The sequence below is a fragment of the Dendropsophus ebraccatus genome, chromosome 10, assembly GCF_027789765.1.
Source record: "Dendropsophus ebraccatus isolate aDenEbr1 chromosome 10, aDenEbr1.pat, whole genome shotgun sequence".
Taxonomy (NCBI): domain Eukaryota; kingdom Metazoa; phylum Chordata; class Amphibia; order Anura; family Hylidae; genus Dendropsophus; species Dendropsophus ebraccatus.
The window spans coordinates 41,290,007-41,578,364 of NC_091463.1; the positions used below are offsets into that span (position 1 = coordinate 41,290,007).

At 45.9% G+C, this 288,358-nt stretch overlaps 1 protein-coding gene and 1 long non-coding RNA gene across 2 annotated transcripts; one reads left to right on the plus strand and one right to left on the minus strand.

The window, feature by feature from the left end:
- Positions 1-54,496: 54,496 nt before the first annotated feature.
- CNGA2 (cyclic nucleotide gated channel subunit alpha 2) lies at positions 54,497-161,250 on the plus strand. The gene is made up of 8 exons (XM_069985773.1): positions 54,497-54,573; positions 89,620-89,785; positions 93,595-93,705; positions 93,958-94,143; positions 99,585-99,695; positions 119,288-119,394; positions 120,425-121,188; positions 160,523-161,250. Exons 2-8 carry the CDS (start codon positions 89,667-89,669, stop codon positions 161,150-161,152), a joined length of 2,028 nt encoding a protein of 675 aa, XP_069841874.1. The 5' UTR covers positions 54,497-54,573; positions 89,620-89,666; the 3' UTR covers positions 161,153-161,250.
- Positions 160,468-171,088, minus strand: LOC138802448 (uncharacterized). The gene is made up of 3 exons (XR_011364766.1): positions 171,024-171,088; positions 163,093-163,183; positions 160,468-160,876 (listed from the first exon to the last, which is right to left on the minus strand). It is a non-coding gene; the product is annotated as an uncharacterized lncRNA (long non-coding RNA).
- Between the last annotated feature and the right edge of the window lie 117,270 nt (positions 171,089-288,358).

The window sequence follows — 288,358 nt, forward strand, 5'->3', positions numbered from 1 at the left end:
GACCTCCTGTCCCGACTACCCAAGGGCGAAGAGGCCCCAGAGGACAGCGATTGGGAAGATGTAGAAATGCCTCTTTTCTACCAAAGGTTCGCTACCCAGAGTGCTATTGATGCAGCTAGGCCTGAAACGCCTTCGCCTCCACCTAGGGCCCCGCAAGTCTTGGCCAGGTGGCAGACCATCCAGGAAGAGTCCCGCGTCCTGGGGGAGATCTATGACTACCTCTCTACTGGTCGGGTCCCCATGCGGATAAAGAGGCCCTATCCTGATGTCGAGCTAAGGCGACTCTGGAGGCAAAGAAAGAGGCTCTTCCTACAGAAGGGACTGATCCTGCGGAACTCTCTTGACCCGGTCTCCGGGGAGAGGTGCCACCAGATCCTCATTCCCCGACGAGACGCTAAGATGGTGCTAGATGCCTACCATGACCGGTCCGGTCATTTCGGGGTACACAAGACGGAGGCCACTATCCGTCAGCGGTTCTACTGGATCGGGATGAGGGCTGACATCGAGAACTGGTGTGCCGAGTGCCCTGCCTGTAATATCTCCAAAGCTGGGGGAAGAGAAGTCAGGGCCCCTTTGCATCCAATCACCTCCCACCGGCCGAATCAGCTAGTCGCCCTGGACCATGTGAAGCTGGCCCCTACAAGATGCGGGTATACCTACGCCCTCACCATGGTCGACCATTACTCCAAGTGGGTAGTCGTGGTACCTGTCAGGGACTTGACCGCCAAGACCACCGCCCTTACTTTTTACAAGGAGTATGTAAAGCACTATGGGTGCCCAGAGTCTCTGCTGACGGACCGGGGTCCGGCCTTCGAGTCGCAACTTTTCCAGGAGCTGTGTGCCTACCATGAATGTAAGAAGCTCCGTACCACGGCCTATCACCCTCAAGGGAATGGTCTGTGTGAAAAAGTTAAACAGGTCTTTATCAACATGCTCCGAACGGCTTCAGTGACGAAGAGAGTAGAGTGGCCCCACTTGTTGGATGAACTAGTGGAGATCTATAACAATACCACTCATTGTTCCACTGGCTACTCCCCGTTCTACCTGATGTTCGGCCGCCAAGGCCAACTTCCTCAGGACCGTGCTCTTGGAGTCCAAGCTCCTGACACCTTCAACCCCCTACCTGAAACTGACTGGGTTCGGGAGCATCAGAGGAGAATCCAGGATGCCCGGGAAATTGTTGACCGGAGGATGGGGGAAGCTCAGCAGCGTCAAGAGGATGCCTACAACCAAAGGGCGAATGCCACACCACCACAAGTGGGAGATAAAGTTTGGCTAAAGCAATATCATCGCTCTCACAAACTTGAAAGCCTTTGGGAGCCTGAGCCCTATGTCATCTGTTCTATCCCTTACCCAGAGACTGATGTGTATGAAGTAAAAAAGCCAGGGCTAGCCCCACAGACGGTGCACCGGAATAGGATAAAACGTTGCACTAAGGAGGACCTACAGGGCCTTACAGCACCGTGTCCGGTACCTGCATCCACACCTCCGGCTCCCCCAGCAGCTCCAGCTAAACCTCTCTCTCTGGAAGAAATGTTCCAAGTTGAACCGTTCCTCATGGCCATAGGCTATCCAGCGGTCCCTGTACACATTCCAGTGGCCCCTCCACTTCCAATTGTGCCTCCAACAACTCCATCTCTACAACCAGACACTGGGGGTGATCTTCCACCTGTACCTGCACCAATCACTGTTGAAGAGGATCCTCCGCTGAGACGGTCTGAGCGCTCTACCAGAGGAATTCCTCCACTCCGCTACAGAGATGAGTCCTTAACTGTTTCTGTTGTCTAACTGTTTAATTGTTTCAGGTTCCTGCTATGCAACGTTCAAGGTTCGTGCCTGGTCCTCCTGACCAAGTTCCCTGTACTAACCAGCCATGAGCTGATGGACACTCACCATAACAAAAGGTTCTCTAGTGCCTGTCCCAGAGCCTTTTACATGGACGATGTCTAATTGCCTAAAGGAGACTCTACCTAACAGAGACACTTAATCCATTCCTTCCTAATGCACTTTCCTGTGATTGTGTGTTCCACACAGGGTATTATTGCACTTATTTCATTATTGCACTTATTGTACTATTGCATTCCAGTGTTATCGAAGTCTTTGTATTTCCTCCTCTGAGTAAGCACAAGGTTACATAGATTGCCTCAGAGTAGAGTGCCTCTTTTGTAAAACAGTATATTTTCCAGTGTCTAAGTCAGATAGCTCCTCCTCTGAGTAAGAGAAGTCAGTATATATATATACCTCAGAGAAAGTCTAGTTTATGTAGGAGTGTATTTTCTCATCCAGTCTCATTATTGTGTATTATTATCATATCTATAGCTGGAAAGATTTAGTTGAGCCAGTTCGTATGCAGATTTTTCTCAGATTTTCCTTCAGATTTCTCTCAGATTTTCATTCAGATTCATGTGAGCCAGTTCTCATCAAGACCTCGCAGTATTTGTTGTCCCTTGTGTTTCCTTTCCTTTTGTTTCCAGTATTTGTTCACCTCTGTCTTGTCCCAACACAGTAGTAATCACACATAGTCTTACTTAACATTCACACTGGTCCATACATATTGCACCTTGGATACCCTTTCGTGTGTTTGGCCTATTGAGTAATTGTGTTGTATGATTGACCCGTATGCATGGGCGCCCAGATGTATGCTTGCTTTTATTATTTTGTTCTATTCTCTTTCAGGTATCCAAGACATTTCACAAACACGCCAAGATAGTACACAGGTCTTCACGTTCTCCTCCAGTAGGGTAACACATTTAACAGAAAACCTACTGTCTAACTGGCTGGAATATGGAGGGTCACCCGCCAGCAGTTAAGTTGTCCTGGCTTACACGTCAGATGGTTCACGCACTAGCTACCTGGTCGCCAGAGTACGTTAGGCACCCGTAGGTGAAGTCCTGCCACTAGGGTTTCTCATTCTCTCTCTCTTTTCACCTGTGCTTTGGGCGTGGGAAACACACACCTCATCACACTCACTCTCATCATTCATTCCTGTTGTTTAATTGTCCAGTCTATTCATGTTTGCTGCCTTCTAGATTCGCCGAGGTCGGCTCAAATTTGCTAGGGAGGTATGCAGTGTCCCAGAACATGCAGACTACTACTCCTATTATGGCCATTTCTCTTGCTGTGTCAATGCCTGTTCTGGTAAGTGTTTGCACTGCAACTGTTGCTGTTTTTCCCCTAGTATTCTCTAGTAATGTGCATTCTCGTGTGTGTTCTCATGTGTTCCTGTGTATTATTGCATTGTACAGTGGTATGCAAGGCTGTTGATCACGTGACCTGTAACCATGGTTCCTCCAATGGCCGACTAGCTCTGGCCAGGAGCAACCATGTGACCTCCCACTTCCTCCTAACAAGTGAGTCTTCCCCCTGCTTCCAAGCAAGGAGGATGTGTGTCGTCCCTCTCCTGCCTCAGAGGAGTTGGGCTTCTTCTAGCAGCTCCCACTTCACCACTAGAAGTGTGGATTAGGTGCTCTGCTATATTCAAGTCTTCGGCTATATCTGCCTGCTCAAGTGTCCGGAGTTTTCTCTCTCATCTGGGTGTCATTCCGTTATCTCTCCTCATCGCTGCAAGGATTCACAGCAAGTATTATTCTCAAGCTAATCCACCCAGCAACGCTATTTCTCTCATACTCCTACTCCCATCATCCGGCACGTATTCTCACAGCCTATGCAGCACCACTCCTGCTTTATTTGTCAAAGCCTGCTATATACCCGGTTGCATCCGGACAGAACTGTTGCTACTAGTTACCTCATCTATAATAAAACCGCTGTTACTGAACCCTGGCATTGGTGTCCACTAACTGGTGCCCTGACTAGGTGCAGCGAAGAATCGCATGCCCATCATCACCCGCAGATTCCACAGACCGGCCCCACAGCTGTGCCGCCCTCAGGCCTATACCGTGACAAGTATAACCCCTGCGGCTGCCCCGGTCATTGCCCGCTCATAACACCAGCACTGCGGAAGTGGCCCCCAGGGGCCAGGGCATCGCATGCACACCCATACAGGCAGCTCGTACATGCACTCTAGTGTGTCCCTAGCCTTTCTTAATAAACCTAAGCTGCTGCAGAACCTCCTAATACACCTCAACCTGCTGCCAGGCCTGTATTTAGAGTTCATGCTGCCCTAGGCACCTTGCTTGCTGAGGCGCCCCCCCCCCCCCCGGCACTGGCTGGTTACATGCATGGTATATACCCTGGCACTTGCGTGCCGCTCTGCTTGATGCCCGCTATTCTCATCAAACAGACGTGATGGAGGAAGGAAGGGGCCGGGGACGTCTTAGTTTGGGGACCGCTTCTGTCCAGTGTAGGACTGGGCACCTGGGGCCCACCAATATAGAACCAGTGAGACTTGACATGCTGACCCCGTCCTTTCCTGAATTCATCTGTATCTGTGACAAATCCCTACATTTATACAGCTCTCAGGCTATGCTGGGAGTTGTAGTCTGTGAGAGGACAACCCTGTAATAAATCACTGTGTGCAGAGACTCCTGGTGGCTGCAATCTGAGGGTGACAACCATCAGCCCTGAAGGTCCAGCAATACATCTGTCTACACTGTACTACAACTCCCAGCATATCCTGAGGGCAGCAGACTGTCAGTACATGCTGGGAGTTGTAGTTCCTGCAGCTGTTATAGTTGGGTCCTAGGTGCATTATACACTGGATGCTTTGTGACATATAAGTATACATAGATCTGTGGGGGCTCAGTGCAGGGAAGTGACCCCAGAACATCACTAATAGGGGATAGAACAAAAACATCTCCCCCTATCCCCTATTAGTGATGTTCTGGGGTCACTTCCCTGCGCTGAGCCCCCACTGATCTACATATTCTTATATGCCACCTAGGGCCCAACTACAACAGCTGCAGGCACTACAACTCCCAGCATGTACTGACAGTCTGCAGCCCTCAGCATATGCTGGGAGTTGTAGTGCCTGCAGCTGTTGTAGTTTGATTCTAGTTTAAAAGTTTGTGCTAGTGTACTGTAGTGTCCGCGGGGCTGTGTCAGTACACTACCACAAACCATACACTGACCCATTTAGACCCCGATGGTACACAGGCTCTGCACACTATAGAAGTGTTTACAGTGCAGTTACTAATGACTCACAGGTGACGTCTTCTCCTATTGCCGTTGCTCACTTTTTGCTTTCTTCTCCATCTGGAGCAGCCATCATGAAGACTTCTCCGACCACAACCCATCTGCAGGCGGGTAGCTGGGAGTGACTGGGGAAGGGAGGCAGCTGGGGGTAACTAGGGAAGGGAGGCAGATGGGGGGGACTGGGGAAGGGAGGCAGCTGGGGGGGACTGAGGAAGGAAGGCAGCTGGGGGGGACTGGGTAAGGGAGGCAGCTGGGGGGGACTGGGTAAGGGAGGCAGCTAGGGGGGACTGGGGAAGGGCGGCAGCTGGGGGGCTGAGGAAGGGAGGCAGCTGGGGGGGGACTGAGGAAGGGAGGCAGCTGGGGGTGACTGGGGAAGGGAGGCAGCTGGGGGCGACTGAGGAAGGGAGGCAGCTGGGGGCGACTGAGGAAGGGAGGCAGCTGGGGGTGACTGGGGAAGGGAGGCAGCTGGGGGTGACTGGGGAAGGGAGGCAGCTGGGGAGGACTGGGGAAGGGAGGCAGCTGGGGGTGACTGGGGAAGGGAGGCAGCTGGGGGTGACTGAGGAAGGGAGGCAGCTGGGGGGGGCTGAGGAAGGGAGGCAGCTGGGGACGACTGGGGAAGGGAGGCAGCTGGGGACGACTGGGGAAGGGAGGCAGCTGGGGACGACTGGGGAAGGGAGGCAGCTGGGGGTGACTGGGGAAGGGAGGCAGCTGGGGACGACTGGGGAAGGGAGGCAGCTGGGGGTGACTGGGGAAGGGAGGCAGCTGGGGACGACTGGGGAATGGAGGCAGCTGGGGGTGACTGGGGAATGGAGGCAGCTGGGGACGACTGGGGAATGGAGGCAGCTGGGGACGACTGGGGAATGGAGGCAGCTGGGGACGACTGGGGAATGGAGGCAGCTGGGGACGACTGGGGAATGGAGGCAGCTGGGGACGACTGGGGAAGGGAGGCAGCTAGGGGTGACTGGGGAAGGGAGGCAGCTGGGGGGACTGGGGAAGGGAGGCAGCTGGGGACGACTGGGGAATGGAGGCAGCTGGGGACGACTGGGGAATGGAGGCAGCTGGGGACGACTGGGGAAGGGAGGCAGCTAGGGGTGACTGGGGAAGGGAGGCAGCTGGGGGGACTGGGGAATGGAGGCAGCTGGGGACGACTGGGGAAGGGAGGCAGCTGGGGGTGGCTGGGGAAGGGAGGCAGCTGGGGGGGACTGGGGAAGGGAGGCAGCTAGGGGTGACTGGGGAAGGGAGGCAGCTGGGGGGGACTGGGGAAGGGAGGCAGCTGGGGGAGACAGGGGGGGGAGCAGCTGGGGTGACAGGGGGGGGAGCAGCTGGGGTGACGGAAAGGGGGAGCAGCTGGGGGTGGCAGGGGGAGCCGCTGGGGTGGCAGGGAGAGGATGGGGGCAGCTGGGGTGGCAGGGGAGAAGCTGGGGTGGAAGGGGGAGAAGATGGGGGGCAGAGGGAAAAGCTGGGGGGGCAAGGGGAGAAGAGGGAGCAGCTGGGGGCAGAGGAGCAGCTGGGGGCACAGGCAGGGGGAGCAGATGGGGGACACAGGCAGGGGGAGCAGATGGGAGAAGGGGGAGCAGATGGGGGCAGGGGGAGCAGATGGGCGGCACAGGCAGGGGGAGCAGATGGGCGGCACAGGCAGGGGGAGCAGATGGGCGGCACAGGCAGGGCGAGCAGATTGGCGGCACAGGCAGGGGGAGCAGATGGGAGAAGGGGGAGCAGATGGGGGGCACAGGCAGGGGGAGCAGATGGGGGGCACAGGCAGGGGGAGCAGATGGGAGAAGGGGGAGCAGATGGGGGCAGGGGGAGCAGATAGGGGCACAGGCAGGGGGAGCACAGGCAGGGGGAGCAGATGGGCGGCACAGGCAGGGGGAGCAGATGGGCGGCACAGGCAGGGGGAGCAGATGGGGGGCACAGGCAGGGGGAGCACAGGCAGGGGGAGCAGATGGGGGACACAGGCAGGGGGAGCAGATGGGAGAAGGGGGAGCAGATGGGGGCAGGGGGAGCAGATGGGCGGCACAGGCAGGGGGGCAGATGGGCGGCACAGGCAGGGGGAGCAGATGGGCGGCACAGGCAGGGCGAGCAGATTGGCGGCACAGGCAGGGGGAGCAGATGGGAGAAGGGGGAGCAGATGGGGGGCACAGGCAGGGGGAGCAGATGGGGGGCACAGGCAGGGGGAGCAGATGGGAGAAGGGGGAGCAGATGGGGGCAGGGGGAGCAGATAGGGGCACAGGCAGGGGGAGCACAGGCAGGGGGAGCAGATGGGCGGCACAGGCAGGGGGAGCAGATGGGCGGCACAGGCAGGGGGAGCAGATGGGGGGCACAGGCAGGGGGAGCACAGGCAGGGGGAGCAGATGGGGGGCACAGGCAGGGGGAGCAGATGGGGGCAGGGGGAGCAGATGGGGGGCACAGGCAGGGTAAGCAGATGGGGGCAGGGGGAGCAGATGGGGGGCACAGGCAGGGGGAGCACAGGCAGGGGGAGCAGATGGGGGGCACAGGCAGGGGGAGCAGATGGGGGGCACAGGCAGGGGGAGCACAGGCAGGGGGAGCAGATGGGGGCACAAGCAGGGGGAGCAGATGGGGGGCACAGGCAGGGGGAGCACAGGCAGGGGGAGCAGATTGGGGGCACAGGCAGGGGGAGCAGATGGGGGCAGGGGGAGCAGATGGGGAGCACAGGCAGGGGGAGCAGATGGGGGGCACAGGCAGGGGGAGCAGATGGGGGGCACAGGCAGGGGGAGCACAGGCAGGGGGAGCAGATGGGGGGCACAGGCAGGGGGAGCAGATGGGGGGCACAGGCAGGGGGAGCAGATGGGGGCAGGGGGAGCAGATGGGGGGCACAGGCAGGGGGAGCAGATGGGGAGCACAGGCAGGGGGAGCAGATGGAGCAGATGGGGGCAGGGGGAGCAGATGGGGGGCACAGGCAGGGGGAGCAGATGGGGGGCACAGGGGGAGCACAGGCAGGGGGAGCAAATGGAGCAGATGGGGGGCACAGGCAGGGGGAGCAGATGGGGAGCACAGGCAGGGGGAGCAGATGGGGGGCACAGGCAGGGGGAGCACAGGCAGGGGGAGCAGATGGGGAGCACAGGCAGGGGGAGCACATGGGGGCAGGGGGAGCAGATGGGGGGCACAGGCAGGGGGAGCACAGGCAGGGGGAGCAGATGGAGCAGATGGGAGGCACAGGCAGGGGGAGCAGATGGGGCAGCGGGAGCAGATGGGAGGCACAGGCAGGGGGAGCACAGGCAGGGGGAGCAGATGGGGGGCACAGGCAGGGGGAGCAGATGGGGAGCACAGGCAGGGGGAGCACAGGCAGGGGGAGCAGATGGGGGGCACAGGCAGGGGGAGCAGATGGGGGCAGGGGGAGCAGATGGGGGGCACAGGCAGGGGGAGCAGATGGAGCAGATGGGGGGCACAGGCAGGGGGAGCAAATGGGGGCAGGGGGAGCACAGGCAGGGGGAGCAGATGGGGGCACAGTCAGGGGGAGCAGATGGGGGGCACAGGCAGGGGGAGCAGATGGGGGCAGGGGGAGCAGATGGGGGCAGGGGGGCACAGGTAGGGGGAGCAGATGGGGGCACAGGCAGGGGGAGAAGCTGTGTGGGGAAGAGGGAATAGCCGGGGGCAGAGGCAGACTAGGCAGGTCCCCCCAAAGCAGCTTTGGGGGCGTCCGGGGTGAGCTCCTTCCGGCACACGCTGCTTCTATCTCAGGCCGGCAGCTCACCCCTGCAGCCCCGCGGTTCCCGAACTTCTTCCTGCTGCAGCGCTCATGACGTCATCGCGCCGAGCAGGAAGAAATTCGGGCACCGCGGGGCTGCAGGGGTGAGCTGCCGGCCTGAGATAGAAGCAGCGTGTGCCGGAAGGAGCTCACCCCGAGTGCCCCGGGGCTGCACAACGGTGGCGGTGGCGGCAGCGGCGGCGGCGCCCACCCCCCACCCCCGGCCGCGGACTAGGCACCCGCGGTCCGGTACCTAGGGCGGCGGGGTTAAAAATATTTTCTTTTATTAAAAAAAATATATTTTGATCCCTACAGGTGCCGCCCCCCGCAGGGCGCCGCCCTAGGCACCGGACCACGGGTGCCTAGTGGCAAATACGGCCCTGCCTGCTGCAGAACCACATACAGCTCGCTTCCCAACACTCACCTCCCGCATGCACATAGTATTGTTATTACACTCACAGCTCATTCCTGTACACTTGGGATCAGCAAATGTGCAGCAGTAGCAAAACCCTTTGCTATGCTCGGCCATCAGCATTTGAGCTTTGCTCCAGGTGTCTAGAAAATCTGGGTACAGCTCCGGGGAGCTTCTCCCAGGACTGTATCCAGCTTTTCCTAACACCCGAAGTGGAGCTCAAATGCAGCCGGCTGACGGTCAAGCATAGCGAAGGGTTTCTCTACTGCTGCACATTTGCTAATCCTTAATGTACACCCATACAGGCAGCTCGTACATGCACTCTCACACAAGCAGCTCGTACATGTGTTTTCACACAGGCAGCTCGTACATGCACTCTCACACAGGCAGCTCGTACATGCGCTTTCACACAGGCAGCTCGTACATGCGCTCTCACACAGGCAGCTCGTACATGCGCTCTCACACAGGCAGCTCGTACATGCGCTTTCACACAGATAGCTCAAACATGCGCTCTCACACAGGCAGCTCTTACATGCACACCCATACAGGCAGCTCGTACATGCACTCTCACACAGGCAGCTCGTACATGCACTCACACAGGTAGCTTGTACATGTACACCCATACAGGCAGCTCGCACATGCACTCTCACACAGGCAGCTCATACATGCGCTCTCACACAGGCAGCTCGTACATGCACACCCATACAGGCAGCTCATACAGGCAGCTTGTACATGCGCTCTCACACAGGCAGCTCGTACATGCACACCCATACAGGCAGCTCATACAGGCAGCTTGTACATGCGCTCTCACACAGGCAGCTCGTACATGCGCTCTCACACAGGCAGCTCGTACATGCACACCCATACAGGCAGCTCATACAGGCAGCTCGTACATGCGCTCTCACACAGGCAGCTCGTACATGCACTTTCACACAGGCAGCTCGTACATGCACTCTCACACAGGCAGCTCGTGCATGCGCTCTCACACAGGCAGCTCGTACATGCGCTCTCACACAGGCAGCTCGTACATGCGCTCTCACACAGGCAGCTCTTACATGCACACCCATACAGGCAGCTCGTACATGCACTCTCACAAAGGCAGCTCGTACATGCACTCACACAGGTAGCTTGTACATGCACACCCATACAGGCAGCTCGTACATGCACTCTCACACAGGCAGCTCGTATATGCATACTCACACAGGCAGCTCGTACATGCGCTCTCACACAGGCAGCTCGTACATGCACACCCATACAGGCAGCTCATACAGGCAGCTCGTACATGCGCTCTCACACAGGCAGCTCGTACATGCACTCTCACACAGGCAGCTCGTACATGCACTCTCACACAGGCAGCTCGTGCATGCACACCCATACAGGCAGCTCGTACATGCGCTCTCACACAGGCAGCTCATACATGCATTCTCACACAGGCAGCTCGTACATGCACACCCATACAGGCAGCTCGTACATGCACTCTCACACAGGCAGCTCGTACATGCACTTTCACACAGGCAGCTCGTACATGAACCACCTATTAGAATAGATGGCGCCCTGTCTGGAATTTGCTTTGGCAAACACCCCCCCCCCCCCCCCCCCTCAATCCCAGACACGGCGCTATAATAATTTAATGTAGAGGAGGCAATATAATACAGGAGAGTACAGGCTATCGTTTTTTGGTGTCAGTAGTGTGACATGTCACACAGGTACATTGTGTGTATGTATATATATATATATATATATATATATATATATTGTAGGGATCTTCCCGGGGGATGGTGTGTTTGGACACAGTTCACAGCAGACTTGGACTTGTAAAACAACAGCTTGGCGTTTATTTGCAGCATAAACCGTCCATCAAACAAAATACAGCAGCACCGTGCTTTAAGAATAAAACAAACAAAAGAGGTCTTGCCCGTCTGGGCGCTTACTAACACACTGGTCACCTCTCTGGCACTTCACTCGGCAGTATTTCGGGGTGTGAACAGGCCCCAGCAGCGGCTGTACTCCCAGCTCTCAACAAACACACCAGGCAGGCTGTTTACTCCTGGCTGAGAGCTTCCCCTGCACACTGAGCACACCTTTTGCCTTCTCAGGCTGATTGGGATCAGAGCTCACCTGATCCCAAAACCCATACTGGATCGAGGGGGAGGGAATGGCAGATCCCACTACCAACCTATCCGCCATTCCAGTAAATCCGGCCCGGAAAATTAAATAATAACTCAGCAGCATATCACTGCTGAGCAATCGACCTCCTCCGGATTTACCATCTCACACTATGCATCAGCCTAGGTGAGATGTACATCCCCTCGAGCACTTTACCAGTGACATGTCTACAATATATATATATATATATATATATATATATATATACACACACACACACCCTGTACCTGTGTAACGTGACACCAGAGAACAATAGCCTGTACATACATACATACATACATATATATCCTGTACCTGGGTGACATGTGACACTACTGACACCAGAAGCTGTACATACAGTGTATGTACAGTATATATATATATATATATATATATATATATATATATATATATACACACACTGTATGTACAGCTTCTGTGGGGCACGGGGCAAGCAGCCGGAGGTCAGGGGAAGAAGGCGGCCCCCCCCCCCCCCCCAGTGCAGTTACAAGGCCGCGGTGACCTGGGTCCCTTTAAAAGCTAAATGGGTCCTTTTAAGAGTGAAATTGGTCCCTTTAAGAGCAACCTGGGTCCCTTTAAGAGCGACCTGGGTCCCCTTAAAAGCGACCTGGGTCCCTTTAAGTGCGACCTGGGTCCCTTTAAAAGCGACCTGGGTCCTTTTAAGAGCGACCTGGGTCCCTTTAAGAGCGACCTGGGTCCCTTTAAGAGTGACCTAGGTCCCTTTAAGTGCGAAATATGTCCCTTTAAGAGCAAGATGGGTCCCTTTAAGAGCGAACTGGGTCCCTTTAAGAGCGAAATGGGACGCTTTAAGAGCGACCTGGGTCCCTTTAAGAGCGACATGGGTCCCTTTAAGAGCGAAATGGGTCCCTTTAAGCGTTAAATTGGTCCCTTTAGGAGTAGAATTGGGCCCATTAGGAGCGACCTGGGTCCCGTTAAGAGCAAACTGGGTCCATTTAAAGTGACACTGTCACCCCCTTAGTGCAATCTGACATCTCTACACAGGTGTAAAGGGTAAATTTAGTGTTTTTCATATCTTATTTCATATCATACGTCATGGTGCTTGTTCAAGTAAAAAGTGTCCTTTTATCAACTGCAGATTGTATTAAGTGGGCGTGGCCTCGCGGCACTAGCGCCACGTAACCCCGCCCACAACGGCACGGTTGGCCCCGCCCCCTTGACGCCCATTGGTTGTCCAACGTAAAGGGGGTGGAGTCTAGACCTTTCGGCCAGCCTGTTCCAATGGCCGGCGAGGGGGCGGGGCCAATTGTGCCGTTGTGGGCGGGGTTATGTGGCGCTAGTGCCGCGAGGCCACGCCCACTTAATACAATCTGCAGATGATAAAAGGACACTTTTTACTTGAACAAGCACCATGACATATGATATGAAATAAGATATGAAAAAGACTAAATTTACCCTTTACACCTGTGTAGAGATGTCAAAATGAACAAAGGGGGTGACAGTGTCACTTTAAGAGCTAAATGGGTCGCTTTAAGTGCGATCTGGGTCCCTTAAAGAGCGACCTTGTTCCCTTTAAGAGCGACCTGGGTCCCTTTAAGAGCAACCTGGGTCCCTTTAAGAGCGACCTGGGTCCCTTTAAGAGCGACCTAGGTCCCTTTAAGAGCAAAATATGTCCCTTTAAGAGCAAAATGGGTAACTTTAAAAGCGACCTGGGTCCCTTTAAGAGCAACCTGGGTCTCTTTAAGAGTGAAATGGGTCCCTTTAAGAGTGAAATGGGTCCCTTTAAGAGTGAAATTGGTCCCTTTAAGAGTGAAGTTGGTCCCTTTAAGAGTGAAATGGGTCAGTTTAAGAGCGACCTGTGTCCCTTTAAGAGCGACCTGGGTCCCTTTTAAGAGCCACCTTGGTCTCTTTAAGAGCAAAATATGTCCCTTCAAGAGCGAAATTGGTTCCTTTAAGAGCGACCTGGGTCCCTTTAAGAGCGAAATGGGTCCCTTTAAGAGTGAAATTGGTCCCTTAACCCCTTAACGACCAAGGGCGTATATTTACGCCCTGTGGTCGGTAAGGACGTTCAGAGCAGGGCCGCGCGGCGGCCGCGCTCTGAACCGCGGCGGTCCCGGGTACCGCTTGTAGCCCGGGACCACAGGTATTAGCGGGCATGGTCCGATCGCCGTGCCCGCAAATACAGTAATCGGATGCAGCTGTCAAAGTTGACCGCTGCATCCGATTACCGTTTGCAGCGTCATCCCTGGTGTCTAGTGGGGATATCGCTCCTCCGGGACGTTGTCCCGGAGGAGCGATCTCCGTTTCTGAAGCCGGCCGGGGACCGCTCCAAGATGGCGCCGTGCCCGGCTCGGCACTCGTTTACTTCCGGCTGCAGCAGCCGGAAGTAAATGAGTGCCTATCTCATGGATCTCTGCAGCATATCTATGCTGCAGAGATCTCAATGATAGATCAAAGCACTTATACTAGAAGTCCCCTAGGGGGGCTTCAAGTATAAGTGTAAAAGTAAAAAAAAAAGTGTTATTATTAATAAAAGGCCCCCTCCCCTAATAAAAGTCTGAATCACTCCCCTTTTCCCAGGTTATTAATAAAAGTAAATAAATAAATAAATAAACAAACATGTGTGCTATCGCCGCGTGCGTAATCGCCCGATCTATTAATTAATCACATTCCTGAGCTCGTACGGTAAACTGCGTAAGCGCTAAAAAATCCCAAAGTGCAAAATTGCGCATTTTTGGTCGCATCAAATCCAGAAAAATGTTAATAAAAAGCGATCAAAAAGTCGTATATGCGCAATCAAGGTACCGATAGAAAGAACATGTCATGGCGCAAAAAACGAAACCTGACACAGCCCCATAGACCAAAGGATAAAAGCGTTATAAGCCTGGGAATGGAGCGATTTTAACCCTTTAAGGACAGAGCAAATTTCGATTTTTGCGTTTTCGGTTTTTCCTCCTTGTGCATAAAAGGCCATAGCACTTGCATTTTTCCACCTAGAGACCCACATGAGCCCTTATTTTTTGCGTCACTAATTGTACTTTGCAATGACAGGCTGAATTTTTGCATAAAGTACACTGCGAAACCAGAAAAAAATTCAAAGTGTGGTGAAATTGAAAAAAAAAAACGCATTTTGTTTATTTGGGGGAAATGTGTTTTTACGCCATTCGCCCTGGGGTAAAACTGACTTGTTATATATGTTCCTCAAGTCGTTACGATTAAAACGATATGTAACATGTATAACTTATATTGTATATGATGGCCTGTAAAAAATTTAAACCATTGTCAACAAATATACGACACTTAAAAGCGCTCCATTCCCAGGCTTATAGCACTTTTATCCTTTGGTCTATGGGGCTGTGTCAGGTGTCATTTTTTGCGCCATGATATGTTCTTTCTATCGGTACCTTGATTGCGCATATACGACTTTTTGATCGCTTTTTATTACAATTTTTCTGGTTTTGATGCGACCAAAAATGCGCAATTTTGCACTTTGGGATTTTTTTGCGCTGACGCCATTTACCGTGCGAGATCAGGAATGTGATTAATTAATAGTTCGGGCGATTACGCACGCGGCGATAGCAAACATGTTTGTTTATTTATTTATTTATTTATTTACTTTTATTTATAACCTGGGAAAAGGGGGGTGATTCAGACTTTTATTAGGGGAGGGGGCTTTTTACTAATAATGACATTTTTTTTTTAACTTTTACACTTATACTAGAAGCCCCCCTAGGGGACTTCTAGTATAAGTGCTTTGATCTCTCATAGAGATCTCTGCAGCACAGATATGCTGCAGAGATCCATGAGATAGGCACTCGTTTACTTCCGGCTGCTGCCGAGTGCCGAGCCGGGGACGGCACCATCTTGGAGCGGTCCCCGGCCGGCTTCATTTACGGAGATCGCTCCTCCGGGATAACATCCCGGAGGAGCGATCTCCCCACTAGACACCAGGGATGACGCTGCGTCCGGTAATCGGATGCAGCTGTCATGTTTGACAGCTGCATCTGATTACTGTATTAGCGGGCACGGCGATCGGACCGTGCCCACTAATACCTACGGTTTCGGGCTACACGCGGCACCCGGGACCGGCGCGGTTCAGAGCGGGGCCGCCGCGCGGCCCCGCTCTGAACTCCCTTACCGGCATCAGGGCGTAAATTTTTGCCCGATGTCGTTAAGGGGTTAAGGAACGTATATTTGTAAACAATGGTTTTAATTTTTTACAGGCCATCAGATACAAGAAAAGTTATACATGTTACATATTGTTTTAATCGTAACGACTTGTGGAACATATATAACAAGTCAGTTTTACCCCAGGGCGAACGGTGTAAAAACACATGTCCACTAAAAACACAAAATGTGGGTTTTTTTTCAATTTCACCACAAATTGAATTTTTTCCTGCTTTTGCAGTGTACTTTATGCAAAAATTCAGCCTGTCATTGCAAAGTACAATTAGTGGCGCAAAAAATAAGGGCTTATGTGGGTTTCTAGGTGAAAAAATGCAACTGCTATGGCCTTTTATGCACAAGGAGGAAAAAACAAAATCGCAAAAATCAAAATTGCCCCGGTCCTTAAAGGGTCCCTTTAAGAGCGACCTGGGTCCCTTGAAGAGCGATCTGGGTCCCTTTAAGAGCGATCTGGGTCCCTTTAAGAGCGACCTGGGTCTCTTTAAGAGCGAAATATGTCCCTTTAAGAGCGACCTGGGTCCCTTTAAGAGCGAACTGGGTCCCTTTTAAGAGCAAAATGGTTCCTTTTAAGTGCGAACTGGGTCCCTTTAACAGCGAAATGGATCCCTTTAAGACCAAAATATGTCCCTTTAAGAGCAAAATGGGTCCCTTTAAGAGTGAACTGGGTCCCTTTAAGAGCGACCTGGGTCCCTTTAAGAGCGAAATGGGTCCCTTTAAAAGCGATCTGGGTCCCTTTAAGAGTGACCTAGAGCGATCTGGGTCCCTTTAAGAGTAAAATGGGTCCCTTTAAGAGTGATATTAGTCCCTTTAAGAGCAAAATGGGTCCCTTTAAGAGCGTAATGGGTCCCTTACAGAGCGAAATGGGGCCCTTTAAGAGCGAAATATGTCCCTTTAAGAGCAAAATGGGTCCTTTTAAGAGTGACCTGGGTCCATTTAGGAGCGACCTTGGTCCCTTTAAGTGCGACCTGGGTCCCTTTAAGTGCGAAATTGGTCCCTTTAAGAGCGAAATAGGTCCCTTTAAGAGTGACCTGGGTCCCTTTAAGAGCAAAATATATCCCTTTAAGAGCTAAATATGTCCCTCTAAGAGCGACTTGGGTCCCTTTAAGAGGGAAATGGGTCTCTTTAAGAGCGACCTGGGTCCCTTTAAGAGCGACCCGGGTTCCTTTAAGAGCGACCTTGGTCCCTTTAAGAGTGAAGGGACCTAGGTCGCTCTTAAAGCAACCAAGGTCGCTCCTAAAGAAACCCATTTCGCTCTTAAAGGGACGGGAGCCAAGTTGCTCTTAAAGGCATGGGACCCAAGTCGCTCTTAAAGGGACGGCACCCAGGATTAAAGCTTCTCTTAAAAGGAAGTCACTGGTAAAGGTGAGCTCTTTTCAAGCACTATGTATTTCCCTGGAAATGCAAATCTAGCTTTCTATTGGAAATTACAGGTCTTTAAACATAAATTTCTTTAAAATTTCAAATCCGATCAAAATGAAAAATAGATAGCACACTTCTCACTGCCGAGGGCTTTGAAACGCAGTTTGAACGGAGTCTGTGCGCAAAGCGGTTCGGGCTGTATTAATCACAGAAAAATGGCTGGAAAAAGAAATGGAAGAAGAAGAATACGGATTACAATATAGTGCTTTTACAAGCACTATAATTAGGGTTCATACTTATGTATTGTTATGTTTTTTTGTTTTAGCACTCGCACTTTATTATATGATTGCACTTTATATAAGTTCAATGTAGTTTGCTGTACCAATATTTATATATTGTGTATATATTGTCATTTAAGAAACATTAGCATTTGCATTATTGTAGTATGTACACTTTATTACTAAAACTAGATTTGCATTTCCAGAGAAATACATAGTGCTTGAAAAGAGCGCCCCTTTACCAGTGACTTCCTTTTAAGAAAAACTTCAATCCTGGGTGCCGTCCCTTTAAGAGCGACTTGGGTCCTATCCCTTTAAGAGCAACTTGGCTCCCATCCCTTTAAGAGCGACATGGGTCCCTTTAGGAGCGACATGGGTACTTATAATGGTAAAGATCATTGCTTGGTTACCATGACAATCTTACTCATGTCAGTGAGACAAAATTGTTAAGGACCTTCCATATATTACATCTTCTATTGGCCAATAGTGGACATGTGACTGTCGATGTTGTGATACATTGCCTGACAAGACCATAGAGTTCCTATTGGCTGCTATATTTCAGCTATTTGCATATGTGCTGTGATTGGCTGTTAGCGGTTAGAGTGTGGCCATTATTTCCAATGGGCCATTATTTTCTATGGGAAATTAGCGGTCTTTAAAAAGGACTTGGGTCCCTTTACGAGCAACTTGGGTCACTTTAAGAGCAACTTGGGTCCCTTTAAGAGCGACCTGGGTCCCTTTAAGAGCAAACTGGGTCCCTTTAAGAGCAAACTGGGTCCCTTCAAGAGCAAAATGTGTCCCTTTATGAGTGCCTGGGTCCCTTTAGGAGCGACTTGGATACCTTTAGGAGCAACCTGGGTCCCTTTAAGAGCGTTTAACACCTAAAGGGACCCAAGTCATTCTTAAAGGGACCCATGTCACTCTTAAAAGGAACCCATGTTGCTCTTAAAGGGACTCATGTCGCTCTTAAAGGGACTTGTGTCGCTCTTAAAGGGACCCAAGTCGCTCTTAAAGGCACGGGACCCAAGTCGCTCTTAAAGGGACAGGACCCATGATGCTCTTAAAGGGACTGGACCAAAGCCGCTCTTAACCTCTTAAGGACCCATGACGTACCGGCACGTCATGGATCACTGTCACTTAAGGACCCATGACGTACCGGTACGTCGGCCCTTTAAACGGGCGCCGCGGCCGGCCGGGTCCCGATCGGGGGAGATAGCCTGCTATAATACATAGCAGGCCATCTCTTCCTGTCGGCATGGAGGGTTGTTAACCCCCCCCATGCCGACGATCGCCGCTATTGGCTGATAAGCCCATAGCGGCGATCGGAACCTTTCCGGGCCATCGGTGGCCCGATGACCCGGAAAAAAATGGCGGTCGGTGCTGTCCGAGGACGGCACCGACCGCAATTACTGTAAAAAGTAATGGTGGTCACGGTACCACCGTCCCGATCACGGCAATCAAAGTCCCCACAAGTAAATACCTGCTCCGGACCCCTCAGCTACCTAGCTGAGGGGTCCGGAGCAGGTATTTGTACATTACTCACCTGTCCCGGGGTCCTGATCGGCGTCTTCCGGGTTCCCGGCGTCCTCTTCATCTTGTCGGGACTTCGGCTTCTTCCGTGAGTCCCGATCGGCTTTTTCCGGCTCCAGCGTCGTCTTTTTTCGTATTTTTCCGGCTCCAGCGTCGTCTATTTTCGGATCTTGCGCTCTGCTGCCCCCTAGCGGCTGATAAGTGTAATACACGTATCAGCCACTACAGGGATGTTCAGAATGTAGTAAAAAAAAAAAATTTTTGCCCAATTTTTTTTTTTCTATTTTCCGCACCCTATCGCCGCTGAGTGTTGATCAGCATCGCACGAAAGTGCGCTACTAATCAGCAACTCCTCCTTTTTGGCGTAGGGTGTTTTTTTTTTATATCCTACTGCCACGGTCTGCTGATAAGTGCCGAACATAAGTGCGGCATTTATCAGCAACACCATTTTTGGCGTAGGTTTTTTTTGTATACTTACTGTAAAAAACACGTAAAAAAACACTACATTACACCACACTACATTGAATAAAGTTTTACACTACACCACTACATACCCCATATACCAATCCCCATATAAAGATGGCCCCCAGGGTGTTTTCGGTATCGGACGCATACGTTATTATTGCCTCCGACACCGAAACAGCCAGTGAGGATGAATGGGGGGTCCTTTGTTCCTCCATTCATCCTCATCCTCCTCATCATCCAGTGACGTGTCTGGGAGTAGCGTAGCGTACGCTGCCCCCCAGACACGTCTTTTCTGCCAGTACCGTCCCAATAAGAGATGACGGTATGGCGTGAAATTCTACAAACTCTGTGAGAGTACCTCAGGGTACACTTACAGATTTAGGGTACGTGCACACTGCGGAATGGCGAAGGATAACCCTTCGTGCATTCCGCAGCTGGCACCCGCCGGCGGACTGATGCAGGGGCGCGTCTCCGGCCCGTGTCATAGACTCTATCCTATGCATGGGCGGATTCCATCATCCGTCATTCCATCAACACGTTGGACGCAGAGCGGAATCCGCCCGTGCATAGAATGGAGTCAACGACACGGACGGAGACGTGCGCCTGCATCAGTCCGCTGGCGGGTGCCAACTGCGGAATGCACGAAGGGTTATCTGTCGCGATTCCGCAGTGTGCACGTACCCTTAGAGTGTATGAAGGAAGGGACACCCGAATGCAGCCCCCAGATGCCCCCTCCCCCCCCCATCCTCGGAGTTAGTGGGGACATCGTCCGGGAACTGATCTTCCCACTGCTGGATAAAGGTTACCACCTGTACGGGGATAACCTTTATACCAGCACCCCCTCTTCCGGTCCCTCGCTGCCCGAGCTACTGTAGCTTGCGGCACGATCCGAACATATCAGAAGTAGTAATAGAGCCCTAATATTTAGCAGCGATGAAGTGGACCCAGCACTTCTGGATATGAAGGACCCCGTATCGCACCAGGACAACATTTTCCAGGTGACGTCCCCCACACTGGAGAAAGGGAGACCCCAAAAGAAGTGCAGAGTGTGGGGTAACAGGGGGATCAGGAAGGACAACATTTTCCAGTGTGACACCTGTCCTGATCCCCCCGGCCTCTGCATACTGGATCGCTCCAAGGCGCACCACACGTCACTGGGGTTCTACATTATCTAAATTCTGTCCCTTATTCCTATTTCAGGGGTCACGTTGATCCAGGGATTATTCTGATCGCCATTATGGAGTCGGGAAGGAATTTTTCCCCTGTGATGAGGCTACTGTCGTCTGCCTCACGAGGGGTTTTTGCCTTCCTCTGGATCAACACAGGTTGAATTTGATGGACACCTGTCATTTTCAACCTTATAAACTAATAATTGGCCTAATACCCCCAAATAAATTAGAATTGTCCCTTTTCCCCAGCTAAATAGGTATGGCCGCCATTCCCATTAGAGGATGCCATGATGCAATTACAAAGCCTCTGTGCGGCCAGGACAGTAGAAACCCCCCACAAGTGACCCCATTCTGGAAACTACACCCCATAAGGAATCTAACAAGTGGGGCAGCGGGTATATGGCCCCCTGGTGACGGCCACATTTGGGACGTGAAAATGAAAAAAATTGTATTTTTTATTTTCACGGCACATGTTCTACACATGTGCCCATCACTAGTGGGGTCCATATGCTCACTGCACCCCTTGTTAGATTCCTTATGGGGTGTAGTTTCCAGAATTGGGTCACTTGTGGGGGGTTTCTACTGTTCTGGCAGCACAGGAGCTTTGTAATTGCGACATGGCCTCCATCCCCCATTCCAGCCTCTAAATGGCGCTCTGTCCTTTTGGTGACTTGCCCTGTGCCCATATGGCAAATTATGTCCACATGTGGGGTATTTTCGTACTCAGGGGAAACTACCCTACACGTTTTGTGTTCATTTTCTTTTTTAACCCCTTGTGGAAATGGAAAAAAATCAAGGCTAGACCAACATTTAGTGTAATTTTTTTTAATTTTTACTCTAAATCATTGATCTTGTCTTGATTTTTTCATTTTCACAAGGGGTTAAAAGATAAAAAAAAAAACACAATGTGTAGAGCAATTTCCCCTGAGTACGGAAATACCCCACATGTGGACATAAAGCGCCATGCGGGTGCAGGGTAAGCCTCCAAAGGGAAGGTGCACCATTTGGTTTTTGAAGGCTGGATTTGGATGGAATGGATTTCGAGGGGCCATGTTGCATTCAAAAGGCCCCTGTGTTGCCAAGACAGTTAAACCCCCCACAAGTGACCCTATTATGGAAACTACACCCCTCAAGGAATGTAACAAGGGGTGTAGTCAGCATATGGACCCCACTGGTGACAAGCACAAATGTGGAAGAATGTGGCGTGAAAATGAAATATTAAATTTTTTACACTATAATGTTGGTCTAGCCTTAAATTTATCATTTTCACAAGGGGTTAAAAGAGAAAAAAAAACACAAAATGTGTAGAGAAATTTCCCCCCGAGTCTGTAAATACCCCACATGTGGACATAAAGCGCCATGTGGGTGCAGGGCAAGCCTCTTAAGGGAAGGAGCGCCATTTGGATTTTGGAGGTTGGATTTGGCTAGAATGGATGATGAACGCCATGTCGCATTTACAGAGCCCTTGTGCTGCCAAAACACTGTAAACCCCCCACAAGTGACCCCATTCTGGAAACTACACCCCTCAAGGAATCTAACAAGGGGTGCAGTGAGGATATGGACCCCTTGATGACGGGCACATTTGTGCCATGAAAGTGAAAAAATGAAAATTTTCACTTTCACGTCACATTTTTCCACATTTGTGCCCGTCACCAGTGGGGTCCATATGCTCATTGCACCCCTTGTTAGATTCCTTGAGGGGTGTAGTTTCCAGAATGGGGTCACTTGTGGGGGGTTTCCAGTGTCTTGGCAGCACGAGGGCTCTGTAAATGCGACATGGCCCTTGAAATCCATTCCAGTGAAATCCAGCTTCCAAAAGCCAATTGGCGCTCCTTCCCTTTGGAGGCTCGTCCTGCGCCCGCTTGGCACTTTATGTCCACATGTGGGGTATTTCCGTACTCGGGAGAAACTGCGCTACATGTTTTGTGTTTTTTTTTCCCTTTTATCCCTTTGTGAAAATGAAAAATTGAAGGCTAGAACAACATTTTAGTGTAAAAAATACTTTAGTCTTTTTTCAAGCCATATTGTTTGGAAAATCTGTGAAGCACCTGTGGGGTCCAGATGCTCACCGCACCCCTTGTTACATTCCTTGAGGGGTGTAGTTTTCTAAATGGTGTCCCTTTACGGGTGTTTTTTAGGTTTTGGCACCCCAGAGCCTCTGCCAACCTGAAGTGGTACAGTCAAAAATGACCAAAAATAACGGAGCCATTGAAATTCACTAGGCGCTCCCTTATATCTGAGGCTTGTGGTTGCGTCAAATAGCGCAATAGGGCCACATATGGGGTATTTCTATAAACTGCAGAAACGGGGCAATCAATATTGGGGTGCATTTCTCTGGTAATAGGTTTATAATAATGAAAAATATTGGATTACAATAAAATCTCTGCACAGAAAATTAAAATTTTCAAATTTCTTACACACTTAGCTTTTATTTCTGTGACTCCCCTAAAGGGTTAAAAAACTTTCTGGATGTGCTTTTGCAGAGTTTAGGGGGTGCAGTTTCTGAAATGGGGTGCTTCGTGGGGCTTTCTAACACACAGTCCCCTCAAATACACTTTAAACCTGAACAGTTCCCTAAAAATATCTGATTTTGAAATTTTACTGAAAATTTGGAAATTTGCTGCTAATGTTTTAAGCTTCCTATTGTCTAAAAAAAATGAAATATAGTTTAATAAATGCCTCCAACATAAAGTAGACATGTTGCTAATGCTATTTAATATATAATTTATGTGGTATAACCATTTTCTGTATAAGCAGAAAAGTTTTAAAGTTTGAAAAATGCATTTTTTCACAATTTTTCACGCTATTTTGGGTTTTTTCATAAAGATTCGTTATAAGTATCGACTCCAATTTACAAGAAATGTGAAGTACAATATGTCACGAGAAAACAATCTCAGAATCAGCCGGATAGGTAAAAGCATCCCGAAGTTATTAATGAATAAAGTGACACTGGTCAAATTCATAAAATTTGCTCCGGTCCTTAAGGCCATTTCAGGCCCGGTCCTTAAGGGGTTAAAGGGACGGCACCCATGACGCTCTTAAAGGCACCCAAGTTGCTCTTAAAGGTATGGGACCCAAGTTGCTCTTAAAGGGACCCATGTTGCTCTCAAAGGGATGGATGGTACCCAGGGTTAAAGTTTCTCTTAAAGGGAAGTCACTGTATAAAGGGGCACTCTTTTCAAGCACTAGGTATTTCCCTTGAAATGCAAATCTAGTTAAATTTTAATATTGCTTTTATTACGAAATTCATCTCACAACACTCTATAATTAAAAATGTATTAAACAGAAATTGCGGTATTCTACATAATGACCCCATTTTGAAAGAAATTATACCACCAAAACCCAGGTGTGTGTTCAGGAGAAGTAAAACTCTAAAGAACCTACTAACCCCCTCTGTACCGAAACCCCAGAAGAAAACACCTGAGAGGGTAAATACTATCACTAGTCTACCACCTGGAATCTATAAATGTCGGGGATCTCGATGCAAGTGTTCATGTGTTGCACATAGAACTACTATGGTTATCATTAGAGGAGAGGAAGAGCCATTTTATATTAAACAGCACATTACATGTGGCTCTGGTTACATAATATACCTACTAGAATGTCCACGCAAACTAAGATATATAGGTTGGACCATAAATTCCATGAGGCAACGCTTGAACCAACATAGGTTTAATAACTATAATAAACATAGTGTATCGAAACATTTTACTATTTATCACAACAGCAAACCCAGTTTATTAAAAGTGACACCCTATGTACCAAAGAGATGTATTGGATCTTTAGGATGGATACTATAGGTCTTAACGAAGCATTAGAACACGTATATTAACTAGATATTTCGTTTTTAACATTTTTTACTATTTATGTTTCTACATCTAAATTGTAAGTATTTTGTTCATACTCCCTATATGTACTATATAAACACCCATTCACACCATGTGATGGGGATGTGCGGTCACATATGTGTCCTATGCTGTATTTAGTTACATAGACATAAAGCCACGTATTTTAGGCCTTTATTCTTCTATCTATCTGGGGCTCTAGTCATTTAATTATGTGCTTTTGGCTAGAGAGATGGTATTAGTTATAGTTATACTTATATTATGAATTTTTCTAATTAATTTTATATACACTCACTATTATAGACCTCTATTTATATACCTAAAGTCCATAGTTCTACATTTTGATACTATATTTTTAAAGACTTAATTTCATATTTATCAAATTTATATAATTCCTATAGTTAATTAATATATTATTCATATACATACACATCTTTGTATTATTTATATATTTATCAAACATTTTTATTACTATATATTTTATGTCACTGTAGTTTATTATATACATTAGCTTATAGCCAGTATAAAATATTGTATAATCTTAGTATGCTATATATTCCACCTAAATTTGACCCCTATCTATTCCCATACTTACGTTTTTGCGTTCTAGGAATGCTTAGTGTTCTTATAGTAGCACGCTGTGTACGGGTTGCGTTCCAAAGGTGGAACGCAATCACCCAATTTCCGTTTTTCACCGGAAGTGTCATCTGCGTTCCAAAGGAGAACCCCAAACACCTAGTTTCTGGCTTCAGCTGGATACTTCATTTCCGTTCTGAGCCGTACGGAACATGGAAGGAGTGTGAAACTAATGTGAGTAATTACTAATCTTTATATATATATATATATATATATATATATATATATATATATATACCAGACTGTATACCTGGTCCTGTTAAGGCTTAAGAAAGGTGTTTTATGTACACTGAAACACATCACCTGTACTGTCTGTATTTTCCTTGGTGTGGAATAAAGCGTGAACTACCATTCACTGATGGGCATCAGTTTTATGTTCTGCGAACCTGGAGGGGGTTAAGTGATCTTCTATAAGACCTTATTCCCCAGATCGGAGTAAGACATACACTTTGCTTATTTGACTTTATGCATTGATTACATGTGAGACCTCTTGAACGCCGGACTCCTTTTTCTTGATTTGCATGCATATTGGATCGGCCATAAGCTGTGAGTCCGAGTATAGTCTGGCGACCTCTTCCTAACAGAAAATATCCACCTGGATGAGGGATCAGCAGATCGCCTACACCTTTTTGAAGTGTGAACGTGGCTTTTAGGTGATGTGGGTGTTACTAACCAAATCCTGTATACTGAGACCAATATTACCAATAATAACAGTATACAAGGGGCAAATATTACCGCCACACTATGACCACCATATTGTTACTGACCAAATCCAGTACACTAAACCCAAAAAAACAAAGTACCAGATTACAAGTAACAAATACCACCACATACTGACTAACACCACTGCTGCTACTGACTTATACCACTATATACTAACTAACACCACCGCTGCTACTGACTTATAACACCGCTGCTACTGACTAACATCACCACATACTGAGTAATACAAACGCTGCTACTGAATAACATCCACTGCACAAAGACCAATATCACCTCATCCAGTCATATAGAGGTAGCCTCAGCTCTACACAGATTCTTTACTCCATATACATTACAGTGCAGTTATATCCGGTGACTCACAAAGGACGTCTTCTCTGATCGGAGTTTCTCCCTTTTCATCGTCTTCTCCATCTGCCCTGGGCCGTTATGAGAACTTCTCCGAGCCACGAATTCACAGAATCTGCTAGAGAGACATATTAGGCTCCTCACTTTGGCATCATCCTCATCTCTCTACACACTGCACATCTGTATTGTCCCCTTTGTGCCCTCATTAGGTGGGTTGCCCTGGCACTATGTGATCACCCTTATAGTTTATGCCTCCTCTGTGTAGTCCACTATAGTACATGCCCTACTGCATACACCCTCCATGGAGTCCCCCTTATAGATGCCCCCCATGTTATCTCCCTTATAAATGCTCCCCCTATGTTATCCCCCTTATAGATGGCCCCCCTATGTTATCCCCCTTATAGATGCCTCCTGGTTATCCCCCTTATATATGCCCGCTGGTTATCCCCCTTATAGATGCCCCCTGGCTATCCCCCTTATCGATGCCCCCTGGTTATCCCCCTTATAGATGCCCCCTGATTATTCCCCTTATAGATGCCCCCGTTATCCACCTTATAGATGCCCCCTCCATTATTCCCCTTATAGATGCCCCCTGTGCCGGAAGTACTTCCCTGACGTGCACAGAGTTCCCTTGTGCGTGTGCTGCCAGGGCTGGGAGGGGAAAGAGCCCGGGGCCAGTTCCAGCCTCCCTCTTGTGACCGCAAGCAAAACACTGCTTGCGGTCACAAGAGGGAGTGGGAGGGGGGCAGCCCCGCGGGCCCCCCCTTGATAGTGGCCCGGTCGCGGTGGCGACCGCGGTCGCTACGCCACTGTACATAAGTATGAACCCTAATTAAAGCCACCATACTAATAAACATAATATTAATCTAAGACCTAGAACATATACTAAAAAAGAAAAGATATTGCCCATGAGCTGGAGCAATGTAAATAGTGATGAGCGAGTACTAAAATGCTCGGGTGCTCGTTACTCGAGACGAGTATTTCCCGATACTCGAGTGGTCGTTTCGAGTAACAAACCCCATTGAAGTCAATGGGAGACTCAAGTATTTTTGAGACTCAAGTTCGGTGGAAGGAAGGTCGTGTGAAAACCTCAGAAATTGATGGAAACACAACGCAAATGGACAGGAAAAACCGCAGGAGCAGCATGTATGCATGACCCTGAGGCTGCCTAATGGCACCATTATGCCTAATTCTGTGCAACAGCCTGGTTAAAACAGAGGGACAGCAATGCATTCTGGAACCTGTAGTACTGAGTACATTTGCTCAACCAGGAAATACAGAAACACAAAACAGAACAAAAAACCACAAAACAAATGGATTTTTGGTAGTTTCAAAACTGGGATGGATAGGTAATAAATAATGCTATATGCTTCTGCAGAAGTTTCATTTTTTTTCTTGCCTCGATCCCGAGTTGCCCTTTAAGATAAAAAAAAATATTAAATTAATAAAAAAGTACAATATATCCATACATGGTGTCTTAGTAAGGGGTGGTGTGGTACATCATAGTGCAAATGTTTTGGGGGGGGGGGGAGCACAAATCCTTCTAAACTATCAAAGTGGTAAAAGTGAACACAAACTGTGCAATCAAACAACAACAACCAATGAAAAGTGAGATAAGGGCAGAACTTTAAACTTTTACAATGTGAACTATGAACTGAAAACAGTCACCCAACAATAGTGACATCCCGAGTTGACTAATGTGACAATTCTAAGCATGAGCACAGTTAGATAGATTTCTCTCTCATAATGTGCAAACTTATAACAATATGTTAACAAACTTAACAATATGTATACATCCCAACAAATTAAACTGAAGGGTAACCATCATTTCCAAATTTCTGACATGTCACCAAACTTGTTAGGGTCCAAGTGCTGACCCTAACCCTACTTGCTTAAAGGAAGGGGCAGGGGGCCCTCAGCAGAGTGCGGCATCTGTTCCTTCCTGATCATCACTTCCCGGATAGACAAACAGAAACAAAAAGGTGACAACCTGACCCCCTCTGCCCTATTTTGGCAACTGTTGGGGGTAAGGAGGCTGGCATGTCAATATGAAAGTTATAGTCACGTCAATAGTTACCCTCCCCTTTAGGGCACAAGCAGTATTAACAAACTATTAACTGTGGCGGTGTGTATCCTAAACGTAATTTTTGTCAACTCCATTTCCTCACTTTGAGTTACATCCATGACAACAACCTCACTGTCTGACAACCGTGTCTCATCGTCATCATCAGACACCTCTTCCAACCCTGCTTGCAAGTCCCACTCTCAACACCCACTGACTGCGTGAGCTGCATAGTTTGGGCATCAGGACAGATCGACTGCTCCAGTTGCTCTGACTGGGAAGGGTCCAGAAAACAGTTCCTGGGAGCATGGTGGTGGATCTGAATCCCTTCTTTCCCTGGAGGGGCCAGGCTGTGGGGAAGGAGGCTGAGCTAATGGCTGGACCTAGATACACGCTCTGATACCCCCTTACAATGAGCAGTGAAGTTTTATAAAGGTGTACTACAAATCCCAGCAATACAGTGTAGAACCCACTAACTTAGGGGGGCTGTACGGTACTATCTGGTACTGGCTGGACCTAGATACTCGCTGTGATACCCCTGTCCAATGAGCAGTGAAGTTCTATGCGGGTGTACTACAAATCCCAGCAATCCAATGTAGTACAGCAGGACCACTAGCCCCAAAATCAAAAAAGAGTACACTGAGCACTTCTTATAGGTCTGTATGCAACACCTAATGTCCCCTTTCTGCCATCAGCCGATCACCACAGTGTGCTGCTGAAATTGTGGTAGCAGCACTCAGGGCCGGCCTTTGGGGTGTGCGACCTGTGCACTTGCACAGGGCGCCTCACTCCCGGCCAGCTAGGGGGCGCTCTGGCAGACAGAGAGCTGCACTGCACATCTATGGACGTTAGATGTGCTGCCTATCTGCTGGAGCGCCCTTCCAGCTGGCCGCCCGCCCTCTTTCATGCCTGGTGGGCTTGCTGAGGGCCCCTGCTGGATTGAGGAGGCTCCAGCAGCTGCCAGACATAGGGAAGAGACCGGCTCCATCCCCCCTCCCCCTCCTGCACTCTCCGTGGATGCCCCCCCTCCCTCTCAGCAGCTCCCAGGCTGGACATACCACAGAAGATCCAGTGAAGAGCTGTGGCCCCCTCTTTTCTGTCCTGGTCCCCCTCCCCCTGCAGTGATGTCTGCCCCCTCCTTTATACAGCTCTGCAGTCGGTGCAGAAGGTAAGGGGGAAGGCCTGCAGAGTCATGAGGAGAGGAAGATGGAGATAAGTGCAGGCCTGGAGCCTGGAGGCCAGCATGAAAAGTAAGTGTCTGTGAATGTCTGTGTGATGGGCCTGTCTGTGTGTGTACATAGCGCTGTGTGTGTGTGTGTGTGTGTGTGTGTGTGTGTGTACATAGCTCTGTCATGTGTCTGTGTGTGTACATAGCTATGTCATGTGTCTGTGTGTGTGTGTATACATAGCTCTGTCATGTGTCTGTGTGTGTACATAGCTATGTCATGTGTCTGTGTGTGTGTGTATACATACATACCTCCCAACTTTTGCAAAGAGCAAAGAGGGACATGTGCGCCGCGGTCCCAATAGCCACGCCCCAATAGCGACCCTCCATAGCCACACCCCCATAGCAACCCTCCATAGCCACGCCCCTATATCAACCCTCCATAGCCACTCCCCTACAGTCATCACATGCTGCTGACTGAATAGTGCCCTATACAGTATCCAATCCCGCCAAAAATGCCCTATATGGTATCCAATCCCCCATTATAGTGCCCCACATAGTATTCAATCCCCCCAATAGTGCCACACATAGTATCCAATGCCCCCATATATGCCCCACATAGTATCCAATGCCCCCATATAGTGCCCCACATAGAATCCAATCCCCCACATAGTGCCCCACATAGAATCCAATCCCCCATATCACTGTGCCGGAAGTGATTCATGAGCAGGTCACTTCCGGTACAGTTAGTGACTCTGTACCCCCCGCTGCCCGCCCCGGAGGATGACGGGAGTGCGCGCTCTGCCGGGAGAGGAGCTGCTGGGACCGGAGGATAGGTGAGTTACTGGTTTATTGTTTTTTTCGCTGGGGCCACTTAAAATGCGGGACACGGGGGGCCGTTCCGGGACCGCGGGACAGAACCCCGAAAACGGGACTGTCCCGCGAAATCCGGGACGGTTGGGAGGTATGTACATAGCTCTGTCATGTGTCTGTGTGTGTGTGCATACATAGCTCTGTCATGTGTCTGTGTGTGTGTACATAGCTCTGTCATGTGTCTGTGTGTGTGTGTGTGTGTACATAGCTCTGTCATGTGTCTGTGTGTGTGTGTACATAGCTCTGTCATGTGTCTGTGTGTGTGTATACATAGCTCTGTCATGTGTCTGTGTGTGTGTGCATACATAGCTCTGTCATGTGTCTGTGTGTGTGTACATAGCTCTGTCATGTGTCTGTGTGTGTGTGTGTACATAGCTCTGTCATGTGTCTGTGTGTGTGTACATAGCTCTGTCATGTGTCTGTGTGTGTGTGTACATAGCTCTGTCATGTGTCTGTGTGTGTGTATACATAGCTCTGTCATGTGTCTGTGTGTGTGTGCATACATAGCTCTGTCATGTGTCTGTGTGTGTGTTGTGTGTACATAGCTCTGTCATGTGTCTGTGTGTGTGTGTACATAGCTCTGTCATGTGTCTGTGTGTGTGTGTACATAGCTCTGTCATGTGTCTGTGTGTGTGTGTGTGTATACATAGCTCTGTCATGTGTGTGTGTGTGTGTACATAGCTCTGGCGTGTATGTGTGTGTATACATAGCTCTGTCGTGTGTGTGTGTGTACATAGCTCTGGCGTGTATGTGTGTGTATACATAGCTCTGTCATGTGTGTGTGTACATAGCTCTGGCGTGTATGTGTGTGTGTACATAGCTCTGTCATATGTGTGTGTGTGTACATAGCTCCGGCGTGTCTGTGTGTGTGTATACATAGCTCTGTCGTGTGTGTGTGTGTACATAGCTCTGTCGTGTGTGTCTCTGTGTGTATATAGCTCTGTCATGTGTGTACATAGCTCTGTCATGTGTGTGTGTACATAGCTCTGTCATGTGTGTGTGTATATAGCTCTGTCATGTGTGTGTGTGTGTGTATACATAGCTCTGTCATGTGTCTGTGTGTGTGTACATAGCTCCGGCGTGTCTGTATACATAGCTCTGTCGTGTGTGTGTGTGTGTACATAGCTCTGTCGTGTGTGTGTGTGTGTGTGTGTATACATAGCTCTGTCGTGTCTGTGTGTGTGTACATAGCTCCGGCATGTCTCTGTGTTTGTATACATAGCTCTGTCATGTGTGTGTGTACATAGCTCTGTCATGTGTGTGTGTGTACATAGCTCTGGCGTGTGTGTGTGTGTGTACATAGCTCTGGCGTGTGTGTGTGTGTATACATAGCTCTGTCATGTGTGTGTGTGTGTACATAGCTCTGGCGTGTATGTGTGTGTATACATAGCTCTGTCGTGTGTGTGTGTACATAGCTCTGGCGTGTATGTGTGTGTATACATAGCTCTGTCATGTGTGTGTGTACATAGCTCTGGCGTGTATGTGTGTGTGTACATAGCTCTGTCATATGTGTGTGTGTGTACATAGCTCTGGCGTGTGTGTGTGTGTACATTTCTCTGTCATGTGTCTGTGTGTGTGTACATAGCTCTGGCGTGTGTGTGTGTGTGTACATTTCTCTGTCATGTGTCTGTGTGTGTGTACATAGCTCTGGCGTGTGTGTGTGTACATTTCTCTGTCATGTGTCTGTGTGTGTGTACATAGCTCTGGCGTGTGTGTGTGTGTGTGTGTGTGTGTGTGTGTACATTTCTCTGTCATGTGTCTGTGTGTACATAGAAGAAGACATTTAAAGAGAACCAATTAGCCCAACTGGGCTGATATGGTTCCCAGGAGCGCTGTATGAAGCTCCTGCAGCAGCCGCAGGACATACCGGCCGCAGTTGCTGCAGAATATTTATACTGGAGAAAAATGAGTTATATTCCCCAGGCGCACAACAGGCAGAAGCGGGAAGGTAGTCATCTGGGCGGAGGCCATAGAGGCCAGTAACATACCTCTCTGCCGGTCAATCATCCCTCCGAGCGTGCTGACAGGCAGAGAGTGGTGACTAGACACAGACGGTGAGCCACCCAGATGACTACCCCCCTGCCTCTGCCTGTCACGCACCAAGAGAATAAAACGTGTTTTTCTCTGGTATAAAGCTTTTGCAGCAGCCGCGGCCAGTAAGTGCCGCGGCTGCTGCAGGAGCTTTATACAGCGCTCCTGGGAACCATATCAGCCCAATTGGGCTGACTGTTTCCCTTTAAGTTTCATTTCCACTTTGCTGATAGACTGCAGATTTTCTGCACTCAAACCTGCTGCAGAAAATCCTTAGTGTGCCTGCCCTTGTATGAATAGACCCTTGGCGTGGAGGCTTATGTGTGTGTCTGCATGTACTGTGTGTGTGTCTGTGTGTATTTGTGGGTTGCTGTGTGGGGGGCTGGGGTGGTAGTTTGGGGAGCTGAGGGTGGTAGTTGTTTGGGGGCTGGGGGTGGTGATTGTGTGTATGGCTGGAGGGGTTGGTTGTTGTGTATATGGCTGGAGGGGGTAGATGTGTGAATGGCGGAGAGGTAGTTGCATTTATGGCTGGGGGGCAGAGTAGTTGTGTGTATGGCTGAGGGGTAAGGTAGTTGTGTGTTCGGCGTGGGTAGTTGTGTGCATGGCAGGGGGGTCGGGTGATGGGTGTTGTCTGGAGGGCAGGAAGCTTTATGTTACTTTAAAGGTGTCGGGGGGGGGGGGGGGGGGGGGGGCGCCGAAAGAAAGGTTTCGCACAGGGCGCCATTTACCCTAAGGCCGGCCCTGGCAGCACTGCAAGTCCCAGCCAGCAGTCTGTAGTAATACTATTAATAAATGCTTTTAAGCCCTGAAAAGGGCTGTTTGTTGGTATTGCTAGTATTCCCTGCCGACTGGAATGCTAAATCCTACAATGACACTCTCCCTGAGAAGCAGCAGCTCTGTCCCTGATCTCTCACAGCATGCGTCTGAAGTGAGTACTGCCGGCTGCACGTTTTAAATGGCAGGGTTATCTGATCTGGCCAACCAATCACTGCTATCGACATGTATGGGTCCCACGTGATCGCAGGATGTACCAAAGAGTCTCCTGCATGTTTATTGGCTGAGAAATAGCGCCCAAACTTACAGGAAACTAATGATGAGATTTTCTCGAGTATAGCGAGATGCTCATCCGAGTAACGAGTACCATCGAGTACCCTAATACTCAATCGAGTACCAAGCTCGGACGAGCATGCTCGCTCATCACTAATTATAAATATAAATAAAGAATATGACAATGGCAAATAGACCATTATAATATCATGGCTGACACACTATATCCAGATCACAGTGATAGGTGGAAATACCCCCTCACATCACAAGACTAAATGATGAAGCACTGCCATCTAGTGGAAACTAGGTGTATAACATGATGATAGTCCAGCACAAAAACCCAGAAGTGGAGTGCTACCCAGAAGTGGGGTGCTGGCCTGATGACGTCACGCTGAGAGCTGTGCGGCCCTAGACACGCGGTTGTTGCAGGGGGGATATAAGGGTATGGTGCTGCCCGAGATGGTGATGTCTGTGTGCGGCGTCCAGGCGAGCTGAGAGGGCGTCTGGCTGGCGGCAGTGGTGACACGAGACTGTGGAGGAGCGGGGATGCACAGGAGGAACGGGGTCTGCACTTGACGACTGGCCAGTGGAGCCCAGCTTCAGCGGCGAGGTGTCCATGTGGTGCTGCTGTGATGGCACCCAGCTAAGCGGAAAGCGGACGGAGGGCTGAAATACGAGCTGGAGAAGATAGAAGGCTGGAAGACGCTGAAAACTAGAGTCTTGGGTGAGATTGTTCCAGCTCTCCACCTGGGGGAGCAGGGACTCGCTTTCTGTGCGTGGCGGACAGATTTTTGGGAGGCACGGAAGGACGCACTGAAAGTGTTTGGTACCTGGTACTGTTGCTGCTGATCTGCCTGTGGTCCGGGCCATAGATAAGTGTGTCAGAGCTACACTACTTGCTGGGCTGCCACTCTGGAGGCACTTGAACTGTTGAACTGCCTGTCCAGATTATGTTTTCTGCCCTCAAACATCTAATTGTCTATGTCTAGCCTGTGTTATGGGCATTTGAATTACTAACTCTACCTGTCCAGACTACTATATGTGTACTGGAGCTACCATCTGTGCCAGTCTAGCCTGCTACAGGCTATTGAGTCTACTATGAGTCTACTATATGTGCACTTTGCATGACTAACTGAGTCTATTTATATAGATTAAGGTGCTTCTGAATTACCAACTGAACTTACTTATAATGACATATGTGCATTTGAATCTCTGAGCCTACTATAACCGATATACGTGCTTCTGAACTACTAACTGAGTCTACCTATACCGACCTACGTGTTTTTGAGTTATTAACTGTGTCTGCCTTCACCGATATATAGGTTTCTGAACTATTATCTGAGTCTACCTATACGGACATACCTGTGTCTGAATCACTAATTGAGCCCACAAACATGGACATATGCTTTCTGAATTGCTAACTGAGTCTCTATGCACGAACATATGGGCCTCTGAATTACTGAATCTATCTATATGGATACAGTGGCGGTCTTTGGCACCAAGCACCCCAAGCGATCGCTTGGGGCCCCCAACATCCAGGGTGGCCCCCACACCCCGCTCTTGTGCTCAAGACTGCTGGACAGGGCCGCTGCCCCGCTCGCTGCTGCCATCTGAACTGTAACTATGAGCACTCATATTGAGCGCTCATAGTTACATGCAGCAGCACTGACAGGGCGAGAGACATTGGCTCCCTTCCTGTCAGTCACTCTTGTGGCCGCAGGAAGGGTTTTCCCTGCGGTCACAAGGGGCAGCTTTGTGCTTGTGGTGCCGGCGCTCCAGTGACATCACTGGAGCATCGGCGCCAGGACAAGGGGAGTGCGGCCTCTTGTGATCGCAGGGAAAACCCTTCCTGCAGCCACAAGAGTGAAGAGAAGAGGAGACGCCCAGACCTAGGTCAGTATAAGTGTTTGTTTGAGTATTTTTTACTATATGGGAGGGGGAGCACACAGGGGTCTGTTCAACTGGGGGAGCGCACATCGGGGATCTATATAAATGGGGGGAGCACACAGGGGGGCTATATAACAGGGGGAACACACAGGGGGGCTATAGACTACTGGGGCTTCACAGAGGGGTCTATATACTACTGGGGGCAGCACACAAGGGGCCTATATACTACTTGGGGCAGCCAAATCGGGTCTATATACAACTTGGAGAGCACACAGGAGGTCTATATCCAAGTGGGAGAGCACACAGGGGGGGTATATACTACTGAGGGAGCACACAGGGGTCTATATACTACTGGTGGGGCACACAGGGGGTTTATATACTACTGGGGGAACATACAGGGGGTCTATATACTACTTGTGAGGCACACAGGTGGTCTATATATAACTGGGGGAGCACACAGGGGTCTGTATTCTACTGGGGCAGCACACAAGGGGTCTATATAATACTGGTGGGGCACACAGGGGGTCTATATACTACTGGGGGAACCACACAGGAGGTTTATATACTACTGGAGGAGCACACAGGGGTCTATATCCAAGTGGGGGAGCACACAGGAGGTCTATCTCCAAGTGGGGGAGCACACAGGGGGGCTAAATACCCCTGAGGGAGCACACAGGGGGCCTATATACTAGTGGGGGAGCACACAGGGGGAATATACAACTGGGGGCAGCACACAGGGGGTCTATATACAACTGGGGCAGCACACTGGAGGTCTATATACTTCTGGGGGAGCACACGGGGGGCTATATATAACTGGGGGAACACACAGGGGTCTATATACTACTGGGGGAAGCAAACAAGGGGTATATACTACTGGGGGAAGGACACAAGAGTGACTGACAGGAAGGGAGCCAATGTCTCCCGCCCTGTCAGTGCTGCTGCAGGAGGTCTATATCCAAGTGGGAGAACACACAGGGGGGGTATATACTACTGAGGGAGCACACAGGGGTCTATATACTACTGGTGGGGCACACAGGGGGTTTATATACTACTGGGGGAACATACAGGGGGTCTATATACTACTTGTGAGGCACACAGGTGGTCTATATATAACTGGGGGAGCACACAGGGGTCTGTATTCTACTGGGGCAGCACACAAGGGGTCTATATAATACTGGTGGGGCACACAGGGGGTCTATATACTACTGGGGGAACCACACAGGAGGTTTATATACTACTGGAGGAGCACACAGGGGTCTATATCCAAGTGGGGGAGCACACAGGAGGTCTATCTCCAAGTGGGGGAGCACACAGGGGGGCTAAATACCCCTGAGGGAGCACACAGGGGGCCTATATACTAGTGGGGGAGCACACGGGGGGAATATACAACTGGGGGCAGCACACAGGGGGTCTATATACAACTGGGGCAGCACACTGGAGGTCTATATACTTCTGGGGGAGCACACGGGGGGCTATATATAACTGGGGGAACACACAGGGGTCTATATACTACTGGGGGAAGCAAACAAGGGGTATATACTACTGGGGGAAGGACACAAGAGTGACTGACAGGAAGGGAGCCAATGTCTCCCGCCCTGTCAGTGCTGTTGCATGTAACTATGAGCGCTTATTATGAGTGCTCAAAGTTACAGTTCAGATGGCAGCAGCGAGCGAGGCAGCGGCCCTGTCCAGCAGTCTTGAGCACAAGAGCGGGGCTTGGGGGCCCCCCTGGATGTTGGGGGCCCCAAGCGATCGCTTGGGGTGCTTGGTGCCAAAGACCGCCACTGGGTTTATGTACAGTTGAAACACCATTTGTGCCAACCCAGTTGATCATCTGTGCATATGTGTAACTGATCTGACATTTTACACAGTTTACGTAACTTGTCAATAGTAGTTTCAGGCAGCTGGAGGTGTGTTCTACTACTGTAGCAGTCTTCACATTGGTCCAGGAGGAGGAGCATTGGTACGCGGAGTTGTGTTTTTTTTTTATAGCTAGATTTGCTGGCAGAGGGTTATAGCTGGCAGAGAGGGGACAGTAGGGGGGGTTCTTTTTCTTCTTCTTCTTCTTCTCCTCCCTTCTCCTGTCTTCCTTTTTCTCTTCTGTTTTCTTCCTGATTGGTTATTATGGTGAGGGTCGTATTTTGGAATGCTAGAGGGATTAATGGCAAGTTGAAAAGGTATGCTATTGTGAGGGAGTTGTTGAGACAGCTTCCAGCCATTGTGTGCATATTAGAGACACATTTAGTGGAAGATAGAATCCAGGTACTGGATCGGTGGTGGGTGTCTCAGCAATATCATGCGGTATATTCAGCCTACTCTAGGGGGGTTAGTGTTTTAATACATAGATCCATCGACTGGAACCCCATACAGGTAGAAGCCGACAGCAATGGAAGATATGTGTTTTTGGCGGGACAGCTGGAGGGGGTTATGAGCATCTTAGCCTTTGTATACATTCCTCCACCCTTTGCGTTGGATGTCTGTCTTAAGTTTTACAGTTTCTCTTTACGGTATAAGGATTGTCCGTCTTTTATAATGGGGGACTTGAACTGTGTCCCTGATGAACTGGTGGACAGGAAAAGACAAAAAGGAAGTAAACCCCCAGGGAATAGTAAGAATCCTCTGGCGAAACTTATGGAGGAATTTAATTGGCAGGATGCTTGGCGACACCTACACCCTGGAGAGTTGGCATATACTTGTTATAGTGCCTCGCATTGTGTTTTTTCTAGACTGGACCTGGTTCTGGTGAACGACATTGCTATGTCTAAAATTAAAAGGATCACGTATCTGCCCCGTAGTCTCTCTGACCATGTGATGGTCTGTGTGGATGTGGAGATGGCTGGTAAAGGGGGCGGCCCAGTGACAAGATTTAGGTGTAATCCACACTGGTTTAATCTGATCAATGTCTAACAGTTGGACACAGTTGTGAGGGAATTCTTTCAGATTAACGGTGGGTCGACTGGTAGTGACATTGTGTGGGATACAGCTAAAGCATTTCTTAGAGGGATACTAATAAGTGAGGTCAGCAAGGTTAGAAAAAAATTTAAGAGACAGGAGGGATCATTAAGGGAAAACATATTGCGATTAACAACTTAGAGACTAAAGGTAAATGGACTAGAGCGATTGCTAAACTTAAGGAGTTCGTGCATGAGAAGGCTTTAAATCAAGAGAGGTTTAGAGGCGCATACCAATATTCACAGGGGGGGAAACCAGGCAAGTACTTGGCCAATCTAGTGAAAAGTAAAGAGCCTAAACGTATTGTCACAGAAATAAGGCGGGAGGATGGAATGATGGTTAGAAATGGTGACGAGATCGCTGGGGTCTTCCATAGGTTCTTTAAACAGCTATATAGTACTAGATGGCAAGGGGGGACAGGAATTGATGTCTATTTTTCTGACCTTAAGCTGCCCAAACTCTTAGACAATCAGAGACAGTGGTTAGACCGCCTCATAGAAATCGAGGAGATTTTATCAACTCTTAAAACTATGTCCCCGGGGAAGACACCAGTTCCCAATGGACTGCCAGTAGAGTTTTTTAGATTGGGAGACCAACAGATGATGAGGGAGTATTGTGAGATGCTAAAAGACTCATATATGAGGGGGCGTTTGCCCGACTCTATGTACGATGCAGAGATTGTTTTAATCCCAAAAGCAGACAAAGACCTTAGTGTTCCAGAATTCTTTAGACCTTTCTCCCTGATCAACTCAGATATGAAGGTTTTATCTAAGATACTGGCTAATAAACTGAGGGGGCTGATTCACGATTTGGTGGCTAGAGAGCAATGTGGGTTCGTACCGGGTAGGACTACTCACGACAATATAAGGCGTGTGCATGCTAATATTCAGATTGGGAGGAGGGGGGGAGGCCACTCCATACTGTCGCTGGACGCGGCAAAGGCGTTTGACAGTGTGGAGTGGCCTTTCCTCTGGAGAACCCTGGAGGAGTTTGGTATTGGGGATGTTTTTTTGAACTGGTTAAAAATGATTTATTATAAGCCTCGAACTTGTATTTCACTTAATGGTCAAAGGTCAGAGAATTTTCCCCTGCAGAGAGGTACTAGGCAGGGTTGTCCTCTCTCCCCCCTGCTTTTTGCCCTGGCTGTAGAGCCCTTGGCGAGGAGTATCAAGAAAAATGAAGATCTGGAGGGTTTTGGAGCCGGGGGGAGGGAGGACAAGTTGGCATTATATGCTGATGACCTGCTGATGTTCCTGGGTAATACCGAAGTTGGTCTTGAAGTGGCGATGGCAGAGGTAGAGAGGTTTGGTGGACTGTCTGGTATAAAAACTAACTGGGACAAGTCAGTGCTATTATTGTAAGATCCTAGGATTAAATTGAAAGCTCAAGGGGAACTTAAGACAATAGGCCCAGAAGGATCTTTTAAGTATTTGGGTATATGGATTTCGGCCCACCTGAGTAGTTATGAAGATCTGAATATAGCTCCTAGGCTTACTAGGATGAGACATCAAGTAGGGGTATGGAATAGATTGCCCCTTTCTAGGGCTGATAAGGTTGGATTAATAAAAATGGTATGGTTACCCCAGCTAAATTATGTCCTGGGGGTTTCCCCTGTATGGTTACGTAGGAAATGGTTCCGGAGGATGGAGGGATTATTTAATGAGCTGTTCTGGAACAGAAAGAAGGTACGATTGAAGTTGAAGGTGCTGACACTCCCAGAAGAAAGAGAAGGATTGGGGTTGCCTGATCTCTTTAAATATTATCTGGCTGGTATCCTTGCTTGGGTGGTGAAGTGGAAGGAGGATGATTTTTTGTCGGGATGGGTTAAGGACCAGAAAGGGACTGTAAGTAACATCTTTGAGCTATTGGAGGTGAAATTGCTGGCTAAATATCCCAGGAATACTATTTTTAGAATGCTAATAAAAGCCTTGACCACTGTAAGGAAAAGCGAGGGAATAGAGGGTGCTCTGAGGTTCACTCCAATGTGGGGTAATAGTCAGTATCCTGAAGTAGAAAAGATCATGGACCCAACATATTGGGTGAGAAGAGGGTTAGTGCATGTGGGTCAGTTTTTCTTAAATGGTGAACTTAAATCTTACAGGGATCTTGGTACAGCCACAAGCTTACCTATATGTCAGCTGAGATATCTCCAACTAAAGAGTGCAGTGGGGGCATCTAAGGGGACAGTAGGGTGGGGGATAATGGAGTCAGGATGTGTGGATAGAATAGTGGAATAGAATATTAGGAAATACACAAGCAAATAGGTTTTGTATCCCTTCACAGAATGGGAAAAAGTTATTGGGATGAAAGATGAAGAATTTTGGGAAAGAGTGTATCAGAACACAGGTATATATAACACAGATAATAAGTATAAAATCACGCAATTTTTTTGTAATCACCGACTTTATTATGTGGCTGATGATATTTGAAAATGGCGTAAGGTGCCACTGTTGGGGTGTAGTAGGTGCGGGGTAGAGGGAGTGGATTTGGACCATTACTGGTGGTCATGCACTAGTATTGGAGAATTTTGGAAAGATGTGTTTAGGGTCATGATATTAGTATTTGATGTCACAATTGAGGATGAATATGAATGTGCACTGTTGGGGGTGTTTGATGAGCGACATATGACTAGAGTTAGGAGGGCAGTGGTATATAAATTGTTCTTTGCTGCCCGTCTCGTCCTTATGCGGCACTGGGTTTCGATATGCCCTCCTAAAGTGCAAGAATGGAAGGAAGTTAGCGGGAAGATATTGTGGAACGAACTCTGGCACGCTAAACATATAAGGAAATCCGGTGAAGGGAAACTGAAAGAGCTGGTAATTAAGTGGGAAGAATATTGGAGGTGGGAGGAAGAGGGGAAGGAATATATATGTAAGTAATTTGCTTATGTTATTTCTTTTTTTTTATTTTTGGTTGTCTCCTTTACATCTCTTTCCCGGGTCCTCTTTCTGTCAGCTAGGGCGGGACAGAGAATATACAGACCGAGAGGATAACACAGAGTTGTGTTGGTTTAACTGTGTAATTGTGAGCTGTGGAGTATCCCCGCAGGCCGCGAGTAGTAAATGGTCATTTACGGAGATAATTTCAGGGTGGGGTGGTGCAGGGGGTTCGCCCGTGCCCGTCCCGGCCGGGGGCCCCTCCTGGGCTGGGCCGGGTTGGCTACAGGATTAGTGGACGTTTGTTTGTGGTTATATGTCTATTTGTTTTAGTGTGTTGGTTGGTTTGCTGAGTTATAATTATTTATTCAATGGGGTGTTTTATTTAGTTACTGACTTTTTTTTTTTTTTTTTCCATCCCTCTTTGACTCCGAGTGGTTCTGGACCGGCCGTATACCCTGCAGGTGTGGTTGATGGTATAGTGATCGACCCGGCTACACGGTCTGACCATAATAAATGGTTGGCTGGTTGGCCGGTGTGAGGTGAGGCATCTCTGCAGTGGGTACTGTAGAGTGCTGACACTGTAATGTGTAAGTGAAGTGTGCGCTGTTGTCTCTTCCCCCTTGGCGGGGGGGGGTGACAGGCGAGGGCAGGGGATAGAGATGATGTGAAAAGTGAGCAGGTAATGCGTGAGCAGGGTGGATGCGGCGGTTGGATCTACAAGGGGGATCTGACAATTTTATTTAATTTATTTATTTAATTTATTTATATATATATATATATATATATATATATATTATATATATATTTTTTTTTCCTTTTCCTTTTTTCGTTGTTTGGGTGTGTTTGTAGGTTGTTATTTGTGGCTTTGAGTGTGGTCTGTCTGGTCTGGCCCGGGGGGTGGGGTTCTCGGCTGGGGGGGGGGGGGCGGGGGACGTTTCTGTACTGGTATGATAGGGCAATATTGTGAAGGGGTGGGTTTTTGGTGGGTAGATAGATACCCCAAGGTTTTGGATTGATCTTGGTTGGGCCGCGGGGTAGCTCCACAGTACTATGTGTTGCTGTAAGAGATCGGTGATTTATTTGGGAGATATTCTCTGGGGTAGGACGGGATTGGGGTTAATATTTATGAAGTATCTTGTCTTCTGTTTTGTAAAATAAATAAAAAAAATTATAAATAAATAAAAAAAAAAAAAAAAGATCTACCAGCAGTTCATTCTCTGGTTCAAATCCCTTGATGGGAATGAAATATAGGTCTTTATTTATTTATGTTTTCCTTTATTATATAATTTTTACACACAGTATTGGAAAACACAGAAAGGCTATGTTCACACACTGTTGAAATTGAGTGGATGGCTGCCATTTAATGGCAAATAATTACTGTTATTTTAAAACAATGTCCAATATTTTCCATTAAATGACGGCCATTTTAATTTCAACAGTGTGAGAACATAGGGCCACATGTATCATCCGGCGAACGGATGATTTTCGGCGGAAAGTGCGATTTGCGTATTTTTTTATACGCAAATGGCCGATTTGCGAATAAAATATTCGCAAATCGGCACTTTCCGCCGAGTACGCCAGGGGGCGGAAAGGGGGCGGAAAAGGGGCGGAAAGTGGGCGGAACGGAGGGCGCGGACTCAGAGTCCGCGCGATTGATCATCCGTTCCGCCAAAATGTACGCCGAAAACCTACTCCAGTCCTCAGCTGGCGTAGGTTTTCGGCGGTGCGCAACGGCGCGCACGGGATTTATGTAGAGGCAGTCCGCCTCTACATAAATCTCCGTAGCGCCGGAGCTGCGGGGGCATTTTTACGTCCGCTGTAAAAAACGCCGGACTTAATAAATGCCTCCCATAGCCTTTCTGTGTTCTCAAAATAATGTGCAATTGCATGTTTGTCAATGAGCTACTAGTTCTAAGCAGGTAATGTGCATAGAAATACCACAGTATAAGGCCTGAAATACAGCCACCTAATGACAAACCAATCTTAAAGCTGTGTAGTAATATAGCAGACTATTATCAATAAAATAAAACAAAAGTATTCATCACACCATGACTGACAATGTGCCCATATAATAAAATAAGGGATATGATGACTCATTCCCTCACGCACACACACCATCAATGGTAAAACACTGCTACTATCTAGTGGGAGATGTGTGTAAAACATCATTATGGTCTAACACAGAGTGCTAATAGTAAAGTGCTGCTGCCATCTAGTGGTAGATAATATAAGTGCACATAAAATAAATATTCATCACTAATAATTAATAATGGCATCCAAAGCAATGAATATGTGTTATGATGTGTATTATGTGTAGAATTGATCAGCTATAAATATTGTACACTTGTATTCATACATCCCTACAGTCACACCACCGCTACTATTGTCTGCTAATTACAAACGTAGCCTATATTTAATGCTGCCGATCTAAAGTATAAAAATGATCCACCTAAAGCAATAAAGGATTCAATCAGTATTAATGTGCAATGATATCATATCCCTGAGGGTACTCCTGATGAAGATAACATGTCAAATATCTTGCCTGATCTCATAGAAACCAACAACAGAATAAAATAAAATGAAGTAAAATTCTATTACATGGGCACATTTTCAGACATGGTGTGATGATGACTTTTATCATACATTTTTATTTTATTAATAAGAGTCCACTATATCACTGCACAACCCGGCTTTAAGATTGGTTTGTCATTAGGTGATTGTATTTCAGCTGTATATTTTGGTATTGTTATACACATTACCTGCCTGGAATTAGTAGCTCATTGACAAACATGCAATTGCACGTAATTTGGGTGCACTTGCAGATTGCTACACGTACATTTTATCCACATGACAGTTCAGTACACCATTTCAGTCAGGCACTATGAGGGGGCTTATTGCCAATAATCTTTTTTGTAATGCATATATGTATGTTCCACTAGATGTCACTAATATTCATATGGTTACTTATGAGTTCTTGATTTATATTATCATAAATGTTCAAGCCTCTTGGGTAGGCTGCTGAGCAATAATGTGCAATGGACTTGAAATACATCTTGTTCCCAACAGATGGCAGTAGCACTCCACTTCTGGGTTTTTGTGCTGGACAATCATGATGGTATACACCTTGTTTCCACTAGATGGCAACCGGAACTTCATTATTGCAATGTAGAGCATGTATCTTTCTGAGAGTGGGTACTTCACCTATCACTGTAATATGGATATAGTGTGTCAGCCATGATATAATAATGATCTAATTGCTATTGTCATATTCTTTATTTATATTTTTGTTGCTTTAGCTCATGGGCAATAGCTTTTCTGTTTTAGTATATGATCTAGGTCTCAGATTGTTTATCAGAGTGGTGGCTTTAATTCGAGTTCATACTTCTGTATTTTTTTTTATTTTTTTTTTAGCATTCGCACTTTATTATATAATTGCATTTCATGTAAGTTCAGTAGTAGTTTGCTGTTACCAATATTTATAGTGCTTGAAAAAGCACTACTGTATATTGTAATCCGTATTCTTCTTCCGCTTCTTCTTCCAGCTATTATTCTGCGATTAATACTTCCAGAACAGCTTTGGGCACGGACTCCGTTCAAACTGTTTTCTGAAGCCCTCCGCAGTGACAGTATTCTTGGTTTCTATCAGATTTGTTGTTTTTAAGAAATTTACGTTTAAAAACCCCTAATTTCCCATAGTAAATAATGGCCCATTGGAAATAATGGCCACACCGTAAAGCATTAACAGTCAATCACAGCACATATGCAAATAGCTGAAATATAGCAGCCAATAGAAATTCTAAGGTCTTGTCAGTCAATGCCTGACAACATGCACGCAGTCACATGTCCACTATTGGCCAATAGAAGATGTAGAAGATGGAAAGTCCTTAACGATGGAAGGTCCTTAAGTAAGGTTTTCATGGTAATCGAGCAATGTTTTTTACCATTATAAGGCAGTGAGTCAATAAAGTAGCAGAGGTCAGTAAGTGATGTAGCAGAGGTCAGTCAGTGATGTAGCAGAGCTGACACCCGCATGATACAGCAGAGCTAAATCAGTGATGTGGCAGAGCTGATACCTTCATGATACAGCAGAGCTGAGTCAGTGATGTAGCAGAGCTGATACCCGCATGGTTCAGCAGAGCTAAGTCAGTGATATAGCAGAGCTGACACCCGCATGATACAGCAGAGCTGACTCAGTGATGTAGCAGAGCTGACACCCGCATGATACAGCAGTGCTGAGTCAGTGATGTAACAGAGATAAGTCAGTGAAGTAGCATACAGTAGGTGAATCAGTGAAGTAGCATAGGTGAATCAGTGAAGTAGCATAGGTTAATCAGTGAAGTAGCAGAGTCAGTGATGTAGCACAGCTGAGTCATTGATGTAGCAGAGGTGAGTCACTCTTAAAGGGTCAGTACTAAACTCGCTCTTAAAGGGATGGTACATAAGTCACTCTTAAAGGGACAGTACTAAAGTCACTTTTAAAGGGACAGTATTAAAGTTGTTCTTAAAAGGCTGGGGCTAAAATCATTCTTAAAAGGACAGCACTAAAGTTGCTCTTCAAAGGGTGGTGCCTAAATTCGCTTTTAAAGGGACAGTATATAAGCTGGTCTTAAAGGGACAGTACATAGGCCACTCTTAAAGGGTTGCCACCAAAATTGCTCCTTAAGGGACTGTACAAAAGTCGCTCCTAAAGCGACAGTACCAAAGTTGCTCTTAAAGAGAGGGCATCAAGGGTTAAAGTTTCTTTTAAAGGGAAGTCACTGTTAAAGGGGTGCTCTTTTCAAGCAGTGTGTATTTCCTTGAAAATGCAAAGCTAGTTGAATATATGCATTATGAATTATGATATTGTAACATTGTTTGTAACATCTATCTAAAAGTTTTGACTTTTGTTTTTACCCTGTATATATTGATTGTGTTTTTTTCCTTGCAGTTCAGTGTCATCTTTGTACAGTCAGTAACTTTATGAACCTGAGGAAGTACAATCTCAAAATGTGCATTTTTGCATTCCCTCCAATTGGATATCACAAATATATCACTGTTGTGCAGCATAACATTATTATGACACTTTCCCAATTACCCTATGATGTTTGAATCACTAGAAGGGTCTGATTTAGAGATGAACAAACTTTTCAAAAGTTTGATTCGGAGGTTCGCTAAATTTTTGACATAAAATTCGGATTCATCTGAACCAAACCTTTAACGAAATGCACTGAAACCTGATCTCCTCAAGAGAGTTATAAGAAACTGTTACAATACTTTATTATTGCTTCAACATACTCACTCCTTATTAACAGCTTTATCTTTACCACTGAGAGCTGTGGACAGTGTGTACTGACACCCAAAGTGACAGGACAGGAGACATTTGAAGGCTATATAGCTTACACCACTACCCTCATACTATCCGCCATCCAGGGGTGTAGCTAATGTCTCCTGAGCCCTGGTGCAAGGGGTCAAGTTGCGCCCCCCCCCCTTCCTCAACCAAGCGATGCTATATATACTGTATATCTCAAGACTGATATTACCAATAATACTAGTATATAGAAAATATTATCACCATATATATTACCGCCATACTTTAACTAACCAAATCCTGTATACTGAGACCAATATTGCTAATAATACCAATATACAGGGGGCAAATATTACCACCACACCACAACCACTACAATCACCCCCATATTGTTACTGACCAAATCCAGTATACTAAATCAAATAAAACACAGTACCAGATTACAAGCAACGAATATTACCACCATATACTGACTAACACCACCACATACTGACTAACACCACCGCTGCTACTGACTAACACCACCACATACTAACTAAGACCGCCACATACTCACCACCCCTCCACATACTGACTAACACCGCCACATACTGTTTAACACCACCGCTGCTACTGACTAACACCACCACATACTGACTAACACCACCACCGCTGCTACTAAATAACATCCACTGTACACAGTCCAGTCATATAGAGGCTGACCCAGCCCTACACAGGTTCTGTACACCATATACATTACACTGCAGTTATATCAGGTGACTCACAGGGGACATCTTCTCTGATCAGAGTTCTTCCCTGAGCCACAAATCCACAGAATCTGCCAGACAGACATATTAGGCTCCTCACACTGGCACCATCTTCATCTCTATACACACTGCACATCTTTATTGGCCCCTTTACATACTCATTTAGTCGGTAGGCTGACTCTATGTGACCCCCTTATAGTACATACCCCCCTCTGTGTAGACCACTATAGTACATGCATCCCTTTGTGCATGCCCTATTGTATACGCCCCCTTTATCCCCCTTTATAGATGGCCCCCTTGTGTTATCCCCCTTATAGACGGACCCCAATGTTTCCCCCTTATAGATTGCCCCCTCTGTGTTGGCCCCCTTATAGATGGCCCCCATGTTATCCCCCTTATAGATGGTCCCCATGTTATTCTCTTTATAGATGGCCCCCCATGTTATCACCCCTATAGATGCCCCCCATGTATTCCCCTTATAGATGGCTCCTCTGTGTATTCCCCCTTATAGATGGCCCCCATGTATACCCCTTATAGATGCCCCTCCTGATATCCCCCTTATAGATGTCCATCATGTATCCCCCTTATAGATGCCCCTCCTGTTATCCCCCTTATAGATGGCCCCCATGTATCCTCCTTATAGATGGCCCCCATGTTATCCCCCTTATAGATGCCTCCCATGTTATTCTCTTTATAGATGGCCCCCCATGTTATCACCCTATAGATGCCCCCATGTATCCACCTTATAGATGGCTTCTCTGTGTTTTCCCCCTTATAGATGGCCCCCATGTATCCCCCTTATAGATGCCCCTCCTGTTATCCCCCTTATGGATGCCCCCCATGTGTCCCCCTTATAGATGCCCCTCCTGTTATCCTTCTTATAGATACCCCCCATGTATCCCCCTTTTGTTGCCCCCCCATGTACCCACCTTATAGATGCCCCTCCTGTTATCCCCGTTATAGATGCCCCCTATGTATCCCCCTTATAGATGGCCCCCATGTTATCCCCCTTATAGATGCCCCCCAATGTAACCCCCTTATAGATAGCCCGCTCCACGTTAGCCCCCTTATAGATGCCCCCAAGTATCCCCCTTGTAGATGGCCCCCATGTATCCCCCTTATAGATGGACCCCCATGTATCCCCCTTATAGATGGCCCCCATGTATCCCCCTTATAGATGGCCCCCATGTTATCCCCCTTATAGATGCCCCTATGTATCCCCCTTATACAGGACCCCCATAGTTATCACCCTTATTGATACCCCCCTGTATCCACCTTTATAGATGGCTCCTTTGTGCATTCCGCCTTATAGATGGCCCCCATGTATCCCCCTTATAGATGCCCCTCCTGTTATCCCCCTTATAGATGCCCCTCTTGTTATCCCCCTTATAGATACCCCCATGTATCCCCTTTTTGTTGCCCCCATGTATCCCCTTTATAGATGCCCCCCATATACCCACCTTATAGATGCCCCTCCTGTTATCCCTCTTATAGATGCCTCCCATGTATGCCCCTTATAGATGCCCCTCCTGTTATCCCCCTTATAGATACCCCCCCATGTGTCCCCCTTATGTTGCTCTCCCATGTATCCCCCTTATAGATGGCCCCCATGTATCCCCCTTATAGATGCCCCCATGTATCCCCCTTATAGATGCCCCCCATGCACCCACCTTATAGATGCCCCTCCTGTTATCCCCCTTATAGATTGCCCCCATGTATCCCCCTTATAGATGGCCCTCCATGTATCCCCCTTATAGATGGCCCCCCATGTATCCCCCTTATAGATGGCCCCCATGTATCCCCATTATAGATGGCCCCCTATGTATCCCCCTTATAGATGGCCCCCATGTATCCCCCTTATAGATGGCCCCCATGTATCCCCCTTATAGATGGCCCCCATGTTATCCCCCTTATAGATGATCCTATGTATCCCCCTTATACATGACCCCCATAGTTATCACCCTTATTGATGCCCCCATGTATCTGCCTTTATAGATGGCTCCTCTGTGCATTCCGCCTTATAGATGGCCCCCATGTATCCCCCTTATAGATGCCCCTCTTGTTATCCCCCTTATAGATACCCCCATGTATCCCCTTTTTGTTGCCCCCATGTATCCCCCTTATAGATGCCCCCCATATACCCACCTTATAGATGCCCCTCCTGTTATCCCTCTTATAGATGCCCCCCATGTATTCCCCTTATAGATGGCCCCCATGTTAACCACCTTATAGATGGCCCCCATGTATCCCCCTTATAGATGCCCCTCCTGTTATCCCCCTTATAGATGCCCCTCTTGTTATCCCCCTTATAGATACCCCCATGTATCCCCTTTTTGTTGCCCCCATGTATCCCCCTTATAGATGCCCCCCATATACCCACCTTATAGATGCCCCCCATGTTATCCCCCTTATAGATGCCCCCCATGTATCCCCCTTATAGATAGCCCGCTCCATGTTATCCCCCTTATAGATGCCCCCCCAAGTATCCCCCTTATAGATGCCCCCCAAGTATCCCCCTTAAAGATGCCCCCCATGTATCCCCCTTATAGATGGCCCCCATGTTATCCCCCTTATAGATGCCCCCCTTATAGATGCCCCCATGTATCCCCCTTTTAGATGGTCCCCCATATATCCCCCTTATAGATGCCACCCTTGTATCCACCTTATAGATGGCCCCCCCATGTATCCCCCTTATAGATGTCCCCTCCATGTACCCCCCTTATAGATGCCCCCCATGTATCTCCCTTATAGATGGCCCCCCATGTATCCCCCTTATAGATGGCCACCCCATGTATTTCCCTTATAGATGCCCCCCTATGTATCCCCCTTATAGATGGCCTTCCCATGTATGTATAGATGGCGCCCCCCTGTGCAAAGCAGATAAGGAAAAGAAAAAACACTCACCTGCAACCCGCTCCCCCGCCGTGTCTCTCTTCTGCAGGCTCGGTCCCCTCCCCGGCTGACACGCAGCTCCCGGCGCCCCGGCTCAGTCCTGTCCCCGGCAGCACACACACCAGTGAGCTCAGTGCGTGCTGGGGATGTTACTTCCCGCTCAGGGGCGCTTGTTATAGATGCTCCCTGCGCCGGAAGTACTTCCCTGGTGCACACAGAGCTTACTGACATGTGTGCTGCCAGGGACGGGACCATGCCGGGGAGCCAGGAGCCGTGCAGCAGCCGGGGGACCAGCCTCTTGTGACTGCAAGCAAAACACTGCTTGCGGTCACAAGAGGGAGGGGGGCCCCCCCTTGGTAGCGCCCCGGTCATGGCGGGAATCGCTGTGACTGCGGTCACTATGCCACTGCCTCCATCTGTCCCTGATACATTCTTCAACCTTCTATAACCCCACCTCTACCTATTTGTCTAGCTAGTGTAAATGTATGTGTTCAGTTTACTGTACAGGGGCTGACTTTATATATATAATATATTTGTGTGAAGGGAAAAGTGTAACATTGCACAGGGGGGTGCCTTGCAGACCATTGCCCCGATGCAATAGATTATGTATAGTATCTTGCACCCACACTTTTGTTGTAATGCTGTAACGACTGGAGTCGTGGATCCACTGGACCGTCACCAGCGATGATGTAAGCCGCACCAGGGAGCGGAGTCTAAGGAGCCGCTGGTCTTCACCAGAGCCCACCGCAAGGTGGGATGGACTTGCTGCGGCATGGGACCCCCAGGTCGCTACCCCTGGCTTGGCTTGCTAGTGACGGCGGATGAGATGTAGCAGGAACAGTAGGCAAGCAGGCAGGCAGGTGGTCACATGGATAGCAGGCGCAAGTGAAACCGCAGGAGACAGAGACTACGGGCAGGATCAAGGGCTGGAACAATAGACAGGAACAATAGAGAGCTGGGCCACACACTAATGGGAAGCATGCAGAGGCTCCAACACCTGTGGTGGGGCAGGGCTGCAATTTATAGGAGAGCCTCTTAAAGGCACCAATTAAAGCCTCTTAAAGGTGCCAATTAAAGGCACAGTGACCCTTTAAAATGTAGCAGAGCCGCCACGCACTCTCTCTAGGTGGCAGGGACGCGCCCAGCGAGCTGACAGGGAGCTGGAGGACGAGGATCCCCAGCACAGAACAGAAGATGGGGCAGCAGAGAGGTATGTGTCGCAGCCGCGGATGTGTCACAATATACATGTGCAGACACCATATTGAAGAAACTTTTCAGACTTTTAAGAAGAAGGACTTATATTAAAAAATTATTCTTGGTGTAATCTATAAACCCCCCAACATTACTGAGGGGATAGATGGTCAGTTGAATAGACAAATAGAGCCGGCTGCCCGGGAGGGGACAGTAGTGGTAATGGGGGACCTCAACTACCCAGATATAGATTGGGGTCACGGTTCAGCTAAAACCACAAAGGGGAGGGAATTTCAGAACCTCCTGCAGGATAATTTTCTGGGCCAGTTTGTGGAGGAGCCAACTAGAAGTGATGCCTTGTTGGATCTGGTTATTTCTAACAATGCTGAGCTGGTTGGGGATGTCACTGTCCATGAACACCTGGGTAATAGTGACCACAATATAGTGACTTTTAGCTTAAAGTGTAGAAAAGAAAAACATGTTTTGAGGGCAAAAACTCTTAATTTTAAAAGGGCTAATTTTCCTGGGTTAAGGGCAGAACTTCAGGGCATAGACTGGGAGCAGCTGCTATCACATACTGATACAGCTAATAAATGGGAAATCTTCAAATCCACATTAAATAACTGTACTGCCAAATATATTCCTATGGGAAACAAATATAAAGGGTTAAAATCAAATCCCACATGGCTTACAACCGAGGTCAGAGGGGCTATAAATGAGAAAAAAGGGGCATTCAAAATATATAAATCAGAGGGGTCAGCTGTAGCATTTAAACATTACAAAGAAGTCAACAAAACCTGTAAAAATGTAATAAAAGCAGCAAAAATTCACAATGAAAGGCAGGTAGCTATAGATAGCAAAAGAAACCCCAAAAAATTCTTCAAATATATTAATGCAAAAAAAACAAGGTCAGAGCATGTAGGACCCCTAAATAATGGCAACGGGGAATTAATAACTGGGGATCAGGAGAAAGCTGAGTTACTTAATGGGTTCTTCAGCTCTGTATATACAAAAGAAGAGGATGGAGCTGTTGTGGGTGGGGCCAGTAATTAGGTGGGTGGGGCCAGTGCTGCTAACACATGTAATGTACTGAACTGGTTTACTATAGATATGGTCCAAGATAAATTAAACAAACTCAATGTAACCAAAGCTCCAGGGCCTGATGGATTACACCCCAGAGTTCTTAGGGAACTCAGTTCTGTAATTTCTCTACCCTTGTATGAAATATTCCGTGATTCTTTGCTTACTGGTATTGTGCCGAGGGACTGGCGAAAGGCAAATGTAGTGCTGATCTTCAAAAAGGGCTCTCGAACTTCTCCAGGTAACTATAAACCTGTAAGCTTAACGTCCATTGTGGGGAAACTATTTGAGGGGCTTGTAAGGGACTACATCCAGGAATATGTAGTGGCTAATAGTATTATAGGTGATAACCAGCATGGTTTTACTAAGGACAGAAGCTGTCAAACCAACCTAATATGTTTCTATGAAGAGGTAAGTAGAAGCCTGGATGGCGGCGCGGCTGTTGATATCGTGTACCTGGATTTTGCAAAAGCGTTTGACACAGTTCCTCATGGACGTCTGATGGGTAAGTTAAAGTCTATCGGTTTGGAAAATTTAATGTGTAACTGGATTGAAAACTGGCTTAATATTCGTACCCAGAGAGTGGTGGTCAATGATTCCTACTCCGAATGGTCCCCGGTAATAAGTGGTGTACCCCAAGGGTCAGTACTAGGCCCTCTTCTGTTTAACTTGTTTATTAATGATATTGAGAATGGAATTAACAGCAATGTTTCTATCTTTGCAGTTGACACCAAGCTTTGTAGTACAGTACAGTCTATGGAGGATGTGCAGATGTTACAGGATGACTTAGACACCTTTAGTGTTTGGGCGTCCACTTGGCAAATGAGGTTCAATGTGGATAAATGTAAAGTTATGCGGATAAATGTAAAGTTATGCACCTGGGTACTAATAACCCGCATGCATCATATGTCCAGGGGGGAGTTACTCTTGGAGAATCGCTGATGGAGAAGGATCTGGGTGTACTTGTAGATAATAGACTACAGAACAGCACACAATGTAAGTCAGCTGCTTCTAAGGCCAGCAGGATATTGTCATGCATTAAAACAGGCATGGACTCACGGGACAGGGATATAATATTACCGCTTTAGGGTACAAACCCACTTGACGTATTTGCTGCGTGAATCAGTCTTAAAAATAAGCAGGCAAAACGCAGGTTGGCTTTATACAATTGTTCTGTGTTAAAATACGCAATTGCGTATTTTTGAAGCGTGAAGCTACATGCGTTTTTCACACAGGTTGTTAACAACTGATGCTTTGCTAACAACAAGCTTCACGCTTCAAAAATACGCAATTGCGTATTTTAGCGCAGAACAATTGTATAAAGCCAACCTGCGTTTTGCCTGCTTATTTTTAAGACTGATTCACGCAGCAAATACGTCAAGTGGGTTTGTACCCTTATAAAGCTTTGGTGTGGCCTCATCTGGAGTATGCTGTCCAGTTTTGGAACCCGATTCATAAAAAGGATGTTCTAGAGCTGGAGAGGGTACAAAGACGGGCAACTAAACTAATAAGGGGAATGGAGCATCTTAGTTATGAGGAGAGATTAAAAGAATTAAATTTGTTTAGTCTGGAGAAGAGACGTTTAAGGGGAGATATGATTCACTTATTTAAATATATAAATGGCCCCTACAAGAAATATGGGGAAAAGATGTTCCAGGTAAAACCCCCTCAAAAGGACAAGAGGGCATTGCCTGGAGAAAAAAAGGTTCAATCTCCAGAGGCGACAAGAGAACTGTGAATCTGTGGAACAGTCTACCGCAGGATCTGGTCACAGCAAAAACAGTGGAGGGCTTCAAAAGCGGCCTAGACAAGTTCTTAGAGCAAAATAATATAAATGCATATGTATAGAACCTATCACCCCTCCCCCTTCCCTGTATCCATCCCCTCCTTGGTTGAACTTGATGGACATGTGTCTTTTTTCAACCGTATTAACTATGTACTATATAACTATATTAGTGATTTAGCATGAATTGTACAGTTTAACTCAATATAACAGTCAATGAAGGAGATTTATCAAACATGGTGTAAAGTAACATTCCTCACAGACTCTTTGAAAAATGCAAGGTGGAATCTGATTTGTTGCTAGGGGCAACTGAGCCAGTCTCACTTTACACCATGTTTGATAAATCTCCCCCATTGACTGTTATATTGAGTTAAATTGTACAATTCATGCTAAATCACTAATATAAGTCCTTCTTCTTTCACTGTATTATGATTTCTAACTGTACAAAGCTACATGTCCCTATGACTGTGATTTTATAGCAATGTGGCCCCTAGAGAATAATTAGTCTCTTCCATTAATATGAAAACAAACAGGAGCGAGGTGGAGGGAGCTGTATTGTGAGGATGTACAGGAACCATGAATAAAGAAGAGACGGTAAGAAAAAAGGGACATGAACAACAGAAGGATAAAAGCGTTCTCTGATGCTACCCAAGCTCATGCAAATACAGAACAAATCATTAAAAAGATCCACTGCTAGAAAGAAGGGGAAAAGTCATCCTCCAATATACTGTACAGAGCCACTGCTGATCCTCACATTTCCTAGGAGAGATATATGCTGCAATACAAAGGAAGAAATTTGTCACTGGAGACAACTGCAGTATTACATTAAGGTAAGAATATTTGAACTTGAACTATAAGAACTTCTAGTTAGTCATTATGTAGATGGGATGAAAATAACTCTTTGATAAGCATCACAATGGATGATTACACAATGGAAGTGTCATTGTTGGCTGAATCATAAGCAGCTTGTGAATAGTTTACACTCGGCCAAAAATGTACTGAGTTTCAATGAAATCATTATTAATTCAAATATTAATAATTCCTATTATGTTACTTTAGTCATAAATATCATGTAATGTTCTAAAGGGGGCTATTGACAGACCCTTCCTCAATATTTGGTTCACTGTTAAAAAAGAAGTCTGAGTACATTGAAAGCTTGTTAATAGAATAATTTGTTGCGTTAGCCATTAAAGGTATTATTACTGAGGGGCACAAGTCCCAAATACCTATAGCCATTAAAGGTACCACTCCTAAAATTCTTTGGTGCCTTTTAACACAAAGGTATTTACCATCACATAACTTTTTCTGGCTAACACTGTAAAACTCTATCTTATAATGGTGAAAATGCACATAAGGAAAAGCAGTTATCTCTAAAGTATATGCAATGGCATGAATTGTAGTCTGAAAGTAGTTGTCATTGTATTTGGGAATGTATGCCACCATCTACAATCTGAAATAATGTAGCCTGTATTATTTACACATTTTTAAAGCATGTTTTTAATGTAGTTTTTGGATATTTTTATGAACAAATAAATAATATGCTACAGGTAACACATTTTTCCATTGCTACCCATATCCCACATACATTCATCTTCTGACAACTACATTTTGTATGTATTTCCATAAAACATGATCAAAACCCACACATCAGTTCTTTAGTATGCAGTAATATGTAGCTATATGATGTTTTATTCCACTATATATACACATTATTATTTAGATCCCATATGCGTTAATACTTCAATGCCAAGAAAAGCAAGAATTAAATTTTAATATGTAACAAATGATAAATGCCCCATTAAGTCGATCATGACAATAATTTAGTGTTTTCATGTTCATAGGAGTTGTATAGGTTCAGGTAATTTTTAGGCTATGTTCACAATACGTAAGTAAGATTTACGTAGTTTGCATACAATGGAAAGTATACCATTTACGGCTGCACAGTTCCCACTATGTATGCGGCGCCGTAAAAAATGAACCAGACCATTGTTTCAGGACGGAAATGCTGTAACTTACGCCCGAAGCGTAACATGCGGTCCCGTACGGAGTGGTGATTTCTTCATTTTTGCACTTTGATTTGCCAATCCAAAAGGTTCTGTGGGGTGTCCGGGGCTAGCCGAAGATATCCAAGTAAAAGACCGCTGTCAGATCGCTACGTACGGCGCTCGGGAAGCGTAAGTACACTACGGGCGTAAGTTCGCAGACCGTACTTAGCCGGCCGCAACTTACGTAAATCCCCGGCTGGAGTTTCACACGTATATGTCCGGCCGTGTAAAATATGCAGCCGGACATATACGTAGTGTGAACATAGCCTAAAACTGGACATAGACAGCATTGTGTAAACCTGACCTTAGAAGGTTACATAATGTGCTGTACACTTCTACTTTGTAAACAAATGTTAGACCTACTGGAAAAAAATATCTGCTGTGCTAGTTAACCAGCAATGGCATGACTGTGCAGCAGTCCAATAGTGATCCCAATGCAGTATTCCCAGCGGTAAACTCATGTTCCATCAGAAACACCGCACGAGAAATATCCCTTCCACAGTAGAACTCCCAGTCGCTGAGTCTTTGGGGGAAACTTACATGACGTCTTTTGCCATTTGGCATAATGTCAGGGCTTCATCACATACTTTAAAGGGAAAGTATCACCCAGAGTTTATTTTACTGATTAGAGCCAGATACTGAAATATGTTGGGTTCTAATCTTAAATCTTTTGGACATCATTATGGGGGCTGCTATCTTACATGAGCTGTTTTCAACAGCATTTAGCAATATGCTTTGCAGCAAGCCTCATGGACATTTATGACAATAGACAGACTCTGTCCCCTTGAGATGAATGTGAAACATTACTTAGCATACTCTGTGATCTTTGAGGAGGTCATTCCACATGGAGCTGTTGTTGTCTTATACTAATTCTACTTTTTTACTGGTCACATGTTGCTGTAATGCTGTACAGATCACTTTACAGCAGCGCCCTCTTTCCACGTACAGGATCTGCAGCAGATCTGTAGATGTACTACCGCTAGCAATAATGTAAGCCGCACCAGCAAGCAGAGTGTTCACTAGAGCCCACTGCAAGGTGTGATGGACTTGCTGCAGTAGGTGACCCCCAGTTCGTTATCCCTGGCTTGGATTTCTAGCGGCGGCGGGTGAGGTGCAGCTAGAGAAATGTAAGCAGGTAGGCTTGCAGGAACACAGCATCACTCAAAGCTGGAACCAGAACAGCAGTAGACGGCAGATACCTTAGGCAGCAGGGACCACAGGCAGCAGACACGGGGCAGGAATCACGGGCAGCTGGGACCTCATTCTATAGGAAGCAGGCAGAGGCTCCAACAGGGAATGAAAGGACAGGTGCTCATTTATAGTGGAGGTGATTGGGTGGAACATCCAATTAGGGATGTAGCGGGGAGAGCAGGTGCAGCAGCAGCCCGGAGCATGGGACGCTGCCACAGCCAATATAGCAGGGCCGGACTGGCCATAGGGCACTTCTGGCAAATGCCAGAAGGGCCGATGCTCCTCCTCCTCCTGACCCGGCGACTCCTTTCCCCTGCCGTAGGGAAAAGAAGTCACTCCTGACCCGGCGACTCCTTTCCCCTGCCGTAGGGAAAAGAAGTCACTGGGCCAGGAGGAAGACGGGATCAGCTGGTCCACAATGCTCCAGTCATCCCCGGCTGATGCGCGTCTGCTGGGGGTGTCCTGTCCTATCCCCGGCAGCGAGCGCATCATAGAGCTCCCTGTGGACGTGACTTCCGGTACAGAGAGCGCATGTTAGAGACGCTCCCTGTGCCGGAAGTCCCAGGCCCGACGCACAGGAAGCTCTATGATGCACGCACTGCCGGGGATAGGAAGGGACACCACCGGCAGCCGTGCATCAGCTGGGGACAGGCGGAGGCTGGAGAAGAAGAGAGGATCGTCGGGGGAGCTTGTTGTTAGGTGAGTTGTTGTTGTTTTTTTTTATCTGCTTTGCACAGAGGGGGGGAGAGGGGGCAATCTATAAGGGGGGAGAAGAGAGAGAGGGCCATCTATAAGGGAGGGGGAGAAGATAGAGGGGGCCATCTATAAGGGAGGGGAGAGCAGAGAGAGGGGGCCATCTATAAGGGGGGTGGAGAAGAGAGAGGGGACCATCTATAAGGTAGGGGGGAGAAGAGAGAGGTGGCCATATATAAGGGAGGGGGGAGAAGAGAGAGGGGGCATCTATAAGGGAGGGGGGAGAAGAGAGAGGGGACCATCTATAAGGAAGGGGGGAGAGGAGAGAGGGGGCCATCTATAAGGGAGGGGGGAGAAGAGAGAGGGAGGGGGAGAAGAAAGAGGGGGCCATCTATAAGGGAGGAGGGAGAAAAGAGAGGTGGCCATCTATAAGGGAGGGGGAGAAGAGAGAGGGGGCCATCTATAAGGGAGAAGGAAAAGAGAGAGGAGGACATCTATAAGGTTGGGGGGAGAGGGGGCCATCTATAAGGGAGGGGGGAGAGAGGGGGCCATCTTTAAGGGAAGGGGGAGAAGAGAGAGGGGGGCATCTATAAGGGAGGAGGGAGAAGGGGCCATCTATAAGGGAGGGGGGGAAGAGAGAGAGGGCCATCTATAAGGAAGGGGGGAGAAAAGAGAGGGGCCATCTATAAGGGAGGGGGGAAGAGAGGGGGGCATCTATAAAGGAGGGGGAAGAAGAGAGAGGGGGCCATCTATAAGGGAGGCGGGAGAAGAGAGAGGGGGCCATTTATAAGGGAGGGGGGAGAAAAGAGAGGGATGGGGAGAAGAGAGAGGGGCAATCTATAAGGGAGGAGGGAGAAGAGAGAGGTGGCTATCTATAAGGGAGGGGGAAGAAGAGAGAGGGGGCCATCTATAAGGGAGGCAGGAGAAGAGAGAGGGGGCCATCTATAAGGGAGGGGGGAGAGAGAGGAGGCCATCTATAAGGGGGGGAGAAGGGGCCATCTATAAGGGAGGGAGGCGGGAGAGAAGGGGCCATTTATAGAGAGGAGGAGAGGATAAGGGGCCATCTATAAGGGAGGGGGGAAGGGGCCATCTATAAGGGAGGGGGGGGAAGGGGCCATCTATAAAGGAAGGGGAGAGGAGAAGGGGCCATCTATTAGGGGGAAAGAAGGGGCCATCTATAAGGGGGGAAGAGAAGGGGCCGCCTATAAGTGGGGGGGGGACAACATAGGGGGAGAGGGGGCCATCTATAAGGGGGGGACAACATAGGGGGAGAGGGGCCAATCTATAAGGTGGGGGGGTCACATAAAGTTAAGCCTACCTACTAAACGAGGGTGTAAAGTGGCCAATACAGATGTGCAGTTTGTAGAGAGATGAGGATGGTGCCAGAGTGAGGAGCCTAATGTGCCTGTCTGGCAGATTCTGTGGATTTGTGGCTCGGAAAAGTTCTAATGGCCCAGGGCAGATGGAGAGGAAGATGAAAAGGGAAGAACTCTGATCAGAGAATAAGTCCCCTGTGAGTCACCTGATGTAACTGTACTGTAATGTATATGGAGTACAGAACCTGTGTGGAGCTGGGTCAGCCTCTATTTGACTGTATGAGGTGATAGTGATCTGTGTACATTGGATGTTATTCAGTAGCAGCGGTGGTGTTAGTCCGTATGTGGTATCATTAGTCAGTATACAGTGGTATTAGTCAGTATGCAGTGAAATTAGTCAGTATGTGGTGGTATTAGTCAGTATGCTGTGGTATTAGTCAGTATGCGGGGGTATTAGTCAGTATGCTGTGGTATTAGTCAGTATGCGGTGATATTAGTCAGTATGCGGTGACATTAGTCAGTATGCAGTGGTATTAGTCAGTAGGCTGTGGTATTAGTCAGTATGCGGTGACATTAGTCAGTATGCGGTGACATTAGTCAGTATGCGGTGGTATTAGTCAGTATGCGGTGATATTAATCAGTATGTGGTGACATTAGTCAGTATGCGGTGGTATTAGTCAGTATGCGGTGATATTAGTCAGTATGTGGTGACATTAGTCAGTATGTGGAGACATCAGACTTCTTGCATCACATCTATGTAGAGTTTGCTGTCGAATTGTCTTTAGATCCTTACTATCCACTCAACGCAACTCATGTGTGATCCCTGATCTGAATAATTATGCCACCATATGACCCATTAAAGATATTGTCTGAATTTAAAAATATAGGCAAAAAGTCTGTTAGAGTCAGAAAATAAAATATGGAATCCTCACCTGTTTTATCTCCATCATGTCCTGTGCTTATGCTCCTCCCTGCTTCCTTTGTTAGCTTTCCTACAGGGATGAGGTGTCGATATACCCTGTAATTAATCACGCGCCTCAGCTGTAGATGGCACAAGCTTTGTGAAGACAGTGACTGGGCAGGTAATATCTGCCTACAGGGAAGTAAACAAATGTAGCATCGAGGACCAGGGGGCAGCACTGTACACGGCAGGGATAAAACAGGTGAGGTTAGTGTTCTGTAGAAACTATTTGTGCCACTGTCCCCCCTCACACATTTAATGATGCTACTGTCACCTGCTGCGTCACTGTGTCCTAATAAATGGTGCCACTATCCCCTAATGTACCTGACAACCATGTTACAATTATCTACCACTGTCCCCTAATGTACCACCATACGCAAATGACCTATGCCCCTTTCCCCTCTAGTGGACTGTGTCACAGGCGGCTCCTTCATGTAATTTGACACTATTTCTCCCTTCAACTACTGTGCCACTGTCCAGGGCCGTTTCTTGGTAATTTTGACTACACTGCGAATCTTGCTAAAAGTGCCCCCCCCCCCCAAAAAAAAAAAAGTCATTCAGTAACTCACAGGTGATGTCTTCTTTCATCTGAGGCGTCGCTTTTTTTTTCCTCTCCATCCGGCCCGGACCTCCATGATGATGATTTCTTTCAGCTACAATTCATCTCTTCAGAACTTCTGAACCTGCCAGACTAACATCTTAGGCTCCGCACTTTTACAACAACTTCCACTTTTTGTGTCATGTGCAGCAAAGTCAGTAGGTCTGTGGGTTCCCCCCTGTATATAGGATCCCCTGCTGTACCATGATATTGTAATAACCCCCCCTGTGCTGTGCCCCCTTAGTAGTAATCCCCCCTGTACAGTCCCCACAGTAATAATCCCCCAGGTTTAGCCCCTATAGTAATAATGCAGTCCCCTCCATGGTAGTAATCCCCCCTGTGCTGCCCCCATAGTATTAATCCCCCACTGCTCTGTTCTATAGTAATAATCCCCCCTCCCATGTTCTTCCCTATAGTAATAATCCCCCCTGTGCTGTCCTCCCAGTATTAATCCCCCCTCCCATGCTTTGCCCCACAGTATTAATCCCCCTTCCCATGTTCTGCCCCATAGTATTAAACCCTTAAGGACAGAGCCTGAAATGGCCTTAAAGGGAATCCGTCAGCTCCTGGGCCCTACCTAAGGTGTTGACAGTGTGCTGTAGCTAGCAGCCCCCAGTAAGCATGGTGCCTTTTTGGTAATTTTCCGTGCAGCGGATTATGTACAATCTTATGTCTCCTACTCTCACAAAGCTCTTGTTCATGCCACACTTGTCATGCATCCTCCTCCCTCTTCATGAATAATCAATGCTGCCCAGCCTCCTGCTCGCTCAGCTGTTAGATTGCAGATCAGTACTCTGTAAGCAGGTCTGAAAGAATCTTTCCTCTGTAATTTGTTGAAGCTGTGGTCTAGGGGTAACTAGCCTGTCTAGAGACCTGCCAGCAGTTCATTCTCTGGTTCGAATCCCCTGATGGAAATTAATAGATGTCTTTTTTTTCCTCATTATTGTATCATTTTAAGGCTATGTTCACACACACAGTATTTTTGCTCAGTATTTTGGTCAGTATTTTGCAACCAAAACCAGAAGTGGATTGAAAACACTGAAAGGCTATGTTCACACACTGTTGAAATTGAGTGGATTGCTGTCATTTAATGGCAAATAATTTTTTAAAACAACGTCCGATATTTGCCATTAAATGACGGCCATCTTCTTAATTTCAACATTGTGAGAACATAGCCTTTCTGTGTTCTCAATCCACTCCTGGTTTTGGTTGCAAAATACTGATTAAAATACTGAGCAAAAATACTGTGTGTGAACATAGCCTTAAAAATGATACAATAACTAGACTTGCATTTCCAGGGAAATACATAGTGCTTGAAAAGAGCGCCCCTTTACCAGTGACTTTCTTTTAAGAGAAACTTTAAGGTGCTGTCCCTTTAAGAGCGACTTGGCTCCCATCCCTTTAAGAGCAACTTGGCTCCCGTCCCTTTAAGAGCAAACCCAGGTCGCTCTTAAAGGGACCCAGGTCGCTCTTAAAGGGACCCAGGTCGTTCTCAAAGGGACCCAAGTCCCTCTTAAAGGGACCCAGGTCGCTCTTAAAGGGACCCATTTCGCTCTTAAAGGGGTAGTGCGGCGGTAAAAAATTATTCACAGAATAACACACATTACAAAGTTATACAACTTTGTAATGTATGTTATGTCTGTGAATGGCCCCCTTCCCCGTGTCCCACCACCCCCACCCGTGTACCCAGAAGTGTAGTGCTTTATACATACCTTATCCGTGCCGACACGCGTCCGCCATCTTGTGCCAAACGTCATCTTGGGCCGGCCGGCCCGAACACCTCCGATCTTCCCGAGTGCCGGCCGCGTCATAAGCTGCTCAGCCGCGATTGGCTGAGCATAACTGTGCTCGGCCAATCGTGGTTCAGCGGCTGATGACGGACGCGTGTCGGCACGGATCAGGTATGTATAATGCACTACACTTCCGGGTACACGGGTGGGGGTGGTGGGACACTGGGAAGGGGGCAGTGTCGGACTGGAGTGCCTTGGGCCCACCAGGGGAAATCATTCTTGGGGCCCACCCTTCTGCCACCATACTTATCTATGGTAACATTAATAAGGGTACATTAACACGGTGTGATATGGGGCAATGTAGGGCTGCACATGATTGCTAATCAGCAGGGCAGGGGATGTGCAGCCGACAGCAATGATCTTAGCCGCACAAAAGATCAAATCAGCCGACTATGGGGCATTTGCTTGCATGTCAGCCAATCTCTGGCACTTTTACATGGGCCGATCATCGGCTGAATAGAATTCCTAGGAGCACTTGTTACCGATTATTGGCCGGTGTAATTAGGCTATAAGACAATTTTTTTGTATGATAACGCTGTATACTTAGATACAAGTCATACAGCTACCAATAACACCAGTATACAAAGAGCAAATATCCCCACACATATTACCGCTATATAGTAACTGACCAAATCCTGTATATCAAGACCGATATTACCAATAAACCAGTATACAGGAGGGAAATAGTATAACCATACATATTACCGCTATACTGTTACTGACCAAATCCTGTATACTATGACCAATATTACCAGTACACAAGGGGGAAATATTACCGCCACACCACAACCATTGCTACTATATTGTTACTGACCAAATCTGGTATACTAAGACCAATGAACACCGCACCAGATTACAAGTAACAAATAATACCACCACATACTGACTAACACCACCGCTGCTACTGAATAAAATCCTCTGAACAAAAGATCAATATCCCCTCATACAGTCATACAGAGGTAGCCCCAGCTCTACACCATATACTTTGCAGTGCACATAGATTTAGTGACTCACAGGGGACGTCTTCTCTGATCGGAGTTCTTCCCTTTTCATCTTCTTCTCCATCTGCCCTGGGCCGTTATGAGAACTTCTCCAAGCCACGAATCCACAGAATCTGCCAGAGAAATATATTAGGCTCCTTGCTCTGTCACCATCCTCATCTCTCTACACACTGCACATCTGTACTGTCCCCTTTACACCTTCTCTTAGTGGTTAGCCCTGACTATTTGTAGCGTATATATATATATATATATATATATATATATATATATATATATATATATATTATAGTGTACACACCTTGTAGATGGCCCCTTGATCAGTTCTCCATAGTAGAGATCCCCCTCTGTGTAATCCCCTTACAGTAGATGACAACCTCTGTGCATTCCCTATATCAGGGGTAGGGAACCTCGGCTCTCCAGCTGTTGCAAAACTACAACTCCCATCATGCCTGCACAGCCACAGCTAAAGCTGTAGTTTTGCAATAGCTGGAGAGCCAAGGTTCCCTATTCCTGCCCTATAGTATATGGCCCCCTCTGTGTAGTCCCCTTATAGATGACCCCTCTGTGTAGTCCACTAAAGTAGATGCCCCCCTCTGTGCATGCCTCCTCAGTGTTGTCCTCCTTATAAATTGCCCCCATCCAGTGTCCCTTATAGATGGCTCCCTGTGTTGTCCCCCTTATAACTGGCCTGTGTTATCCATCCTTCAATATAGATAGCCCCCTTATGTTGTCCATCCCTACCCCCCATATAGCCTCTTATGTTGTCTATTCCCCCATATAGCCCCCTTATCTTTTCCTTCCCCTGTATATAGCCCCTTATGTTTTCCTTCCCCTGTATATAGCCCCTTATGTTGTCCTTCCCCTGTATATAGCCCCCCCTTATGTTGTCCTTCCCCTGTATATAGCCCCCCCTTATGTTGTCCTTCCCCTGTATATAGCCCCCCCTTATGTTGTCCTTTCCTGTATACAGCCCCCTTATATTGTCCTTCCCTGTATACAGCCCCCTTATATTGTCCTTCCCTGTATACAGCCCCCTTATGTTGTCCTTTCCTGTATACAGCCCCCTTATATTGTCCTTCCCTGTATACAGCCCCCTTATATTGTCCTTCCCTGTATATAGCCCCTTATGTTGTCCTTCTCGTTTATAGCCCCTTATATTGTCCTTCCCCTGTATATACCCCCCTTATGTTGTCCTTCCCCTGTTTATAGCCCCTTATGTTGTCCTTCCCTGTATATAGCCCCCCCTTATGTTGTCCTTCCCTGTATACAGCCCCCCTTATGTTGTCCTTCCCCTGTATATACCCCCCTTATGTTGTCCTTCCCCTGTATATAACCCCCTTATGTTGTCATCCCCCTGTATATAGCCCCTTATGTTGTCCTTCCCTGTATACAGCCCCTTATGTTGTCCTCCCCCTGTATACAGCCCCCCTTATGTTGTCCTCCCCTGTATATAGCCCCTTATGTTGTCCTTCCCTGTATACAGCCCCTTATGTTGTCCTTCCCTGTATACAGCCCCCCTTATGTTGTCCTTCCCTGTATACAGACCCCCTTCTGTTGTCCTCCCCCTGTATACAGACCCCCTTCTGTTGTCCTCCCCCTGTATACAGACCCCCTTCTGTTGTCCTCCCCCTGTATACAGACCCCCTTCTGTTGTCCTCCCCCTGTATACAGACCCCCTTCTGTTGTCCTCCCCCTGTATACAGCCCCCCTTCTGTTGTCCTCCCCCTGTATATAGACCTCCTTCTGTTGTCCTCCCCCTGTATACAGCCCCCCTTCTGTTGTCCTCCCCCTGTATACAGCCCCCTTATGTTGTCCTCCCCCTGTATACAGCCCCCCTTCTGTTGTCCTCCCCCTGTATACAGACCTCCTTATGTTGTCCTCCCCTGTATACAGCCCCCCTTCTGTTGTCCTCCCCCTGTATACAGACCCCCTTATGTTGTCCTCCCCTGTATACAGCCCCCCTTCTGTTGTCCTCCCCCTTTATACAGCCCCCCTTCTGTTGTCCTCCCCCTGTATACAGACCTCCTTTCTGTTGTCCTCCCCCTGTATATAGCCCCCCCTTATCTTGCCCCCTCTGATAAAAAAAAAAAAAAACACAAGACAACTCACCTAACCACACGATCCCCCGTCGGACGCCTGCTCCAGATCAGCAGCTCCGATGTGAAGTCCCGGCAGCGCCATCACTGAGCTTAAAGTGCGCCGCGGTGGCTGGGACTTCCGGTATGCGCTCCATGACCCGGAAGTCCTAGCCGCCGCGGCGCACACTGAGGTCAGTGATGGCCGGGACTTCGCAACGGAGCTTGCGACACTCTTGTGATCGCAAGCAAATCTCTGCTTGCGGTCACAAAAGTGATTGACAGGGCAGAACACTTCCTTACATTTAACTGGAAGCGATTGTTGCGATCGCTTCCAGTTAAAAAGGGAGGTGCGGCCCCCGGCCCCCCTAGGAGCAGGGGGCCCACTCCAGCTCGGGGCCCACCGGGGGTTTCCCCGGCCCCCCGGTGGCCCAGTCCGAGCCTGGAAGGGGGCCATTCACAGACATAACATAAATTACGTTGTATAACTTTGTAATGTGTGTTATTCTGTGAATAATTTTTTACTGCCGCACTACCCCTTTAAAGGGACCCAAGTCCCTCTTAAAGGGACCCAGTTCGCTCTTAAAGGGACCCAGATCACTCTTATAGAGACCCAGATCGCTCTTAAAGGGACCAATTTCACTCCTAAAGGGACCCAGGTCGCACTTAAAGGGACCCAGGTCGCACTTAAAGGGACCCAGGTCGCTCTTAAAAGAACCAAGGCCGCTCTTAAAAGGACCCATTTTGCTTTTAAAGGCACATATTCTGCTGTTAAAGGGCCCCAGGTAGGTCTTAGAGGGACCCAGGTCGCTCTTAAAGGGACCCATTTTGATCTTAAAGGGACCCAGGTCGCTCTTAAAGGGACCAAGTTTGCTCTTAAAGGGACCCAGTTCGCTCTTAAAGGGACCCAGTTCGCTCTTAAAAAGGACCCAGGTCGCACTTAAAGGAACATATGTCGCTCTTAAAGGGACCCATTTCACTCTTACAGGGACTCAGATCGCTCTTAAAGGGACCAAGATCGCACTTAAAGGGACCCACTTTGCTCTTAAATGGACCCAGTTCGCTCTTAAAGGGACCCAGATCGCTCTTAAAGGGACCCAGGTAGCTCTTAAAGGGACCAAGGTCGCTCTTAAAGGGACCCAGGACGCTCTTAAAGGGACCCATTTCACTCTTGAAGGGACCCAGGTCGCTCTAAAAGGGACCCATTTCACTCTTAAAGGGACCCAGATTGCTCTTAAAGGGACCCATTTCACTCTTAAAGGGACCAATTTCACTCTTAAAGGGACCCAGGTCGCTCTTAAAGGGACATATTTTGCTCTTAAAGGGACCCAGGTCACTTTTAAGGGGACCCTGGTCGCTCTTAAAGGGACCAATTTCACTCTTAAAGGGACCCAGATCGCTCTTAAAAGGACCCAGGTCGCTCTTAAAGGGACATATTTTGCTATTAAAGGGACCCAGGTCGCTCTTAAAGGGACCCAGGTCACTCTTAAAGGGACCCAGTTCGCTCTAAAAGGGGACCCAGGTCGCACTTAAAGGGACATATTTCGCTCTTAAAGGGACCCATTTCACTCTTACAGGGACTCAGATCGCTCTTAAAGGGACCGAGGTCGCTCTTAAAGGGACCCAGATCGCTCTTAAAGGGACCAGGTCGCTCTTAAAGGAACCAAGATCGCACTTAAAGGGACCCACTTTGCTCTTAAATGGACCCAGTTCGCTCTTAAAGGGACCCAGATCGCTCTTAAAGGGACCCAGGTCGCTCTTAAAGGGACCCAGGTCGCTCTTAAAGGGACCCATTTCGCTCTTGAAGGGACCCAGGTTGCTCTTAACCTCTTAAGGACATAGGACGTACCGGTACGTCCTATGTCCTCACTTGCACTTCAAAGCGGGGCCGCGCGGCGGCCCCGCTTTGAAGTGCCGCGATCCCGGGTGCCGCGTGTAGCCCGGGACCGCCGCTATTAGCGGGCACGGTCTGATCGCCGTGCCCGCTAATTAGCTAATCGGAGGCAGCTGTCAAAGTTGACAGCTGCCTCCGATTACCGGAGGCAACGTTTCCCTGGTGTCTAGTGGGGGAGATCGCTCCTCCGGGACCTTGTCCCGGAGGAGCGATCTCCGTTACTGATGCCGGCCGAGGACGCGTCCAAGATGGCGCCGTCCTCGGCTCGGCACTCGTTTACTTCCGGCTGCAGCAGCCGAAAGCAAACGAGTGCCGATCTCATGGATCTCTGCAGCATATCTATGCTGCAGAGATCTCAATGAGAGATCCAAGTGTATATACTAGAAGTCCCCCAGGGGGGCTTCTAGTATATGTGTAAAAAAAAAAAAAAAAGTGTTGTTAATAGTAAAAAGCCCCCTCCCCTAATAAAAGTCTGAATCACCCCCCTTTTCCCAGGTTTTAAATAAAAGTAAACAAATAAATAAATAAATAAACATGTTTGCTATCGCCGCGTGCGTAATCGCCCGAACTATTAATTAATCACATTCCTGATCTCGTACGGTAAACGGCGTCAGCGCAAAAAAATCCCAAAGTGCAAAATTGCGCATTTTTGGTCGCATCAAATCCAGAAAAAATGTAATAAAAAGCAATCAAAAAGACGTATATGGGCAATCAAGGTACCGATAGAAAGATCACATCATGGCGCAAAAAATGACACCTCGCACAGCCCCATAGACCAAAGGATAAAAGCGCTATAAGCCTGGGAATGGAGGGATTTTAAGGAACGTATATTGGTTAACAACGGTTTGAATTTTTTACAGGCCATCAGATACAATATAAGTTATACATGTTATATATCGTTTTAATCGTAACGACTTGAGGAACATGCATAACAAGTCAGTTTTACCCCAGGGTGAATGGCGTAAAAACACATTTCCCCCAAATAAAAGAAATGCGTTTTTTTTTTTCAATTTCACCACACTTCGAATTTTTTTCTGGTTTCGCAGTGTACTTTATGCAAAAATTCAGCCTGTAATTGCAAAGTACAATTAGTGACGCAAAAATTAAGGGGTCATGTGGGTTTCTAGGTGGAAAAATGCAAGTGCTATGACCTTTTAAACACAAGGAGGAAAAACCGAAAACGTAAAAACGAAAATGGGCCATGTCCTTAAAGGGTTAAAGGGACCCATTTCACTCTTAAAGGGACCCAGATTGCTCTTAAAGGGACCCAGGTTGCTCTTAAAGGGACCCAGATCGCTCTTAAAGTGACCCAGGTTGCTCTTAAAGGGACCAATTTAACTCTTAAAGGGACCCAGGTCGCTCTTAAAGGGACATATTTCGCTCTTAAAGGGACCCAGGTCACTCTTAAAGGGACCAAGGTTGCTCTTAAAGGGACCCATTTCACTCTTAAGGGGGCCCAGGTCGCTCTTAAATGGACCCAGGTCGCTCTTAAAGGGACATATTTTGCTCTTAAAGGGACATATTTTGCTCTTAAAGGGACCCAGGTCGCTCTTAAAGGGACCCATTTAGAGTGATTTGGGTCACTTTAAGAGCGACTTGGGTACCGTCCCTTTAAGAGCGACTTGGGTACCGTCCCTTTAAGTGCGGCTTGGGTACCGTCCCTGTAAGAGCGGCTTTGTTACCGTCCCTTTAAGAGTGCCTTGGGTACTGTCCCTGTAAGAGCGACTTATGTAACTCCTCTTACATAGCGGCTTGGGTACCGTCCCTTTTAAGAGCTGCTAGGGTACCGCCCCTTTAAGAGCGGCTTGGGTACCGCCCCTTTAAGAGCGGCTTGGGTACCGTCCCTTTAAGAGCGGCTTGGATACCGTCCTTTTAAGAGCGGCTTGGGTACCGTCCCTTTAAGAGCGGCTTGGGGTACCGTCTCTTTAAGAGTGGCTTGTGTACCGTCCCTGCTACATGGCTGCCTCAGCTCTGCTATTTACCATGACAATCTTACTCATGTCAGTGAGACAAAATCGTTAAGGATACATTGCCTGACAAGACCTTAGAGTTCCTATTTGCTGCTATATTTCAGCTATTTGCATATGTGCTGTGGTTGGCTGTTAGCGGTTAGAGTGTGACCATTATTTTCAATGGGCCATTATTTTCTATGGGAAATTAGGGGTTTTTAAATGTAAATTTCTTAAAAACGACAAATCCGAAAAATAGATAGCACACCTCACACCGCCGAGGGCTTCGAAACGCAGTTTAAACGGAGTCTGTGCGCAAATCTATTCAGGCTGTGTTACGCGCAGAAAAATGGCTGGAAGAAGAAACGGAAGAAGAAGAAGAATATGGATTACAATATAGTGCTTTTCAAGCACTATAATGAGGAAGAAAAAAAAGACATCTATTTATTTCCATCAGGGGATTCAAACCAGAGAATGAACTGCTGGCAGGTCTCTAGACAGGTGAGTTACCCTTAGACCACAGGTCCAACACATTACAGAGGAAAGATTCTTTCAGACATATCCTGCCTACAGAGGACTGATCTGCAATCTAACAGCTGAGCGAGCAGGAGGCCCGACAGCATTGATTATTCATGAAGAGGGAGGAGAATGCATGCCAAGTGTGGCACGAACAACAGCTCCGTGACAGTAGGAGACATAAGATTGTACATAATCCGCTGCACGGAAAATTACCAAAAAGGCACCATGCTTACTGGGGGCTGCTAGCTACAGCACACTGTCAGCACCTTAGGTAGTGCTTGGGAGCTGACGGATTCCCTTTAAGGACAGAGACAAATTTTATGAATATGACCTGTGTCAGTTTATTTATTAATAACTTGGGAATGCTTTTACCTATCCGGCTGTTTCTGAGATTCTGTTTTCTCTTGACATATGGTACATTACATTTCTGGTAAATTGGAGTCGATACTTATAACGAATCTTTATGAAAGAAACCAAAATAACGTGAAAAAAATGCATTTTTCCAACTTTGGAACTTTTCTGCTTATACAGAAAATGGTTATGCCACATAAACTATATATTAAATAACATTAGCAAGATGTCTACTTTATGTTGGCGGTATTTATTAAACTATCTTTAATTTTTTTTAGACAATAGAAAGCTTAAAACATTAGCAGCAATTTTCCAAATTTTCAGTAAAATTTCAAAATCAGATATTTTTAGGGACCTGTTTAGGTTTTAAGTGTATTTGAGAGGACTGTATGTTAGAAAGCCCTACAAAGCAGAAACTGCACCCCCCAAACTCTTCAAAAGCACATCCAGAAAGTTTTTTAACCCTTTAGGGGAGTCACAGAAATAAAAGCTAAGTGTGTAAGAAATTAGAAAATTTTAATTTTCTGTGCAGAGATTTTATTGTAATCCAATATTTTTCATAATTGTAAACCTATTACCAGAGAAAAGCAAACTAATATTGATTGCCCCGTTTCTGCAGTTTATAGAAATACCCCATATGTGGCCCTATTGCGTTGTTTGACGCAACCACAAGTCTCAGATATAAAGGAGCGCCTAATGCGGGTGCATTACTGCGGAATTATCTTCAATGGCGAAATGCGCAGTCTTGAAACCAAAACCCCAGGTGTTGATAATGCTGTTGGAAGGACACTTCTCCCTTAGTGTTTGTGACAGTGTAAATGTCTTTTGGAGACTTTCTTTGGAGAAACAAAAACTTTATGGCAACTCCACAGATGTGAAGCAATTTTAGCACTCGACAAGGTGGTGTTCCTAGCCTCTTTGTCAATAAGTTGTTTCAAAGATGAAATGTGCAGGTGATTTACTTTGGATAGGCTGGGTTTACACTGCGTTTTTGCAGTCTGTTCAACGTATCCCTTTTTAATTGGTTACTTTTAATAGACAGAAAAAAGTAGTCAACACTACTTTTGTATCAGTTTAAAAAAAATGTGTCCGTTTTAACCAGCACAAGTCAGAAAATCTGCCTTCTGGAGACTGGACCTGGATTTCTAGTAAGTTCAGCTTTGTTTTACAAAAAAAAATGAACATATATTGCAAACTTGCTTTATTTCACATGCACTGTTGATTTAGATTTTGAAAATTATAATGGCAGTGACATTTACCTTTACTGGACAGTCTTTGATTACTGAGGGTGCGTTTACACAGAGAAATTTATCTGACAGATTTTGGAAGCCAAAGCCAGTAATGGATTTGAAAAGAGGATGGATCCCAATCTTTCCTTTATGATCTGATCCCTGTTTATAGTCTGTTCCTGGCTTTGGCCTCCAAGATCTGTCAGATAAATCTGTCTGTGTAAACGCACCATAACACAGGCAAAAAAGGCAGGATTCTATGGCAGAAGTACAAGACAATAGACAATGACACGGTCACATTGCTCTGTAATCAGTTTTACTGGAATATAGTCTCTGAATGCTTTGAGAACACTTTAAAGATACCATTCCAATGAGACGTACCTCCGCACCTGCCCGAGCTCGGCTTAATCAACTAGGGGCTGGTTGGTTGGTTGGGTCCAATCACCTGGGCACGCATGGACGGTGCTCAGCAAACTTGAAAAAAGTCTCTGAATGCAATGCCAAAAGAATAAAAGTAATGCGGCACACGTCCAATCTTTGCTAGTGATAATTTATTGTTCACATGCTCGTGGATACAAACAGGAACTTAGGCTACGATCGCTCGCGCTCTCACCGCGCTTCCTCCTGGCCCATATCTCATTACTACACCCACCCCCTCTATATACGTGCGTGCAGTTTAAAGAGACAGTACAGTTATTTACAACAACTATACAAGAGACACCATAAATAGTGAAAGTAAAAACAATGATAATGCAAACATTAGGATATAGTAAAAAACTGCAATAACTTACAATATTGTATCATAAAGTGCCATCATAGAGTCCATTTATAATATTGCTTGTAAATCTGTGCGGTCATTAAGACCTAACAGACCAAGAGCTCCTGTACGCAGGATGAATTCCATTTCTTTTTTCAGTAATAAAGCATGTTTGTCACCCCCTGCTTTTGAATTGTTAATACGTAACAAACCCATAAACTTCATGTGTGATACATCACCCTGATGTTTTTCTCTAAAATGTTGGATCAATTTTGGACATCCTTTCCCTGTTCTGATTGAGCGCAGATGTTCTGAAAAACGTTTGAACAGAGGTCTTATCGTTTTTCCTATATAAAAGAATTTACAATTACAGGTAATCGTATACACAACATAGGATGTTCGGCAGGTAATAAAATCATTGATAAAAATGTCGTGGCCTCCCAAACAGACCCATTGTGTAGTGTTCATGTAGCTGCAATAACTGCAGCTACCACATTTGTGGTTACCCCTTGGGAGGTCACGATTCAGCCAATTGCCAGACTTACTCTCTGCTGTTACACGACCGTGAACCAATTCATCCCTAAGGTTTGTACATCTTTTAAAAGCTACTATAGGACGTTCACCCGTGACTTCCTTTAAGAGTTCATCTTCACCAAGTACATGCCAGTTTTTATCAATAGCTGTTTTTATAATGTTGTTCATAGGGCTATGTCTAAAACTGAACACCATCCTATTAGATAACTCCTTTTTATTTTTCCGCGAGTAAATTAATTTCCTCCGTGTAAGACCTCTAGCTCGTTCTAAGGCCCTGTTCACATTAATCTGTGGATAACCACGACCGATCAGGCGCATACTCAATTCATTAGCCTGGGTTTCAAACCCCTCATCTGAATTGTTAATGCGGCGTAACCGGACAAACTGGCCGTACGGTATGGCCTCCTTCACATGTTGCGGATGAAAACTCTCATACCGCAACAGTGAATTTGTGGCCGTTGGTTTACGAAAGCCTGATAGACATAAGGTACCATTACATACTTGTAGGTGCACGTCTAGGAAATCTAAACTGTGACCCCCGAAGCAGGATGTAAAATGCATGTTCACATTATTGTTATTCATGTACTCCAAAAAATCATAGAATTGAGATTCATTGCCTGACCATACAATCAGTATGTCATCTATAAATCTCAGGAAGAGTTTAATGTGCAAAGAGAACCGATTTTTGGGAGAAAAAATAATATCCTTTTCAAGGTCAGCCAAAAATAAATTAGCGAAAGTAGGTGCGACTGGCGTCCCCTTCGCCGTCCCAGCCCGCTGACAGTACCACCGGTCAGCGAACTGGAACGAGTTATGGGCGAGCACCAATCGCAACATGTCACACAAAAAATCAATGTAAACTGTGTCATATTGATCAAGGGATAGCAAGTGTCGACGGATAGCCTGTACACCCGCATCCTGAGGGATGCGGGTGTACAGGCTCTCAACGTCGACACTGACCAGAGAGTAATCGTCCTGCCAAAAGAAATTATCCAGAATCTCCAATAATTCACTCGTATCACGAAGATACGATGGAACCTTTGCTAATAGGGGGCGGAGTACCCAATCCAGGTACTTGGATAATGGTTCCAATACCGATTCCCTACCAGCTACTATCGGCCTACCCGGGGGTCGGTCGATAGATTTGTGGATTTTGGGTATCCAGTACCAATATGGTTTTTTGGGGTGCTCTATCATGAGCTTCTCTGCAAACTTTTGCTTAAAAATACCCCGCTCCACACCCTCTCTAAGTAACGTTCTGACCTTATTCTGGTAGGCAATCGTGGGGTCCCCTGTAAGTTGTACATAGGTACTAGTGTCCCCTAGCTGGCGGTAGGCCTCCTCTAAGTAGTACTCTTTAGAAATTAATACTACATTCCCTCCCTTGTCGGCAGGTTTCACCACGATGTCCTTGCTCAACTTCAACCATTTTAATGCATGTAATTCCTCTCTGGATAGATTCATCCTCTCGGTCGGATAAACGAGTGCTTTGACATCTCTAATGACATTTTGAGCAAAGACATCGAGGCTACTACCAGCAGGCAAGGGTGGGTTAAATTTAGATGGAACACCCCCTCTAAAACCACCAGTGACTATCGTCTCATTACTCATATCCATCCCCTGCAACTCCATTAAGACATCAACCATCTCTCTATCGGTGTCAGTAAAACCTGGATTTAACATGAAACCCAGTTTTCCCACTTCCACAGGTGTCTCTCCCACCAATGGGTCAGTACTGCACACGCCCTCCTTCCCCGAGAAAAAATGCTTCAGGTTAAGTTTCCTTATGCCTTTGTACAGGTCAGATAAAAATTCACTATGATCATAATCAGTGTATATACAAAAATTAAGACCTTTTTTCAGCAATGATACACATGCAGGTGTTAATTCATATTGTGTCAAATTAATGATCTCCCCATGTCCCTCCATACCCCGATATTGATCATTACCTGTGGTGCGTATTCGGGCATGTTCTCCTATGGGTGCCAAGAGACATGTTTCCGTTTGGCACCTCTTTTTGTGCCTCTTCCTACCCCTCCGTATTCTCTTTCTAAAGGGATGGCACCCTCCTTAGCCACAGGTATGGCCGGGGCCGGATAAGTCCTAGTATGGGTTGCGGGGTCACTCGAATCTGATCCCGAATCTGTCGTCCAGTAATCAGCTGATCTTTTTTGGTTCCTCTGTCTTCTCGTGCGCCTAATACGTCTTGGATTCCAGGTGAATATTTTGTTGTTATCAAAGTCTTGTTTATCTCGCAAATATTTATTCCTCTTTCTTTCCTTTATCTCAGTCTGTATTGGTGTAAGTTTCTTTTCCACTTTTTTAAGTACCGCTGTGAATTGGTTGTCTGTTTGTCGTGTACGTAATTCAGTCTTGACTTTTAACAACTCTGCTGTTACATCCGCATACTCCTTTTCTGTGCGGGTTAAGATAAGTTTAGTTAAATTCAGGGAATGTTGCAAGTGGAGTTCATCCCATTCTTTTTTAAAGACAATGTCGTCATGAAATTGCGAGATCTCTTTATAAACTCTTAGACCCCGTGGAGTACGTTGGCTTGTTACGTAGGACTGTAAAGAGCTTACTGTCCAAAATAATTTTACTTCTTTTTCAGCCAAAGTATTTAGGCGATACTCCAACATCTTGGCACTAAGTAATTGCAATTCATCCTTAGTGTTGCATATATCAAAAAATCCGTTTGCATCCTCACGGCCTTGAGTAATGGATACAGTGTCCAGGTGTAAATCTCCATTGGGACCGGTCTCACAACCTTCCTCCATAGCGCTCACCCCTTCAGCCATCGGTGTGCTTAGAGGTTGAACAAAGACATAGAAACAATTCCAATGAGACGTACCTCCGCACCTGCCCGAGCTCGGCTTAATCAACTAGGGGCTGGTTGGTTGGTTGGGTCCAATCACCTGGGCACGCATGGACGGTGCTCAGCAAACTTGAAAAAAGTCTCTGAATGCAATGCCAAAAGAATAAAAGTAATGCGGCACACGTCCAATCTTTGCTAGTGATAATTTATTGTTCACATGCTCGTGGATACAAACAGGAACTTAGGCTACGATCGCTCGCGCTCTCACCGCGCTTCCTCCTGGCCCATATCTCATTACTACACCCACCCCCTCTATATACGTGCGTGCAGTTTAAAGAGACAGTACAGTTATTTACAACAACTATACAAGAGACACCATAAATGATTTTTGATAAAAATGTCGTGGCCTCCCAAACAGACCCATTGTGTAGTGTTCATGTAGCTGCAATAACTGCAGCTACCACATTTGTGGTTACCCCTTGGGAGGTCACGATTCAGTCAATTGCCAGACTTACTCTGTTTGTTTGGGTCTGTTTGGGAGGCCACGACATTTTTATCAATGATTTTATTACCTGCCGAACATCCTATGTTGTGTATACGATTACCTGTAATTGTAAATTCTTTTATATAGGAAAAACGATAAGACCTCTGTTCAAACGTTTTTCAGAACATCTGCGCTCAATCAGAACAGGGAAAGGATGTCCAAAATTGATCCAACATTTTAGAGAAAAACATCAGGGTGATGTATCACACATGAAGTTTATGGGTTTGTTACGTATTAACAATTCAAAAGCAGGGGGTGACAAACATGCTTTATTACTGAAAAAAGAAATGGAATTCATCCTGCGTACAGGAGCTCTTGGTCCGTTAGGTCTTAATGACCGCACAGATTTACAAGCAATATTATAAATGGACTCTATGATGGCACTTTATGATACAATATTGTAAGTTATTGCAGTTTTTTACTATATCCTAATGTTTGCATTATCATTGTTTTTACTTTCACTATTTATGGTGTCTCTTGTATAGTTGTTGTAAATAACTGTACTGTCTCTTTAAACTGCACGCACGTATATAGAGGGGGTGGGTGTAGTAATGAGATATGGGCCAGGAGGAAGCGCGGTGAGAGCGCGAGCGATCGTAGCCTAAGTTCCTGTTTGTATCCACGAGCATGTGAACAATAAATTATCACTAGCAAAGATTGGACGTGTGCCGCATTACTTTTATTCTTTTGGCATTACTTTAAAGATACCTACCACTTCATCACCACCGCAGGACACTCTGTGAAAATGCTATGAGAGGTAGGCTATCTCTCCTGAAGCGAGCAAGGTACAGGAACTCCCAGAACTGCCATAGACTGCATTGTAAGTGTGATAGCCTTAGGAGAGATAGCCTATCTGTCTGCATAATACAGAGTATCCTGCCGCACCGACAAAGTGATAGGTACCTTTTAAGTGTTGCTGGAAGTGTTTCAGCAGAAGAAATAATTAGCAGCACTTACCAAAATTTATCTCAGCCAACTTTTATTTCAAAAACAGGGTCAAAGGACACAGGAACAGGCAACGGTCATTTTGCTGCACACAGCTCTTCCTCTTGGGAGCTTTCTGGAATACTATGAAAGACTATTGTCTGTCTGCTATGCTTGCAGAGCACCACTGTATGGGAGCTATTGAGTTTAGAGTGCTGGTAGAGATTCTGCAGTTGGTATGCATCTTAATATGTAGTATCCCAGCACAGGTGTGCCACTAAGTCTTTTGTGCACATGAACAAAGTAACTCATTCAGGTTCCCTCAGTGGGATTAAAGAAAAGTGTATTGTGTGTTTTTTCCCACTCTGTGTCACTACAGTGTTTTCTGTATGTCTTATGGTGTGCACAGCTGAACTAAGAATTGGGTTATTTTCCTTGAATCACAGCACCTGGCCTGGTTTCCCTCACTTTTCTACCTATCCTCTTTCTTTTCTCTTTGCACCACACAGCCCTACCAGTCAAATGGAGGTTTGTTTTGCTCCAATAAAAAGGAGGTTAGTTCCTGGTGGGAGGAGTTCTCTAGTCAGTTGAGTCGCAAGAGAGACACAGACAGAAATAGGCTCAGGACAGGAGCCTTGCCAGGGACCCAAAGGCTTTTCTATTTTTTATGCAAGTAACCAACACTAGCATGCAGTGCTAGATCCCTCAGGAGGAAGGGACATCCTCTGAGGATCACCTTGTCCACGCCAGGGATACTCTGTACAAGACACAGGCAGCATACTTGAGTTAGGTACTGACCCCGGTAGGACAAAGCTGCAACTTGCCTACTGTAATGCTCTTCTGAAAAGTTTCTGGGAAGTCTGCTCAACCCAGCACAGGGACGTGGGACCTCGTACTACCCGAGCAGGACGGGTATCTCAACAATATAGGGCATAAGGTGGTCAGATCTAATTTATCTATATGTGAGTACAAGTATCTTCTTTTTCTCCTCTCAACTACGCTATCCCAGCAGAGTACACAGCTACCTTGGACAGGGCCTTCAAGATGCTCTTTAACCCTTTGAGGACCAGGCCCAAAATGACCCAGTGGACCGCGCAAATTTTGATCTTAGTGTTTCCGTTTTTCCCTCCTCCCCTTCTAAGAGCTCTAGCACTCTCAGTTTTCTATCTACAAGCCATGTAAGTGCTTGTTTTTTACAGGAATAGTTGTACTGTGTAATGGCGTCATTCATTTTACCATAACATGTATGATGGAATTCCAAATATATTATTTATGAAGATATAAATTGGTGAAATCGCAAAAAAGAATGCAATATGGTAACGTTTGGGGGGTTCCTGTGTCTACGTAATGCACTATATGGTAAAAGCGACATGATACCATTACTCTATAGGTCAGTACGAACACAACCATATGCAGGTTTACGCAGATTCTCTAATGTTATATATTTTTTTTAAATGAAATCCTTTTTTTTGGCAATTAATTATAAATAAAATGGGACTATTGTGACGCTTATAACGGTTTTATTTTTTCACCTACGGGGCTGTATGGGGTGTCATTTTTTCCGCCATGATCTCTAGTTTTTATTAATACCATATTTGTGAAGATCGGACGTTTTGATCACTTTTTATTAATTTTTTTATATATATAATGTAACATAAAATCGGTAATCCGCGCACTTTTTTCCCTCTTTTCGTGTACGCCGTTTACCGTTTGCAATAACGCTTGTTATATTTTAATAGATCGGACAATTACGCACGCTACGGTATATTATATGTTTATCTATTTATTTATTTGTATATGTTTTATTTATATAATGGGAAAGGGGGGTGATTTCAACTTTTATTGGGGGAGGGGTTTTGGGGTAGTGTGTTAGTGTTTTTAACTTTTTTTTTTTTACACTTTTGAAGTCCCTTTGGGGGACTTTTACATTCACTACTTGGATTTTTACACTGATGAATGCTATGCCATAGGCATAGCATTGATCAGTGTTATCGGCGCTCTGCTCATTGAGCCTGCCTGTGCAGGCTCAGTGACCAGAGCGCCGATCGGACCGCACGGAGGCAGGTGAGAGAGCTCCGGCGGCCCGTTTTACCGATCGGGACCCCCGCAGTCACACTGCGGGGGTCCCGATCGGTAGGTGACAGGGGACTCCCCCTGTCACTTACACTTAAACGCCGCGGTCGCGCCGCGATCGCGGCGTTTAAGGAGTTAATGACACGCGGCAGCGCGATCGCTGCAGCGTGTCATTACCGGTGAGGTCCCGGCTGCTGATTGCAGCCGGCCCCCACCTGCTATGAAGCGCGCTCCGCTCCGGAGCGCGCTTTATAGCGGGAGAAACACCCAGGGCGTACAGTTACGCCCTAGGTCGTCTGGGGACAGACTTCCATGGCGTAACTATACGCCCTGGGTCGTCTAAGGGTTAATTCTCACTTCTACAGTTACTACTTCTTCTACCTCTTGCCTGCACCTGCAGTTACTGAAGCGTTATTGTTGTATTGCACTGAAGAATTTAAGTAAACAGACGTTATTCTGGTTAAACTATTGGACTCTGCCTATCATTCTGCACCTACACACCAGGTTATACTTGGGTTATCCTGTCTGATGGGGGGGGTACCAATGCCAGTCCAGGGTACCATGACAAGTGCCCAAGGGACCCTACACCCACCTAGCAGCCACAACACTGCAAAAGCTACCCTGGCCAACGATTACCATTTTTTTAATGGTAATATTGTAATGTACTGGACACGTGCAGTAATAGGGACAGATTCTGGTTTGTGAAGACTGTAACAACAACATACAGTCTTTACATCAATAATGAAGGTAGTCCTGTTGTTGACTGCCGGTACCATATTCAAATCAGGGGGCTGAAAAACATTACGCTCCAACTACCACCACCCACAATAAATAAAAGACTGGACAACAATAACATTTTAAGTATGGGGGTAGGCCACAGCTGTATTTATTTAACTAAACATATCTCTGCAAAAGGAGGACCTTGCATGACATCTTAGATGGCACCTAGACGAAAAGGTCACCTCGCATGCCAGGCCACCGCTTCCGGGGTGGGCATGTCTTTGTTGGTTCAACAGGTGTCTTGCAGCGATTCACTCCTACAAGGTCCTCCCCTGCGGCAGCTGTGACAAACAAAGAAGTATTAGCAATTTCCATAACGACAATACTTTACATCATAAATAACTTAACACCGTAAATAAATTAACATCAAATAAGGGAGGGACAAAATTTTCTCTGTAGCTCCCTGAGGTAACTAGCTAAAGAGACTGTACTTCCTGGTTCAGCTAAGTAAAAGCAAAGGATAATCCCACCCCTACCTACTCTAAACCAATCCAGCCCCAGGGACAAACTAAGGTGAGCAGAAGAAGGGGAGCCACTGAACAAGCAAAATCCTGTCTTCATCCACACGCCTTTGCAAAGGAAGTCTCCCTCTCCTTCACATGCAAAAGAGTCCTGATCGTTGTTTATTTGCCTCCTTGCACATCCCCATGTTGGGCTGTGTAAAAGGACCCTTGGGCTCTCATGAGTATTAGAGATGAGCAAATACGATTCGATCGAGATGGTAGATTGAATATTGCGGTAATCGAAAGATTTGAATTCAAATCGAGTAGTGTGGCAAATAAGCGGGAAACATTTGAAAGCCCTCCAATCGCAGTTGGCGCTTTTTTTAATCCAATGACCATGCAGGGAGGCCGTAAGGGACCCTGGGAGTACGCACGCAGCGCGAAAACTGTGTCTACCCTTATTAGATGGCTGAACCACATGACCTTGAATCTTAAATACTTGGTTCCCGCCTTTCGACCGCAGATGCGCTTTCAACCTAGCCAGGGAGAGATCTTGGAGCAGGGGGAGAGAGGTTTTAGTAGCGTTTTGGTTAGGCAGGCTTACTACAGCACCCAAAAGTCCTTTTCAGGGCTAAGTCATCTCTGAATCCAAAGCACTTCTCAGTGCTAAGAAAAAGATGATAACAACAGTAGCAGCATCAGCAGCATCAGCATCAGCAGGTGTATTTATTCCAGTACCCTGTGTGTACAAGTGAATTATAGTGTCCCTGTTTAATACCACTAAGGGCTCGTTATACATACTGTTCTATTAGCCCACTAAGGGCACCTGATATATATTGTTCCAGTAGCCCAGTAAAGGGCACGTGACACATATTGTTCCAGTAGCCCAGTAAAAGGCACGTGATACATATTGTTCCAGTAGCCCACTAAGGGCACCTGATACATACTGTTCCAGTAGCCCAGAAAAGGGCACGTCATACATACTGTTTCAGTAACGTTTGTACAGCATGACGCGTGATACACGCGAATAACATGACGCTCTACGGACACACATTGAAATCATGTATGTAACGCTGCACAAGAAATACGACTGAAATGTGTGAACATAAACATTTGTAAAGCGTTTGCAAATATTTTCCCATCGCAACTGCGAAGAGAGTGGCATTATACTACGATTTTGGGGTGTTGGGTGCACCCAGACATGCTCCCCCTAATGTCCCAGTGTCATTCCGGAGTTGTTGGCATCAAAAGTGTCCATAATGGTATGTTACAGTACCTCTGTAATAACTAATTCACCAAGGAACAGGTGCTTTAGAAAACATTCCTGTCAGCATGGACTGTGGGCAATCTTGGTCAAAAACTCCTGACTACACATAATACTGTGATTACTGTGCACAAAGCCCAGATCTGACCTGTAGCAAAGGTGGCAACATTAACATTTTGTAGTATAATTTTCTAGCAGCAGCATGACTGGTATAAGGTTTAGAAACTAGAGGAGGTCAAATCAAAAGTAGTTTTGCCCCTTTTGATAGGGTTGGATTCACTTGAAGAAAAAAAGTCAGGAACACACTATAAAAAGAGAATAGGTCATAAAGAAAAGACGGAGATTTCTTCCGTTTTGGCTTCAATAATCTGTCAGATAAATCTGTCTGTGTAAACGCACCATAAGGCTTTACATGAGGCCTAACACTAAAACTAAGGGTCCTATTATATGGAAAGATTATTGTGTGAAAAACTGTTATATTGTTCGCATTTAAGCAGTAATCTTTTTGTGTGTATGAAAGTGTGGTGCAGGGGCGGATTAACTTTTCCATGGGCTCTGGGCTGTTCAGCAAGCCTGGGCCCCCCCACCCCACTGTAACTATGGCGGCACTAGCATGGTGTTCATAGTACAGCATAAATAACGTCATAATGACTTCATTTGTACAAAATTGCGGTAAAAAGAAGTGATTTTTTGCAAATCATGGCAAAACTGTAGCCAGGAGACAATACACCACTGAAAGTATGTCTTTTTGGGTAGCCATGGGCCCCCTAGAAGCTCTGGGCCCCGGGCTACCGCCCGAAAAGGACCTATTATAATCCACTACTGGTGTGCGGGATTATGGGGGCAATACGGCCGGTCACTTTCTAGATGGTAAAGTGTGACGCCAGCTCTATGGTGGTTGGCCGAGATGTAGCCGGAACCTAGGGCGTTGTGTCGTGACACCAGTGTCAGTTGGGCACACAGGTATGATGGCACACCTGCTTTTATTTTAAAGGGCCGGATACACCTTATTCTCTTGTGGTCAGTGATGTGCTGGGCTGTTGCAGGGTCCCTTGGTCTGTTGTCACGGTGGTCCTAAGTGGAGTAATGACCCACCTGGACTATCGGTACTGCCACCCACAGAAAGGGGAAATGTCCCAAGGATTGTGTGTATACTGTGTTGGTGCGGGATGAGGAATCACAGAATATCTTTATCATAAATAGAATCTTGTTTACTCTGAAGATACTTGTGTGCAGCAGGTCATACAGCTTTGCCTTGACAGAATACTTGATAAGACACTTAATAGTTCAGGATCCTGATCTGTGGTGAGAGTCTAGAGAGTGGTACAGTCGTGCTGACTGGGTCGCGTGTTGAAAGCTACAAAGAAGAATAAGAGGAGCAGAGAGGAGGATGTCGTGAGAGTCTCAACCCAAGTAGTACAGTGCTCTGAAGGGATGTTGGAGGATGAGGTAAAAATAGAAGACTACTTGAGAGAGAATACTTGTGCCCGTGCATCGACTCTTGTCGGAATGAACCACCTATTGCCCTACCAGTGTTGGAGGACCCGTACTAGTGGGTGACACAAGCCCCATACCTTGTTACCTGGGATGAGTGGAATGTTGAGGGTTCCCTGTTGACAATTGCCCTGCGGTATAGAGTTCATTGGCTTCTAGCAACTTTGCTCTATCAGGATCAGTTCCTTTACTTTTCTTTACTGATACTGTCTTGCACTGTGTCTCTCCTTGTCAATGGCGTGGGCTGAGATAATCTCTGACTTGTCCGCTCTAGTAAAGGGTTTAACACTGCATAGTGTTAAGTGGAGTTACTTAAGAAGAAACGATAGGTTGCATGTGCCTGGGTCTGCTTCTAGACTGCACACTGAGACTGGGGACCTGGCAGAGGGCCAGGGCCCAACTGGACCCCTGTAGAGAGCATTCTGGCTTGTGACCTTCCTCTACAGAGTCTAGTAACAAAAGACACTACACTTCCTCTACCCATGTGACTTCCTATCTACAGCCCCTGTAACGTGTGCTGTGAATGGGTGAAGAGTGCAAATGTGAGAAGTAAAGAGAGAAATCATAGGATAGAAGTAGAAAGTACTCTCATTGGTCTACAGATCCATGAGACATATAAACAAACAAAAACCCCTTCAATACTACAGCTGTGCAATAACTGAATACACATACTTACAATAGAGACATCTTGTGGTGAAACTTTGTTACTACTACATCACCACATACATTCAAAAAGTACAGGCTAGCTAATAGCAACACCTGTAGTGGGACACCACAATAGGCAATATGACATAAATAATGCCCCCTAAAATAATACCATTCTCAGCTTCGACAAAGCTCACCCCACATGTTCACCCCACTGTCAGTCCGAGCACAGGCTTTACAGGTTGTATGTCATCTGATATTCTTTCTTAATATTATAAGCCTCTATTCATATAAAATTGTTTTCATCATGAATGTTTTTGATTCTTGAATAGTGGGTGCATATCCTATATTGTAGGATGTTGCATAAAATGGTGTGCACAAATTTGTATACCTTCTATCTTTTCTCTTAGGATACAGGACTGGTTGACTGCAGCAAGCGGGGAACAAGGCGGAAGTGAGCACTGAGCTGTGCTCCCTCCGTCTCACTTTGAGCACAGACTGATGATGCAGACATGAGAGTGGGGAGGGCATGATGTCACAGTTTGGCTGGATCCTGTCTCCCACCCCCCTAAGTGATTTACTATCTCTGACTAGCCCCTCCAGTCTACATCTGAGCAGATGGAGTGAAAGAAGCAGGGGTTGCAATTTCACTTATTGTGCAACAGTCTCCAGTGAAATTAGGGCTATGCTTACACACATTGGAGTTTCATTGCAATACTGCAGCATCTTAACAAAAATATGCAGTACTGCAATAAATTGATGCAGTAACACAATGCAGTAATGCTAAATGGAACAAAGGATCAGAGCCAGCACTGCCAATCTGCCCCCACACAAAAAATGAGGCATAAACAGTATACCCAGTGTAAGATGATATTAGGATATTGGGTAAAGTCTTTATTGTGGTTCTCAACTCGAAAGGCAAACAATGCTTGGTCATATTATGTGCGTGAAGATGAGAAGAGAAAACGCATCAACGACCAAATAAATGTAAATAATTTTTACTTTTTTCCAATATTGGCGTTACAGTACAGAGTGCTGTGTGAGCAGGACCACAATAAAATGATGCACTACTGCAAATGAAAAAGTACTGAGATAATTCAGTGACACAATAAACTGCAATCAGGGACGATTCTAGCTTTCTAGAGGTATAGTAGCAGAGGAGGTGATATATGGCAGCACATGTAGATGTATATGTACACTGTAGTATAGTAGTGGAGTAGGTGGTACATAGCAGCACTAGAGATGAGCGAACTTTTCAAAAAAATTTTTGAAAGTTCGGTTCAACCGAATTTCGGATTTCTTCAGATTTCATACTTTAAAGCATCTATATGATACAGGGGTAGTGTATTAGGTTGAATTTAGGGCTCTACATGTCAGTAACATCATTATCTTTTCAATATCTCAAAGTCATTTTTTTTTTAGACTTCAATATTCACCATTACAGGGTCTATGCAGGAAATTCACCATTACAGGGTCTTTGCAGGAAAAGGGTCACAAATGCAGAGAAGGCGCAGCAGTAGTCATTGAAGGCCACTGGAGGTCCAGCAATAGTCATTTGAGGCCAGTACAGGAGCAGCAGTAGTCAACATGGAGGCCAGGCAGGAGCAGCAGTAGCCAACATGGAGGCCAGGCAGGAGCAGCAGTAGCCAACATGGAGGCCAGGCAGGAGCAGCAGTAGCCAACATGGAGGCCAGGCAGGAGCAGCAGTAGCCAACATGGAGGCCAGGCAGGAGCAGCAGAAGCCAACATGGAGGCCAGGCAGGAGCAGCAGTAGCCAACATGGAGGCCAGACAGGAGCAACAATAGCCAACATGGAGGCAAGGCAGGAGCAGCAATAGCCAACATGGAGGGCTGGCAGGATCAGCAGTAGCCAACATGGAGGCCAGGCAGGAACAACAGTAGCCAACATGGAGGCCAGGCAGGAGCAGCAGTAGCCAACATGGAGGCCAGGCAGGAGCAGCAGTAGCCAACATGGAGGCCAGGCAGGAGCAGCAATAGCCAACATGGAGCCCAGGCAGGAGCAGCAGTAGCAAACATGGAGGGCAGGCAGGATCAGCAGTAGCCAACAGGGATGCCAGTTAAGGCCAAGCAGTAGTCAACATGGATGCCAGTTACGGCCCAGCAGTAGTCAACATGGATACCAGTTACGGCCCAGCAGTAGTCAACATGGATGCCAGTTAAGGCCCAGCAATAGCCAACATCGAGGCAAGGTCAGGCACACCAGTAGCCAACATGGAGGCAAGGTCAGAGGATTTTGCTGAAAATTCGCAACAAGAAATCCGTTGCGGATCCAGTACGTTTGTTTGTATCCTTAGAGAGGTTCCTGGCATGAACAAGGTGATCCTTCTATGACTGCTCTCCCCTTGGTACTTTCTAGCACTGCATACTTGCCGTGGCTTGCATAGGGAAAATCTGTAGCTTGTTTGCTGGAGTCCCTGTCATGGGACCTGGCTTAAGCCAGGCCCTTGTTTAAGTTTAGCAGAGTGTTTCTTTCAGACATAAACTGCCTACAGAGGACAGATCTGCAATCAGAGACACTGGCTGACAGCTAAGCAAGCAGTAAGGCAGCATTAATTAATTATGAAGAAAAGGGAGGAAGAAGCAGTGGTAAGGTGTGCTAGAGTGCGGCACAAACACTGAGCCACAACTCCTGTCTGACTCTTCATTACAGCAAGAGACCTGAGATTGTGCATAATCCATTCCACAGACAAATTACCTAAAGGTACCTTACTTACCAGGGGACTGCCAGCTACAGCACACTGTCAGCAGCTCAGGTAGGGCCTTCTCCTTCTGTTGATATCCCTGCTGTTTCCCTCCCATTTTCACTGAGCAACTCTAAAAGCAGTGGTCAGACTGATCTAGATAGATAGTGTACATGCACTGTATAGTGCCATAGGGGGACATTTATCAAGCTTTGCGTACGAGTAAAGCTCTGCTCCCTTTTCCTCGTTCGGGTTGACTAAAAGGTGCATGCGTGCCCCCCCCCCCCTCCTCCCCATCTGTACGCCACAGAAAAGGGGCAATTGCCACAAGCGCAAAATTGTAAAAAAAATCCTGCTCCATAGTGTAACATTAGCTATATATACACACCAGCCAGACCACTGCTGTTTGAGCTATGTGGTGGTTGGTAGCCTAGACAACAAGCTGTCAACAATATTATCAGGAGGAGGAGGAGGCAAGTTTTCTAAATGACTGTATTAGCAAAAATATTTAACTTAAAGCTTAAATATATAATCTTAAATCCCCTTCAATAGAACTGAAATGCAACCCCACACCCAAACTAAGACAGGAGAGGTGCTGTTTCTGGGAAAAAGCAGCCATGTTTTTCTAAGCATGTGAACCCGTTTAACCATTTCATAACACAGCTCAAAATGGCCTAGATGACTAGGCCAATTTTCATTTGAGTATTTTCGTTTTTTCCTCGCTTTCTAAGAGCTATAGCACTTTTATTTCTCTATCCACAGGGCCATGTAAGGGCTTGATTTTTTTAGGATCAATTGTACTTTCTAATGACACCTTTCAATCTACCATAAAATGTATGACGAAACCCCAAAAATATTATTTATGAGGTAAAAGTGGGAAAAAATAAAATTTTGTAACTTAGCAATTTTTTCTTAGCTTTTCTAATACTGTATTTTCCGGTGACTGGGCGTATAAGACGACCTCTAGCTTTTAAAGAGATTGTCAGGGGCTCGCCTTATACAGTACGCCGGAAAATGTTAACCCCTGCCTGACCGCAGCCCTGCTGTGGTCAGGCAGGGGTTAACTGCAGCTAAATTAATAAAACAACAAACAGTTAACTCACCTGGGCCCGTTCCCGGCCTCCACACGTCTTCTTCTCCGTTACCGACTTAGCCAGTGTGACTGGCATGGAGTTATTCCGGAGCCTCCCGAAGCCTCTGTCATTCTTCCGAAGCTCTCCCGAGCAGCCAAGCGTCTCTGATTAGACGCTCGGCTGCTTGGGAGAGCTTCAGGCATTCCGGACGCAGTCAGTGTACGCCATACTGGCTGCGCCGGAAACAGGAACGGAGAAGACGACGCACGGAGGCCAGGAACGGGCCCAGGTGAGTTAACTGTTTGTTTCGCCCCATATGGAGGGTATGCGGGCCATTTTTGAGCCACCGTATGGGGCGACCATACCCAGTGTATATGACGACCCCCGACTTCTGACAAGATTTTTCGGGATTAAAAAGTTGTCTTATATGTCGGAAAATACAGTATTTTCCTTTTTTTTAACGTATAGGGCTTTTTGGGGTGTCAACTTTTGCGCCACGAGCTCTAGTTTTTATAAGTATCATAAATGTGTAGATCGGACGTTCCGATTGCTCTTTATTAATTTGGCACTCTTTTGCTTTACCATTAACACAGTTTAATGTGCGGGAACAGTATTGTTATATTTTAATAGATCAGACAATTAGGCACACTACCATACAAATGTTTATTTCTTTATTTTCACATGTTTTAATTGTATAATGGGAAAGGGGGGTGATTTTAACTTTCATTTGGGAAAGGACTTTGGCTTATTTTTTAAAACATTTTTTTACTTTTTAAACTTTAAGTCTCCCTGGGGGACTTTTACATGCAATTATTGGATTGAATATAATAATCAATGATATGCCATTGCATAGCATTGATCAGTATTATCATCGCTCTTCACATGTGGCAGCCTCTATTAGAAGAGCAACGATTGGACCACACAGAGGTAAGGAGAACTCCTCCAGTGTTCAGGGAAAATGACCAGAACCCCTGCAATCACACTGTGATGATCCCAAACATTAACTGACAGGAGCTGCAGCGTTTAAGGGTAATGACAGGCTGCAGCGCCATTGCTGCTGTCTGTCATTTAAAGACAACTTTGGTGCCAGTAAAAAAAAAATGGCAAACACAGTTTTTATACTCACCCTTTCTCCTGGGTCTACCTTTGTTCAAATTTTCTGCTGTTCACAGGTCCCCGGACCTCCGGTGAGTGGCATCTGTTCTTCTTCCACATCTTTGACTGGGAGCTTATTAAGGAGGACAGAAGGCTTTTTAAAACACATTACAAAGTTATATAACTTTTGTAATGTGTTTAAATTGCCATGAAAAAACAAACACCATAAATGTCCTTGGTAGTGAGGGCCGGCTGCTCATAGAAGCCGATCCTCACCCACTTTGAAGCAGTAGGCACATAATGGCATACTGGTACGCCATGGATCATCTGGTGACAGACGCCCATGCCATACCTGTACGCCATAGGTCGTCTAGGGGTTAAGCAAAAAACTTTTAGGAAAGGCAGATGGTCACTACAGACTAGTTTAATACTCAACCTTTTTTTTTTTCTGTGTACCCATGCTGGTTAGGATATCTGCAGGAGTCACTAGCATCTGGCCATCTCTTCAAGCCAATGTGCCGAGCCATTTATCTCTCTGCAATATCCCAGATTATTTTCATTTCTGCAAAGCAGCTCTTGTATTAGGCTGTCTTCCTCTATTCAGAGCAGCTCTTTCAACAGAGTATGTTCCCACTACGGAATATGCACAGAGACTTCAAGCAGATTCCGCCGTGCAGCCGTCCTCCCAAAGAATTGACATGTCAATTCTTTGGACGGATGGCTGAATTCACTGAAAAATATCATTGAGTCTAAGGGACAGGCGTAACTTCAAGCGGAGGCCGGACATCAGAATCCGCTTGAAGTCTCCGCACATATTCCATTGGAACATACCCGTAGGCAGAGAAGTTCTTCTGGGCGTACAGTACTCTGCAAAGCAGCTCCTGCTGCAGGCTGTCCACCTGTCACTGAGGCTAGACTGCTAAACCGCACACCCCATATTTTAGAGTGCAAACAGCAAAAAAAAAATCCTTCTCCTCTCATCCTTTCAGGGCCTGAACAAATTGGTAATGAGACCACAGGTACAGTAAATTTTTCTTCATACATCTTCTAGGTTATTTATAGCTTTATTAAGGCCTTTCATTAAAATCTTATGCCTTACAAATATCTTCATTTTCAAACAGTTGGTTATCTCCAGTACTGAAAGCTTTGTTTCTGAGTGGTCCCATGGATGATGACTGGACAGACAAATGCGAACAAGAACTCTTCCTCCCCAAATTTACACCCAAAGTTGGCAATTAAGACACCAAGTGAAAATGAACTGGAGTCTGCAGACAATTGTGGTAGTAGGTAAGTAAATAAAAGAACAATAAAAGATCAATAGAGATGCATTATAGAGGGGCAGGGGGTTCCTCCCTCTGGGGGTGGGCCGCCAGCGTTCTATCTATATGAAAGATTTAAAGCGAATGTACCTGTTGGTACATTTGCTTTAAGTCTAAACTCACAGATCTTCAGTGTGGAAATATGGAGTGCTCACTCTTTGTAAAGCTATGTTTGGGCTAGCAGCTGTAAGGATCAGGTTGCTAGTGGATTTGTCCTATGTGCCTATTACTTCCTCATAGATGCCTAAGGGTGGCTCTCAGTAGCATTTAAATGCTATGTACAGTACATCTTTGCAGACATATCTGTAGTTATAGTGTGTGTATTTTATTTAAAAAAAAAACACATAATTGGTTATAGTTAAAGAAAATGTAGCCCATTTGTCTTCTGCAACCATTATGTCTTTGTTCACATTTTAATCATGATCAATATTTGCAGCCATCATTATGAAAAGGCTTCTTCATCTTTTGTTAAAATAATGGCTGTCTAAAAAGACAGCTGCAGAACTTTTGTTGCATGAATATAGCCTAATAACTATGTAATACAAGGTTCTAGTGGCTGACCTTTTCTTTACAACCAGAGTTTATTTTATTTGGATGTCACTGTAGGGATTGGGCTGCAGATTGGGCCATGAGAGAGCTGGTCTAATTAAATAAACACTGAGCAGCATGACAAATGTATCTGGTCTGCAGTAGACCAGTATAATAGAGCACTGATCCATCAGATCGGTGCTCTATTATACCGGTCTGCTGCAGACCAGATACATCAGAGGATCAGTGCTCTATTATATCCACAGCATTGATCTCAATGGGATATCAGTGCTGTGTATTTAGAAGTCCCCCAGGGGGCTTCTAATTAATGTTAGTGGGGGAGAAAAGTGTTTTTAATAATAAAAAAATCCCCTTACCTAATAAAAGTTTGAATCACCCCCCTTTTCCCGTTTTATAAATAAACATAAATAAATTAATTAATTAACATATTTGGTATCACCGCATGTGTATTTGCCCAAACTATTAAATTATTACATTCCTGATCTCACACGGTAAACGGCGTAAGCGCAAAAAAGTTCCAAAGTGCAAGATTGCACATTTTTTGTCGCAATAAATTGAGAATAATTGTGATAAAAAGTGATCAAAAAGTCGCATATAAGGTACCGATAGAAAGTACATATCATGGCGCAAAAAATGACACCTCACACAGCCCCATAGAACAAAGGATAAAAGCGTTATAAGGATGGGAATAGAGCAATGTTAAGGAACATTTAGTTTTTTTTTTAAAAGGAATTCATTTTTTAAAAGCTGTCAAATAAAATAATGCAAGTTACATATCATTGCAATCGTACCGACGTAAGGAACATATATAACATGTCAGTTTTACCATTTTATTATAGGGCGAATGGTGTAAACCAGGGCCGTAGCTAGGAGGGGGGGGCAGCTGCCTCGGGCGCCGAGACCAGGGAGGGCGCCATCACAGGGAACAGAGAGAAGGATCACAGTGGATGAGGCAGCCTGGAAGCCTCCTGCCCTCTGTCAGGCAGGGGACGATTTTTACTTCATCAAAAGAGGTATTTCCCATACTGTCCTGTCTCCTGTTTAGCTATAAATTGGGCAAAATTGCTGCGTTTTTACCACGATTTTGCGCAAATTAGGGCTAAACAGAAGCCAGGAAACAGTACAGAAAAGATATGGTGAAGGACCTTGACATTTGACTATGATGTCACCGCAGGTCCTGTATGTACACTACACTATGGAGGAGGAAGAAAGAAGATACAGGTGTGTGGGAAGGGGAGGATAATCAGGGCACAGGGTGACACCAGTCTGGGATGGGGGTAGAGAGTGTCCAGTGCCTATTTAGGGGTCTGGTCTGGCTGTACATTATTCTATACTTAACCCCTTAATAACTGCCCTATCCAAATATATATCACATTTATATAAACCTTACCTATTGTCTGTAGGGGTAGGGAACCCTGGCTCTCCAGCTGTTTCAGAACTACAACTCCCATCATGTCTGGACAGCCAAAGTTTTAGCTTTGTCCATGTATGATGGGAGTTGTAGTTTTACAACAGCTGGAGAGCCAAAGTTCCCTACGCCGATCTATACAGCACCTGTATCTGTCATTTTTCTAAATTATTTCTATTTTGAATTGGTGATGGAAAACCGTACTGGTGGTATTACTGTTGTTGTCGATGTGGAGTTGATCGAACCTCGGGAAATCCTAGGTTCCATAGAACTCGAACATTCATGAACCTGACGCATTAGATTGCTGATGCCTTCCCAGTCCGTGGGGAAGGAGGAGAGTGCCCGGGTACCGCCTGGAATTCCGGGAATTCAGCCTAGGTAATAGGAATTCCAGTCAGTACCCGGGCAGTCTCCTCCTTTCCCACGGACAGGGAAGGCAACAGCAATCTAATGCGGAAGGTTTGTGAATGTTCAAGTTCAATCGAACCTAGGATTTCGCAAAGTTTGATCAACTCTACTGCTGAGTGTACCTGTGCATTAGGAGACGGCACCATACAATCACATTACACTGGGTGTCACACTGGAGATAGATCAGGAGGCTTCGCCTTCTAATTCACAAGTACAGACAGCAGGGAGCGGAGACAATGGAGCCTCCACAGATACAGACAGCAGGTAGCAGAGACAACGGCGTCTCCTCAGGTACAGACAGCAAGGAGCGGAGACAACAGCGCCTCCTCAGGTACAGACAGCAGGGAGGGGAGACAACGCCGACTCCTAACTTATAGGTACTGACAGCAGGGAGCGGAGACAACGGCACCTCCTTAGGTACAGACAGCAGGGAGCAGAGACAACGGCGCCTCCACAGGTACAGACATCAGGGAGCGGAGACAACGGCGCCTCCTCAGGTACAGACATCAGGGAGCGGAGACAATGGCACCTTCTCAGGTACAGACAGGAGGGAGCGGAGACAACGGCACCTCCGTTAAGCTACTTAGGGACCAAATTTCAAATGTGAACATTCCAGGTACACAGTAAATATCACATTATGTATCCCATATTGTGGCCACCACACTAGTGCTGCCAGTAGAGATGACCAAATTGCTCATCTAAACTATCGCTCACCTAAAGTTCATAAAAAAATATATATATATACTGTATATATATATATATACATGGGCTCCCCTGTGCTTACTGCGCATACAAGGGAGGGGGGGGCATCTAAATGAATCTTTGCCCCGGGTGCAGGAGAGCCTACCTACACCTCTGGTGTAAATACAATCCCACCAATAAAAAATATTGCGTTTTATTTTCTATTTCACTGCGCATATAATTTTTCTCTGGTTTTGCAGCATATTTTATGCAAAAATTTAGTCTGTCATTGCAAAGTACAATTAATAGTGCAAAAAATAGGGGCTTGTGCGGGTATGTACGTGAAAAAATGCAAGCACTATGGCCTTTTAAACACGAGAAAGAAAAAATAAAAAAGCAAAAACGAAAATTGGCCTGGGAGAGAAGGGATTAAATTAACAGAAATATTTGTCAATAAATGACGGCCATCCACTTAATTTCAACAGTGGGTTAACATTTCAGCCTTTCTGTGTTTTCAATCCACTCATAGTTTTGGTTGCAAAATACTGCGCAAAAATACTGTGTGGGAACATAGCCTGTAGCTGTACTTGTAGTACTTTTTCGTACTATTAACACAAATACGGTTAAGGTGCATTCTGTGTATGTAACTGCCAAAACAGTTCTACATGCTGCAACAGAGATCAAATATTGGTCTTTAACAACCTTACTATTTTGTATCTCACGTCTAATAGAGCTTTGTCTGTGTGCGATGACACCTCCTCGGAGCTGCAAACAGTCATTTCCCAAGATAATGGTGATGTTGTATCACGGGCATCTTTCAGGGGGAGAGGTGCATTGTCCAGGTAAGGGAAACAAACAATGGGTCACGTTACCTGTTGATAGAACTGTCTGTGGGTCTGCATGATTGCAAATGAACAGTAAATCACATTCACTCGCAATTCACTCACTCACATTCACTTACAATCATTTCACTCACAATCATTTCTCATGTTATTCTTGGGTTATGAGTTATCATAGCGAACCCTAGGTTTTTTTTTCTACCGTAATTTTATTTGTAAATTACCACAACAACTTAATATTCTGTTAATTCTTAGGATAGTGCGCTTGGTTGTGGTCCTGAGAGAATGGGCCCACAGGAGCCTGCGAGACCAAGAACAAAGACCTGACTCCTTTCTGGACCGATTCCGAGGACCAGAAGCTCAAAACACAGAAGGTAACACTGGAAAAGAGAAAAAAGGTGAAAATCCAAGTGAAAAAGCCCAAACCAAGCCAACTCAAAAGTAAGTTAAGAAATATGTACTTTTCAGATATATTAATCAGGCTCTCATACTCTACATGGGTGATGGGCTTTGTTTTTGAAAAAAACTCCTCTATTCAGACCTCTTGATCTCATTGGCACTAGTTGGAACTAATAATTCTGCCACATCTATCCGTATTTTTAACTGGTTTTATAAGAACACTGTTAGGCTACTGTATGTTACCATAATGGGAAAATGTGCTAATAGATCAGAATTATTATTTGTGGCTGACATCCAGAAAGATGTCCATCATTTTTCCATTGTGGGAACATAACCTAACTCATACAATAAATTTCCCCTGATTGCTTCTGCTTTAGTAAAGAGTCACAAGAACAGTGTTGCAGTTTGACATAAAAAAGTCAGTGGTGACTGCTAAACCATAATCATGCTGGTATTAATACAGTCTCCTATGGACAATCAGTTCCATCGAGGCGTTTAGCAGGCAACACCCTGCGACTCACCAGGTGCTGATATAAAATCCAACAAAAGATGTGGTTGCAGCAAAGCTTCTTTAGGCTATGTTCGCACTACGAAAATAACGGCCGTTGACCGCACCGCAAAACTACAGCCGTTGTTTTGAGGTTCCCTATAATGACTGCAATGCAATGTAACTACGGCCGCTGAATTCACACTACGCATCAGATAACGGCCGTTGTTTATACGGCCCCATGAAATATGAACATGTCAATTATTTCCGGTCGGTAATACTGCAACAACAGTCGTGAATTTCAATGCGGCCGCAAACATAAAACTTATATCTGCCGAATTAAACTTAATTTTGATGTAAAAATAATTCTGAGTGGTTTCTCGGGCTGGGCGCACTATTTAACCTCTTAAGGACGGAACCCAAAATGTCACTTTATCCATTAATAACTTTGTGATGCTTTTACCTATCCTGCTGAATCTGAGATTTTTTTCTTATGACATGTTATACTTTATATTTCTGGTAAAATTGAGTCGATACTTACAGTCTATCTTTATGAAAAGCCCCAAAATAACGTGAAAAATTGAGAAACATTGCATTTTTCTGATTTGAAATTTTGTGCTTGTAAGGAAAATGGTTATGCCACATAAATTAGATATTAAATAGCATTAGCAATATTTCTACTTTATGTTGCCAGCATTTATTAAACGTGCGTTCAATTGTTTAAGACAATAGAAAGCTTCAAAGTTTAGCTGCATTTTTCCAAATTTTCACAAGAATTTCAAATTCTGATTTTTCAGGGGACCAGTTAATATTTGAAGTGTATTTGAGGGGGCTCTATATTATGAAGCCCCACTAAGCACCCCATTTCAGAAACTGCACCCCCCTGTTCAAAATCAATTCCAGAAAGTTTTTTTAACCCTTTAGGTGAGTCACAGAAATAAAAGCTAAGTTTGTGAGAAAATTGAAAATTTCAATTTTCTTTGCAGAAATTATATTGTGATCCAATATCTCTCATAATAGAAAACCTATTTCCAGAAAAATGCACCCCAATATTTATTGCCCTGTTTCTGCAGTTTATAGAAATATATGATATGTGGCCCTATTGAGCTATTTGATGCAACCACAAGCTTCAGATGTAAAGGAGCGCCTAGTGAATTTTAAAGCCTCCTTACAAATGGTCAATTTTCAAAGTACCACTTCAGGTTGGCAGAGGCTCAGGGGTGCCAAAACACCCCTAAAGGGACACCATTTAGGAAACTACACCCCTTGAGGAATGTAACAAAGGGTATAGTGAGCACATGGACCCCACTGGTGACAGAAACAATGTGCCGTGAAATTAAAAAATTTAATTTTTTTACACTAATACTTGGTCTAGCCTTAAATTTTTCAGGTTGACAAGGGGTTAAAAAGAAAAAAAAACACATAAAACTTGTAGAGAAATTTCCCCCGAGTACAAATATATCCCACATGGGGACAAAATGTATCATGCGGGTGCAGGACGAGCCTCCCAAAGGAGGAAGCACCAATTGGCTTTTGGAAGCTGAATTTGGCCAGAAAGGAGGACGAAGGCCATGTCGGATTCGCAGAGCCTTCGTGCTGCCAAAACATTGTAAACCCCCCACAAGTGACCTCATTATGGAAACTACACCCCTCAAGGAATGTAACAAGGGGTATAGTGAGCACATGGATCTCACTGGTGACAGGCACAATGTGCTGTGAAAATGAAAAATTATATTTTTTACACTAAAACGTTGGTGTAACTTTTACTTTTTCATGTTCACAAGGGGTTAAAAGAAAAAATAAACCACTAATCACGTAGAGCAATTCCCCCCCCCCCCCCCCCGATTACAGGAGTACCCCATATGTGGACACAAAGTGCAAAGTGGGTGCACTGAAAGCCTCCAAAGGGAGGGAGCGCAATTTGGATTTTGGAAGCGCGATTTGGCCAGAGTGGAGAACAAAGGGCTCACAGAGCCCCCGTGCTACCAAAACATTGTAAAACCCCCACAAGTGACCCCACCAAACTCAGGAATCTGTGGCTCGTACGGGTTGGGGTCACTTAAGGGGGTTTGTGGGGCTTCCTGGGGCCTAGTCCTTAAGGCGGTGCCTGGGGGGCTTATTATCACTAAATGATGATGATGAGGAAGAAGAGGAAGGCAGAATGAACGAGGGATCTTCCTCTTCTCCCTTACTGGTTGTCTCAGTATCGGAGGCAATCCAGGTGTATGCCTCCTCAGCCGAGAACAACCTGTGGGCCATTTTTTTGTTTTTTTTCTTTAGGATGCCTTCACACACACACTGGATCCGCAGCTGGCCGGAGCATACATCACCTCCTCCCCGCCCTGGCTTGCTTCGGGGGTTCCCGGCGTCTGCTCATCACATGCAGCCAATCAGTGTGCTTCCCTGCCGCAGCCACTGATTGGCTGAGCGGGACGTCCTGCCGGGAAACCCCTGACGCAAACCGGAGTGGGGAGCAGGTGATTATGCTCCGGCCAGCGGGGGGTTAACTTACATACATGCATCGGGATGTCATTCCCGCTGCGTGTATGTATTCTCATAGAGATGCACTGACACTGGATCAGCAGCGGATTTCGCTGCAAATCTGCAGCGTGAAATCAGTTGCGGTTCAGGTGTGTGTGAAGGGACCCTTAGAGGGGGGGTGTAAGTGTAAGTGTTATGCTTTTACACGTGTGTTAGCATAGGTTTTATGTACTGTTTTTACATTTTTTTTTTTGTGGTGTTTTTGACTTTTTTTTTTTACACCGGGGCAGAAGAGAAGAATTTTTTACAAAAAAAAAAGATAGAAAATGTTCACTGAAAAAAAAAAAAAACAGCAGAGGGCAGAGGCAGGGGACACTAGACACTAGAGGGGATAGGTTGGCAGGAGATGGGAGAGGGTGGCAAGAGAGGGTGGCAGGACATAGCAGAGGGTGGCAAGAGAGAGGAGATTGTGGCAGGACGGAGGGGAGAGGGTAAGAGGAGAGGGTGGCAGCGGAGAGGGGATAGGTTGGCAGGAGAGGGGAGAGGGTGGCAAGAGAGGGGAGAGGGTGGCAAGAGAGGGGAGAGGGCAGCAGAAGAGGGGCAGCAGGATGGAGGTGAGAGGGTGGCAGCGGAGAGGGTGGCAGGAAAGAGGTGAGCAGGGTGGCAGGACACAGGGAAGCAGGGTGGCAGGACTGAGGGGGATGGTGGTGACAGGGGAGCAGGGTGGCAGGACTGAGGGGGATGGTGGTGAGCAGGGTGGCAGGACTGAGGGGGATGGTGGTGACGGGAGCAGGATGGCAGGACTGAGGGGGATGGTGGGGAGCAGGGGAGCAGGGTGGCAGGACTGAGGGGGATGGTGGTGAAAGGGGAGCAGGGTGGCAGGATTGAGGGGGATGGTGTGACAGGGGAGCAGGGTGGCAGGACTGAGGCGGATGGTGGGGAGCAGGGTGGCAGGACTGAGGGGGATGGTGGTGACAGGGGGCAGGGTGGCAGGACTGAGGGGGATGGTGGTGAAAGGGGAGCAGGGTGGCAGGATTGAGGGGGATGGTGGTGACAGGGGAGCAGGGTGGCAGGACTGAGGGGGATGGTGGGTAGCAGGGTGGCAGGACTGAGGAGGATGGTGGTGACAGGGGAGCAGGGTGGCAGGACTGAGGGGGATGGTGGTGACAGGGGAAGCAGAAGAGATGCAGGGAGATCCTGCTAGCAGCACGCTGGAAGGATCTCCCTGCATCCACTGTGCCACCAAGGACATCGGCGGCAGGGGAACCGGCATGGGGGCGGCACGGGATTGGCATGGGGGCATCACAAGAACAGCGGGCAGACCCTGAACCGGGCAATGTAATTCATGGCTCCCTCCCTGCTTGCCTCATGGACACCACCAATCACCGCTGAATTCCGGGTCGCCAGTATCACATGACCCGGAATTCACATGCAAGAACTTGCCAGCCAATCACGGCGATCGGCGTCACGGGGGGGGGCAAACTTCCCCCTCCGTGTGAAGGGAAGATGGCCTGCTGTAGAAAACAGCAGCCATCCTCCCGCGATCGCCGCGTGATGTCAAACGGCGGTTGTTTAAAGGACCTGCATGGTACGTCATGGGTCCTTAAGTGACAGGGATCCATGATGTATCGGTAAGTCATGGGTCCTTAAGAGGTTAAAGTAAATGACCTGTTTTATCCCGTTTATAAATATGCTAGGAATCAAAATTAAACAACGGCCGTAGTTTCACGACCAGCCCATACCATCGTAATTCTACGTAGTTTTGGTCACAAAAGTCCGGCCTGTGGAAACAACGGCCGTTATTTTACATAGTGTGAACATAACCTTAAAGTGTCACTGTCGTTATAACTTTCAAAATCTAAATCAACAGTAGATGTGATATAAAGCAAGTTTGCAATATATATTCATTATTTTATTTTTATTTTTTTTAGTTCTCATGGAAAACATAGCACTTCCTGTTTTCTGCCTGTTTCTTTTTCTCAAAAAACAGAAAACAGTCAGAAAACTGGATGCCCTGTGTATCCGAGGCCATCTGAGTGCTCACAGAGAGAAGGCAGTCATGTGATTGATGGACACAATAAAACGTGACACTCTGTACTGGCCAGAATTCCTGTGTTTAGTCTGTTTTTTTCAACCAGCACAAGTCAGAAAATCTGCCTTCTACAGACTGGACCTGGATTTCTGGTAAGTTCAGCTTTGTTTTATAGTATGATAACAACAACAAAAATAATAATGAATGTATATTGCAAACTTGCTTTATTTCACATCCTCTGTTGATTTAGATTTTGAAAGTTATAATGACAGAGACCCTTTAAAATTCTTCTTTTATTTAAGTATTCCACGGGTGACAAAAGATGAAACCACACATGATGCTACACATTTCAACAAAAAGTCTTTTTCAAGCTTTGCTGAAACCACTTCTTTGTTAGTGTTGCAGTTTGCCTTTTGTCTCAGAAATCTTAGTAAAAAAAATTGTTTCCTGTATAACAGACTTTTTTTCTTTTCGTGCATCCAGGTTGAAGATATCTGAGAGGCTTGTAGTTGACCCTTCCGGAAAATGGTATTACCGCTGGCTCCTTGTAATTTCATTGCCCGTACTATATAATTGGTTTTTACTAGTTGTCAGGTAAGTTCCTAAATGCTGAGGTTTCTTGTTTTTTCAGAGTAGGGGTACTCTGGTGGAAAAAAATATTTTCAAATTAACTGGCGCCCGACAGTTATTCAATAATTTTAAAATTATTTCTGTTTAAAAAAAGACCCTTGTGTTGCCTGCTACCATCTCTGTTCTTGTCATAAACTGTCCAAAGCAGATGAAAAAAAATGTTTGCTCATTTTTTTTCTCTGGAATACCCCTTTAAAGCAGTTGTTTCACTGGAATAACCATTAAATATATGCCTTATTGAATGGTTTATCCCCATTTCATAAAGTTATGGCATAATGAATGTCTATGTCAATAGTTTTTAATTAGCTGGATTATGACATCTGGGGACCCATGATCCAGAGTAAAAGGGTCTGCAGCGCTGACTGTAATTCAATTTGGGCTTGTTAATGTCTTGGCTCTTTGTTAATAGATAAGATCCACATTTTGGTCTAGTCAATGATAGAACCATAGGACTATGAGTCTTAATAAACTAGTACAGAAACTAATGTCCGTCCCAGCCCCCCCCCCTTACCGACGATCGCCGCTATTAACGTTATAGCGGCGGCCGTCGGTAAAGGGGATTACCGGTGCCGCCACCTTTCATCTCCCCCCGCCGTGAATCCACGGCGGGGGGAGATGAAATAAGTGTCCATCAGACCCCCTAGTGCCCCGATAACTAACCCCCCTCCCCCGGCGGCAATCTTGGAAATTATGTTTACTAATGTCTGTTCACAGCGATGGAAAAGTTAAAATGAATGAAAACCCCATGCTCTCTGCCACCGGAGGTAGCGGAGAGCATGGGGCAGTGATCAAGGACCCCCCTGTGGGGTCCTGGTACAAGCGATCAGCGGTATATACTATATACCGCTGGTCGCTTGTGCCACGTGCATCCTGGCACTTTTTATCCCCTGTCACCATGAATGATTGGTGACAGGGGATAAAAAGTGATGTGTCCTGTCCCCCAAGTCGCCCCCCACCCCCCCAGTCACCCCCCGTCCCCCAGTCACCCCCCCCCCCTTCCCCATATACGTTACCTGATCCTGGAGCTCCTTCCTCCTCGACGTCCTGGCTGGTTATGAAGTGCGCATGCACTCCACAACCAGCCAACTCTGAAAATTTAAAGTGACACAGACCAATTTGGTCTCTGTCACTGAACTATGATTACTGTGATAGAAAATATCACAGTAATCATAGTAATACAGTGAAAATGAATGTATATAGTACAAAAAGTGACAAACATACAAAAAAATAAAACACACACTTTTTATTATAGTAATAATTGCAGTTTACTCCCAAATTACCCCTAACCCACCCCCCAGATTACCCGTAACCACTGCACGTTGCCCATAACAACCGCACGTTGCCCGTAACCACTGCCTGTTGCCCGTAACCACCGCACGTTGCCCGTAACCACCGCAGGTTGCCCGTAACCACCCCACGTTGCCCGTAACCACCCCAGATTGTCTGTAAGCACTGCAGGTTGCCCGTAACCACCCCACGTTGCCTGTATCCACCCCAGATTGTCTGTAAGCACTGCTGGTTGCCCGTAACCACCCCACGTTGCCTGTAACCACCCCCTGTTGCCTGTAACCACCCCACGTTGCCTGTAATCACCCCAGGTTGCCGTATCCACAGCAGGTTGCCCTTGACCACCGCACGTCGCCTCTAACCACGCCACGTCGCCTCTGACCACCGCAGGTTGCCTCTGACCACCGCACGTTGCCTCTGACCACCGCACGTTGCCTCTGACCCCCTCCAGATTTCGGTAACCATGCCAGATTACAGGTACCCACCCGAGATTACCTATAAGCACTTCAGTTTATCCGTAACCACCCCACATTGCACGTAACCACCCCACGTTGCCCGTAACCACCCCAGATTGTCTGTAAGCACTGCAGGTTGCCCGTAACCAACACATGTTGCCCGTAACCACCCCACGTTGCCTGTAACCAACCCAGGTTGCCGTAACCACAGCAGGTTTCCTGTGACCACCAAATGTTGTTTGTAACCACCCCAGATTACCTGTAACTACCTCAGGTTGCCCATAACCACCCCAGACTGTCCGTAACCACCCCACATTACCTGTAATCTCATTTTTTTTATTTTATTTTAGTAACTGCACTATTCTAATAACCATTACTAGCTGCGGTTTTGCTCCAGTAAATTGGCGCTCCTTCCCTTCTGAGCCCTGCTGTGTGCCCATACAGTGGTTTATGCCCACATATGGGGTACCTTTGTACTCAGGAGAACCTGCGTTACAGATTTTGGGGTACTTTTTCTCTCCTGTTCCTCGTGAAATTGAGAAATTTCAAACTAAAGGAACATATTATTGGAAAAATTCGAGTTTTTCATTTTTACTGTCTTCTTTTGAATACTTTCCTGTAATACCTGTGGGGTCAAAATGGTCACCACACACCAAGATGAATTCTTTGAGGGGTGCACTTTCCAAAATGGGATGACTTATGGGGGGTTTTCTCTCTGCTGACACTACAGGGGCACTGCAAACACACCTGGCGCTCAAAAACTTCTTCAGCAAAATCTGCATTGGAAAAGGTAATTGGCGCTCCCTTCCTTCTGAGCCCGGCTGTGTGCCCATACAGTGGTTTACGCCCACATATGGGGTACCGTTGTACTCAAGAGAACCTGCGTTACAAATTTTGGGGTGCTTTTTCTCTCATTTTCCTTTTGAAAATGAGAAACTTTAATCTAAACGTATATATTATTGGAAAATTTTAATTTTCCATTTTTTTACTGCCTAATTGTGAATACTTTCCTCCAGCCCCTGTAGAGTTAAAATGCTCATTTTCCCCTAGATTAATTCTTTAAGGTGTGTAGTTTCCAAAATGTGGTCACTTATGGGGGTTTTCCGGATACCAGACTTCTAAATCCATTTAAAAATAGAACTGGTCCCTAAAAAAAATCCGTTTTGGAAACTTTCACGAAAATGTGATAATTTGCTGATAAATTTCTAAGTCCCATAACACCCTAAAAAAGTAAAATATGTTTACCAAATTATGCCAGAATAAAGAAGACATATTGGTAATGTGACTTAGTAACTAATTTATGTGCTACGATGTTCTTTTTTTAGAAGCAGAGAATTTCAAAGTTCATAAAATGCTAATTTTTTTTATTTTTCAGGATATTTTGATGTTTTTCACCAAAAACACACAAAGTAGTGACCAAATTTTGCCACTAACATAAAGTGCCATATGTGACGAAAAAAAACAATCTCAGAATCGCTAGCATACGTTAAAGCATCACTGAGCTATAGGAGCATAAAGTGAGACAGGTCAGATTTTGAAAAATTAGCCTGGTCATTAAGGCCCAAACTAGCTGCAGCACAAAGGGGTTAATCAACAGTCAGGGCTTGGCTTCCAACTGTAGCAACTCAATCAGGAACTGAGATGGGAAGGAAATCGATGAGGCATTTGAGCCTGCAGCACTTCAGGGACCTTTGGAATATCTCAACAACACTTTGCACTGGAGAATAAAAGCATTTTTCTACATATGATACCATGTGTCTATTTGCCCTACCAATTATCTAACAATGTCAGCAGTTTGGAACCAGGGATTTAAGGCCAAGTACCTCGCAATGCAGTCTGCCATTAAAAACATTTGTAAAAGAAAGGGTTATTCTAAAGAGCTTACAGAATTCAGTAGTGATAACACCACGGCAGTCAAATCAATGCATGATATTTGTACCTCCCATAATCCACTATTGTGGATAGTGTACTATAACATGGAAGCATTTAGGAACCACAGCAACTCAACCACAAACTGGCAGACAGTGTTAAAGCGTAACTGTCATTTCAGGGTCATTTTTCTAAAAACATTAAATATCAACAGTACAAGCGATTTTAAGAAACTCTGTAATAGGTTTTATGTACTAAAAGAGTTTCCTTCTAAACTGAAAAAGCAATCTCCCAGCCTCCCCCCTCACATCAGATAAAGCAGGATTTCTGTCTCCATTATGTGGCTATGGAGAGGGGAGGAGCTGTTAGGAGTGACTGAGCACAGAGGATTTCTGCAAAGCACAACACCCTGCAATCTTCTCTCAGTAAGTTCATAGATAAGCACTGACCTTTCTGACACCTGAATTTAGCGTTTTAGGTGCCCAGAGAGTCTACAAACAGCTGACCTTTATGTCACCTCTTCCTGCTCCCTCATCTCCCTCAGCCCCTCCCCCCTTCATAGGCTTGCAATGGAGAGAGCAGAGCCCGTCTTCACTGGCTTCTCTGTAATGAAGACGTGTTTGCCTGATAATGCACAGATAAGAAGTCAGGGGGGGAGGCTGGGAGATTGCTTCTTGAGTACAGAAGGAGGCTTTTTTGGCTGATGAAACCTATTACAGAGTTTCTTAAAATCGCTTATACTACTGATTTCTGCAATAAAAAAAACATGACAGTTACGCTTTAAGGCTGGGTTCACATTACGTATATTTGAGGCTGTATATTTGAGGCTGTATAGTAACCAAAACCAGGAGTGGATTGAAAACACAGAAAGGATCTGTTCACACAATGTTGTAATTGAGTGGATGGCCGCCATTTAATGGCAAATATTTGCTGTTATTTTAAAACAACGGCTGTTATATTGAAATAATTGCAGTTATTTACCATTATATGACGGCCATCCACTCAGTTTCAACATTGTGTGAACAGATCCTTTCTGTGTTTTCAATCCACTCCTGGTTTTGGGTGCTATGAGGACCTGACAAAAGGACCAAATACTGCCTGAAATATACGTAGTGTGAACCCAGCCTCAGGCTGCGTTCACACTACGTATATTTCAGTCAGTATATTTCAGTCAGTATTGCAACCAAAACCAGGAGTGGATTAAAAACACAGATAGGATCTGTTCACACAATGTTGAAACTGAGTGGATGGCCGCCATATAACAGTAAATAACTGCCATTATTTCAATACAGCAGCCGTTGTTCTAAAATAACAGCAAATATTTGCCATTAAATGGCGGCCATCCACTCAATTTCAACATTGTGTGAACAGATCCTTTCTGTGTTTTTAACCCCTTCAAGACCGAGCCTATTTGCACCTAAAAGACCAGGCTCATTTATCTAAATCTGACCTGTCTCACTTTATGCGCTTATAGCTCAGTGATGCTTTAACGTATGCTAGCGATTCTGAGATTGTTTTTTCGTCACATATGGCACTTTATATTAGTGGCAAAATTTGGTCACTACTTTGTGTGTTTTTTGTGAAAAACATCAAAATATCATGAAAAATTGAAAAAATTAGCATTTTATGAACTTTGAAATTCTCTGCTTCTAAAAAAAGAAAGTTGTATTACATAAATTAGTTACTAAGTCACATTACCAATATGTCCTCTTTATTCTGGCTTCATTTCATAAACATATTTTACTTTTTTAGGGTGTTACGGGGGTTAGAAATGTATCAGCAAATTACCACATTTTCGTGAAAGTTTCCAAAACTGATTTTTTTAGGGACCAGTTCTTATTTTAAGTTGATTTAGGAGGTTTGTATACTGGAAACCCCCATAAGTGACCCCATTTTGGAAACTAGACACCTTAAAGAATTAATCTAGGGGTATAATGAGCATTTTAACCCTACAGGGGCTGGAGGAAAGTATTCACCATTATCCCAGCTGTAAAAAAATGAAAAATTAAAATTTTCCTATAATATATACATTTAGATTAAAGTTTCTCATTTTCAAAAGGAACATGAGAGAAAAAGCACCCCAAAATTTGTAACACATGTTCTCTTGAGTACTACGGTACCCCATATGTGGGCGTAAACCACTGCATGGGCACACAGCGGGGCTCAGAAGGGAAGGAGCGCCAATTAGCTTTTCCATTGCAGATTTTGCTGAAGAAGTTTCCGAGCGCCAGGTGCATTTGCAGTGCCCCTGTAGTGTCAGCAGAGAGAAAAAAACCCATAAGTCACCCCATTTTGGAAAGTACACTCCTCAAAGAATTCATCTTGGGGTAGGATGAGCAATTTGACCCCACAGGTGTTAGAGGAAAGTATTCAAAATTAGACAGTAAAAATGAAAAACTCAAATTTTTTCCAATAATATGTTCCTTTAGTTTGAAATTTTTCAATTTCACGAGGAACAAGAGAAAAAAAGTACCCCAAAATTTGTAACGCAGGTTCTCATGAGTACAACGGTACCTCATATGTGAGCATAAACCACTGTATGGGCACACAGCGGGGCTCAGAAGGAAGGGAGCACCAATTAGCTTTTTCAATGCAGATTTTGCTGAAGAAGTTTCTGAGCGCCAGGTGTGTTTGCAGAGCCCCTGTAGTGCCAGCGGAGTAAAATCTCGCCATAAGTCACCCCATTTTGGAAAGTGCACCCCTCAAAAAATTCATTTTGGGGTGTGGTGAGCATTTTGACCCCACAGGTATTAGAGGAAAGTATTCAAAAGTAGACAGTAAAAATGAAAAACTAAAATTTTCCCAATAATATGTTCGTTTAGTTTGAAATTTCTCAATTTCACGAGGAACAAGAGAAAAAAAGTACCCCAAAATTTGTATCGCAGGTTCTCCTGAGTAAAAAGGTACCTCATATGTCGGTATAAACCACTGTATGGGCACACATCATGGCTCAGGATGGAAGCAGCGCCAATTAGCTTTTTCAATGCAGATTTTGCTGAAGAAGTTTCTGAGCGCCAGGTGGGTTTGCAGTGCCCCTGTAGTGCCAGCGGAGTAAAATCTCGCCATAAGTCACCCCATTTTGGAAAGTGCACCCCTCAAAGAATTCATCTTGGTGTGTGGTGAGCATTTTGACCCCACAGGTATTAGAGGAAAGTATTCAAAAGTAGACAGTAAAAATGAAAAACTCGAATTTTTCCAATAATATGTTCCTTTAGTTGGAAATTTCTCAATTTCACGAGGAACAGGAGAGAAAATTCACCCCAAAATCTGTAACGCAGGGTCTCCTGAGTAGAACGGTGCCCCATATGTGGGCATAAACCACTGTTTGGGCACACAGCCGGGCTCAGAAGGGAAGGAGCGCCAATTAGCATTTTCTCTGCAGATTTTCTGAAGAAATTTCTGAGCACCAGGTGCATTTGCAGCGCCCCTGTAGTGTCTACAGAATAGAATCCCCCCAAAAGTCACCCCATTTCGGAAAGTACACCCCTCAAAGAATTCATATTGGGGTAGGATGAGCATTTTGGCCCCATAGGTATTAGAGGAAAGTATTCAAAATTGGCCAGTAAAAATGAAAAACTTGAATTTTTCCAATAATATGTTGGTTTAGTTTGAAATTTCTAAATTTCACAAGGAACAGGATAAAAAATGTACCCCAAAATCTGTAACGCAGGTTCTCCTGAGTACAACGGTACCCCATATGTGGGCATAAACCACTGTATGGGCACACAGCAGGGCTCAGAAGGGAAGCCAATTTGCTGGAGCAAAACCGCAAATAGTAACAGTTATTAGAATAGCGCAGTTACTAAAATACAATAAAAAAAATTAGATTACAGGTAATGTGGGGTGGTTACAGGTAATCTGGGGTGGTTCCGGGTAATCTAGAGGTGGTTTCGGGCAGTCTGAGGTGGTTACGGGCAGTCTGGGGTGGTTACGGGCAGTCTGGGGTGGTTACGGGCAGTCTGGGGTGGTTACGGGTAATCTGGGGTGGTTACGGATAATCTGGGGTGGATACGGTCAACATGGGGTGGTCACAGGCAACCTGCTGTGGTTACGGCAACCTGGGGTGGTTACAGGCAACCTGGTGTGGTTAGAGGCAACCTGGTGTGGTTAGAGGCAACCTGGGGTGGTTAGAGGCAACCTGGGGTGGTTATGGGCAACGTGGGGTGAATACGGACAACCTGCTGTGGTTACAGACAATCTGGTATGGTTACAGGCAACCTGCTGTGGTTACGGACAATCTGGGGTGGTTGCGGACAATCTGGGGTGGTTACAGGCAACCTGCTGTGGTTACGGATAAACTGAAGTGCTAATAGGTAATCTGAGGTGGGTACCTGTAATCTGGCGTGGTTACGGGCAATCTAGAGGGGGTCACTGGCAATTTGGGGTGGTTAAATGCAAGGTGCAGTGTTCAGAGGCAAGGTGCGGTGGTCAGATGCAAGGTGCGGTGGTCATAGCCGATGTGCGGTGGTCATAGGCGACGTGCGGTGGTCAGAGGCAAGGTGCGGTGGTCATAGGCGACGTGCGGTGGTCAGAGGCGACGTGCGGTGGTCAGAGGCGACGTGCGGTGGTCAGAGGCAAGGTGCGGTGGTCAGAGGCAACCTGCGGTGGTTGCGTGCAATCTGGGGGGTTACATGTAATCTGGCATGATTACGGGCAATCTGGGGTGGTTATGCCCAAGCTGCGGTGGTTATGCCCAACCTGCGGTGGTTAGGGGCAACCTGGAGGGGTTACAGACAATCTAGAATTGTTACGGATAGAGTGAAGTGCTTATAGCTAATCTGGGGTGGTTACATGTAATTTGGGGTGGTTACAGGCAATCTGGGGTGATTACAGACAATCTGGAGGGGGTCACTGGCAACGTGTGGTGGTTCCGGGCAACGTGCGGTGGTTACGGGCAACGTGCGGTGGTTATGGGCAACGTACGGTGGTTACGGGTAATCTGGGGGGTTACGTGCAATCTGACGTGATTACGGACAACCTGGGGTGGTTACGGGCAATGTGCAGTGGTTACGGGCAACCTGCGGTGGTTACGGGTAATCTGGGGGGGGGGTTAGGGGTAATTTGGGAGTAAACTGTAATTATTACTATAATAAAAAGTGTGTGTTTTATTTTTTTGTATGTTTGTCACTTTTTGTACTTTATACATTCATTTTCACTGTATTACTATGATTACTGTGATATTTTCTATCACAGTAATCATAGTTCAGTGACAGAGACCAAATTGGTCACTTTAAATTTTCAGAGCTTGGCTGGTTGTGGAGCGCATGCGCACTTCATAACCAGCCAGGACGTCGAGGAGGAAGGAGCTCCAGGATCAGGTAACGTATATGGGGAAGGGGGGGTGACTGGGGGACGGGGGTGACAGGGGGGTGGGGGGCGACTTGGGGGGTGGGGGGACATCACTTTTTATCCCCTGTCACCAATCATTCATGGTGACAGGGGATAAAAAGTGCCGGCGGCACATGGCACAAGCGATCAGCGGTATATAGTATATACCGCTGATCGCTTGTACCGGGACCCCACAGGGGGGTCCCCGATGACTGCCCCATGCTCTCCGCTACCTCCGGTGGCGGAGAGCATGAGGCTTTCATTCATTTTTCTTGCTTGATCACTGTGAACAGACATTAGTCTGTTCACAGTGATCGCGGCGGCCATCTTGGATCCGATGGCCGCCGCGGGAGGGGGGGTTAGTGACTGGGGCACTAGGGGGCTGATCTGGGGTCTGATTTTTACTTATTTCATCTCCCCCCACCGTGGATTCACGGTGGGGGGAGATGAAATACAGCGGCGGCACCGGCCCATTAGTGACCGCCGTTTCGGCGGTCACTAAGGGGTTAATGGGGGTCAGCTGCGGGATCGCAGCTGATCCTCATTATCTCCGGTGCTGTACACAGATGAGAACGGGATCGCTGTCCCTGCAGCGATCCCGTTCTCATCACAAAGCCCCGTCAAAGTCGGAACGTATATGTACATTCCTACTGCACGGGGCATGTGCAATAGGAACGTATATATACAGATGGCTGACGTGAAGGGGTTAATCCACTCCTGGTTTTAGTTGCAATACTGACTGAAATATACTGACCAAAATATACATATACTGACTGAAATATACGTAGTGTGAACGCAGCCTAAGGCTATGTTCACACTATGTATGTGTGCGGCTGTATTTTTTATGTGGATGGAAATGTGCGGCTGAAACTACGGCCGTGGGAAAAAATAGACATGCGGCTGAAAACATACGGTCATTTACTTGGAAATCTGGTTCAACTAAAAATAACAAATAAAATCTTAAGAAAGTGATGCAAACACCTCTGGATGCATCTGGGAAAGCAGGGAAACAGTTTACATGAATTGCTATTACCGGGGTTTGCGATCCTCTGCAGTATGCCGATGCCGATGCCTCTCAAGGTTAATATATTGAATTAATAAAACACATTTTCTTTGTAATAAAGTCCCTTTCATTGTTCAATAATTAAATTTAAACGAATCCATCATTTTGCAATTAAATATACTGTTAAAATAAATATATATATATATATATATATATATAAATAAATGTATATTTATATATATATATTTATTTTTGGACAGTATATTTAATTGCACAATAATGGATTCGTTTAAATTAAATTATTGAACAACGAAACTGATTTTATTACAACGAAAATGTGTTTTATTAATTAAATATTAATTATTACAGGAAGCTCCAGTAAGCCGTTAATTCATATTGCCGGCAATAGAGCATTCTGTACCAATCATCACTTTACTTTAATTAAAACATCAAATGTTTCTTCTAATTATGTTATCACAATAGCATTATTAGAAGAAACATTTAGAATTATATGTGCGCTTAGCTGATTGGCTGATCGGCTGAGCGCACATATAATTAGCCGGTCCGCAGTACAGTGACTTCATTGTGCTGCGGACCAGCGAAGAGGACACATCGGGGTGAGTATAGAGCTCTCCCCAACCCCTCCCCTGCACTGCACCCCTCCCAGCAAGGAAGGGGGGTCACTTAACCCCTTCCTTGCTGGGATGGGTGCAGTCTGACATCAGTCTGGCCCCCAAGGGGTTAAGGGGGATGCAATACATCCTCCCTTAACCACTTGGGGGCCAGACTGTAAGCAGCGATCTGTAAAGATGCTGCATACTGTAAGGAACACAACATCGCTCACAATGATGGGTGTTGTGCTCCTGTTTGTGTGTTTTTTGTGTGTTTCTCCCTTTTTGTTTTTCAGATATCGGTATCCTGTGGATTACGTCGGATTCCGTGGACTACGTCGATGACCAGCGATTGTTTGTTGTTGTTTTTTCTAATAAAATGGTCAATGAGGGGTGTGGGGGTGTTTTTATTTGAATAAAAAAAATTTTTTTACTTGTGTCTTGTCTTTATTTCTTTACTTTATAGACTTAGTAGTGGAAGCCGTCTAATAGACGGAATCCATTACTAAGTCGGGGCCTAGTGTTAGCCGGTTTAAAATGGCTAACACTAACCCCCTATTATTACCCCAGTACCCAATGCCACCAGGGGTACTGGGAAGAGCCGGGTGCCAGTGGTCCCGGAGCGTCAAAATTGGCGCTCCTGGACCGGGCAGCAGCAGGCTGGTAAGATTTAGGCTGGGGAGGGCCTAAACCAATGACTCTTCCCACCCCGGTGTTACCAGGCTTCTGTCGTTTGGTTTTTAACCCAGCTGGTTATAAAAATAGGGGGGACCCTATGCGTTTCTTTTTAAATTATTCATTTATTTAAAAAAAAAAAACGCATAGGATCCCCCCTATTTTTATAACCAGCCGGGTTAAAAACCAAACGACAGCAGCCTGGTAACACCAGGGTGGGAAGAGCCATTGGTTTAGGCCCTCCCCAGCCTAAATCTTACCAGCCTGCTGCCGCCCGGTCCAGGAGCGCCAATTTTGACGCTCCGGGACCACTGGCACCCGGCTCTTCCCAGTACCCCTGGTGGCATTGGGTACTGGGGTAATAATAGGGGGTTAGTGTTAGCCATTTTATACCGGCTAACACTAGGCCCCAACTTAGTAATGGATTCCGTCTATTAGACGGCTTCCACTACTAAGTCTATGAAGTAAAGAAATAAAGACAAGACACAAGTTAAAAAAAAATTTTATTCAAATAAAAACACCCCCACACCCCTCATTGACCATTTTATTAAAAAAAAAACAACAAACAACCGCTAGTCATCGACGTAGTCCACGGAATCCGACGTAATCCACAGGATACCGATATCTGGGAAAAAAAAGGGAGAAACACACAAAAAACACACAAACAGGAGCACAACACCCATCATTGTAAGCGGTGTTGTGCACCTTACAGTATGCAGCATCTTTACAGATCGCTGATTACAGTCTGGCCCCCAAGGGGTTAAGGGAGGATGTATTGCATCCCCCTTAACCCCTTGGGGGCCAGACTGATGTCAGACTGCACCCATCCCAGCAACGAAGGCATTAAATGACCCCCCTTCCTTGCTGGGAGGGGTGCAGTGCTGGGGAGGGGGTGGGGAGAGCTTTATACTCACCCCGATGTTGCCTCTTCGCTGGTCCGCAGCACAATGAAGTCACTGTGCTGCGGACCCGTTAATTATATGTGCGCTGAGCCGATCAGCCAATCAGCTGAGCGCACATATAATTCTAAATGTTTCTTCTAATAATGCTATTGTGATAACATAATTAGAAGAAACATTTGATGTTTTAATTAAAGTAAATTCATGATTAGTACAGAATGCTCTATTGCCGGCAATATGAATGAACTGCTTACCGGAGCTTCCTGTACTAATTAATATTTAATTAATAAAACACATTTTCGTTGAATTAAAATCAGTTTCGTTGTTCAATAATTTAATTTAAACGAATCCATCATTGTGCAATTAAATATACTGTCAAAAAATAAATATATATATAAATATACATTTATTTATATATATATTTATTTTAACAGTATATTTAATTGCACAATGATGGATTCGTTAGAATTAAATTATTGAACAACGAAAGGGACTTTATTACAAAGAAAATGTGTTTTATTAATTTAATATATTAACTATTAGAGGCATCGGCATTCGGCATCATTGCCGGCTATTTTTGAAGTACTCCATACGGACCGCCTGTCAATCCACGGCTACATTTCCATACGCAAACAATGGTCTTGTTCATTTTTTACGGGTCCGTTTACGATCGGGCCGTAGATTCATACATAGTGTGCACTGTGCAGACGTATATCGTATACTTTCCAGCGTACGCATAAACCAGAAAAATCCGGCCGATGATTTACCGCCCGCAATACAGCCGCACAGATACAGAGTGTGAACCTAGCCTAAGGTTAGTTACTGTTAGGCTACGTTCACACGTAGCAAAACTAGCGGAATTCCATGGCGGTATTGTTCGCCGTGGAAGGCCGTTAGCCTCCCTCTCATAGTGGGAGTCTATGGGAGGCGCATGCTGCTCTTCTCACAGCGTCTCTCCGCGTTGAAGAATGAACATGGGCAGGGAGAGCAGCAGCGCGCGCCTCCCATAGACTCCCATTATGAGAGGGAGGCTAACGGCATTCTGTTTATTTTGCTACGTGTGAACGTAGCTTTATGGTTGGTAAATGCAGAGGAGCAAAACGCATAAAAGTCGACCCCTGAAAAACACCATAGCATAGTCCCTTCTTCACCAAACTTTAGAGTTGGTACATTGCTGCCAGACAGATAATGTTCTCCTGGCATTTGCCAAAATGAGACTTGTCCATTATGCTGCCAGACACAGTAGTGTGATCCATCATTCCACAAAAAACATTTTCACTGATCCAGAGTCCAGGGGTGGTCTGCTTTACACCACTCTATCAAATCTATAAAAAGTTCACAATCAGCATTAATCATTTTTCATTGTTCATCACCAAGGATCATTCTTTGTGTTTCCCAAGAAAAGGCTCACACACCCTAAATTCATTTCTATGCTTCCTGTTTGGTGCAGAGCCGTTTTGATCCGTTTTTTCATTGACTTCCATTATTTAAAAAAAAAAAACGGATCAAATCGGATCCGTTTTTTTTTTAACGGACACAAAAGTAGTGTTGACACTACTTTTGTGTCTGTTAAAAAAACAGATCCGTTTTTTTTATAATGGAAATCAAGAAATCAATGCAAAAGCAGATCAAAAACGGATGAAAAACATGGACAGCAAAAACACAGTGTGAACCTAGCCTTATACCATAACTATTGGTCATTCTAAGTTGATGCAATATACCAGTTGATGATGCAATACTGATGATGCAAAAGTTTCCTAGTATTGTATCACAGGCTGTGAGAAGTATAGAAAGTACGTCTATATCTTGAAAATTAGAGCCAATTTTAAAATCTCGCCACCCCAAAATGAGTTAAGTTCAACTGTTTTCATGTCGGAACCTTTGGCTGTTGACCAGTGTAATCTGTCAAATCAGGCTGATTAAGCAGATTATCGCTCTGTGTAATAAAGACAACGAAAGAAGCTTTTTGGTCTTGTGATCTGTATGCTTACAGAGAAAGCAGTCATTTGAAGCACTGAGATGTGACATTCTCTACTGGTCGGGACTTCCTACATTTAGTTTCTTTTTTCAACAAGCACAAGACTAAAAAGTCACATAATAGCTTTGATTTAACTTCTTAAAGGGAATCTGTCACTAGGTTTATACTGCCTTAAATGAGGGCAGCATAAACCAGTGACAGAAATGCTGAATAGATCGGTGTATTACTTACATCATTTTGTTCAGCTGTTCTCCTAATTTGCAGGAGAATAGGATTCTTGCCACACCACTCACTTTGCCCCCCAGCTGCTGATGGACAGTTGACAACCTAAATACAGCATGGATAGATAACTGCCAATCAGCAGCGGGTGGGCGGAGTTTTCTGCTTCTCAGGACTATCCAGGATCACTGGGTTCATGCTTGAAATGGAGAGGTCTCCTTTTGGTTCATGTTATTTAGGAGGATATCTCAAAATCAGCTGCAAAGAACACTGTAAGGCTATGTTCACACAATGTTTTTCCAGCTCTGTTTAAAATTACGTACGTTATTTTGAGCCTAAAATAACAGGCGTCATTTAGCTGTCAGCCTCCCCTTAGTGTAATGACTGGTGTTAGCACATTATTTTAGTTTGGGATTACTTATTGGACTTTGGGTGTGGCTTCATTGAAAAGTCCTTTGCATTTAATAGTAAAAAAGGAGAAAGAACGGTTACAAAAGAAAAACTGTGTGTGAACAACTAATAAAAAAAAGTTCGCTGTTTGCAAAAGATGTCCGAAAATAATGATCATGTTCATTATTTTAACGTCCGTTATTCAATACATGGTGCATTGGACATTCGTCTTTCCATTGACTTCAATGCATTGCCATTGCAGTCAGTCAAATCGCAGCAAAAACTGACGTTTTTTTAAATATGAAAATCGGCCGCCTTTTCAATATTTGTGACGTTGTCTGAATATAGCCTAAATGATACATCATTCTATTCAGCTTCTCTGTCACTATTTTATGCTGCCCTTAAATAGGACAGCATAAACTTGCTGACAGAGTCTATTTAAGGACTTATGATGTATCCATATGTCATGGCATCACTAAGGAGCTACAGAGAGGGCTCACTATCATCATGGGTCGATCCATCTTACTTACCAGCTGGGGCCTCAGCAACACTCCCACACTCTTTACAGGAGCGTGAAGCAATCAAGCACTGATTACATAGATCACTGCAGAACACGTGTGCTGCATTAATCTCTATGAGAAATCAGTGTACTGCTCATAGGAATTCCCTATGGGTACTACAAATTACTGTAAAAAGTTTTTTCAAACTTCCCATATTTAAAGTTTAACTCTCCCCACTTTTGCCATTTTATAAATAAAAATTAAAGGGGTTATCCAGCGCTACAAAAACATGGCCACTTTCCCCCTACTGTTGTCTCCAGTTTGGGTGGGGTTTTGAGACTCAGTTCCATTGAAGTAAATGGAGCTTAATTGCAAACCACACCTGAACTGGAGACAACAGTAGGCAGAAAAGTGGCCATGTTTTTGTAGCGCTGGATAACACCTTTAAAGAAACAAATAAACATATTTGCTATAGTCACGTGCAGAATTGCCTGCACTATTAAATTATTACATCCCTGATCTTGTACGGTAAACAGTGTAAGTGCAAAAACCTTGAAATTGAAAATCTGAAGGGAGGACTTGTACTTTGTACTTTCCTGTTGGTTCCACTTTCTGGTTTTCGCACAAAAACTGCAGTAGCATTAAAAAAAAAAAAACTGCTATGTGTGAAACCAGCATCTCTCAGCCCTATAGAATAAAAAATAAAAGTGTTATACGGATCATAATAGAGCAGTTTTAAAAACATTTAGGGACATATGTATAATTCTTTTTGCACCATTATTTTGGCAAAAAAAAAGTGTTTGCACGTGGCATATATTTTTTCGTAGCATTTATGAAGCATGGTTGGGGCATGGTTTGTATTAGCTGCTTTTTTAACTAAATTTATTATGTGCAATTTTTTGGTGCAACACTTGAAAAGTGCTCTAGCGATAATAAAATTGCGGTAATTATTGGTTACTGGTGCTCTCTCATTTTATGCTGCTTCATCAAAAACTATCTGCTCAATCAATCACTCAGTCAAGCTTTTGTGAGGAGTACATGTCAGAGGACGTAGAAAGAAATAGAAATCAGTGGATACTGGGAACGGTAGAGGACATTAAGGCCCCCTTCATACATCTGGAAAACCCGCCCGGATTTCTTTTAAGGAAATCCGGATGGATTTCCAGACCCATAGGGGTACTTTAGTGACATACACCCTTCAGGATTTTTCCTGAAGGGTGTCCGTTTCGGATAATAGGTTAGGATTTTATAGATCCTGCCCTATTTTTATCCATAACTCTGGCACGGACGCCCCTATAGAACTCTATGGGAGCACCAGAATCCCGGACGCCTTCCTGACGCTCAATTCCAGATTGGTTGAGAGTGTCCCTTGACAATATCCCCCAACGCCGTACCTCAGCGATGCTAGCTGCCGCGTCATCCCCGCACCTCTCCTCTGGACCTCAGCAGCAGTGTTGAAAGCACCACGCACCTCCCCTGGATCTCAGCAGAGCTGCACGGCCTGGCATCCTTGGCCCACCAAAGCCCGCACCTCCCCCAGACCTCAGGCCACTGAACCCCTCCCCCCCCAGACCTTGGCAGCACTGAATCCTTCCCCCTGGACCTCAGCAGCACTGTCCGGAATGACCCCCAGACCTCGGCAGCACTAAATACTGTGCCAAAGTTTGACCAACTCCCCCATCTCAATGGCATCCAAACTATAACCCCAACTTCACCCCCCAGACCTCATGAGCAATGACCTCAAGGAGGAAGAAGAAGCAGCAATGCAGGGCTGAGGATAAGAGCAGCCAGAGCAGGATCCAGGAGAGGTGAAATTGCCCCTTAGAACTAAAACCCCCACCATGACCTGCTAACAGTTCATAGTGGGAGTGGTAGTTTTGCAGCCTGTGGCCAGCAATGTCGCAGAACTACAACTCCCATCATGCCCTTCCGACAGTTCATGATGGGAACAGTAGCTCTGCAACAGATTAGACGATGACACAGAATAGGAGGGGGGAGGCAGTGGCATGGTAGAAATGCAACTCCCATCATGATGTGTGATAATATGCAGGACTACATCTCCCAGCATGGTGTTTAGGGTAGGTTGTAGAACTAGATCTCCCAGAATGTTGCACAGGGTAGACTGTAGAACTATACCTCCCTCACAGTGCACGAGGGGGGGGGGGCTGCAGGAGGGGAAGATGGTGGCATGGTACATGAGGAAAACACAGTGGCATTGTACAGGGGTGGAGGCTGTGGCACAGTACATGGAGGGGACATGGTGGCACTCTACTCTATGGGGGACATTAATTAAGTCTGGTGTTTTCTGTGCCGAACTTAAAAATGTCCCTGCTACTCTGAGACTGCAGAGATTTATGTAGAGGCGTACTGCCTCTACATAAATCCCATGCACGCCGGTGCGCGCGCCAGGAAACCTACGCCAGCTAAGAGTTTGAGCAGGTTTCCTGACTATTTTTCAGCGTAACAAATGCTGAATTGAGCGGACTCCGAGTCCGCTCCCCCCGTTTGTTGTCCTGTTTTGGTGCCTCATCTCCCTTCACCCCTCCCTTCTTCATAGAGAACAATGAAGACAGGGGGGAGAGCTTCAAACTGCTTTTTCATGATAAAAAATGTATTTTTCGGCAAATGAACCCAATTACAAAGTTTCTTAAAATCGCCTGTACTATTGATTTCTGCAAAAAAAAAAAAAAATTAACAACATTGATACTTTAAGTCTCCTTTCACAACATTAACAAGGCTTGTGAGGTAGCATATTTGTGCTGGAGTGTCAAATTTCAGGCAATATTGGCAGAGGAAGATGCAATGTGGCAAAGAAAGAGATGTTCTCTTGAGAGTTGTGTTGAGTCTAAAGCTCAGAATAGGGCCAGGTTGCTAGAGTAGAAAAAACAAACTCCTACTCCAGCTACTCCTCTCATGTATTGAGCTAACACAACTCAATAAGAGTCCCCTGGGAGAGGTGTTTTGATTGAAGTGTGATTGAACAGTGTTCCTAGTTACCTAGTAGTTTAAAAGAGAACACATATCCATCAAGTTCAACTAAGGGAGGCTAGAATATGTGTATGAAGCAAAGGGGTATGGCTGACCGTAAAGAAAATTTGTCGACTCTGGAGATTGCATTTTTTATGTAGTAAGTGGGAATGCCCTTGTTTTCCCCATGGACATTTTTTTGTATGGGTCATTTATATACATATATAAATATTTAACGTCTCTTAAGACTAAACAAATGTGGATGTCTCACTGAGCCAATCAGTGGCTGCACCAAGGTAGCGCACTGATTAGCTGAGCGGGATATACAGCCGGGAGCCTCCGAAGCAAGAAGGTAATGTGCACCCCGGCTGGCGGGAAGTTAAGGGGGCTGTTACTTACATACTCGCAGCGGGATGTCAATGATTGAAAATGACAGGCAAGGGATCCGCAGAGGACTTTGCTGTGAATTTGCAACGTGACATCCACTGCGGATGTGTAACATGTGAAACTGGCCTTAATCTGATTGGTTGCTCCAATGCTCCTTGACACAGGGCTTGATTAATCTCCCCCAATGTGTCCAAATCAGTCTGTAATTTGAGTTCATTATCAATAGGCTAAACTTTGCTACAAAGATTGGTGACATCTGCTAGAAAAAAGTTCTGTTAATCTCATCCTCTTTATTATTAATAAATATAGTAAACCCAAAACTAAACCTTTGGTTACACCAATTGGGAAGAACAGGCTGTGCAAACGCAAGTGAGATACACAACTAAAATAATAATAATATTAAATGTTTGTTTGGATTACTTTGGGTCTCGGAATGAGGGACACGGTATGCGTTTAGTTAGAGGCCAGATGGCGTATGATTTATTTTTTAAGTTGTAAAACTGTTTTATTGTTTGTGAAGCTAATAAAACTGGTTGTGACCAGTTTTAAACCTAATATACTGTGTTGGGGTTAGAATTTCTCTATGCGCCAACCATCTTACCCTGGAGATGGCAATCCTGTGAGAAAACTTTTCCCCAAGTTGTCATTATGATTCATGCTGCTTGAGGTTTCCTGCCATTACATTAGCTAGGGAAGGTCAAGGCAGAATGAATACACCCATGCAGCTGCTTACACCCTTTAAGCAGTGCTGTGATTGGCACAAACCTATTTTACTAATTTCACCATGGTCAGACCTACATGAATCCATTTGCATATATAAAGTTACTAAATGTATCTCAAGCTACAGTATAAACATGAAGTGATTTCAGTGCTAATATTTCTTTTGAAATAGATGAATTATAATTTTTAAAATGAATTTTTGGAATTTGACAGTTTTCTTTGAAAATAGAATTTTCCAGTAAGTATCTATCCCTTTTCTATATTTTAGGGCATGCTTCAATGACCTTCAAACTAATTTTATTATAGTATGGCTCACACTAGATTACATCTCTGACATCGTATACATCACTGACATAATTATTCGATTCCGTACAGGTAATTTATGTTTTTTAATAGTTTTCATGAGGTTTAACTTGTTTTACAGTGAGAATTGTTGCAAAAATCAAATACATGCAACAAGTGTGTTTTTTCCTCATTATTATAAGAGTGCAAAGTCTGTAGATGTCCTGTTCAGAAAATGGCCCAACAAAATAAAGGAGAAAATAATAGGAAAACGATTTGAAAGTACATATCCAGTATAACGGGACTATACATTGGGGAAAACTGGAAAAAGTAAACTTGTTGTTTGGAGACTGACAACGCTGTAAGGCTATGTTCCCACAATGTTTTTTCTTGTCCGTTTATAATTTTTAAAATTACATTTGTCATTTTGAGTCCAAAATGACGTCCATGTTTTTTAGAGGATTCAAAATACCAGCTGCTGGTAAATTATATTAAATTATTAAGTTGGGATTTACTAATTGCCCTTTGGGTGTGTCTTTAATTGAAAAGTCCATTGAATTCAATAATAAAAACAGATAACGTTCGTCATTTTACACACTGTGTGCATTGGACATCCGTCATTCCCTTAAAGGGATTATCCAGCACTACAAAAACACGGCCACTTTTCCCCTTCTCTTGTCTCCAGTTCAGGTGTGGTTTGCAATTAAGCTCCATTTACTTTAATGGAACTGAGTTTGAAACCCCACCCAATCTGGAGACAAGAGAGGGGGAAAGGTGGCCATGTTTTTGTACCGCTGGATAACCCCTTTAACTTCAATGCATTGCATTGCAGTCAGTTAAATTGCGGCAATAACAGACGTCTTTTTAAATAGAAAAAGCGGATGTCTTTTCTCTCTTTTTTTGGACATTGTGTGAATACAGCCTTAGAATGTAGTAAAATGTTCACTTGACAATGTTTGGCACTTGAACTAACATTTAGTATTTAAACACTTGATCACAATGGATTTATGCAGTTCTTCAATTACCAAATTAAATAAATATTACTCAAACAGTAAAAAAAACACTTTACAGATATGCACTCTTTTTTCTCTCCTCTTTTATTTTATTTATTTATTTATTTTAGGATTTTTAGAACAAGGGCTGCTTGTCCGAGATCCCAAGGTGCTCAGTGACAGTTACATCAAAACGTTGCAATTTAAATTAGATGTCATCTCTATACTTCCCACAGACTTAGGTTACCTTGGATTGGGGATTCACCGCCCAGAGCTTCGTTTTAACCGATTACTTCATTTCCCCCGGATGTTTGAATGTTTTGACCAGACTGAGACTCGAACTAGTTACCCAAACATCTTCAGAATATTTAATCTAGTGCTATACATTCTACTTATTATTCATTGGAATGCTTGCATTTATTATGCTATATCTAAAGCTATTGGCTTTGGTGTGGACACATGGGTTTACCCTAATGTTACTGATCCTGCTTATGGCTATCTTACACGTGAATATGTGTATTGCTTGTACTGGTCTACTTTAACACTCACTACAATTGGAGAAACTCCTCCCCCAGTTACAGACACAGAGTACCTTTTTGTTATCTTTGATTTTCTTGTTGGTGTTTTGATTTTTGCTACTATTGTAGGTAATGTTGGTTCTATGATATCTAATATGAATGCAACCAGAGCTGAATTCCAGGCTAAAATAGATGCCATCAAACATTATATGCAATTTAGAAAGGTTAGCAAAGACTTAGAGGCCAAAGTTATCCGGTGGTTTGATTACCTTTGGACCAACAAAAAGACAGTAGATGAAAGAGAAGTGCTGAAAAATCTGCCTGACAAACTGAGGGCTGAAATCGCCATCAATGTTCATCTGGAGACTCTAAAAAAGGTAAATTTTTCATCTTTGTAATAGATTTTTAACACACTAGTTTGCATTTCCTTTCTTAACATACTAGTTAGAATACTAGAGATAAGTAGACCGAGATTCGTTACAAACAATTTAGATTTTTTTATGAATCAAAGTTTATGAAGCTTTCATACAAAAGCTTTTCCAAAATGGTGGTGCACCTGTCTCAGTACACTACAATAGAAGGGCGGGTACAAAGGATTAACCATAATCCCTTGCAGCCAGCAAGTTTGTTAGCCACTAGTGATGAGTGAACATCCCGATGTTTGATTCAGATCCCGAACACGAACAAAAAAAAAAAAAGATAGTAACTGGTGTAGAAGCTACGTACATGCGTACAGATTTTCAAGTGCAAAGCGTAAATAATGCATTTGCGTATGCAGTAGTGTACGCAGTTACGTACAGATTGTGTATGTTTCAGTCTAGAGTTACACACATGCATACTAGTTATCAGGTGTAAAGCGTAAATTACGCAGTAGTGTACATTCGCAAGTTTGGATATGTTTGAAATTGATCGTTATAACCATTCTGATCATCGAACAAATTGTTCGTGATCGGCAAACGCAAATAATTAGTGCCATGTTCATACGAACATATGAACATTTACGAACATTTTCGCTCATCACTATTAGCCACCCCCCTGCAACGTCACACTTTTTCCTTCTATATATATGCAGGAGCGTGCCAGCAGCCTGCCATTAAGCTCATGATCATTGCAATGGACACATGCACACACTAAGAAGATTTGAGAGACGTAGAGGCAGGGAGAGTCAAGGTTATAGAAGGTTTATAAGGTAGAAAGTGAGAGATAGAGGAAAGTGTCAGGAAAGTAGTAGTGTAATTTGTGTAGCTGGGAAATTCGTCCTGTCACTTTGTGAGCGACCACCGCTGTCCACAGCTCTCCCGGGTAATTTTAACCCTTTAAATCCCCTGTCCGATTGCATCTTCAGTCCTTGATTAAAAGCGTGTCTGGACGCATAAAGACTGTGTTCGTACATCAGTCATCCACTGTTGCTAGTTGAATTTAAAGGGGTATTCCGGGAAAAATCAATAAATTAGCTATGGAAAGGGTTAACCAAGGTTAACCTTTTCCTAATATACTTACCAGTCCTTTATTGGCCCCCCAAGGAGATCTCCGGTCTGGTCACGTGAGCTGCAACTCGCGGATCCTCTTCTTCCGGTTCGGTGACGTCACCATACTCGGCCGGCGTCTGGCTTTCCTCCTTCTTAGCAGCAGAGCACTGAACCCTGACTGGCTGGCTAGCGTGTAGCCAATCAGGGTTTAGTGCTCTGCATCCCACCACGCTCCAGGTCCCCTGAGCCTGCTGTACCAGGGGTTGTGGGGGCTCAGTGACACGGGCTGGGCCGGCGGCAGCACTATGTGAGGGGTCCCTGCATCCAACATCACCCATTCCCCCCCCCCCCCCCCCCCGTATGTCAGCGATGCCGACCGTGTCCCGGGAGGGGATGCAGCGGGCGGCATTACTTCATTCATAACTACCAGACACATGGAGCGGAGCTATGAATGAAGTAATGCCGCCCGCCGCATCCCTTCCCCTCCCGGGACTCAGGGTCAGTATCGCTGACACCCGGGAGGGAAGTCCTGCAGAGTGGTGCTGATCCCTCCCCCGGCCCCCCCTCCCTGCCTGTGTGCCTGTGTGCCTGTGTGATCTCAAAGATCTCTCACCCCCACCCCCTGGAGTGTGCTGCCGCGCTGCTCCGGTCTCAGCACCTTTTTCAAGCAGCCGGCCATATTCAGCTGACAGGCGCTGTGTGTGCAGGAGAGATGTGCTCCGTACACAGCGCCTGTCAATCACCCTGATAAAACTCAGCTAACAGGCGCTGTGTACGGAGCACATCTCTCCTGCACACACAGCGCCTGTCAGAGGAGTACGGCCGGCTGCTTGAAAAAGGCGCTGAGACCGAAGCAGCGCGGCAGCACGCTCCGGGGGGTGGGGGGAGAGATCTTTGAGATCACACAGGCACACAGGCACACAGGCACACAGGCAGGGAGGGGGGGCCGGGGGAGGGATCAGCACTACTCTGCAGGACTGACCCTGAGTCCCGGGAGGGGAAGGGATGCGGCAGGTGGCATTACTTCATCATAGCTCCGCTCCTCTCCGGGTGTCTGGTAGTTATGAATGAAGTAATGCCGCCCGCTGCATCCCCTCCCGGGACACGGTCGGCATCGCTGACATACAGGGAGGGGGGGGGATGTTGGATGCAGGGACCCCTCAAATAGTGCTGCCGCCCCCTCACATAGTGCTGCTGCCCCCTCACATAGTGCTGCTGCCCCCTCACATAGTGCTGCCGCCGGCCCAGCCCATGTCACTGAGCCCCCACAACCCCTGGTACAGCAGGCTCAGGGGACCTGGAGTGTGGTGGGATGCAGAGCACTAAACCCTGATTGGCTACACGCTAGCCAGCCAGTCAGGGTTCAGTGCTCTGCTGCTAAGAAGGAGGAAAGCCAGACGCCGACCGAGTATGGTGACGTCACCGAACCGGAAGAAGAGGATCCGCGAGTTGCAGCTCACGTGACCAGACCGGAGATCTCCTTGGGGGGCCAATAAAGGACTGGTAAGTATATTAGGAAAAGGTTAACCTTGGTTAACCCTTTCCATAGCTAATTTATTGATTTTTCCTGGAATACCCCTTTAACCCTATGAATCACCTGTCAGGTTACATGTTCAGTCCTTGATTAAAACCACATCTGGCCTTTACTTAGACGCATTTATGTGCACGATTGGTGACTGGTGATATACGCGTTAACATCAGGCATGAGGGCGTTAACGCCCCCATGCCAGATGTTAATGAGTAAATCACCAGTCACCAATCGTGCACATGAATGTGTCTAAGTATAGTCTAAAGAAAAATATGCGCCCGTAATAAGAAGTCTTTGTTTAATCAAGTAATGTTCCCCCCTTTATCCCGAATATTATGATAATCGGGTAAAATAAAAATAACCCTAGTCAATTAGGATACATTCGAATTAGGGATGAGCGAACCAAACCGTAACAAACCAGATTCGTTACGAACTTCGCAAAAAAAAAAAAGACGTTGAGAAAATTCGTAAGGAATCTCGAATATTTGATATTAGTACGCATATCTCCTGATATTCGAATATTTGATCAAATATTCAATCCCATTAAAGTCTATGGGAGCAAGTATTTGATTATTGAAAAACATCTATTCGACCACTTGGAGGTCTCCAAGTCCACAATGACACCTCAGGAAATGATGCCAACACCAATGGAATGCAACTGGGACAGCAGGGGAAGCATCTGACACCCCAAAATCGCCGGTAATAAAGTCACAAGTCGATGTTATACAGGTGAATTACCTGGTGTAGACATGTCACAGGAAAAGTGTGCGAGGGGATGTACATCTCACCTAGGTTACAGCTTAGTGTGAGATGGTAAATCTGGGAGAGATCGGTTGCTCAGCAGTGATATGCTGCTGAGTCGTTGTTTAATTTTTCCGGGCCGGATTTACTGGAATGGCGGATAGGTTGGTAGTGGGATCTGCCATTCCCTCCCCCTCGATCCAGTGTGGGTTTTGGGATCAGGTGAGCTCTGATCCCAATCAGCCTGAGAAGGCAAAAAGCTCACACAGTGTACAGGTCCTTGCTCTTAGCCAGGAGGAAACAGCCTGCATGCTGTATTTGTTGGGAGCAAGGGATACCACTGCTGCTGGGGATTGTCCATACCCTGCGATACTGTTATCGAAGTGCCAGAGAGGTAACCTGTTTTGTTAGTTAGCGCCCAGACGGGCAAGACCTTTTGTTTTGTTTTGTTCTTTAAGCACAGTGTTGCTATATTTCTGTTATGGACTGTTTATGCTACAAATAAACTCCAAGCTGTTTTATAAGTCCAAGTGTGCTGCTGAACTGTGTCCAACACACCATCCCCCGGGAAGATCCTTACAATTGGTGCTGCGGAGCGGGCAAAACGGTTGCTAGGGGCAACGGTGTGCATCAACTTGGCTACAGCTGCTTATGTCCTGGGTGAAGGCTGCTGCTTCACTCCAAAAACAGCCAAGCAACATGGAGGAGATGATGAAGCAGTTAATGCGAGTGAGTCTGCAACAGCAGCAGGCTCTGACAGACGCTAACCTGCGCCATGAACAGGCATTGGCCGCACACCAGCAGGCTAATAGGCAACAACAACAGGCTCTGGCAGATGCTAATCTGCGCCATGAACAGGCTCAGGCAGATGCTAATCTGCGCCACGAACAAGCGATGGCTCAACAACAGAGACTTATTGAGTACCTGATAGCAAAGCAAGAGGCGTCTGCAGGTGCTAATCCCCAGCTGGTGGCAGCAGCCGCGCCAGAGACTTTGTCTGTGAGAAGAGCTGTGCAGCGTGCGCTGCAAAAGATGACTGCTGATGACAATGTTGAAGCCTACTTAACTGTCTTTGAGCGTGTGGCTGAGCGAGAAAAGTTACCCTCCACTGAGTGGGCAGAGGTCATTGCTCCCTATTTAACAGGCGAACCTCAAAAGGCCTACTATGACCTCAGTGAGCAAGAGGTCAAGGACTATCCTCGGCTAAGAGCAGAGATACTCGCCCGACTAGGAGTTACTGCTGCTGTCCGTGCCCGGAGGGTACGCAACTGGAGCTACAGTCTGAACAAGTCAGCGAGGTCCCAGATGTACGACCTGATCCATTTGGCAAGAAAGTGGTTGGAGCCAGACACTTCTACTCCTGCCCAGGTCTTAGAGAGGGTCGTGATGGATCGCTACCTACAAGCACTCCCTGCTGATCTGCAACGCTGGGTGGGACAAGGTGACCCTAGGAGTGCTGACGAACTTGTCAACCTTGTGGAGAGGTTCCAGGCGACTGAGGACTACCTCTGTGATGTTCCTGCAGCACCTTCACCTCCACGGAGTGCCAGATCTGTGCCGTCAGCTGGTAAGAGACTTCCATCTACTGGGGGATTGTGGAGGGGTGCTAATAGAGGGAAGAGTGCTCAGGCGGTGTCTCAAGGGCAAAAGACTGGTGATGGTCCCAGGTGGCTAAGTGGCCCTAAAAAGGACTCCCTGCCAAGGAGACCAGGCCCTATCCAGTGCTGGAGATGCCATGAGACGGGACATGTGTCTGCCCATTGCCCTCTTACCACTGAGCCCATGGAGTGTGACGCTAGCCGGCGTCAGTCGCTATTTGCGGAACCATCATGTGTTGCAGTTCCTGGACTAGAGACTGAACCACAAGTCTGCAACATTACTGTAAATGACTTCCCTGTTAAGGCGTTGCTGGACTCAGGAAGCCTTGTCACCTTGGTGCATGCTAGCCTGGTGACTGGGGACTTTGTGCCAAAAAGACATATGAGTGTGGTGTGCATACATGGTGATACAAAGGTTTACCCTATAGTACTGGCTAATGTCGGGACTGAACTAGGCGCTGTACAATATGAAGTGGGTGTGGTTAAAAACCTTATGCATAATGTGATATTGGGGCGTGATTTTCCATTGTTCTGGGCTCTATGGGGAAAACAACAATCCCCTGAAAGGAGTGAGGAGACCCCTAAGTCTATTGCATTACCCACGGTCAATGATAAAAATGTACAGGATGAAAATAATGCTTTTCCTTTACAGGTCCTGGCTGGCGAGGAAGAGGCTCCTCCCACTGAGCAGAATATTCCAGACTTAGAGGTGTCTAGGGATAATTTTGGTACTGCCCAATTACAAGACCCCACTCTCAAAAATGCGAGAGAGCAGGTCGCTGTTGTGAATGGGGTACCTCAGGAACCAGAAGCTGAGAAAAAGTTTCCACGTTTTTCTATGACTAATGATCTCTTCTATAGAGTCACTAAAATTAATGATGAGCTTGTGGAATAGCTTCTGGTGCCTAAGTCGTACCGGCGTCAGGTACTCGACATGGCCCATAATCATGTCCTTGGGGGCCACTTGGGGACGGATAAAACGCAGGAGAGAGTCCTCCAGAGGTTTTATTGGCCTGCGATTTATGCTGACATAAAAACATACTGTGAGTCGTGCCCCACATGTCAGCTTAGCGCTCCAGTGTCGCATTTCCGCAGTCCTTTGGTCCCACTTCCCATCATAGAGGTACCGTTTGACCGGATCGCAATGGACTTGGTGGGTCCCATTGTAAAGTCAGCTAGGGGTCACCAATACATCTTAGTTGTATTAGACTACGCGACCCGCTATCCTGAGGCTGTGCCCCTAAGAAACAGTGCCTCTAAAACAATTGCACGGGAATTGTTTTATATGTTTTCCAGGATGGGGATCCCCAAGGAGATCTTGACTGACCAAGGTACCCCGTTTATGTCAAAAGTGATGAAAGAGCTATGCAAACTGTTTAAAATCTCACACATACGTACCTCTGTATATCACCCACAGACAGACGGGTTAGTGGAGAGGTTTAATAAAACCCTGAAACATATGTTAAAAAAAGTGGTGGAAAAGGATGGTCGGGATTGGGATCACTTACTACCTTACCTGATGTTTGCTATTAGGGAAGTGCCCCAATCATCCACCGGGTTCTCTCCCTTCGAATTGGTCTATGGTCGTCACCCTAGGGGTTTGTTGGATATAGCGAAAGAGACATGGGAAAGTGAGTCCACCCCATACAAGAGTGTTATAGAGCATGTAGCACAAATGCAGGACCGTATAGCCACTGTAATGCCCCTAGTAAGGGAACACCTCCAGAAGGCGCAAGAGGGCCAAAGCAGAATTTACAATCGTTCTGCAAGAATCAGGACATTCAGCCCAGGTGACCGGGTACTCATACTTGTTCCCACGGTAGAAAGCAAATTCTTAGCAAAGTGGCAGGGTCCCTATGAAATTGTAGAGAAGGTCAGTGAGGTCAACTACAGGGTACACCAACCAGGTAATAGGAAGCCTTTCCAAGTTTATCACATAAACTTGTTCAAGCCCTGGAAAGACAGGGAATCCTTGGTGGCGACAAATCCTGTTGGTCATCTGTCACCACCAATCCCTCCGGTCAAGACTGGTGACACTCTATCAGTGTCACAGAAGCAGGAAGCTAAGGAGTTCCTGCAGAAAAATTAAGACAAGTTTTCTGACCTACCAGGGCGTACACATCTCATTCATCATCATATTGAAACTGAGCCTAGAAGCAGAGTAAACCTCAAGCCCTATAGGATACCAGAAGCACGGAGAGAGGCGGTATCATCCGAGGTAAAACGTATGCTTGACCTAGGAGTCATTGAGGTGTCCCAGAGCGAGTGGTCCAGCCCGATTGTGCTAATCCCAAAGCCCAATGGAACTTGGAGGTTCTGTAATGACTTTAGAAAGTTAAATGAGATCTCCAAGTTCGATGCCTACCCCATGCCCAGGGTAGATGAATTGATAGAAAGGATGGGTAATGCCAGGTACATAACTACCCTTGATCTCACAAAGGGCTACTGGCAGATCCCCCTCACTCCTGAGGCTAAAGAGAAGAAGAGAATGCCATTCGGGTTACATGGAGACCCTGCAACTTTTCAGAGGTTGATGGACTTGATTCTGCGACCGCATCGTGATTACTCCGCTGCCTACCTCGATGATGTGGTCATTTTTAGCCCGGATTGGGAAAGTCACCTCTGTAAGGTCCAGGCGGTGTTAGATGCCATAAGTGATGCGGGGTTAACCATCAATGCAGAGAAGTGTGCACTAGCCTTAGAGGAGGCCAAATACTTGGGCTACATTATTGGGAGGGGGTTAGTGAAACCACAACTAAATAAAATTGAAGCAATACAGAATTGGCCTCAACCCCTCACAAAGAAACAGGTCAGAGCGTTCCTGGGTATTACGGGCTATTACTGAAGGTTTGTACCGAATTTTGCCTCAGTTGCAGCCCCGCTAACTGACCCAACAAAGGTTGCGAAGTCCGCAATGGTGACATGGACTCCAGAGGCCAAGAATGCTTTTCAAAGCCTTAAGTCTGCCTTCTGTCAACAACCGGTGCTAGTTACCCCTGACTTTAGGCGAGAGTTTCTGGTACAGACAGATGCCTCTAACACAGGGTTAGGTGCCGTCCTTTCACAGGTCGTGAATGGCGAGGAGCACCCGGTGATGTACTTGAGTAGAAAGCTATCCCGGCCGAGAAAAACTACGCCATCGTTGAGAAAGAATGTCTGGCAGTGAAATGGGCCCTAGAGTCCCTCAGGTATTACTTGCTAGGCAGAAAATTCAAGTTAGTGACAGACCATGCCCCCCTAACATGGATGAAGCGTAATAAAGAGAGAAATGCGAGGGTGACTAGATGGTTTCTGTCCCTACAAAACTCTAATTTCACTGTGGAACACCGGCCAGGGAAATTACAGGCAAATGCGGACGCCCTATCAAGGGTACACTGTCTGTGGGGACAAAATGCTCAGCCCTCCGGTCTGAAAAAGAGGGGGGGGGGGGGATATGTAGACATGTCACAGGAAAAGTGTGCGAGGGGATGTACATCTCACCTAGGTTACAGCTTAGTGTGAGATGGTAAATCTGGGAGAGATCGGTTGCTCAGCAGTGATATGCTGCTGAGTCGTTGTTTAATTTTTCCGGGCCGGATTTACTGGAATGGCGGATAGGTTGGTAGTGGGATCTGCCATTCCCTCCCCCTCGATCCAGTGTGGGTTTTGGGATCAGGTGAGCTCTGATCCCAATCAGCCTGAGAAGGCAAAAAGCTCACACAGTGTACAGGTCCTTGCTCTTAGCCAGGAGGAAACAGCCTGCATGCTGTATTTGTTGGGAGCAAGGGATACCACTGCTGCTGGGGATTGTCCATACCCTGCGATACTGTTATCGAAGTGCCAGAGAGGTAACCTGTTTTGTTAGTTAGCGCCCAGACGGGCAAGACCTTTTGTTTTGTTCTTTAAGCACAGTGTTGCTATATTTCTGTTATGGACTGTTTATGCGCTACAAATAAACTCCAAGCTGTTTTATAAGTCCAAGTGTGCTGCTGAACTGTGTCCAACACACCATCCCCCGGGAAGATCCTTACACTGGTTATTAAAGGGTGTATGAATATTTTATAGGTACAGCTGATCAGATGTATTATGTACCACGTAGCACTTGGTAAACAGAGTGCCTTATAGTAGCACAGCAGCCTGCTTGTACCACCCTGTGTATTTATGTATGATGTAGCAGCACGTAGCACTGGATGAACACACGTACTACTCTTTTTTTTTTTTTTTTTTAGATCTAGCAGTCTAGCACGTATCAGCAGCACAAAGCACTTGGTCAGCAGAGTGCTTGCACTACCCTTTGTAGATTTGCTACTACATATTTGAATGGAAACACCCAGTAGCCTTGTTTGCTGTCAATGAATGGAAACACCCAGTACTCTTGTTTGCTGTCAATGAGTGGAAACATCCAGTAGCCTTGTTTCCTGTCAATTAATGGAAACACCCAGTGTCCTTGTTTGCTGTCACTGAATGGAAACACCCAGTAACCTTTTTTGCTGTCACTGATTGAAAACACCCTGTAGCCTTGTTTGCTCTCACAGAATGGAAACACACAGTAACCTTGCTTGCTGTCACTGAATGGAAACACCCAGTAGCCTTGTTTGCTGTCAATGAATGGAAACGCCCAGTAGCCTTGCTTGCTGTCGCTGAATGCAAACACCCAGTAACCTTGTTTGCTGTCACTGAGTGGGACCACCCAGTGACCTTGTTTGCTGTCACTGAGTGGAAACACCCAACGACCTGGTTTGCTGTCACTGAGTGGAAACACCCAGTAACCTTTTTTGCTGTCAATGAATGGAAACACTCAGCGACCTTGTTTGCTGTCACTGAGTGGAAACACCCAGTGACCTTGTTGGCTGTCACTGTTTGAAAACACCCAGTAGCCTTGTTTGCTGTCACGGAATGGAAACACCCAGTAACCTTGTTTGTTTGTTGTCAATGAACGGAAACACCCAGCGACCTTGTTTGCTGTCACTGAGTGGAAACACCCAGGGACCTTGTTTGCTGTCATTGATTGGAAACACTTAGTAACCTTGTTTGCTGTCAATGAATGGAAACACCCAGTAATCTTGTTTGCTGTCAATGAATGGAAACACCCAATGTCCGTGTTTGTTGCAATGAATGGAAACACCAAGTACTCTTGTTTACTGTCAATGAATGGAAACACCCAGTAGCCTTGTTTGCTGTCACTGAATGAAAACACACAGTAACCTTGCTTGCTGTCACCTATTTTGGGATGGTTTATATGCTACCTCTGTTTTAATGGTTCACTGTGTGATCACTGCCATGCTGTTGCCTAGAATTTGGTGTAATCGTGCGATTAGGCAGCCTCAGAGGCAGTGGCGAGGCCCTCCCGATCAATCAAGCATTATTTTGCTTGCGGTCACAAGAGTCCGGCTCCGTCTTTCCCCGGATGCTGCGCGGCTGCCGGGGGTGTCGTGTCTTACCCCCGGCAACGCGCGCATTCCAGAGCTCCCTGCGCGCCTTGGGCCCTGACTTCCAGTTCCGGTGCGCGTGCGCTGCCGGGGATAAGACGCGACACCCCCAGCAGCCGCGCAGCAGCCGAGGACAGACCAGGAGGAGTGAGGATCAACGTGGGAGCACGTTGTCAGGTGAGTTAAGTTTTGTTTTGTTTTTTCATCAGCCTGCACGGGTGGAGGGAAAGAGGGGGGCATCTATGAGGGTGGGGGGAAAGAGGGGGCCATCTATGAAGGTGGGGGGAAAGAGGGGGCCATCTATGAAGGTGGGGGGAAAGAGGGGTCCATCTATAAGGGTGGGGGGAAAGAAGGGGGCATCTATGAGGGTGGGGGGAAAGAAGGGGGCATCTATGAGGGTGGGGGAAGAGGGGGCCATCTATAAGGGTGGGGGGAAAGAGGGGTCCATCTATAAGGGTGGGGGGAAAGAGGGGGCATTTATGAGGATGGGGGGAAAGAGGGGGCATCTATGAGGGTGGGGGGAAAGGGGACCATCTGAGGGTGGGGGGGAAGAGGGAAGCATCTATGAGGGTGGGGGGAAGGACGGGGGGGGCATCTATGAGGGTGGGGGGAAGGAGGGGGGCATCTATGAGGGTGCGGGGAAAGAGGAGCCATCTATGAGGGTGGGGGAAAAGAGGGGCCATCTATGAGGGTGGGGGGAAAGATGGGGCCATCTATGACGGTGGGGTGGGGGAAGGGGACCATCTATGAGGGTGGGGAGAAAGAGGGGGCCATTTATGAGGGTGGGGGGGAAAGAGGGACCATCTATAAGGGAGGGGGGAAGGGGACAATCTATAAAGGGGGGGACAGGGGACCATCTATAAGGGAGGGGGGGGGGGAGGGGACCATCTATAAGGGAGGGGGGGGGGAGGGGACCATCTATAAGGGAGGGGGGGGGAGGGGACCATCTATAAGGGAGGGGGGGGAGGGGACCATCTATAAGGGAGGGGGGGGAGGGGACCATCTATAAGGGAGGGGGGGGAGGGGACCATCTATAAGGGAGGGGGGGGGAGGGGACCATCTATAAGGGAGGGGGGGGAGGGGACCATCTATAAGGGAGGGGGGGGACCATCTATAAGGGAGGGGGGGGGGAGGGGACCATCTATAAGGGAGGGGGGAGGGGACCATCTATAAGGGAGGGTGGGGGAGAGGGGGCCATCTATAAGGGAGGGGGGGGAAAGGGGACCATCTATAAGGGAGGGGGGGGAAAGGGGACCATCTATAAGGGAGGGTGGGGGGAGAGGGGGCCATCTATAAGGGAGGGGGGGGAAAGGGGACCATCTATAAGGGAGGGTGGGGGGAGAGGGGGCCATCTATAAGGGAGGGTGGGGGGAGAGGGGGCCATCTATAAGGGAGGGTGGGGGGAGGGGACCATCTATAAGGGAGGGGGGGGGGAGAGGGGACCATCTATAAGGGAGGGTGGGGGGAGAGGGGGCCATCTATAAGGGAGGGTGGGGGGAGAGGGGACCATCTATAAGGGAGGGTGGGGGGAGAGGGGACCATCCATAAGGGAGGGTGAGGAGAGAGGGGGCCATCTATAAGGGAGGGGGTAGAGGGGGCCATCTATAAGGGAGGGGGTAGAGGGGGCCATGTATTTGGGGGGTCAACATAGGGGGAGAGGGAATACACAGAGGGGGGCATATAGAGTCAGGGCTACCCACTAAATGAGGGTGTAAAGGTGACAGTACAGATTGTATAGAGATGAGGATGGTGCCAGTGTGAGGAGCCTAATATGTCTGTCTGGCAGATTCTGTGGATTCGTGGCTAGGAGAAGTTCTCATAACGGCCCAGGACAGATGGAGAAGATGAAAAGGAAAGAACTCCGATCAGAAAAGACATCCCCTGTGAGTCACCTGATATAACTGCACTGTAATGTATATGGTGTATAGAGCCTGTGTAAAGCTGGGGCCACCTCTATATGACTGGATGAGGTGATTTAGTATACTGGATTTGGTCAGTAACAATATGGTGGTGATGATAGTGGTTGTGGTGTGGCGGTAATGTTTCCTGCATATATACTGGTATTACTGGTAATATTGGTCTCAGTATACAGGATTTGGTCGGTAACAGTATGGCGGTAATAGGTAATATCTGTCTTGGAGTGTGTGTGTATATATATATATATATATATATATATATATATATATACACACACACCAATAGCATCACTTGGTCGTGAAAGGTGGGGGCGGGACCCAAGTTGGCCTCTCGCACCAGGGCCCAGGAGACATTAGCTACGCCCCTGCTCAGAGGCATCCATGCATGCTTCCCCTGTCCCATATGCATCCAGAGGTGTTGGCATCATTTCCTGAGGTTTCATTGGGCACTTGGTGAACTCCAATTCGTCGAATATTGATTTCTAGGTCCCAAGGATTTTTCTCCCATAGACTATAATGGGATTCGATATTCCTTTGAATAGTCTAATATCGGGAGCTATTTGGATCTAATCTTATGGAATCAAATATTTCACTATTCACTCATTAATAACTAGGTAATTCACCTGTATAACATCTACTTGTGACTTTATTACCGGCGATTTTGGGGTGTCAGATGCTTCCCCTGCTGTCCCAGTTACATTCCAGTGGTGTTGGCATCATTTCCTGAGGTGTCATTGTGGACTTGGTGACCTCCAAGTGGTTGAATAGATGTTTTTCAATAATCGAATACTTGTTCCCATAGACTTTAATGGGATTGAATATTCAATCGAGTATTTGAATATCAGGAGATATGCGTACGAATATCGAATATTCGAGTATTTCACTATTCGCTCATCACTATTAGCAAGGTTCGTTTTAGGTTCGGTTCGTATGAATCCAAACTTCACAAAAGTTCGCAGGATCGAACCGAACCGAATTTTTCAAAAGTTCGCTCATCCCTAATTCGAATAAACTGAAGCCCATCATCAAATTTTATGCACAGAGTATGGCTGAATTATCATTTTTTAACACATGCATATATCCCCACACTTAATGGCTGTAAAAAGTGCCCTGTGTAACCCTTCTCCTAAGAACAGAATCATCCAGAAACAAATCCCCACGACTATGGTTTACAAAGAGGAAATTTCACCCATTGTAAATGATATGGGGTGGGGTGCAATCCATGGCACCTTTTGCCCAGGCATAATACTATTAGTGTCCTGCTTTTCCGCACAGGTACCATGACATGACTGGACAATTGCTGTTTTTGGGGTTATGATTAGAGATGAGCAAATCTACAGTAGGAAGATTCTGCTCATCAGGCTGCTGGCTTTGAAGTCTGCTCCGTTCCCTGCTGCTCCTCCCTGGGTAATGGAAAAAGTTGGATCTAGTCCTGGGAAACTGGGAGAGGAGGGGCACGGAGCAGACTTCAAAGCAGCCTGATGAGCAGAGTTATGATATCACAAGGGTGGTTAGATATAGCACTACACTTCCCAACAGATTAGTTGTTTGTGCAAATATTTTAAAGGCTCTTGTGGTTTAGTGAGTGGAATAAGGCTCCAGGAGGATTTCCTGATGGGATATATATCACGGGGCTTCTGTCCTCTAACTGCGATATAACAGCAAAGGTTAGTAGCAGCAACAATCTGTTGCTGAAAGTCATGTTACCTTGCCACATTTGCCGGATGCGTTCACACATGGTTGTTTGTTTTTAGGTTTCTGCTGCCCTAAATTCAGAGCAGACCTACAACAACTTTTAAATGCATTGCCATGATCATTATTTTGACGTCTGCGTCGAAAACGTCCGCTATTCAATACATTGTGTGCATTGGAAGTCCGTCTTTTAATTCATTTAAAATCATTGCATAGCAGTCACATAAATCGCAGCAATAACAGACTTTTTTTAAATAGCAAAAGTGGCCGCCTATTCTCTATTCTTGACGTTGTGTGACCATAGCCTTAGGGTAAAGTTTTTTTGGGAGTGACCAAAGTGAGGGTTGGGAAGTATGGGTTGCCTAATGCAATTGGCTAGATAATAAAACTAGTGTCTCTATATATGCATGTCTTGCCACCAGCCGTATAGCCTGATTCAACAGGGTTCACACCAGAATAGTTGTGACAATTTTAAATAGAGTGCCAGTAAAGTGGAAAATTGGTTCCACACCCCCAAAATAATGATTTTTTTTTTCTCCGAATAACCTGTAGAAAAGATGAAACAAAACAATGAGAAACAGCTGAATGTATTATAAGTTACTGTGCAGTATAGCAAGCAGCATGTGGTGTATAATGTAAATAAGAATTAAAAAACAACAGCAGTTTGTAGATACAGGATGGAACTGCAGATCCCCATAATGCAGTAGTGCAGTACAACAGGCTAGAATAGAGAAACAGGGCTGCTGTCAGAGGTCTGTGTGGTCACATGACAACAATGGAGAAGGGGTGTGTGTTCAGCATGGACCAATAAGGAAGTGAGAATCACAGAGCTGTGCAGGAGGACAGTGCCAGAAACTTTCCTATACAGCAGTGTGAATGGCTAAGTGTAAGTGCAGGCACATTATAGCAGCAATGTGTATAGCTGAGTGTGAGTGCAGGCACATTATAACAGTAATGGCAAGGATGGGGAACACAAAGTCTGACATAGACTGCACAGAGCATTGGGGCACATGGGAATGAGCAGGGCAGATGTGGGCTGCAGAGGTCTGTGTGGTCACATGACAGCAATGGGGAAGGAGGGGGGGGGTGTTCAGCATGGACCAATAAGGAAGTGAGAATCTCAGAGCTGTGCAGGAGGGCAGTGACAGAAACTTTCCTATACAGCAGTGTGAATGGCTAAGTGTAAGTGCAGGCACATTATAGCAGCAATGTGTATAGCTGAATGTGAGTGCAGGCACATTATAACAGGAATGGCAAGGATGGGGAACACAAAGTCTGACATAGACTGCACGGAGCATGGGGGCACATGGGAATGAGCAGGGCAGATGTGGGCTGCAGCACTCTTTGTCCGTAGAGAGAGGGGTTACAGCTATGGAGAGATTACCTCCACAGTCATGTCCCCTGATTTAAGCCCCAGCCTGAAGTGGATCTGTCATGATTTGGAAGGTGAGGGAGACTTCCTGGGTCAGAGTACAGTGCTGTATACCACGTTATGCAGGCCATGCCGCTCCACCACTTGCCCTCCTACTGCCCTCCTTACACCAAATCAATGCTCTTAAACTAAGTCACAATTTTGAAAAACTCTAAGCTCTTCTTGCAAAACGTTTTTAATTCAAGTTACTCTTAAACCAAGGTACCACGGTAATAATATTAATAAATGTAAATCGCAAAAATGATTTATTTCATATCTACTGTTGATTTAGATTTTGAAAGTCATAACAATAGTGACACTTTAAGGGATAGAAAAATAAGCCGCTTTTTGTATATCATAAAACTCTTTTTCTATTCTTGATTTTGTGGGTGAGGATGGCTATTTAACCATATCCTACTTGACTAGGGGTTATTTAAGAGGTTTTTTCGCAGTTCACTCTCCCCTTCAGCACAACAGTAACATAACTGGATATTTAGAATTAGGTTTTTTATGTGCACGCATATTTTTTTTTTTTTTTTGGGGGGGGGGGGGGGGATGTCTTTCTTTCTTTGGATGGTGCACAGGATTGAAGAACATGCTGCTACTGCTTTCACCGTCAACTGGCTGTTAAAGGCCCTTCTGGGTCAAAGAGTCCTGCCTCTATTTCCATCCTCAAATGGCTGTTCTAGGCCTTACTTGTTTAACCACTTAAGGACTGGGTCTAAAATGACCTTAAAGGGAACCAATCACCCAGAAAATCAATGTAAAGACAAGGATATGTGCTGATAGATCACCCAGCACACTTCCCAAATATGCCCCTGTAACCTCTGTGCCCCCCTCAATTAGACAGTAATCTTACTTTGTTCAGGTCACGCGCTGTATGTAAATTTTTGCTAAGTAGTCCTGGTGGGCGTATGTAGTCCTGGTGGGCGTATGTAGTCACGGTCCGGGGGCGTATCTAGTCACGGTCCGGGGGCGTATGTAGTCACGGTCCGGGGCTGTAATCACGCCTAGAGGGGCGTGATTCGGAGGCTTGCGGTCCAGTGACGTCATCCGGCGGCTTGCGTTCCGCGTCGCGGCCGCGCTGACGTGTTCGGGAACCCGCGCATGCGCAGTACGTCAGCGTCGTCTCCCGCCGTACTGCGCATGCGCGGGTTCCCGAACACGTCAGCGCGGCCGCGACGCGGAACGCAAGCCACCGGATGACGTCACTGGACCGCAAGCCTCCGAATCACGCCCCTCTGGGCGTGATTACAGCCCCGGACCGTGACTACATACGCCCCCGGACCGTGACTACATACGCCCACCAGGACTACATACGCCCACCAGGACTACTTAGCAAAAATTTACATACAGCGCGTGACCTGAACAAAGTAAGATTACTGTCTAATTGAGGGGGGCACAGAGGTTACAGGGGCATATTTGGGAAGTGTGCTGGGTGATCTATCAGCACATATCCTTGTCTTTACATTGATTTTCTGGATGATTGGTTCCCTTTAAGGAAAGCAAATTTTAATATGACCTATGTCACTTTATTTAATAATGACTTGGGAGTGCTTTTACATATCCGGCTGATTCTGAGATTGTTTTTTCATGACATATGGTACTTTTAATTTCTGGTAAATTGGATTCGATAATTATAAAAAATTATGAAAAAATCCAAAATAATCCAAAAAATCCAAAATAACGTGAAAAATTGCATTTTTCCAACTTTGACACTTTTCTGCTTATACAGAAAATGGTTATGCCACATAAATTATATATTAAATAGCATTAGCAATATGTCTACTTTATGTTGGCAGCACTTATTAAACTATCTTTCATTTTTTAGACAATGGGAAGCTTAAAACATTAGCAGCAAATTTCCAAATATTCAGTAAAATTTCAAAATCTGATTTTTTTAGGGACCTGTTCAGGTTTAAAAGTGTATTTGAGGGGCCTGTATGCTAAAAAGCCCCACAAACCTCCCCTAATTCAGAAACTGTCCCCCCCCCCCCCACACACACACACACACTCTGCTAAAGCACATCCAGAAAGTTTTTTTAACCCTTTAGGTGAGTCACAGAAATAAAAGCTAAGTGTGTAAGAAATTTGAAAATTTTAATTTTCTGTGCAGAGATTTTATTGTAATCCAATATCTTTCATAATTATAAAGCTATTACCAGAGAAATGCACCCCAATATGTATTTATAGAAATACCCCATATGTGGCCCTATTGCATTGTTTGACGCAACTACAAGCCTCAGATATAAAGGAGCAGCTAGTAAATTTCAATGCCTCCGGTATATTTGGTCATTTTTTACTATGCCACTTTAAGTTGGCAGAGGCTCTGGGGTGACAAAACATAAAAAACACCCCTAAAGGGACACCATTTAGAAAACTACACCCCTCAAGGAATGTAACGAGGGGTGCGGTGAGCATTTGGACCCCACAGGTGCTTGACAGATTTTCAGAACAATGTGGCGTGAAAAAAGAAAAATGTATTTTTTACACTAAAACGTTGTTCTTGTCTTCAATTTTTCATTTTCACAAAGGGATTAAAGGAATAAAACCCCCAAAAACGTGTAGCACAGTTTCTCCCGAGTACGGAAATACCCCACATGTGGACATAAAGTGCCAAGCTGGAGCAGGACAAGCCTCCACACGGAAGGAGCGCCAATTGGCTTTTGGATGCTGGATTTCACTGGAATGGATTTCAAGAGCCATTTCAAGGGCCATTTCAAGTGCTGCCAAGACACTGGAAACCCCCACAAGTGACCCCATTCTACAAAACTACACCCGTCAAGGAATCTAACAAGGGGTGCAGTGAGCATATGGACCCTGCTGGTGACGGGCACAAATGTGGAACAATGTGACGTGAAAGTGAAAAATTTCATTTTTTCACTTTCACGGTACAAATGTGCCCTTCATCAAGGGTTCCATATCCTCACTGCACCCCTTGTTAGATTCCTTGAGGGGTGTAGTTTCCATAATGGAGTCACTTGTGGGGGTTTCCAGTGTTTTGGCAGCACGAGGGCTCTGTAAATGCGACATGGCGTTCATCATCCATTCTAGCCAAATCCAGCCTCCAAAATCCAATTGGCGCTCCTTCCCTTCGGAGGCTTGCCCTGCGCCCAAATAGCGCTTTATGTCCACATTTGGGGTATTTACAGACTCAGGGGAAATTGCTATACACATATTCTGTGTATTTTTATCTTTTAACCCCTTGTCACCAGTGGAGTCCATATGCTCACTACACCCCTTGTTACATTCCTTAAGGGGTGTACTTTCCATAATGGGGTCACTTGTGGGGGGGTTTAACTGTCTTGGCAACACAGGGGCCTTTTAAATGCAACATGGCCCTCGAAATCCATTCCATCCAAATCCAGCCTCCAAAAGCCAAATGGCGTTTCTTACCTTTGGAGGCTTACCCTGCACCCGCATGGCGCTTTATGTCCACATATGGGGTATTTTCGTACTCTGGGTAAATTGCTCTACACATTTTGTGGGTTTTTTTCATCTTTCAACCCCTTGTTAAAATGAAAAAAAATCAAGACAAGATCAATGATTTAGTGTAAAAATTTAAAGATTTTTACACTAAATGCTGGTCTAGCCTTGATTTTTTTTCATTTCCACAAGGGTTTAAAAAAGGAAATGAATGGAAAATGTGTAGGGTAATTTCCCCTGAGTACGAAAATACCCCACATGTGGACATAATGTGCCTAGGGATGAGCGAACTTTTGAAAAGTTCTGTTTAGTTCGATCCGGCGAACTTTCGTGAAGTTCGAATTGGTCCGAACCGAACCGAAAACTAACCTTGCTCCAACGGCTGAATAATTGCAGCTAAAATAGTGGGAGTGTGAGAGTATAGTTTCGTTTAGTTGCAGTTGATATTACAATGAAAAAAGTGGGGGGGAAAAGTGCAAAAATAATGAGGAAAAAATATATAACAATAATAATAGGAATAATATTAATAAAATATAGTGAATAAAAGTGCCAAAATAGTAACAAAAAATATTGAAAAAAAAAGTTTACAAGGAGGATGCGGTAGCATTTGATTGCACCCAGGCCAGTATTGTTGAGAAGAGACAAGTTGAGCAGCAGGAGGAGGCAGCAGTTGATTGCTCGCCTCTCAGGCCAGTATTGTTGAGAAGAGACAAGTCGAGGAACAGGAGGAGGCAGCAGTAGATTGCTCGCCTCTCAGGCCAGTATTGTTGAGAAGAGACAAGTTGAGCAGCAGGAGGAGGCAGCAGTTGATTGCTCGCCTCTCAGGCCAGTATTGTTGAGAAGAGACAAGTCGAGGAACAGGAGGAGGCAGCAGTAGATTGCTCGCCTCTCAGGCCAGTATTGTTGAGAAGAGAAGTTCATCAGGAGAGGGGGGCAGCAGTTGATGATTCCAGGCCAGTATTATTGAGGAGAGGCTACTTGAGGAGGAGGCAGCAGTTGATCGATTCCAGGCTAGTATTATCGATGAGAGGCTACTTGAGGAGGAGGAGGCAGCAGTTGATCGATTCAAGGCCAGTATTATTGAGGAGAGGCTACTTGAGGAGAAGGCAGCAGTTGATTGATTCCAGGCCAGTATAATTAAAAACAGACTACTTGAGCAGCAGTAGGAGGAGGCAACAGTTGTTTGATTCCAGGCCAGTATAATTAAAAACAGACTACTTGAAGAGCAGAAGGAGGCAGCAGTTGATCGATTCCAGGCCAGAATTATCAAGGAGAGGCTACGTGAGGAGGAGGAGGCAGCAATTGATCGATTCCAGGCCAGTATTATTGAGGAGAGGCTACTTGAGGAGAAGGAGGAGGCAGCAGTTGATCGATTCCAGGCCAGTATTATTGAGGAGAGGCTACTTGAGGAGGAGGAGGAGGCAGCAGTTGATTGATTCCAGGCCAGTATAATTAAAAACAGACTTTTTGAGCAGCAGCAGGAGAAGGCAGCAGTTGATCGATTCCAGGCCAGTATAATTAAAAACAGTAACAGGTGTATGAAGTAGCAGAAGCCAGCACCGCGCCCGACTTGTGCACTCAACACGGTATATGGAGTCCTCTTGTATACTGGAGATACGGCTGCCGAATGGGGTGTGCAAACAACGGAGAGAAGATTCATCAATATATGAAGGTAGAAAAATGAAGAAGCACTCACCCTTGAAGTATCGGCTTAGCGGCTTTATTGTATCTTTTACTGCGGGAGGGAATAGGATAAGGTGTGGACGCGTACTGGGACGGCCGTTTCGGGGACACTCCCCCTTTGTCGACCAGTTGATGGCGTCATAGTGAAGGGAGGGGGGTTATATACACTCAATTCTGTGCACGTGATAAATAAACACAACCTTGTTAAAACAAATACAATTTGTCAGATAAACACACTTAGATCGTTCCTTTCATTTAGACCGAGTGGTCCGGCTGCATTGAGCCGGGATATCCATGCCGACTCCCTTCTTAATAAGGATTGGTGTCTGTCTGAGCCATCGCTAGGGGTATTAACCCTCTCTAATCCCACAAATTTAAGGGATGCGGTATCGCCTTTGTGAACAGTTTTTACGTGTTCAATTAGGCGAGGGACCCCTTTCCCTGTTTTAGTGGAGTAAACATGCTCCTTGAAGCGGATCCAAAGCGCCCTTTTTGTTTTACCAATGTAATAGCGACGGCAACTGCATATGATAGCATATACTACATAATTTGTCTTGCATGTAATGAAGTCTCGTATATAGCACTCTACCCCACCAATATGAACATATGATACATTGAGCATGTGTATGCAATATTTGCACTGTCCACACTTCTTGTTCCCTTGTGGAAGGGTGGAAGTGAGCCAGTTGGCAGTTTGATTAGTGGTTCGCCCTGCATCTCTGTTGGTACTTAGGTGGTCTCCTATATTTCTGTTCTTCCTGTACGAGATACAGGGGCCGGAGCTGGCTATTTCCTGCAAATCAGGATCGTTTTCTAAGAGATACCAGTGGCGGGTAATGGAATTCTTAAGGATGGAATTAAGAGGGGAATTTTGAAAAATAAAATTAAACTTTTTGTTTGTGGAGTTCTTGCGATGTGAGGGTTTCAAAAGGTCATCTCTGTTCTGGCTCTCTGCCCTCTGTCTAGCCTGCTGTATGACCTCGGGTGGGTAACCTCTATTTAAAAAGCGTGCTTCCATTTCTTGGGCTTGGTGTATATATTTGTCTCCATCATTGTTAACCCTACGTAGCCTGAGCATCTGGCCATATGGAATGGCTTTCTTAGTGTGCTCGGGGTGGGAACTGCTGTAATGGAGGAGCGAGTTACATGCTGTGGGTTTCCTAAAAATGGAAGTTATGAGGGACCCGTCCCTAGCTTCGACTAGGACGTCTAGGAATTCTAGAGTATGTCCCCCGTACTTGGAAGTAAATAACATATTTACTCCATTATTTTGGTTGAGGTAATGGACAAAGTGTTCAAAGTCTGTCTTGGACCCTTGCCATACGATGAACACGTCGTCCACAAATCTGTGGTAGGATTTGATGTGTCCTATGAATGGATTTTCTGTAGTGAGCACTGTGTCATGTTCCATCTTGGCGAGAAACAGGTTGGCATACGTGCAGGAGACCGGCGTGCCCATGGCAGTGCCGATCTCCTGCCGATGCCAGCCTCCCCCGCACAAAAAGACATTGTTAGTAAGAATAAATAAAAGAGCCTCTGCAATGAAATTATTGAGTATGTCAGGGGCATCCCCCTGTCTAACGAACCAGGACACCGCCTCTACACCCGCATCATGTGGGATGCGGGTGTAGAGGCTCTCCACGTCGATTGATACCAGGGCATATTCGTCCGTCCAAGGGGTTTCCTCCAAGACCTGGAGGAAGTGGCTGGAGTCCCTCAGATAAGAGGTGACTCCCTTCAACAGAGGGTTCAGTAGCCATTCTAAATATTTGGAGAGATTCTCAGTGGGGGAGTTTATGGCGGATACAATCGGACGTCCTGGGGGTGTCTCGAGGGATTTATGTACTTTGGGCAGGAAGTACCATTTAGGTGGTCTGGGATTGGTGGGTATGAGTTTTTCTGCCGTTTGTTTGTCTATGGCTCCTGACACAGTATGTTTGTGGAGTAGGACACGTAATTTTTCCTTTATGTTAGGTATGGGATCTTTTTTTAGAGATGTATAAGTACTTGTGTTACCTAGTTGGCGTTGTGTCTCTGTGTCATAGTATGTTTTGGACATAATAACAGCTGCTCCTCCCTTGTCTGCCCTGCGGACTATAAGGTCAGGTCGTGATTGCAGCCATCTCATAGCTCTCTGCTCTTTATGTGACAAATTATTAACAGCTTTAGGGTAAACCAATGCCCTCACATCCTTCATGACTGATTTGCTGAACAGGTCAATTGGGCTACCTGGTGTAATTTGTGGTGTGAAGGTGGATTTGTTGCCCCCTGTGAATCTGGTATGGGGAGTGAGCTGAGTATCCGGGTTCTCGGGCATGTCTGCTGGTAGACGTAGGCATTGTATCTCCCTAGCATTAAAACCTTTTGGGGGGACAAACCCTAGGGGACCGATGGAACATTGTGACACTGTATGTTGCTGCTGCGTGAAATTTTTATTTATGGCAAAGTGTTTAACCAGGTTAATTTTCCTCGTTGCTTTGAATAAGTCCACCTCAAACGTGGGGAGGCTGAAGTCCTCTGTTAGCCCATAATTGAGTCCTTTTGATAGTAGGGTGATACAGTCAGGGGGGACCTCTTGGCCTGAGATGTTATATACGTTGATGGAATCTATCGGCGCCTCCACGATACTTGTTTTCGTTTTCCGCCTCTTCTGTTTCTGCCATCTTCTGCCGCCCCTTCTCGCCCTTCTCCCAAAGGGATCTTTGGGGTGGTGGTGGCGTCATCCCTTGCTTGGGCATGCATACCAATGGTGGGGTCATCGGAGCTGCTGATATCCGTATCGGTGGTATATACCTCCTGAGCAGATCTCCGTCTCGTGGTATTTCTATTCGATCCTGTTTGTTTGTTCCAGTCGAATACGTGTTTGGGACTCATAATCCATTTTATCGCGGATAAATTTATCCTTTTTCTTTTCTTTGGTTTCGTTTTGCATGTGTACGAGTTTAGTGTTAACTTTTGTTAGGAAAGCCTGTACTTGTTCCTCTGTGACTCTGTTGCGCAATTCATGCTGCGCTTTGCATAAGTCGGTAGTAACCTTCTCGTACTCCTTGCAGTGTCTTTGAAGGACTAGAGTCATCAAGTTAATGGCATGTGTTTGATGTGCAATATTCCATGCTGTCACAAACTCAGGATCGTCCTGGTACAAAGACGGGGCCTTATATGAACGTAGACCTCTGGGAGCTCTATGACTCCCCTCATAGGCTCTGAGGGTATTAATCCTTATTAAGAAGGGAGTCGGCATGAATATCCCGGCTCAATGCAGCCGGACCACTCGGTCTAAATGAAAGGAACGATCTAAGTGTGTTTATCTGACAAATTGTATTTGTTTTAACAAGGTTGTGTTTATTTATCACGTGCACAGAATTGAGTGTATATAACCCCCCTCCCTTCACTATGACGCCATCAACTGGTCGACAAAGGGGGAGTGTCCCCGAAACGGCCGTCCCAGTACGCGTCCACACCTTATCCTATTCCCTCCCGCAGTAAAAGATACAATAAAGCCGCTAAGCCGATACTTCAAGGGTGAGTGCTTCTTAATTTTTCTACCTTCATATATAATTAAAAACAGACTACTTGAAGAGCAGGAAGAGGCAGCAGTTAATCGATTCTAGGCCAGTATTATCGAGGAGAGGCTACTTGAGGAGGAGGCAGCAGTTGATCGATTCCAGGCCGGTATTATAGAGGAGAGGCTATTTGAGGAGGAGGAGGAGGCAGCAGTTTATCGATTCCAGGTCAGTATTATTGAGGAGAGGCTACTTGAGGGGGAGGAGGAGGCAGCAGTTGATTGATTCCAGGCCAGTATTATTAATCCAGGCACTATTCATCTTCACAAAAGTCAGCATCTCAACATTGTGGCAAGAGAGCCTCATTCTTTGCGGTGTTACGATGTTACCCGCTGCACTGATTACCCTCTCTGACGCCACACTACTAGCTGGGCAGGACAGCAGAGCCAAGGAAAACTCTGCCAGTTGAGGCCAAATCTCCAGTTTCTCTGCCAGCAGAGCAGTTGATTAGTAGGAGTAGGAGTAGTATTCTTTTGGACCCAGAAGAACCTAGTACAGACAAATGAAGTTTGAAGCTAAGGATTTGCATGTTTGTAAAAATTATTCTTTAAACACGACAACATGTTGATGTAGAGTTCAGCATAGGACAGTCAACGTTAAAAAAAATCCCTCTAACATTACACCTAGTCTAGCAGGATACGGATACGGTAAAACAGACAGAGAACCTCACCCACAGAATCCATGAGGTGAAGAAAGGACATTTAAAAAGGCACAGATTCAAGAAGGCTTTACCCCAGTTTCATTATCCAAAAATACGTGTCCAATTTTCATTAAATTGACACCTCACTGGCACTTGCTTTACAAATTGACGCAACTACTCTGGTGTCAAACCTGTTGAATCTGGGCCTATGGCTGTTGGCGATACACATATATATTTTTTTTTTCTTAACACCAGTTTGATGTCCTAACCGAGTGTAGCGTCCAATCCAATAGATGTATGCTTTTGTGTTTTTTAAGTCCTGTCACCAGCTGGCTTAAAGGATAAGTCCGATCAATTTATAAGTTTCTGGGTCAAGTAAGGGTACAGAAAGTTATTGATTGCCTGGACTTATCTTTTAAAGTGGATAGGGAAAAACCCTCGCTTTTGTTACTCCCAGAAAACCTCACCCTATGGGTACCTTCACATGTGGCTGCGGGTCTGCTGAGTAAAATCCACAGGGCATTTTTATACCGTTCACCAAATGGCATTCAGTACTAGGGTGCAGGCCGGACATACGCAGTTCTGCGCTGAACTGGGTATTTGCGCCCAGACCCATAGTACTGAAGGTGGCATAAAATCAGCCAACGGTGCGCTGTGGATTTTAGCCAGCAGGGAACCACAAAAAAGCCTCCCATTGTAAAGGCACCCGTAAATAAGGCAAGATAACCTGCCTTTCAGCAACTGTTTGTTGCTCTAACTAAATGTGGTGTTTTTTTATATCACAGTTGAAGGACAGCAGCCTCCGTTATATATACCCCATAGACAGCCTTATTCCATGCGTGACTGCATGAGAGGCATGAAATAATTTGCACACGGAAGAACCCCATCGGGATTTGCGGTGCAAGATTTCACTACTCTCATGATATCCACAAACTACCTCAAGAACAGTTAGTACCCGCTCACAAAACGGTGAGTAGTGTTCCTTGGCACGGGTGCCAGGGATAGAACCCCACGTCTATAGTTCACAAAAGGTGAAATCCATACTTTTTGAAGCATAGTCGTGGGGATTATTTTAGGGTTGCTACTGTTCTTGGGGTATGGGTTGGACGGTGCACTGGTTTGAGGCATTAATCTGGTGTGCAGAAGTTAAATGGCCAACACACAATGGGCATCAAATTTGGAAATGGGGATCTGTTTTTTCAAATGTATCCGAATAAAGTTGGGAATTTTTAAGGTGATTTTTTAAAAAAATGTGGGGTCTAAGGGGGGGAACATTACTTAATAAGTTAAATTACGGATTTTTACGTTGGGCACATATTTAGGATATTAAGGTCAATTTCTTGGACACACAGATTGCCATGCAAGACGGGTGACTGATGACTTAGTCATTCACATCAGGCAGGGGGGCTGTATAATCCGATGTAATCCAGGCACGATTCATCTTAACAAAAGTGAGCATCTCCACACTGTGGCAAGAGAGCCTCATTCTTTGCGGTGTTACGATGTTACCCGCCGCACTAAATACCCTCTCTGACGCCACACTACTGGCTGGGCAGGACAGCAGAGCCAAGGCAAACTCTGCCAGTTGAGGCCAAATCTCCTGTTTTTCTGCCCAGTACTGCACGGGGTTGGTGACACTTTGGGGCAGGGTGGAATCAAGGTAGGCAGTGACTTGGTGGCTGAACTCATGCTGGTCCATGCCATGAGTCCAGTGCTGTGTCCTTTCTTCACCATCTGGCTGCATGAAATCGCTCATGAGGGCATGCAGGCTGTAGCAACTTCTGATGCCTCCACTAGTGGTGGTGGGAGTGGAGCGCGCTGGTTCCCCCCCAGAGGATGTTGTCTGGGAAACTGGCTGGTCTCGCAGGTAAGTTGAGACCAACTGACTAGTGAGCATGTCCCTGTACTACACCAGTTTAGCCTCCCTCTGTGATGGCGGGAAGAATTCTGCCATTTTGTGGCGGAAGCGAGGGTCCAACAGGGTGGCCAGCCAGTATTGGTCCCTCTGGCGGATGTCCACAATCCGGCTATCATTCCGCAGACACTCCCGCAGACACCTCTCCATCTGCACCAAGGACAATGAGTGCCTCTCCTCTCCACTATCCTCTGTATAGTTCCAGGGTCTGCTGGGGTCTTCCTCCTCTTCCTCTACCACCTCATCCTCCATCTCCTCCTGTGATGGAGAGGCAGAGAAGCCAGGTGGCGGTGTGTGGATTGGCTGGGCGTAGACATCTTCCTCCTCCTCAACCTCTATCTGCACTTCATCCAGCTCTGGGCTCAAGGCAATGTTCAGCCTTGGAGTTGTGGCCTGGGAATCCTCACTGATGATGTTGGTCAGCGCACTTTCCAGAACATGGAGGAGTGGGATGATGTCGTTGATCATATAGTCCTGCCTGCTCACAAAGAGAGTTGCGTCCTCAAAAGGGATCAACAATTGGCAGACTTCCCACATTAACTTGGAAGTTAATTACTTCCCACATTACTTGGAAGTCGCAGTGTGGCGTGAAGCTGCCTGATTGCCCCATGAGGTAGTCTGTTACGGCTGACCTTTGCTCGTACAGACGGTCAAGCATATGGAGGGCAGAATTCCAGCGTGTTGGCACGTCGCAGATTAGCCGATGTTGGGGTATACCGCGCTGTCTCTGGATTCTGAGCAGGGTGTTCCTTGCAGCGTAGGAGTGGCTTAAATGTTTGCACACTCTACATGACATCCTCATAAGGTCATGTAGTGCATGAAATGATCGGAGAAACCTCTTCACTATGAGGTTGATCACATGTGCAATACAAGCTGTATGAGTCAGCCCTCCCCGCTGAACTGCAGAGACAATGTTCCTCCCGTTGTCCGCTACGACACTTCCCACCGTTAGTCGATTTGGGGTCAGCCATTCAGCTATCTCCTCCCTGATGGTCCGGAGGAGCTCCTGCCCACTGTGGCTTCGTTGACCCAGGGTCACCAAATGGAGGACAGCCTGAGAGCGGCGGGCCTGGCATCGGTGGTAAGACACTTGGTCAGGTTAGACTGCAGTGGTGGTGGAGGCAGAACTTGAGCTTCCCCCTGCTGGCCCCCTAAAGCACCGTGGAGGTGACAGTGGCAAGAATGGGCCAACTTCCTGATGGTCTCCTGGGAGGATGTTGACCCAATGGGCAGTAACGGACATGTACTGGCCTTGCCCATAATTAGAGGACCAGACATCAGCACTCAGGTGCACTGTCTTGGACACCGAGAGTCCCAATGAGTCGCCAACCTTTCTCTTCACATAATTGTGCAGTGATGGGACAGCTTTGCTAGAGAAGTAGTGGCGGCTGGGGACTCGCCATCTGGGGTGCGCACACGCCAATGAAATCCCTGAAAAGCTCGGAGTCCACAAGATTAAATGGCTGGGACTGAAGCACCAGCAGCTTAACCAGGTGTCCGGTCAGTTTCTGTGCCATGGGATGGCTGCTGCAGTACACCTGACGTTTGGCCATGGACTCAGTCAGGGATTGCTGCCTCATTAGGGGTGTACATGGCAGTGAGACTGTGCTGCTGCTGGCAACTGAGACTGACGAGTTCCAGTGAGAGGATGCTGCATGATGGGATCTGCAGTGTATGGTGCATCCTGACAGGAGGTGGTATTTGGGTCATGGTTTTTCCAGGCCTGTTGGTGTTGCCTTTCCATGTGCTTCTTCATGGATGTTGTCCCAAGATTATCACCCCTGCCACGACTGACCCTCTCACTGCACAGCAGACGACAGAGGACCGTGGTTTGCTGCCAGCCACGGGGGGTCTTGCTGGTTGTTCAATGCCACCGCTGCCTGAGGGTCCCCTCTCAGGACCAAGGCTTAAAGGTATTGATGAAGTCTGCCTGGTAGGTTGTCTTCTACCCCACCCTCTTGTGCCTCGCTTCCTTGCACCAGTGGGATGTTGCTGCTTCGGTAGTATCTCACTTTCCTCCCCTGATGACACCGAAGGTAATGCTTTTGAGGGCGCCACGTCCGATCAGCGACATCATCATCACCACCACTGCTACTTTCCTCCAGGGGCTGGGACAGGATCTCAGGTGTGGCACTGGATGCCCCTCCCTGACTCTGTTGACTGCTTACAGCCAACACCTCCTCTTCAGTCTCTGCACGTTCCACCTGCTGCCTTTGGGGTACTACTACCTCCTCCTCATCATCATCACTAAAAAGTGGTAGAGACTCCAAGGGCAAATCAAGGTTTGCCAAGAGTTCCCTGGCAGAAGGTGCCCCAAAGGTGAGTGGCATATTAATAACAGGGGACGGGGCAGAGGACTGATGCTGACCGTCCCATGTAAGGGTGGTGTCGGATGATCCAGCCGACCTCGTTTGGGAGCTTTGGGCAGTGGAACTGGAGGATTGGGTAAGCCAATCTAAAACCGCTGGCTGTGTGGTTCTTACATGACCCGTGGGCGTCTGGGGTAGCTGCACTCTGCTGCCACGCCTGTTGCCCCGGCTGCCACCGGGCCTGGTGCTGCCACTTCTCCTACCCTCACCGCCTGCCGTTGCAGTCATTGCCTGGGAAGTGCTGGAAGTAGGACGCTTGGACATAGTTCTTTGGTTGGTGTAAATTTTGAAAAAGAAATAATCTATTGGCCAGAAGGCAAAAAGTTTCAGTGACTTTTGCTTTGTGGGTTGGAGGCACCCAGCAAAGCAGAAATGTACAGGTTATCACAAAAAAATAATTTTTTTAACTTTTTTTGGTTGCGGGTGGCTAAACGGATTTGACGGCAACCAGTAGAGCAAAAACGGACAGCTTTTGTGGGGCGCTGACTTAGCGTCACCTAGAACAGCTTATTACAAACAAACAAACTTTTAAAATTTTTTTAAAATTTTTTTTAAACTTTTTTGGTTGCGGGCAGCTAGATGGAGTTGACGGCAACCAGCAGAGCAAAAACGGACAGCTTTTGTGGGGCGCTGACTTAGCGTCACCTAGAACAGCTGATCACAAACAAACAAACTTTTTTTTTTTAACGTTTTTTTTAAACTGTTTTGCTTGCGGCTATACGCGGTTAGCGGCACCCAGCACAGCAGCACCGTCTAGCGTCTCCTCTCTTTCACGGAACAGTAAATTAAATTAAACATAATTTAAAAAACACTTTTTACAACCCTATAGCTACTGATAAGTGTATTATAGCATTATTAGCAGTAGAGTATTATATACACTTATCAGCCGCTAGGGGGCAGTAGTACGCAAATTCCAGAAAAAGCTGAAGTTTGACGACGAGGGAGCCGAAAAAAGCCAAAGATTGCCGAAGCGGGACCAACGGAAAAAGCTGAAGGCACCGACGGAAGAACAGGATGCCGCGGGACCTGGAAGATGCGATCGGGACCCTGGGTCAGGTGAGTATGGGTCAACACCTCAGCTACTTAGCTGAGGTGTCCACAGCAGGTATTTAACCCTTTCTTGGGGGACTTATATCGTTGTGATCGACGGGTCAGTCCCGGCCGGCCGATCATGGCGATCGGGACATGGCACCGTGGCCACCCTTACTTTTAACCAGAGGTGTGGCTAGGCTCTCCTGCACCCGGGGCAAAGATTCAATTTGCCCCCCCACACACACACCTTGTGTGCGTCGTAAACACAGGGGGGCCCATGTTGTCCCTTCACTATTTTTTTTTTTTTTATGAAGTTTAGATGAGCGATTGTTCAGATGAGCGATTTGCTCATCTCTACTGGCAGCACTAGTGTGGTGTTCACAATATGGGATACATAATGTCATATTTACTGTGTACCTGGAATATTTTTATGAAGAATTGTTATCAGGCAGCTTTGGGCTCAATTTAAAATTCGGTCCATAAGTACCTAAACAGAGGCGCCGTAGTTAGACATGGTCCGAACCGAGTTCGGTTCAGGTTCGTACGAACCCGAACCCTCTGCAATGATTCCCGCTGTCTGCCCGCTCCGTGGAGCGGGCGGATCCAGCAGGAGGACCGCCTGGAAAACTGGGATACAGCCATAGCCATAGGCTGTATCCCAGTTTTCCAGGCGTTACTCCCGCTTTATCCGCCCGCTCCACGGAGCGGGCAGACAGCGGGAACCTGCTGCCGAGCTTTCGGGTTCATACGAAACCGAACCTCGGCAGGTTCGGACCATCCCTAGCTGTAGTCTCCGCTCCCTGCTGTCTGTACCTGTGAATTAGGAGGCGAAGCTTCCTGATCTATCTCCAGTGTAATGTGATTGTATGGTGCAGTCTCCTAATGCACAGGTACGCTTAGCAGTAGAGTTGATCAAACTTCGGGAAATCCTAGGTTCGAACAAACATTCACGAACCTGCCGCATTAGATTGCTGATGCCTTCCCAGTCCGTGGGGATGTAGGAGACTGCCCGGGTACAGCCTGGAATTCTGGGATTCAGCCTATTACCTAGCATTTCCCAAAGTTCGATCAACTCCACTCAGCAGCGGAGACAACAATTTAGAAAAATGACTCTTGTATCATGGTCACTGTATATACAGATACAGGTGCTTTATAGATCGGCGTAGGGAACCCTGGCTCTCCATCTGTTGCAAAACTACAACTCCCATCATACACGGACAGTCAAAGCTAAATCTTTGGCTGTCCAAACATGATGGGAGTTGTAGTTCTGCAACAGATGGGGAGCCAGGGTTCCCTATGCCTGCAGATAGTAGGTAAGGTTTATATAAATGTTATATATATTTGGAGAGGGCAATTATGAAGGGGTTAAGTATAGAATAATGTACAACCAGACCAGACCCCTAAATAAACACTGGACACTGATCACCCTGTATACCCCTGTCCCCCTCACCACCCCAAACTGGCACCCTTCACCCTCCTCCCCAGTCTAAACTGGGCACCCTTCACCCCAATCCCCAGACTGTGCACCCCTGATTGTCCTCCCTTTTCCACACACCTGTATCTTCTTTCTTCCTCCTTCATAGTGCAGTGTACATACAGGACCTGCAGTGACATCATAGTCACATGTCAAGGTCCTTCACCATCTACTAAGTTACTTGGCTGTACTGTGTCCTGGCTGCTGTTTAGCCCTAATTTGCGCAAAAACTCTGTAAAAACGCAGCGATTTTGTGCAAACAGCAGCCAGGAGACAATACAGCATTAGAAATACCTCTTTTGAAGTAAAAATTTTCCCCTGCCTCTCCACACTGACAGAGGGCAGGAGGCTTCCAGGCTGCCTCATCCACTGTGATCCTTCTCTCTCTGCTCCCTGTGATGGCGCCCCCCCTGGTCTCTGTGCTGACAAGCCGACAAGCGGGACCTGGAAGCTATACATTATAGGAGGCCATCTTCCCTGATCATTGTGTGTGTACACACAGTGATCAGGGAAACCGTGGGCGTTAATGTACGCCCGTTTGCGTTAAGGCATGGGCTTCGGGAGCGTATATTTACGCCCGCAGTCGTTAAGGGGTTAATGAGAGAGCTGCTTCTGCTAATATTTCTACCATCAACTGGCTTTTCTTGGCTCTACTGGGTCCAACAGAGGGATGCTGTTGTTGCCTTAACTTTCTGTCCTAGGCCCTGTGGGGTCACTTAGGGCCCTATTACACGGGACGACTATCGTCCAAAAAATCGTTAGATCGTTCGGGATTGAACGATAATCGTTTAGTGTAATAAATGATTAAAAGACCATCGAGAAATCGTTAGAATGGATAGAATTTGGGACCTATTTTTTTCATTGATCGTTCGCATGGAATAAGACGCCATTTGGTCGTTCGCAGTAGCAACAAACGCAATAGCGACAACAAGACGACCGCAAGAACAATCATAAGTAACTATCATTTTTCAGTGAAATTGAGTAAACGATTTCAGGTCATTTGTCATAGCAGTCGTTTGAGATTGTCGTTAATCATTGAAAAATCGCTTTGTGTAATAGTACCCTTACTGTGGCTAATGCGGGCAATCTGTTACTGGGCAAGTAAGATCTAAATAAATGTTACATCTGTCATTTTTTTTGGCCCTGTGAGGTCACTAAGACCGCTGTAACCACCTCTTTTTGCTTCCCTCTCTAAGGCCCTGTTCACACTACTGAATCAGCTCTGAGATTCCGGGCAGAACTCCTCCGCACGGACTCAGCGCTAAAATCCTGCCTTCTATCAGTTACAATGGGGGAACATGCGCCTCTTCTCTCCGCGCCTCTTAAAGAATTGATATGCAGGATTCGGCACCCAGCGATTCGTCCACCCAGAATCTCGGCACCGATTCCGTAGTGTGAACTTATACTCTCTAAGTGTTGTTAAAAAAACATGCTTTTTTGGCATGTTTTTTTTGAATTTTTTGTGTGGTTTTGCCACAAAATAGCTTTTTAACCCCTTAACGACATCGGGCGTAAATTTACGCCTTCGCGCCCTGGTACTTAGCGCATCAGGGCGTAAATTCGCACACAGCGATCGGGGCAGATGGCCTGCTACAAATCATAGCAGGCCATCTTAGCTTCTCGGCAAGGGGGGTGGTTAACACCCCCGTGCTTACGATCGCCGCTATTGGCTGATCAATTCAGATCAGCCAATAGCGGCGATCGGAACCTTTCCGGGTCATCGTGACCCGATGACCCGGAAAAAAATGGCGGTCGGTGCTGTCCCCATCGTCTTTTTTCGGCTATTTTCGTCTCCAGCCTAGTCTTTTTCCGGATTTTGCGCTCTGCTGCCCCCTAGTGGCTAATATGTGTAATACACTTATCAGCAGCTACAGGGATGTTCAGAATGTAGAAAAAGTTTGGGTTTTTTTTCCAATTTTTTTTTTCTATTTTCTGCACCCTATCGCCGCTGAGTGTTGATCAGCATCGCACGAAAGTGCGCTGCTAATCAGCAACTCCTACTTTTTGGTGTAGGGTGTTTTTTTTCTATATCCTACTGCCACGGTCTGCTAATAAGTGCCGCACATAAGTGCGGCATTTATCAGCAACGCCTTTGTTGGTGTAGGTTTTTTTTATACTTACTGTAAAAAAAAAAACACGTAAAAAACACTACATTACACCACACTACATTGAATAAAATTTGGCACTACACCACTACATACCCCATATACCAATCCCCGTATAAAGATGACCACCAGGGTGTTTTCGGCATCAGAGGCATACGTTATTATTGCCTCCGACACCGAAACAGCCAGTGAGGATGAATCCTTCTTTCCTCCATTCATCCTCATCATCCAGTGACGTGTCTGGGGGTAGCATAGCGTACGCTGCCCCCCAGACACGTCTTTTCTGCCAGTACCGTCCCAATAAGAGATGACGGTATGGCGTGAAATTCTACAAACTCTGTGAGCGTACCTCTGGGTACTCTTACAGATTTGGGGTATGAGCACACTGTGGAATGGCGAAGGATAACCCTTTGTGCATTCCGCAGCTGGCACCCGCCGGCGGACTGATGCGGGCGCGCGTCTTCACCCGTGTCATAGACTCCATTCTATGCACAGGCGGATTCCATTGTCCATCCAAAGAATGAATACGTTGGACGGAGAGCGGAATCCGCCCGTGCATAGAATGGAGTCTATGACACGTGTGGAGACGTGTGCCTGCATCACTCCGCCAGCGGGTGCCAACTGCGGAATGCACGAAGGGTTATCTGTCGCGATTCCGCAGTGTGCACGTACCCTTAGAGCAGGGGTGGGGAACCTCCGGCCCGCGGGCCGCATCCGGCCCCTGACACCTCCGGATGTGGCCCGCGGCTCCCCTGTGACATGCGCCGCTCTGGAGGAGAAGGAGCCGACACACACGGCATCCTCCTGTGTCTGTGACAGCTGCCAGGAGGATGCTGTGAGTGCCGGCTCCTTCCCCTCAGAGCGGTGCACATCTTCTGACTCCTGCCCTCCTGTGACGTGCGCCGCGCTGGTGAGGCAGGAGCTGGCACAGACACAGGAAGATGTGTTGTAGGCCGGCTCCTGCCTCACCAGCGCGGCGCAGATCGGCGCTCGTCTTCTGACTCCTGCGGGCCGCGCGCGATGACGTCATTTCATCGCGCGCCGCCTGCAGGAGAAGACCGGCACAGAAGAGAGGAGGGAGAAGAGGACCTGGACAGCGTGGGAGCGGAGGAAAGGTGAGTGGGATGTTTATTTTTTTCATTTGGGGCAGACACTGGGGGTTAACTAGGCCACCAGGGACATGACTGGGGGGGTTAACTAGGCCACCAGGGACATGGCTGAGGAGTTAACTAGGCTACCAGGGACATGACTGAGGGGTTAACTAGGCCACCAAGGACATGACTGAGGGGTTAACTAGGCCACCAGGGACATGACTGAGGAGTTAATTAGGCTACCAGGGACATGACTGGGGGGGTTAACTAGGCCACCAGGGACATGGCTGGGGGGTTAACTAGGCTACTAGGGACATGACTGGGGGGTTAACTAGGCTACAAGGGACATGACTGGGGGGTTAACTAGGCTACCAGGGACATGACTGGGGGGGTTAACTAGGCCACCAGGGACATGACTGAGGAGTTAACTAGGCTACCAGGGACATGACTGAGGGGTTAACTAGGCCACCAGGGACATGACTGGGGGGGTTAACTAGGCCACCAGGGACATGGCTGGGGGGTTAACTAGGCTACCAGGGGCATTACTAAGGATTCAAATCAGGTACAAGGGGCATCACAGTGGGTTAACTACAATAGCAGGGGCATTAGGGGAACAATACTTTGCCTTGTTCGGGTGCTGCAAACCCCCGCTACTAACTGCCGCGCACGGTATAACGTTGAGTGCGGCCCTCGAATGATTTTATTAAGGCCCGACCGGCCCTCGACATGGAAAAGGTTCCCCACCCCTGCCTTAGAGTGTATGAAGGAAGGGACACCCGAATCCAGCCCCCAGATACCCCCTCCCCCCCCATCCTCGGAACAAGTGGGAAGATCGTCCGGGAACTGATCTTCCCACTGCTGGATAAAGGTTACCACCTGTACGGGGATAACTTTTATACCAGCACCCCCTCTTCCGGTCCCTCGCTGCCCTGTAGCTTGCGGCACGATCCGAACATATCAGAAGTAGTAATAGAGCCCTAATATTTAGCAGCCATGGAGCGGACCCAGCGCTTCTGGATATGAAGGACCCCGTATCGCACCAGGACAACATTTTCCAGGTGACGTCCCCCACACTGGAAAACAGGAGACCCCAGAAGAAGTGCAGAGTGTGGCGTAACAGGGGGATCAGGAAGGACACCATTTTCCCGTGTGACACCTGTCCTGATCACCCCGGCCTCTGCATACTGGATCGCTTCAAGGCGTACCACACGTCATCGGAGTTCTACATTATCTAAATTCCTTCCCTTATTCCTATTTCAGGGGTCACGTTGATCCAGGGATTATTCTGATCGCCAATATGGAGTCGGGAAGGAATTTTTCCCCTGTGATGAGGCTACTGTCGTCTGCCTCACAAGGGTTTTTTGCCTTCCTCTGGGTCAACACAGGTTCAATTTGATGGACACCTGTCATTTTCAACCTTCAAACTAATAATTGGCCTAATACCCCCAAATAAATTAGAATTGTCCCTTTTCCCCAGCTAAGTAGGTATGGCCGCCATTCCCATTAGAGGATGCCATGATGCAATTACAAAGCCTCTGTGCAGCCAGGACAGTAGAAACCCCCCACAAGTGACCCAATTCTGGAAACTACACCCGATAAGGAATCTAACAAGGGGGGCAGCGGGGATATGGCCCCCTAGTGATGGCCACATTTGGGACGTGAAAATGAAAAAAATGGTATTTTGTATTTTCTCGGCACATGTTCTACGTAAGTGCCCGTCACCAGTGGAGTCAATATGCTCACTGTACCCCTTGTTAGATTCCTTATGGGGTGTAGTTTCCATAATGGGGTCACTTGTGGGGGGTTTCTACTGTCCTGGCAGCACAGGAGCTTTGTAAATGCGACATGGCCTCCATCCTCTATTCCAGCCTCTAAATGGCGCTCTGTCCCTTTGGTGGCTTGCCCTGTGCTCATATGGCACATTATGCCCACATGTGGGGTATTTTCGTACTCAGGGGAAACTACCCTACACGTTTTGTGTTCATTTTCTTTTTTAACCCCTGGTGAAAATGGAAAAAAATCAAGGCTAGACCAACATTTAGTGTAATTTTTGTAAAATTTTTAACTCTAAATCATTAAACTTGTCATGATTTTTTCATTTTCACAAGGGGCTAAAAGATAAAAAAAAAACACTAAATGTGTAGCGCAATTTCCACTAAGTACGGAAATACCCCACATGTGGACATAAAGCGCCATGCGGGTGCAGGGTAAGCCTCCGAAGGGAAGGAGCGCCATTTGGTTTTTGAAGGCTGGATTTGGATGGAATGGATTTCGAGGGGCCATGTTGCATTCAAAAGGCCCCTGTGTTGCCAAGACAGTTGAAACCCCCAACAAGTGACCCCATTATGGAAACTACACCCCTCAGGGAATGTAACAAGGGGTGTAGTGAGCATATGGACCCCACTGGTGACGGGCACAAATATGGAACAATGTGGCGTGAAAATGAAATATTACATTTTTTACACTATAATGTTGGTTTAGCCTTGAATGTATCATTTTCACAAGGGGTTAAAAGAGGGGGGAAAAAACTAAATGTGTAGAACAATTTCCCCCGAGTCCGTAAATACCCCACATGTGGACATAAAGCGCCATGTGGGCGCAGGGCAAGCCTCCGAAGGGAAGGAGCGCCATTTGGATTTTGGAGGTTGGATTTGGCTAGAATGGATGATGAACGCCATGTCGCATTTACAGAGCCCTCGTGCTGCCAAAACACTGGAAACCCCCCACAAGTGACCCCATTCTAGAAACTGCACCCCTCAGGGAATCTAACAAGGGGTGCAGTGAGGATATGGACCCCTTGATGACGGGCACATTTGTGCCATGAAAGTGAAAAAATTAAAATTTTCTCTTTCATGTCACATTGTTCCACATTTGTGCCCATAGCCAGTGGGGTCCATATGCTCACTGCACCCCTTGTTAGATTCCTTGAGGGGTGTAGTTTCCAGAATGGGGTCACTTGTGGGGGGTTTCCAGTGTCTTGGCAGCATGAGGGCTCTGTAAATGCGACATGGCCCTTGAAATCCTTTCCAGTGAAATTCAGCTTGCAAAAGCCAATTGGCGCTCCTTCCCTTTGGAGGCTCGTCCTGCGCCCCCTTGGCACTTTATCGCCACATGTGGGGTATTTCCATACTCGGGAGAAACTGCGCTACACATTTTGTGTCTTTCTTTTCCTCTTATCCCTTTAAGAAAATGAAAAATTGAAGGCTAGAACAACGTTTTAGTGTAAAAATTTTTTTTTTTTTCACGCCATATTGTTTGGAAAATCTGTGAAGCACCTGTGGGGTCCAAATGCTCACCGCACCCCTAGTTACATTCCTTGAGGGGTGTAGTTTTCTAAATGGTGTCCCTTTAGGGGTGTTTTTTAGGTTTTGGCACCCCAGAGCCTCTGCCAACCTGAAGTGGTACAGTCAAAAATGACCAAATATAACGGAGGCATTGAAATTCACTAGGCGCTCCTTTATATCTGAGGCTTGTGGTTGCGTCAAATAGCACAATAGGGCCACATATGGGGTATTTCTATAAACTTCAGAAACGGGGCAATAATTATTGGGGTGCATTTCTCTGGTAATAGGTTTATAATTATGAAAAATATTGGATTACAATAAAATCTCTGCACAGAAAATTAAAATTTTCAAATTTCTTACACACGTGGCTTTTATTTCTGTGACTCCCCTAAAGGGTTAAAACACTTTCTGGATATGCTTTTGCAGAATGTGGGGGGTGCAGTTTCTGAAATGGGGTGCTTTGTGGGGCTTTCTAACATACAGGCCCCTCAAATACACTTTAAACCTGAACAGGTCCCTAAAAATATCTGATTTTGAAATTTTACTGAAAATTTGGAAATTTGCTGCTAATGTTTTAAGCTTCCTATTGTCTAAAAAAAATGAAAGATCGTTTAATAAATGCTGCCAACATAAATTAGACATGTTGCTAATGCTATTTAATATATAATTTATGTGGTATAACCATTTTCTGTATAAGCAAAAAAGTTTCAAAGTTGGAAAAATGCATTTTTTCAAATTTTTTCACATTATTTGGGGTTTTTTCATAAAGATTCGTTATGAGTATCGACTCCAATTTACCAGAAATGTAAAGTACAATATGTCACGAGAAAACAATCTCAGAATCAGCCGGATAGGTAAAAGCATCCCGAAGTTATTAATGAATAAAGTGACACTGGTCATATTCATAAAATTTGTCTCTGTCATTAAGGCCATTTAAGGCTCTGTCCTTAAGGGGTTAATGCCTGGAATAAGCACAAACACTCCTGACATGTGTCACTTCATTTTAAGCGTGGTTTTTAAACTTGTGGTTTTGAAACTTTTGCCACTGAAATCAATCAGCAGTAAAAAAAAAACACACATGATTATGACGCACTTTTTTGCGGCAATAGAGCCCCTTTAGTCCCACTATTGTAGCATCAATTGTTTAGCTGTTTTAATATGCTTCCTTTAGGTAAGCCAAACTGAACTTCATCTCTATATAATACCTATTGCAGTATATGAGGGTGGCATGTGTTATAGTGTTGTTTCTTAGTTTGTTCCCTTTGTAAGGAAAAAAATAAGTCAATGCAGTGCTATTTAATTTCATGCTTTTTATTTATGTAATTCATTTTGCATCTCTGATTCATGCATTTTGATTATTTTTCAGGTACGCATCTTTCAAAATTGTGAGGCTGGTGTTCTAGTTGAGTTGGTTCTGAAACTACGTCCTCAGGTTTTCAGCCCAGGAGATTATATATGTCGGAAAGGCGATATTGGTCGGGAGATGTACATAATCAAGGAAGGAAAACTAGCTGTTGTTGGGGAAGACGGAATTACTCAATATGCTATTCTAACTTCAGGGAGTTGCTTTGGTGAGATTAGCATTTTGAATATTGAGGGGAGCAAGATGGGCAACCGTCGAACAGCTAGCATTCGTAGCCTTGGTTACTCTGATCTTTTCTGCCTTTCGAAGGATGATCTGATGGAGGCATTGATAGAATATCCAGATGCTAAGAAAGTTCTTGAGGAGAGAGGAAGAGAAATACTTGTAAAAGAGGGCCTACTTGATGAATCTAAAGAGAAAAATGCAATGAAAGGTAAATCTGCAGAAGAAAAACTAGAGCTTCTAGAGTCCAATTTGGATCTGCTGCACACCCGCTTTGCTCGTTTGCTTCGGGAATATAGTGATGCACAACAGAGTCTAAAACAAAGGGTCTCACTTTTAGAGGGAAAATTAAAAGACCTTCAAGGTGGTGAGATTTCTTCAGATGACATGGAGGAAAAGAGTCAACCCTAATAAATCGTTTTTATTGTCTTTCCTTAAAATTGCTTTATTGCACAGGCTGCCTTGAGATGTTTAACATTTCTTAACATCCAATCTCTGACTTTTTCCAATTTACAGATCTCACTTGCTAGTAATAAAATTATTATTATTAATAATAATAATAATAATAATAATAATATTTATTTGTATAGCACCAACAGATTCTGCAGTTTTTCTTTTTACACGATACAGGGGTTACATTTACATTCACACATTACAGAATTAAATAATTAAAATAAATAAAAATACAAAAGAGGGACCTCACAAGAGCTTAAAGTGACACTGTCACCCCCTTTGTTCATTTTGACATCTCTACACAGGTGTAAAGGGTAAATTTAGTGTTTTTCATATCTTATTTCATATCATATGTCATGGTGCTTGTTCAAGTAAAAAGTGTCCTTTTATCATCTGCAGATTGTATTAAGTGGGCGTGGCCTCGCGGCACTAGCGCCACATAACCCCGCCCACAACGGCACAATTGGCCCCGCCCCTCGCCTGCCATTGGAACAGGCTGGCCGAAAGGTCTAGACTCCACCCCCTTTACGTTGGACAACCAATGGGCGTCAAGGGGACGGGGCCGACCGTGCCGTTGTGGGCGGGGTTATGTGGCGCTAGTGCCGCGAGGCCACGCCCACTTAATACAATCTGCAGTTGATAAAAGGACACTTTTTACTTGAACAAGCACCATGACATATGATATGAAATAAGATATGAAAAACACTAAATTTACCCTTTACACCTGTGTAGAGATGTCAGAATGCACTAAGGGGGTGACAGTGTCACTTTAAAGCCTAGAAAGACAGGGGTGACACAAGAGGCAGTATGTGGTTTATTTGCAAATGGTCCAGCCATTGTACATAGGATCGGTAAGTGCCTATGAGTGTTGGGAAAGCCAGTTACCTGCCAACCTCTGAGTACAGGTACAAAGTGCTTGAAACCATCAGATATAGTGTAAATAGTGAGGGGACATCAGAAGGGGAAACAAATTTAGGGAATGTTATAAGCATGCCTGAAAAGAGAAGTTTTTTTTTAGGGTACACTTGAAACTGTTGGGAATTAGGGTCCTATTCCACGGGCCGAGGAGGGCCCGATCAACGATGTACACAAGTGGCGATCTGCTAGATTGCCGCTCGTTTACTGGGCTTATTCCACGCCCGATGATCGTTGAGTGAGGGCTGCAGGGACATCGTTACCGATGTCCTTGCAGCCCTTGCAGCATCATACATTACCTGTCAGGTCTTTTTTTCTGCGCTGTCTTCATCCCTGGGTCCCGCGCGCTCAATCTTCCGAATGGCCGGTCAGCTGACCGGCCACACGCGGTCCCGGCCTGTGATTGGCTGAGCGCTCCGTCAGCTGACCGGCCATTCGGAAGATAGAGCGCGCGGGACCCGGGGATGAAGACAGCGCAGAGAAGACGACCTGACAGGTAATGCATGATGCTGCACTTCTGAAATAGTCGGTTGCCCGCCGCGCACCGCTATTCAACCGTAGCGATGCGCGGTGGGGGAACAATGATTTTAGGTCTGGCCCTAAATGAACGATCAGCCGATGACACGATCATCGGCTGATCGTTCTCTTTATTTCACCGAACAATAATCGGCCAAATGGGGCCGATTCGGCCGATTATCGTTACTGTGGAATAGTGTTGGGAATTAGTCTAATGTCTTTGGGTAAAGCATTCCAGAGAACTGGTGCACCACAAGAGAAGTCTTGGAGGCAGGAGTGACAGGTTCTTATTATGGAAGATGTTCGTGTAAGCAAAACGTAGAGAGCAGGTTGGATGGTAGGTGGAAATGAGGGAGGAGATGTATGGAGGTGTAGAATTGTGGAGAGCTTTATGGGTGAGAAGTTTGAACTAGTAGACAGATAATTGTGCGCACAGGGATTTGACCATCAAACACATTACTAATTACCTCATGGTTTCAGCATATGGCTGTTTCACATCTATGTTATCTCTTGGGGACTTGCTAAGCAACAAAGCAAACTTATCCTGTCAATAAAGAGCTGAAAAAAAAGAAATAAACTCTGCTTATACAAACGCTGCATTGCTGAGAGATGTTACATTTTTTTATTATCAGATAATCAGCAACAAATTAAAGTTGAACTGTGTTACTAAACACATCATAGGATAGATATTCTGTGTAAAAGGAGGCTAAAGGGGACTACTTATTGACTATCACAACCAATTAAAAAACATATATAGAACAATCACACTACATATTTTCTTAATGCATTACTGTCATTTGTAAAAAAAAAAAACAAAAAAAAAAACACCGGCTATCAATCAAATCATACTTTTTCACTTCATTATAGTCTATGAAGCAAAAGAGTTGACCATCCTGGTCAGCCTGGGAGTAAGGCTACGTTCACACAGAGCAAAAGGAGCGGATTACGCAAGGAAATATTTCCGCCTGAAATCAACTGACACTGAATTCCGAGCAGAATATAAGCAGCCCTAAGGGCTCGTTCCCACTGAGCAAAAGCAGCTGAATTTCTGCGCTGAATCAGCGCTGAAATTTCAGCCGTTAAAATAGGTGCAGAGCTAATTTCCATTGTGTTGAATGGAAATTCTGCTCTGCAGTTCACACAGTGGAATTTCCGCACTGAACTAATCCGCTTTCCGCCAGAAGAATGAACATGTTCATTCTTCCGCTAGCGGAAGCTTATACAAATCAATGGGGCTCTGATTTTCTGTTTCAGCGCGGAATACAAGCGTATTCAGCGAGGAATACAAGCGTAATACAAGCGGAAATTACTCGCTGAATCAGCACGGAAATGGGGAAAAGGGGGGGAGGAGGATTCTAGTATATGTTCTGATATAGTCTAGTTTACTCACCAAATACTCGCTGAATGCATGCGGATTCAGCGCGGATTCCTCGAGTATTCCGCGCTGAATTTGTCAAGAGCTGATTACGAGCTGAACACTTTCCTAGCAGAATAGGCAGGGATTCTGCTTACATTCTGCTTATATTCTGCTCGGAATTCAGAGTCAGTTGATTTCAGGCAGAAATATTTCCTTGCGTAATCCGCTCCTTTTGCTCTGTGTGAACGTAGCCTAAAGCACATTGCCACGTTCTCTCCCTGGTTGTATTGCAGACAGACGGTCTTAGCAGGGAGACTTGCTGTGATCAATAACTTTTTACATATCCTTTTTTTCCCCAAAACTTTTTTCCCCAAAACTGTTTTTATTAAGAGTTTTTTTTTGTTCATGAACAGTAAATAACACAGGGTACACTAAAGTATAAAATATATAATACTATACATTGCTATATTTATGATAGCAATACAATTAAAATGAAATACAATTTAGTAAAGCATAGTGTAATAAAGTATCCTACAGCATAGTACAATGTACTAATTGCAAGGTATAATGTACACGTAAACAAAAATTAAAATTATGTAGTCCTCACAGCAGCCCTATGTGATATAGTATTGAAACATAATAAAATAACAATATGCTGATTTAATTAGAATATACACTCACCGGCCACTTTATTAGGTACACCTGTCCAACTGCACGTTACCACTTAATTTCTAATCAGCCAATCACATGGCGGCAACTCAGTGCATTTAGGCATGTAGACATGGTCAAGACAATCTCCTGCAGTTCAAACCGAGCATCAGTATGGGGAAGAAAGGTGATTTGAGTGCCCTTGAACGTGGCATGGTTGTTGGTGCCAGAAGGGCTGGTCTGAGTATTTCAGAAACTGCTGATCTACTGGGATTTTCACGCACAACCATCTCTAGGGTTTACAGAGAATGGTCCGAAAAAGAAAAAACATATAGTGAGCGGCAGTTCTGTGGGCGGAAATGCCTTGTTGATGCCAGAGGTCAGAGGAGAATGGGCAGACTGGTTCGAGCTGATAGAAAGGCAACAGTGACTCAAATAGCCAACCGTTACAACCAAGGTAGGCAGAAGAACATCTCTGAACGCACAGTAGGTCGATCTTTGAGGCAGATGGGCTACAGCAGCAGAAGACCACACCGGTTGCCACTCCTTTCAGCTAAGAACAGGAAACTGAGGCTACAATTTGCACAAGCTCATCGAAATTGGACAGTAGAAGATTGGAAAAACGTTGCCTGGTCTGATGAGTCTCGATTTCTGCTGCGACATTCGGATGGTAGGGTCAGAATTTGGCGTCAACAACATGAAAGCATGGATCCATCCTGCCTTGTATCAACGGTTCAGGCTGCTGGTGGTGGTGTCATAGTGTTGAGAATATTTTCTTGGCACTCTTTGGGCCCCTTGGTACCAATTGAGCATCGTTGCAATGCCACAGCCTACCTGAGTATTGTTGCTGACCATGTCCATCCCTTTATGACCACAATGTACCCAACATCTGATGGCTACTTTCAGCAGGATAATGCGCCATGTCATAAAGCTAGAATCATCTCAGACTGGTTTCTTGAACATGACAATGAGTTCACTGTACTCAAATGGCCTCCACAGTCACCAGATCTCAATCCAATAGAGCATCTTTGGGATGTGGTGGAACGGGAGATTCGCATCATGGATGTGCAGCCGACAAATCTGCGGCAACTGTGTGATGCCATCATGTCAATATGGACCAAAATCTCTGAGGAATGCTTCCAGCACCTTGTTGAATCTATGCCACGACGAATTGAGGCAGTTCTGAAGGCAAAAGGGGGTCCAACCCGTTACTAGCATGGTGTACCTAATAAAGTGGCCGTTGAGTGTATAAAATTACATATAATGATCATGGAAACAATAAAGTACAATACAAGGACAAAGATATTAGTAAAAGTACCGCCAGGCCCTGGCGGGAAAATGAATTCACATTCATTTTCCGGACAGGGCCTGGCAGCGTTTTTACTAGTATCTTTGTCCTTTTATTGTACTTTATTGTTTCCATGATCATTATATGTGATTTTATATATTCTAATTAAATCAGCATATTATATTGTTATTTTATTATGTTTCAATACTATATCACATAGGGCTGCTGTGACTTAGAGGACTATATAATTTTAATTCTTGTTTACACCTTATGGTACTCATATGCCACTATATTTAGGGGCAGACTATATTTTAACCTCAGTCATTTGCACTTAGACCTTTGAGCTGCACCACTTCCCCCTTTCATTTTATAATATAGACATATAATACAGGGCACATAAAGTGTGTCTATACAGTATACCTTTATGAGTCACTTCTGGTGAGACAGAAAGGGTGTGTGTGTACTAGGATATGGGGAAGAGGCAGGGCCGCCATCAGGGCAGTATTGGTGGTACAGCTGTCAGGGGCCCGGGCTAAAACTAGCATCCAGGGGGGCCCGGCAGCCCAGCCTACCTGTGTGTAAGCTCCTGACAGCTGTACCGCACAGGCAGGAAGACACAGGGCCTCCCCCTCACTCTCCCAGGGCCCCCTCCTCTTCCTCACTCTCCCAGGGCCCCCTCCTCTTCCTCACTCCCCCGACCCCTCCCCCGCCCCACACAACCTTCTCTGGCAGCTTTCTCCTGTGCTGCGATGTCGGAGGAGAAGGGGGAGGGGCCCGGAGCCGCTGTGTGAGGAGCAGGAGGAAAACAGGAAGCACGTGGGTCATGGAGCTTCCCTGCAAGTAAGTGTTAGTGTAAGTGTAAGATGTAAGTAAGTGTGTGTAATCATGTGTGCTGGGGAGGATGATGTGTGCATGTGTGCTGGGGGGGGGATGATGTGTGCATGTGTGCTGGGGGGGGGGATGATGTGTGCATGTGTGCTGGGGGGGAGGATGATGTGTGCATGTGTGCTGGGGGGGAGATGATGTGTGCATGTGTGCTGGGGGGGAGATGATGTGTGCATGTGTGCTGGGGGGGAGATGATGTGTGCTGGGGGGGAGATGATGTGTGCATGTGTGCTGGGGGGGAGATGATGTGTGCATGTGTGCTGGGGGGGATGATGTGTGCATGTGTGCTGGGGGGGGAGATGATGTGTGCTGGGGGGGAGATGATGTGTGCTGGGGGGGATGATGTGTGCATGTGTGCTGGGGGGGGAGATGATGTGTGCATGTATGCTGGGGGGATGATGTGTGCATGTGTGCTGGGGGAATGATGTGTGCATGTGTGCTGGGGGGGGGATGATGTGTGCATGTGTGCTGGGGGGATGATGTGTGCTGGGGGGATGATGTGTTGCGGGGGGGGAGATGATGTGTGCATGTGTGCTGGGGGGGATGATGTGTGCTGGGGGGGATGATGTGTGCATGTGTGCTGGGGGGGATGATGTGTGCATGTGTGCTGGGGGGGATGATGTGTGCATGTGTGCTGGGGGGGGATGATGTGCGCATGTGTGCTGGGGGGGGATGATGTGTGCATGTGTGCTGGGGGGGGAGATGATGTGTGCATGTGTGCTGGGGGGGAGATGATGTGTGCATGTATGCTGGGGGGGGAGATGATGTGTGCATGTGTGCTGGGGGGGGAGATGATGTGTGCATGTGTGCTGGGGGGGAGATGATGTGTGCATGTGTGCTGGGGGGGGAGATGATGTGTGCATGTGTGCTGGGGGGGAGATGATGTGTGCATGTGTGCTGGGGGGGATGATGTGTGCATGTGTGCTGGGGGGGAGATGATGTGTGCATGTGTGCTGGGGGGGATGATGTGTGCATGTGTGCTGGGGGGGGGGAGATGATGTGTGCTGGGGGGGATGATGTGTGCATGTGTGCTGGGGGGGGAGATGATGTGTGCATGTGTGCTGGGGGGATGATGTGTGCATGTGTGCTGGGGGGATGATGTGTGCATGTGTGCTGGGGGGATGATGTGTGCATGTGTGCATGTGTGCTGGGGGGATGATGTGTGCTGGGGGGATGATGTGTTGCGGGGGGGAGATGATGTGTGCATGTGTGCTGGGGGGGATGATGTGTGCATGTGTGCTGGGGGGGGATGATGTGCGCATGTGTGCTGGGGGGGATGATGTGTGCATGTGTGCTGGGGGGGATGATGTGTGCTGGGGAGGATGATGTGTGCTGGGGGGGATGATGTGTGCATGTGTGCTGGGGGGGGGATGATGTGTGCATGTGTGCTGGGGGGGGATGATGTGTGCATGTGTGCTGGGGGGGATGATGTGCGCATGTGTGCTGGGGGGGATGATGTGTGCTGGGGGGATGATGTGTGCTGGGGGGATGATGTGTGCTGGGGGGATGATGTGTGCATGTGTGCTGGGGGGATGATGTGCCCATGTGTGCTGGGGGGATGATGTGTGCATGTGTGCTGGGGGGATGATGTGTGCATGTGTGCTGGGGGGATGATGTGTGCTGGGGGGATGATGTGTGCTGGGGGGATGATGTGTGCTGGGGGGATGATGTGTGCTGGGGGGATGATGTGTGCTGGGGGGATGATGTGTGCATGTGTGCTGGGGGGATGATGTGTGCATGTGTGCTGGGGGGGATGATGTGTGCTGGGAGGGATGATGTGTGCTGGGGGGGGATGATGTGTGCTGGGGGAGATGATGTGTGCTGGGGGGATGATGTGTGAATGTGTGCTGGGGGGGATGATGTGTGCTGGGGGGATGATGTGTGCATGTGTGCTGGGGGGGATGATGTGTGCTGGGGGGATGATGTGTGCATGTGTGCTGGGGGGGATGATGTGTGCTGGGGGGGGATGATGTGTGCTGGGGGGGATGATGTGTGCTGGGGGGATGCAATCCCTGATCCCTGCACCCTGTCAGCCCCAACCTCCTTGCACTCTGTCAGCGCTCTGTTTGCCCCCACATCCCTGATCCCTGCACCCTGTCTGACCCCCCATCCCTGCACCCTGTCTGCCCCCACATCCCTGATCCCTGCACCCTGTCTGCCCCCACATCCCTGATCCCTGTCTGACCCCCCATCCCTGCACACTGTCTAACCCCACATCCCTGATCCCTGCACCCTGTCTGACCCCCCATCCCTGATCCCTGCACCCTGCACCCTGTCTGCCCCCACATCCCTGATCCCTGCACCCTGTCTGACCCCCCATCCCTGATCCCTGCACCCTGTCTGCCCCCACATCCCTGACCCCTGCACCCTGTCTAACCCCACATCCCTGATCCCTGCACCCTGTCTGACCCCCCCATCCCTGATCCCTGCACCCTGCACCCTGTCTGCCCCCACATCCCTGATCCCTGCACCCTGTCTAACCCCCCATCCCTGATCCCTGCACCCTGTCTGCCCCCACATCCCTGACCCCTGCACCCTGTCTAACCCCACATCCCTGATCCCTGCACCCTGTCTGACCCCCCATCCCTGATCCCTGCACCCTGTCTGCCCCCACATCCCTGATCCCTGCACCCTGTCTGCCCCCACATCCCTGATCCCTGCACCCTGTCTGACCCCCCATCCCTGCACACTGTCTAACCCCACATCCCTGATCCCTGCACCCTGTCTGACCCCCCATCCCTGATCCCTGCACCCAGTCTGACCCCCCCATCCCTGATCCCTGCACCCTGTCTGCCCCCACATCCCTGATCCCTGTCTGACCCCCCATCCCTGATCCCTGCACCCTGTCTGCCCCCACATCCCTGACCCCTGCACCCTGTCTAACCCCACATCCCTGATCCCTGCACCCTGTCTAACCCCACATCCCTGATCCCTGCACACTGTCTAACCCCACATCCCTGATCCCTGCACACTGTCTAACCCCACATCCCTGATCCCTGCACCCTGTCTAACACCCCATCCCTGATCCCTGCACCCTGTCTGACCCCACATCCCTGATCCCTGCACCCTGTCTGACCCCCCATCCCTGATCCCTGCACCCTGTCTGCCCCCACATCCCTGATCCCTGCACCCTGTCTAACCCCCCATCCCTGATCCCTGCACCCTGTCTGCCCCCACATCCCTGCACCGTCTGCCCCCACATCCCTGATCCCTGCACCCTGTCTGCCCCCACATCCCTGCTCCCTGCACCCTGTCTGACCCCACATCCCTGATCCCTGCACCCTGTCTGACCCCCCATCCCTGCACACTGCACCCTGTCTGCCCCCTCATCCCTGCACCCTGTCTAACCCCCCATCCCTGATCCCTGCACCCTGTCTGCCCCCACATCCCTGATCCCTGCACCCTGTCTGCCCCCACATCCCTGATCCCTGCACCCTGTCTGCCCCCACATCCCTGATCCCTGCACCCTGTCTGCCCCCACATCCCAGCAGTATTATTTGGTACCAATGCGTAGAAATATTTTGTGGCCATGTGTAGGGGGCTTGTGCTCCTGATCTTTTAAGACCCCAGCAACACTCCTCTCAGACCACCTTCTTTATTTAACTATGACTGTGTAGTGGTTTAATGTCTAAGCACTTGGGGCCCCACTTTTAAATTGTGCCCAGGGCCACATTTGACCTAAAACCGGCCCTGGCCCTTGGGTTCCATAGTTTTTATTTTAATTAATAGTGCACGGAAGTTGGCTGGCAGGGATGTATCTAAAGAGACCCAGCTTTCCAGAATTATATCAGAGCCACCCAGTTACTTCAAAGACATCAGTCAAAAATACGTCCCATGTTTTTTTGTTAATGTGGGGCCCAGACACTCCAGCTGTATGGGGCCCCGAAATTTCTGATGGCGGCCCTGGGAAGAGGGGTGGTGATAAAAGTGGTCCAAGACTAGCTATATACATGTTAACCACCTAATGAAATCAATATATAGAAAAATATAACTCACACGATAAGCTGACGGTATAATAATATGAGGGGAAAGCCATTGAGAGGCAAAATAGCGTATCCTTTGGATTCTGATAGCTTTCTAAATTCCCTCCAAAGGAACCAAACTTTTTAAAAAGGCACATGGGATATGTTCTCCCAACTAACTAACTCCTCCATCCTGCATAAAATGTCAATGTCATAACTGTGAAGCCCCTCCAGAAGACCCCCTGCAGGAGTGCTCACCATGGGATAGCAGCCTCCTATCTTCTCCGGCCAGCAGAAGTCATTTCCCCCCTCCCTTTAGCCTTCAGCAAGTGAGTTCTGGTATGTAGCAGAGTGTAACATGAGTCCGGCCCTGTGGGGGAGGGGGCCTGGAGGAGAACCACTGAGGAGCAGCTCACACTGCCGTTGTCAGTGTGTTAACCCAATCCTTCCCAATTGTCACTGTAGCTAGATATTGCACTGCATCTGTTGTACCTTTTATCTCCTCCTCTGAGCACCCTCCTCTCCTGACATCCTCTGTGCTGCTGTGACACTATGTCGTCTTCTATAGGATCAGCACCCTCCTCTCCTGACATCCTCTGTGCTTCTGTGACAGTGTCCTCTCCTATAGGATCAGCACCCTCCTCTCCTGACATCCTCAGGATGCTGTGGTTTAGGCCGGATTCACACTCCATTTTTGCAGTCTGTCTATCATATCAGTTTTTAAATGGTCACTTTTAACATACACAAAAACATGTTCAATCACGTTTTTGGTGTACGCTACAAAATATATATATATATATATATATATATATATATATATATATATATGGTTTACTTGTATACTATACATAATCAACAATGGCCCCTATATACATACGTCCATATGCATGATTCTCGAAACTCAAACCCAAAATGGCAATGAGATGCTGGACAAATCATCCAAATCATGTGTCCAGCATCTCATTGCCATTTTGGGTTTGAGTTTCGAGAATCATGCATATGGACGTATGTATATAGGGGCCATTGTTGATTATGTATAGTATACAAGTAAACCATATATATATATATATATATATATATATATATATATATATATATATATATTTTGTAGCGTACACCAAAAACGTGATTGAACATGTTTTTGTGTATGTTAAAAGTGACCATTTAAAAACTGATATGATAGACAGACTGCAAAAATGGAGTGTGAATCCGGCCTAAACCACAGCATCCTGAGGATGTCAGGAGAGGAGGGTGCTGATCCTATAGGAGAGGACACTGTCCTATAGGATCAGCACACTCCTCTCCTGACATCCTCTGTGCTGATGTGAAACTGTGTCCTCTCCTATAGGATCAGCACACTCCTCTCCTGACATCCTCTGTGCTGCTGTGACATCCCCTATAAGGTCAGCACACTCCTCTCCTGACATCCTCTGTGCTGCTGTGACATCCCCTATAAGGTCAGCACACTCCTCTCCTGACATCCTCTGTGCTGCTGGGACCTCTCCTATAGGATCAGCACCCTCCTCTCCTGACATCCTCTGTGCTGCTGTGACACTGTGTTCTCTCCTATAGGATCAGCACACTCCTCTCCTGACATCCTCTGTGCTGCTGTGACACTGTGTCCTCTCCTATAGGATTAGCACACTCCTCTCCTGACATCCTCTGTGCTGCTGTGAAACTGTGTCCTCTCCTATAGGATCAGCACCCTCCTCTCCTCACATCCTCTTTGCTGCTGTGACACTGTGTCCTGTCCTATAGGATCAGCACACTCCTCTCCTGACATCCTCTGTGCTGCTGTGACACTGTGACCTCTCCTATAGATCAGCACCCTCTTCTCCTGACATCCTCTGTGCTGCTAGGACCCTGTGACTTCCCCTATAAGATCAGCAACCTCCTCTCCTGACATCCTCTGTGCTGCTGGGACCCTGTGACCTCTCCTATAGATCAGCCACCCCCTCTCCTGACATCCTCTGTGCTACTGTGAACTCTCCTATAAGATCAGCCCCCTCCTCTCCTGACATCCTCTGTGCTGCTGTGACACTGTGTCCTCTCCTATAGGATCAGCCCCCTCCTCTTCTGACATCCTCTGTGCTGCTGGGATCCTGCTCCTTTTTCTATATAACTGAATACTGAAAGTACTGAAAGATCTAGTACACAAATTAGTAATGAGATGCTGGACACATGATTTGGATGATTTGTCCAGCATCTCATTGCCATTTTGGGTTTGAGTTTCGAGAATCATGCATATGGACGTATGTATATAGGGGCCATTGTTGATTATGTATAGTATACAAGTAAACCATATATATATATATATATATATATATATATATATATATATATATATATTTTGTAGCGTACACCAAAAACGTGATTGAACATGTTTTTGTGTATGTTAAAAGTGACCATTTAAAAACTGATATGATAGACAGACTGCAAAAATGGAGTGTGAATCCGGCCTAAACCACAGTAGCTCTAGTTCACTACTATCCAGACACTGAAGCCCCTATTACACCATGCGGTTTGCAGGAGCAAGTGAGCGCCGATCTATCAGGTCAGCGCTCACTTTCTCCTTGTTCCCCACTCGCTGCCGCCGATATTACGCATGCCAATGCTGGATGCCCATATGAGACAGCGGCGGTCTGTTGCTGCTGCTCCTGTAACACAGAGCAACGACAGCAGATTGTTACTATGCTGTCATTCTTTCAACATGTTAAAAGGCAACGATAAGACGACATCATGCATGTCAGCTAATCGTTGCCTTTTATTACACTAAGCGATTATTGCCCATAATGGTTGTTAATCAGTCAAATGCGGTCAATAATTGGCCTTAAGGGCTCTATGACACCAACAGATTATCTGACAGATTTTTGCAGCCAAAGCCAGGAACAGACTATAAACAAGGAACAGGTCATAAAGGAAAGACTGGATTTCTCCTCTTTTCAAATCCATTCCTGGCTTTGGTTTAAAAAATCTGTTAGATAATCTGTTGGTGTAATAGGGCCCTAGCATCGTGGTAAAGAAAAAGCCTCCTCCCCCCTCCTTTTACTCACAATCACAAGAGAAAGGGAGGTGTGAGGTCACCAGCAGGAGGGGCGAGGCCAGATTTGCAGCAGTCAAGTTACATGTTGCTTGCCTTAACCAGTTTACCATGTTAGCTCCCTCTATTGGTCAAAGGTGGGAAATATGAAAAGTTTGTGTTTAATTTTTCATATTTCCTGAGAAGGGAATAAACAAAAAATATTTTCCAAAAATGCATAAAAAATATGAAGAATACATTTTACCTCCAGATAAAAAAAATAAAATAAAATTAGGTGACACATTCCCTTTAAAGGAATTCTCTTGAACTCACACATCTCGAGAAGCAGTGTAAATGTTGTAATATAAACTTCTTGTCAGGTTGTGAGAATTGTACTCCCAGATCCCTTTCCCTAATAGATAGCTAGTCATTTTTGGAGAAGTGTCTGATAGTAAATAGACCCTTAGGTAGCTTAGGCATCATTAAAAGCTTATCTAACCAGGACACTGAGTGTAGAAAAGGTAGCAGGGACCTAAATCTATGCACTGACGTATGTGTAGGAGTTGTAAGAAGTTTAGTTTGTGATGAGGGGTAGCAGGTAATAAGGACTGTATATCACCAAAGTCATATTTGTAAAGATCCTGCAATGTAATTTCTCACAAATATGACCGAACTGTATTAAGGATGTCAGAAATTCCCATATACAATAGTGATTCACTAATTGGAGTCAGAGCATGGAAAAAAAAGAGCATGTGCTGTGTAAATACAAGTATAGTGCCTTTGGTGGTAGGGCTCAGGTTAGTGGATGTACCTGTTTCAAAAAGGGAGGACGAGAGCCTGCCACAGAACTCACAGGACAGCTCTGAGTTGTGACCTTTCAATCTCAACAAATAAACAATATTCTTGTGGTTTGAACAGCTGAATCCATCTGTTAGAATGAATTGCTGTACAGTATAAGAAGAGGTCTGGGAAACTCATACCCCCTTTGTGTGACGTAAGAGCCAAAAGTCATGCAGATTCTTGTCATGTAACTGCATTGTTACTGTTTTGATTATAAAAATTTTAATTTTATTTTTTATTATTTTGTTAGTTTAAAAAAAAAAAAAAAAAATCCACCTTAAACATTAAATGGGGTTGTCCAGTGAAAATCTTTTTCTTTCAAATTAACTGGTTTCTGAAAGTTATATAGATTAGTAATTTACTTCAATTTAAAAATCTCAGGTCCTAATCTCAGTACTTATCAGCTGCTGTATGTCCTGCAGGAAATGTTGTTTTTTTTTTTAGTCTGAAACACTTCTCTCTGGTGACACCTCTGTCCGAAACAGGAACTGTCCAGAGCATCAGCAAATCCCCATAGAAAACATTTCCTGCTCTGGACAGTTCCGGTTTTGGACAGAGATATCAGCAAAGAGCACTGTGTCATACTGAAAACACCACTTCCTGTTGGACATTAAGCAGCTGATAAGTATGGGAAGACTTGAGACTTTTAAATAGAAGTAAATTACAAATCTATATAACTTTTGAAAAACCAGTTGATTTGAAAGAAAAAGATTTTTGCTGGACAACCCCTTTAAACACGGCCTGAATCCTCCTGGACATGCTGTCGATCAGATTCAAGCACATCTCAACTAAAATCTGCTCCCAGGTCTCTTTTACCTGTTCCCAATGTTGGTGCATATCGGTCATCCTACTTGGATACAAATACAACTTTTTCTTCAACTGTATCCACAAGTGTTCGATTGTGTTGTGGTCTGGGGACTGTGGGGGCCAAACCAGCAACTCGACATACACTTTGTGTTGCTGCCCTGCTAGAACAATATGTCATTCTTTTTCTACCCATAGTATTTGAGTGTATGAAGTAACTCATCTTTTAGCATACTCACATATAGCTCTGCATTTAGACCACCACCAATTCTAGTCAGGTAAATATCAATGCCTTTGGCAGTGAAATGACCCCATATCAGGCTTCCTCCACCAAACTTGACAGTTTTATCCCCCTTTTCCCTTGATCCTTCCAGACCCATTTGCACTCATAAAAGCCCCCCTGCGCCGGATTGGCAGCAGCCGCGGCCTCTGACCCCTGGCCTGACGAGCACCTCAGATTGACCGTCCTCAGGTACCTCTCAGTTGCAGCTTCAGTGACGTTACCCGTTGTTTACTGGATGCGGCGCCAAGCTTCTGGTCAGCCTCTCTTGTGCCCAGCCTCTCTCCAGCCACTCGCTCCAGGAAATCACCCGGCAAGCTCATGCCCCGCTGCGCTGCTTCATGGCGACCTGGATGACCTGGCTTTGGGTGAGTACTGTAACCCGGGGGGGGGGGGGGGTTGCGTGTGTTGGTTTCTACAAGCATCCTCTTGTACATAATATCCCCAGGTGGAGATCAGCCTGTTGCATCCTGGTGGACAGACATAACTGCCCTCCCCTTATCTCTCTTTAGTAGCTCCATAAAGAATAAATGAATGAAGCTGTGGCATGAGCAACCACATCTCTATTCAACGGGAATTTCAGGGTCTCCATTCTTGAGACTTTATGGGGCCCCCTATTGGTTGTTAAGATGGGGTCCAGATGGGGTAATATGTATATATGTGTGTGTATGTGTTGAGGAGGGGGGGCTAACATGGGGCCCAGGTGGGGTAATATGTATCTATGTATGTGTGTGTGTGTTGGGGGGGGGCTAAGATGGGGCCCAGGTGGGATAATTTGTATGTATGTGTGTGGGGGGTGGGTCAGGTGGTGTAGTGTTTGTGGAGGGGGTCAGGTGAGGTCGTGTGTGTGGGGGGGAGTGTCAGGTGGGGTAGTATGCGTGTGTGTGAAGGGGGTCTGGTGAGGTTGTGTGGGGGGGATTAGGCTCAGGTGGGGTAGTGTGTATGGGGGGTTCAGGTGGGGTATAGTGTGTGGGAGGGTCATGTGGGGTAGTGGGGGGGTCAGGTGGGGTTGTATAAGTGTGTGTGTATGTGTGTCAAGGGGGTCAGGTGGGGTAGTGTGTGTGGGGGGGGTCAGGTAGGGTAGTGTGTGGGGATGGCGGTCAGGTTAATTGCAGGCTGGAGGGGAACTTAAAGGGATAGTGTCACCTTTTTTTTTTATTAACAATATGTAATTATAAAAGATAAGCGGTTTAGTTATTTTTGTTTTTTTATTTACATCTGTCATCAGTGTTTTAAAACACTGTAATGCTTGCACAGGGGGCTGCCATATTGAACAGCATCTGTGTATGACGTCATTTCACGACACCTACACAGATGCTGTACGGCACACACATAACATTGAAGTGAACGGACGGAGTCCATCCCGTTCACTTACATTGTGTTTCAGAAGCTGTGTGCTGCACATGTCGAAAGACATGCGCAGTACACAGCTGAGGGAGGGAGGGGGCGCCATCTTACAGAAGTCCACAGCTTTAGAAAGTCCTGTGTGCGGCCGGCCGTCTGGAAGTGCAGGGGAGGGGGGCATCAGTGCCGGGGCTCTGTATGTGCAGCCAGAAAGCAGGCAGATGGGGAGAGTGATGGACGGGCTCCTCCTAACAATGTAAGGAGTGCTGGAGCCTGGCCTCTTATCATACATGCCCCCTGCTCCGGGTCCCTGCTGCTCTGCCGTTTACCTAATAGCTGACCAGGGCCGTTTCTAGGGGCGGGCGAGCCGGGCCACCGCACGGGGCGCCCACAGCTAGGGGGCGCCAGGCGGCGCCCGACAGTACCCGGCCTGCAGCCCCCGCATTATCAGGGCTGGCTGGGGGATCTGGAATCTAAGTTCCTGATCCCCTGGCCAGAGAGACCTTTAGCTGTGCGTACAGCAGGCACAGCTAAAGGAAACAGTGCTGGGGCAGAGACAGCGGCTTCCTGTGCAGGCGGCCTCTGTATGACAGGTGGCTGCCTGCACCGGAAGCCAGAAGAGGACGGAGGGACCTGAAGAGGAGCTGGAGGCTGCTGGGCCAGAGGTGAGTATATGGTGGGGGATCCTGCACAGAGGGAGCCCCGATAAGCCCGCCACCCCCCCCCCCCCGCGATAAGCCCCGCCCCCGGCGCCAGAGCTGACAAGTCACCCAGCTCTCCCCTAATCCTGAATGTCAGTATAATGGAGGTTACCCAGCTCTCCCCTAATCCTGTATGTCAGTGTATAATGGAGGTGAGAGGAATGAGTTAATCCATCCAAAGTTTGAAAGAAAAATAAATCCTTTTCCATCCAAAGTTTGAAAGAAACAATAAGACTTTTTGTTATGGAACTTTCACTGAACCTGTTCAAGGATATACAGCTGGTCTTGAGATTATGGAACTTTCCTATGTGACTGAACCTGTTCAAGGATATACAGCTAGTCTACTGTCTGTTCCCAGCAGATAATAAACCTGTTCCCAGCAGATAATAAATGTTATTCTATAATTCTCATAAGCAGATAACAAATGTTTTTTAGCATCCTTATGTATGTATCAACATCCTTATGTAAACAATTTTAATTGAACATTTAATCTTATTGTATACCATATCTGTCAAAATATATCCATAGTTATTAGTTTTTTGAAGTTGATGACGTATATAGTGTATGACTTTGCATTTTACATTCATATCCATTGGTTTTTCCTGTATAAAAAGGTGGGTTCTCAGAGATGGGAACACACCAGACTTGTTTGCAAGATACGTAGTCTGTGTCCTCATTCTAAGTGCATGGTGTGGGAGAGGGGATCCGGACCCATTCTCCAACTCAATTAGGAAACAGCCAACAACAGTAGGCCTTCTTTGGGAAGGCACCTCGACATTATTGGCGCCCTTTGAACAGGGACACGCCCATTACATCGGGAGATCGGATGACCTGCACTGCTGTACCAGGGGAGAGAGAGGTGAACAAGGAGACCACAAAACCTGGCCAGGTAAGAGTAAAAAACTTGTTTGCTCTTTTCTGTGCTCTCCTCCTTCACATCTTTCCTTACCTACCTCTGCAGAGTAAGTTATCAAAGTGAACTCACGATAGGCGTGTCAATTTGAACTTTGTTCTCCTCTTGTTGGCTGTTTTATGTCTGTTTGTCCTAACCTGTGAGGGTTAGTATATGGTAGGCGAAGAATTGCTCATTCAGGCTAAAACTGTTACCCAGAGCCCGGCCGTGGTTGTCACAGGTCCTCATAGACACGGAGCGTTGTGCGGTGGGAACAGTGCCAGTGCTAAAACCACTTTGGAATGAGCCTAGTAGCCTAACTATATAAGGACGCTGGACAGTGGTCTGGTTGTTTCCAAGGGAAAGATCTGTAATATGCTAATTACTGTCCTCTGTATACTTGGGGTAACTTGTTTTGCAATCTACATAGCAGCAAGAGTGTATTTCAACATAAGAAAAGGAAGCCCTGAACCGTGGAATATTCTAAGTCCCAGCTTTTGGTAGTGATCCGTGGTCATAAGTGTACAGGACACAAGAAAGGAAATCATCAGTTGATTATTCTGGGTGCCTCCTGTTATACGATCATGAAGTAACATAAAATGGGACAAACAGAATCAAAAGGGGTTTCTGCAACCCACATAGTGACCTGCCGATATGGCAAAGAACAAGCAAAAAGGGCAAAAGCAATGTTGAAATATTTTAACATCCAACACGATGCTGTTTTTAACCCCAATACTTGGACTAAAGTCCAAGAAACAAGGGGAGGATTAATAATTGATAATGGATGGGAAATCACAGTTACCCATATGAAAGATCTATCTCAACAGGCAAAAGACCAACAATGGATGTATGACTGGACAGAGGGAACCTGGGATATAACCCAGAGGGGAGATAACAAAAAGGGACCGAGCCTTACTTCAGCTCCAAATCCCCCCCCCTTCTTACACAAAAACAGTAAACGGACCCCCGGGATGGGTATGTTCCAACTGTGGTCAACAAAACCCAGACTGGGAAGACACTTGCCTGGCATGTGGGGCACACAAGCCTCATCCTGATTCTTTGCACCCTGTGATTGAGAGAAGGGTGTTTATTAAGGAACCAGTAGATCCTAACAATCCTGATGCTCCACGAGATTACCAACTAAGGACATTTGATGAATATAAACCCTGGCAACCTGGGGATCAAATGTCCCTGTTACAGAATGCACCAAATCCTGGAATAGCTCCTGTTAGTTTTTGGAGGTACCTAAATCAAATTCAAGGTACATATAGAGCCGCTTGGATAGACATGATGGATCTTTGTAGAATGAAAATGAGCCCAGTTCAATTTTCCCAACTCCAGGCACATATTGGCAATCGTGCACCTCATGACATAAGGTCAATGGCATCAGGACAACAGTTTATGCCACATTTGGATGCTTTTTGCCAAATGCAACAGAGACAAAAGGGATCTGCAGGACCAGTAATACAAGGTCCTCAGGAATCAGTGACTGACTATTTTTTCAGACTAAACCAGTCATATCAAGATGAGGGACTGGATATACAAGATGTAGCAGTCAGAAGATTGCTAGCAAGAGCTTTCATAGATGGTTTAAGACACCCAATTGCAGATAAACTGAAATTATGTTGCCCAGAGTGGAGACAGGCAGATAATGTGGATGATATGGTTACAAAAGCATGTGGAATCCAATTGGATTTGCAAGAAGGAAAACAAAAGAGATTCATGGTAGCTGTGGCCAATGAACAGCAACCTGGCCAGAAACCACGGAGAGGTCCCACTTGCTACTATTGTGGTAAAATAGGACATGTGATCAAGGAATGCAGAAAAAGAAAACGGGACAATAAAGAAGGAGAAAAGGAGGAGTCAGAGCCAAAGAGACAACAATGACTATATGTGGCAGAGGATAAATACACTAGAGGACCATTTGTCAAAATACCCATACAAGTCTCTGGAGTTCAAACCCAAGCTCTAGTAGATTCAGGAGCCTCAAGATCAATGATACCCTCTGATAAGTTGTCTCCCAATGATATATCAAATGATGCAGTAAGTGTAGCTGGCTTTGATGGTCAACTACAACAAATTTCTCTTACCCACCCACTAAAAACAAAAATAGGTCCACATATATTGGTATCCAGATTTCTTGTGGGTGGATCTGGGACAAGGGCACTTTTGGGTGCTGATCTTCTGTCCCGCCTGCAGGGGAACATACAATATATGGAAGATGGGAATGTTATGTTGAAAATTCCCTCAGACCTGCAACCTGAGGCACTGTGTCAAATACTCAGCCTTGAAGAGCAGAATGACAACATTCCTGCTACTTCTCAGTCTACACTCCTTGATTCCTTACCTCCCATTTTATGGGCTAAGGATAAAATTGATGTAGGAGACATGCCAGTAGCACCAGTAAAAGTGAAATGGAAAGAAAATATCACACTGCCTCAACTTCAACAGTACCCTCTTAACTCTGCTCAAGAAAAGTCATTATCTGAGCAAATAGAACCATTGTTAAAAAGGGGGGTACTGATTAGATTAAAATCTGCAGGCAATACTCCATTATTCCCTGTTAAAAAGAAGACCATCAAGGGACAACCAACTGTCTACCGAATGGTTCATGATCTAAGAGCCATAAATGCAATACTGGAACCCCTCACTCCAGTAGTCCCAAATCCCCATACGCTGCTCAATCAAATACCATCTGGAACACAGTACTATACTGTCATTGACTTGGTCAATGCTTACTGGTCAGTACCATTGCACCCTGATTGCTACCACCTGTTCATATTCACACATAAGGGTGTCCAATATGCATGGACGCGATTGCCACAGGGAATGGTTCACTCGCCAACTCTGTACTCTGCAGCAATGGCATCTGTCCTAGAAGCCTTTCAGTTGCCACCAGAGACTGTGCTCTTACAATACGTTGATGACTTACTTCTTTGCTGTCCAACAAAAGAAGTTTGTGAAAAAACAAGCATGGAATTACTGAATTTCCTTGTTACAATACACTGCAAAGTGTCTAGAGACAAATTACAATTTGTCCAAGAGAAGGTCATTTTTCTAGGACATTGTCTATCAGCTGGCCAGAAACATCTGAGTCCAAGTCGCATACAAACTGTACAGCAAGCTAAACCTCCAACCAATGTGAAGAAGCTTCGTGCTTTTCTGGGACTCGTATCTTACTGTAGGCAGTGGATACCAAATGCTGCAAAACTAATGCAACCATTGTATGACTGCACAAAAGAAATTCCTTTCAAATTTCCAGCAGAAGCGGCAGCTGTATTTCAAACTCTCAAGCAAGAATTGTTGAGAGCCCCTGCCTTGAGTTTGCCAAATTACGAGTATCCTTTCTTTCTCTTTATCAGAGAAATAGATGGGTATGCTTTGGGAGTTCTTACTCAGAAACATGATGGCAAACATAGACCTCTGGGGTACTATTCAGTCAAATTGGACTCAGTGGTCAAAGCAGCTCCCACTTGCCTAAGGACTGTTATATCAGTACAAGTCATGGTGGATAAAGCATCAGATGTATCTTTAGATTATCCTACCACCATTCTAACTACTCATGACGTCTATGCCATACTAACACAGGTCCAAACTAAGCATCTATCAATGGCTAGACAAGTCCGTATGCAATGTGCACTTCTCCTTCCTCCTAATTTCATCTTTCAAAAACTCACAAGTCTAAATCTGGCTGAACTTCTCATATTCACAGATTTGGACAGGGGGGAAAAGGACAGTGACAATGGTGAAGAAACACTTGAAATCATGGAACACGACTGTGCTGAACTAATAGAAGCAGAGTCACAACCTATTCACAATATTTCAAGAATCCCATTGCCAAATTCTGTGCATGAATTTTTCATTGATGGCAGCAGGTTTGCTGATGAGCATGGCAAATTCCATACTGGATATGCTGTGGTAACCCTGCATGAGACAGTGATATGTGGCCCTTTGCCGCCAGGCTGTTCTGCCCAGGTTGCAGAATTAACAGCACTGAAAAAGGCCATAGAACAAGCAGGAGATGATGCCACCAATATCTACACTGATTCAGCATACGCACATGGCGTAATTCATGACTCAGGCCACATTTGGGCAGTGAGAGGGTTTCTGACTGCAGCAGGAAACCCTATTAAGCATGGGACTCTGATCAAAGAACTCATAGAGATAGCTGCAAAAACTAGAGATCTTGCAGTGATAAAAGTGGCTGCTCACACACGAGCAGATACCAAGGAGGCCAGAGGGAATGATTTGGCCGACAAAACTGCAAAGAAAGCAGCTCTCCTTCCACTAGAACCTGATGAAGAAGTGGATACTGTGAGTGATCAAACAGAATTACAAAAAGTCATTCAGTCTATGACGGAGGAAGAGCTTGACGAATGCACAAGAAAAGGGGTGTTGGTGGATGGAATATGGCATATTGAAGGGTTACCAGTTTTGCCAAAAGCCTGGTTTCCAACCCTTTACTCAACCTTACATCTACCTAGCCATGTCAGTGCAAATGTGATGTTGCAACAAAGCAGAAAATTCTGGTATGCACCAGGATTCAGGCATTATGTGAATGAACGCCTAAGGGTATGTCACATTTGCCAGGCCAATAACCCTGGACAGACAGTAAAAGTCCCACAAAAACATTTACCAAGGGCTTATTATCTCTTTCAGAGACTGCAAATTGACTACATCCAGATGCCAAAGTCTGGTCCACATGAGTATGTACTTGTCTGTGTGGATCTCTTTTCTGGATGGCCGGAGGCATATCCGGTAAAGTCAGCCAATGCCAGAAATACAGCAGCTAAGATTGCTATGGAACTGGTTCCAAGATTTGGCCTACCAGAAGTCATTGAATCGGATCGAGGAACGGACTTTACTGGTCAAGTGTTCCAAAATGTGTGTCAAGCTTTGGGTATAGACTCAGCACTACACACCCCCTACAGGCCACAGGCCTCAGGAAAGGTGGAAAGGCTGAATGGTACCCTTAAGCTGAAAATACAAAAAACAATGCAAGAGACACATAAACCATGGCCACAGTGCTTACCAATTGCTTTGTATTCAGTGAGAACAGCCCCTCAGGGCAAGACTAAACTCTCTCCATACGAAATATTGTTTGGACGGGCACCGCAGTTGGGGTGTTATCTACCACAGCAGCTGGAAATGAATTGCGATAACCTATCTGCATATGTTATCAGTTTGCAAAAGCAACTAAATAATAACCATTCTCGAGTTTTCTCTTCCCTTCCAGACCCTGAGGCTGATACTGGAGGCCATAAATTACAACTTGGTGATCTTGTCTATGTAAAGAAGCATACTCGAAAAAGTCTTGAGCCCAGATTTGATGGTCCATTCCAAGTGCTTCTGACAACACCTACATCTGTCAAGTTGGAAGGAAAGGAGACATGGATCCATGCCAGCCATTGCAAACTTGCATCATGATTTTGATCCTGACTGGGTTAAGTGTATCCTTGTTAAAAAACTCTGAGTCTCGAGAAAACATGTTACTAACACATCACAAATTACTTAACATGGGACTAAATGTATCTGACTGTTGGATATGTACCCACTCCCCAGTAACTGCATCTTCTCTTGCTTATCTAGCTATTCCTGTCCCATTTGAAGACTTTCTTGATGCTGATTCCTGCTGGGACCAATTAGCTAATAATGATACACAGTACAGTAGTCAGTGGAATGTCAGTGTCACAATTCCAATAGTAGGGTGGATGTCTCTTCCATGGTGGGCGGGTGAAGTGAGGTCTCCAACCCAAGGTTACCAATATCTAGCATTCAAAGGGGGTAGTTGGGTGAGGAGAAACTCTACTCAAATAATACACATGGGAGATGTGCCCTTAGAGAATGTAAAAATAATATTCAATAGGACAGATGCTAGTAAAGGGACATCAGATGTGTGGAAACCATCCCTATTAGAGAGAAAGATCATAGATTCCAAATGGGAATGGTCATATTTATTCAAAGGTGGTAATGAGACAACCTGTCAGAATGAACAACATAATTTGTGGTGTAATGATTCATCGGCATACAGTCCAAACGAACCTACATGTGGAAACCCAGATGCTGGATATTGTAGCCCTTTGGGACAAGAACCTGAGTGGTGTGCAATAAAGAGTGTAAACAAATTGATTGATCTTGCCCATCATCTAGTTTTACAGCATTCTCACCTATGGGACCTCCCAGGAGGAGTGTATTGGGTTTGTGGAAGGAACGCCTACAAATGGCTCCCTGTGGGGATAAATGGTACCTGTACAGTGGTAAGATTGACACCTGCTACCTTTATAATACAAACTGATGACCTCCCAATAGGTAAGATCCCTAGACACTCACTGACAAAAAGGGCCAAGGACAATAAACCGCGACACAATGGAAGACCTCATCTAGTACAGATGTCAGCGGCCAACACATTTTTTAGTACTTTATTTCTGTATCCTATGGTGATGCAAACTTGGGACAAATTAGTTGAAGCCACAGACTATTTAGATGATCAGATATTTGACATACTGGATATACTCAATACCTCAGTAGCAGTACAGAGGCAACTTATGGTAGTTACTAACCAGCACACTGTGGTGCTTGATTTTCTGACTGCTGCTCAAGGGGGGATGTGTCAGGTAGTTGGCCCTACATGTTGTCATTATGTAAATGATCAGGGAATAGTGCAAATCACAGCAGGATTGGATAAAATTGCACAACTAAGGAAAAAACATGATGAGATGATTTTGGCAGACCAGGATAAATGGTGGTCAGGGGCATTAGCTAGCTTAAATCCTGCAAATTGGTTCAATGGTATGGGAGGATGGTTCATGGGAATACTACAAACAGTTTTTCAGATCATGTTGTTTCTTTTATTGGTCTATTGTGTAATCAAAGGATTATACTGTTGTTGTCAGCAAGTTACAAAGACTAAATCTTATACTCTATAAGTAATAATGTTTGTTTCTTTTCCTTCTAGATTGGCGTTATGATAAGGAAATCTCTTGGAGGAGGATATGCCCATGTGGCTCTAGGTGATGGTGTTGGACCCAGAAGCATCCGCACCCTGACAACCCTCGGCGGTCAGAGAGTGTTTAGGGTACATATTGGGATTTAATCCTGTCCAGGACCCAGATTTCTTCATCATCGCCAAAAAGGGGGGACACTGAGAGGAATGAGTTAATCCATCCAAAGTTTGAAAGAAAAATAAATCCTTTTCCATCCAAAGTTTGAAAGAAACAATAAGACTTTTTGTTATGGAACTTTCACTGAACCTGTTCAAGGATATACAGCCGGTCTTGAGATTATGGAACTTTCCTATGTGACTGAACCTGTTCAAGGATATACAGCTAGTCTACTGTCTGTTCCCAGCAGATAATAAACCTGTTCCCAGCAGATAATAAATGTTATTCTATAATTCTCATAAGCAGATAACAAATGTTTTTTAGCATCCTTATGTATGTATCAACATCCTTATGTAAACAATTTTAATTGAACATTTAATCTTATTGTATACCATATCTGTCAAAATATATCCATAGTTATTAGTTTTTTGAAGTTGATGACGTATATAGTGTATGACTTTGCATTTTACATTCATATCCATTGGTTTTTCCTGTATAAAAAGGTGGGTTCTCAGAGATGGGAACACACCAGACTTGTTTGCAAGATACGTTGTCTGTGTCCTCATTCTAAGTGCATGGTGTGGGAGAGGGGATCCGGACCCATTCTCCAACTCAATTAGGAAACAGCCAACAACAGTAGGCCTTCTTTGGGAAGGCACCTCGACAGAGGTCACCCAGCTCTCCCCTAATCCTGTATGTCAGTGTATAATGGAGGTCACCCAGCTCTCCCCTAATCCTGTATGTCAGTATAATGGAGGTCACCCAGCTCTCCCCTAATCCTGTATGTCAGTGTATAATGGAGGTCACCCAGCTCTCCCCTATTCCTGTATGGCAGTGTATAATGGAGATCACCCAGCTCTCCCCTAATCCTGTATGTCAGTATAATGGAGGTCACCCAGCTCTCCCCTAATCCTGTATGGCAGTGTATAATGGAGATCACCCGGCTCTCCCCTAATCCTGTATGGCAGTGTATAATGGAGATCACCCAGCTCTCCCCTAATCCTGTATGGCAGTGTATAATGGAGGTCACCCAGCTCTCCCCTAATCCTGTATGGCAGTGTATGATGGAGGTCACCCAGCTCTCCCCTAATCCTGAATGTCAGTATAATGGAGGTCACCCAACTCTCCCCTATTCCTGTATGTCAGTATAATGGAGGTCACCCAGCTCTCCCCTAATCCTGTATGTCAGTGTATAATGGAGGTCACCCAGCTCTCCCCTAATCCTGTATGGCAGTGTATAATGGAGGTCACCCAGCTCTCCCTTAATCCTGTATAGCAGTATAATGGAGGTCACCCAGCTCTCCCCTAATCCTGTATGTCAGTATAATGGAGGTCACCCAGCTCTCCCCTAATCCTGAATGTCAGTATAATGGAGGTCACCCAGCTCTCCCCTAATCCTGTATGGCAGTGTATAATGGAGGTCACCCAGCTCTCCCCTAATCCTTTATGTCAGTATAATGGAGGTCACCCAGCTCTCCCCTAATCATGTATGTCAGTGTATAATGGAGGTCACCCAGCTCTCCCCTAATCCTGTATGTCAGTATAATGGAGATCACCCAGCTCTCCACTAATCCTGTATGTCAGTATAATGGAGGTCACCCAGCTCTCCCAGCACCCTGTATGTCAGTGTATAATGGAGGTCACCCAGCTCTCCCCTATTCCTGTATGTCAGTGTAATGGATGTCATCCAGCTCTCCCAGCATACAGTTTGGGACCTTATAGGTGGGAAAGGGGAAGGAAGTTCCTGGATATGTGCGGATCCTGAGATGTTTGTCTGGCAGGTTCAGAAGAGATGAATTGTAGCTGCAAGAAATCATCATGGTGGTCTGAGCCGGATGGAGAGGAAAAGTGAAAGTGACGCCTCAGATCAAAGAAGATGTCACCTGTGAGTCACTGTATGATGAATTTGTATTGAGTAGAACATTTATCAAAATTCACCCTGTTGCCAAAATGACCTAGAAACTGCCCTGTAGCTGACACACAGGGATCTCCACTTACTGTGTGTCAGTAGCCGGGCAGAGAGTCTCCTTCCTCTCTGGAGCCGGCCTCCTCTTCTCATAGCAAGCTGGGGGATGGGAGAGACCAGCAGGGACGGGAGTGTTGCTACGAGCTCTGTGCAGCCTGGTAAGCAAAAGCTCCTGCCTGAGATCTGTGACCAGAGCTGCAGTGTTGTCTGTCAGACAGAAGGGTAAAGAAACACACACAGGTCCTGGCTGTATATACCCCCCTGTCCTGGCTGTATACCCTCCCCCCCCCCCCCTGTCCTGGCTGTATACCCTCCCCTCCCCCCCCCCCCTGTCCTGGCTGTATACCCTCCCCTCCCCCCCCCTGTCCTGGCTGTATACCCTACCCTCCCCCCCCTGTCCTGGCTGTATACCCTACCCTCCCCCCCCTGTCCTGGCTGTACACCCCCCCCCCCCCTGTCCTGGCTGTATATACCCCCTCCCTGTCCTGGCTATATACCCCCCCCCCCTATTCTGGCTGTATATACCCTCCCCCCCATGTTCTGGCTGTATATACTCCCTCCCCCTGTCCTGGCTGTATATACCAATCCCCCATATAGAGCCCCACATAGTAGCCAATGCCCCCATATAGTGCCCCATATAGTAGCCAATGCCCCCATATATGCCCACATAGTAGCCAATCCCCCCATATAGTGCCCCACATAGTAGCCAATCCCCATTTAGTGCCCCACATTGTAGCCAATCCCTCCATATAGTGCCCCACATAGTAGCCAATCCCCCATAGAGTGCCCACATAGTAGCCAAACCCCCATAGAGTGCCCACATAGTAGCCAATGCCCCCATATATGCCCCACATAGTAGCCAATCCCCCATATATGCCCACATAGTAGCCAATCCCCCATATATGCCCCACATAGTAGCCAATCCCCCATATATGCCCCACATAGTAGCCAATCCCCCATATATGCCCCATAGTAGCCAATCCCCCATATAGTGCCCCACATAGTAGCCAATCCCCCATATAGTGCCCCACATAGTAGCCAATGCCCCCATATAGCGCCCCACAGAGTAGCCAATACCCCCCATTAGTGTGGCCCCAGCGGAAAAAACAAAAAAACAGTAACTCACCTGTCCTCCGGTCCCAGCAGCTCCTCTCCCGGCAGAGCGCACACTCCCGTCATCCTCCGGGGCGGGCAGCGGGGTACAGAGTCACTGACTGTGCCGGAAGTGACCTGCAGCCTCTATATGAATTACTTCCGGTACTGTCAGTGACTCTCTACCCCGCTGCCCCGGGAGAGGAGCTGCTGGGACCAGAGGACAGGTGAGTTACTGGTTTATTGTTTTTTTCGCTGGGGCCACATATATTGCGGGACACGGGGGGCCGTTCCGGGACCGCGGGACAGCACCCCGAAAACGGGACTGTCCCGCGAAATCCGGGACGGTTGGGAGGTATGTATACCCCCTCTCCCTATTCTGGCTGTATATACCCCCCTCCCTCCCCTGTCCTGGCTGTATATACCCTCCCCCCCTGTTCTGGCTGTATATACTCCCTCCCCCTCTCCTGGCTGTATATACTCCCTCCCCCTGTGCTGGCTGCATATAACCCCTCCTGTCCTGGCTGTATATACCCCCTCCCCCTGTTCTGGCTGTATATACCACCCCCCCCCCCTGGCTGTATATACCCTCCCTCCCCCTGTCCGGGCTGTATACACCCCCCCCCCCTGTCCTGGCTGTATATACCAAACCCTCACCCCCCTGTCCTGGCTGTATATACCCCTGCTCCTGTTCTGGCTGTATATACCCCCCCTCCCCTGTCCTGGCTGTATATACCAAACCCCTACCCCTCACCCCCTATTCTGTCTGTATATCCCCCACCCCCCTGTCCTGGCTGTATATACCCCCCTCCTGTCCTGGCTGTATATACCCCCGCTCCTGTTCTGGCTGTATATAACCCCCCCCCCCCCTGTCCTGGCTGTATATACCCCCGCTCCTGTTCTGACTGTATATAACCCCTCCTGTCCTGTATGTATATACAGGGCCGGATTAAAGGGAGGGCACCAGGGGCACGTGCCCAGGGGCCTCCACCACTAGGGGGCCTCCACCAGCCCAAACCTGGAAGTGGTGTCTGGGAGCCAGTCCCATGCGCAAAAAGCATGTGGAAACCCTACCTGGACACAGCACTGGCCACACTGCATGCTGTCCAGGAAGGGAGGGAGTTGTAGGGTTAATCCTGTGTAAGCATCTCCCTCCTGGCAGGCTCAGACTCCCCCTGGTGGGTCTTTGAATGGATTCTTCCTGTCAAGCTTCCAGGTAGATGTCTCCCCCCTCGCCCCTCACTCCCCACTCGCCCCTCCCTCTCACTGAGGAGAGGACAGTGTGGGACCTCAGCAAGGAAACCTGATCTCTCCAGCAGGGATGCGACATCTTGAAGCATGCTGGAGGATCTGTCACAGTGGCTTTCAGGCTGAAGGAACAGAGAAGAGCCAGAGGAGAGAAGACCTGTCATCTGCCCAGTTCAGGTAAGTATGAGGCTTTGTTTTGTATTGGCACATCAGAGCAGGGATATATACTATAGGGGCATGTATAGTGCCTGTGTGCAGCATATCACATGTAGCCTGTGTGCAGTGTATGATTTATACAGCCTGTGTGCAGTGTATGGTATATAGCCTGTGTGAAGTGTATGGTATATAGTCTGTGTGCAGTGTATGATATATACAGCCTGTGTGCAGTGTATGATATATAGCCTGTGTGCAGTGTACGATATATAGCCTGTGTGCAGTGTATGATATATATAGCCTGTGTGCAGTGTATGATATATATAGCCTGTGTGCAGTGTATGGTATTTAGCCTGTGTGCAGTGTATGATATATAGCCTGTGTGCAGTGTATGATATATAGCCTGTGTGCAGCATATGATATATAGCCTGTTTGCAGTGTATGATATATAGCCTGTGTGCAGTGTATGGTATATAGCTTGTGTGCTATAGATTCTACACAACCTTTAAGTACTTTCTGGGTGCTCTTTACTGCTTCAGGTAGTTTATATGGTTGGGAACTGAAGATGGGACCTAGACTTGCAAGTCCAGGTTCTGCCTGTGATTCACAACTCCATATGCTGCTGTGGTGGCTAACACAGGGGGCAAGAGAGCACAGAAAGTGCTTAAGTGCTGTGTTCTCGCATTGAATTAAGTGGGAACCCACCGCAATGCTCACCCCTCCCCCATCCTGTTTCTAGGGCCTGGCATCATCCGCTGGACTGCAGCCTCTAGGGACCATCATATGCAGAACAGAGGAGGATGCTGAGCCATACAGCCAGGAGTGAGGAGGGGTAGGTGCTAAGTCCGCTACAGTAATCAGCCACCTATATAGATTGCTGTATGGTTTATTTGTGGGGGAAGAAAATGGGGGGCCCCAACAAAATTGTTGCCCAGGGCCTCCACCAACCTTAATCCGGCCCTGTGTATATACCCCCACTCCTGTTCTGGCTGTATATACCCCCCCTCCCCCTGTCCTGGCTGTATATACCCCCCCCCCCTATTCTGGCTGTATATAACCCCCCCCCCTTATTCTGGCTGTATATAACAACCCCCCCCCCCCCCCGTTCCGGCTGTATATACCCCCCCCCCCCCCGGCTGTATATAACCCCTCCTGTCCTGGCTGTATATAACCCCTCCTGTCCTGGCTGTATATACCACCCCACCCCCCTATTCTGGCTGTATATACCCCCCTCTATACTGGCTGTATGTAACCCCCTCCCTCTCCTGGCTGTATATAACAACCCTCCCCCCCCTCCCCCGGCCTGGTTGTACATCCCCCCCCCTCCCCCGGCCTGGCTGTACATAGCAGCCCCCCCCCCTCCCTGCCCTGGCTGTATATAACCCCGCTCCGGCTGTATATACCTCCGCCCCCCTGTTCTGGCTGTATATACCCCCACCCCCTGTCCTGGCTGTATATACCCCCCACAAACACACCCTGTCTGGCTGTTTACAACCCTCCCTGTCCTGGCTGTATATACCCCCTGTTCTGGCTGTATATAACCCCATCCCCTGTCCTGGTTGTATATAGCACCCCCTGTTCTGGCTGTATATAACCCCACCCCCTGTCCTGGCTGTATATAATAGCCTGTACTCGTATGTATGTGTGTGTGTATATATACATATATAGAGTATACACACACAGTATTTTCCGGCGTATGGTCGCCCCATATGGTGGGGGGGCTCAAAAATTGCCCCATCTCCACTGTATGGGGCGACCACTATAAAAAAAAAATAAAAAAAATTAACTCTCCTAGGGCCCGTTCCTTGCCTCCGCATGCCTCCGGTACTGTTCCCGGCGCAGGCAGTGTGATGTACACTAGAGGCTCGGAGACGCTCAGCTGCCGGAAGAGCTTCGGGAGAATTAGAGAGGCACCGGAAGTTCCCGAAGCCTCTCTCATTCTTCCAAAGCTCTGCCGGGGAGAGGTTCGACTATCTCAGTCTCCGGTGCAGGTAGTGTACGTCACACTGCCTGCGCCGGGAACGGGCCCTAGGTGAGTTAAATGTTTTGTTTTGTTTTTTAATTTAGCTGCAGTTAACCCCTGCAGGGCTGCGGTCAGGCAGGGGTTAACATTTTCCGTCATATAAGGCGAACCCCTGACAATCTGCTTAAAGGTCAGGGGTCGTCTTATATGCCAAATCGCCTTATACGCCGGAAAATACGGTATACCTCTCCGACCTGTGTAATTTGTGACACGGCTGACACCAGAGAGCAATAGCCTGTACTCTCCTGTATGTATGTGTATGTATATATATATCCTACCTGTGTAATGTGTGACACTGCTGACACCAGAGACACCATAGCCTATACTCTTGTGTGTGTGTGTGTGTGTGTGTGTGTGTGTGTGTATATATATATATATATATATATATATATATATATATATATATATATATATAGTGATACCTTGGTATAAGAGTAACTTGGATTAAGAGTAGATTAATTAGTAGTAGATTAATTAGTAGTGGATTAATAGTGACTTGGTGTAAGAGCATTGCTTTGGTGTAAGAGCTTCCTGTACTGGGTGGGAGGGGGAGTGGTCTGCATAGCGGGGTATACAGCCCTGTACTCTGACCCAGGAAGTCTCCCTCACCTTCCAAATCATAACAGATCCACTTCAGGCTGGGGTTTACATCAGGGGACAGGACTGTGGAGGTAATCTCTTCATAGCTGTAACCCCTCTCTCCCCGGACAGAGAGTGCTGCATGTATGTGCCCACATATGTCCTGCTCATTCCTTTATGCTCCCTGCAGTCTCTGTCCGCCCTTGTGTTTCCCATCCTCTCCATTACTGTGCAGTAACTTATAATATCACATATTCTGCTGTTTCTGAATGTTTGTTTCATCTGTTTTACATGTTATTCAGAATAATAAATCAATATTTTTGGGGTGTCTGAATTGTCTGAATTTCTATGATTTCTATGGATTTGGATCACAAGCGCCGTCCCGGAACGATTTATGCTCGTAATCCAAGGCACCACTGTACATATATACATATATATCTTCCCTACCTGTGTAATGTGTGACACTGCTGACACCAGAGAGCAATAGCCTGTACTCTCCTGTATTATGAGCAGTGAGAAGTGCGGGAGGTGAGTGTGGGCAGGTGAACTGTATTTGGTTCTGCAGCAGGTTGAGCAGAGGTGTATTATGAGGTTCTGCAGCAGCTGAGGTGTATTATGAAAAGCTAGGGAAACACTTGTACTTCTGTGCAGACAACAACAAAATGGCGCTGCCCAGCAGTACACATATTATCACCTTCCCCCTCTTTGTTCTCCTGTGAAAAGAGGAGGGAGGTGATGATGTCACAGCAATTGAGCAGAGACTGCTGCCTCTTTTTTCAGCACAGTTACTTTTACCACCAGTTTTCCTGCTGGAGCTCCCCCTGGTGGCCATCACTGGGAAATATGAAAAATTAGTTAATTTTTCATATTTCCTTACAAGTAAAAAAATAAAAAATGCACATATAAATTAGCAAAAAAATAACACATTCAATTTTAAGAATTTCATGTTTTTTTTTTTACTTTGTGACACATTCCCTTTAATTACTATGGTGGGTACAGCAGGGGCATTTTTACTATATAGGGGCACAGCAGGAGGCCTTATTACTATATAGAGGCACAGCAGGGGACATTATTTCTATATGGGGCACAGCAGAGGATCCTACATATAGGGGGCAACACACTTACCTACCTACTCACTGACACTACACTAACACTGAGCCTGTAGGTGGAAAAAGGGAAAGAAATTGAAGCAAAAGTGAGGAGCCTGAGATGTTTATCTGGCAGGTTCTGAAGAGAAGAATCGCAGCTGGAAGAATCATCATGGTGGTCTGGGCCGGATGGAGAGGAAAAGGGAAAAAGAACAACTCAGATCAAAGAAGACGTCACCTGTGAGTCACTGAATGAGGTTTTTTGCATTTTGTAGAATGTTACCTGGTAGGAATTCCCAGAGGTAGAAACGGTTGGGGAACACTGGATAGGAGCTAGGGCAGACCTCCCAGAGGCTGTGTACAGGGGGAGCTGTGAAGGAGCTGCCTGGGCAGTGGTGTGCACCACTAACGATGACAGTGACCCTGACAGGAGCCCAGGGCAGGTGGCTGCCTGTGTCTGCTTAGCTGCAGTTATTATGAGTGATGGCAATATAGCTGGGCTAATAGAACGGTCACTGGGGTTACTAGCTTCTGCACTGGGCCCCAGATGTTTTAGGACCCTAGCAACGCCCATGGCGCTAACTTTCCTGTTAATGACCCAGCTTGCTGATTACATATACTTGGTCTGTTCCTCTGTGCCTTGCACCGGCTCTGCATGGTTATTGGAAACCAGCTGCTGCTCACACAGAATCTGGACTGCGGAATCTGGACTTCTGCAGACAAAGGACACCAGGTTGCTTCACAAGTGTGGTCCACACTTGTGAAGCAACCTGGTGTCCTTTGTCTGCAAAAGTCCAGATTCCGCAGGATATAAGGTGAAGACCCAGAGGGCACTTAGACTCCACTTCTTGGCAAAAGCCAAACTGGTTGAGCATCACAGCAGGTCCAGAATCCCTTTCTTTTACACCCAGTCTATAAACCTTGGCCTCATCTGTCAAAATCGTCAGTTTCCAATCTTTTACTATCCACTTTTCAAGCGTTTTTTCAAACTTGAGCTAATGCTTTTTATGACCATTCTAAAGTTGAGACTTCTTCACCTTTTCAGGACACCATTCCAGACTTGTGTAATGAGAACAGTCTATAATTTGTAGTATACAAGAAGAAAAAAAATAGTTGAATCAAAAGGAGCAAAACAGTAACTGTGCAATTACAAGACAAGAATCTTTATAACTAAGCATATGCTATATAGTTTCAAGTTAAATTTATGTATGACGTAGCCAAGATGATTGTCTATAAAGTACTGTTAAGTTTTGGAACCCGATTCATAGAAAGGACGTCCTAGAGCTGGAAAAGGTACTAAGGTGGGCAACTAAATTAATAAGGTGAATGGAGCATCTTAGTTATGAGGAAAGATTAAAAGATTTGTTTTGTCTGAAGAAGAGACAATTAAGGGAAGATAGGATTTATTTATTTACATATATAAATTGTCCCTCGAAGTATTATGGGAAAAAGGTGTTCCAGGTAAAACACCCTCAAAAGACAAAAGGGCACTGCCTTCTCCTGAAGAAGAAAAGGTTCAATCTCCAGAGACCACAAGCCATGAGAACAGTGAATCTGTGGAACAGTCTACCCAGGATCTGTTCACAACAAAAATGGTGGAGGGCTTCAAAAAAGGCTTTGGTCTAAGACAAGTTCTTAGACCAAAATAACATTAATTTATATGTATAGAACCTACTCATCATCCATCCCCCGTGCCTTCACCCACCCCCTCATTGATGGACATGTGTCTTTTTTTTAATCATACTAACTATATTACTATGTAATGGTAGTCTCATGTTTGAAGCTGTAGTGGATAGTAAGAGTTGAAAACATTGTTTTGCTTATTGGTGTATGTCATACAATTCTAATCACCCCCTTTCCCCAAATACAAACATGTAAATAAATAAAAAAAAGTCTAAACTTAACCCCTTCGTGCTGCAGCTAGTTTGGGCCTTAATGACCAGGCTAATTTTTCAAAATCTGACCTGTCTCACTTTATGCTCTTATAGCTCAGTGATGCTTTAACGTATGCTAGCGATTCTGAGATTGTTTTTTCGTGACATATGGCACTTTATGTTAGTGGCAAAATTTGGTCACTATTTTGTGTGTTTTTTGTGAAAAACATCAAAATATCATGAAAAATTTAAAAAATTTGCATTTTATGAACTTTGGAATTCTCTGCTTCTAAAAAAAGAAAGTCGTAGCACATAAATTAGTTACTAAGTCACATTACCAATATGTCTTCTTTATTCTGGCATAATTTGGTAAACATATTTTACTTTTTTTAGGGTGTTATGGGGCTTAGAAATGTATCAGCAAATTATCACATTTTCGTGAAACTGATTTTTTTTGGGACCAGTTCTTTTTTTAAATGGATTTAGAAGTCTGGTATCCTGAAAACCCCCATAAGTGACCTCATTTTGGAAACTACACACCTTAAAGAATTAATCTAGGGGTATAATGAGCATTTTAACCCTACAGGGGCTGGAGGAAAGTATTCACAATTAGGCAGTAAAAAAATAGAAAATTTTAATTTTCCAATAATATATACGTTTAGATTAAAGTTTCTCATTTTCAAAAAAAATATGAGACAAAAAGCACCCCAAAATTTGTAATGCAGGTTCTCTTGAGTACAACGGTACCCCATATGTGGGCGTAAACCACTGTATGGGCACACAGCAGGGCTCAGAAGGAAGGGAGCGCCAATTAGCTTTTCCAATGCAAATTTTGCTGAAGAAGTTTCTGAGCGCCAGGTGCGTTTGCAGTGCCCCTGTAGTGTCAGCAGAGAGAAAACCCCCCATAAGTCACCCCATTTTGGAAAGTACACCCCTCAAAGAATTCATCTTGGTGTGTGGTGACCATTTTGACCCCACAGGTATTACAGGAAAGTATTCAAAAGAAGACAGTAAAAATGAAAAACTCGAATTCTTCCAATAATATGTTCGTTTAGTTTGAAATTTCTCAATTTCACGAGGAACAAGAGGAAAAAAGTACCCCAAAATTTGTAACGCAGGTTCTCCTAAGTGAAAAGGTACCTCATATTTGGGCATAAACCACTGCATGGGCACACAGGAGGGCTCAGAAGGAAAGGAGCGCCAATTAGCTTTTTCAATGCAGATTTTGCTGAAGAAGTTTCCGAGCGCCAGGTGCGTTTGCAGAGCCCCTGTAGTGTCCGCAGAGTAAAATCTCCCAATAAGTCACCCCATTTTAGAAAGTGCACCCCTCAAAGAATTTATTTTGGGGTGTAATGAGCATTTTGACCCCACAGGTATTTGAGGAAAGTATTCAAAAGTAGACAGTAAAAATGAAAAACTCGATTTTTTCCAATAATATGTTCATTTAGTTTGAAATTTCTCAATTTCTCGAGGAACAGGAGAGAAATGTCACCCAAATATATGTAAAGCAGGTTCTCCTGAGTAGAACGGTACCCCATATGTGGGCATAAACCACTGCATGGGCACACAGCAGGGCTCAGAAGGGAAGGAGCACCAATTAGCATTTTCAGTGCAGATTTTTCTGAAGAAGCTTCTGAGCGCCAGGTGCGTTTGCAGAGCCCCTGTAGTGTCAGCAGAATAGATTCCCCCCAAAAGTCACCCCATTTTGGAAAGTGCACCCCTCAAAGAATTCATCTTGGGGTGTGGTGACCATTTTTACCCCACAGGTATTAGAGGAAAGTATTCAAAATTAGCCAGTAAAAATGAAAAACTTGAATTTTTCCAATAATATGTTGGTTTAGTTTGAAATTTCTCAATTTGACGAGGAACAGGAGAGAAAACGTACCCCAAAATCTGTAACGCAGGTTCTCCTGAGTACAACGGTACCCCATATGTGGGCATAAACCACTGTATGGGCACACAGCAGGGCTCAGAAGGGAAGGAGCGCCAATTTACAGGAGCAAAACCGCAGCTAGTAATGGTTATTAGAATAGCGCAGTTACTAAAATAGAATAAAAAAAATGAGATTACAGGTAATGTGGGGTGGTTACGGCAACCAGGGGTGGTTATAGGCAACCTGAGGTGGTTACAGGTAATCTGGGGTGGTTACGGACAACATGGGGTGGTCACGGGCAACCTGCTGTGGTTACGGCAACCTGGGGTGGTTACAGGCAACGTGGGGTGGTTACGGGCAACGAGGGGTGGTTATGGGCAACGTGTGGTGGTCACGGGCAACCTGCTGTGGTTACGGCAACGTGGGCTGGTTACAGGCAACGTGGGCTGGTTACAGGCAACGTGGGCTGGTTACAGGCAACGTGGGCTGGTTACGGGCAATCTGCTGTGCTTACAGACAATCTGGGATGGTTACAGGAAACGTGGGATGGTTACGGGCAACCTGCAGTGCTTACAGACAATCTGGGGTGGATACGGGCAACGTGGGGTGGTTACGGGCAACCTGCAGTGGTTACAGACAATCTGGGGTGGTTACGGGCAACGTGGGGTGGTTACGGGCAACCTGCAGTGCTTACAGACAATCTGGGGTGGTTACGGGCAACGTGGGGTGGTTACGGGCAACCTGCAGTGCTTACTAACAATCTGGGGTGGTTACGGGCAACGTGGGGTGGTTACGGGCAATGTGGGGTGGTTACGGATAAACTGAAGTTCTTATAGGCAATCTGGGGTGGATACCTGTTATCTGGCATGGGCACCGCAATCTGGAGGGGGTCATTGGCAATTTGGGGTGGTCAGAGGCGCCATGTCGTGGTCAGAGGCGACGTGCGGTGGTCAGAGGCGACGTGCGGTGGTCAGATGCGACGTGCGGTGGTCAGAGGCGACGTGCGGTGGTCAGAGGCGACGTGCGGTGGTCAGAGGCATCGTGGCGTGGTCAGAGACATCGTGGCGTGGTCAGAGGCAACGCGCGGTGGTTACATGCAATCTGGGGGGGTTACATGTAATCTGGCATGATTACGGGGAACCTGGGGGGTTATGTGCAACCTAGAGGGGTTACAGACAATCTGGGATTGTTACTGATAAACTGAAGTGCTTATAGGTAATCTGGGGTGGGTACATGTAATTTGGGGTGTTTACGGGCAATCGGGAGGGGGTCACTGGCAATTTGTGGTGGTTACGGGCAACGTGCGGTGGTTACGGGCAACGTGCGGTGGTTACGGGCAACGTGCGGTGGTTACGGGCAATGTGCGGTGGTTACGGGCAACGTGCGGTGGTTACGGGTAATCTGGGGAGGGGTTAGGGGTAATTTGGGAGTAAACTGCAATTATTACTATAATAAAAAGTGTGTGTTTTATTTTTTTGTATGTTTGTCACTTTTTGTACTTTACATATTCATTTTCACTGTATTACTATGATTACTGTGATATTTTCTATCTCAGTAATCATAGTTCAGTGACAGAGACCAAATTGGTCTCTGTCACTTTAAATTTTCAGAGTTGGCTGGTTGTGAAGCGCATGCGCACTTCATAACCAGCCAGGACGTCGAGGAGGAAGGAGCTCCGTGGATCCGGTGAGTATGTGGGGAAGGGGGGGTGACTGGGGGACGGGGGTGACAGGGGGGTTGGGGGGCGACTTGGGGGGTGGGGGGACATCACTTTTTATCCCCTGTCACCAATCATTCATGGTGACAGGGGATAAAAAGTGCCTGGATGCACATGGCACAAGCGATCAGCGGTATATAGTATATACCGCTGATCGCTTGTACCGGGACCAAACAGGGGGGGTCCCCGATGACTGCCCCATGCTCTCCGCTACCTCCGATGGCGGAGAGCATGGGGCTTTCATTCATTTTAACTTTTACATCGCTGTGAACCGACATTAGTCGGTTCACAGCGATGGCGGCTGCCATCTTGGAAATGATGGCCGCCGGGGGAGGGGGGTTAGTGATCGCCCTACTAGGGGGGGCTGATCTGAGGTCTGGGGGACACTTATTTCATCTCCCCCCGCCGTAGATTCACGGCGGGGGGAGATGAGAAGCGGCGGCGGCACCGGTAATCTCCTTTACCGACGGCCGCCGCTATAACGTTAATAGCGGCGATCGTCGGTAAGGGGGGGGGGGGCGGGACGGACCCCACACACTGCCCCAACCCCTCAGCTACCTCCGGTAGCCAGGGGGATGGGGTGGGGGCCCGGCCCCGCAGCCTTATTCTCTGCCATCGCCGTAAAAAGCTGATGGCAGCAGAATAAGGACCATTAGTGACCGCCGTAGAAAGCCGTATCGGCGGTCACTAAGGGGTTAAGGACCGGGCAATTTTGATTTTTGTGTTTTTGTTTTTTCCTCCTTGTGCATAAAAGGCCATAGAAGCTGCATTTTTTTTACCTAGAAACCCACATGAGCCCTTATTTTTTGCGCCACTAATTGTACTTTGCAATGACAGGCTGAATTTTTGCATAAAGTACACTGCGAAAGCAGGAAAAAAATTCAATGTGTGGTGAAATTGAAAAAAAAAAACACATTGTGTTTTTAGTGGATATGTGTTTTTTTTCCGTTCGCCCTGGGGTAAAACTGACTTGTTATATATGTTCCACAAGTTGTTTTGATTAAAACGATATATAACATGTATAACTTTTCTTGTATCTGATGGCCTGTAAAAAATTAAAACCATTGTTTACAAATATACATTCCTTAAAACCGCTCCATTCCCAGGCTTATAGCACTTTTATCCTTTGGTCTGTGGGGCTGTGTGAGGTGTAATTTTTTGCGTCATGATGTGTTCTTTCTATCGGTACCTTGATTGCGCATATACGACTTTTTGATCGCTTTTTATTAAAATTTTTCTGGATTTGATGCGACCAAAAATGCGCAATTTTGCACTTTGGGATTTTTTGGCGCTTACGCAGTTTACCGTGCGAGATCAGGAATGTGATTAATTAATAGTTCGGACGATTTCGCACGCGGCAATACCAAACATTTTGTTTGTTTATTTATTTATTTACTTTTATTAACCCCTTAACGACATTGGGCGTAAATTTACGCCCTGATGCCGGTAAGGGAGTTCAGAGCGGGGCCGCGCGGCGACCCCGCTCTAAACCGCGGCGGTCCCGGGTGCCGCGTGTAGCCCGGGACCGTAGGTATTAGCGGGCACGGTCCGATCGCCGTGCCCGCTAATACAGTAATCAGATGCAGCTGTCAAACATGACAGCTGCATCCGATTACCGGATCCAGCATCTCCCTGGTGTCTAGTGGAGGAGATCGCTCCTCCGGGATGTTATCCCGGAGGAGCGATCTCCGTTTCTGAAGCCGGCCGGGGACCGCTCCAAGATGGCGCCGTCCCCGGCTCGGCACTCGTTTACTTCCGGCTGCAGCAGCCGGAAGTAAACGAGTGCCTATCTCATGGATCTCTGCAGCATATCTATGCTGCAGAGATCTCTATGAGAGATCAAAGCACTTATACTAGAAGTCCCCTAAGGGGGCTTCTAGTATATGTGTTAAAAAAAAAAAATATAGTGTTGTTAATAGTAAAAAGCCCCCTCCCCTAATAAAAGTCTGAATCACCCCCCTTTTCCCAGGTTATAAATAAAAGTAAATAAATAAATAAACAAACATGTTTGCTATCGCCGCGTGCGTAATCGCCCAAACTATTAATTAATCACATTCCTGATCTCGCACGGTAAACGGCGTCAGCGAAAAAAAATCCCAAAGTGCAAAATTGCGCATTTTTGGTCGCATCAAATCCAGAAAAATTGTAATAAAAAGCGATCAAAAAGTCGTATATGCGCAATCAAGGTACCGATAGAAAGATCACATCATGGCGCAAAAAATGACACCTGAAACAGCCCCATAGACCAAAGGATAAAAGCGCTATAAGCCTGGGAATAGAGCGATTTTAAGTGACGTATATTTGTTGACAATGGTTTAAATTTTTTACAGGCCATCAGATACAATATAAGTTATACATGTTACATATCGTTTTAATCGTAACGACTTGAGGAACATATATAACAAGTCAGTTTTACCCCAGGGCGAATGGCGTAAAAACACATTTCCTCCAAATAAACAAAATGCTTTTTTTTTTTCAATTTCACCACACTTTGAATTTTTTTCTGGTTTCGCAGTGTACTTTATGCAAAAATTCAGCATGTCATTGCAAAGTACAATTAGTGACGCAAAAAATAAGGGCTCATGTGGGTTTCTAGGTGGAAAAATGCAAGTGCTATGGCCTTTTAAGCACAAGAAGGAAAAAACTAAAACACAAAAATCGAAATTGGCTCTGTCCTTAAAGGGTTAATAACCTGGGAAAAGGGGGGTGATCCAGACTTTTATTAGGGGAGGGGGCTTTTTATTAATAACAACACATTTTTTTTTACTTTTACACTTATACTAGAAGTCCCCAGGCTTCTAGTATAAGTGCTTTGATCTCTCAGATATCTCTGCAGCATAGATATGCTGCAGAGATCCATGAGATGGGCACTCGTTTACTTCCGGCTGCTGCAGCCGGAAGTAAACGAGTGCCGAGCCGTGGACGGCGCCATCTTGGAGCGGTCCCCGGCCGGCTTCAGAAACGGAGATCGCTCCTCCGAAATAACGTCCCGGAGGAGCGATCTCCCCACTAGACACCAGGGATGACGCTGCAAACGGTAATCAGATGCAGCTGTCAACTTTGACAGCTGCATCCGATTACTGTATTAGCGGGCACGGCGATCGGACCGTGCCCGCTAATACCTGCGGTCCCGGGCTACAAGCGGCACCCGGGACCGCCGCGCGGCCCCACTCTGAACGTCCTTAACGACCGCAGGAAGCCACTATAATGACCTCACTATCTGCTATACAGGGAGACATTTCTCATCATACCTCCCAAATACATGAATTAGAAGAGCGCCTAGGGTTAGTGGAGGATGAACTAGCAATGACTAAATCTAAGCTACAAACAACTATGAAACTTACAGCAACATTAAGGGACAAGACAGATGATCTAGAAAATAGATCAAGACGGAGTAACCTTCGCATAATAGGTCCTGCCTGAAAGCATACCACTGTCACAATTATCCATCATCTGTACCTCAGAATTACCACAGACCCTAGGTTTACAAGGCTCTTGTCAAGTAGAAAGGGCACATCGTATAGGCCCTCCAGCAAACACTTTAACCCCTTCCAAAAAGGCTATTACTAACAAACCGAGACAAGTATTAGTCAAATATCTTAATTATGCAGATAAAGCTGCTATTTTACAGGCGTTCAGGAAAATGAAAACTGAAGGTCTTATAAGAGGTCACAAAATTCTGATATTCAATGACTAGTAGTCCAAAAACAAAAAGCATTTGTACCAATATGTACGGCTCTAGTACATCAGCAAATTAGATTTGCACTCCTCTTCCCTGCTATTCTAAAAGTCTTCAAATCAGACGGATCTACCAGTGTATACCAGACCCCTGAAGAAGCTTCGTCTCTCCTAGAGAATTTGAGAGACCCGACTTCTGCTACTCCTCCTGGGGATAAGAACAAGAGACGACGTCTTGATAGTCCTACATCCCCCTTAACAGATATGGAGTGATGAACTATACTGACTAACAAGTCTAACAAGAGTCATCATCTTACTTCAGATATTTATTATAGTGCTTGAAAAGCACTATATTGTAATCCGTATTCTTCTTCTTCTTCTTCTTCCGTTTCTTCTTCCAGCCATTTTTCTGCGCGTAATACAGCCCGAACCGCTTTGTGCACACACTCCGTTCAAACTGCGTTTCGAAGCCCTTGGCGGTGTGTAGTGTGCTATCTATTTTTCGTTTCGATCGGATTTGTCTTTTTTAAGAAATTTACGTTAAACGACCCCAAATTTCCCATAGAAAATAATGGCCCATTGCAAATAATGGCCACACTCTAACCGCTGACAGCCAATCACAGCACATATGCAAATAGCTGAAATATAGCAGCCAATAGGAACTCTAAGGTCTCGTCATGCAATGTATCACACCATCCACAGTCAAATGTCCACTATTGGCCAATAGAAGATGTAATATATGGAAGGTCCTTAACGATTTTGTCTTCTCGACATGAGTAAGATTGTCATAGTAACCGAGCAATGATCTTTACCATTATAAGTACTCAGATCGCTCTTAAAGGGACCCAGGTCACCCTTAAAGGAACGCAAGTCGCCAGGGCCGCCATCAGGAATTTCTGGGCCCCATACACCCAAAGTGTCTGGGCCCCCCATTAACAAAAAATCCGGGACATATCTTTGACTGATGTCTCTGGTGTGGCGTGGGACACAGCTGCCTGTAGAGGATTTGGTTTTATTCGATATGTCCCACACCAGACCAGTTCCACCCAATCTCCCAGTAGCACCTGCGTCTGAACACCACTCCAGAGACATCAACTTTGAAAGAGGTACCCGTTAAAGCAGTGATGGCTAACCTTGGGAATTGTAGGTTTGACACAGCTGGAGTGTCAAGTCTAGCCATCACTGATTTAAAGGGTACCAGTCATTTAAATAAAACTTTTGACATGTTATAGAGACATATCAAAAGTTTTGATCGGTCCAGGTTCGAGCATTCAAACCCATACCGATCAGGAGAAGACCACTGCAGCGCATCCTCTCCCCCGCTCTGTGTAAGAAAAAAAAAAGACACCATAGACTAACATTATAAGCCTGTTTTTTTTCCATGTATGATAAGGTGTAGGATGAGGTTCTGCAGCAGCTGAGGTGTATGATGAGGTTTTGCCACATCTGAGGTGTATTATGAGGTTCTGCAGAAGCTGAGGTGTATTATGAGGTTCTGCAGCAGCTGAGGTGTATTATGAGGTTCTGCTCCAGCTGAGGTGTAGGATGAGGTTCTGCAACAGATGAGGTGTAGGATGAGGTTCTGCAGCAGCTGAGGTGTATGATGTTCTGCAGAAGCTGAGGTGTATGATGATGTTCTGCAGCAGCTGAGGTGTATGATGAGGTTCTGCAACAGCTGAGGTGTAGGATGAGGTTCTGCAGCAGCTGAGGTGTATGATGAGGCTCTGCAGTAGCTGAGGTGTATTATGATGAGGTTCTGCAGCAGCTGAGGTGTATTATGAGGTTCTGCAGCAGCTGAGGTGTATTATGAGGTTCTGTACCAGCTGAGGTGTAGGATGAGGTTCTGCAGCAGCTGAGGTGTATGATGAGGTTCTGCAGCAGCTGAGATGTAGGATGAGGTTCTGCAGCAGCTGAGGTGTATGATGAGGTTCTGCAGCAGCTGATGAGGCTCTGCAGCAGCTAAGGTGTGTTATAAGGTTCTGCAGCAGCTGAGGTGTAGGATGAGGTTCTGCAGCAGCTGAGGTGTATGATGAGGTTCTGCAGCAGCTGAGGTGTATGATGAGGTTCTGCAGAAGCTGAGATGTAGGATGAGGTTCTGCAGCAGCTGAGGTGTATGATGAGGCTCTGCAGTAGCTGAGGTGTATTATGATGAGGTTCTGCAGCAGCTGAGGTGTATTATGAGGTTCTGCAGCAGCTGAGGTGTATTATGAGGTTCTGTACCAGCTGAGGTGTAGGATGAGGTTCTGCAGCAGCTGAGGTGTATGATGAGGCTCTGCAGCAGCTAAGGTGTGTTATAAGGTTCTTCAGCAGCTGAGGTGTAGGATGAGGTTCTGCAACAGCTGAGGTGTATGATTAGGTTCTGCAGCAGCTGAGATGTAGGATGAGGTTCTGCAGCAGCTGAGGTGTATGATGAGGTTCTGCAGCAGCTGAGGTGTGTGAGGAGGTTCTGCAGCAGCTGAGGTGTATGATGAGGTTCTGCAACAGCTGAGGTGTATGATGAGGTTCTACAGCAGCTGAGGTGTATGATGAGGTTTTTCTGCAGCTGAGGTGTAGGATGATGTTCTGCTGTAGCTGAGGTGTAGGATGATGTTCTGCAGCAGCTGAGGTATTATGAGGTTCTGCAGCAGCTGAGGTGTAGGATGAGGCTCTGCAGTAGCTGAGGTGTATGATGAGGATTTGCAGCAGCTGAGGTATATGATGAGGTTCTGCAGTAGCTGAGGTGTGTGATGAGGTTCTGCAGTAGCTGAGGTGTATGATGAGGTTCTGCAGCAGCTGAGATGTATGATGAGGTTCTGCAGCAGCTGAGGTGTATAATGATGTAATGGAGCGGCTGAGGTGTATTATGAAGGTAAGCAGACATTATACTACACCTCAGCTGCTGCAGAACCTCATGCTGGGAGTCGTAGTGCACAACACACACTGCAGCAACAGCCTCCCGGCACAACAACTCCCAGCATACCTTCTTGTGTACTACAACTCCCAGCATATATTCTTGTGCACTACTTCTTGTGTACTACTGTAATGCACAAGAAGGTATGCTGGGAGTTGTTGTACCACCGGACCAGTGGTCCCCGGGGGGGAGATAAAGGACCACTGCAATGACGGGTCCTGGGGAGAGGATGGGGGCGGGACCGCTGCTGCTGCACCTGCAGGTCCTGGGGAGAAGGGGTGTCTGGGCGTTCCCTGCAATGGTTAAATGACTGCTGTCTGCGTGAGTGCAGGCCGCAGTCATTGGCAGTGAGGGCCTGCTCCATATACAGCAGACCCCTGCTTCATATGGAGCGGCTCTGGAGGGGTTAAATGCCACTGTCAGTTGTGACGGCGGTATCTACGCTGTAAAATAGCCGGCACAAGCGATCTCTAAGCGCCGACTATTTGAAGTTGAGGCCACTGGAAGCGGAGATTGGGCTGGGCTGTGGGGGTGACACTAAGGGCACACAGAGAACATGGCCGTCGCTCAGTTAGCTGTCCACTGTGTTCTCGGTATTATACTTTATGTTAAACTGTGCTATTATGCAGCTTAAGGCTATGTCCACACAACGTATATTTTCATAAAATCCCAGCCGTTGTACAATGGCCGTGATTATTATTATGAGAATATAATCTTGCTTTACCAACTATGGGATACCGGCTGGAGCATATACACATAGTATACACTCCGACCGGGATCCCTTGCGGCGCCGCAAACAACTGACATGTCAGTGCACACTATGGAGCAGCCGCTCGCTTCATTATGTGCTGTAGGAAGTTCTGATGCGGGCGCGTGCTGATGCGCCCGCATCAGAACATTGCAGCTGGAAAGATCATCTGGCCGGTACTGCAGTACCAGCCGGGATGATCTTTTCAGAGATCGGCCGTTCCGTGACCCAGCCGGTCTCTTCCGGCATGTGAACATAGCCTAACATGAAGTATCGAATACCAGGAAATCTGTGTACCAAACCATTGTTTTGTTCGGATAGCGATGCCGCAGAACCTCATCATACACCTCGGCTCAGCTGCTGCAGAACCTCATCATACACCTCAGCTGCTGCAGAACCTCATCATACACCTCAGCTGCTGCAGAACCTCATCATACACACCTCAGCTGCTGCAGAACCTCATCATACACACCCCAGCTGCTGCAGAACCTCATACTTACCTCAGCTGCTGCAGAACCTCATCATACACCTCAGATGCTGCAGAACCTTATACACACCTCAGCTGCTGCAGAACATCATACACCTCAGCTGCTGCAGAACCTCATCATACACCTCAGCTGCTGCAGAACCTTATACACACCTCAGCTGCTGCAGAACCTCATCATACACCTCAGCTGCTGCAGAACATCATACACCTCAGCTGCTGCAGAACCTTATACACACCTCAGCTGCTGCAGAACCTCATCATACACCTCAGCTGCTGCAGAACCTCATCATACACCTCAGGTGCTGCGGAACCTCATCATACACCTCAGATGCTGCAGAACCCCCACCCCCCACGACCCCCCCCCCCCCCCCCAACTCTCTAACACACTCACAACTCACTAACACACGCACCAGTACACTTACGTTCTGCAGGGAAAGTCTGGGGCAGCATGAGGTGCAGTCCTCATCTTCTCTCCTGCACACAGCCAGCTCCGGGCCCCTCCCCCTCTTGTCCCGACAGAGAACGCTGCCAGAGAAGGTACTGAGGTGGCTGGGGAGGGGCCTGGGGGCAGTGAGAAGGGGGCCCTGCTTGTGTCTTCTCTCAGCTCCGCTCCTGACAGTGAGCGGCTGACAGACAGCAGGAGCAGTGCGCTTGTGTGCAGTGTAGTTGTAAGGAGCTTCAGCGGGCCCCCTGAATTCTAGTTTAGGCCCGGGCCCCTTACAACTGTACTGCTAATACTGCCCTGATGGCGGCCCTGCAAGTCGCTCTTAAAGGGACCCAAGTCTCTCTTAAAGGGACGGGAGCCATGTCGCTCTTAAAGGGACCCAAGTTGCTCTTAAAGGGACGGGAGCCATGTCGCTCTTAAAGGGACCCAAGTCGTTCTTAAAGGTACCCAAGACGCTCTTAAAGGGACGGGACCCAAGTCGCTCTTAAAGGGTCCCATGTAGCTCTTAAAGGGATCCAAGTCACTCTTAAAGGGACAGGACCCAAGTTGCTCTTAAACGGACGGGACACTCCAAAAGGTATGGGACCCATGTCGCTCTTAAAGAGACCCATGTCGCTAGAGCGACCTGGGTCCCTTTAAGAGCGGCCCGGGTCCCTTTTAAGAGCAACCTGGGTCCTTTTAAGAGCGAAATATGTCCCTTCAAGAGCGACCAAGGTCCTTTTAAGAGCGGCCCGGGTCCCTTTTAAGAGCGGCCCGGGTCCCTTTTAAGAGCGACCTGGGTCCTTTTAAGAGCGAAATATTACCCTTCAAGAGCTACCAAGGTCCCTTTAAGAGCGACCTGGGTCCCTTTAAGAGCAAAATGGGTCCCTTTAAGAGCGACCTGGGTCCCTTTAAGAGCGACCTAAGTCCCTTTAAGAGTGACCTGGGTCCCTTTAAGAGAAAAATGGGTCCCTTTAAGAGTGAAATGGGTCCCTTTAAGAGTGAAATGGGTCCCTTTAAGCGCGAAATGGGTCCCTTTAAGAGCGAAATGGGTCCCTTTAAGAGCGACCTGGGTCCCTTTAAGAGCAAAATAGGTCCCTTTAAGAGCGAAATATGTCCCTTTAAGAGCAAAATATGTCCCTTTAAGAGCAAAATGGGTCCCTTTAAGAGCGACCTGGGTCCCTTTAAGAGCGAAATTGGTCCCTTAAAGGTGAAATTGGTCCCTTTAAGAGTGAAATTGGTCCCTTTAAGAGCGACCTGGGTCCCTTTAAGAGCAAAATGAGTCCCTTTAAGAGCGACCTGGGTCCCTTTAAGAGCGACCTGGGTCCCTTTAAGAGCGACCTGGGTCCCTTTAAGAGCAATCTGGGTCCCTTTAAGAGCAAAATGGGTCCCTTTAAGAGCAAAATGGGTCCCTGTAAGAGCAAAATGGGTCCCTTTAAGAGTGAAATATGTCCCTTTAAGAGCGAAATTAGTCCCTTTAAGCGTGAAATTGGTCCCTTTAAGAGCGACCTGGGTCCCTTTAAGAGCGACCTGGGTCCTTTTAAGAGCGAAATATGTCCCTTCAAGAGCGACCAAGGTCCCTTTTAAAAGCGACCTGGGTCCTTTTAAGAGCTAAATATGTCCCTTCAAGAGCGACCAAGGTCCCTTTTAAAAGCGACCTGGGTCCTTTTAAGAGCTAAATATGTCCCTTCAAGAGCTACCAAGGTCCCTTTCAGAGCGACCTGGGTCCCTTTAAGAGCAAAATGGGTCCCTTTAAGAGCGACCTGGGTCCCTTTAAGAGCGACCTGGGTCCCTTTAAGAGCGACCTGGGTCCCTTTAAGAGCGACCTGGGTCCCTTTAAGAGCGACCTGGGTCCCTTTAAGAGCGACCTGGGTCCCTTTAAGAGCAATCTGGGTCCCTTTAAGAGTGAAATGGGTCCCTTTAAGAGTGAAATGGGTCCCTTTAAGCGCAAAATGGGTCCCTTTAAGAGCGAAATGGGTCCCTTTAAGAGCAAAATAGGTCCCTTTAAGAGCGAAATATGTCCCTTTAAGAGCAAAATGGGTCCCTTTAAGAGCGACCTGGGTCCCTTTAAGAGCGAAATTGGTCCCTTTAAGCATGAAATTGGTCCCTTTAAGAGTGAAATTGGTCCCTTTAAGAGCGACCTGGGTCCCTTTAAGAGCAAAATGAGTCCCTTTAAGAGCGACCTGGGTCCCTTTAAGAGCGACCTGGGTCCCTTTAAGAGCAAAATGGGTCCCTTTAAGAGCAAAATGGGTCCCTGTAAGAGCGATCTGGGTCCCTTTAAGAGCAAAATATGTCCCTTTAAGAGCGAAATATGTCCCTTTAAGAGCAAAATAGGTCCTTTTAAGAGCGAAATTGGTCCCTTTAAGCGTGAAATTGGTCCCTTTAAGAGCAACCTGGGTCCCTTTAAGAGCGACCTGGGTCACTTCAAGAGCGAAATATGTCCCTTTAAGAGCAAAATGGGTCCTTTTAAGAGCGACCTGGGTCCCTTTAAGAGCGACCAGGGTCCTTTTAAGAGCGAAATATTTCCCTTCAAGAGCGACCAAGGTCCCTTTAAGAGCGACCTGGGTCCCTTTAAGAGCAAAATGGGTCCCTTTAAGAGCGAAATATGTCCCTTTAAGAGCGACCTGGGTCCCTTTAAGAGCGACCTGGGTCCCTTTAAGAGCAAAATGGGTCCCTTTAAGAGCAATCTGGGTCCCTTTAAGAGCGACCTGGGTCACTTCAAGAGCGAAATATGTCCCTTTAAGAGCAAAATGGGTCCTTTTAAGAGTGACCTGGGTCCCTTTAAGAGCGACCTGGGTCCTTTTAAGAGCGAAATATTTCCCTTCAAGAGCGACCAAGGTCCCTTTAAGAGCGACCTGGGTCCCTTTAAGAGCAAAATGGGTCCCTTTAAGAGCGAAATATGTCCCTTTAAGAGCAAAATATGTCCCTTTAAGAGCAAAATGGGTCCCTTTAAGAGCGACCTGGGTCCCTTTAAGAGCGAAATTGGTCCCTTTAAGCGTGAAATTGGTCCCTTTAAGAGCGACCTGGGTCCCTTTAAGAGCAAAATGAGTCCCTTTAAGAGCGACCTGGGTCCCTTTAAGAGCGATCTGGGTCCCTTTAAGAGCGAAATGGGTCCCTTTAAGAGCAAAATATGTCCCTTTAAGAGCGAAATATGTCCCTTTAAGAGCAAAATATGTCCCTTTAAGACAGGGGTGGGGAACCTCCGGCCCGCGGGCCGCATCCGGCCCCTGAGACCTCCCGATGCGGCCCGCAGCTCCCCTGTGATGCGCGCTGCTCTGGAGGAGGAAGGAGCCGGCATACACAGCATCCTCCTGTGTCGGACACAGGAGGATGCTGTCTATGCCGGCTTCTTCCCCAGCAGAGCGGCGCGTGTCTTTAGTCTCCTGCGGGCCGCGCGTGATGACGTCATTTCATCGCGCGCCGCCTGCAAGAGAAGACCGGCACAGAGGACCTGGGACAGAAGAGGACATGGGCAGCGTGGGAGCGGAGGTAAGGTGAGTGGGATGTTTATTTTTTTTATTCGGGGGTTAACTAGGCCACCAGGGACATGCCTGATGGGGGTTAACTAGGCCACCAGGGACATGCCTGATGGGGGTTAACTAGACCAACAGGGACATGCCTAATGGGGGTTAACAAGGCTACCAGGGACATGACTGATGGGGGTTAACTAGGCCTACCAGAGGCATCACTGCGGGGGGGGTAAACTAGGCTACCAGGGACATGACTTGGGGGTTAACTAGACTACAAGGGGCATCACTAGAGGGATTAACTACAATAGCAGGGGCATCACTGGGGGTTAACTACAATAGCAAGGGCACTAGGGGAACAATACTTTGCCTTGCCCCGGGTGCTGCAAACCCACGCTACTAACTGCCGCACACGGTATGCGGCCCTCGAATGATTTTATTAATGCCCGACCGGCCCTCGACATGGAAAAGGTTCCCTACCCCTGCTTTAAGAGCAAAATGGGTCCCTTTAAGAGCGACCTGGGTCCCTTTAAGAGCAAAATGGGTCCCTTTAAGAGCGACCTGGGTCCCTTTAAGAGCAACCTGGGTCCCTTTAAGAGCAAAATGGGTCCCTTTAAGAGCAAAATGGGTCCCTTTAAGAGCAAAATATGTCCCTATAAGAGCAAAATATGTCCCTTTAAGAGTAAAATATGTCCCTTTAACCCCTTAACGACATCGGGCGTAAACTTACGCCCTCGCGCCCTGGTACTTGGCGCATCAGGGCGTAAATTTACGCCCGATGTTTCCCCGATCGCTGCGTGTTCGCACACAGCGATGGGGGAAGATGGCCTGCTATAAATCATAGCAGGCCATCTTAGCTTCTCGGCACGGGGGGTGGTTAACACCCCCCGTGATTACGATCGCCGCTATAGGCTGATCAATTCAGATCAGCCAATAGCGGCGATCGGAACCTTTCCGGGTCATCGGTGACCCGATGACCCGGAAAAAAATGGCGGTCGGTGCTGTCCGAGGACGGCATCGACCGCCATTACTGTAAAAAGTAATGGTGATAGCCGTGCCACCGGCCCGATCGCCGTGAACGGCCGGCCGGCTGTTCACGGCAATCGGGCCGGTGGCACGGCGATCAGAGTCCCACAAAAGAGTAAATACCTGCCCTGGACCCCTCAGCTAGGTAGCCGAGGGGTCCAGAGCAGGTATTTGTACATTACTCACCCGTCCCGGGCTCCTGATCGGCGTCTTCCGGGTTCGTGGCGTCCTCGTGTTCGTTCGGGTCTTCGGCTTCCTCCGTGACGTCACGTTGGGCTTCTCTCGGCTATTTTCGGCTCCAGCGTCGGCTTTTTCCGTATTTTGCGCTCTGCTGCCCTCTAGCGGCTGATATGTGTAATACATTTATCAGCAGCTACAGGGACGTTCAGAATGTAAAAAAGTTTTTTTTTTTTTTTTCCAAAATTTTTTTTTTCTATTTTACGAAAGTGCGCTATTCTACGAAAGTGCGCTGCTAATCAGCAACTCCTCCTTTTTGGCGTAGGGTGTTTTTTTTTTTCTATATTCTACTGCCACGGTCTGCTGATAAGTGCCGCACATAAGTGCAGCATTTATCAGCAACTCCTTTGTTGGCGTAGGTGTTTTTTTTTATACTTACTGTAATAAAAAACACGTAAAAAAACACTACATTACACCACACTACATTGAATAAAGTTTGACACTACACCACTACATACCCCATATACCAATCCCCCTATAAAGATGACCCCCAGGGTGTTTTCGGCGTCAGAGGAATACGTTATTGCCTCCGACACCGAAACAGCCAGTGAGGATGAATGGGGGGATCCTTCTTTCCTCCATTCATCCTCATCATCCTCATCATCCAGTGACGTGTCTGGGGGTAGCGTAGCGTACGCTGCCCCCCAGACACGTCTTTTCCGCCAGTACCGTCCCAATAAGAGATCACGGTATGGTGTGAAATTCTACAAACTCTGTGAGCGTACCTCAGGGTACACTTACAGATTTAGAGTATGTGCACACTGCGGAATGGAGAAGGATAACCCTTTGTGCATTCCGCAGCTGGCACCCGCCGGTGGACTGATGTGGGCGCATGTCTCTACCCGTGTCATAGACTCCATTCTATGCACGGGCGGATTCCGTCGTCCATCCAAAGAATGAACACGTTGGACGGAGAGCGGAATCCGCCCGTGCATAGAATGGAGTCTATGACACGTGTGGAGACGTGCGCCTGCATCACTCCGCCGGCGGGTGCCAACTGCGGAATGCACGAAGGGTTATCTGTCGCGATTCCGCAGTGTGCATGTACCCTTAGAGTGTATGAAGGAAGGGACACCCGAATGCAGCCCCCAGATGCCCCGCCCCCCCATCCTCGGAACAAGTGGGAAGATCGTCCGGGAACTAATCTTCCCACTGCTGGATAAAGGTCACCACCACCTGTACGGGGATAACTTTTATACCAGCACCCCCTCTTCTGGTCCCTCGCTGCCCTGTAGCTTGCGGCACGATACGAAAATATCAGAAGTAGTAATAGAGCCCTAATATTTAGCAGCCATGGAGCGGACCCTGCGCTTCTGGATATGAGGGACCCCGTATCGCACCAGGACAACATTTTCCAGGTGACGTCCCCCACACTGGAGAAAGGGAGACCCCAGAAGAAGTGCAGAGTGTGGGGTAACAGGGGGATCAGGAAGGACACTATTTTCCAGTGTGACACCTGTCCTGATCCCCCCGGCCTCTGCATACAGGATCGCTTCAAGGCGTACCACATGTCATTGGAGTTCTACATTATCTAAATTCTGTCCCTTATTCCTATTTCAGGGGTCACGTTGATCCGGGGATTATTCTGATCGCCAATATGGAGTCGGGAAGGAATTTTTCCCCTGTGATGAGGCTACTGTCGTCTGCCTCACGAGGGGTTTTTGCCTTCCCCTGGATCAACACAGGTTGAGTTTGATGGACACCTGTAATTTCCAACCTTATAAACTAATAATTGGCCAAACACCCCCAGATAAATTAGAATTTCCCAGCTAAGTAGGTATGGCCGCCATTCAAATTAGAGGATGCCATGATGCAATTACAAAGCCTCTGTGCGGCCAGGACAGTAGAAACCCCCCACAAGTGACCCCATTCTGGAAACTACACCCCATAAGGAATCTAACAAGGGGGGCAGCGGGGATATGGCCCCCTGGTGACGGCCACATTTGGGACGTGAAAATGAAAAAAATTGTATTTTTTATTTTCTCGGCACATGTTCTACGTAAGTGCCCATCACCAGTGGGGTCCATATCCTCACTGCACCCCTTGTTAGATTTCTTATGGGGTGTAGTTTCCAGAATGGGGTCACTTGTCAGGGGTTTCTACTGACCTGGCAGCACAGGAGCTTTGTAATTGCGACATGGCCTCCATCCTCCATTCCAGCCTCTAAATGGCGCTCTGTCCCTTTGGTGGCTTGCCCTGTGCCCATATGGCACATTATGCCCACATGTGGGGTATTTTCTTACTCAGGGGAAACTACTCTACACGTTTTGTGTTCATTTTCTTTTTAACCCCTTGTGGAAATGGAAAAAATCAAGGCTAGACCAACATTTAGTGTAATTTTTGTAAAATTTTTACTCTAAATCATTAATCTTGTCATGATTTTTTCATTTTCACAAGGGGCTAAAAGATAAAAAAAAACACTATGTGTAGAGCAATTTCCCCTGAGTACGGAAATACCCCACATGTGGACATAAAGCGCCGTGCGGGCGCAGGGTAAGCCTCCGAAGGGAAGGAGCGCTATTTGGTTTTTGAAGGCTGGATTTGGATGGAATGGATTTCGAGGGGCCATGTTGCATTCAAAAGGCCTCTGTGTTGCCAAGACAGTTGAAACCCCCCACAAGTGACCCCAATATGGAAACTACACCCCTCAAGTAATGTAACAAGGGGTGTAGTGAGCATATGGACCCCACTGGTGACAGGCACAAATGTGGAACAATGTGGCGTGAAAATGAAATATTACATTTTTTACACTATAATGTTGGTTTAGCCTTGAATTTATCATTTTCACAAGGGGTTAAAAGAGGGGAAAAAAAACAAAATGTGTAGAGCAATTTCCCCCGAGTCCGAAAATACCCCACATGTGGACATAAAGCGCCATGTGGGTGCAGGGCAAGCCTCCGAAGGGAAGGAGCGCCATTTGGATTTTGGAGGTTGGATTTGGCTAGAATGGATGATGAACGCCATGTCGCATTTACAGAGCCCTCGTGCTGCCAAAACACTGGAAACCCCCCACAAGTGACCCCATTCTGGAAACTGCACCCCTCAGGGAATCTAACAAGGGGTGCAGTGAGGATATGGACCTCTTGATGACGGGCACATTTGTGTCACATTGTTGCACATTTGTGCCCGTCACCAGTGGGGTCCATATGCTTACTGCACCCCTTGTTAGATTCCTTGAGGGGTGTAGTTTCCAGAATGGGGTCACTTGTGGGGGGTTTCCAGTGTCTTGGCAGCACGAGGGCTCTGTAAATGCGACATGGCCCTTGAAATCCATTCCAGTGAAATCCAGCTTCCAAAAGCCAATTGGCGCTCCTTCCCTTTGGAGGCTCGTCCTGCGCCCCCTTGGCACTTTATGTCCACATGTGGGGTATTTCCGTACTCGGGAGAAACTGCGCTACACATTTTGTGTCTTTTTTTTCCTCTTATCCTTTTAAGAAAATGAAAAATTGAAGGCTAGAACAACGTTTTAGTGTAAAAAATAAATTTTTCTTTTTTCACGCCATATTGTTTGGAAAATCTGTGAAGCACCTGTGGGGTCCAAATGCTCACTGCACCCCTTGTTACATTCCTTGAGGGGTGTAGTTTTCTAAATGGTGTCCCACTAGGGGTGTGTTTTAGGTTTTGGCACCCCAGAGCCTCTGCCAACCTGAAGTGGTACAGTCAGAAATGACCAAATATAACGGAGGCATTGAAATTCACTAGGTGCTCCCTTATATCTGAGGCTTGTGGTTGCGTCAAATAGCGCAATAGGGCCACATATGGGGTATTTCTATAAACTGCAGAAACGGGGCAATCAATATTGGGGTGCATTTCTCTGGTAATAGGTTTATAATTATGAAAAATATTGGATTACAATAAAATCTCTGCACAGAAAATTAAAATTTTCAAATTTCTTACACACTTAGCTTTTATTTCTGTGACTCCCCTAAAGGGTTAAAACACTTTCTGGATGCTTTTGTAGAGTGTGGGGGGTGCAGTTTCTGAAATGGGGTGCTTTGTGGGGCTTTCTAACATACAGGCCCCTCAAATACACTTTAAGGCTGGGTTCACACTATGTATATTTGAGGCTGTATTTGTGAGGCTGTATAGCAACCAAAACCAGGAGTGGATTGAAAACACAGAAATGCTCTGTTCACATAATGTTGTAATTGAGTGGATGGCCATCATTTAATGGCAAATATTTGCTGTTATTTTAAAACAACGGCTGTGGTATTGAAATAATGGCCGTTATTTACTGTTATATGGCGGCCATCCACTCAATTTCAACATTGTGTGAACAGATCCTTTCTGTGTTTTCAATCCACTCCTGGTTTTGGTTGCTATGAGGACCTGACATGAGGACCAAATACTGCCTGAAATATACATAGTGTGAACCCATAAACCTAAACAGGTCCCTAAAAATATCTGATTTTGAAATTTTACTGAAAATTTGGAAATTTGCTGCTAATGTTTTAAGCTTCCTATTGTCTAAAAAAAATGAAAGATCGTTTAATAAATGCCGCCAACATAAAGTAGACATGTTGCTTATGCTATTTAATATATAATTTATGTGGTATATCCACTTTCTGTATACGCAAAAAAGTTTCAAAGTTGGAAAAATGCAGTTTTTCACATTTTTTCACATTATTTGGGTTTTTTTCATAAAGATTTGTTATGAGTATCGACTCCAATTTACCAGAAATGTAAAGTACAATATGTCACGAGAAAACAATCTCAGAATCAGCCGGATAGGTAAAAGCATCCCGAAGTTATTAATGAATAAAGTGACACAGGTCATATTCATTAAATTTGTCTCTGTCATTAAAGGGGTAGTCCACCCAAAAAAATTTTCTTTCAAATCAACTGCTACCATGAAGTGCCAGAGATTTGTAATTTACTTCTATTAAAAAATCTCAAGCCTTCCAGTACTTATCAGCTGCTGTATGCCCAACAGGAAGTTGTATTATTTCCAGTCTGGAGAGCAGGAGAGGTTTTCTATGGGGATTTGCTCCTGCTTTGGACAGTTCCTGACATGGACACAGGAGGCAACAGAGAGCACTGGGTCAGAGAGGAAAGAAAACACCACTTCCTGCTGGACACACAGCAGCTGATAAGTACTGGAAGACTTAAGATTTTTTAATAGAAGTGAATTACAAATCTCTGGCACTTTATGGCACCAGTTGATTTGAAAGAAAATTTTTTTTGGTGGACTACCCCTTTAAGGCCATTTCAGGCTCTGTCCTTAACGGGTTAAGAGCGACCTGGGTCCCTTTAAGAGCGAAATTGGTCCCTTTAAGCGCGAAATTGGTCCCTTTAAGAGTGAAATTGGTCACTTTAAGAGCGACCTGGGTCCCTTTAAGAGCAAAATGGGTCCCTTTAAGAGCGATCTGGGTCCCTTTAAGAGCGAAATGGGTCCTTTTAAGAGCAAAATGGGTCCCTTTAAGAGCGACCTGGGTCCCTTTAAGAGCGAAATATGTCCCTTTAAGAGCGAAATATGTACCTTTAAGAGCAAAATGGGTCCCTTTAAGAGCGACCTGGGTCCCTTTAAGAGCGAAATTGGTCCCTTTAAGCGTGAAATTGGTCCCTTTAAGAGGGAAATTGGTCCCTTAAAGAGCGACCTGGGTCCCTTTAAGAGCGAAATATGTCCCTTTAAGAGCAAAATATGTCCTTTTAAGAGCGACCTGGGTCCTTTTAAAAGCGAAATTGGTCCCTTTAAGAGCGAAATTGGTCCCTTTAAGAGTGAAATTGGTCCATTTAAGAGCGACCTGGGTCCCTTTTTTAGAGCGAAATATTTCCCTTTAAGAGCGAAATATGTCCCTTTAAGAGCAACCTGGGTCCCTTTAAGAGCGAAATATGTCGCTTTAAGAGCAAAATGGGTCCTTTTAAGAGCGACCTGGGTCTCTTTAAGAGCGACCTGGGTCCCTTTAAGAGCGAAATATGTCCCTTTAAGAGCAAAATGGGTCCTTTTAAGAGCGACCTGGGTCCCTTTAAGAGCAAAATTGGTCCCTTTAAGAGCGAAATTGGTCCCTTTAAGAGTGAAATTGGTCCATTTAAGAGCGACCTGGGTCCCTTTAAGAGCGAAATATGTTCCTTCAAGAGCGAAATATGTCCCTTTAAGAGCGACCTTGGTCCCTTTAAGAGTGACCTGGGTCCCTTTAAGAGCGAAATATGTCCCTTTTAGAGCGAAATATGTCCCTTTAACCCCTTAACGACATCGGGCGTAAACTTACGCCCTCGCGCTCTGGTACTTGGCGCATCAGGGCGTAAATTTACGCCCGATGTTTCCCCGATCGCTGCGTGTTCACACACAGCGGTCGGGGAAGATGGCCTGCTATAAATCATAGCAGGCCATCTTAGCTTCACGGCACGGGGGGTGGTTAACACCCCCCGTGCTTACGATTGCCGCTATAGGCTGATCAATTCAGATCAGCCAATAGCGGCGATCGGAACCTTTCCGGGTCATCGGTGACCCGATGACCCGGAAAAAAATGGCGGCGATCGGGCCGGTGGCACGGCGATCAGAGTCACACAAAATAGTAAATACCTGCCCTGGACCCCTCAGCTAGGTAGCCGAGGGGTCCAGAGCAGGTATTTGTACATTACTCACCTGTCCCGGGCTCCTGATCGGCGTCTTCCGGGTTCGCGGCGTCCTCGTCTTCATTCGGGTCTTCGGCTTCCTCCGTGACGTCACGTTCGGCTTCTCTCGGCTATTTTCGGCTCCAGCGTCGGCTTTTTCCGTATTTTGCGCTCTGCTGCCCTCTAGCGGCTGATATGTGTAATACACTTATCAGCAGCTACAGGGATGTTCAGAATGTAGAAAAAAAAAAAATTTTCAATTTTTTTTTTTCTATTTTCCGCACCCTATCGCCGCTGAGTGTTGATCAGCATCGCACGAAAGTGCGCTGCTAATCAGCAACTCCTCCTTTTTGGCGTAGGGTGTTTTTTTTCTATATTCTACTGCCACAGTCTGCTAATAAGTGCCGCACATAAGTGCGGCATTTATCAGCAACTCCTTTGTTGGCGTAGGTTTTTTTTTTATACTTACTGTAAAAAAACACGTAAAAAACACTACATTACACCACACTACATTGAATAAAGTTTGACACTACACCACTACATACCCCATATACCAATCCCCGTATAAAGATGGCCCCCAGGGTGTTTTCGGTGTCGGACGCATACGTTATTGCCTCCGACACCGAAACAGCCAGTGAGGATGAATGGGGGGATCCTTCTTTCCTCCATTCATCCTCATCATCCAGTGACGTGTCTGGGGGTAGCGTAGCGTACGCTGCCCCCCAGACACGTCTTTTCCGCCAGTACCGTCCCAATAAGAGATGACAGTATGGCGTGAAATTCTACAAACTGTGTGAGCGTACCTCAGGGTACACTTACAGACTTAGGCTGGGTTCACACTATGTATATTTGAGGCTGTATTTGTGAGGCTGTATAGCAACCAAAACCAGGAGTGGATTGAAAACACAGAAAGGCTATGTTCACATAATGTTGTAATTGAGTGGATGGCCGTCATTTAATGGCAAATTTTTGCTGTTATTTTAAAACAACGGCTGTTATATTGAAATGATGGCAGTTATTTACCGTTATATGACGGCCATCCACTCAATTTCAACATTGTGTGAACAGAGCCTTTCTGTGTTTTCAATCCACTCCTGGTTTTGGTTGCTATGAGGACCTGACTTGAGGACCAAATACTGCCTGAAGTATACAGTGTGTGAACCCAGCTTTAGGGTACGTGCACACTGCGGAATGGCGAAGGATAACCCTTTGTGTATTCCGCAGCTGGCACCCGCCGGCGGACTGATGCGGGCGCATGTCTCTACCCGTGTCATAGACTCCATTCTATGCACGGGCGGAATCCGTCGTCCATCCAAAGAATGAACACGTTGGACGGAGAGCGGAATCCGCCCGTGCATAGAATGGAGTCTATGACACGTGTGGAGACGTGTGCCTGCATCACTCCGCCGGTGGGTGCCAGCTGCGGAATGCACGAAGGGTTATCTGTCGCGATTCCGCAGTGTGCATGTACCCTTAGAATGTATGTAGGAAGGGACACCCGAATGCAGCCCCCAGATGCCCCCTCCCCCGCCATCCTCGGAGTTAGTGGGAAGATCGTCCGGGAACTGATCTTCCCACTGCTGGATAAAGGTCACCACCTGTACGGGGATAACTTTTATACCAGCACCCCCTCCTCTGGTCTCTCGCTGCCCGAGATACTGTAGCTTGCGGCACAATCCGAAAATATCAGAAGTAGTAACAGAGCCCTAATATTTAGCAGCCATGGAGCGGACCCTGCGCTTCTGGATATGAAGGACCCCGTATCGCACCAGGACAACATTTTCCAGGTGACGTCCCCCACACTGGAGAAAGGGAGACCCCAGAAGAAGTGCAGAGTGTGGCGTAACAGGGGGATCAGGAAGGACACCATTTTCCAGTGTGACGCCTGTCCTGATCACCCCGGCCTCTTCATACTGGATCGCTCCAAGGCGCACCACACGTTACTGGGGTTCTACATTATCTAAATTCTGTCCCTTATTCCTATTTCAGGGGTCACGTTGATCCGGGGATTATTCTGATCGCCAATATGGAGTCGGGAAGTAATTTTTCCCCTGTGATGAGGCTACTGTCGTCTTCCTCACGAGGGTTTTTTGCCTTCCTCTGGATCAACACAGATAGAATTTGATGGACACCTGTCATTTCCAACCTTATAAACTAATAATTGGCCTAATACCCCCAAATAAATTAGAATTGTCCCATTTCCCCAGTTAAGTAGGTATGGCCGCCATTCCCATTAGAGGATGCCATGATGCAATTACAAAGCCTCTGTGCGGCCAGGACAGTAGAAACCCCCCACAAGTGACCCCATTCTGGAAACTACACCCGATAAGGAATCTAACAAGGGGGGCAGCGGGGATATGGCCCCCTGGTGACGGCCACATTTGGGACGTGAAAATGAAAAAAATTGTATTTTTTATTTTCCTGGCACATGTTTGACAAATTTGCCCATCGCCAGTGGGGTCTATATGCTCACTGCACCCCTTGTTAGATTCCTTATGGGGTGTAGTTTCCCCCCACAAGTGACTTCTTTCTGGAAACTACACCCCTCAAGGAATCTAACAAGGGGTTCAGTGAGCATATGGACCCCACTGCTGACGGGCACAAATGTGGAACAATGTGACGTGAAAGGGAAAAATTTAATTTTTTCACTTTCATGGCACAAATGTGCCCGTCATCAAGGGGTCCATATGCTCACTGCACCCCTTGTTAGATTCCTTATGGGGTGTAGTTTCCAGAATGGGGTCACTTGTCGGGGGTTTCTACTGTCCTGGCAGCACAGGAGCTTTGTAATTGCGACGTGGCCTCCATCCTCCATTCCAGCCTCTAAATGGCGCTCTGTCCTTTTGGTGACTTGCCCTGTGCCCATATGGCACATTATGCCCACATGTGGGGTATTTTCGTACTCAGGGGACACTAACCTACACGTTTTGTGTTCATTTTCTTTTTTAACCTCTTGTGGAAATGGAAAAAAATCAAGGCTAGACCAACATTTAGTGTAATTTTTGTAAAATTTTTACTCTAAATCATTAATCTTGTCAGGATTTTTTCATTTTCACAAGGGGTTAAAAGATAAAAAAAAACATTTAATGTGTAGAGCAATTTCCCCTGAGTACGGAAATACCCCACATGTGGACATAAAGCGCCATGCGGGTGCAGGGTAAGCCTCCAAAGGGAAGGAGCGCCATTTGGTTTTTGAAGGCTGGATTTGGATGGAATGGATTTCGAGGGGCCATGTTGCATTCAAAAGGCCCCTGTGTTGCCAAGACAGTTGAAACCCCCCACAAGTGACCCCATTATGGAAACTGCACCCCTCAAGGAATGTAACAAGGGGTGTAGTGAGCATATGGACCCCACTGGTGACGGACACAAATGTGGAACAATGTGGCGTGAAAATGAAATATTACATTTTTTACACTATAATGTTGGTTTAGCCTTGAATTTATCATTTTCACAAGGGGTTAAAAGAGGGAAAAAAAACTAAATGTGTAGAGCAATTTCCCCCGAGTCCGTAAATATCCCACATGTGGACATAAAGCGCCATGCGGGTGCAGGGTAAGCCTCCGAAGTGAAGGAGCGCCATTTCGTTTTTGAAGGCTGGATTTGGATGGAATGGATTTTGAGGGGCCATGTTGCATTCAAAAGGCCTCTGTGTTGCCAAGACAGTTGAAACCCCCCACAAGTGACCCCATTATGGAAACTACACCCCTCAAGGAATGTAACAAGGGGTGTAGTGAGCATATGGACCCCACTGGTGACGGGCACAAATGTGGAACAATGTGGCGTGAAAATGAAATATTACATTTTTTACACTATAATGTTGGTTTAGCCTTGAATTTATCATTTTCACAAGGGGTTAAAAGAGAAAAAAAACACACAATATGTGTAGAGCAATTTCCCCCGAGTCCGTAAATACCCCACATGTGGACATAAAGCACCATGTGGGCGCAGGGCAAGCCTCCGAAGGGAAGGAGCGCCATTTGGATTTTGGAGGTTGGATTTGGCTAGAATGGATGATGAACGCCATGTCGCATTTACAGAGCCCTCGTGCTGCCAAAACACTGGAAACCCCCCACAAGTGACCCCATTCTGGAAACTGCACCCCTCAAGGAATCTAACAAGGGGTGCAGTGAGGATATGGACCCCTTGATGACGGGCACATTTGTGCCATGAAAGTGAAAAAATGAAATTTTTCCCTTTCACGTCACATTGTTCCACATTTGTGCCCGTCACCAGTGGGGTCCATATGCTCACTGAACCCCTTGTTAGATTCCTTGAGGGGTTTAGTTTCCAGAATGGAGTCACTTGTGGGGGGTTTCCAGTGTCTTGGCAGCACGAGGGCTCTGTAAATGCGACATGGCCCTTGAAATCCTTTTCAGTGAAATTCAGCTTCCAAAAGCCAATTGGCGCTCCTTCCCTTTGGAGGCTCGTCCTGCGCCCCCTTGGCACACTATCGCCACATGTGGGGTATTTCCGTACTCGGGAGAAACTGCGCTACACATTTTTTGTCTTTTTTTGCCTCTTATCCCTTTAAGAAAATGAAAAATTGAAGGCTAGAACAACGTTTTAGTGTAAAAAAAATTTTTTTCTTTTTTCCTGCCATATTGTTCGGAAAATCTGTGAAGCACCTGTGGGGTCCAGATGCTCACTGCACCCCTTGTTACATTCCATGAGGGGTGTAGTTTTCTAAATGGTGTCCCTTTAGGGGTGTTTTTTAGGTTTTGGCACCCCAGAGCCTCTGCCAACCTGAAGTGGTACAGTCAGAAATGACGGAGGCGTTGAAATTCACTAGGCGCTCCTTTATATCTGAGGCTTGTGGTTGCGTCAAATAGCGCAATAGGGTCACATATGGGGTATTTCTATAAACTGCAGAAACGGGACAATAATTATTGGGGTGCATTTCTCTGGTAATAGGTTTATAATTATGAAAAATATTGGATTACAATAAAATCTCTGCACAGAAAATTAAAATTTTCAAATTCCTTACACACTTAGCTTTTATTTCTGTGACTCCCCTAAAGGGTTAAAACACTTTCTGGATATGCTTTTGCAGAGTTTGGGGGGTGCAGTTTCTGAAATGGGGTGCTTTGTGGGGCTTTCTAACATACAGGCCCCTCAAATACACTTTAAGGCTGCGTTCACACTACGTATATTTCAGTCAGTATATGTATATTTCAGTCAGTATATTTCAGTCAGTATTGCAACCAAAACCAGGAGTGGATTAAAAACACAGAAAGGATCTGTTTACACAATGGTGAAATTGAGTGGATGGCCGTCATATAACAGTAAATAACGGCCATTATTTCAATATAACAGCCATTGTTCTAAAATAACAGCAAATATTTGCCATTAAATGGCGGCCATCCACTCAATTTCAACATTGTGTGAACAGATCCTTTCTGTGTTTTTAATCCACTCCTGGTTTTGGTTGCAATGCTGACTGAAATATACTGACTGAAATATACATATACTGACTGAAATATACGTAGTGTGAACGCAGCCTTAAACCTGAACAGGTCCCTAAAAATATCTGATTTTGAAATTTTACTGAAAATTTGGAAATTTGCTGCTAATGTTTTAAGCTTCCTATTGTCTAAAAAAAATAAAAGATAGTTTAATAAATGCCGCCAACATAAAGTAGACATGTTGCTAATGCTATTTAATATATAATTTATGTGGTATAACCACTTTCTTTATACGCAAAAAAGTTTCAAAGTTGGAAAAATGCATTTTTTCACATTTTTTCACATTATTTGGGTTTTTTTCATAAAGATTTGTTATGAGTATCGACTCCAATTTACCAGAAATGTAAAGTACAATATGTCACGAGAAAACAATCTCAGAATCAGCCGGATAGGTAAAAGCATCCCGAAGTTATTAATGAATAAAGTGACACTGGTCATATTCATAAAATTTGTCTCTGTCATTAAGGCCATTTCAGGCTCTGTCCTTAAGGGGTTAAGAGCAAAATGGGTCCTTTTAAGAGCGAACTGGGTCCCTTTAAGAGTGAATTGGGTCCCTTTAAGCGTGAAATTGGTCCCTTTAAGAGCGATCTGGGTCCCTTTAAGAGCGACCTGGGTCCCTTTAAAAGCCATTTGGGTCCCTTTAAGTGCAACGGGGGCCCTTTAAGAGCGACCTGGGGCCCTTTTAGAGTGAAATTGGTCCCTTTAAGAGTGATCTGGGTCCCTTTAAGAGCTAAATGGGTTCCATTAAGAGAGACCTGGGTCCCTTTAAGAGCGACCTGGGTACCTTTAGGAGCGACCTGGGTTCCGTTAAGAGCGACCTGGGTCCCTTTAAGAGCGACCTGGGTTCCGTTAAGAGTGACCTGGGTCCCTTCAAGAGCGAAGGGACCCAGGTCGCTCCTAAAGGGACCCATGTCGCTCTTAAAGGGACGGGAGCCAAGTTGCTCTTAAAGGGATGGGACCCAAGTCGCTCTTAAAGGGACGGCACCCAGGATTAAAGTTAAATGGAAGTCACTGGTAAAGGGGCGCTCTTTTCAAGCAGTATGTATTTCCCTGGAAATGCAAATCTAGTTTATATCTCCTATTCCTTTATATTCCATCATCTTCTCCCTTTACTTATGCTCCTCCTACTCTACTATCACTTCTTAAGGTTTCATCTTAACAAAAGAGTTTTCCTTTACCAAATTAGTCATGGCATTTGTTTACTTGTACAAATCCTGCTTGAATAGGAAAATGTATAGGAAGAGATATTGCTATGTAGTATTATTGATATTAGCGAGTTACGTTTTCTCACCATGTTTCTATTTGTTTTCTATTTCTTCTTTTACTTGTATCTTTCTATATTCTCACCAGGCTATATGCCTGCTCGGAGTCAGCGAATACTCGGTATGTTTCTGTGCGAAATAAGTGAAGTCTTATACCAACTTTCTTTCGCTTATTTAGTTGTAAGATTTAGATATATTGCAATATTATTGCTATACTGCTCTCTATATATATTATGTAAGGTTTTTTTTTAGTTTTTATGCTCTCGGGTCTAATTGTAACATGAATCTCTCATCTATATTTTTCTTATCCCTACTACTGCTGTGTGCTCTTGGGGTGCCTGCCTCTTAGCGCTTCATCCGCTCCTGGCTTTTATGAAAAACGTTTCTTGGAATGTAAAAGGTTTGCGCTCTCCTTCCTAAAGAGCGCTCATCCTTAAACACCTTAGAAGACTGGGAGCGGATGTGGCGTTATTACAGGAATCTCATTTGTCTGAATCAGATTATGTTAGAATGAAAAGGTTTTGGGTAGGTGAAGTCTTTGGATCTCCTGCTCTAAATAGGAAGCGTGGTGTGGTAACTCTTATTCATAGAAATTTTGTCCACTCTATTGTTTCTTAAAGACTCAGAAGGGAGATTTCACCACATGGTTTTGAAAACTCCATCTGGACATATAAGCTTATATAATGTTTATGGCCCTAATAACAGACGAGCTCCATTTTTCCAACACTTAGAATCGTCCCTTCTTCAAGAATCGTCCCTTCTGTGAATCCAAAATAATAGTAGGAGGTGACCTCAATACAGTTTTACACCCGCATGAAGATAGGAAACGTTCCACTCCTCTGACAAGGGATTCTCCTCCTCCTGAATTATTTTTAACAAATTTGTTATCTAGTACTCTAGTATCTAGTGGATTCCTGGCGTCATCTTCATCCTGAAGAAAGAGAATTTTCTTTTTTCTCACATTCTCAGATGGCTTGGTCCAGACTTGACTATATGTTATTCTCACAGGGAGACTTAAGCCTACTAGATGACTCTGTCATAAATGATATGGTTATATCTGACCATTCTCCGATTACTTTAACTCTACGTGATTCTTACCCTAAAGGAACAGACATTATTTGGAGATTCCCAGCAGTTTTAGCTTCAGATGAAGTCTTCAAAAATCTTCTTAAAAAATGGTGGTCACAGTTTTGCGACACTAATTCGCAACATACCACAACTCCTATACTGTTCTGGGAAACTGCCAAAGCTGTACTAAGGGGCAATATAATCTCTTATCTCTCTGCACGTAAAAAAGAAGTGACCACCTCTTACAATACTCTTACTACTAAACTTCGTAATGCATACACTACCTTCTTATCTTTTACCTTCTGAACAAAATAAATCCCTTTGGTGTATAGCAAAAAAGGAATTTGAATTAGCTCAAGAAAAACTTAATAATTTATATAAAGATCACTATTTTTCTCGTCTTTATAAATATGGTAATAAAACAGGAAAATTATTAGCTAACTTAGCAAAGAGTAAACGCCCTATTTCCCATATCAAAAATATGAAAGATCATAATGGTTTATTACATTCTGATCCAAAAACTATTTCTAATATTCTTCAAAAATTTTACCGATCCCTTTACTCTTCTGATCTTATAGATCCTTCAGCGGGTCAACAGTTTCTCCAGTCTCTGAATCTTCCCAAATTGGATGAATCTTCTCTGGCATCAATAAATGCCCCCATCTCTCCTGAGGATATCTCTAAAACAATATCTACCCTTCATAATAATAAAACACCAGGGCCAGATGGATTTAGTGGAGAATTTTATAAAGTTCTAAATACTGATCTGGTTCCAACTCTCCAAAAAGTATATCAACATATAATAGATAATAAATGCATGTTACCTTCAGGGGAAATGGCCTATATTAGATTACTCCATAAACAAGGGAAAGACCCACAACTTCCATCCTCATATCGGCCTATTTCTCTTATAAATCAAGATTTCAAAATTCTTACGAAAATTATGGCTGACCGGCTTGCTTTATTTCTCCCTAAGTTGATTAGTAGCCATCAAGTTGGCTTTATAAAGGGCCGCTCAGCGATAACTCATATTAGGACAGTTCTAACCGTACAGGAAGTAGTACGACGAAGGACAAATCCAAACCATTCACCAGGATTGCTTGCCTTAGACGCCTAAAAGGCATATGATAATCTTAACTGGGAATGGATGGATATGACCCTCTCTCGTTATGGCATTACAGGACCTTTTAAAGATCTTATTTCTACCATATACAATAACCCAATAGCTCGCATTCATACACCTGGATTCTTGTCTGACACTTTCCCAATCCTTAAAGGAACCAGACAAGGTTGCCCAATGTCCCCCCTTCTTTTTGATTTAGCATTAGAGCCCTTAATTAGATTTCTTCTCCTCACACCTGAATTTAAAGGCATTCAAGTAGGCAATGAAGAAGTACGTATAGCTTGCTTCGCTGATGACACCTTATTATTCCTAGAAAATCCCACATCACACATCCCTGGTGTTTTAAAAATCTTGAAAAACTTTGGCTCATTTTCTGGTTTTAAAATTAATATTACTAAAAGCCAATTGTTACCCTTAATACCACACTTGGCTCCCCATATTTACCCTGAAGGTATAGGTATAGCAAAACAACACCTTTTATATTTAGGAATTAAAAAGAAAGCAGCATGGGTTTGAGAAAAAGAAGATAATCTGCTGTCCAGCAGAACATTACTACCACCAAAACTCCTCTGATGCAGTGCTCCGTATCTCTTGCTGTTCCTCTTCCTGAGCACTACATTTTCAAATAATCTTTGTGGTGTAAGCTCAGGACCTCCTGTTTCTACCATCTCCCCCTGCCCATATTCTACCCTCTCCCAGGCTCTCCCACCCATCTCTGCCAATGTACCACCCCTCCCATTGACTCTCCACCCCCTGTCATGTATGCTCCTAAGTCTGTGCTCAGTAAACAAACTGAATGTGTGAATTGCAGGGAGGCCAGTTTTCTTCACTTCCTGAAGGTCAATCAACTACCAGTATGGTAGAACAATGCACAGACACATTAATACATGATACAGAATAGACACATCTATTAAACTTTCAATGTATTTTTTTTTATAGAAAATAATTTTCCCTATCGGGAGTTCCTCTTGAACAACATATGGGAAGAGCTCCGAATAGCAGCTCTACATATCTGATTAATCGATGCAGATGCCCTCTTTAAGCGAAATTGATAGCCTCATCTGCATGCTACAGGAAAAGGAAACATAAGGCCCAGGAAACCCAGAGCCCAACCCAAATACCACATGGAGGAAATCCAGGGACTAAAGAGAGAGACTCGGTGAAGATGGTGTGGAACCAGTAATATAGACTATAAGGTGGTTCTGATACCGGACATTTACACCTGCTGGTTAACCCATCTTTACTGGTCGCCACAGTACTTGGAAACAGCACTGGGGCTAGTAGGAAGGTCTGGCCTTTTATGCTTTGGGAAACTGTTTGTGTCAGGAGTGCTGCAGCTACAGCATAGTGTAGCAGAGACATGCCACGGTGATCCTGACACAAACAGCTTCCCCCAAGGGTAATATCTATTCATATGCTAAAATGTATTAGAAAAGACATTGGGGAGGCTTAGTATTACTATTTTTTAAAATCTTTTTTATGCCTCAATATCTCTTGGAGTTGGACTAAAACCTTCTTTCCTATTCAATTGAAAAAAAAAACAACAACAAAAAAAGGCATCTTTGATACCAGAAAAAATATGAGCATAATTTCCCATCTGGTCACAAAAGGCATGTAACAATTAACACTACTTTATATACACCTTACACATAGTGTAATCAACACATATCAATCACTGTAAGTGCATTTACATATCTCACCCATGGTGCCGTTGTCCTGGTGCCAACCACGACGCGCGTTTCGCAAGATGTAGCTTTATCAAGGGTCATAACGCTACATCTCGTAAAACGCACATTGGGGTTGGCACCAGGACAATGGCACCATAGATGAGATATGTGAATACCCTTACAGAGAGTCTTTTTCTATGGTAATTGATAGGTATAGGATATGGGATACAGGATTATTTATGAGATTGTGGTACATAATTATAGTGCTTGAAAAGCACTATATTGTAATCCGTATTCTTTTTCTTCCGTTTCTTCTTCTTCCAGCCATTTTTCTGCGCGTGATACAGCCGGAACCGCTTTGCGCTCACACTCTGTTCAAACTGCATTTCAAAGCCCTCGGCGGTGTGTGGTGTGCTATCTATTTAATGTTTCGATCGGATTTGTCATTTTTAAGAAATTTACGTTTAAAGACCCCAAATTTCCCATAGAAAATAATGGCCCATTGCAAATAATGGTCACACTCTAACCGCTAACAGCCAATCACAGCACATATGCAAATAGCTGAAATATAGCAGTCAATAGGAACTCTAAGGTCTCGTCAGGCAATGTATTACACCATCCACAGTCCACTATTGGCCAATAGAAGATGTAATATATGGAAGGTCCTTAACGATTTTGTCTCACTGACATAAGTAAGATTGTCATGGTAACCGAGCAATGATCTTTACCATTATAAGTACCCAGATGGCTCTTAAAGGGACCCAGGTCACCCTAAAAGGAAAGCAAGTCGCTCTTAAAAGGACAGGAGCCATGTCGCTCTTAAAGGGACCCAAGTTGTTCTTAAAGGGACCCAAGTCCCTCTTAAAGGGTCCCATGTAGCTCTTAAAGGGTCCCATGTAGCTCTTAAAGGGATCCAAGTCGCTCTTAAAGGGACAGGACCCAAGTGGCTCTTAAACGGATGAGACGCATGTTGCTCTTAAAAGGATCCAAGTCACTCCAAAAGGTATGGGACCCAGGTCGCTCTTAAAGAGACCCATGTCGCTAGAGCGACCTGGGTCCCTTTAAGAGCGACCCGGGTCCCTTTATGAGCAACCTGGGTCCCTTTAAGAGCGACCTGGGTCCTTTTAAGAGCGAAACATGTCCCTTCAAGAGCGAAATATGTCCCTTTAAAAGCGACCTGGGTCCCTTTAAGAGCGACCTAGGTCCCTTTAAGAGCAAAATGGTTCCTTTTAAGAGCGACCTAGGTCCCTTTAAGAGCGACCTGGGTCCCTTTAAGAGCGACCTAGGTCCCTTTAAGAGCGACCTGGGTCCCTTTAAGAGCAAAATGGGTCCCTTTAAGAGCGACATGGGTCCCTTTAAGAGCGACCTGGGACCCTTTAAGAGCGAAATGGGTCCCTTTAAGAGCGAAATATGTCCCTTTAAGAGCAAAATGGTTCCTTTTAAGAGCGACCTAGGTCCCTTTAAGAGCGACCTGGGTCCCTTTAAGAGCGACCTAGGTCCCTTTAAGAGCGACCTGGGTCCCTTTAAGAGCAAAATGGGTCCCTTTAAGAGCGACATGGGTCCCTTTAAGAGCGACCTGGGTCCCTTTAAGAGCGACATGGGTCCCTTTAAGAGCGACCTGTGTCCCTTTAAGAGCAAAATGGGTCCCTTTAAGAGCGACATGGGTCCTTTTAAGAGCGACATGTGTCCCTTTAAGAGCGAAATGGGTCCCTTTAAGAGTGAAATTGGTCCCTTTAAGAGTGAAAATTGGTCCCTTTAAGAGCGATCTGGGTCCCTTTAAGAGCGATCTGGGTCCCTTTAAGAGCGACCTGGGTCCTTTTAAGTGCGAAATATGTCCCTTCAAGAGCAAAATATGTCCCTTTAAGAGCAACCTGGGTCCCGTTAAGAGCGACCCGAGTCCCTTTAAGAGCTAAATGGGTCCCTTTATGAGCGACCTGGGTACCTTTAAGTGCGAAACATGTCCCTTTAAAAGCGACCTTGGTCCCTTTAAGAGCGACCTGGGTCCCTTTAAGAGCAAAATGGTTCCTTTTAAGAGCGACCTTGGTCCCTTTAAGAGCGACCTGGGTCCCTTTAAGAGCGATTTGGGTCCCTTTAAGAGCGAAATATGTCCCTTTAAGAGCAAAATGGGTCCCTTTAAGAGCGACCTGGGTCCCTATAAGAGCAAAATGGGTCCCTTTAAGAGCGACATGGGTCCCTTTAAGAGCGAAATGGGTCCCTTTAAGAGTGAAATTGGTCCCTTTAAGAGTGAAAATTGGTCCCTTTAAGAGCGAAATGGGTCCCTTTAAGAGCGAAATGGGTCCCTTTAAGAGTGAAATTGGCCCCTTTAAGAGCGACCTGGGTCCCTTTAACCCTTTGAGGACCAGGCCCAAATGACCCAGTGGACCGCGCAAATTTTGATCTTTGTGCTTTCGTTTTTCCCTCCTCCCCTTCTAAGAGCTCTAGCACTTTCAGTTTTCTATCTACAGGGCCATGTAATGGCTTATTTGTTACAGGAATAGTTGTACTTTGTAATGGCGTCTTTCATTTTACCATAACATGTATGATGGAATTCCAAATATATTATTTATGAAGATATAAATAGGTGAAATCGTAAAAAAGAATGCAATATGGTAACGTTTGGGGGGTTCCTGTGTCTACGTAATGCACTATATGGTAAAAGCGACATGATACTATTACTCTATAGGTGAGTCCGAACACAACCATATGCAGGTTTACACAGATTTTCTAATGTTATATATTTTTTTTTTATGAAATCCTTTTTTTTGGCAATTAAATATTAATAAAATGGGCCTATTGTGATGCTTATGACGGTTTTATTTTTTCACCTACGGGGCTGTATGGGGTGTCATTTTTTCCACCATGATCTCTTGTTTTTAATAATACCATATTTGTGAAGATGGGACATTTTGATAACTTTTTTTTTTATATATATATTTAATGTAACATAAAATCGGTAATCCGCGTACTTTTTTCCCTCTTTTCGCGTTCGCCGTTCGCAATGACGCTTGTTATAATTTAATAGATTGGACAATTACGCACGCTACGGTATATTATATGTTTATTTATTTTTATATGTTTTATTTGTATAATGAGAAATGGGGGGCGATTAAAATTTTTATTGGGGGAGGGGTTTTGGGGTTGTGTGTTGGTGTTTTTAACTTTTTTTTTAATACATTTTAAGTCCCTTTGGGGGACTTCTACATACACTACATTTATTTTAGACACTGATGATTGCTATGCCATAGGCATAGCATTGATCAGTGTTATCGGCGATCTGCTCATTGAGCCTGCATGTGCAGGCTTTGTGCAGCAGATCACAGATCGGACCGCACGGAGGCAGGTGAGAGACCTCCGGCAGTCCGTTTTACCGATCGAGTGTTACTGCGGGGGTCCCGATCGGTAAGTGACAGGGGACTCCCCCTGTCACTCACACTTAAACGCCGCGGGCAGTGCAGTGTGTCATTACCGGTGAGGTCCCGGCTGCTTATTGCAGCCGGCCCCCACCGGACCGCGTTTCATAGCTCAGGACGTACCGGTACGTCCAGGGTCGTCTGGGGACAGACTTCCAGGACGTACCGATACGTCCTAGGTCGCCTAGGGGTTAAGAGCGATCTGGGTCCCTTTAAGAGCTAAATGGGTCAATTTAAGAGCAACCTGGGTCCCCTTAAGAACGAAATATGTCCCTTTAAGAGCGACCTGGGTCCCGTTAAGAGCGATCTGTGTCCCTTTAATAGAAACCTGGGTCCCTTTAAGAGCGATCTCGGTCTTTTTAAGAGTGAAATGGGTCCCATTAAGAGCGACCTGGGTCCCTTTAAGAGCAAAATGGGTCCTTTTAAGAGTGACCTGGGTCCTTTTATGAGCGACCTGGGTCCCTTTAAGAGCAAAATGGGTCCCTTTAAGAGCGACATGGGTTCCTTTAACCCCTTAACGACATCGGGCGTAAATTTACGCCCTGATGCCGGTAAGGAAGTTCAGAGCGGGGCCGCGCGGCGACCCCGCTCTGAACCGCGCCGGTCCCGGGTGCCGCGAGTAGCCCGGGACCGTAGGTATTAGCGGGCACGGTCCGATCGCCGTGCCCGCTAATACAGTAATCAGATGCAGCTGTCAAACATGACAGCTGCATCCGATTACCAGATTCAGCCGTTCCCTGGGGTCTAGTGGAGGAGATCGCTCCTCCGGGATGTTATCCCGGAGGAGCGATCTCCGTAACTGAAGCCGGCCGGGGACGCGTCCAAGATGGCGCCGTCCTCGGCTTGGCACTCGTTTGTTTCCGGCTGCAGCAGCCGGAAGTAAACGAGTGCCTATCTCATGGATCTCTGCAGCATATCTATGCTGCAGAGATCTCAATGAGAGATCAAAGCACTTATACTAGAAGTCCCCCAGGGGGGCTTCTAGTATAAGTGTAAAAGTAAAAAAAAAAGTGTTGTTAATAGTAAAAAGCCCCCTCCCCTAATAAAAGTCTGAATCACCCCCCTTTTCCCAGGTTATAAATAAAAGTAAATAAATAAATACATAAACAAACATGTTTGCTATCGCCGCGTGCGTAATCGCCCGAACTATTAATTAATCACATTCCTGATCTCACACGGTAAACGGCGTCAGCGCAAAAAAATCCCAAAGTGCAAAATTGCGCATTTTTGGTCGCATCAAATCCAGAAAAATTGTAATAAAAAGCGATCAAAAAGTCGTATATGCGCAATCAAGGTACCGATAGAAAGTAAACATCATGGCGCAAAAAATGACACCTCACACAGCCCCATAGATCAAAGGATAAAAGCGTTATAAGCCTGGGAATGGAGCGATTTTAAGTGACGTATATTTGTTGACAATGGTTTAAATTTTTTACAGGCCATCCGATACAATAAAAGTTATACATGTTACATATCGTTTTAATCGTAACGACTTGAGGAACATATATAACAAGTCAGTTTTACCCCAGGGCGAATGGCGTAAAAACACATTTCCCCCAAATAAACAAAATGCGTTTTTTTTTTCAATTTCCCCACACTTTGAATTTTTTTCTGGTTTCGCAGTGTACTTTATGCAAAAATTCAGCCTGTCATTGCAAAGTACAATTAGTGATGCAAAAAATAAGGGCTCATGTGGGTCGCTAGGTGGAAAAACCGGAGGAAAACAAGGAGGAAAAACCGAAAACGCAAAAATCGAAATTGGCTCTGTCCTTAAAGGGTTAAGAGCAACCGGGTCCTTTTAAGAGCGAAATGGGTCCCTTTAAGAGTGAAATTGGTCCTTTTAAGAGCGACCTGGGTCCCTTTAGGAGCGACCTGGGTCCTTTTAAGAGCGAAATATGTCCCTTCAAGAGCAAAATATGTCCCTTTAGGAGCAACCTGGGTCCCTTTAAGAGCGACCTGAGTCCCTTTAAGAGCTAAATGGGTCCGTTTAAGAGCGACCTGGGTCCCTTTAAGAGCCACCTGGGTCCCTTTAAGAACGAAATATGTCCCTTTAAGAGCAAAAGGGGTCCTTTTTAAGGGAGACCTGGGTCCCTTTAAGAGCGATCTGGGTCCCTTTAAGAGCAACCTGGGTCCCTTTAAGAGCGACCTGAGTCCCTTTAACCCCTTAAGGACAGAGCCTGAAATGGCCTTAATGACAGAGACACATTTTATGAAAATGACCTGTGTCACTTTAGTCATTAATAAATTTCGGGATGCTTTTATCTATCCAGCTGATTCTGAGATTGTTTTCTCGAGACATATTGTACTTTACATTTCTGGTAAATTGGAGTCGATATTTATAACGAATATTTATGAAAAAAAAACAAATAACGTGAAAAATTGTGAAAAAATGCATTTTTCCAACTTTGAAACTTTTTTTGCTTATACAGAAAGTGGTTATACCACATAAATTATATATTAAATAGCATTAGCAACAAGTCTACTTTGTGTTGGCGTCATTTATTAAACGATCTTTCATTTTTTTTAGACAATAGAAAGCTTAAAACATTAGCAGCAAATTTCCAAATTTTTAGTAAAATTTTAAAATCAGATATTTTTAGGGACCTGTTCAGGTTTATAAGGCTGGGTTCACACTATGTATATTTCAGTCAGTATTGTGGTCCTCATATTGCAACCAAAACCAGGAGTGGATTTAAAAAACAGAAAGGCTCTGTTCACACAATGTTGAAATTGAGTGGATGGCCGTCATATAACAGTAAATAACGGCCATTATTTCAATATAACAGCCGTTGTTTTAAAATAACAGCAAATATTTGCCATTAAATGGTGGCCATCCACTCAATTTCAACATTGTGTGAACAGATCCTTTCTGTGCTTTTAATCGACTCCTGGTTTTGGTTGTAATATGAGGACCACAATACTGACTGAAATATACATAGTGTGAACCCAGCCTTAAAGTGTATTTGAGGGGCCTGTATGTTAGAAAGCCCCAAAAAGCACCCCATTTCAGAAACTGCACCCCCCAAACTCTGCAAAAGCACATCCAGAAAGTGTTTTAACCCTTTAGGAGAGTCACAGAAATAAAAGCTAAGTGTGTAAGAAATTTGAAAATTTTAATTTTCTGCGCAGAGATTTTATTGTAATCCAATATTTTTCATAATTATAAACCTATTACCAGAGAAATGCACCCCAATAATTATTGTTCCATTTCTGCAGTTTATAGAAATACCCCATATGTGGCCCTATTGCGCTGTTTGACACAACCACAAGCCTCAGATACAAAGGAGCGCCTAGTGAATTTCAATGGCTCTGTTATATTTGGTCATTTCTGACTGTACCACTTCAGGTTGGCAGAGGCTCTGGGGTGCCAAAACCTAAAAAGCACCCCTAAAGGGACACCATTTAGAAAACTAGACCCCTCAAGGAATGTAACAAGGGGTGCGGTGAGCATCTGGACCCCACAGGTGCTTCACAGATTTTCAGAACAATGTGGCATGAAAAAAGAAAAATGTATTTTTTACACTATAACGTTGTGCTAGCCTTCTATTTTTCATTTTCACAATGGGATAAAAAAAAACACAAAGACATAAAGTGGACATAAAGTGCCAAGCGGGCGCAGGACGAGCCTCCAAAGGGAAGGAGCGCCAATTGGCCTTTGCAAGCTGGATTTTACTGGAATGGATTTCAAGGGCCATGTCGCATTTACAGAGCCCTCGTGCTGCCAAGACACTTGAAACCCCCCACAAGTGACCCCATTCTGGAAACTACACCCCTTATGGAATCTAACAAGGGGTGCAGTGAGCATATGAACCCCACTGGTGACGGGCACAAATGTGGAACAATGTTACGTGAAAGGGAAATTTTTCATTTTTTCACTTTCACGGCACAAATGTGCCCGTCATCAAGGGGTCCATATCCTCACTGCACCCCTTGTTAGATTCCTTGAGGGGTGTAGTTTCCAGAATGGGGTCACTTGTGGGGGGCTTCTAGTGTTTTGGCAGCACGAGGGCTCTGTAAATGCGACATGGCGTTCATCATCCATTCTGGCCGAATCCAGCCTCCAAAATCCAAATGGCTCTCCTTCCCTTCGGAGGCTTGCCCTGCGCCCACATGGCGCTTTATGTCCACATGTGGGGTATTTACGGACTCGGGGGAAATTGCTCTACACATTTTGTGTGTTTTTTCTCTTTTAACTTTAAATTTAAGGCTAAACCAACATTATAGTGTAAAAAATTTAATATTTAATTTTCACGCCACATTGTTCCACATTTGTGCCCGTCACCAGTGGGGTCCATATGCTCACTACACCCCTTGTTACATTCCCTAAGGGGTGTAGTTTCCATAATGGGGTCACTTGTGGGGGGTTTCAACGGTCTTGGCAACGCAGGGGCCTTTTAAATGCAACATGGCCCTCGAAATCCATTCCATTCCAAATCCAGCCTCCAAAAACCAAATGGTGCTCCTTCCCTTTGGAGGCTTACCCTGCACCCGCATGGCGCTTTATGTCCACATGTCGGGTATTTTCGTACTCAGGGGAAATTGCTCTACACATTTTGTGTTTTTTTTCATCTTTTAACCCCTTGTGAAAATGAAAAAATCAAGACAAGATCAATGATTTAGTGTAAAAATTAAGCATTTTTTACTCTAAATGTTGGTCTAGCCTTGATTTTTCCCATTTCCACAAGAGGTTAAAAAAGAAAATGAACACAAAAAGTGTAGAGTAATTTCCCTTGAGTACGAAAATACCCCACATGTGGGCATAATGTGCCATATGGGCACAGGGCAAGCGACCAAAAGGACAGCACACCATTTAGAGGCTGGAATGGAGGATGGAGGCCATGTCGCAATTACAAAGCTCCTGTGCTGCCAGAACAGTAGAAACCCCCCACAATTGACCCCATTATGGAAACTACACCCCATAAGGAATCTAACAAGGGGTGCAGTGAGCATATAGACCCCACTGGCGATGGGCAAATTTGTCGAACATGTGCCAGGAAAATAAAAAATACCATTTTTTTCATTTTCACGTCCCAAATGTGGTCGTCACCAGGGGGCCATATCCCTGCTGCCCCCTTGTTAGATTCCTTATGGGGTGTAGTTTCCAGAATGGGGTCACTTGTGGGGGGTTTCTACTGTCCTGGCCGCACAGAGGCTTTGTAATTGCATCATGGCATCCTCTAATGGGAATGGCGGCCATACCTATTTAGCTGGGGAAAAGGGACAATTCTAATTTATTTGGGGGTATTAGGCCAATTATTAGTTTATAAGGTTGAAAAGGACAGGTGTCCATCAAATTCAACCTGTGTTAATCCAGAGGAAGGCAAAAAACCCTCGTGAGGTAGACAACAGTAGCCTCATCACTGGGAAAAAAATTCCTTCCCGACTCCGTAATGGCGATCAGAATAATCCCCGGATCAACGTGACCCCTGAGATAGGAATAAGGGACAGAATTTAGATAATGTAGAACTCCAATGACATGTGGTACACCTTCCGATCAGGACAGGTGTCACACTGGAAAATGGTGTTTTTCCTGATCCCCCTGTTACGCCACACTCTGCACTTCTTCTGGGGTCTCCCGTTCTCCTGTGTGGGGGACGTTACCTGGAAATTGTTGTCCTGGTGCGGTACGGGGTCCTTCATATCCAGAAGCGCTGGTTCCGCTCCATGGCTGCTAAATATTAGGGCTCTAATTACGGCCTCTTATATTTTCGGATTGTGCCACAAGCTACAGTAGCTCGGGCAGCGAGGGACCAGAAGAGGGGGGGTGTTGGTATAAAGGTTATCCCCGTACAGGTGGTAACCTTTATCCAGCAGGGGGAAGATCAGTTCCCAAAGGATCTTCCCACTAACTCCGAGGATAGGGGGGGGGTATGCAGGATTCGGGTGTCCCTTCCTACATACACTCTAAGAGTACGTGCACACTGCGGAATCGCGACAGATATCCCTTCACGCATTCCGCAGCTGGCACCCACCGGCAGACTGATGCAGGCGTGCGTCTCCGTCCGTGTCGCGGACTTCATTCTATGCACGGGCGGATTCCGCTCTCCTACCAATGTGTTCATTCTTTGGATGGACGATGGAATCCGCCCGTGCATAGAATGGAGTCTATAACACGGGTGGAGACACACGCCTGCATCGGTCTGCCGGTGGGTGCCAGCTGCGGAATGCACAAAGGGTTATCCTTCGCCATTCCGCAGTGTGCACGTACTAAATCTGTAAGTGTACCCTGAGGTACTCTCACAGGGTGTGTAGAATTTCACGCCATACTGTCATCTTTTATTGGGACGGTACTGGCGGAAAAGACGTGTCTGGGGGGCAGTGTACGCTACGCTACCCCCCAGACACGTCACTGGATGATGAGGAGGATGAGGATGAATGGAGGAATGAAGGATACCCCCCATTCATCCTCACTGGCTTTTTCGGTGTCGGAGGCAATAATAACGTATGCCTCTGACGCCGAAAACACCCTGAAGGCCATCTTTATACGGGGATTGGTATATGGGGTATGTAAATGTGTTCTGGTGTAGTGTAAAACTTTATTTTGTGTAGTGTGGTGTAATGTAGTGTTTTTTTTACGTTTTTTTTGACAGTAAGAAAAAATATACCTACGCCAAAAAAGAAGCTGCTGATAAATGCTGCACTTATCAGCAGACAGTGGCGGTAGGATATAGGGGGGAACAACGGCCCTACGCCAAAAAGGAGGAGTTGCTCATCAGCGGGGCACTAACGTGCGATGCTGATCAGCACTCAGCGGCGTTAGGGCGAATAAAAAGAAAAAAAAAATGTGGAAAAAAAAAAACAAAAACATTTTTTTTTTACCCCAAAGCAAATGATCAGTGTATAATATACACTGATCAGCCGCTAGGGGGCAGTAGAATAGAGCTGGCGGAGATGGCCGAAGATGGGGGAGACGGAAAAGCCCGAAGAGCCGAAGATTCCCGACGAAGACCGAACGAACCCGGAAGTGGCGGCGACGTGGAGAAGAGGACGCGTGGGACCGCGAATCTTCGTTCCGGAGGCCAGGATCAGGCGAGTATGGTACACCTGCACCACACACACATGTTCTGCACCCCTCGGCTACCTAGCTGAGGGGTGCAGAACTCGGCCGGACACTTTTTTACTGTTAGATCGCAGTGATGGGCCGGCCGGTACTGGCCGGCCTATCACGGCGATCGTGGGGGTGGCACCGGCGCCATCTTTGTTGGGGACACTAATAGCGATTGGTGCTGTCCCGGACAGCACCAATCGCCATTGCTTTCCGGGTCACTGTATTGATCAGCCGATAGCAGCGATCGTCGGCACGGGGGGGGGGGGCTTAATCACCCCCCGTGCTGACGAGCAGAGATGGCCTGCTATACATTTTAGCAGGCCATCTTCCCCGATCGCTGTGTGTGAACACACAGCGAGCGGGGAAACATCGGGCGTAAATTTACGCCCTGGTGCGTTAAGTACCAGGCTGGGAGGGCGTAAATTTACGCCCGATGTCGTTAAGGGGTTAAGAGCTAAATGGGTCAGTTTAACCCCTTCAAGACTAAGCCTATTTGGGCCTTAATGACCAGGCTCATTTTTCAAAATCTGACCTGTCTCACTTTATGCGCTCATAGCTTAGTGATGCTTTAACGTATGCTAGCGATTCTGAGATTGTTTTTTCGTCACATATGGCACTTTATATTAGTGGCAAAATTTGGTCACTACTTTGTGTGTTTTTTGTGAAAAACATCAAAATATGAAAAATTTTAAAAATTAGCATTTTATGAACTTTGAAATTCTCTGCTTCTAAAAAAAGAAAGTCGTAGCACATAAATTTGTTACTAAGTCACATTACCAATATGTCCTCTTTATTCTGGCTTCATTTCATAAACATATTTTACTTTTTTAGGGTGTTACGGGGCTTAGAAATTTATCAGCAAATTACCACATTTTCATGAAAGCTTCCAAAACTGATTTTTTTAGGGACCAGTTCTTTTTTTAAGTTGATTTAGGAGGCTCGTATACTGGAAAACCCCATAAGTGACCCCATTTTGGAAACTATACACCTTAAAGAATTAATCTAGGGGTATAATGAGCATTTTAACCCTACAGGGGCTGGAGCAAAGTATTCACCATAAGGCTGGGTTCACACTACGTATATTTCAGTCAGTATTGTGGTCCTCATATTGCAACCAAAACCAGGAGTGGATTTAAAAAACAGAAAGGCTCTGTTCACACAATGTTGAAATTGAGTGGATGGCCGTCATATAACAGTAAATAACGGCCATTATTTCAATATAACAGCCGTTGTTTTAAAATAACAGCAAATATTTGCCATTAAATGGTGGCCATCCACTCAATTTCAACATTGTGTGAACAGATCCTTTCTGTGCTTTTAATCCACTCCTGGTTTTGGTTGTAATATGAGGACCACAATACTGACTGAAATATACGTAGTGTGAACCCAGCCTTAGGCCGTAAAAAAATGGAAAATTAAAATTTTCCAATAATATATACGTTTAGATTAAAGTTTCTCATTTTAAAAAGGAACATGATAGAAAAAGCACCCCAAAATTTGTAACGCAGGTTCTCCTGAGTACAACGGTACCCCATATGTGGGCGTAAACCACTGTATGGGCACACAGCGGGGCTCAGAAGGAAGGGAGCGCCAATTAGCTTTTTCAATGCAGATTTTGCTGTAGACGTTTCTGAGCGCCAGGTGCGTTTGCAGAGCCCCTGTAGTGCCAGCGGAGTAAAATCTCTCCATAAGTCACCCCATTTTGGAAAGTACACCCCTCAGAGAATTCATCTTGGGGTAAGATGAGCATTTTGACCCCACAGGTATTAGAGGAAAGTATTCAAAATTAGACAGTAAAAATGAAAAACTCGAATTTTTCCAATAATATGTTTGTTTAGTTTGAAATTTCACAAGGAACAAGAAAAAAAAGTACCCCAAAATCTGTAACGCAGGTTCTCCTGAGTAGAACGGTACCCCATATGTGGGCATAAACCACTGTATGGGCACACAGCCGGGCTCAGAAGGAAGGGAGCGCCAATTAGCCTTTTCAATGCAGATTTTGCTAAAGAAGTTTCTGAGCGCCAGGTGCGTTTGCAGAGCCCCTGTAGTGCCAGCGGAGTAAAATCTCCCCATAAGTCACCCCATTTTGGAAAGTGCACCCCTCAGAGAATTCATTTTGGGGTGTAATGACCATTTTGACCCCATAGGTATTAGAGGAAAGTATTCAAAAGTAGACAGTAAAAATGAAAAACTCGAATTTTTCAAATAATATGTTCGTTTAGTTTGAAATTTCTCAATTTCACGAGAAAAAAGAGAAAAAAATTACCACAAAATTTATAACGCAGGTTCTCCTGAGTAGAACGGTACATCATATGTGGGTATAAACCACTGTATGGGCACACAGCGGGGCTCAGAAGGGAAGGAGCGCCAATTAGCTTTTTCAATGCAGATTTTGCTGTAGAAGTTTCTGAGCGCCAGGTGCGTTTGCAGAGCCCCTGTAGTGCCAGCGGAGTAAAATCTCCCCATAAGTCACCCCATTTTGGAAAGTGCACCCCTCAGAGAATTCATTTTGGGGTGTGGTGACCATTTTGACCCCACAGCTATTAGAGGAAAGTATTCAAAAGTAGACAGTAAAAATAAAAAACACGAATTTTTCCAATAATATATTCCTTTAGTTTGAAATTTCTCAATTTATTGAGGAGCAGGAGAGAGAGTTCACCCCAAAATCTGTAACGCAGGTTCTCCTGAGTACAACGGTACCCCATATGTGGGCATAAACCCCTGTATGGGCACACAGCCGGGCTCAGAAAGAAAGGAGCGCCAATTAGCATTTTCAGTGCAGATTTTTCTGAAGAGGTTTCTGAGAGCCAGGTGCGTTTGCAGAGCCCCTGTAGTGCCAGCGGGGTGAACCCCCCCCCCATAAGACACCCCATTTTGGAAAGTGCACCCCTCAAAGAATTCATCTTGGGGTAGGATGAGCATTTTGACCCCACAGGTATTCGAGGAAAGTATTCAAAATTGGCCAGTAAAAATGAAAAACTCAAATTTTTCCATTAATATGTTCATTTAGTTAGAAATTTCAAAATTTCACAAGGAACAGGAGAAAAAATTTACCCCGAAATCTGTAACGCAGGTTCTCCTGAGTAGAACAGTACCCCATATGTGGGCATAAACCACTGTATGGGCACACAGCAGGGCTCAGAAGGGAAGGAGCACCAATTTGCTGGAGCAAAACCGCAGCTAGTAATAGTTATTAGAATAGCGCAGTTACTAAAATACAATAAAGAAAATGAGATTACAGGTAACGTGGGGTGGTTACGGACAGTCTGGGGTGGTTCCGGGTAATCTGGATGTGGTTACGGGCAACCTGGGGTGGTTACGGGTAATCTGGGGTGGATACGGACAACCTGGGGTGGTTACGGTGAACATGGGGTGGTTACGGGTAATCTGGGGTGGATACGGACAAGCTGGGGTGGTTACGGTGAACATGGGGTGGTCACAGGCAACCTGGGGTGGTTACGGGCAACGTGGCGTGCATACGGACAACCTGCTGTGGTTACAGACAACCTGGGGTGGTTACAGGCACCGTGGGGTGGATACGGACAACCTGCTGTGGTTACAGACAACCTGGGGTGGTTACAGGCAACCTGGGGTGGTTACAGGCAACGTGGCGTTGATACGGACAACCTGCTGTGGTTACAGACAACCTGGGGTGGTTACAGGCAACCTGACATGGATACGGACAACCTGGGGTGGTTACAGGCAACGTGGGGTGGTTACAGGCAACCTGGGGTGGTTACAGGCAACCTGACAAGGATACAGACAACCGGCTTTGGTTACAGTCAACCTGGGGTGGTCACAGGCAACCTGACGTGGATACGGACAACCTTGGGTGGTTAAAGGCAACCTGGGGTGGTTACAGGCAACCTGGGGTGGTTACAGGCAACCTGACAAGGATACGGACAACCGGCTGTGGTTACAGACAACCTGGGGTGGTTACAGGCAACCTGACGTGGATACGGACAACCTGGGGTGGTTACAGGCAACCTGGGGTGGTTACAGGCAACCTGGGGTGGTTACAGGCAACCTGGGGTGGTTACAGGCAACCTGGCGTGGATACGGACAACCTGGCGTGGATACGGACAACCTGGGGTGGTTACAGGCAACCTGGGGTGGTTACAGGCAACCTGACAAGGATACGGACAACCGGCTGTGGTTACAGACAACCTGCTGTGGTTACAGGCATTCTAGGGTGGTTACAGGCAACCTGCTGTGGTTATGGTAAACATGAGGTGGTTACGGGCAACGTGGGGTGGTTACGGACAATCTGGGGTGGTTACGGGCAATCTGGGGTGGTTACGGATAAACTGAAGTGCTCATAGGTAATCTGAGGTGGGTACCTGTAATCTGGCGTGGTTACGGGCAATCTGGAGGGGGTCATTGGCAATTTGGGGTGGTCAGTGGCAAGGTGCGGTGGTCAGAGGCAAGGTGCGGTGGTCAGAGGCAAGGTGCGGTGGTCAGAGGCGACCTGTGGTGGTTGCGTGCAATCTGGGGGGGTTACATGTAATCTGGCAATCTGACCCTGACACTTTTTATCCCCTGTCACCAATCATTGATGGTGACAGGGGATAAAAAGTGCATCCCTGCACTATGAACAGGCGATCGGCGGTATATAGTATATACCGCCGATCGCCTGTTCCGGGACCCCACAGGGGGGTCCCCGATCACTGCCCCATGCTCTCCGCTACCTCCGGTGGCGGAGAGCATGGGGTTTTAATTCATTTTTACATTTCCATCGCTGTGAACAGATATACTCTGTTCACAGCGATGGCGGCGGCCATCTTGGATCCGATGGCCGCCGGGGGAGGGGGGTTAGTGACTGGCTACTAGGAGGGGGGGCTGATCTGGGGTCTGATTCACTTATTTCATCTCCCCCCACCGTGGATTCACGGTGGGGGGAGATGAAAAGCACTGCAGCGCCGGCCCATTAGTGACCGCCGTATCGGCGGTCACTAAGGGGTTAACTGCCGGGATCCGGGCTCGGCGCGGATCTCGGCAGTTGCGGCGGGTGCCCGGCTGTCACTGACAGCCGGGCCCCGCCGGGGATGACAGGAGTGCAGCTCCTGCGCCCCTGTCATCCCGTGGACGTACCGGCACGTCCATCTGCAGGAACTGTATGCAGATTTGGATGTGCCGGTACGTCCATATGCGGCAAGGGGTTAAGAGCGACCTGGGTCCCTTTATGAGCAACCTGGGTCCCTTTAAGAGTGATCTGGGTCCCTTTAAGAGCTAAATGGGTCAATTTAAGAGCAACCTGGGTCCCTTTAAGAACGAAATATGTCCCTTTAAGAGCGACCTGGGTCCCTTTTTAAAGCAAAATGGGTCCCTTTAAGAGCGACCTGGGTCCCTTTAAGGGCGATCTGGGTCCCTTTAAGAGCTATCTGGGTCCCTTTAAGAGCTATCTGGGTCCCTTTAAGAGTGAAATGGGTCCCTTTAAGAGTGAAATGGGTCCCTTTAAGAGTGAAATGGGTCCCTTTAAGAGCGATCTGGGTCCCTTTAAGAGTGAAATGGGTCCCTTTAAGAGTGAAATGGGTCCCTTTAAAAGCGACCTGGGTCCCTTTAACCCCTTAACGACATCGGGCGTAAATTTACGCCCTGATGCCGGTAAGGACATTCAGAGCCCGGCCGCGCGGCGACCCCGCTCTGAACCGCGGCGGTCCCGGGTGTCGCTTGTAGCCCAGGACCGTAGGTATTAGCCGGTATCGGTCTTTATAAGAGTGAAATGGGTCCCTTTAAGAGCGACCTGGGGCCCTTTAAGAGTGAAATTGGTCCCTTTAAGAGTGAAAATTGGTCCCGTTAAGAGCGATCTGGGTCCCTTTAAGAGCGACCTGGGTCCCTTTAAGAGCGACCTGAGTCCCTTTAAGAGCTAAATGGGTCCGTTTAAGAGCGACCTGGGTCCCTTTAAGAGCGAGCTAGGTCCTTTCAAGAGCGAAATATGTCCCTTTAAGAGCAACCTGGGTCCCTTTAAGAGCGACCCGAGTCCCTTTAAGAGCTCAATGGGTCAGTTTAAGAGCGACCTGGGTCCCTTTATGAGCGACCTGGGTCCCTTTAAGAGCGACCTGGGTCCCTTTAAGAGCAAAATATGTCCCTTTAAGAGCAAAATGGGTCCTTTGAAGAGCGACCTGGGTCCTTTTATGAGCATCTTGGGTCCCTTTAAGATTGAAATATGTCCCCTTAAAAACAAAATGTGTCCTTTTAAGAGCGAAATGGATCCCTTTAAGAGCAAAATGGGTCCTTTTAAGAGCGACCTGGGTCCCTTTTACGAATGAAATTGGTCCCTTTAAGAGTGAAATGGGTCCCTTTAAGAGCAACCTGGGTCCATTTAAGAGCGACCTGGGTCCCTTTACGAGCAACCTGGGTCTCTTTTAGAGCAATCTGTGTCCCTTTAAGAGTGAAATGGGTCCCTTTACGAGCGACCTGGGTCCCTTTAAAATCAAAATGGGTCCTTTTAAGAGTGACCTTGGTCCCTTTATGAGCGACCTGGGTCCCTTTAAGAGCGAAATGGGTCTCTTTAAGAGCGAAATGGGTCTCTTTAAGAGCGACCTGGGTCCCTTTAAGAGCGACATGGGTCCTTTTAAGAGTAAAATATGTCCCTTTAACCTCTTAAGGACCCATGACGTACCGGCACGTCATGGATCACTGTCACTTAAGGACCCATGACGTACCGGTGTGTCCGCCCTTTAAACGGGCGCCGCGGCCGGCCGGGTCCGATCGGGGGAGATAGCCTGCTATAATACATAGCAGGCCATCTCTCCCTGTCGGCATGGAGGGTTGTTAACCCCCCCATGCCGACGATCGCCGCTATTGGCTGATAAGCCCATAGCGGTGATCGGAACCTTTCCGGGCCATCGGTGGCCCGATGACCCGGAAAAAAATGGCGGTCGGTGCTGTCCGAGGACGGCACCGACCGCCATTACTGTAAAAAGTAATGGTGGTCACGGTACCACCGTCCCGATCGCCGTGAACGGCCGGCCAGCCGGCCGGCCGTTCACGGCGATCAAAGTCCCCACAAGTAATAAATACCTGCTCCGGACCCCTCAGCTAGGTAGCTGAGGGGTCCAGAGCAGGTATTTGTACATTACTCACCTGTCCCGGGGTCCTGATCGGCGTCTTCCGGGTTCCCGGCGTCCTCTTCATCTTGTCGGGACTTCGGCTTCTTCCGTGAGTCCCGATCGGCTTTTTCCGGCTCCAGCGTCGTCTTTTTTCGTATTTTTCCGGCTCCAGCGTCGAATCTTGCGCTCTGCTGCCCCCTAGCGGCTGATAAGTGTAATACACGTATCAGCCACTACAGGGATGTTCAGAATGTAGTAAAAAAAAAATTTTTTTTCCCAATTTTTTTTTTTCTATTTTCCGCACCCTATCGCCGCTGAGTGTTGATCAGCATCGCACGAAAGTGCGCTGCTAATCAGCAACTCCTCCTTTTTGGCGTAGGGTGTTTTTTTTCTATATTCTACTGCCACGGTCTGCTGATAAATGCCGAACATAAGTGCGGCATTTATCAGCAACACCATTTTTGGCGTAGGTTTTTTTTGTATACTTACTGTAAAAAACACGTAAAAAAACACTACATTACACCACACTACATTGAATAAAGTTTTACACTACACCACTACATACCCTATATACCAATCCCCATATAAAGATGGCCCCCAGGGTGTTTTCGGTATCGGACGCATACGTTATTATTGCCTCCGACACCGAAACAGCCAGTGAGGATGAATGGGGGGTCCTTTGTTCCTCCATTCATCCTCATCCTTCTCATCATCCAGTGACGTGTCTGGGAGTAGCGTAGCGTACGCTGCCCCCCAGACACGTCTTTTCTGCCAGTACCGTCCCAATAAGAGATCACGGTATGGTGTGAAATTCTACAAACTCTGTGAGAGTACCTCAGGGTACACTTACAGATTTAGGGTACGTGCACACTGCGGAATGGTGAAGGATAACCCTTCGTGCATTCCGCAGCTGGCACCCGCCGGCGGACTGATGCAGGGGCGCGTCTCCGCCCGTGTCATAGACTCTATCCTATGCACGGCCGGATTCCATCATCCGTCATTCCATCAACACGTTGGACGCAGAGCGGAATCCGCCCGTGCATAGAATGGAGTCTACGACACGGACGGAGACGTGCGCCTGCATCAGTCCGCCGGCGGGTGCCAACTGCGGAATGCACAAAGGGTTATCTGTCGCGATTCCGCAGTGTGCACGTACCCTTAGAGTGTATGAAGGAAGGGACACTCGAATCCAGCCCCCAGATGCCCACTCCCCCCCCCCATCCTCGGAGTTAGTGGGGACATCGTCCGGGAACTGATCTTCCCACTGCAGGATAAAGGTTACCACCTGTACGGGATAACTTTTATACCAGCACCCCCTCTTCTGGTCCCTCGCTGCCTGAGCTACTGTAGCTTGCGGCACGATCCGAACATATCAGAAGTAGTAATAGAGCCCTAATATTTAGCAGCCATGGAGCGGACCCAGCGCTTCTGGATATGAAGGACCCCGTATCGCACCAGGACAACATTTTCCAGGTGACGTCCCCCACACTGGAGAAAGGGAGACCCCAGAAGAAGTGCAGAGTGTGGGGTAACAGGGGGATCAGGAAGGACACCATTTTCCAGTGTGCCACCTGTCCTGATCCCCCCGGCCTCTGCATACTGGATCGCTCCAAGGCGTACCACACGTCATTGGGGTTCTACATTATCTAAATTCTGTCCCTTATTCCTATTTCAGGGGTCACGTTGATCCAGGGATTATTCTGATCGCCATTATGGAGTCGGGAAGGAATTTTTCCCCTGTGATGAGGCTACTGTCGTCTGCCTCACGAGGGGTTTTTGCCTTCCTCTGGATCAACACAGGTTGAATTTGATGGACACCTGTCATTTTCAACCTTATAAACTAATAATTGGCCTAATACCCCCAAATAAATTAGAATTGTCCCTTTTCCACAGCTAAGTAGGTATGGCCGCCATTCCCATTAGAGGATGCCATGATGCAATTACAAAGCCTCTGTGCGGCCAGGACAGTAGAAACCCCCCACAAGTGACCCCATTCTGGAAACTACACCCCATAAGGAATCTAACAAGTGGGGCAGCGGGTATATGGCCCCCTGGTGACGGCCACATTTGGGACGTGAAAATGAAAAAAATGGTATTTTTTATTTTCACGGCACATGTTCTACACATGTGCCCATCACTAGTGGGGTCCATATGCTCACTGCACCCCTTGTTAGATTCCTTATGGGGTGTAGTTTCCAGAATGGGGTCACTTGTGGGGGGTTTCTACTGTTCTGGCAGCACAGGAGCTTTGTAATTGCGACATGGCCTCCATCCCCCATTCCAGCCTCTAAATAGCGCTCTGTCCTTTTGGTGACTTGCCCTGTGCCCATATGGCAAATTATGTCCACATTTGGGGTATTTTCGTACTCAGGGGAAACTACCCTACACGTTTTGTGTTCATTTTCTTTTTTAACCCCTTGTGGAAATGGAAAAAAATCAAGGCTAGACCAACATTTAGTGTAATTTTTTTTTAATTTTTACTCTAAATCATTGATCTTGTCTTGATTTTTTCATTTTCACAAGGGGTTAAAAGATAAAAAAAAACACAATGTGTAGAGCAATTTCCCCTGAGTACGGAAATACCCCACATGTGGACATAAAGCGCCATGCGGGTGCAGGGTAAGCCTCCAAAGGGAAGGTGCGCCATTTGGTTTTTGAAGGCTGGATTTGGATGGAATGGATTTCGAGGGGCCATGTTGCATTCAAAAGGCCCCTGTGTTGCCAAGACAGTTAAACCCCCCACAAGTGACCCTATTATGGAAACTACACCCCTCAAGGAATGTAACAAGGGGTGTAGTCAGCATATGGACCCCACTGGTGACGGGCACAAATGTGGAACAATGTGGCGTGAAAATGAAATATTAAATTTTTTACACTATAATGTTGGTCTAGCCTTGAATTTATCATTTTCACAAGGGGTTAAAAGAGAAAAAAAAAAACACAAAATGTGTAGAGCAATTTCCCCGGAGTCCGTAAATACCCCACATGTGGACATAAAGCGCCATGTGGGCGCAGGGCAAGCCTCTGAAGGGAAGGAGCGCCATTTGGATTTTAGAGGTTGGATTTGGCTAGAATGGATGATGAACGCCATGTCGCATTTACAGAGCCCTTGTGCTGCCAAAACACTGTAAACCCCCCACAAGTGACCCCATTCTGGAAACTACACCCCTCAAGGAATCTAACAAGGGGTGCAGTGAGGATATGGACCCCTTGATGACGGGCACAAATGTGCCATGAAAGTGAAAAAATGAAAATTTTCACTTTCACGTCACATTTTTCCACATTTGTGCCCGTCACCAGTGGGGTCCATATGCTCACTGCACCCCTTGTTAGATTCCTTGAGGGGTGTAGTTTCCAGAATGGGGTCACTTGTGGGGGGTTTCCAGTGTCTTGGCAGCACGAGGGCTCTGTAAATGCGACATGGCCCTTGAAATCCATTCCAGTGAAATCCAGCTTCCAAAAGCCAATTGGCGCTCCTTCCCTTTGGAGGCTCGTCCTGCGCCCGCTTGGCACTTTATGTCCACATGTGGGGTATTTCCGTACTCGGGAGAAACTGCGCTACATGTTATGTGTTTTTTTTTTCCTTTTATCCCTTTGTGAAAATGAAAAATTGAAGGCTAGAACAACATTTTAGTGTAAAAAATACTTTTGTCTTTTTTCACGCCATATTGTTCGGAAAATCTGTGAAGCACCTGTGGGGTCCAGATGCTCACCGCACCCCTTGTTACATTCCTTGAGGGGTGTAGTTTTCTAAATGGTGGCCCTTTAGGGGTGTTTTTTAGGTTTTGGCACCCCAGAGCCTCTGCCAACCTGAAGTGGTACAGTCAAAAATGACCAAAAATAACGGAGCCATTGAAATTCACTAGGCGCTCCGTTATATCTGAGGCTTGTGGTTGCGTCAAATAGCGCAATAGGGCCACATATGGGGTATTTCTATAAACTGCAGAAACGGGGCAATCAATATTGGGGTGCATTTCTCTGGTAATAGGTTTATAATTATGAAAAATATTGGATTACAATAAAATCTCTGCACAGAAAATTAAAATTTTCAAATTTCTTACACACTTAGCTTTTATTTCTGTGACTCCCCTAAAGGGTTAAAAAACTTTCTGGATGTCCTTTTGCAGAGTTTAGGGGGTGCAGTTTCTGAAATGGGGTGCTTCGTGGGGCTTTCTAACACACAGTCCCCTCAAATACACTTTAAACCTGAACAGTTCCCTAAAAATATCTGATTTTGAAATTTTACAGAAAATTTGGAAATTTGCTGCTAATGTTTTAAGCTTCCTATTGTCTAAAAAAAATTAAATATAGTTTAATAAATGCCGCCAACATAAAGTAGACATGTTGCTAATGCTATTTAATATATAATTTATGTGGTATAACCACTTTCTGTATAAGCAGAAAAGTTTTAAAGTTGGAAAAATGCATTTTTTCACAATTTTTCACGCTATTTTGGTTTTTTTCATAAAGATTCTTTATAAGTATCGACTCCAATTTACAAGAAATGTGAAGTACAATATGTCACGAGAAAACAATCTCAGAATCAGCCGGATAGGTAAAAGCATCCCGAAGTTATTAATGAATAAAGTGACACTGGTCAAATTCATAAAATTTGCTCCGGTCCTTAAGGCCATTTCAGGCCCGATCCTTAAGGGGTTAAGAGCAAAATATGTCCCTTTAAGAGCGACCTGGGTCCCTTTAAGAGCTAAATGGGTCCGTTTAAGAGCGACCTGGGTCCCTTTAAGAGCGACCTGGGTCCCTTTAAGAACAAAATATGTCCCTTTAAGAGCAAAAAGGGTCCTTTTTAAGGGAGACCTGGGTGCCTTTATGAGCAACCTGGGTCCCTTTAAGAGCGACCTGGGTCCCTTTAAGTGCGAAATATGTCCCTTTAAGAGCAAAATGGGTGCTTTTAAGAGCGACCTGGGTCCCTTTAAGAGCGAAATGGGTCCCTTTAAGAGCAACCTGGGTCCCTTTAAGTGCAAAATATGTCCCTTTAAGAGCAAAATGGGTCCTTTTAAGATCGACCTGGTTCCCTTTAAGAGCGAAATGGGTCCCTTTAAGAGCGAAATTGGTCCCTTTAAGAGCGACCTGGGTCCCTTTAAGAGCAACCTGGGTCCCTTTAAGAGCGACCTGAGTCCCTTTAAGAGCTAAATGGGTCCCTTTAAGAGCGACCTGGGTCCCTTTAAGAGCGACCTGGGTCCCTTTAGGAGCGACCTGGGTCCCTTTAGGAGCGACCTGGGTCCCTTTAAAAACGAAATATGTCCTTTTAAGAGCGACCTGGGTCCTTTTAAGAGCGACCTGGGTCCCCTTAACAGCTAAATGGGTCCCTTTAAGAGCGACCTGAGTCCCTTTAAGAGCGAAATATGTCCCTTTAAGAGCATAATGGGTTCCTTTAAGAGCGACCTGGGTCCCTTTAAAAACGACCTGGGTCTCTTTAAGAGCAAAATGGGTCCCTTCAAGTGCGATCTGGGTCCCTTTAAGATCGACCTGGGTCCCTTTAAGAGTGACCTGGGTCCCTTTAAGAGTGCCCTGGGTCCCTTTAAGAGTGAAATGGGTCCCTTTGAGATCGACCTGGGTACCTTTAAAAAGCGAAATGGGTCCCTTTAAGAGCGACCTGGGTCCCTTTAAAAGCAACCTAGGTCCCCTTAAGAGCGACCTGGGTCCCTTTAAGGGCGACCTTGGTCCCTTTAAGAGCGACCTGCGTCCCTTTAAGAGCAAAATATTTTCCTTTAAGAGCAAAATGGGTCCCTTTAAGAGCGAAATGGGTCTCTTTAGGAGCGACATGGGTCCGTTTAAGAGCGACCTGGGTCCCTTTAAGAGCGACCTGGGTCCCTTTAAGAACAAAATATGTCCCTTTAAGAGCAAAAAGGGTCCTTTTTAAGAGAGACCTGGGTGCCTTTATGAGCAACCTGGGTCCCTTTAAGAGCGACCTGGGTCCCTTTAAGTGCGAAATATGTCCCTTTAAGAGCAAAATGGGTCCTTTTAAGAGCGACCTGGGTCCCTTTAAGAGCGAAATGGGTCCCTTTTAAGAGCAACCTGGGTCCCTTTAAGAGCGACCTGGGTCCCTTTAAGTGCAAAATATGTCCCTTTAAGAGCAAAATTGGTCCTTTTAAGATCGACCTGGTTCCCATTAAGAGTGAAATTGGTCCCTTTAAGAGCGACCTGGGTCCCTTTAAGAGTGACCTGGGTCCCTTTAAGAGCGATCTGAGTCCCTTTAAGAGCTAAATGGGTCCCTTTAAGAGCGATCTGGGTCCCTTTAAGATCGACCTGGGTCCCTTTAAGAGTGCCCTGGGTCCCTTTAAGAGTGAAATGGGTCCCTTTGAGATCGACCTGGGTCCCTTTAAAAAGCGAAATGGGTCCCTTTAAGAGCGACCTGGGTCCCTTTAAAAGCAACCTGGGTCCCCTTAAGAGCGACCTGGGTCCCTTTAAGGGCGACCTTGGTCCCTTTAAGAGCGACCTGCGTCCCTTTAAGAGCAAAATATTTTCCTTTAAGAGCAAAATGGGTCCCTTTAAGAGCGAAATGGGTCTCTTTAGGAGCGACATGGGTCCGTTTAAGAGCGACCTGGGTCCCTTTAAGAGCGACCTGGGTCCCTTTAAGAACAAAATATGTCCCTTTAAGAGCAAAAAGGGTCCTTTTTAAGAGAGACCTGGGTGCCTTTATGAGCAACCTGGGTCCCTTTAAGAGCGACCTGGGTCCCTTTAAGAGCGAAATGGGTCCCTTTTAAGAGCAACCTGGGTCCCTTTAAGAGCGACCTGGGTCCCTTTAAGTGCAAAATATGTCCCTTTAAGAGCAAAATTGGTCCTTTTAAGATCGACCTGGTTCCCTTTAAGAGCGAAATTGGTCCCTTTAAGAGTGAAATTGGTCCCTTTAAGAGCGACCTGGGTCCCTTTAAGAGCGACCTGGGTCCCTTTAAGAGCGATCTGAGTCCCTTTAAGAGCTAAATGGGTCCCTTTAAGAGCGACCTGGGTCCCTTTAAGAGCGACCTGGGTCCCTTTAAAAACGAAATATGTCCTTTTAAGAGCGACCTGGGTCCCTTTAAGAGCGACCTGGGTCCCCTTAACAGCTAAATGGGTCCCTTTAAGAGCGACCTGAGTCCCTTTAAGAGCATAATGGGTCCCTTTAAGAGCGACCTGGGTCCCTTTAAAAACGACCTGGGTCTCTTTAAGAGCAAAATGGGTCCCTTCAAGTGCGATCTGGGTCCCTTTAAGATCGACCTGGGTCCCTTTAAGAGTGACCTGGGTCCCTTTAAGAGCGCTCTGGGTCCCTTTAAGAGTGAAATGGGTCCCTTTGAGATCGACCTGGGTCATTTTAAAAGCAATCTGGGTCCCCTTAAGAGCGACCTGGGTCCCTTTAAGGGCGACCTTGGTCCCTTTAAGAGCGACCTGCGTCCCTTTAAGAGCAAAATATTTTCCTTTAAGAGCAAAATGGGTCCCTTTAAGAGCGACCTGGGTCCCTTTAAGAGCGAAATGGGTCCCTTTAAGCGTGAAATTGGTCCCTTTAAGCGTGAAATTGGTCCCTTTAAGAGCGACCTGGGTCCCTTTAAGAGCGAAATGGGTCCCTTTAAGAGTGAAATTGGCCCCTTTAAGAGCGACCTGGGTCCCTTTAAGAGCGACCTGGGTCCCTTTAAGAGCGACCTGGGTCCCTTTAAGAGCGACCTGGGTCCCTTTAAGAGCGAAATGGGTCCCTTTAAGAGCGAAATGGGTCCCTTTAAGTGCGATCTGGGTCCCTTTAGGAGTGACCTGGGTCCCTTTAGGAGCGAAATGGGTCCCTTTAAAAGCAACCTGGGTCCCTTTAAGAGCGACCTGGGTCCCTTTAAGAGCTACCTGGGTCCCTTTAAGAGCGACCTGGGTCCCTTTAAGAGCGAAATATGTCCCTTTAAGAGCAAAATGGGTCCTTTTAAGAGCGGCCTGGGTCCCTTTAAGAGCGAAATGGGTCCCTTTAAGAATTAAATTGGTCCCATTAAGAGCGACCTGGGTCCCTTTAAGAGTGAAATTGGTCCCTTTAAGAGCGATCTGGATCCCTTTAAGAGCGACCTAGGTCTCTATAAGAGTGATCTGGGTCCCAGTTTGCTCCTAAAGGGACCCATGTCGCTCTTAAAGGGACAGGAGCCAAGTTGCTTTTAAAGGGATGGGACCCAAGTCACTCTTAAAGGGACGGCACCCAGGATTAAAGTTAAAAGGAAGTCACTGGTAAAGGGGCGCTCTTTTCAAGCACTATGTATTTCCTTGGAAATGCAAATCTAGTTATACTATTAGAGTCTGTATTTTTGGAACATTTTGGTGTTGAATGGACACATCACTGAAAACTTCTAAAATCTTGACATGTCACAGAGACATCAGGAAATCCAAAGATTTTATTGCATAGCCATGATACAAAAGCTTTTGTACCATGGGTACACAATAAAATCTTTATATTTTTGCTTCAAACCCAGATGCTATTGGATTCCATAATTTTTTGATATCTAACTGTTGATATTTAGGACTGTCAATTCCTAAACAAGCTACAATCACAGACTTTCTACCACGATGCTGTTTTTTTTTCTGTTATGTCACAGGGATACATCAAAAGTTGGTATCAGTGGGGCTCTTACTGCTAAGAACTCCATTAATCAAGAACGAGCTGGAAGAAGCGCTCTCCAGCGAGTTGGCTCCATCATAAGTCTATAGGGTTGATGGATGGAGACGACAGCAAGGAAGTGAAGCGTGGGACTTCCCCCTCGTTCTCCTGATCGGTGGTGGTCTCAGCATGACCCCAAATGATCAAAACTTTTGACGTGTCTCTTTGAGATAAAATCAGAAGAGTGCAAACAGGGGCGTAGCTAAAGGCTGATGGGCCCTGGTGCAAAATTTTAGCTTGGGCTCCCCCCCATCCCTTCGGATGAGCGCAGTCACACACAGACACACACTCAGCGCACAGAGCACACAGACACACTCAGTGCACAGAGCACACAGAGCACACTCAGCATACAGAGCACAGACACACTCAGAGCACACTCAGCACACGGAGCACACTCAGCACACTCAGCACACAGACACTTACTTAAATGAGGAAACTTTATCAGCAGCTCCATGCCCCCCTCCTCCTGCTTCCTCTTCCTGCTGGTAACGGACCATGCTCTCCCGCTCCTCCCCCTCCCCCCTGCACGGACTGCAGAGGGCAGCAGGAAACAGGTGATGGGGCAGCGTTAGGCAGCCCGGCTCAGTGCACTTTCCCGAATCGGCTGCCATTATCACAGCTGGAGGACTGCACAGAGGCAGGAAGTGGCGAGGGACCCCAGCGGGCCCCCTGTAGCTAGGGGCCCAGTCGCCATGGTGACCGTTGCGACCTCTATAGCTACGCCACTGAGTGCAAAATCAACCTGCAATCGCTAAGACATTCTGTATAACTAATATACATATTTAGAATGGTAAAACTGCTATAGAAAATTTGAAAAAAAAATTGTTTTTTAGCAAACCAATTGATCAAATAGTATCTACCATCTCACCACATTAGTGACCTCAAAGAGATGGTTTCTATAGCAGTTTTAACATTCTAAATATACTCTGTCACAAAAAATATATGCACCCAGAAGGAAACAAACTACTATGACGACACTCAACATGTATGTAGTGTATGAGAAGATAAGCAAATGATCGCAAATTCAGAACAAAAGATCATTTTATTAAGAAGTTATCATATGAAAAAGATTACAAATCAGTAAGTAGTAAAGCCGCCTTTGGCAGCTATACAATCCGAAACACGGCCTGGCATCGAATCAATTAAGTCACCTATGACCCTCTGCGAAAGCTCACCTTTCATCTTATCATTTGTCATGGGGGTGCCACCTGCATGGTTCGTACCCCAGGGGACCTACAGGATGCCTTCAAGCTGCTGGGACTCACTAACCTGCTGAAAACCCTCACCTCCTTCCAGTGAAGAACCCGTTCCCTGCGCTGAATGGATTTCTGTTCCTCGCCTCCCCCTCCTAGCTCCCAGGTGGGATCATGAGAAGAGCCCTTAAAGAGGTACTCCGGGCTATGTGAATTTTCAGTGAATGGCTTAGTTGCCTTGAGACGTCAAGCTGCAGCTCAGACCAGGAAGCGCCAGCCGTACGGGAGAACGATTCCTTCCAATGCCTGATTGCTGTTACTGCTAATATAAGGTTACTTGAATAAGCCTTCAATATTGAGTTGAAGTGGCTTCTCTATAGTGTTTCTGAACTACCACTAGAGGGTGCTGTTGCACCATGTTTTATACTATAACTTTTTAAGTGCCCAGTTGCATTTTTCTGTGCTAATCCCTTTTTCTCTTCCATATGATTTGGTTATTGCATTCACTGATTTGTATTGTCTATATACATGGTCACTACAGACCTGCAACTCTCGTCCATCTCTGTTCTCCTCCTTTGCCCTTCTCCAAGCGCCTCCGTATCACTTTTTCTCCCCCTCTCTTATAATTTTCTCCCGTTCCCTTCCTTGCTGGCTTAACTTGTCCGGCTTCTGACATACCCCCTTATCTCTTTCATTATGACTCTCTTTCTATTCTTCCCTCTCCCCTGCCAGGTAGTGCCATCCCACCTATTGGGGCTTTATTGCTCTTAGGAGTAGAGTGCCCGGGCAGCAGAGGCCCCCGGTCAGCTCTCCGGCGCCCTACTCCCCCCCCCCCCCCCCCAGGTTCTTGGTCGGCTGCCTATTTAGTCCTCCAATTTCCCTAGTGTTTGAGTGTTTTCACCCAGTTACTTTTCTCACATCTGCTTTTCTTTTTTCTATCCCCTTATCTCTTCTATTCCCCGCCCTCTACCTTGTTTTTTCCTCCTCCTTTCTCCCACCCGCCCCCTTGCTGAGATATGTTTACTAGAGCTGATCAAGTAGTGAAATATTCGAAATCTCAAAATTCGAATCGAGCAGATGGCGATGTTCGACTATTCGACCGAATATCGAACCCCATTAAAGTCTATGGGGAAAAACGGCTTGTGACTTGGAAACTTAAATTCGACCACTTGGAGGTCACCAAGTCCATAATAACACCTCAGGAAATTATGCCAACACCTCTGGAATGCAGCTGGGATCACAACCAAAAGTAGAGAGGAAAGAGTAAGCCTAAGAAAGGACAAGCGCACACCAAAATAATCAAAATTAAATATAACTTTATTGAACAAGCATGGTAAATACTACAAAACAGCACCTGGACTAGAGTCCCTATACATGATTAAAAGCAATTAAAACCAAAACATGGGAAAACCAGACAATACAAGGAAAACCCCCAGGGTCACAACCCAATTGTACATATAAACCAACCTTCCCTAATCAATAAATAGCTATACACTCACCAGCCACTTTATTAGTTACACCATGCTAGTAACGGGTGGTCTTCTGCTGCTGTAGCCCATCTGCCTCAAAGTTCGACGTACTGTGCGTTCAGAGATGCTCTTCTGCCTACCTTGGTTGTAACGGTTGGCTATTTGAGTCACTGTTGCCTGTCTATCAGCTCGAACCAGTCTGCCCATTCTCCTCTGACCTCTGGCATCAACAAGGCATTTCCGCCCACAGAACTGCCGCTCACTGGATGTTTTTTCTTTTTCGGACCATTCTCTGTAAACCCTAGAGATGGTTGTGCGTGAAAATCCCAGTAGATCAGCAGTTTCTGAAATACTCAGACCAGCCCTTCTGGCACCAACCACCATGCCACGTTCAAAGGCACTCAAATCACCTTTCTTCCCCATACTGATGCTCGGTTTCAACTGCAGGAGATTGTCTTGACCATGTCTACATGCCTAAATGCACTGAGTTGCCGCCATGTGATTGGCTGATTAGAAATTAAGTGGTAATGTGCAGTTGGACAGGTGTACCTAATAAAGTGGCCGGTGAGTGTATATACAAGAAACAGATACATGGTATAACATATAAAGTGCCGTGCCTCAAAGTGCAAACATTTTTTTATATATATATCAATCAACTAATGTTCTCACTGTGAAAAGGTTCAAATGCAAACGATTGAAATGAAATTCATATCACCATGTGCACGAGAAGGGAGGAGAAATTGGGGTGACCCATGATGTCCTACGCGTTACGTTCACCAGGAATTTTGTCAGAGGTAGGGAGTATCATATGGGGACTCTATTTATATCACAATTCACAAGTGTTTCCATTAAATATTTAATCTAAAACATACCTGGCAAGCATCATAATATTGCACCCTGTTAGACCGGAGCAAGATGGCGACCACGGCGTGTAATATATTTCGCTGCGCATGTGCAGGGGGAGGACTGGCAATTCAAAAGCCTCCTCCCCGACTTCTTTTGGGCAAAGTAGATCACTTCCGGTTTCGCGAACAGTGATAACACAATGTCACAACCATCCATCACCTGACATAACTGATCCTGCCCCCCTGTCCAGTCGGAGAAAAATAATAAAGACCACGGCATATAATACATTTGGCTGCGCATGTGCAGGGAAAGATCTGGTAACTCAGAAGCCCCAGTGCGGCTTCTTGTGGGCGACGTATGTCACTACCGGTTCCGAATAATGCACGTACTGGACATCCCAGTTATGGGAAAATGCCCAAAAGTGTGAATCAATAACGGAGTAAACATTTTTCATATAGCCTCACTTACGCATTAGTGCCTTTTAGCAGATTATTGTTGTTTAACTTCCAAGTGGGCCAAGAGCGTCGATCTTACAACTATCAGCCTATAAAGTAAGTATACAGGAACCATTAAGTTCTATGCCGGTTACATATTCGCTGCGATCGCTATTATATCTACACATTATCACTATACAGCAGCCATATTATAGGCTATCCACCCGTTATATACTTATATCACAGATCCAGGGCTCCAGACTAAAAAATTTACCTAGGAGCCATTGGCTCCTAACCTGAAAAATTTAGGCGCCAAATAGAATATTTGATCGCCAACATTTTAAACCATGTAAAATTAATGTTATGTTAAATGGGACTTACTGTGTGCAGAGGCCGCGGCAGCCTCCTCCTCCTCCTCCTCCTCCTTTAGATTCTCTCTTTTCTTAGTTTGAAAACGTTCAACATGGAAACTTGCAACTTGACAACCATATCCAGTCTGACTCAGTACTTCAGCCTCACTTGGCTAGCCTTTTAATGAGGCTTACTCTTCTGAACTTGAACTTAAAGGGAACCTGTCGACCCCCGTGCCGGGGTGACAGGCTCCCAACCCCCCGTTAGAACCCCTATACTCACCTCATCGCGCCGGGTCCCGCTTCTGAAGATGGCCGGGTCACGGAGATCTCAGCCGCTGCAGCCCGGCGTGCGCTGAGAGATGAGTCCAACGCTCATAGAGAATGACGGGAGAGTCCAGCGCTCCATCATTCTCTATGAGCGTTGGACTCATCTCTCAGTGTGCGCGCCGGGCTGCAGCGGCTGAGATCTCCGTGACCTGACCACCTCCAGAAGCGGGACCCGGCGCGATGAGGTGAGTATAGGGGGCTCTAACGGGGGTTGGGAGCCTGTCACCTCCCTTTAAAAGCTTGCAACAGTCTATACATACTGAGCTAGACTTATGACTGCAGCCATAGTGACCCCCCACAAGATGTGTATATAGATAGATATATCTCTCACCTAGTGACTAATGCAAGTGACCCCCTACAATACAGACACCTGAGGAGCCCTGATAATAATAATTGTGCATGTATCTATCTCCCAGTGTCTGCAGCCAGTTTGCCCTACACTTATAGATGGCCCCCTCTCCCCCCCATTATAGATACCCCCTCTTCTCCCCCCCTTATAGATGCCCCCTCTTCTCCCCCCTTATAGATACCCCCTCACCTTATAGATGCCCCCTCTCCCCCCCCATTATAGATGCCCCCTCATTATAGATGCCCCCTCTTCCCCTCCCCTTATAGATGGCCCCTCTTCTCCCCCCCTTATATATACCCCCTCCCCTTATAGATGGCCCCCTCTCCCCCCATTATAGATGCCCCCTCTTCTCCCCCCATTATAGATGCCCCCCTTCTCTTCCCCCCATTATAAAGCCCCCCCCCCCTTTCCTCTATGCTAAGCAGTATTTAAAAAAAACAAACACACAAACTCACCTGACAACCCGCTCCCCCGGCGATCCTCTTCTTCTTCGGACGCTGTCCCCGGCTGATGCGCGGCTGCCGGGGGTGTCCCGTCCTATCCCCGGCAGCGCGGCGCATCAGTGAGCTCCCTGTACGCCGGGGCTGTGACTTCTGACACAGGAAGCGTCTCTGACGTGCGCTTCCTGTGCCGGAAGTCAGGGCCCCAGGCAGCTCACTGATGCGCCGCGCTGCCGGGGATAGGACGGGACACCCCCGGCAGCCGCGCATCAGCCGCGCATCTTAAAGAGACAGCGCGCCGCCGCCGGGGCCAGTCGCAAATGGCGCCCAGATTAATAAATCTGGGCGCCATTTGCAAAAAGTCAGTCGCATTGGCGACCATTTTGGTCGCCATCTGGAGCCCTGAGATCTGTACGACGATCACATATATATCCATATTCGCAAGGGACAAAAAATGTCCTTTTTCAAAAATCCCAGATCAAAAACATACGGCGACCTTATTATCAGCTATCAACCTATTGAGTGCGCATCTCGTATGTATAAGGGACACATTTTAAGTCCCAAATCCTTTTGCAGTAAACAAATTACCATGGTGAATATATTACGCCCTATACATCAGATTAAATCCAAAAACATTACCTAGTGCAATACCCGTCTGGAGTGCATAATCGCACTTAAAGGGGTAGTGCGGCGCTAAAAAATTATTCACAGAATAACACACAATACAAAGTTATACAACTTTGTAATGTATGTTATGTCTGTGAATCTCCCCCTTTCCGTGTCTCACCACCCCCGCCCGTGTACCCGGAAGTGTGATGTGCATTATACATTACCTGATCCGTGTCGAGGGCCGTCCGCTATTTTGTGCCAAACGTCATCTTCGGACGAACGGCCGAATCCCTGCCGCCGTCCCCCCTCCGCCGCGTCACAACTGTGCTCAGCCGTGATTGGCTGAGCACAGTTATGCTCAGCCAATCGCGGCTGATTGGCTGATGACGCGGCCGCATTATCAGCTGCTCAGCCGCGATTGGCTGAGCATAATCGCTGATCGTATGGCTGAGCATACGCTATGATTGCACTGCCCGCTCCGGCCCAAAAACAGGATGCTCCTACTATATTATATTAAATCCATAAAAAAAAATTTTTTTTAAGAAAAAGATTTATATATATCCACAATTCATATTTCATATCTACATACAGGGAGTCTACTAATACGTAAACAAGGCACATATATTTAGCACTATTCATTTTTAATTCTTCAGGGAATTCATCCAATGGCCATCTATTGTGTCCATGCAGGAAACTGAGAACCAGGAGATGGTCCAATATTGTTTATTTTACAAATCAATGTTGTGTGCGGCAGTCTTTGTTCCATCATATCCCTCTAAGAATGTAGGGGCACATCATCAAGGGAGGTGGACCACAAACCTTCAGCGACAAGTGGCACAATTCAATTTTTCCGGAAAAAATGTGTGAGCAAGGTATCCAGCAAATTTTGTTTCTCCTTGCTCACACATTTTTTCCGGAAAAATTTAATTGTGCCACTTGTCGCTGAAGGTTTGTGGTCCACCTCCCTTGATGATGTGCCCCTACATTCTTAAAGGGATATGATGGAACAAAGACTGCCGCACTAACATTGATTTGTAAAATAAACAATATTGGACCATCTCCTGGTTCTCTGTTTCCTGTGAAAAAGTTTCAGCTCACCAAATGTCGGCAATCCTCAGTGTCACGGATCCACACCTGGCTTGGTGTGCGCAGAATTATGCATAAGAGAGACCCGCGATCCAGCACATTGCGAGGAGAAATAGCCTTTATTTTCAAAATGCAGTTCTTACAAGTGAAACACCATAGTGCAGGGACCCCACATATCAGACGCGTTTCGAGCGCATGCACACTCTTGTTCACTGATGATCCCACCCCCTACTTCCAACCACTATAACCAGACCCACAGGTGCAACATGCAGGTGTAAGAAGTAAAGAATGATTAAATGACTGCATACTATATAGTACAAAAAAGAAAAATAATATTAAATCAAATCAATCACATAAAAAGAATATACATAGCTTACCAACACCAAATGGCAGGTGTGTGGGGTACACTAATCCCAAATGGAATATATATATAAAAAAGAAAAGAAATTTAACATTACTAACCATATACACCCAAATGAACCCACCATAGGTAAAACGCAGAAAAAACGCAGACTGGATGATAATGACGATAATGAAGATAACAAATAATAATCGTAATAAAAATTAATCATATTTCATATATCATGTAGCTACACTAACCAAATGTAAACAAATAAATTGTAATAAAATATAATATTATTGTAACATAAACATCACTATAAGCCTGCATAGATGTGCCCAAAAACAAATGATACTCATAAATTTGCCAGTAATAAATAAAAGATAAAATTGCAAAATTATGAGATCTGGAGGGGGTTTACTATAATAATCATATGGCAAAAATAATCCTATTGGGGATATACTATCCCCTAGCCTAGTCCTATCCGAGAAAAGGTCACCTACATGGCTGCAACGACATGGTTCATTTAAGTGCGGAAGCCATCCATGCCGTACGTGCACATATGTTAAAGTATGTAACACGTTCCATAATCATGACCACACACGCCAATTTCATATTGGACAACACAGACTGTAACTCCGTAAATGTGGTATATGTCATAGAATGCACGGAGTGTAGAATCAAATATGTCGGTTGCACGGGTAGAAAACTTAAAACACGTGCATTAGAACATCTAAATGACATCACAGGCAATCCACTCAGGAACAAGTCAGGTGCCTTGTTGCATTTCATTCATGAACACCACAAAAGCAGTAGAAATTTTATAATATATGGTATTGAAAGGGTTATTCCAAAACCAAGAGGGGGTGACACACAGAAACATCTAAGAGATCGGGAAGCTTTTTGGCAGTATACTCTGGGGACACGAACCCCTACGGGCATGAATATACGTAGAGAGCTGTTATTTCACTATTGATTTTAGTTGCCCTGGTCTTCATTTGCTTCAATTCACACACACACCATGCGTATTACTTTTATTGGTCATCATTCACACACATGGTGCATGTGATCTCACAGTATATACAAAAATAAATATAAATTATGAATTATATTGTATAAGCAATTTCATTATCTCATTACCCTGGGATTATTTTTGCCATATGATTATTATAGTCCCCCCTCCGCATCTCATAATTTTGCAATTTTATCTTTTATTTATTACTGGCAAATTTATGTTTATGAGTATCATTTGTTTTTGGGCACATCTATGCAGGCTTATAGTGATGTTTATGTTACAATAATATTATATTTTATTACAATTTATTTGTTTACATTTGGTTAGTGTAGCTACATGATATATGAAATATGATTAATTTTTATTACGATTATTATTTGTTATCTTCATTATCGTCATTATCATCCAGTCTGCGTTTTTTCTGCGTTTTACCTATGGTAGGTTCATTTGGGTGTATATGGTTAGTAATGTTAAATTTCTTTTCTTTTTTATATATATATATTCCATTTGGGATTAGTGTACCCCACACACCTGCCATTTGGTGTTAGTAAGCTATGTATATTCTTTATATGTGATTGATTTGATTTAATATTATTTTTCTTTTTTGTACTACATAGTATGCAGTCATTTAATCATTCTTTACTTCTTACACCTGCATGTTGCACCTGTGGGTCTGGTTATAGTGGTTGGAAGTAGGGGGTGGGATCATCAGTGAACAAGAGTGCGCATGCGCTCGAAACGCGTCTGTCTGTGGGGTCCCTGCACTATGGTGTTTCACTTGCAAGAACTGCATTTTGAAAATAAAGGCTATTTCTCCTCGCAATGTGCTGGATCGCTGGTCTCTCTTATGCATAATTCTCTGTTTCCTGCATGGACACAATGGATGGCCATCGGATGAATTCCCTGAATAATTAAAAATGAATAGTGCTAAATATATGTGCCTTGTTTACGTATTAGTAGACTCCTTGTATGTAGATATGAACTATGGACATAAATATATAAAAAAAATAATCTTTTTCTTTAAAAAAAATAAAATAAAATATTTTGATGGATTTAATATAATATAGTAGGAGCACCCTGTTTTTGGGCCGGAGCGGGCAGTGCGATCATAGCGTAATGGGATTTTATGGTGTATAAATCCCCCTATAATCTTCCTTTATTCCTGCCGGTTTAAGTGCTTACGTGCACCTCAGACAGAAAATACATTTATTAAATATTTCGCTGATGTATAACTACAGTTATACATCAGCGAAATATTTAATAAATGTATTCTTGTACTTATTGAACTATTGTTCTGATTAAGTTCGATTATGCACTCCAGACGGGTATTGCACTAGGTAATGTTTTTGGATTCAATCTGATGTATAGGGCGTAATATATTCACCACGGTAATTTGTTTACTGCAAATGGATTTGGGACTTATAATGTGTCCCTTATACATATGAGATGCGCACTCAATAGGTTGATAGCTGATAATAAGGTCGCCGTATGTTTTTGATCTGGGATTTTTTGAAAAGGGACATTTTTTGTCCCTTGCGAATATGGATATATATAAGTGATCGTCGTACAGATCTGTGATATAAGTATATAACGGGTGGATAGCCTATAATATGGCCGCCGTATAGTGATAATGTGTAGATATAATAGCGATCGCTGCAAATATGTAACCGGCATAGAACTTAATGGTTCCTGTATACTTACTTTATAGGCTGATAGTTGTAGGATCGACGCTCTTGGCCCACTTGGAAGTTAAACAACAATAATCTGCTAATAGGCACTAATGCGTAAGTGAGGCTATATGAAAAATGTTTACTCCGTTATTGAATCACACTTTTGGGCATTTGCCCATAACTGGGATGTCCAGTACGTGCATTATCCGGAACCGGAAGTGACATACGTCGCCCACAAGAAGCCACACTGGGGCTTTTGAGTTGCCAGATCTCTCCCAGCACATGCGCAGCCAAATGTATTATACGCCGTGGTCTTTATTATTTTTCTCCGACGGGGGCAGGATCAGGTATGTCAGGTGATGGATGGTTGTGACATTGTGTTATCACTTGCCGCGAAACCGGAAGTGATCTACTTTGCCCAAAAGAAGTCGGGGAGGAGGCTTTTGAATTGCCAGTCCTCCCCCTGCACATGCGCAGCGAAATATATTACACGCCGCGGTCGCCATCTTGCTCCGGTCCAACAGGGTGCAATATTATGATGCTTGCCAGGTATGTTTTAGATTAATTATTTAATGAAAACACTTGTGAATTATGATATAAATAGAGTCCCCATATGATACTCCCTACCTCTCACGAAGTTCCTGGTGAACGTAACGCGTAGGGCATCATGGGTCACCCCAATTTCTCCTCCCTTCTCGTGCACATGGTGATATGAATTTCATTTCAATTGTTTGTATTTGAACCTTTTCACAGTGAGAACATTAGTTGATTGATATATATATATATATATATAAAAAAAAAATTAGCACTTTGAGGCACGGCACTTTATATGTTATACCATGTATCTGTTTCTTGTGTATATATAGCTATTTATTGATTAGGGAAGGTTGGTTTATATGTACAATTGGGTTGTGACCCTGGGGGTTTTCCTTGAATTGTCTGGTTCTCCCATGTTGTTTTGGTTTTAATTGCTTTTAATCATGTATAGGGGCTCTAGTCCAGTTGCTGTTTTGTAGTATTTACCATGTTTGTTCAATAAAGTTATATTTAATTTTGATTATTTGGGTGTGCGCTTGTCCTGTCTTAGGCTTAGGGTGGTATTTCACGGGCCGAGCAGGGCCCGATAATACCTGTAAACGAGCAGCGATCTGCTAGATCGTTGCTCGTTTACTGGGCCTATTACACGGCCCGATAATCGTTTGACAAGAGCTGCAAGGACATCGTTACCGATGTCCTTGCAGCCCTTGTTAAACTGGCATACATTACCCATCCACGTTCCAGGGCTGCTCCTGCCGTCCGCTTCTCCCGGGGTCCCGCGTGCGCTCTAGCTTCACAGAGGCCTGTCAGCTGATAGGCCGCTCAGCCAATCACAGGCCGCGGCGGTCCCGGCCTGTGATTGGCTGAGCGGCCTACCAGCTGACAGGCCGCTGTGAAGCTATCGTTAGTCGCCGGCCACGCACCGCTATTACACACAGCGGTGCGCGGTCGGCGCCCGACAAAAAAAGGGTCTAACCTATATCAACGATCAGCCGATGATCGTTGTCATCGGCTGATCGTTGCATTTATTACACGGAGCGATAATCGGCCGAATCGGGCCAATTCGGCCGATTATCGTTCCGTGTAATAGTACCCTTACTCTTTCCGCTCTCCTTTTGGTTGTGATTGCTTGTTTAGTTGGCCTCAGGCAGCACCCCGGCAGGTAGTGCAGTCTCCTTCCAGTTTAGTGTGAATGCAACTGGGATAGCAGAGGAAGCATGCCTGGGTGCATCTAACAAGCCCAACAATCAACGCAATATAACCTCTCTCTCAAGTGCAAAAAATGCATGAAAACCTTCTCTCCTCTACACTGGCATGGACCAAAAACCAAATTTAAAGCAAAAGTAAAATTTTCATGCAGCCTATGACAACCGCAGATGGCATAGCCAAGGAGGAAATTAAACAGCACCCACCCCTAACTGTCATAATGTGTGAGTCTGTGTGTGTAATGTGGTCAGACACATCCTCTTTGAGGCTATGTTCACACTACGTATATTTCAGTCAGTATTGCAACTAAAACCAGGAGTGGATTAAAAACACAGAAAGGATCTGTTCACACCATGTTGAAATTGAGTTTATGGCCGCCATATAACAGTAAATAACTGCCATTATTTCAATATAACAGCCGTTGTTCTAAAATAACAGCAAATATTTGCCATTAAATGGCGGCCATCCACTCAATTTCCACATTGTGTGAACAGATCCTTTCTGTTTTTAATCCACTCCTGGTTTTGGTTGCAATACTGACTGAAATATACTGACTAAAATATACGTAGTGTAAACGCAGCCTAAAATTGGCTTCCGATGAAGTGAGTGACCCGACCTGTCCCTGTGTCATGTCTAGCGGTTAAAACTGTGGGGATGTTGAAGCATGCGTAGCACCAAAAAAGGCAGGAAGAGGCAGTGGGGTGGTCAGAGGCAAAGGACAGTCCATATAGAAAAGACAGGCTAGAGCCAGCAGGGCCGCAGCTTTTCCCTATAGCAGGCCCCCGCTCAAACATTGACGTTGATTTATTGAGCGCGGTTTGCGCATTGTGCCATTTCAAGTTGAGTAGGGGCTCTGAAAATAGTAACCTGGGTGACTATTCCAATAAACCCCTATCAACCTAACAAAGTGTATGAAGTGCATGGTTCAACTCTTTTTCTCCTCCTCAACCCCCGGCTTAAATGGCCATTAATAAAAAAAAAAATGTATGGCGAAACGACACAAGACTCAACCCAGGAGTGTCCATTTTAATGTTTGGAGAGTTGACCTAAAAGGACTCAAATTCGATTTTTTTTCGCCAGGTACCCCCTAATTTATCGCCCCATTTATTCTGAGTTCAGAAATATTCATACAGAACAACCAACGAAAGAAAGCCATGTCACATATGTAAGGGTGGCACTCCCACAAAAGAATAAATAAATAATAAAATATATTAGATAGATAAATTAATAAATGAAAATAGATAAATGCATAAATGATATAAGCTGCATGTAAAGGTGGCAAAGTATAACAAATTTTATTAGTACACAAAAGTCACAAAGTGCAAAACATACAAATTAAAAACAATTAAAACCACAACATACAAAAGTCCATGTTAGATAGACATGGAACTAGGACAAACTGACAAGTATCCATATAATTCACCCCCTATGTGAAATAATACTGACTCAAACCCTGAAAGGGATGTATATGTGTCAAAGTGTGAGCAGTGATGTCTGTATAAATAACAGAGCTCGATGGACACAGAACAACCCGGGTAGATGAAAATGCAAAAGCTGTGAAGAGATTGGATGAGTCAAGTAAGAAGATTAAATATCACCAGAGGGGGAGTTCATGTCAGGGTCCAAAAAACCCCACGCGTTCCGTCTCCGTCACGAGACTTGACCCTTGAGAAAGTCTCGTGACGGAGACGGAACGCGTGGGGTTTTTTGGACCCTGACATGAACTCCCCCTCTGGTGATATTTAATCTTCTTACTTGACTCATCCAATCTCTTCACAGCTTTTGCATTTTCATCTACCCGGGTTGTTCTGTGTCCATCGAGCTCTGTTATTTATACAGACATCACTGCTCACACTTTGACACATATACATCCCTTTCAGGGTTTGAGTCAGTATTATTTCACATAGGGGGTGAATTATATGGATACTTGTCAGTTTGTCCTAGTTCCATGTCTATCTAACATGGACTTTTGTATGTTGTGGTTTTAATTGTTTTTAATTTGTATGTTTTGCACTTTGTGACTTTTGTGTACTAATAAAATTTGTTATACTTTGCCACCTTTACATGCAGCTTATATCATTTATGCATTTATCTATTTTCATTTATTAATTTATCTATCTAATATATTTTATTATTTATTTATTCTTTTGTGGGAGTGCCACCCTTACATATGTGACATGGCTTTCTTTCGTTGGTTGTTCTGTATGAATTTATTCATGCCATTTTGGGTTGAGCACCCCATTTTATAGATCTAAGTAGTGCCTTGCCCCCCATTTGTTGTTTTTGAGTTCAGAAATATGACTATGGTGGCCCTAACTCAATGTCTATGCACACGGCAGGACTCCCAATGGAGGGAGCACCCAGTGGTTTTTAGAGCACTAATTTAGTTTGAAAATTTATTAGGCCCCATTGTGAATAATGAGAGGTATTGAGCTGCCAGAACAATAAAAAAAAACCTCAAATGACCCAATTTTGGAAACTACACCCCATAGGGAACTCATCTAGGGGTGTAGTGAGTATCTTAACCCCACAGTGCTTAGACAAAATTAACACATAGCAGGTAAAAGTGACATAATCTGTTTTACACACATAATAATGAGAAAATGAGAAAATATGTTCAGAAATATGACTATTGATGCCCTAATGTATGGACACACAGCGGGATCCAATGATTTTAGGGCACCAATTTTGCTTAAAAAAATCTATTAGGCCCCATTGTTCACTTGGAGGGTTATTGAGCTGCCAGAACAATAGAAAGCCCTACAAATGACCCCATTTTGGAAACTAGACTCCATAAGGAATATATTTTGGATAAAATCAATTCCATATCACAGAAAGCAGGTTATCACTTGTGTGTGCGAATTACGCCCCCCTTTCTACCCGTCTGGACAGCAACTGCTACTCGACTATTACGGACTGTCCCATAGGCCGCTGTGTTTGCAGCATGAAGTGATTTGAAAAGGGGCACACTAAAATAAAAATGGTCTGTGTACAGATGTTAGCCTTTCTGGAAAAAAGGCGCCATTAGCTCCCAGACTATTTTTGCTGCTGATGCCAACTTTGTCTGGGCAGCCTAGGGGGTTCAGTTGACAGTCCCTGCCCTCATAAATGAAAAAAGTTACATGTGTAACCAGTGAGGCTTTTGCATAGTTTGTAAACTTTTACTCCATATCTTGCCCTCTCAGATGAAATGACCTGGCGGAATGAAAGGGGGCCTTTAAAATTCATGAGAGACAAATTTTTGTCTGGGGTGTCCACACCAAGGAAGAATTCTTTTAGGAGGGATAATAGGGTACTCAATTTATGGAGGCGATTATAATCGGGGTGACTTCTTGGGGGCCTTGCATAGAACGTGTTAAGTGCTCATAACGACTGTCTGACATGGCTGCTGCAAACACTATGGACAGCACGGCCACTCCAGTATGACAGTACTGACGTGTTTTTTTTACTACCACCATCAGAAGTGTCAAGCCCCAAAATTTTTAAACTTTGTTTGCTCCTCATTTCCCGCTTGCTTCCACCGCTATTCAGCGTGGCTGCGGGAGCTGCGGGGGGGCTGCTCGGGTGATCGCTGATTGTCCGGGCAGCCCATAGGATACAGCAGCGTCTGCTGCCGATGCTCCTATTCAACAGAGCGACGGCAGCAGATCGTTGCTGTATCAGTCGCTTGTTTTTCAACATGTTGAAAAAATAGTATTAGTCTTACCGGTAAGACGTTTTCTCCAAAACCTTCACGACGGCACCACAGGAGTTAACTCATGCCCTAGGGACAGGAAAAGCACAAACACGAGAGGTTAAAAGCCCCTCCCCTTCCTGCTAGCACCAGTGCATTATAACAATTTCTGAGCACCACGTGAGTATTATATTCAACAATACAATATAGGGAGAGATGTTGGTGCCGTCGTGAAGCTTTCGGAGAAAACGTCTTACCGGTAAGACTAATACTATTTTCTCTCCTCACCTTCACGACGGCACCACAGGAGAAATACCAACAATTTCCCCTAGGTCGGGGCCACAGCCTGAAGACCTTTCTTACCAAACCAGGTCTTCACTGAGCTGAAACTGCCAACCAGGATGCATGGCAATAGTAGTAGACCAGGTGATAGCTCTGCAATCTGATCTAAAGATGTGTAAGCCTTCTCTGCCCAAGAAGTGAACGCAGCCCTGTATGAAAGGGCCTTGATCAATAAAGGTAAAGGTAAGTCCTATACCTATGCTTCCATACAGCATTCCGGATTCCACCAGCTAGAAACTGCTGGAAATCTCTTCAGTATATTCTTCCTCTGGAATTGAATGAAGATCAATCCAGGTGTTACAGGATTTCAGGAACTATATTACAGTTTCCCTACGGTCCAGGAATAAAACTTCCATCCTTAACCCCTTAACGGCATCGGGCGTAAACTTACGCCCTCGCAGCCTGGTACGTAACGCACCAGGGCGTAAATTTACGCCCAATGTTTACCCTACCGCTGCGTGTAAACACGCGGCGATCGGGTAATGATGGCTGCTGTTACTAACAGCAGACCACCGTAGCTTCTCGGCACGGGGGGGGTGATTAACCCCTCCGTGCCGACGATCGCTGTAATTGGCTGATTTATCCAAATCAGCCAACTACAGTGATTTTCCGGTTCCCGGGTCATCGGTGACCCGGGGACCCGGAATTTAATGATGATTGGTGCTGTACGAGACAGCACCAATCATCATTAATGTGTATACTAGAGGGGGCCATGGTGCCACCCCCCAGATCGCTGCTATTGGCCGGCCAAGCCCGGACGGCCAATAGCGGCGACCAAAGTAAAAATAAATATTTTTACTTTGATCTGCACACCTCAGTCGGTTAGCTGAGGTGAGCAGAGCAGGTGTGTGTGGTGTGTAGTGCACCATACTCACCTGATCGTAGCGTCCGGTGCGGCGAATCGGCGATCCCGTGGCGTCCGTCAGGTACGTAGTACTGGCCCCTAGCGGCTGGTTAGTGTATATCATACACTAATCAGTGGCTTTGGGGTGAAGAAATAGCTTTTTTTTTTTCCCCCTCAATTTTTTTTTTTTGCGCCCTTTCGCCGCTGAGTGCTGATCAGCATCGCACGTAAGTGCGCCGCTGATCAGCAACTCCGATTTTTTGGCGTAGGGGTTTTTTTCCCCCCTTTTCACCCTTTTTTTTCTATATCCTACCGCCACTGTTTGCTAATAAGTACCGCACATAAGTGCGGCATTTATCAGCAACTCTTTTTTTGGCGTAGGTTCCCCCCCCCCTTACTGTGAAAAACACTTAAAACACAAAACAGTACACTACACTACACTACCACACATTACATTACAATACATCTAATAAAGCTTTACACTACACCACTACACCACATTACATTTACATACCCCCCTACCCCAATCCCCGTATAAAAATGTCACGGAAACGATTTTCGGTGGAAGAGGCGTACGCACTTATCGCCTCTGACACCGAAACAGCCAGTGAGGATGAATGGGGGGATCCTTCTGGACCCCAGACCCCCAAAATCATCAGCCCTGGATTCCTGGCTTTATGGCAACGGCGGGAATCTAAATTAACCCCACAGGTCTCAGAGAAATAGACTTTTTCAAGCTCTATTTCTCTGATGACCTTGTAAATTTGATGGTGGCGCAAACAAATCTGTACGCGCGCCAATTCCTGGCCCAGAACCCCTCCTCTTCTTTTGCTAGAAATAAGACAAGAGGGAAAAAAAAAAGGAGCCGGGAGGATGGCGCCTCGTGTAATCCTGTTACATGAAAATGAGTGAAATAAAAGTATAGGTGGACTCTCACCTTTTAGCCCCTTGGGCTTTGTGCGTATCACCCCACTATGGGGTATCTTGTAGCGTCGGATGATGGCTGCCGGCCGAAGGATCCAGGAAACGGGACTCTCCCAGTGTCGGGACCCGTGGTTTCATGCAGTAGACAGAAGAAAAAAGTACCTGGGTAGGTATCCTGGCGCTGCCAAAAAATCCTTCACAACGAGTAGAGTATAAAACATAAAATGGCTGATTTATTGGATAAAATCAGTAAAAATGTACATAAAATAAGCAATTACGCGTTTCGGGAGTTGCGTCTCCCTTCATCAGATTGCATGTATGCCATGTGCCAAACAGCTTGTTTATATGAGCTGAAAAAAGGCGCCAATCCCGCCTAGGGGGCGGGGCTAAGCAATAGTAAACAGTGAACAATAGTAACATAATGCATCAAAGGTGGACCAAAAGAGTGTGGTTTACACTACACAGCATGAGTGGTTAAACATGTATTCATTCATAAACAGGCAGGAAAAGGGGGTTTGAAACATAGTAACATAGTAACATAGTAAATAAGGTTGAAAGAAGACAAGAGTCCATCAGGTTCAACCTAGGAAAATCCTACTGTGTTGATCCAGGAAGGCGAAAAACCCCTATGGGGCAGAAGACAAACGCCCCACCACAGGGAGAAACTCCCCCCCCCCCTCCCCCGACTGCAATGGCAACCAGAACAATCCCCGGATCAACGGATCACCAGAAATCTAATGCCCATAACTTGTAATATTATATTGTTCAAGAAAAGTATCAAGGCCTCCCTTGAACTTATTTAATGAATCAGCCATGACAACATCATGTGGCAGAGAGTTCCACAGTCTTACCGCTCGTACAGTAAAGAACCCGCGTCGATGCTGATGATGAAATCTTCTTTCCTCTAGACGTAGAGGATGCCCCCTTGTCATTGTTACAGACCTAGGAGTAAAAAGACCACTACAAAGATCTCTGTACTGTCCATTCATATATTTGTACATTGTGATCAGATCGCCCCTAAGACGTCTTTTTTCTAGCGTAAATAACCCCAAGCGTGATAACCTGTCCTGGTACTGTAACCCACCCATTCCCTTAATGACCTTTGTTGCCCTCCTCTGCACCCGCTCTAGTTCAGCTGTGTCCTTCTTATATACCGGTGCCCAAAACTGTACACAGTATTCCATGTGTGGTCTGACCAGTGATTTATAAAGAGGCAAAACTATGTTCTCATCTTTAGCATCTATACCTCTTTTGATGCATCCCATTATTTTATTAGCCTTGGCAGCTGCTGCCTGGCACTGATCACTAAAGTTGAGTTTACTGTCCACCAATACCCCCAGGTCCTTTTCGGAAGTAGTTTTACCCAGTGTTTTATTATTTAGCACATAACTGTACTTATTATTTCTATGGCCCAAATGCATAACCTTACATTTATCCACATTAAACTTCATTTGCCATTTCTCCGCCCAAGCCTCTAGCTTCTCCAAATCCCTCTGTAATATGATATTATCCTCCTCTGTACTGATTACTTTACCCAGTTTAGTATCATCTGCAAAAATGGAGATTCTACTCTGTAGCCCCTCTACAAGATCATTAATAAAAATATTAAAAAGAAGTGGACCCAACACTGACCCCTGTGGTACCCCACTAGTAACTAAAACCCAATCTGAATATGTTCCATCAATGACCACCCTCTGTTTTCTATCACACAACCAGTTACTTACCCATTTGCATACGTTTTCCCCGAGTCCCAGTATCCTCATTTTGTAGACCAACCTTTCATGCGGCACAGTATCAAATGCCTTTGAAAAGTCCAGATACACAACATCCACAGCCTCCCCCAGGTCCAGTCTATAACTTACCTCTTCATAGAAGCCGATCAGATTAGTCTGACAGGACCGATCCCTCATAAATCCATGCTGGTGCTGCGTCATAAGATTATTTTCATTAAGATACTCCAGTATAGCATCTCTTACAATCCCCTCAAATACTTTACCTACTATAGATGTTAGACTTACAGGCCTGTAGTTTCCAGGATCACTCCTTGACCCCTTCTTGAATATTGGTACCACATTAGCTATGCGCCAGTCCTGTGGAAGAATCCCTGTCGTAATAGAATCTTTAAATAATAGGAATAACGGTCTGTCCAACACAGTATTTAATTCTTGCAAAACTCTAGGATGGATACCTTCTGGGCCCGGTGACTTATGGATTTTAATGTTTTTAAGGCGTTTCCCCACTTCTTGTTGTGTTAGGCAGGTGAGATTTATGGGAGGATTAACATTATCCCTAGTCATGTCGTCTGTTATGGGATTCTCCTCTGTGAATACAGTAGAGAAGAATGTATTTAGTAGATTGGCCTTTTCCTCTTCCCCCTCCACCATTACACCCAGATTATTTTTGAGGGGACCAACATTTTCGGTTTTAAGTCTTTTGTTATTTATATAGGTGAAGAACATTTTGGGATTTGTTTTACTTTCTGTGGCTATCCTTCTTTCTGTTGCTATTTTTGCTTCTTTTATTTGCGTTTTACACATTCTATTCTTCTGTCTATAGTTGCTCAATGCTTCCCCACTACCTTCTTGTTTTAGTAGTCTGAATGCTTGTTTCTTATCATTTATTGCACCCCTTACAGCTGTAGTTAACCACATTGGATTTCTCTTATTTCTACTACGTTTATTCCCATATGGTATGTGTCGTTCACACGATTTACCCAGGATGCTCTTAAATATGTCCCATTTCTCTTAACATAAATAAATAAATAAATAAATGAATGTTTATAGCAGTAACAGTGTAATTAAGTCCTGAGCAGCTGCCAGCTCCTGCTGGCCAATGGAGAGAGTGAGTATCCCGTATCCTAGTAACAGGAGGCGGGCCCTGAGTGGTGTGCTCAGAGGTCTGGTCACATGATATGGAGAGGCCAATGGAAAACAAGCAGAGGGATGTAGCAGAGCTGATTCAGAGTAGTGGAGAGGAGTGGGTAAGAAAATGGTCTGACAGTGAATAATTGAAGTTTCTGTCAGCAAAAATAATGGGAGGAGAAGGAGGAGGATAGACAGTATGAGGAGGACGACAAAATATGGTGTAGATGGGACACTGGAAATATAAAAAAAAAAAAAAAAAAAAAAAAAAAAGGGGGGGGGAGTGGCTATGAGTGAACTCAATAGAGGATATAGCTGAGCTGATTCAATGTAGCATAGAGGAGTGGGTGAGCAACTGGACAGGGGTAAAATAAAAGGAAAGGGTATTTTGAATACATCAGGAGAGATAAGGTGAGTGCAGCTATATAAGCAGTTGAATAGGGTCAAATTGTATGTGGCAGCTTAATGGAATATATACTAAAATGTTATAACAGATAATGTATAGGCTATACAGTGAAATGAATTAAATATGGATATGGTATCAAATATGTGTGGGAGTTTATAAATGGTCAGAGCTGGTATATAGAAAGAGGGAGTATGGGGGGGGGGGGAGAGATGAACAGTCACAATATGCAGTAGATATATAATATATCTATGTTTTGATATATAATCAACCTATGTTTTCAATGCATTCGTTTAGTCCAGCGGGTACCAGGGTTCGCAAGGTGTAAATCCAGAAATTTTCCCTTTGTTTTAGTTTTGAGAATCGTTGACAATTGTTTTTGTGTATTTGTTCGATTGGGGTAACTTTAAATTCGGAGAAGTCACTGTTATGTTCTAGTGCTGCATGTCTGGAGATGCTGTGTAACATGAATCCATTGTTGGTGTTGGCTCTATGCTTGTTCAACCTGCTTCTCAGGGTCTGGATGGTCCGTCCCACATACTGTAGTCCGCAGGTACATTCTATCAGATAGATGACATAATCTGAATTACAAGTCATATGAGATTTTATTTCGTAGGTGGTACCTGTTTGATTAGATGTAAAGGATTTCTGTTTATGATTTAAGGTGCTGCAACATTTACATGTGGTGTGGCCACACTTATAGCTCCCAGAAAGTGCAAGGAAGTTATTGTAATTTCTCTGGGAAGGTTTGTTATTTTTGAGTTTACTGGGGGCTAGAAGGTTTTTCAGCGTGCGTGCTCTCCTGAATGTGATGCAAGGTGCTGCAGGGAGAATGTCCTTTAGATAGGGATCTTGTTTGAGTATAGGCCAATGTTTCTTTAAAATGGCTTTAATGGCTTTATTTTCATTGGTGAAAGTAGTGATGAAGTTACAGGTTGTCTCCATAGGTGTATTGGTTCGTTGGCTGGGAAGTAAACATGTATGCTGAGTGAGTGTATTTGCCCTCCTTTGGGATGATTTGATTAGAGTTGATGGGTATCCTTTGGCTTTGAACCTTTTGGAAAGCGTTTTACATTGTGTATAGTAATCACGATTGTTGGAACAATTCCGGCGTATTCTTCTGAATTGTCCGAAAGGGATGTTGGTGAGCCATTTATTGAAATGTGCACTTTTGAAATGGATGTAGTTGTTACTGTCCACTGGTTTGAAATAATTTCTAGTTTCTATGGTATTGCTTGTGGTATGTGATACTGTGATATCCAGAAAGATAGCATGATTGTTAAAAACTGTGTGTGTGAACTGTAGGCCCCAGTTGTTGGCATTGATGCTGGACACAAATGTGTCAAGTTCCTCAGGTGACCCTTTCCATATGATGAATATATCATCGATGTATCTTTTGTAAGTGACAACTTTGGAGAACAGGGGGTGAGTATAGATGGTTTCAATCTCGAAACAGGCCCACAAAGAGATTTGCGAAACTGGGCGCGAATTTCGTCCCCATAGCGGTGCCGCGCTCCTGGAGGTATATATGTCCGTTGAATGTGAAGTAGTTATGTTTAAGAATGAAGCTAATACTGTTGAGAATGAATTCTTGTTGTACTGGAGGCATATTGGGGTCCAAAGAAAGGAAATGGGCAATAGCTTGGCGGCCTAGGTCATGGTCAATTATCGTGTATAATGATGTAATATCCATGGTAAGAAAAAGATATGAGTCTTCCCAGGGGATGTTAATGATCGACTGGATAAAATCTGAGGTATCTCTTGTGTATGAAATGAGCTGTTTAACATGTTTTTGTAGAAGAATGTCTACATAATGGGAGAGGTTTGCTGTGAGAGAGTTGATCCCTGCTATGATGGGTCTCCCGGGTGGATTTGTGGTACACTTATGTACCTTGGGTAAATAATAGAAAAGAGGGGTAGCTGGTTCCATCACTGTTAGATAGTCTCTTTCTGGTTTAGATAGAACCCCTGTGGTGTGGCCTTCAGTAATGAGTTTATAGTATTCTGTTGCAAATTTGGTGGTGGGATTATAGGTGAGTTCCTTATAGAAGGTAGAGTCAGACAGGAGGCGGGTAGCTTCAGTAATGTAGTCATCTGGGTTTACTATCACAATACTTCCTCCTTTGTCCGCAGGTTTGATGATAATATTGTGGTTGTCTGTTAGTTGTTTGATGGCTTGTTTCTGTTGTTGTGTGAGGTTTTGGGGATATTGCTTGGAATTGGAGACCATTCTTTCCAGATCTGACAATACTAAGAAGCTGAATGTATCAATGAAGTTACCCTTATGGTGAAGAGGGTAAAAGTTAGATTTTGGTTTTAGGCCTGAGGGTATGGGCGGGGGTATCAGAGTGCATGACGTAGATTCTGGTTGGTTATTAGGCGGTATAGTGTCTTTATGGGCTTTGAGGGCAAAGTGTCTTTTCAAGGTAAGACGTCTGATGTATGCATTTAGGTCCACAAACAGGTCAAAGCTGTTGGCTTTGGAATTGGGACAAAAAGACAGCCCTTTTTCCAGAACTTCTTTTTCTGTGTGGGTTAGTAGATGGTTAGAAAGATTAAATATCTTGATGGTGTTTAACTGTTCATCTGTCTTCAATGTGGGGATCCCTCCTTCGGTAGATGTATTTTGTTTCTTTTTCCTCTTTCGTGTTCACTCTCTGCATCTCTTCTTTCTTTTCTTTTTGTTGTTGGTTTGAGGGGGGGTGCATGATGGATCTCCTCCTGTGTGATGACTTGATGAGGGGGGGTGTCCACATTGGGGGGTAGGTCTAAAAAAGACAGATTTTCATAGAAAGATGCGCTCAAAGTAGGTAAAGGTGTGGGATCTGTAGATGTCGATGGTTGGTCTGTATCCCTTGTTATGTGCTTCTGGGTAGTGGTAGGTTCCTGGAGGGGGGTATAGAAGTCGTCTAGGGGGACTCCTGGACAGGTGGGAGTAAGCGATTGTATATGAATGGTAAGAAGTGAGTCTTCTAATGTAGCATCTTCTTGTTCTTCCACATCAAATCTTCCAGAGGGGAGATTATTTCCAGAGGTGGGGAGATCCTTTAGGGCTTCTAAAAGTTCCTGTGGGATCTTATTGGTAGTCGATGTAGGTATTGTTTGGAGTGGTGGATTAGTGGGGATATCCATAAGACGCGGTAAGGGTTTGGTTTGGGGGAGAATTGTGTGTTTCTCCCGGGAAATTGTGGGTTGCTGTTTTGGTATAGATTTACGAGAAAGTGGTATGTATTGTCTAGAGTTTTGGTAATAAGAGCGATTGGTGTGGCTATGGGAGGTTTGGTAGTTGTTGGAAGGTTTGGGATAGGATCTGGACTGGGTATGTGATGTGGACTGTAATTTCTTTGTGGTTTGGTTTTTGAGCCAAAATTTGATGTTATTAGTGGTATAATCACTGCGATCTCTGTTCAATTTTTCCAGTTTGCTGGAAAGCACATCTTTCTCATATTTGTGTATTCTGTGATTGGTATTACGATCCCATTCTGGGTATTCTGGCATATGTTTGTATTTAGTCAGGTCTGAAATACATTTGTCTAGGCGGTCTGAGACGGTTTGGACTAGACTATTTCTCTTCTCAATAAGTAGTTCTATGATAGTCCTGGAGCATGTTGTCAAGGCGGTATTCCACTTGTCGCAGAAGGCACTGTCATCACTGAATGTGGGACTTGACCTAAGTCTCAGGCCTCGGGGGATGATGTGTTCAAGTAGATATACATTAAGGAATGAACTGTCCAGTTGGTGTTGCACTTCAGACTTGGAAAGTTTCTCAAGGTCGAAAAACAATTGTTTCATCATCGCTGATTCTGTTTTCAAAGGTGGTGCATTATCCTTAGGCTTTGGGGGCAAATAGTGATTTTGTGGTTGTGATTTAACCATAGTCTGGAAGAGCATAGATCTGTGGTTTAGACGGTCAGTTTTGTATTTAAGTTGGTTACAGGATGATGTAGAGTCGCTCCACTCCTGCATGGTAGATCACTACCTTCTGGTGTGTCCAATATAGGGAATGACCAGAGAAGCTAGAAATAAGACAAGAGGGAAAAAAAAAGGAGCCGGGAGGATGGCGCCTCGTGTAATCCTGTTACATGAAAATGAGTGAAATAAAAGTATAGGTGGACTCTCACCTTTTAGCCCCTTGGGCTTTGTGCGTATCACCCCACTATGGGGTATCTTGTAGCGTCGGATGATGGCTGCCGGCCGAAGGATCCAGGAAACGGGACTCTCCCAGTGTCGGGACCCGTGGTTTCATGCAGTAGACAGAAGAAAAAAGTACCTGGGTAGGTATCCTGGTGCTGCCAAAAAATCCTTCACAACGAGTAGGCCCATGGCGTGGACCCCTACTGATGCAGCCGAAATGACTAAATTTTGGGGGCTCCTGCTGCACATGGGCCTAGTAAAAAAAACCACAATGCGGCAATACTGGAGTGGGGATATTATGTATAATACCCCACTTTACAGAATGGCCATGGGACGGGTACGATTCGAAACCCTCCTAAAATCCCTGCATTATAATGACAATGCAAGGTGCCCCCCACGAGATGACCCCTCATATGACCGACTGTACAAAGTACGGCCGGTCATAGAGCACTTCTCATCCAAATTTGCTGAGATGTATATCCCAGAGAAATACATCTCAGTAGATGAGTCCCTCCTGAGCTTCAAAGGAAGACTCCATTTCCGCCAGTACCTTCCCAATAAAAGATAGCAGTATGGCGTGAAATTCTACAAACTCTGTGAGAGTACCTCAGGGTACACTTACAGATTTAGGCTGGGTTCACACTATGTATATTTGAGGCTGTATTTGTGAGGCTGTATAGCAACCAAAACCAGGAGTGGATTGAAAACACAGAAAGGATCTGTTCACATAATGTTGTAATTGAGTGGATGGCCGTCATTTAATGGCAAATTTTTGCTGTTATTTTAAAACAACGGCTGTTATATTGAAATAATGGCAGTTATTTACCGTTATATGACGGCCATCCACTCAATTTCAACATTGTGTGAACAGAGCCTTTCTGTGTTTTCAATCCACTCCTGGTTTTGGTTGCTATGAGGACCTGACTTGAGGACCAAATACTGCCTGAAGTATACAGTGTGTGAACACAGCTTCAGAGTGTATGAGGGTAGGGACAACCAAATCCAGCCCCCAGAATGCCCCCCCATCCTCAGAGTTAGTGGGAAGATCGTTTGGGAACTGATCTTCCCACTGCTGGATAAAGGTTATCACCTGTACTTTGATAACTTTTATACCAGCATCCCCCTGTTTTGGTCACTCGCTGCCCGAGCTACTGTAGCTTGTGGCACGATCCGAAAACATCAAAGAGGCCTCCCAAGTCACCCTGTTAGAGAAACGATGAGAAGGGGTGCATGCAAGGCCTATGCCTGTGAAAACATGTTGTTGGTCAGATATAAGGACAAGCGCGATGTCCTTATTCTGACCACAATTCACAGGAATAGCGTCACCCCTGTCCCTGTACGTGGTACCACGAACGTGGTGAACAAACCTGATTGTATTCTAGAGTACAATCAGTATATGGGAGGAGTTGATCTCTCAGATCAAGTCCTCAAACCATATAACGCCACGCGAAAAACCAGAACGTGGTACAAAAAGGTGGCCGTACATCTGGTACAAACAACGATGTACAACGCTTTTGTGTTGTACCGATGTGCCGGCCACCAGGGGAAATTCCTTGATTTCCAGGAAGCAGTGATCAAAGCCCTGATATTCTGCAGCCACGGAGCGGGCCCCAGCGCTTCTGGATATGAATGACCCCGTATCGTAGAGGGACAACATTTTCCAGGTGAAGTCCCCCACACTGGAAAAAAGGGGAGATCCCAAAAGAAGTGCAGAGTGTGCCACAAAAGGGGGATCAGGAAGGACAGCATTTACCAGTGTGACACCTGTCCTGATTACCCTGGCCTCTGCATAAAGGATTGCTTCAAGGCGTACCACACGTCATTGGAGTTCTAAATTTTCAATATTCTGTCCCTTATTCCTATTTCAGGGGTCACGTTGATCCAGGGATTATTCTGATTGCCAATATGGAGTCGGGAAGGAATTTTTCCCCTGTGATGAGGATACTGTTTTCTGCCTCACGAGGGTTTTTTGCCTTCCTCTGGATCAACACAGGTTGAATTTGATGGACTCTTCTCCTTTTCAACCTTATAAACTTCTAATTGGCCTAATACCCCCAAATTAATTAAAATTGTCCCTTTTCCCCAACTAAATAGACATGGCCGCCATTCCCATTAGAGGATGCAATGTTGCAATTAGAAAGCCCCTGTGCTGCCAGGACAGTACAAACCCCCCACAAGTGACCCCATTCTGGAAACTACACCCCATAAGGAATCTAACAAGGGGGGCAGCGGGGATATGCCCCCTGGTGACGGGCACATTTGTGCTGTGAAAGTGAAAAAAATAGTATTTTTCATCTTCACAGCACATGTTCTACATATGTGCCCGTCACCAGTGGGGTCCATATCCTCAATGCACCCCTTGTTAGATTCCTTATGGGGTGTAGTTTCCAGAATGGGGTCACTTGTGGGGGGTTTCTACTGTCTTGGCAGCACAGGAGCTTTGTAAATGCAACATGGCCTCCGTCCTCCATTCCAGCCTCTAAATGGCGCTCTGTCCCTTTGGTGGCTTGCCCTGTGCCCATATGGCACATTATGTCCACATGTGGGGTATTTTCGTACTCAGGGGAAATTACCCTACACGTTTTGCATTTATTTTCTCTTTTAACCCCTTTTGGAAATGAAAAATATCAAGGCTGGACCAACATTTTGTGTAAAAAAAATTATAATTTTTACACTAAATCATTGATCTAGTCTTTATTTTTTCATTTTCACAAAGGGTTAAAAGATAAAATAAACACTAAATGTGAAGCACAATTTACCCCAAGTATGGAAATACCCCACATGTGGACATAAAGCATCATGCAGGTGCAGGGTAAGCCTCCAAAGGGAAGGAGCGCCATTTGGCTAGAATGGATGGTGAATGCCATCTCGCATTTACAAAGGCCCTGTGTTGCCAAGATAGTGGAAAACCCCCAAAAGTGACCCCATTCTGGAAACTACACCCCTCAAGGAATCTAACAAGGGGTGCAGTGAGGATATTGACCCCTTGATGACGGGCACATTTGAGCCGTGAAAGTGAAAAAATGAAATTTTTTACTTTCACGTCACATTGTTCCACATTTGTGCCCGTCACCAGTGGGGTCCATATGCTCTTTGCACCACTTGTTAGATTCCTTGAGGGGTGTAGTTTGCAGAATGGGGTCACTTGTGGGGGTTTACCACTGTCTTGGCAGCATAGGGTCTTTGTAAATGAAACATGGCCCTTGAATTCCATTCCAGGAAAATCCAGCCTCCAAAAGCCAAATGGCGCTCCTTCCCCTTTGGAGGCCCGTCTTGCGGCCGCATGGCGCCTTATGTCCACATGTTGGGTATTTCCGTACTCGAAACAAACTGCTCTACACGCTTTGAGCTTTTTTTCTCTTTTAAACCCTTGTGAAAAGGGAAAAAATCAAGTATAGACCAACATGTAGTGTAAAAATTTTTTCATTTTTACACTAAATCATTGACCTAGACTTGTTTTTTTCATTTTCACAAGGGGTTAAAAGAGAAGAAACAAAACAAAACGCGTAGAGAAATTTCCCCCGTGTACGGAAATACCCCACATGTGGACTTAAGGCACTATGCAGCTGTAAGACAAGCCTCCAATGGGAAGGAGCGCCATTTAGCTTTTTGGGGCTGGATTTCGGTAGAATGGATTTCAAAGGCCATGTTGCATTTAAAAAGTCCCTGTTCTGCCAAGCCAGTGAAAACCCCCCACAAGTGACCCCATTATAGAAACTACACCCCTAAGGGAATGTAACAAGGGGTGTAGTGAGCATATGGACCCCACTGGTGACGGGTACAAATGTGGAACAATGTGGCGTGAAAATGAAATATTACATTTTTTACACTATAATGTTGGTCTAGCCTTGAATTTTTCATTTTCACAAGGGGTTAAAAGAGAAAAAAAGCCACAAAATGTGTACAGCAATTTCCCCCGAGTCCTTAAATACCCCACATGTGGACATAAACCGCAATTTGGGTGCAGAGCAAGCCTCCAAAGGTAAGGAGCGCCATTTGGATTTTGGAGGTTGGATTTGGCTAGAATGGATGATGAACGCCATGTCGCATTTACAGAGCCGTCGTGCTGCCAAAACACTGGAAATCCCCCACAAATGACCCCATTCTGGAAACTACACCCCTCAAGGAATCTAACAAGGGGTGCAGTGAGGATATGTACCCCTGGATGACGGGCACATATGTGCCGTGAAAGTGAAAAAATGAAAATTTTCAATTTCACGTCACATTTTTCTACATTTGTGCCCGTCACCAGTGTGGTCCATATGCTCACTGCACCCCTTGTTAGATTCCTTGTGGGGTGTAGTTTACAGAATGGGGTCACTTGTGGGGGGTTTCCAGTGTTTTGGCAGCACAAGGGCTCTGTAAATGCGACATGGCCCTTGAAATCCTTTCCAGTGAAATCTAGCTTCCAAAAGCCAATTGGCGCTCCTTCCCTTTGGAGGCTTGCCCTGCACCCAAATTGCGCTTTATGTCCACATGTGGGGTATTTCCGTACTTGCGAGAAACTGCGCTACATGTTTTGTGTCTTTTTTTTTCTTTTATCCCTTTGTGAAAATGAAAAATTGAAGGCTAGAACAACGTTTTAGTGTAAAAAATAAATTTTTCTTTTTTCACGCCATATTGTTAGGAAAATCTGTGAAGCACCTGTGGGGTCCAAATGCTCACCGCACCCCTTGTTACATTCCTTGAGGGGTGTAGTTTTCTAAATGGTGTCCCTTTAGGGGTGTTTTTTAGGTTTTGGCACCCAGAACTTCTGCCAACCTGAAGTGGTACAGTCAGAAATGACCAAATATAACGGAGCCATTGAAATTCACTAGGCGCTCCCTTATATCTGAGGCTTGTGGTTGTGTCAAATAGCGCAATAGCGCCACATATGGGGTATTTCTATAAACTGCAGAAACGGGGCGATCAATATTGGGGTGCATTTCTCTGGTAATAAGTTTATAAATATGAAAAATATTGGATTACAATAAAATCTCTGCACGGAAAATTTAAATTTTCAAATTTCTTACACACTTAGCTTTTATTTCTGTGACTCCCCTAAAGGGTTAAAACACTTTCTGGATGTGCTTTTGCAGAGTGTGGGGGGGTGCAGTTTCTGAAATGGGGTGCTTTGTGGGGCTTTCTAACATACAGGCCCCTCAAATACACTTTAGGGCCAGGTTCAGACTATGTAAGTGTGCGGCTGTATTTGCGGCTGTAATTGTGCGGCGGTATTTTTGGTGGTTCATGCGTACCCTGGAAAGTATAGGATATACGGCTGCACAGTGCACACTATGTATGAATCTACAGCCCGATCGTAAACGGACCCGTAAAAAATGAACAAGACCATTGTTTGTGGCTGGAAACGCGGCCGTGGATTGACAGGCGGTCCGTACGGAGTACTTAAAAAATAGCCGGCAATGATGCCGAATGCCGATGCCTCTAATAGTTAATATATTAAATTAATAAAACACATTTTCTTTGTAATAAAGTCCCTTTCGTTGTTCAATAATTTAATTCTAACGAATCCATCATTTTGCAATTAAATATACTGTTAAAATAAATATATATATAAATAAATGTATATTTATATATATATTTATTTTTTGACAGTATATTTAATTGCACAATGATGGATTCGTTAGAATTAAATTATTGAACAACAAAACTGAATTTATTTAATCGAAAATGTGTTTTATTAATTAAATATTAATTAGTACAGGAAGCTCCATAAGCCATTAATTCATATTGCCGGCAAAAGAGCATTCTGTACTAATCATCACTTTACTTTAATGAAAACATCAAATGTTTCTTCTAATTATGTTATCACAATAGCATTATTAGAAGAAACATTTAGAATTATATGTGCGCTCAGCTGATTGGCTGATCGGCTGAGCGCACATATAAAGAGTCGGTCCGCAGTACAGTGACTTCATTGTGCTGCGGACCAGCGAAGAGGACACATCGGGGTGAGTATAGAGCTCTCCCCACCCCCTCCCCAGCAAGGAAGGGGGGGTCAGTTAACCCCTTCCTTGCTGGGATGGGTGCAGTCTGACATCAGTCTGGCCCCCAAGGGGTTAAGGGGGATGCAATACATCCTCCCTTAACCCCTTGGGGGCCAGACTGTAAGCAGCGATCTGTAAAGATGCTGCATACTGTAAGGAGCACAACACCGCTCACAGTGATGGGTGTTGTGCTCCTGTTTGTGTGTTTTTTGTGTGTTTCTCCCTTTTTGTTTTTCAGATATTGGTATCCTGGGGATTACATCGGATTCCGTGGACTACGTCGATGACCAGCGTTTTTTTTTTTTTTTTAATAAAATGGTCAATGAGGGGTGTGGGGGTATTTTTATTTGAATAAAAAAATTTTTTAACTTGTGTCTTGTCTTTATTTCTTTACTTTATAGACTTAGAAGTGGAAGCCGTCTAATAGACGGAATCCATTACTAAGTTGGGGCCTAGTGTTAGCCGGTATAAAATGGCTAACACTAACCCCCTATTATTACCCCAGTACCCAATGCCACCAGGGGTACTGGGAAGAGCCGGGTGCCAGTGGTCCCGGAGCGTCAAAATTGGCGCTCCTGGACCGGGCGGCAGCAGGCTGGTAAGATTTAGGCTGGGGAGGGCCTAAACCAATGGCTCTTCCCACCCTGGTGTTACCAGGCTGCTGTCGTTTGGTTTTTAACCCGGCTGGTTATAAAAAATAGGGGGGACCCTATGCGTTTTTTTTTTTAAATAAAAAATAATTTAAAAAAAACTCATAGGGTCCCCCCTATTTTTATAACCAGCTGGGTTAAAAACCAAATTACAAAAACCTATTAGACGGCTTCCACTACTAAGTCTATAAAGTAAAGAAATAAAGACAAGACACAAGTTAAAAAAAAATTTTATTCAAATAAAAACACCCCCACACCCCTCATTGACCATTTTATTTAATAAAAAAAAAAAAAAAAAACGCTGGTCATCGACGTAGTCCACGGAATCCTACGTAATCCCCAGGATACCGATATCTGAAAAACAAAAAAGGGAGAAACACACAAAAAACACACAAACAGGAGCACAACACCCATCATTGTGAGCGGTGTTGTGCTCCTTACAGTATGCAGCATCTTTACAGATCACTGCTTACAGTCTGGCCCCCAAGGGGTTAAGGGAGGATGTATTGCATCCCCCTTAACCCCTTGGGGGCCAGACTGATGTCAGACTGCACCCATCCCAGCAAGGAAGGGGTTAACTGACCCCCCCTTCCTTGCTGGGAGGGTTGCAGTGCTGGGGAGGGGGTGGGGGGGGGGTGGGGAGAGCTCTATACTCACCCTGATGTTGTCTCTTCGCTGGTCCGCAGCACAATGAAGTCACTGTACTGCGGACCGGCTCTTTATATGTGCGCTCAGCTGATCAGCCAATCAGCTGAGCGCACATATAATTCTAAATGTTTCTTCTAATAATGCTATTGTGATAACATAATTAGAAGAAACATTTGATGTTTTCATTAAAGTAAAGTGATGATTAGTACAGAATGCTCTTTTGCCGGCAATATGAATTAACGGCTTATGGAGCTTCCTGTACTAATTAATATTTAATTAATAAAACACATTTTCGATTAAATAAATTCAGTTTCGTTGTTCAATAATTTAATTCTAACGAATCCATCATTTTGCAATTAAATATACTGTCAAAAAATAAATATATATATAAACATACATTTATGTATATATATATATTTATTTTAACAGTATATTTAAT

Bases quoted from the DNA above. Each gene is read 5' to 3' on its own strand.
- CNGA2 (XM_069985773.1), top strand. From the start codon at position 89,667: ATGATGACTGGACAGACAAATGCGAACAAGAACTCTTCCTCCCCAAAT. The intron at 93,706-93,957 runs GTAAGGGAAACA...GTTAATTCTTAG, and splicing joins GGGAGAGGTGCATTGTCCAG to GATAGTGCGCTTGGTTGTGG. The intron at 119,395-120,424 runs GTAATTTATGTT...TATTTATTTTAG, and splicing joins AATTATTCGATTCCGTACAG to GATTTTTAGAACAAGGGCTG.